The following is a 236890-nucleotide window of genomic DNA, read 5'->3' as shown; positions in this document are numbered from 1 at the left end:
ACTGTAGTCACCCACTGAGCAGTCAGCCTACTACTACTATTCTACACCTGTAAAAGATCTTTTTCCTTCTCCTCCACAGGCATTCCTGTCCATCCCTCTGTCCATCCCTTCCCTCCCTTTCTCCTCTTGGGGCTGTAAATAAAGTGGGGCTGTCTAGACCCTTGAGAGTCCCTTCCCCTCCCCGTCTTCCCCGCCACTGCTTTCCCCCTTTCAAACTCCCCTGCCCACTCAGACTCTGCTGCTGCTCTTTATGTTGCTGAAAGGCGCTGGGGAGATGCTCAGATGATCCACTGGGCCATCCTGAACCACATCATCCATACAGTTCAAGACAAAGAAGACTAACTATTTTGAGTGTGAGAGCCCTTGGAGGGTGCTGTGAGTATCCTGTGAGGCCTGCTCACCAAGCCTGGCAGAAAGCTTGGCTTGCCCCTTCACTACTCCAGCCCCTGAGATGCCCTCCCCTCCCAATGATGGAGGTGAGTAAGAGAAGTCCAACTCTCAAATCTCTCCGACTGACAGGGTAAAACTGTTAGATGGTTAGTTGGTTGGCATTTTTTGTACATACACTGTGGCATCCAAAAGCACACAGTGTATGTACCTGGCCTGGCCACTTGCTCATACATGTACCTGCCTGCCTCTTCATCTGTGCTATTCTGTCATGCATAGAGCCAAATACGCACTCACGCATGCAAAGGTAATGAGAAAGGGATCATGAGACATATAACTATACCAATCTAGAAGCCTTATTCATTTATACTCTAGCCCCATAAACAAACCCCACTAAATCCCCTGCAGAAATGAAAGAAATAAACCGGAGGACTCCGGCAACTCCTGCACCCATCAAGGACTGGAGCACAAGCTGTGACTGTATCTAGTTTTGTTGTATGCTGTCTCCTTCTCCAGAGGATCAAGGAGCGTCCCCCGTGAACAGGCCATCTGTGGGCTCCTACCAGAGCAGTGGCAAGCGGAAGGTGCATGCCAAAAAGAAAAAAGGCACTATCACCGCCAATGTCGCAGGCACCAAATATGAAATTGGTACGGTAACCTATCTCTGATGATGTTAAAATGCTTTTGAAATTGTACTAACAACAGCAATACATAAAAAAAATTCAATAAAGATTTTAGACATGATTAAAAACAGGTTTGACAACGTGCTAAAGCAGGCATATACACTGAAGATATGTCAGTCTACTAAGATAAATTATCTTTTGATCACGGTGTTTGTCTTAACTAAGAAGCCAGGTAGGATGAAAAGAGGCTTTCTGTGAGATGGGTGATGAAACCCTTTCATTGATGTACATTATCCTAGTATTGATTTTTTTTGCTGGAAGACAAGGGAGTAGCCTGAAACGGTTTTGCAGCAGTGTAAGTGGTTTTAGTTTCAGTTGCAGTATTAGTATCACTTCAGTCACTTCAGCTTTTTTCAGGATACTTCTTACGTAGACGTTTGGGAAGCACTATTAAGATTAACGAACACACAGTAAATGACAATTGGTCTTGTCCAGTAAGCTAAATTTATGTCAGATGTAGTGAGAGTGTGTTTAATACAAAGCCTCAGATTTCAAGCTTCTGTATTAGTATTTTGATTTTCTGAATGAAAATTTCATGTGAACAAGGCCAGCATTTTTGGTGGTCCTGCAGGTAAGATTAATGTACTGTGACACAGTACACACCACAAATTCAATCACAATGTTGTCTCAACAATAAAATCTAATTTGCTGTGGCAGATTGTTTGAAGGAGGTCGTTGTTATGTAATGTCTTAAATTAAACCGACTAGAGTTGCAGTCCAGTGAAACATTTCACGTGGAGACAGCTTGGCCTTGAATACATACATAAATCTTTATTGAGGTACTTTTACTTGGCAGTGACTTTTTTTTTTTTGAGAAAGGCCAACAGAGCTTAGTAAGCACTCCTCACATGCTATGTATATTGTGTGGCAGCAGAGCTCCCAGGGGTGAACTACAACCTATGAAACTAAGGAGTCAGCAGCAGTAAGTAGAAGTTAAGGGCTGCCGGGATCCTGTAGGTAGATGGGAGTCTAGCTGTGAGTCCGTTTTTCTAGCTGTGACGAGACCCTCTCAGTGGCCATTCTGAGGGTAGTGCAGGGCTATTTTGAAGGAAAATTAACACTAAGGGCCTGATGGATGTCTCACTTTTGCTGTTACTTTTTTTTTGCACCCGTCTTTTTTTGTTTCAGAATTTATAGTATTACAGGTAAAGGTCAAAGGTCAGGGAATATGGTGTTGGAAATTTGCTTTACACCCACTGAGAAGGGAATGTAAACTGTGGCACTAAGGATATCTGTTAAGTTAGATGTGTAAGAAAGGATTGATTATAGCTTTCTACTCAAAGTTCTTACTGGTAACTGTAAGCATAGGCCTGCTGTGATGTATACCCTCCCTGTTCCAGTTAGCAAAACACTGTTAGCCTCTACAGATGTTAACAGATGGATGAAGTCACATCGGAATCATCCTTTTCCCATTCAAGTGCCATCATGCAACATTAGGCAAGCCTTCTCCAGGTTTGTGAAGGCTTTCAAGAAATTAATTAATACCGTGTTTCGTTAGGGCATATGAATTTTTCATTACTCACTGAATAATGAATAGTTGTTGGATTAATGTCAAAATGGGCTTGCCACCTATCTCATACTATGGGGTTTCCAGTGGGATTTGAATGCATTACAGACAATTAATTTATCTTTTTGAAGAGAGGCATTACGATTGGATGCTTTGCAACCATTCCATGAATGTTAAATATTGCTGTGCACTTTGTGATCTATAATCTCCTGGACTCATTTCTCTCTTAATGTATGCAAAAACAGAATTTGAGCATAGCAGAATGTTTGAGTGAAACACTGATCTATAAAAGAAATATTTGATTTGGGGGTCTAAATCACAGCTTCCTTTTTTGCATCTATATCAGTAAGTTGCTTTGTCTTGATAAATATGGCTCTTTGGATTTTGTTTTCCTAAAATAAGTGTAAAAAGTTATCTAAATGACTGCGTTGCTCATTTTATTAATGGAATACAATCTAATGAGTGTTTTTCTGCTAGTTCGTATAGTCATCAATGAGATGGACTTTATCAAGACCCGGGATGATGACGAGACTGCCAACCTCATCTGGAATGACTCGGCCGTGCAGCACGAGAAAATCGCTGAGCTCAGGAATTATCAGGTATACTGCATTGCTATCATGTCAAGTCAGCACACATTGGTAAACTAGACGTTGGAGAAAAAAATCTAGATTTCAACCTTTACAGTGTGCTCCAGTAAAGCTGCTCAGTGGCAAACAGTCATAATCATTCTGATCGGCTCCCTTGTGAGCTCCCTGTAGATGTATGCAACTTTGGGAATTAAGAGTTATGAGGAACTCTTAATTCCCAAATTAAGAGTTCCTCATAACCTGAAAAAGATCATATGTGCTCAGCCCCCTTTACACTACAAACAGAATAACATGTAGTGTACATCAGTTATACGTAAGGCGAGGTAGAATTTTCTCCAAGGATTCCCTAAGAGAAAAGGTGAAAGAGATGAAACACTGCAGTGCACCAGAAGAGAGGGATATAACGGATAAAACAGACATGACATGTACTTTAACCCTCGTGTGCTTTGAGAATTTTATCTAAATACTTTGAGTCTTTGAGCACAAAGCATTCCTAGATATGGTAGGTTTTTACACTCTTGCAGAGAGAACAAAACACTAAACCACTGAGATGCAAGGCCTTCACGCAAGCCTATATAATACTTTTCACTAAAATATGATTAAATCTGAACATCAACAAAAGGTTTATTCACACTTTGTCAAAAATCAAATTGTATTGAGAGAATAGAAATACACCTTAAATTTATACCAGTTACCAGATATCCCGAACCTGTTCAGGCTCATTTGATCAAGATATAGTCCTTTTATTTGCTAGCACATGCAATGCTAATGTGGCATACACAATACGTGATATATGGACAATAAGCCCTCACATACACTGTTGGCTAACCTTAGCAGTGAACACATGTCACATGCTTGCAAATAGGTTTGTCAATGTTTAAGAATTTAAAACTTTTTTTTTTGTATTTGACACTTATATATGAAAATTTAAAAATGATCGTACTGAAGCCTATTAAAACAACACAATGCAGAGTTCCTTCTGCCAAGAAAAAACACCGGAGGACACTGGGTTATTGCACCAACAAAACTTCTAGTATATAAAAACATAAAAACAGAAAAGAACCATTTCAAGCTGTATGAACACTTGGATAAAAAATATTAACTCATGGTAATGAAGCTATGGGGGGGGTTCCTGAGTTGCAGATACTTAGTCAAGTAAAGTCGTTGATTTTATTTATATAGCCAAAATCACAAATCTCAAAGGGCTTAAAAAAACACAAACTAGAAAGAAACATTCACTCAATTATGTATAACTAAAAGTGATGAATGTGGAAATACCATGTCGCATGTTGTGTTTAGAAGTATTCAGAGGTGGGGGTATGGATCAAGACTAATGAAGGTAATTTGTATAATTCTTACTAACAGTCTTTGATAGAATAAATTAAAACATTATACAAAAAATATCATTTGTGCACATAGTTTATGGAAATGGAGCAGTTTCTGTCAAAACAGTGGATCAGGTTGCTGAGCCCGATGGACCTGATAATTTTTCTGTATAATATGGTATCTTTGTCTCCACCTGATGTGACACCCCACCTGGGGCATACTGGGTGTTGGTAAACTACCCTGCCTTACAATACTTTTTTTTATACCTGTCCCCAGTAGAAGTAAAATAATAGTTAAAGGGAAATATAAGAAAAAAAAGGGATGAGAGCAGTTGGTATATAGAGAAATTTGGGACAGATAGCGCTTAGGGAAGCACTGAAGATTCAGTTGAAATAAAGTAAATGTCAGAATAAAATGAAATAGAATATAAAGACAGGAAAAAAGTGAAGATGGACAGAAGACTCTGAATCTGCCCATCTGCTTTTCCTCAGACCCTGGGAGGTATGAGAGAGAATAGCAAATAGGAGAGAGGGGTGGACAGAGTGAGAGGGAGAGGGAACAACAGAGCATACACACATACAGATGGGAAGATTGGCAGGTAGACTGACAAGTTGTGAGCAGCAGGGGGCGGTGGGGCAGTTTTCAAATGTCACTAGTGATGTTGATAAGACAGGCCTAAACAACATGGGTTGCGCAGAGTTCTGTGTACTAGTCAGAGTAATCTTACCTCTGTTTGACCTCCCTGTCCTGCTGATTGAACTTGGCTGCTCCCCCTCTGCTCCAAGCATTAGCCATCCATCTTCCGGAGTGCTTATTTGATTAGACTGGGCATTAATGATCGATTAAGTCACAGACTAGTCAGAAAGAGTATGGGTTGTTAGGACAAGGGCAGCAAGAGTTCAGCTAAGTAGATTGAATATTACAAATACTATAACAGCTTAATGTGTAGCAGTGTGGCTAATGTTTCATATAGAATTGGTGATTTGCTGTCAATTGTTTTCACTCGCTCCCTTGCGTTGCTGTGGTGTTTCATGAGATAATTTCTCAGAAGAGAAGTAGAAGTCCCTTAACAATTGGTTTTGATTTCCCCTCACAAGCCACGTCGTCTCGCGGCATTGGCATAATTGTGCAATTCTTCCGAATCCCTAATTACGTCTGTCTCGTTTGGATAATAATCAAGGATTCCTTTTACACTCTGCGTTCTTGTTTTTTTCCTGTCTCTCCTCTCTCTTCCCCTTTTTTAATTTTTTCCTTTTTTCCTTGATGTACTGTGAGAGTTTGCTGTCAAGTTTCAGTTCATACAAGCCTAATTAACGCCCCTGTTCAGGCTCATTTGGTCAAAGAATACAGAAAATCCAGTTTTTCCTTTACCTCCCACCCCCCTTTCGACGCATTCAAAGCAGTTCATTCAACTGTCACTGCAGGAGTTTGTGATGCAGAACCAATTACCTCGGCCCCTCGGAGTTAAGATTGATCTTTTTTTTTTCCTTGCCTCTTCCCTCCCCAACCTTTAAAGTATTAAAAAAAACATGGTAAACTAAATAAGGGGTTGAGAAAGGTCTCAGTGTCACCTTTTTGTTTTGAGTCTGTAATTGGGCATAAATGTCAGGACATTGTAAGCTCACTTCAGGTTGGCGCTTTTAATGTGCTCATTTTTATGAAGGGGTGGTGGTGGAATTGAGTGGCGTAATGGCCCTAACAACATTATTATGTCTGCCTGTCCCTCTGCAGAGAATTAACCATTTCCCTGGCATGGGTGAAATCTGCCGGAAAGACTGCCTAGCAAGAAACATGTCCAAGTAAGTTTTCTGTATCTCTTAACACAGAAAATGAGAGTACTTTGGTTCAATTGCAGATGCACAAAAGCAAGAGCATGTCAAAGCTCAGTGTTTACCCAGCTGACACTCTAAGAACTTACAACTGGGTACTTGTAGCATTCCACCATTACAAGCTAAATAAAAGCCAAAAAAATAAAAGACACTGCTGTAAGAGCACAGAATGTGTCTTTACTGTCATAAAACAAAAAAATGCAAATTGTAATTTTAAAGGTATAAGACGTCAGATGATTTTAAAAGTAGAAAATGTGGATTTTGAGAAAGAAATACAATCACCTTATTCCCACACACACCCGTCCTTGTGTCTCTAGAATGATCAAGTGCCAGCCTCAAGAGTACAGCTTCATACCCAAAACCTGGATCTTCCCTGCTGAGTACACACAGTTCCAGAACTACGTCAAAGAGCTGCGCAGGAAACGCAAGCAGAAGACCTTTATTGTCAAACCTGCCAACGGAGCCATGGGTCACGGGTAGGTCAGAGTCTAGAAAGTTCCCTACAGCAATCTAACACACTGACTGTAAGACTGACAGGGTGGACCAGGGGAAAGGGAGAGAGTGACTGAAGGAGAGGATAGAAAGCAAGAGAGTGTGTGAGAGAAGGAGGAAATTAGCAGTAGAACAAATAGAGGACAAGCACAAAAAAACAAGGCAATAAGAGGTTTTTGACCCCGACATGGGTGTCTATGGAAATAGTATTATGGCTGGGACCAGATTGAGTATTTGAGCTGAGAGGGTGTGGTGAATCTCATTGTTGGCCTCATTGTCCTTGATGGTCACACTCTCTATAAATCAGAGGTTATCACTGCCAGTGGAGGACACACACACACGTGCACACGCACACGCACACATGCACGCACGCACACACACACACACACACACACACACACACACACACACACACACACACACACACACACACACACACACACACACACACACACACACAAACATGCATGGTCCCTGGCAGTTACTTTAGTTCATTCCCTGAAGGTCTCTGCATGTGATTATTGGATTCCTTTATGAGGCACCATCAGCAGAGACCAGTCTGACTCGAAAATGGACCATGATGGCTGCTGCAGGGTACTCTGTCTCTCAATAGCAACTCTTTATCAAAAGATGAGCAGGCTGTGGTACCTGAATGCATATTTAATAATTTCAGTCCCAAAGGGTAAGACCTTATCTCAGGTTGTGATGTCACATTTCTATTGGTATGTTTTCACTAACCTGAGAGTCGAAATTGTGAAGTATTTAGAGAATCAGCATCAAATCCTGTTTTTTTTTAACTGCATTCGTTGTGACATGGCATCTTTAGTCTCACATTGATCAGTTTATTAGGTACAACTGTAGATTCTAAACCCAGCCCTCAATGCATTTTTAGTGAGGCTTAAACTGTTTCATTTTTGTTGCCATGTCAGTGAAGTTATTCTTGATCCTCAGTGCTATATTTGGCATTATATTGAGAGGTGTTACCAGTATTCTGTCCCCCTAATGTGTGTGAATAGGGGTGGACAAAACATTACGAACTAATTCTCCAAATAGTTGAATTGACTCCCCTCTGACACAATGTCAACACAACTCAATATCATAAACTTGGGTTGGTATTGATTTTAAAGCTCCTTTGCTTTGAGAAGAGCCATTTGAGCTTGTTTGGTCTGGTCTGGCTTTTGGAGGTGTTCCAGGTACCACTGACTTGGAGGACACCTCAGGGCAGAGCCACAACACCCTGGTGGGTTTACATCTCCTTCACAGGAGGAGTTGATGGAAATTAGGAACTCCCCTGGGAAAAGAGGCATTTGTACTTCTCTGATCAGGATAAGTGACTCAAAAAATGGATGGATGCAACAATTCAGTTAATATATAAGAAGTGGTCAACAACACAAGTATCCTAAATTGTCTCTAAAATAACCCCTTTGATTGATTGTAATGTTATATGTATGAGCCGAACCAACTAATTTGGCACTCAAAACAGGATTATAATCAGATACAATTTGACCTATGTGGAGGTCAAGCCCGCATAGACAAGACTGAAATAAAGTGAAAACACCAAGTGGTTTCAAGTTCAACAATTCAAGTGTGGTTGGTTTTTACATATAATTATGTTTCAAAAGATAAAATGTAAACTAAAAGACTGTGAATGATTTGGCTGAAATACAGGGTCCTCAGAAAATTTTGTTTTGACATTGCACATTGCGTGTTGCTTACTTGAGCACTTCAGAATACGTTCTAACTGCTCAGATTGCAAAACATTTATTAAGTATTCTTTTTGACTTCTTATTCTTTGAAAATGTGATACTTGATGTGCAAGAAATACTTTGGCGTGCATTCATCACTGGCACCAATAGGTGGAGATATTGAAGTTCAAATGGCTCATTGTACTTCACTTCTTTCACTTATTCTCTTTGTCCTTTCTGGTATATTGCGAGCATTTATTATAAATCTGTGCTGCACTAAGCCCTTATTTATTAAAGAATAAAAGGCAGCAAAGGCTGAATTTTTGTAATACATTAAGAATATGAAAGATGATGAGTTTAGCTCGACCACTCAACGGTGGGCGGCTCACAAGATTAGATTTTTCTCTATTTTTTTGCATGGTGTGACACGGCAGGAAATTAAGTTATATCTACCCCCTGTAATTTATTTTTCCGTCGGCCAACTAAATGAAGTTATTGTTTGTGTCTGAAGCGCAGCTTGTTATAAGGGAAACAAAATAAAAGCTTGTGTGGGGCTTAAAAAGGCGAGATCCCCTCCGGTGCCAAATTAAATAGGCAGGGGAGAGTGGGCCGTGATTATCTGACACCCCAGCTCATCAATCATGTCTTCTACTCCTCAGCTACTCCTCCTCGACTAACTAACACTGTTAACCCTGTCCTCATCATTCAGCTTGCCAGTTAGGAGGGCCCCTCACATCGTCAGTCAGGCTCCCATCAAATTCTCTCTGTTCTTTTCTGTTCAACAGCGGTGATAAGCAGCCCAGTGAAGTGCTCATCTATAATACAGCAGTGTTTTAGTTTGTGGGAACAAGTGGTGATTGATAAACCCAAAGTAACAACAACACTACACTAAGGCAGATCTACAAGCTGGGAAGGTTTTTGTCAAGCCTCTGAAAGGAGGAATGCTAAACCTAGACTTTATTTCATCAATTAAGCCTCCTTAGAAGCTCATTAACAATGTTCTAGTGTTTTCGCTTCATAACAGTTAATTGAGCAGGTGAATTCTTTGGTTAAATTACAATAACACAATCTGGACAATTACCAAGATACTGTATGTTCTGGCTTTGACTACAGAAACCACCGAGCAGAACAATGGTTGCCCTCTGGTGGCTTGGTGCCATGATATCTTAATACCTCAAACTGTACTTTTTAAACAATCATGTCTTCACATCTTTGCCAAATAATGTGTATGTATGTGTGTGTGTTGTGCCTGCTTGCCTGTGTATAATGGAACCTTCCAGGCTGTGCATGTAACCAATTTAGCCCAAGTCTGCTTTAACTATGAGTGATGGTGATATGGGTCAGTCACATTGCTTGTACATAGTGGGAGATTGTTTAAAAAAGACCCCTCACCCTCCCTGCACACATTCACACACCCACACACATACGGACAGATATACACACTTCCCATACACAAAGTTTTGAAAATATGTTCCATCACCCTCGTGTGCACAGCCACATGGATGCACACAAACTAAAAAACGAATTCGTAAGTCCAGCTAGCAATGGTCTGCATACTACAAGACCTGAGTGCAACTGACATGAGACCAAAGCAAATTAATTAGAGTGAAGGTTGAAATGGAGCACAGTGTCTGCTCCTGTTAACCTGCCCAAAGCTGAAAAACCCTGTTATAGCATTGGATGCACTATGCCAGAGAGAGTGGAGTTCTCCAGATGCTCAGACAAACCAGCATTTGTGTTGTACCTGTCTGTTTTTGTACATTTATTTTTTAGCCGTTTTATTTAGAAGACCAGGTAATGAACAGAGTAAAGAAACATTTCGAATGTTCAATCGCCCACAGAGCCAAACAGCTTGTCCTGCTCAAACTAGACCTGAGGCATGCTGAGTGCACTCATTTACATATGTTTTCAGTGAAGGTTCTTTTGCACTGGAAGATCACATGAATACCAGCAAGGTACCATGGCTCTGACCCTTTCACTCCTAATGGCTAAATGTCTTTAATGTGAGGTAAAAATCATTCCATGCACATTAAGTACATATCTTCTCCCTCTGATTGCATCTATTACTCCTGTAGATTATTATGGTTATTATCCATTACTTTAAAAACAAAAGAAGGGAAAGTTAATCTTACATGTGAAGATTGAAATTATTGGCAGAATAGGCAAATGTGGCACCCCAGAAATATGTCTTTTCCAGAACCTTTCCAGATGGTACTGTGTTGAAACCCATAAAATCTGTGTACTGTTTGGCTCAATTTTTTTTGCTTCCGCACATATATAAGACAGTTCCAATGTCATCAGTCATGTTCATGGTTCCTATTATGCTCCCATCTATCATTTTTTCAATTATCTTCTTTGTCTTTACTATGCCATTTTTATTATGCTGCTGAAGACACCCCAATTTCCCCCCTGAGGATTAATAAAGTTTCTGTCTATCAAGGATCTCGCTTATCCGTAACTGTGAGAAGTTGCCAGCCCAGGAGCACTTTATCGTTCAGGAGTACCTGGACAAGCCCTTCCTGATGGAGGGATACAAGTTTGACCTGCGCATCTACATCCTTGTCACATCCTGCGACCCCCTTCGTATTTTCCTCTACAATGACGGCCTGGTTCGCATGGGCACAGAGAAGTACCATGCACCCAGTGAGGCCAACCTGGTGAGTCACAAACAATAATACCACTATTAATAATGATAATGATGTACTTTTTATGTTTAGGATTTTTCAAAGCAAAGCTATAAAGTGCTTCACAGAGGTTGCACATAGACTTTGTAACTAATAACAGCACATGCATCTTTATCTGTGTGCCATCTTTGCATAAGGCCGGTTTGATAAGTTGTAGACAATGTGCACACAACTGTTCATGGATTTATATTAGAAAGTACATGCAGTACCTATTGTGTGGCCAATCAGGTGAGTCAGAAATGCACTACAGACAGATTGTAGAAGTAGATTCACAGAACAATGTATCTGCCGTGCACTGCCGTGAACTGTAGCCATGCTCTCTTGCAACTCAGCATAATGAAATTAGACACACAAACAGACAGGAGGACAGAGGCTAGGAAACACAGCGTAATCTCTGTACGATAACAAAAACATACATGTACTTAAATACTGTACACAGTTAGACAACTCATATTGTTCACACACACACACACACACACACACACACACACACACACACACACACACACACACACACACACACACACACACACACACACACACACAGACAGAATGTTCACACAGCTGAGTGTAAATGTCCACGTTCCAGATGTGTCTTGTAATATCAAGCCGCTCGTATTTGCCTTGAGGTTCTGCACCTGCTGAAGCACAGTCTGTTGCTGATGATGGGATGTATATGCACAAACACACACACAGCTTTCTATCAAGCATGACGTTTATCTAAAATATGAACACACACGAACACGTAGACATGCTGGACCTCTCCTGTGACACAAGGTTGTATTGTCTTACCCAGTCTGTGACACATGATGGAGTGAGTCATGCCATGGAGATGGATGTTCAATCCCACAGAGACTGGCTCCCAGACAGCCATCAGGGCTGGAGTGGCCTGCGGTCACGGTGTTATTACCTTGTAGGCTAAGGACAAGGATGTATTGTCTTCAGCTGTGAGGGAAAGTGTTTAAAAAGAGGAAAACAACAGGGTTATACAATGGCTAGTAATAGTCAGCCGATTAATGACACATTTTAGCCATACATTGTGGGAACTATGGGGCACTATGGCTCGGACTCCTCTTACCATTGAATGCTTGAGATTTTGATGGTCTGTGATTAAATTGTTCCGCTGTTGATCATTTGCTCTCGTAAGAACATCACCTAAGAAACATTTTTAAAATACAGCATTGACTATTTCCATATAGTGAGCTGCCTTTACCTTTTTTTACTGCACAATTTCTTACCATCTTTAGTTGTTGCCAAGGGACTAGTGTGTTTTGTTTTTGTTTCTTCCCCTATTCTTGTCCACCCATATTACTTTGGAGAAAATGTTTTATATTACATTGTGGGTAAGTGCCTCTGTGGGGATAAAAGCATGAACACCCCTGGGGATTTTTTTTGCTGTGATGATTATAATCACTGACAAAGGCATAATTACACGAAAAGAGGACCGTCACAGGTACCATAGCCATTTAAGTGTAATATACAGTATGTACACCATGTATTAAAACAAAATTGAATTCTATTTACTATTGCACTACCATTCCCTTTACTTCAGTGGCATTATTTGTAGCTATTAGTATTAGATTGTTATTGTACAGGACAACTCTCAGGTGTGAGTAAATCTAACTAAGATTAGGAAGGAGGTGAAGAAGAACTTATTTTTTTCATCAGCTCACTAAATAAAGGAATTCAGGGCAAAGAAGAACATAATTGTTATGCAACAACAAACAAAACATGCCATCTGGTACAAATACGATCCGCTGTTGCTTTGACAATAGATTTTTAATGTCTTCAGATTTAGAAATATAGAAAAATGTTACCACAGACCTTTGACTCAGTAATCCACCACATTTGGTAAAATTGTCATTAGATGTGCTGTATTTTTCAGTATTAAAGAAAAGGACAAGGCTTGTTTTGTTATCATTTAGATCATGCTAGTAATTTTAAGTGTAGTACATTCAGCATCTAAAATCTTGCCTGTTTTTCTCAGATCTGTGTTGCTATGTAAGAGATTCCCCATGAAGTTGTTGTACTGCTTTCATAATGAATAAATCTAGAAATTATTGTTGATGTCAACATGCATACTTAAATGGCTAATGTGTAAAAGTCCTCCTACTTCCCTTCTGTCTCCACAGAGCCAGCTCTACATGCATCTGACCAACTACTCAGTCAACAAACACAATGAGAACTTCGAGCGAGATGAGACAGTGGACAAAGGCAGCAAGAGGTCCATCAGTTGGTTCACTGAGTTCCTCCGCACAAATGACTACGACGTGGCGAAGTTCTGGGGAGACGTTTCTGTACGTGGGTAGTGTACCCAAACAGACACAAACACAGATATACAGTTGCAATCAGACATATTGCGGCGGATGTGTGCTTCTACAAAAGCAAGGATGTGCGGTATGATAACAAAACACACCGCAAATGCAAACAACACATGCATACATCCGTAAGTGTAATCTTTAAGCGTACACTCATATATACACATGCTGCTCCTACTAACCAACACAAGTTGCACACAATACACAAGTGGAACAACAAAGGGTCAATATAATTTGTTATGACAGTAATTCAGTGAGCTTCAGAGCTTTGTTTAACTCTAGGGAGAGCTCAGTGAAAACATCATTCCCGAAGGGTGAACTCTCCCTCTCTGGCACTATTCTCAGCTCATCCAAACACCTTTACTTTGTTCATTTTCTTCCATCAGTGTCTGTTTGGAAGATTTCTTTCTGTTACTACTATTTTAGTTACTACTTCCTTTTCTATCCATTGTTTAGCCCTGGTTCTGTTTCTGTTCTTGGCTGTGTATGTTCTTTGCTATTTGCTATTCTTCTTGACCTTGACTCCTCGTCCCTCTGTTCAGTCATTTGGGCTGTATGGTCCGTCAGTGATTCTTCTCTGTTTTACTGTCTGCTCTCATGCTACCAGCATTCAACCTTAAAATCAAATCCCATTGGCTATCACCCTATTCACAAGGCCATCTTTTATTTCTTCTCTCCATCAGCCTTAACTTTCCTTTGTGTTAATGTTGAAGAAAGTGGATTTTGAGACTACAGTAGGTATTGCGGCCAGTGCTTTGCTTGTTTGGCAAAGTTCCTGTTCTTGGTAAAGTTTCTTCTTCTTTATTCTTCTCTCTTAACCATCTTGTGTAATCTCTCTATGTGCTCCATTTCGTCAAAGCACTAAAGTTTCTCTTTATCGGTTCCACTTTCTTTTCTTCACTTCTGTTTCTTTCTCTCTCATCTTTGTTGTCAGTGGCAAATCAAAGTGTCACCCTTTGACTCAGCCAGACCATCCTCCTCTTCTCTTGGTTTCTTGCCTTTTTTTCCCCTACGCTTTCTTCAGAAGTTGCACCACTTTGGTGTTAGTGCTGTCCATTCACACTCACATACTGTGCTTTGTTTCAACTCTGTATTTATGCTCTCTGCTCAATCTCCTCTCTCCTTCTCTTTTTATCTCTCCTCTTAAATTTTACTACTGTACAGGCCTAGCAGGTTGCTCTGACTCCTTCCGCTAACAGTCATGGTCAGGGAGTCAGAGAGTTTGTTTGCCAAAAGATTGTCTGTGGGGGTTAAGATCATTGTGTATATGTTTTTTTTTCTTGTGAAACGCTGGAATCTCTTTCATATTGAGGTAATTTTAATGTGCTGTATGGGGCAGAGTGTCCAAAAATTGGCCAGCAAAGCTGCAGCTTTTTATGTGGATGTAGAGCAGTGTCTGACTAAAAATGGGCTATTTATGGATTTTATATTTGCTAATAACCCCACATAAACACACACAGAGTGGCACAAAATTTCCACAGCAATTTTAGCTTTTATTTTAGATTTTTATATAAAGATATGTTTAATCCTATGCATAATTTCAATAGGTTTTCTTTGAGAATTATGAAGGAATTCTTTGTATTTAGTCAGTACAATAAAATAGTTACACTTTGTCCACTCAGGTGGTACCGTTACAGTGACAATAATGCTCCTTTATTGATCTCTTAGGTCTGTTGATTTTTGTTGGGCACTGTAAAACAATAAAAGTTACCTTTTCTAGGCCACTTTGAAAAATGAAAATTCCCAAGTTGTCCTACAGGAGAAATAGATAGCCATTTAAAATACAGAGTTTTAAGGGTTTCAGAAAAGAGTTCTTGTCCTATGTTTTAATTGACAGAATTATAAATCACTTGAGTCACTTTAATTAGTTTCAATCGAGTGGTGTTATATGCAGTATTGTCTATATTTTCTATGTAATTTCTGTTCTCGTTTGATATATATTTGTTTTCACTGTTTGACATAGTTCTCAATTTTTGAGATGCTTTACTTAATCCTTCCCTTAGTTTAAATATCTTTCTCAGATAACATACTGTCAATTGAACCAAAAAACCCATGGTTAGGAGATTACCTCAATAACCGCCAGTACATCCTGGTGTGTTTAGTTCATTTACATAGAAAGAGAAGTGGTGTTGTTAAAACAGAGATTAAAAAAATTACTTCTACAGTACATGCACACAAAATAGCTAACATATTACACAAATGTATGCAGGCAAGACTAAAAAAATATTTTTTTTAAATTAGGGAGGTTTATAAAACCTTTTGAGCTCAAAGCTAATAAAACACAGGAACACATGCACACACTTGTACAGTGCTAGGCAGTGGTCAGTGCTGGGGGCTCAGGATAAGGAGGGAGGTGATGGGGGAGGGACAAAGAAACACAAACACACACCAGCCAGTGCAGGCACTTCAGGCATAAACAGCGGTAGTGGGAGCAGGTGTTTGTGCTGGTCAGCCTTTGGGTCAGACGGGTGGATAGATAGATGGATGGAGGTGTGTGAACGACATACAGATAGAAAAAGGAGGGGGGTGCAGCTTATCAGGCCAGGGCCAGACCCCCGTACCCTTCTCCTGCACCCAGCAGTCAGACTGGAGTGGGCAAACCGCAGGCTAGACGATCTGCGAGGGGCCTGGCTGGTGAGGGGAAGCTTTGTGCGGTGTATGTGTCAGGAGTGAGCATGTTTACCCCAGTTACATTGGGAGTAGGCAGGCAGGTAGCAACCAGCAAACATACTGTGCATGCAAACACACACATAGGTTGGGAGTCACACAGATGGACCACCACCAAAATTGGTGAAAGTGTGTGTGTGGGTTAAATTCAAAGGCTCTGTGCTATTTTCGTGTTTCTTCCTGGCTTTTAAACTGACAGGGTATCTCGATAATCATAGATTGTAGCCCTAGCTCTGTGGAGCATACCTGTAGGTTCCAGGTCTAGTATGTATCATGATTGCTTCATTCAGTTTAATCCCAAATCTACAGATTCAAGCATTTGTCCGCAGTTGCCACCAGCAATTGAAGCAGGACTCTTCATTGCACCATTTTCAGTTTAAGAAGACCTTTAATCAGCAACTATAAAAAATTCCAACCCATGGCTTTTTAGGATGAATGTGTCTCGTGTGTGCACTTATGTACTGGCTAAATAAAAAAAGTGAGATTTTGTGTTCTCTTTGTCAGCTCTGCTTGGTGATTCTCTCTCTCTTTGTGTCTGTGTGTGTGTCCTGCCAGGAGCTGGTGGTAAAGACATTAATAGTGGCTGAGCCCCACGTGCTGCACGCCTACCGCATGTGTCGCCCCGGCCAGCCACCAGGGAGCGACAGTGTCTGCTTTGAGGTCTTGGGCTTTGACATCATCCTGGACCGCAAACTCAAACCCTGGCTACTAGAGGTACACTTCACATGCGTGTGTGTTTATATCTGTGGTGCGTGAAACGGCGTAATTGTGTCTCAAATTCTTTTCGAGTAATTCCTACTTGCTGTTGCTGGCAAACACTGCATCTTCAATTTAATTTTTTGAAATGCAAAAAAGAAGGACTGTATTTACTACATCATTTAAAGGCACAGTTTCATTTATTAATTGTGATTTTTAAATTTTAAAGTAATTCTTATTCATTTTCAGTTTTTGTTTTGTATGTCTATGTCAATCATAATAGTGTTTTTTAAATTTGAACACACATTACAATAGGAGTCTTTTGTTATTTATAAAATTCTATTCCAGGGTGTGTATGTGTGTGGTTGTCAGTCAGAAAGAGGAGGGCTGCAGTCTGTGGAGTCTCCACTGTAGATGCTGTTACTAAACTGACAATGGCTCCTAAACTGAAGTAATATGACATCAGCAGGAGAGAAGCAGACGTTGCCACACACTGACAAAAAGCATAAACACACGCTGATTTTGCTTACACACTCGTCCCTGGTGCTCAGAAACACACACAAACACCCACGCGGCCTCGAGTGCGTATTGGTGCACCTCCGAGCACAAGGAGAGACACATTCCCATGTTAAATGAAAGGAACGCACACAACCACAAACATGCACACACAATTACATGCATGTATGTGTTCATACACGCCCACACATACATGCAGAAATACACAGAGCAGACTATAGAAAGACAGGACAAATACCCCTCCACCTCACACAAAGGCACACACACACACACGCAGGATACAAAAATATAGGTCAGGACGGCAGGTTGACTAGCAAGACACCTGCCCCTCATTCTCTCGGTGTCAGTCTCTCAAGTGTCAGTCATTCAGGAGATGGATTCAAGTCCACTCCAGGATTTCTGTATCACTGTTATGATGTCAGGCAGTCAGTTAAAGTGTGACCTAAATCCTTTAACCCAAAGTGGCTGCGTGACCCCCCCGCCCCCCGCCACAAATTGACTCAAGGATGGGAAATGCCTCTGGGATAATTGTTTGTTTTTCCCCATCATGGCAACCCAAAATAAATCTTGTGATTTGCGAAAGTCTCTGATTTGAAGGGAAAAAAAAGAGTCACATTTGATAGTCGTGTGGTGTTTTCTTGGAATGTCATCATGGAATTAGGGTGATATAATTACCCTACCTGACGCTTTTTGTGTAGTTGAACAGTTGTACTATATGACAAAAAGATGTACAAGAGTGAGCAAAAGTAGTGTTCCTTTTGACTGCTGGTGCACAATGACAGTATGTGTGTACTTTGTGAGTGTGTGTGTGTTTGTGTGTGTGTATAAATGTGTATTAGACATGGCAAACAGCCGTGAATGCAGTTGTTCCACTCCAGTAGTAATGATCCCCCCTGTGCTACTAGCAGCTCTCTATAACTCTCATCAATTAACATCTCATACGCACACGCACACACACACACAGCCTTGCTTCTATTTCATGCAACATTTACAGCAACAATCTTTTTTTTCCAAAATTCATCTGATCAGACAGGGAATAGTTGCAATCATAGAGACCCCTTCTCAAATCCTCACTGCGTACACTGTCAAGTCCGAAAAGAACTTTATTACCCCTTTTTAGCCTGTCAACGTTCATTCCTGTTCAGCCGAGACACAACACAAAGTCGGGCCCATAGGCTGCTTGCCACAAGCCGTACCCTATGGCAAACCCTCAGGTCCAAATTAAATTTTTCAGAAGATCACTTTGCAACTTTTTCAGGTAAATTGAATCTATTTCAACCCATTTCACCATTTTTTATTTTTCATTTCTGTCAGCTCCCTTAGTCCCAAAACAGTAAAATTTGTGTCAGGAATTGAAACACAGTCTAGGTCTTACATGTTTGTTTTGAATTTGTGGACTTCACCTCTCAGGTTTCCTTATTGGTGTCACTGTGAATTATGTGTGCCACGCCACGTTGGGGCTTTACCCAGACTGCTGTTCTGACAATGTCCTCCTCTCTTACTCTTTAAAACGTCAAAGTTTGTTGTTGGACATGCAAACTTGCAGCCAGGAAATGAAAGTTCAACCTGTGTAAACTCAAAGCCAGTCGGGTACCTGAAAGCTAGATGGTATCATGTATAAGAAACTGTCAAATGATATTAGTCCTGCCCTTTGTATTTGTATTTTTGTCTGTCATTTTCTGCGTGTGTGTGTGTAGCAGGCTGGGGAGAGAAAAGGAACATGATTGCGTCTCACGTCCTCCAATTACATCTCCAGAATATAGCTGGTGTTTTTTTTTTTTTTTCTGGACAAGGGATTCAAAATAGTGCCTCTATCTTGCCATTGCAAGAAACTCTTTGTGGAAGATACAATACACTTGCTCTTTGTAAGAAATAGAGCACAAAGAGAAATCATTTCAAATATACTGATAAAAAATACAGATACTGAGGAGGAACAACCCACAGACCAGCAAACACCTGCTAAATAGCTTGTCACGGGTGAAAACAGAGAAGGCAAGAGGGATGCTTCTCAAGGCCAGGCATCAAACAAGCGCATTGTGCTCAGTGTAAGTATAGAGAAGGGAGAAGAGAGGGTAAAAGAGAGAGAGACAGGCTTTTGTGTGATCCTTATCTTAATTCAGCAGGGTTTTCAACACAAGTTCTACCTCCTATTGACATTCAAAACATCAGCAGGACATAGGTGCAGACACAGACACAGACACACACACACACACACACACACACACACACACACACACACACACACTTGCTCAAATGGCGTAACCAGAGACGTTCACTTTCATTAAACCAGCCCAGACAGCATCTGTGTCTTGTATAGGAAAGGCGTTTCATTGAGCGTGATCTTCACTTCACACAGACACACACTCGAGCACACGCACACATGCACGCATACACATTTATACTAGTACACATTCACACACACGGTCTGCTTAGACTGTGGTTTGTATTGCCAGTGCCAAAGCTTTTGCTTTGAGGGCTTCACTGAGTGTTTTCTTTTTCTTTTGAAAGCAAAATAAAAGTAAAAGCTTAAAAAAATAAATAAATAAAATATTAAAAGGAAAACATAATCGATGGAGAAATGCACACATATTCAGTTTAGTACAGGAACTGCCTCATGACACAGGCTTTTATTCATAAATTCTGCTAGCGCGAGGTGCTGTCTTAAAATTGGCAGGCGTGTGAGTCATAAGGAGTGCTTTTGATCAATGGCAAAATATAGCAATGGGACAATACACACACACACACACACTCGAGTTTATCCTGGGCCATGTGCTGTAAACCAGCATGACAAATAATGTCAAATAGAGTGAGGAAAATGGGAAAAATATTCCTATATTTTTGGTCGGTGATGGGCAAGGACAAGAGGAATATATACACAAACAATGCTCCACTCTTTATATCTGAAATAAAACCCAACAAAGAGCAAAATTTCTCGTTCTCATGAAGTCCTGATGGGTGTCCTCGGACGTCAACACAAAGATCGGTGGATTAAAGCCCAGCCTCATTATAGTCTCTGGCTCACTTCTTTTTTTTTTATTTCTTTTTTTTTTCAGTTGCTCCCCAACACACAGCAGAAAAGCTCCAGCTGGTCAACTCAGACTAAGAAGAAACAAGTGTTTGTAGTGAGCACAAATAATTAGAAACCTGCCTGGTCCGTGCAAAGCTCTCTCTCTCTAGTGCCGGGCTTCAGACGGCTGAAAGGCTGGTCAGCCTGCTTGTTAGGGCCACAGTCAGTGTGTGAGAATGTGTGAGTGTGTGAGTAAATTAGTATGAGTTAGTGTGTGTCTTAATATGAGTTTGATTTGTGCTGTGTCTGTGTGTGGTGTTTGGTACTATATGTTTGTTTGCCTGGACTATTAACACACATATTCACTATGACGGCTGCTGCATGCAACTGATTCTGTTTCTGTGTTTCTTGCGAATTTGTGGTCTTTCTCCCTCTAGGAATAGTCTACTGTGGTGCGTATGTGTGTGGCTGATCTGCCTTCCATCAAACTCCAGCCCACAAGCCCATCTTTTTATCAAGTCAGAGAGGCAGGGAGGAATCCTGCATAAAACGCACAAACAGAACAATTAACTAAGCAATAGAAATAAAGAGAGGAGGAAGAAGCAATCTTTGGCAACTTTCATGGTGTTTCACGTGTCATCGTCGGTTATCAAGATACAATCACACAACGGAGCTTAGGCAACTTGATGATTGGTGGCCGCAACTTAACTACCATCTTCTCATCCATCTCTTTCCATCTTTCTACCCCTCCTGCCCGACTTTAGGACGGGCTGTGCAGAGTGATTGGCAGCTAATGAGGTGGGCATTGTTAGGTCAACCGTGGCACGGGTTTGTTTGTGTCTCAGTGTGTTCGTGTGTGTATGAATGGGCATTCCAACAACAGACTGCAGCTGGACTGCTCCCCCAAGGGCGGTGTTTCTCCACCCCTCCCCCTCCCTCCTTTCACCTCTTCCTGCAACTTTCTTTTCTTTTAGTGCCCTGTCCCCAATTGTTTCAAGATGAGTTTGGGTTGCCTGTCCATCCCTCAGAGCCAACATAATCCAGACTTCCTTCTCTTTTTTCGTTCAAGTGTGTGTGTGTGTGTGTTTGTGTTTGGGGTGTGTTTTTGTGGAGTAATCTGCGTTGTTAAAAGTAAACAGATGCCATGGTACACACATACACATAGATGCAAAAACGTGGATATTTTTTTGATCTCACACATCCCCAAAACACACAAACACATACTACAAATAAATTATAAATTCTGAGAGTAGGGTCAACGTCCTATATGGAATAAATCATGGCTCACGCTTATGTAACCTTTCAACTGAAATTCTATTTCATCTGTGCTGAATGAGATGAAAATTTTATGTCCTTATAGCTTTTCATAAAAGTCTGAAAAGTAGCCATTTAAACTGCAACTGTTTTCACAAGGAGTTTCGGAAGAAGGATTTAGAGGTTATCCTGCCTTTCAGATATTTCCTCTGGAAATTCAAGTGTTTTCTAACCCCTACAACAGCCATGTTGAACATTATTATGTATTCAGGGTGATTAAGGAGGAATTTACTTGCTACCTGTACTCTCCAAATATATTTCATCCCTTCATGATTGAATTTTGTAGGGTGAAAACTGATAGAGGAGAATACATAGAGTTTGATATACCCAATTATCTTTCGGAGTCTCTTTTGCCCCCTTCCACCTTTCATTCTCCTTTTGCCTTTGATTAATCTTTGGTACTTAGTGGAATTCATTCTTATTTAAATGTCAATGGATATCGTCCTTAGCTCTAAGGGGGCCTCTTTCTCCTTGTGAACCCTAGGTGGCAGTAGTTACCTACAACCCACTTTTTGGCTTGGAAGAGGTTTATTAAAGAATAATTAGAATGATATATGGGACTGTCTATCTCTATCCAAATCCATTTTCCCCCAAACATGAGTATTTCAAGGAATAAGTATCAAATTAGGAGCGCATGGGCGTTGTATGTGGGGTATTTGAAAACACACCCCAACATTTAGTCATTAATCATCAGGCATGTATGGCAGTACCAGTGACTGTGTGTGTGTGTGTCTGTGTTGATGTGCACACATGTAATTGAGAGGGAAGATATTTATTGCATGTTTATGAGTGACATATGGAACTGTAGTGTATGGTTGAGTATGTGAAAGACTGAGAAGGAAGATATATATTCTTGCATATTTATGACTTGCAGTTTCGGACCTTTGATATGTTTTGCTGATATATTCTCGCATGTTTGTAAGTACTTAGATGGGAATTAAGTGTGTATGTGTGGCTGCAATACCATGTACACTCTTACATTCTTTGTGTACCTTCAAGGCACGTATTGCTTTTTGTGGCTGTGTCTGATTGTTTCTCTGTGTCTTCAAAAAAGAAAAAAAAACAAAACCCAAACATTAAAAAAAACCCAACACTCCCTGCACATTGCCGGCCAGTCAGTCATGCAGGTCAGGCTGACTGGTGGCTGAGCTAAGCGTTGGCCCGCTTACTCCCAGGACCTTTACCAGCAGCTCAGCATGCTCAGCTAGAATTTCCCTGTGTCCGACTGGACCACTAAAAACGCCACAAAAAGAACAAAACAGTGATTGATAAGACGGCTGTAACAAGAGAGCGACTTAACAGGGCGGCCAGCTGTCTGTCTGTCTGTCGCTCTGCTACTCATGCTCTCCGTCTCTGCCTCCCTTTCTCATTCCACCATTGTGCGGCAACAAACACTCCATTCTGACAGCAGTTGAACTGTGCCGATACCCTTGAGTGTGCGGGGCAGAATGGGAGGCTTGTCAAAGCAGTGGTTGTTTACACTCTGCCAGGAATAATAAGAGGGGGTCGTTTTTCTGAACCGATTAATCACGAGCAGCCCTTGCACTTGTTTGACGAGTATTCCAGACACAAAATAGATGTCGAAGGGGGGAAGCAATTTGTTGCGGAAAGAAAGCAGCTGATTGTTGTTGATCCATTACTTTTGCCATGTTATTAGGGTCAGTGTGACTTAGCAGAGGCCATAGGCGCAAACTGTTTGATGTCCAATACATTTTCAACGATGAGAGAGTTATATGATCTGTGTAAGGATTTTTTTGCTGGGTTTATTCATAATTGAAATGATAACAATGAATTATTAGACTTAGTTGACATCTGAGTAACTGCCATACCCTAGTATGAACTGAGATTGAGTTTATTCTCTCTAGATGTGCGGAATGGTTTATGGCTACGTCAATAATAGTGATATTGTTAGGGCTTGATTTTTCTGTATGGCCATTACTTACTTTCTAACTTTCTTTGAGCAATACACTTACTTCTCACCTGCTCCAGGGTGCCAAACATTATGAGACTGACCCTGAAGAGAACTTCCCCCCTTGAAATGAATAAACTCTTATCAAATCAAGTAAGCCATGTAAAATTTGCTGGTCTAACCTCTGGCCCTCTGTTTGTACTTTAGGGACTGCAGTAAAGATCAGTAGACAGACTTATGGTTCACAGACAATTCAAACCAAATGGATAGGCCCCCACCACAAGCTTTATTTCACAAATGCCTTCATAAACAACGGCATGTAACTTATTCGTCTCAGTCACACACATCAAGGTGCAGAAAATAAAAGTGTTACATGTCCTGTAAACGGTATGTTAATGGTTTACAGCTCACCCTTTGATCGTTTTCTGTTTAATTGGATGATCAGATGAGGATAAACCTGTCCTATGAAAAATTACAGACTGATATATTCTCTTCCTACATACTCTATCTGCTGTTTGACTGACTGATATTTGTGCTATATTAATGCGATGCTGATGCTGAACTGAATCAAAGCATGAGTAAAAAGGAGTTTCTAATCTTTTCATCTGACGCTTTTATTGAATATGTCTTGGAGCAACTGAGGGCTCCTTTAAGACCCTGCCAGAGTCACTTAAGGAAATCAGAGTGGGGGTTTGGGGAGTCTGCAGGGGTTCATTAGGACCAGACTGGTCCAACTTCCTTTGCCAGAGAGGAAAAGGAGAACACAGAAACATGGAGAGAGAAATGAATAAGAGAGGTAATGACCAGAGAGTGAGGGCTAGCAAGCGGAGGCGGGGAATGACTGACCAGACAGAAAACAGGGTGAGAGACAGCAAGAAACAGAGTGGGAAGAGAAACTAACCAGGAGAAGAGGATTGCAACAAGCAGAGAGTTGAATGGGAGAGACGAAAGATTGAGGGAGAGCAAAGAGAGACAGTGAGTGCTGTAATGCCAGTCTACCCTGTGACAGCTTGACACCACAAATCAAGCTAAGAAATGAAGACAAGTAACGAGACAACCGTCGCCAGGATCACTGCCAGTCTGGCTGTTACCTATAGGCTATAGCGCTCTAAAGCCATACTCTTCATTGTGGCTGTCATATCGGGAGTGCTCTAAATGAAAACAGACCTCTTCCCTCTGTTTTTTTTTTGTAGGGTTTTTTTTTTTTAGGTAGGTACTGTAGGTCTAAGTGGAGCTCTGTCCTTCTCAGCACACAGAGGGATGTATTGTAGACTATTCTATTGAGTGAAAGAGCTGGATAGGGTTCCTTTTTTCCTCTGCGCTGGAAGACATTCATCACCTACCCGTCTTTCTGATAAATAGTTGCTGTATAGAAAAACGCACATGTAGGTGCATGCACGCACACACGCACGCACACACTGACAAAGTTACATCCATACAAACCCACTTGATGTTGGTGTGGATTTGGTAGCTCACTTGTGGTATTTGTGGATCTATCATCTGAACTAGTTGAAACGAGCAGGCTCAGAGAAGGTTATACAGATACTTCTGCATCTGTAAGTTTTCTTAAGGTTGTGTGCTTTTACTCACCTATGCTCTGCCTCAAATACTTACAAGCATGTGGATCATATTCACATGCTTTGTAGGTGTTTGTGGTTTAGGTGTGTTGCTAAAGGAGAATTTGGGAGTAGCTGTTGACATCGGGGATAGCTTTACTGATTCACTTATGCCAATTTTTTTTTTTTTACTGGTGACTTATGATCCAAATGAACAATCTTTAAGTAGTTACTGCTCTTTTTTGGGCTACCTGGCTCACTGCTGGCAGTGCAGTCAATGATCTGGCTCCCTCAGCTCCTGGGAGCCCAGTTGTGATGTAAATATTATCATGCAGCACTGTTCCCAAATCTGCCACACAGCAGTAAGCACCTTTGTGTCAGGATTAGTAATGGCTAGTTCAGAAGAAGGGGAGAGAAAGAGGGATGGAGTTACAGAGAGCTACCCCCACAGCCCTTGAGACGCTTTGCACATCTTTGTAAAGGAGCTTTCGGGTTTTGTTGCTCATTTTAAGCAAAAAATCTTGATGGTTCCAAACGGCCTTATGTCGCACGCCAGTCGGGTTTCTCATTGGCCTCTTTCAGCATTCTCTACCCACGTACCTGACTGGCAGATAGAATGGATTTATAATGCACTCTAAAACCTCTGATTGGCTTAGTATTGCTCTGTTACTGAAATCACAATTTGCCATTGGCTGTTGTGCTGCTTTGATGTGTTCAACTGTATCCAACTGCTTTTTTTCTAAAGGAAGGTAGGAACAAGACGAATAATGTTTCTGACACAAATACTTACTCTGACTGCAGATTAAGGCTACTGGGAAGGTTGAATTTCCAGCTAAACTTCCAGAGCTATTACTGTAGCAGTGATTTTCATCCATACAACAGATATGTTTTGGAATGTGGCTTTTGTCAGGGTTCATAAACCAAATCATGTCGAAATTTATATAATTAAAACCCCCAAAAACCAACATAAACCAACATATTAAAATCAAGTGATTATTTTGGAAATATCGAAAGCAAACCGCAAACAGACTACCGACAAATGCAGTCACACTGGGTCAAATTAAGTAGTAATTAAATTGGGCAGTTGTTAGTAACGTGACAAACATAATTTGATGATTCCACACTTGAAAAAGTGAGGAATGGCATATTCAACAGTATGGCTAAGATAACGATGTCTCATTTCACACCCATATGAAGAATCTCTACAGAATCTCTTTGGTAATCCAAATCTCTATGCCCTTGAACACGGTTTTCATTAAAATCCTTTTTCAGAGTTTTTTCTTTTTTAACAATAACAACACATAATGAACACTGAAAAGCAGCTAGGTGAAAAAAAATCCCAATTCCTATATACTGCCCTACAGCGGTTTTGAAACCATTGTCTGAACCTTTCTTAAGGGTGAGGTTCAGTTTAGTGATTCAATGTACACCTTTCAGTTCAGGATTCCCTTTCTGTGATGAAGAAATTAATTCATGAATCTCATATGTACCTGCTTACACTCATCCAACATATACACCATTATTAAAGCTATTACAAATCAAATGATATCAAAAGGAGCCACTCATACTATTGGTCCCCCATAAAAAAGAAAATAGGGGGTTTGAGCATTTGAACAATGTTAGGAGGAGGCCTGACTTACAGTCAAGGTTTATCAACCCGAGCCAGGCTTTCGGTGGGCATCTGTTGCATTGTCATTTGAAGTCACCTCATAAGAAGACACCATTCCAATCACAGTTGCCAGTTCCTTCACCCTCCCACTGCACTTCTCTCCCTTTGCTGGTCCTTTTGTTGTCATGCACAATCTCTTTCTCACCTTGGGAGAGAGACAGAGGGAGTATAACAAAGAGTAAAGGGGAAGAATTTATTTGTCGTGTCAGGTGTAATAACAGATATCTGAATACCTCGCATTGGTGCTGGAAATGTCCCGTTAAGAAATGTAAGCTGTTCTTGAATTTTTCCCCTGGTGATACCGGCTTTTGTACCTCAAATCACAGGTGGCTTATTCTGTTCTTGCTCAGTTGACTCTTTGTGAGTGCTCTTGATTGTATACGTATGATGGCACTGAGCTGAGCAGTGGTACGGATGGGTGTTGCATTGTCTAGCTGTGCTGGGCATATTTGGACAGTATAACCTACTCAATCTGTTTGTATGCATGCATTCATACACAGATACATAGACTCTTCTTCATACACAAGCATACACATATCAGTGTAAGAAAGGATGCTTTCTTATGCCCAGGCAAAGGCTGAGAGTTCCAAAGTGTCCTTCAGTGACAAAAAAAACCCTCCCTTTCCATCCTTCTCCAGTTTTCTCTCTTTGTGCGAACAGATCACTTTTTTCCAAAGATGCCCTAAATCCACTTCTGTAATTGGATAGCATTTCTGTCTGCTGAATTGAGAAGCAAGGAAAAAAACAAGATGAAGTAGAAAACCTCCCCCAGAAAATTCTTTGAATCTTCCTTCCCCTCTCCTCTCTGGCAGATCAATCGAGCTCCAAGCTTCGGGACCGATCAGAAGATTGATTACGACGTGAAGAAAGGGGTGCTGCTCAATGCTCTCAAACTCCTCAACATTAGGTACTGTTCTCCACAGTGGTCATACACACACGTACATGCAGATAGACACACTTGAGTTGCATCTAGGGGCCAATTAGGTTTCATGTGCAGAGGCAAGCAACGCTCAGGTCAAACTTTATTTTACAGGGCTCTGAATGTTTAAAGGTTCCAGTTAATTCTTTCAGTTTTTTTTTATTTGGCAAACCTGAAAACTTAGGAATTAGTTTGATGCACAACACAATTCAGTGTTTATCTTGTTTTGGTTTCAGACTGATGACACAGTAGTGACATTAGTTTTTAAACTAACGGGAGGTTTGAGCTTTGGACAAAAAAAAAAAACTGCTGCCCTGGTGTTGCTGTAGTTAATACAAAGACAAATAATGGCCAAGGTACAAAGCTATGCCTCTACTGTGTTCTTTGCATACTCTTCAAATAGACATGCTGTGTGTATGTTTGAATTTATTTTTACCAGTAAGTTATGCTATCTGTGGTTTTGAGTCTACATTGTTAACCCTGCTCCTTAAATTTATATAAACTTCCCGTGTTGCTCTTTTACTTTGCTTTGTGGGTGTATTTGTTTGCCTGTTTAGGTTACGCATTTTTGCTGTATAACATATTTGTTGTATATGTAGTGTGTGTTTGCATGTGTATATGTGTGCGCTTGCTGGCATGCTTTTTTATGTCCCCTGGCTACAGTGAGTTTGTGCACTGATTGAAAATCATACACCAGACCTCTGGATCTCTGCTCTCTTTTTCTCTTTCTCTCTCTGTGCTTGTCCTCCTCGTACTGCTCTAAATATAGTCTCAACTCTACAAGTCACACACATACACAAACACACACAATGGATCAATTACATGCAGCACCATAGATCTAGTTTGGCCAAGTGTGGTGCGTGGTGTAGCCAGCCCACATAAAAAGTCACTCCATCCTCCTGCCCAGCTTCAGACAAACAAATCTCTTATCAAAATGATTTGTAACATGGCTGATGTTTGCTGTGTTCCCACAGATTAAAAGTAGAGATTTGATTATTTCATGACAAATAAATCCTAGGAGGTCTTGAAAGGCGGCGGGGATCTTTTTCCACTGGACAAACTGCTTATGTTCATGCTGGAGTCAATGACGGCTTTGTTCTACCGCACTCACTTTTTCCTTATATAGTAATGGCTTTGCTTCTCAAAAGGGAGGGGTTGTTGGTGTGTAGAGGTAGGGGAAGCTCTCAGCTCTGTTCGCAACACCAACTGTATCAACGTGGGATCAATTCAGACTCGGCTGGGCATAGACATTGATAAACCTCAGCCCCCCAACAGCACTCAATATCCAATTTAAAGGGCCAGTGATTGAGTAAAATGAATTGCCCTTTCTCCAGACCGCAGTGGCCTACTTGTTCAGAATTAGCTGTCTGGTCCTGTTCGTCCTGGGCTTGTCAGTTTGTTTGTGTCTCTGCTTCATCTTTATCTTTGTATTGTTGAATGTTTTGTGAAGGATTTTCTTTTTTTTCCTTTCTTTCTTTTTTTTTTTTTTTTTTACCAATGCAATGATGTGATGATCAAAAGGTAGATTCATGTCAGTCCATCAGTTAGGGATGATACCTGCACTATGTCAAACTTCATCATAATTTTCTGTGGATAATGTCTGTTCTTTACTGAGCAGTATTTACTGTTACAATATTCTACAAAAACTACTGCATCTGTGACAGAAAACAAGTCAAAGACATGAAATATTATTGGAAAACAGGAAAAGTTGTCAGTGCTCCAGAAGACACAGAAAGTCTGATTTATTTTATGTTGATCCAGGGCCAGTGATAAGAAACGCAACCTGGCCCAGCAAAAGGCAGAGGCTCAGAGACGGCTCTATGGACACGGCTCCATGAAGAAACTCTCGGCTGCTTCCTCAGACTGGGAGAAACAACGTCACACACTGGAGAGAAGGAGAGAAGAGCTGGTAATGCACAAACATATTAATAAAATGTCATAAACTGTTAAATTTGGGTTTAACCTTATCATTCATTTTGAAAAGCAGATGATTATGCTTTACTTTTATACAGTTACACATATTCCCATCAGGGATCTGCCAACTAAAACCACAATTCTCTCTGCTGGCTACTGACCAACTGCAGTGGAGCATCTGGGATGCTAAGCACCTGTACGAGGTGGTGATACTTGACTTTGGTCAAGGGAGTTGAGATTGATATTCATTTCTCCGAGCTCGACTATCAAAACTAGCCTGGGGACTGAAACAATGGCTGTGCATTCATGGGCTTTGATTATAAGTCATGAAATACCTTTAAAGCTTTTTAGACCACACCAAAATGATCAACTTTTTAGGGACGGGTGCTAATCAGCGATGTGTTCAGAGACATTAAGTAAGCACATCAATCAGTTAGTAAAAAAAAAACTAAGAGTAGAAATTATTTCCTCACAACTGAAACAAGACAAGCTGAAACGAAAAGAAAAGCCTGAGCAGAAATTCAGTACCTCTTACTCTATGTGAAAAGTCTACGTTTTCTGTGACAAGCATACCATTTAATTATTTTCTCTCTGAAATGAAGGAGTCGGGGGAGTTTTTCTCATCTATATGGGGAAAAGTGGCAGCTACTAGTGCTCTACCCTCTTTGATTAGCCTTTTGATCCGCCACAGCATTAATCAGCAGGAATAAGGAAAGATGGCACAGAGGCACTATTTTGAAAAGGGCACTACCTCATCTTTGAGGGCTGTTATGCCTCAAGTGCGAGGTTCAGGGATATTGAAGGCACATATCGCTCGATTCTCAATGATACTGCAGTGCCAGTAGTGGAGTTACTGCCTCATGCAGTAACTCCTCATGCAGTGTCTCTCTGCCATATGCCAAATTCGCCAACTGATCCCAACAATTATACCCTCAATATATAAATAAAAGAGTAGATGAAAAAATGCCTCTAAATTATAAGTCACTGATGGGTGAAACTTCCTTTTTCTTATCTTTCTCCCCTGCGGCCTTCTTGTTTTTAAGGCTTTATTCTTTTTCTGTTTCTTATAGGAGACAAGGTAGGGGTGGCAGTGAATTTCCCCTGAAAGGTTTTCTTTTGGCTTTTCTCCTTTTTCTAGAAAGAGCGACTGGCACAGGTCCGCAAGCAGATCTCCAGGGAGGAGCATGAAAAGCAACATCTGGGGAACTACAGGTAAGGAAGAGGCAAACAGCCGGGCGGGGGGGGGGGGGGTGCTCCCTCCAGCAGCTCCACCCGCTATACTCATGCCAGCTGCTCTTGCATTTATGAGGTCATCTGTGGAGCACCAGGCAGTCAGTAGAATAATGTTGCTGCAGAAAACAAACAAAAGAGAACATCCAGTGTTTTGAGGATAGAAGAATTTAGACAGAGAGAATATGTAAAATAGAGAAAGAGAGAGAGAGAGAGACAGGAAATGAGTGGTACTGTGTAACGTCAAAGTTCAAATTGTTGCTTCGCTATGCACAATGTTACCTTTCCAGCATTTCAGAAATTAAAATTCATGTATACTTTGTTAGACAGCTGCAAGCGATTCTCCATCTCCTCTTTCCTCCACATCTCTAATCTTTTCTCCTCTAACTCCAGCTTGAGATTCCGGACAACATCAAGTGTGTCCGTTTTTTGGCTGGACTGCAACAGTGGGGCCAGCCCTATAAACATAAATGTCTGTTGCTGACTGACTGACTGACTGATTAATGAATGCCGCATGCCTGAGTGATAAATTTACACAACGGGTCAGCTGGCTGAGTGTTGGAGTTTCCCCATTGGCTGTTGCTCTCACAAAATGAACTGGCGCAAACAGTTTCTATTACGTCATTGGGGCGGGGCGTCTATAGACAGGGTTGCAAACTTAGCGCCTTTGTTAGAAAATTAAACAACTTTTCAGACCCCTTACGCAACAGTCGCCAGTGTTGCACCATGAGGGCAAGGTCAGGCTTTCCCTCTGTAGTCACACCTCTCTGTGTCTTATTTATTTGACCCCACAGAAGCTGACAAAGACGTGAAAGAGCTTCTAACTTTCTCTATGAGTGATCATTGTACAAGTAAATATAGCCAAAATCACAGCACAGTCATTGTCTTTAATGTACGTATATGGTGATTTTGTCAGACAGCATTGCAGTTATAAAATCAGGATTTTACCAGCGCAGAGCAGCAGCAACATGTAGACACATGAACATTTCCATGTTCTTTGATTTCTCTCTCTCTCTCTCTCAGTCTCTTGCACATACACAAGCATATGCACAGAGAAATGCACAAAGACAGAACTTCTTGCTGTCTCCCCAAGTCTAAGTGACTTCTTGACTCATCACTTGACTGAATGGCTAGTTAGAATAGTGATCCCAGGCTGCAAGAAGTGTTGTCACCCCCATCCACTTTTCCGACAGGCAGCCAGACAGTCAATCAGACAGGCTGAGGTCTGTCTGGAGCACCCCTAATAAAGACCTCTTAGCATTTAAATGGTGTCACGGCGCAGCACTGGATTTTGATTAACACAGTGCTTCTCATTAGATGAGTTCGGCAAATGAACTTACTACTTATATTCGGCTATTAGGTGAAACTTGCATCAGGTACAGACAAGCCAGGACCCTGTGGCATCAGAGGGATACCCAGCTGGTTTGATGCCATTGTTGCCGTTCATTTTAACATCTTTTAAGCCAATGGAATCAGGAGGCTTGAGAGACACTGTTGACCAAAACGAAGATAGTTTTAAACTGATGTGAATGGAACATGAATATTAGTTTTGCCTTTAGATCAACTGGAAACGTGGGTGAAAATAAGGCTCAGCATGAACATTTTATTTAAAAAATATTGTAGGTCACCCTCAAATAAAATGTCCATATGTTCAGAAATGGAGGGTGCCAAAAAGAGGGAGCAGTTAACACCCACTATTCAAGTTTTGACCTTATGCTTTTCAGTCAAATGATTTATGTTGCTCTTTGAGGATTGAGAAGTTCTGGCTCTTTTCACACATTATCATTTCAGTTCATTTTATCCAGCACCTATCAAGAGACTTTTTCCAAATTATCAGTGTGTATCTAAAGAGGAAGAAAAGAATGTGGTCCATGTAACTTGAAGGTGGTCAAAAAAAAAGTATGGCAGCTACAAAATCCCACAAAGGATAGTACCAAGTGAAAGAACTGAAGGTCTGTCAACATTCAGTAGTTGCTTGATTTGAACTCCAAAACTAAAGTAATGCATATAATTTGGTTGACTTCTCAACAGTATGGAAATCATGTACCCAGAACAGCAACCCTGTGTAAAACTGTTAAATGGCAGATGGGGTACAGTAAAAGTTTTAATGGTGAGACTGCTTAAGGGTAAACTTTACTTGGCATTGTATTTGTATTAAAATCTTCAACTCAGATGCCGATATGTCTGAATAGCTTAGTAGTCAAGCTTAATAATCAGTATTTTAAAAAATCCGCCCATCATCTTGCCATGGTAGAAAATTTCTTCCTGCAGCATAAACATTGCATCCAACTTTCTATCTTTGTGTTTTTCAAAAAGGAGGTTTGTACATATGTCACTGCCCTTTTTAACTTCCTGTTTATTCAAAAATTCTCTGGCTCTAAATATGTCTGTGTAGAGGCCAAACTATTTCCCTGCTTTTACACTCGCCAATGCTTATATTGATCATAACACTGTCGTTTCTTTGATTTGATGGTTAACGCAATGACTTGGGGGGAGTTTGGAGCTGTATTATGAGGACAACCAGGCTAAGGTTTATACATTTTCCTAATCCCCTCAGGCCAAAGATAAACACTGAGCACTGTTAGTTTAGTCTTGAGGGCACAAAACTATGTGGAACGTGTGAAAAGGCACATTAGCAAAGACTCTGACAAAAGGGGAAGTAAGTGCACATCTCAGAGAGGTTGTTATGTGTGGGAAGCATATGTGCATTAATGCATTATGCCATGTGAAAAGACTGACTGATGTTTCTTAACTCAAAGTTTCTCTTGTTGCTCCCTCCTCCTTCATTATTCTCCCTTGATCCTGCTACTCACCCTTTTTGTCTCTGCATCACTTCACACCTTCAATTTAAATACTTATAATTCTCTCTGTCTGTTTCCCCTCCTGCTTGCTCTTTCTTCTGTCCATCCACCACTCTCACCTGCTGTGCTTGACCTCTCTCTGTGCCTCACTCCATCCATTCCTTGCAACAATCTCTCCCCCTGTCTCCATTTTTGCATCCATGTTCTTTTTCTCTCACTCTTTGCCGACCCTCTTTCGCCCCCGTTTTCCCTTACTCTCTTCTCTTTCTTTCTCTCCCCTCTGTCACTCCCACTCTATTTGTGACCCCAAACCTCTCCTTGTCTTTTTCTCTATCCCGTCATTTCTTCTCTTTCACTTCTCATCTCATTTCTCCATGCATTGATGACCCTCATTATTTGCTTTTTCCTTTTCCCTCTTTCTCCATTCCTCCTTCACTCTCTTTGCCTTTCTCTCTGTGTCTCTGCGGCCTACAGACGTATTTACCCCCCAGACGACAAGCTGCTGTTGGAGAAGTATGAAAGCCTGCTCTCGGCCGCCTTTCAGACCTTCCTCGCTGGGCGAGCTGCCTCACTTCAAAAGGAAATGAATAATCCTCTGAAACGAATGAAGGCACGTACATCAGTGGCAGACTGTCATGCACGCGCACACACAGACACACAGACACAAAGACACACAGACACATCATAGAATCCCGCAAACACCCACAGACATACATATACACACAATATACAGACACTTGTGGACAACACATACCAAAGAAAAGAAACACACACACATTTCTATTAAGATTCTGCCCACAAAAACAAAAAAGGATGTGCAACTAATGCGTAAAGTGTGCCACAGTCCTTGTATTTGTTAGAACTTCTGACAGAATGTCCTTCTTCCCCTCTGTCTTTCTTGCTTTTTTCAGTCATTCACTCTGTCTCTCCACAGATACTTATTGTGTAGTGTAAACAAGCTTTTAAAAGCAAATCAGATCCCACAGAACAATGTCATTGCTGTTTCTTTACAGTTCAGTACAGATCTTTACAGAGCACTCTCCTCAGTTTCTCTCATCCTCTTTCTCTATGTCCATGTCTTAGTTTTTTCCTTCTGTCAAAGTCAGTTGTGAATAGGCTTCAAAGTTGATTACCATTGCTGCCCAAACATTTGAATTTGCTTTCCTACAGGTAAATTATTTAATTATTTAAAAACACACACACACACACACACACACACACACACACACACACACAAACACACACACACACACACACACACACACACACACACACACACACATAGACTTTGCAAAGGAGAGAGAGTCGATGTCCATACCACACAACTTTACAGTACTGAGGGGGAGAGCGGGGATAGAGAGGATTGGGGAGTGTATTAATGGTGATGAGTGAAGGATGAGCAAAATTCGCAAAGTTAAAGATGGTGAGATGCTGATAGAGATTGTTGTTTTGTCACTTTTGTTTTTTGTAAAATATTTTTTTTAAGTTTTGCTACAGACTTCTATTATATATGCGCTTAATGAATCATGATGAGATAAGTAGAGTACAAAAATATAACGAACAGAAAGAGGGAGTTTTCTGTTTTCAAGTCTGGTGATTTATTCAGAAAGAACAAATTATTGAAGCAAGACACAGAGGAAGGCATTTTGGGATACTTAAACACATGGAGGAAAGAAGCATTGATGAGTAGGAAAGATGCAGATGGAACAAAAAAAACTCTTAAGTGATTCTGGCAACTGAATAGTAATAATGAAAACTGAATATGGATGTTTTTGTAGTATAAACATTACAAATTCATATCAAATTACTGGGAGGAGATGTCATATGCAACTATTGCAGCTTTTTTTAGAAACAAACCTACCTCAAAAGCCTCTAGCCCCCTGCAGCTTGTTTTTCAGAAAGTTATTGTTTGTTTTTACAAAAGTGGAATCTCTGCAGCATCAGCATCAGACAGAGTCGAAACACCAGGGCGAGGTAAGTTTAATTTAGTCAACACACAGAGATGTAGATCTTGTTCAAAGTAGGAAGCATGAGAGATAACAGGAACAAGGAAGCTGTAGTTTGCTATCTAATAACATGATCATGAGTGACAACTGGACTGTTATTATTAAGGGACAGAGTGTGAGATCCTAATCTTGGCCATTTATGATAAAGAAGGGGTGTTCCTGAATTTTAATATACCACAAATAATGCATTTTATGCAAATACTTTCCTCCCATTTTTTAGCATAACATGGATTTTCAAGCCAATCTGTTGTAAAGAATACGATTTGATTTTAGTTACTTTTCTTGAAGGACTTCAAATGCATTTGTTGGTGCTCCCCAGCTTTGCTCCTGTTTAGTTGCTCCCGTTTCTTAGTTGCTCTGATTGTTGCTGCACACAATGACAGTGGAAACACAGAATTCAGCTTCTTTATAACCTGAATGATTTGCAGTGTACCATGTTTGAATAGTGGAATTAATTTGAGAGCTACTGTTGCCTATTCAAGTTGTTCAAGATGCCTGTTCAAGTATCAATAGTTGTTTTGCCTTTATTGTTCCCCATTGTTTCTGCTCACAAAACGCGGCTTCTTTTGACTCGTTATGCAATTAGCTAACTAATGCTAGATTAGCTATCTAGCGGTTTATTTTTTGTAGCTGTACGTGCTGCAGCAAAGTAAAAACTGAACAAGTTGTATCTACTTTTAGCAAGATAGATACAAACCAGTGGATTCCAGATTACTTATGGGCAGAGATGGAAGTCTGACTGGATTGAAGATCTTATGATAAACCAGCATCTAGTTTTGTGCATCAATCATTGGGCTTTGGCTCATAACTCTGGTGGGAACCGTAACTCATCATCTGCATTGCCTTTGTTTTTTTTTGCTGTTGCAAGGGGCCAGAGTTCATTTGCCAGTGAGCCATCAACATATCTGTCAAATCTGATAGACATTGTACCCAAAAGACTCATGTTTTCTGCCCTTGTGGGGTTCTCCGGGCCATGAATTGAAAACTCCTGAATTGTCACACTATCAAATAAAATAAGTGTGTTGTAATCCTAGTGATAACATGTTGATGCACTGCAGAGCAGCCTCCCTGGCTTCAGTTGCTGTGCTACAGACAACGTAGCCACAGTTTACACTCTTTCAACAGGGTTTGCATCACCCTTCTCCGCACTTACATTACAGTCAGGTTGACAGGTATGCATCACATCGTTAGTTGCGTTGTTAGCTATCTATGTTTTCCAGCTCACTCATCTGATGTCTTCCCATTTCTCCATTTTCTCACATGGATACTAAAAAAGAAGGAAAAAAAAGTGTTTTTGAGCAGGTACATGTTCAGTTGGCTTGTAGTGCTCTGTCAATAAAATAGACTAGCACAAGTACACAAACTGAAAGTGACTGTGAGTCAGTGCAAATGCCATCAAAATGGTCTGCAAATGCTTCAAATGTACATTAAGCAGAGGAATATTAGGAATCTGTTTTGCTCCTTTTGTTTTTGGGTTTTACAAATTTTCACCTAAAATACGCACTCTTTTTAAAAGGAATATCCTGGTTTAAAAAGAATAGAGTATTAAATTGATTTCCAGTTGGATATTCTTTTCTCACAAATCCCATCAGCTTTATTCTATCAGCCCACTTTTTTCAGCTCGGTCTTATGTTCCCACAAAAAAAAAAAAAATCATTTTTCCTGCTGCGAGAAATGTCCAGATCCCAGGGTCTGAATGGTGGAGGTATCTCTGAATTTACTTTCGGTAACAGAAAGTAAAGTAAAAAATGAGGAGAAAACCCAGCGTTCTGCTGATTGTGTTGAACAACAGGTAGAATTAAAAACACACTGTAATTGATGCAAAGTTCCCTGAAACCAGGACCACTTAGTATCATTCAACTCTGGAGCAGAAAAATCGACTGCAGTTGAACCTGCACATGCAATGAGTGTAAAAAGTGCGATTAACAGCTGATGTTTGTGATATAAGAATTTTTTTTTAAAAATTGGAACATATTTTCTGCTGAATAGTGGGAATGGAAGTGTCATTGACTATCCACACTTCACCAAGACTATCCTCCATGCTGATGAAATGAAGGGGTCCTGACAAGATGTATTTGTCTAGCCTAGTCTTACCCACAGAAATTTTTTGCTGGCTCAGGGACATGTGTTTTTTTTTTTTTTTTTTTTTACCATGGAGGTAATAAATTCCAACCCATTGGAAAGCGTTTCAGACTACATTACCCCAGAAATGCACAGGACAGCATCATCTGCCAAACGGCCAAGAAATATAGGTTCAGAGAATGCCACAGTAGAAGCCGCCAACAATAGAAAAAAATTACTGCTTTATTGACAAAAATGGATAAAAATACAAACAAAAGTTTCCTCTGAAGACTTCTGGACAGGACTACTCTGGTACCAAAAATACAATATACAATATACTTTATGAGCTGACAAGTACAGAGATAATTGGTGCTGTAAAAATAAGCTAAATATTATGCAGGCTGACACACACAGTGGGAATAAAACGTTTAATTTGTAAAGTGATCATTTCAAAAACATCCTCTGAGCAAATTGGGGAATGGTTCATAGTGACAGTGCAGCCAGTGATTGCTACTTAAGAGCTGACTACAATCTACAGAGCTGCATCATATAATGTAGATGCACTGTGTTATAAACACTTTTAGTTAAGAACGAGTAATTAACTTTCAGATCATCTGTTATTTCTGTATGTGTCATGTTCAGTTTTCTCCGAAGCTTTAAAACATGTCGAAACAACAATGTAATCTGCTTTGGTCCAATTTAACAAGTTAATGGGCCTCCACTGGTATTTAAACCACTGTGGGTGAGGAAGCTTTCGCCTCGCGAACGGTTATTAAGATGGCAGACTTTTATTGCAGTAAAAAAATATATACAGGTAAATCAAAAAGGCACATGACAGAAAAGTATCATTGAGAAAAAAGCAAAAACTCATAAAACATGTCAGAGCCCATGGATGAATACTTAAAGACAGAAGAGCAAAGACTTTGAGATAAGGAAATATGCGACTGTACACATATGCACACACACCAACAGAGAGAGCCAGGGGCGAACTGACCTTTTCATGGACCCAGAAAGCAGCTTGATGGCTAATCTGAGAGAAAACAATCACTTTTCATCTGTATTTGAGCGGCAAGTGGGAGTTTTTTATGTCCCAGACGGGAAGCAACATTAATCACCTTTGCCTGCATCTCAGCTATGGCCAAATGGCCAAAGCCCCAGCATATTGGCGGAGGCCGTGAGGCTGCCTTTTCCAAATTCAGCCTCTATGAGCCCTGCCAAAGAGCAATGCCTGTTCAGCCAAGGCCTTTTTTCCAGCCCCCAGATAAGCCACATAGGCCTGTGAAGTTAAACTTTTTCATCCCTCCCTCTTTTTTAATAACTGAAGTTCCTTAGTTTCTCACACCTAATTTTGACTTCAAAGTAATTAGAGATTTGAAACATCAAAGCATTTTAATTATTCATCATTATTTATTATTCTTTATATTTTTTACCTGTCACTCTTTGCTGATGCTTTTTATTGTACGTTCCTTTGTAACTAAAATCAACACCTTTGGCATATATTCTCATCTACCTTGTTTTTTCCTTCTGTGTGTGTTGGTGTGTAGGAAGAGGACATCCTGGATCTGCTGGAGCAATGTGAACTGGATGACGAGAAGCTGATGGGCAAATCCTCCAGGCAACGAGGCCCTAAGGTAGGTGAGAGTGAGAAAGAGGTAGGGAGACACAGAAACTAAGTGAGAGGAGGGAGAATAGGGACCGCATGCCTCATGGGACGTGAGAAAAAAGTGCAAAGAAGAGTGTCAGAGAAGGGGAGAGAGAGAGGGAGGGGGGAGGCAGATAGGCAGATGCCTGGAGCTAACACCGATAGAAAGCACATTCAGAAAAATAAAGGGGGTCGGGGGGGGTTTGCGGGTTAGGCAAGAAAGAAAAGAATCAGAAAGAGTCCCAAAGAGAAGACCGAACTCCCATAAGGGACAGCTGTCAGGCCGTCTCCCTCGCGCTCTCCATGCTATCTATCTTTCTGTCTATTTCCCTCACTTTCTGTCTCTCTCTGTCACATACACCTATAATCCCCTCAGTCTCCCACAACAGCACATTACTCCCTCCATCGCCTTGCTTCACTCCCCCCCTTCACCTCTCCATCCCTTTTCTCTCGCTGAGCATCTACATCCATCCCTCACTCGAGGGCTAAATTGGCTGGAACACTCAAAGAGTGTGTTAGGGACTAGACAGGGCAGTTCAGTGCTGCATTAGAGAGGCCTTAACTGAAATGAGGACTTGTTCAGACACAATCACTGTTGTCCGGATTAATTTCGGCCCAGTCAGTTTCGATACTGCCGAGTGTGCTGAGAGAGATATTGAGAGCGGGGGAAAGAAAGCGCTGTGATGGATAGATTCGCTCCTTGGGGTATAGTGCTCACGAGCCATCTGGTGAAACTGAACCATTGAGTGTGTGAAAGCTAGAAGAGAAGAGTGAGGCAAAGTGATTAGAGACAGCATTTTGAGGGAAGGAAGGTTTGCGTTAAGGTTTGTTATCACTGAGGAAATGTTCAGAGGGAGAGCACGGGAACTAGAGAGCAGGGAAGGAAGGAAGTGAAATGGTGAAAGTGCCAAAGACGGAGGAATAGCAGGTACCTTCAGGTTTTCTTTCTCTTTTTCCTCCTTATGGTGTGTCCCTTTTCCCACACCTTTCTCCTCAGGCAGTCTTACCTTGTCCCTCCAGCTTCTTTTCCTCACACATATCCAAAATTTTCCCCTCTCATCACATCTTTTTTCCGTGTCTAGCCTCCTCTCTTTGTCTCTCTTTGTCAGACAGTTTATCCACTGTCTGGTCCCGTCTCCTTTTCTGCTCGTATGTTCAGAGTCCTTTTCTCTCTCGCTCTTCATTTCCGTTCGTCTTCGTCTTTTCAATGCCTCCTCTCTGTTTCTCTCCGCTCCCATTCTCAGAATCACCTTGTCCTCCTCCTCTTCCTCTTTATTTCTCTCCCCATCAATCTGATGTTCCCATTTTTCCCTTTTATTCTCTTCTCTTGTATTTAATCTCTCTCTGTCTCCATCTTCCCTCTATCACCCACACAGCTACCCAGTGGTGACTGCGTAAGCCCTGTGATTACTTCCTGTCCATTAATTTGTGGCCTGACAGCCCTGCCCCAGCTAACAGCTGAATGACAGATGTATAAATGTTTTATTAATGCTATCAGTGTGTTCCCTTCCAGGATGTGAAATAGACATTCGAATTAATGGACTTCAAACTAAAAAAAATGATTCTGTGTTTGTGTTTTAGGGTTGAAGCAGCTCATGAGTTCATGCGTACAATAGTCAGCTGCTTGTACTTATCTGAAACTTTTTGATTCAAGATGCAACCAGAGTTTCAGAATTTAAGCATTACAGTTGCACTTACATGCCATAAGTATTTTCTCTGTTCTTATTAGTACAAATACAGCATGAAAGAAGGAACATCGCTGAAGTCATCAGAAGTACCAACTGTCCTTGTACACAGTAGTTTTTTCTTTCATAATACAAGCTGTCAGAGATGTAAAACATTTGGTTTTACTTTGAATTTAACCTTTACATATCCAATCAGATCAAATTTGTTCAAGGTATGAGGGCGCTCATGTTCCTATTTATAGTTACAGCCAGGCTTATAAAGGAGTGCATTTGTAATTGTGTGTCTTTGCATAATGAGCCTGCAAGCAAACATACACACATGTGGGCACATGGACTAGCTGTGTCACCACCAGGGTTCCCAGTGACAGATGGTAGTGGGCTGAGGGTGAGGCGAGGCTGAGGGAGGTTGACAACATCTCTGTGTCTTCATGTTTAAGTGTGTGTTTGTGTATGTTTATTCTTGTACTTATGTCCTTGTGAGAGGGTGTTTGAATTTTAAATGTTTGGAAGGAGGACATTTTTCCAAAATTATTTAATTTTGGATGGTTTAGGGTTAGGAAACAATTGTAGTCAGTGGAAGGTCCCATGGGGATAAATGTAAAAGGATGTTTGTGTGTATGTGTATGATGGAGAAAAAGAATATGTGTATTATCATATCTGTTTCATCTGTGTATATGAACACAATCTATCATCTACACATGGATCTATGTGTGCCCATTCTGTATGTGCATGCTTTATTTTACATTTGCCTTTATTTTCTGTGTCTGTTTTTGTCCCTGCCAGCCCTTGACCGCCATGCCAGAATGCAGCCAGACACCTAGACGTCAACGACCAGAATACCTGGCGGACTTCACCAGTGGCAGCAGCGCTGAAAACTCCTGCTCCTCCTCAGATGAAGAGGAGGAGGAGAGGAGGAAAACAGGAGAAGGAGGAAGAGGTGGAGAGAAGAGGGAGAAGAAAGTTTCCTATGACCTTGGGGAGAGCAAGGAGAAGAACTTGGCTGAGCGCTCAGGTAAAGCAGCAGGATGTATAAAAGTGTCTAAGAATGTCTTTTATTAGGAAGCCAGGGTGTGGGGGTTTTAGAGGGACCTTGTTCCCTATGGTTTTTCTTTCTTTTTTACTTTGTTTTTGCTCGCTTATTCTCTCCTCATTTTGTCTCATTCTCTTTTCCTCCTGCCCTGTTTATTGATTTCTTTCTTTTTTAGCTGGAGCCCTCCACTGATAGAGAATAAAGTACAGACAGGAGAGCAAACTCTAATGTATGTAATGATGCAATGAAGATGACTTCCACTCCAGCCTGCTATACTTTTTACACTTATACAGTTTGAAAAATATAGTCGTAGTTGTACAGAACACATTTTCATATATGTGCACATGCACACACACTTTTTTTAAAAACAAATGCTGAGAGTTTTGCCTTGATCAGTACCAGCAGTGCACGTGCATATAGTACACACTCTCCAGCAGCAGTGCAGGGCAGGTTTTGATGGTGTGAGCCAGCAGAGGCTATATTATAGATGTTCAGCAGCCTGCCAGTATTTCTGTGCCTAATTGATGTGATAAAATGGTACCAGATCCTTGGATTTTAATTAAAGCACAAGAAGGGTGATCATAGCCTGTGACTCATGGGACACAGCTCTTTGTTGCTGAGCTCCTAAGCTGTAGATCCACACACTCACACAAAATGTTGAAGCACTGAAAAGCACTTGAGGAAAGACAAGTGTCTTGAACAGTGCAGGTCCAGTGAATGGAAGGTGAAGGAGGAGGCAGAGATGAAGAGAAGAAGGAATGTGATTGAAGAAAAAGACCCCCTTCATTATTTACCTTGAAAACACCTCGAGTTTAATGCTTAAATACTCAGTTTTATAGTGAGAGCGATAAGTCTCAAACATTCCCACAAATTCTCATAAGTTCTATACATTAACTCACTATCAGCTCTCCGAAGTGAGAAAGAGGACACCTTTCACAGAAGTCTTACGTGCTGACCTTGGAAAGAAAAAAAATCTCTACTTGCATTGTGCCACCGGTTTACTGCTCAATAGAGAGGGTCCTTGCATTTACTCAGTCTATTTGTCACAAAATAAGGAACGCAGCCATGAGAGAGCCAAACTTCTGGACTAAGTATCCATGAATGTATAAGTGTGTGTGTGCAGAGAGAGACAGCAACTCTGCCAAGCCCTACTCCATACCAAGCCACAAAAGGGCTGCTAGGACTAAGCCCCATAATGCTCTCATTTGGCAGTGGCCAAACCTTGGAAGGTTCAGCAGCCATACACACACACACACACACACACACACAAACACACAGACAGACACATACTGTATAATCACTTGTGTGCACACTTCATGTCAGACAGACACACTGCACAAATAAAAAACACACGCTAATACACTGGCTTGTAGACAAGCTGGAGGAGTTTCAAGGGTGATGGAGAGTGTCAGTGTGGGTTTTCAGCTTCATTTTCTGTGTTTTTGTCTAATGTGTGTGTGTGTGTATGTGTGTGCCTGAGACAGACAGAGAGAGCTGCTCTTTAATCCATCCCGAAACCAGACAGGACTACTGTTTCGTTTCTGGTTTTGACTACACATGCTAATACACACACACACACTGGGCCACTGTGTGTGTGTGTGCCAGAGCTGCCACACTTCATCTCAAAAGCCACCCAGCAACGGATGTAAAGCAGAGAAGAGAGGAGAGAGGAGAGAGACAGGATCAGGGATGAGAAAGAAATCAAATTGTCACAGTGACAGTGAGTTGTTCCTACCACTTTTTTTTTTTTCTGTTTGCACTGGAACTCTCCAGTCAAGGTCACTGGAAACCTCCGCCCTCTGCTTCACCAACCACCCGCCCCTCTGCTTCTGGCCCAATCTCCTCGCTCCATCTCCTGTCCTCGCCTCGCTCGCTCCTCGCCCAGTGAGGTGTTGTCCACCAGGCCTTCGCTACAGTTCCCACGGCCACTCCCTCGCCAGGCCAAGCTCGCCACGCCAAAGCTGCCCGCTGAGCCGCAGTGGCTCCGCCCACCGTGTGCCTCACAGCAACAGCCTCGGGACCATCCACTCCAACATAGTAAGATACTCACATGGCTTCTTTGCAGATCCGAATTTGTGAGATGAGTTGTCAGTCACAGAACAGTGAATTCCTTTTCAGATAGTCAAGGTGTCATTTTGCTCAATGTGGCAGTACTCTGCTGATCTACTACTCCAAAAAAAAAAAAACATTCAAAAACTACTTTCCAATTGTGTTTTACCAAAGACTGGCGTACAAGTTTACTTGTTCTTCCATCATAGCTTTTACCCTCCCCCTTTTCTTTTCTCCTCCTCTGGCCTTCCTGAGAACCTCTTAAGCAGCTCCTGCGTTGCTGTATAGGGCTACTGTAGCCTGCGACAATAATCTTCTATTATGTCGCCATCTGTTGCTTTCCGCCTGCCTCCTCCATTCCCTCCTTACCTTTACACTGGTAACCTGGAAGATTAAAAATGGGATACAAAGAAATTTTTAACATTGAGAATACAACTAATAGAATAACAAACAGAGCTCAGGATAGAACGTTTATACTGAAAAAGGCCATAGAGTGCACCGGTTGTATGCTTGTATCCTGACACGTGTATACAAAATGACAGGAGAAGTTCCATTTTTTTTCCTCGTATTTATCTTCCTGCACACTTGAGTTCCCTGTGGGAATCACACATGTAGGGATAAGTGCAACGAGCGGAAAGATATAGTTTCACCAGTGAGTGCATTGCTGTAGCAGTTATAAAATGGTATTTTGAGGAGGTTATTGTCACTTCACGTCCATCCAATTCCTGTGAACGTGACATCTCAGAAACGCCTTGAAGGAATTTCTTCAAATTTGGCACAAACGTCCACTCGGACTCAAGGTTTAACTGATTAGAATGTTGTGGTCAAAGGTCAAAGGTTAAGGTCACTGTGGCCTCATAAAACATGTTTTTGGCTAATAATTTCATATGCTAATAATGATAAAATATGTTGCAGATACTACTCCGTGTTGATTGCTATGTAAAGAAATAATGATCTTTGACTAAAATAGATGGTACTGCAGCAGGATCATAAATTACTGAGAACTCAGGGCATAACATACATAACATAAAATCTGAAATTTGAAATGCCCTGATAAGTGATAAGTAGAAATAATACTATATATATATAATACAGTAATAACACATTACACCCTGTTAGCATTGTTTGACATGACATGCTAACTAAAGCCTTCAAACCTTCATGTCTGAATGCAACTTTATACTCCTGGGCAGAGGTGATTTTCAGGAGCCCCTTACATAGACTGGGATTGATAAAATTTCCTCTGACATGAAGATTGTCAGGGGAAAATACCATTAATTGATAATCAATAAATAATTAAAATAACCACTAATTGCAGCTCTTCATGTAATGACGTCTACTCAGTGTACTTTATTTCAAAAACCTGAATTGTCCTGATAGTGAAATCAGATACAGTAACTTCCTTTTCCATTTCTGCCATGTCTGTTAATAGCATGCTGTATGAGTCTGTTTGAGGCCTGGTATAGATGTGAGATGACGCTCTAGCGTTGAATGAAACATTCTGTTTAATACTGATGCGTATCTGTGTACTGAATTAGGGTGATCCTCTGATCTGGCAAAACTGAGGAAGAGGCCGAGACTTGTGTGCACACTTCATGTCAGACAGACACACTGCACAAATAAAAAACACACGCTAATACACTGGCTTGTAGACAAGCTGGAGGAGTTTCAAGGGTGATGGAGAGTGTCAGTGTGGGTTTTCAGCTTCATTTTCTGTGTTTTTGTCTAATGTGTGTGTGTGTGTATGTGTGTGCCTGAGACAGACAGAGAGAGCTGCTCTTTAATCCATCCCGAAACCAGACAGGACTACTGTTTCGTTTCTGGTTTTGACTACACATGCTGCGGTCGTTAATAACACACACACACTGGGCCACTGTGCCAGTGTGCCAGAGTACGGCTGCCACACTTCATCTCAAAAGCCACCCAGCAACGGATGTAAAGCAGAGAGGAGAGCTTGAAAGTGACTGGGGGTACTGAGACAGGATCAGGGATGAAAAGAAATCAAATTGTCACAGTGAGTCAGTGTTCCTACCCACTCCTTTTTTTTCTGTTTCTCTACAGGTCGTATGCACTGGAAACCTCCGATCAAGTCACTCAAAACCAGCTCCGCCCCCTCTGCTTCACCAACACTTTCTGGCCCAATCAGGCGCTCCATCTCCTGTCCTCGCTCCATCGCCTCCCTCGCATCGCCCAGTGAGGTGCGAGCGTTGTCCACCAGGCCTTCCGCTACAGTTCCCACGGCCACTCCCCTCGCCAGGCCAAGCTCCGCCACGCTGCGTTCCCATTCGCTGAGCCGCAGTGGCTCCGCCCACCGTGTGCCTCACAGCAACAGCCTCGGGACCATCCACTCCAACATAGTAAGATACTCACATGGCTTCTTTGCAGATCAGAATTTGTGAGATGAGTTGTCAGTCACAGAACAGTGAATTCCTTTTCAGATAGTCAAGGTGTCATTTTGCTCAATGTGGCAGTACTCTGCTGATCTACTACTCCAAATAGGATTTAAAAAAAAAAACATTCAAAAATTACTTTCCAATTGTGTTTTACCAAAGACTGGCGTACAAGTTTACTTGTTCTTCCATCATAGCTTTTACCCTCCCCCTTTTCTTTTCTCCTCCTCTGGCCTTCCTGAGAACCTCTTAAGCAGCTCCTGCGTTGCTGTATAGGGCTACTGTAGCCTGCGACAATAATCTTCTATTATGTCGCCATCTGTTGCTTTCCGCCTGCCTCCTCCATTCCCTCCCCGTCTTTACAGGTACGCTGGTAACCTTTGGATACACTGGAAGAAATTAAAATGGGAAAGAATTCTTTTTAACATTGAGAATACAACTAATAGAATAACAAATAGAGCTCAGGATAGAACGTTTATACTGAAAAAGGCCATAGAGTGCACCGGTTGTATGCTTGTATCCTGACACGTGTATACAAAATGACAGGAGAAGTTCCATTTTTTTTCCTCGTATTTATCTTCCTGCACACTTGAGTTCCCTGTGGGAATCACACATGTAGGGATAAGTGCACGCTTGAACGGGAAATCTCAAATTGGATATAGTTTCACCAGTGAGTGCATTGCTGTAGCAGTTATAAAATGGTATTTTGAGGAGGTTATTGTCACTTCACGTCCATCCAATTCCTGTGAACGTGACATCTCAGAAACGCCTTGAAGGAATTTCTTCAAATTTGGCACAAACGTCCACTCGGACTCAAGGTTTAACTGATTAGAATGTTGTGGTCAAAGGTCAAAGGTTAAGGTCACTGTGGCCTCATAAAACATGTTTTTTGGCCGTAACATAAGATTTCATATGCTAATAATGATAAAATATGTTGCAGATACTACTCCGTGTTGATTGCTATGTAAAGAAATAATGATCTTTGACTAAAATAGATGGTACTGCAGCAGGATCATAAATTACTGAGAACTCAGGGCATAACATACATAACATAAAATGCGTGTGAAATTTGAAGTGCCCCTGATAAGTAGAAATAATACTAATATATATAATACAGTAATAACACATTACACCCTGTTCGCATTGTTTTGACATGCTAACAAACCTTCATGTCTGAATGCAACTTTATACTCCTGGGCAGAGGTGATTTTCAGGAGCCCCTTACATAGACTGGGATTGATAAAATTTCCTCTGACATGAAGATTGTCAGGGGAAAATACCATTAATTGATAATCAATAAATAATTAAAATAACCACTAATTGCAGCTCTTCATGTAATGACGTCTACTCAGTGTACTTTATTTCAAAAACCTGAATTGTCCTGATAGTGAAATCAGATACAGTAACTTCCTTTTCCATTTCTGCCATGTCTGTTAATAGCATGCTGTATGAGGCCTGTCTGTTGTGAGGATGGGTATAGATGTGAATGAAAGCTCTTTTCGTTTAATACTGATGCGTATCTGTGTACTGAATTCTTTCTTGAGTTGTGTGCCTGTACTTGTGTGTACATTTAGGGTGATCCTCTGATAAACCTGAGGAGTAAAGAGCAGGAGGCAGAGCTGGTGCGTCAGACTCTGGCTGTGCTCACTGCGATGAGGATCAGGTTTCCTGGCAAAACTGAGGAAGAGGCCGAGGCTATGCTGGATGAGGTGGGTGCACGATTTCTATTGTATTTCTGTATTTCTATCGAATTTGTGATTCAGATTCAGAGTCAGAAACTTAATGTAAAAAATGTTAAAGAGTAAGAAAGTGGGAATGAACATGGAGTACAATAGTTGAGCAGAAATCCTTTATTCCCAGAGCCCACTCTGTGGCCAGGTGCGGTCACTCTACAGCCTAACTAAAAGTGACCTTCTCTCCTCCCTCAACAATAGATTTTCCGCTTTGGCCTGGCTCCCATTGTCTTTCAAACGACCCCGGTGACAACCTGTCGGTCAGTTTGCAGCCCTGCACTATTCCCCACTGCTCCTTTGAGTTAATCAGTGCCTCCTCTATTTCTGGTCAGATCTCTGTGTTCTTGCATTTAGTGTGTGTACTTGCCTGTTTGTGCTATCACTAAGGCTATTACTTGAATTTCTGTTTTTCTACTATATTAGTGTACAAACAACAGAACAATTGTCTCATATGTCTAACGTTAATATACCAGAGCTTATTTATTTACATGATGCTAATTATGAATGTACTGTACTGTTGGAAACAGGCTGCCCAAGAATTCAATAATGGCCACTTTTTCTACAAAATGTCTGTTGAAATAATCAACATACCCATGGGGGTTCCGGTACTGAACTAGTGTTGGCAGCTATTGATTCCCACTTTTTTCCCACTTGTAGAAACAGCACTTTAAGTTGAATACATATATTTTCCAAATTATTTTATTTAGTTTATGGAAAATTTAAAAATTACAATAGCAAAAGCTGAAAAGAAAAGAAAAAGAAAAAAATTACAAAATGCACCAAAGAGAGGAAGAGGCTGACCTTGAATTCACACCAGAAGCTCAAAAGTACTATGAAAGCGTCCAACTCTCCCATCTACACTGATTCTGACCTCCGTTACAGCCATCGCTGTCCTCAGAACCAGCTGTCTGTTCAGCACCACAGCTCCCACGGTACTGAAAGGACAGCAGCTGGCCAGACTGTCTTCACTACGCAGACTGATGACAAAAATACCACAAAAATGTTCAATGGACTAAATTAGTTTTTGGTAGGCTACATGTGAAGTGTACTGGAGGAAGTATACCAGGGTGGCTTATTTTAGATTTCTATGTAGCATTTCCGGCCAAAGTGCAAGGTCAGCAGGACTTTTCTCACTTGTCTTCTTAACTTGAAAAAAGCCAAAAGTGTAGACAGCTGGGTGGCTGGAAGCCCTGCAGAACTCTGACTCTTCAGTACAACACCAGTAGCAGCAGTTAGATGGAGAGCGAAGGCACCGTCCTACGGTGAGCGCGTAATGGGGGCAGGCGAGCAGGTCAGAAGGCAACTATCGCACCACCAGACGGGAGCTGCTCAAGGTGTTCCTGGTCTGGGAAACGCTGTAGAGATTAAAATGACATTTGGTCTTCTCCCACAGTTTGTATTGTAGGCGTGTACACATATCACACCATTATTACCTAGCTCAAAACAGAGATTTTGCCGAGAATACTTGAATACTGGAACCTGACTTTAAAAGAGAATTACCATTTATTCTGCAAATAATAGCCATATTACACAGACTAGAACAAAGATGTGAGAGGGCCCTGGCATTGTTTGATCACAGCTTCCTTGTCACTTTTTATAGTGTGTTTTAGTAGCTTTTATATGAGTTTAGTTTGGTATCCCCCTAAACTTTTCTTTCGTAATTACTTAGTTTTTTGCTTGTTTCCTTTATTTTGAGGCCTTCATTGAGTCCTTGGGTTATGTGACAGGCTCTTCAAATCAAATGTATTATTATTATTACTATTATTATTATTATTAGCTTTTTGCTTGCATAAAAAGAAACATTCAATATTGGCATAACATTCCTAAAAATAATCTAATAATGAACATTTCTTAATAAAATTAAGATGTAGTCATTATGATTATAGTTAAGTTAGGGCATGTCACCCAGTACAAATGCAAGCCCATACAATTTCCTCACAAGAACACCAAAACCAAATGTATGTGTGTGCGTGACATCTGGTTGTGTCAGGGTGGTGAGAGACAATTACCAACACACCTGTACTGTTAACAAACCCTAATGAGAGCACCATGGAAATGCAGACAAGCGGCTGCACCTGTACTGTTCACTCTTTTCCTCAGGAGACAAGGAGTGTTCACTTGGCATGAAAACAATCTTTGGCATTTTATGTTTTCCATGATTTGCAGTTGAGGTCTAATTGGGCTAATGATGTGTTTGCAGCAGAGTAATCTCCTCCTTTCTCTTTCACTCAAAACCTGCTTTTTGTCTGCAGTTGGAACCACTGAAAGGGGAAATTCTATCAAGTGTGTTTCGTTATCTTTAACTGAGGGTTATTTGTGTACATATGAAACAAATGTGACAAATGAGCGTGCAGCTTACCCGACAAGGTTCATAAGGTTCTTATTGAGAAAGAAAACTAAACAAGTAAATGGGTAACTTTCTGGAAAGTGAACAAAAGTGTTTACTCTATACCTTAGCTGTGTATCCATGAATTATTGTGGATTGTTTGTGTGTGTGTGTGTGTGTGTGTGTGTATGTGTGTGTATGTGTGTGTATGTGTGTATGTGTGTTTGAGTACACATAGTGTTTACACTGGAGCTTCCCAATGGGAGCACTGTTTGCAGGGAATCTAGCATGCTACGTGAGAGGTTTATGTGCACCAGTGGGGAAATGCAGACTAAGTCAACAGAGCAACAATAACAGTGCCTGTAGGTACACAGTGGTGTTGGCACGAGGAGCAAGTGCATGGGAATATCCCGCACAGCTTTTGTGCATAACAACACATGCACCAAGGATTTTTGACATACCCACAAAACAGGGTGTCTCTGCTAAGGAACAAGAGATCACGGCTTTATTTTACAATTGTCTCTCAGTTGTGCTGCATTTAAATTCACCAATACCACAGAAAAGCTCCTTTCAACACTCTATTCTGTAAACGTTCAGCTAATTTTACATGTGTGTTTCATGTTTGGAAATGTCCTCAAGTCATTTTTCCTTAAGAGGCACTTTGGCAGTCCACCAACTAAGAGCTCATTAACATTTTTATAAAGTATTTTATATGGCTCAAAAGTAAATAAAAATACATGTTTTCTCAATAAAAGTGTAGCATCCAAACCATTAATGAGAAATTAAATTCTCTGCCTTGATCATGGAAATCATTTTGAAGTGGGAGGTTTGACTCTGAAGACAGAATTTTGCGAGATAACATCTACAGTAGTTATGCAAAACTGGTTGAAAACTGGTCTGATGCCAAAATTGCAGAACAACTCTCCCTGTTGTTAATAACAATACAGCGTAGAGATGTGCAGCAGTGAACACTCTCCCCTCTTACATCATATTTCCTGTTTTACCTACCATCACGTGCCAGATGTCAAATATCACACAAGCATTGCAGCTCTATCCATAAAAGTCATGTCATGTTTGAACATGGAACTTTTCCATAACGGAGACCTATGTGTGAAAGCCAAAAAGCCATTACATTAACAGATTGGTGAACCCAGCAGTGTTACAGATTCCATGTCGGGGTGGAAGTGTGAAAAAGAATCTTGCAGGATGTGTTTGCGACAGTGGGAATGAGCTCTACACTTCGACCATATGTCCTTCTTCTATTTCGGACACATTCTTATAGTTTTAAAATACTAAGAGAAGGTACTTGAAGTTTAACTGTGATGTGGCATGGCACTCTCTAGCTTGGCCTGTGCTCAAGTTAAAAAGATGTATTCATCGTCTCTTGCAAGTGTCTGTCTAGGCTGAGCTGTTGACTTTACTGTTGTTGCTGTTTTTTGCAGCGACTAAATTGCGCAGCATTATAAGAACAGTGTAGTAACCCTGGGTTTTGATGGAGAGATGCTGGGAAACAAAATATGTAATAAAATGGCAGAGGAATGTACTGTATAACTGCAGTGTTTTTATTTATTTTTTGTTAAAATTGATACCTAGAACATTCTCTAGGAGAGTTTTGAAATATTTTTGTTTGATTGTAATTCTGCTTCTTATAGAATGGTGGTCTGTATTAACGGAAGATTTCTGCAGGTTTAAAAGATTGTTTTAACTTTTTTCACCGTGACTTTTCTTTCTCAGATCCTTGACAACTGGAAATACCATAAACCAAAGGTGGCCTCCTATTGGCTAGTGAAGCTGGACTCAACTAAACAACGGAAGGTGAGTCCTTATGCTGGAATCAGATCATAAGCAATCTGATTAAGTTTGTCATGTCCCACTAGAGAATTGGAGGATAGTTTGGCTCTACATCTTTGGTAGCTACCCATGTTTGGCAGAATATCTATCTAAATTTTTCTCCTCTTGAACCACATGAAAACACATTCAGGGCCAACACATTATTTAAAATCTGGATCGAAAGTCACTGCTTCCTAAGTGGTCAAGATCGTTACAGCACCACACAACAAGAGAGAGTTCAACAAAGAGGAGAGAAAAGGGAGGACTTTTGGAATTGAAAAGTTTTTGCAGTTTATTGGTTTGAGGGACAGCTGTAGGGGAAGGGCTTGTTGGAAGTGGAAATGTGGCCTTGAACTACACAGGCTAACATTCCCTTAACTGTGCAGTTAGAAAAGAGCTGGGGAAATCTGGCAGGTACCTCTGTAAAATTGCAATACAAGGAGTGTCTGCACACGGGTATCACAGCTCCCTTTTTTTAAGCAACATTTCGACCAACTACAGGTCTTCCTTGGGCAAATCCCCAAAAGAAGGAAAGATGGGGTATATACAGCAAAATGACCAATGGTACAGTATAATTGTCCAATTGTTAACACTTTAATAACTTAATAAGAATTAATAACAGTGAAGTTCTTAATCACTATTGTCAGATATAATGCTTCATTTTTGGATATATTGACTCTGAAAGTCTTAAAAAATGGACTACATTTATCATTTGACTACAGAGGCCACATACTGCCTCTTTATGTCACTCTGTATAGAATGGACATTATTAAAGTCTGTGAATATGACAAAATGTCACTGCTCCCACCTATTCCTTTGAAATTCTTTTGAACAACTTTTAGAAACAGAAAAATAATCCCCAAATCAAATATAAGAGGAAAAAAAAAAAACATGCACGAAGATAATTACCATGTCAGACAGTGAGAGGTAGAGAAAGTAAATAGGATGTAAACAAACAGAAGAAGGGGACAAGACGTGAAATGGCATCCAGTAGATGTGTCAGTAATGATGTGATCTCTCAGCAACTGCTTTCTGCGCAACTGTGCTTGGCTGTATTGTGGGCTGTGGCGGTGGGAGCTGATGTTTTATTTGGAGTGGAGCAGCCTAATGAGCAGCAGGCAGAGGTCAGGAATGTAGCCCCCACCGCTCTGCCATCTGATTACCATACCAAAACATATCTGTGTGTGTGTGTTTACTCATCTATCAGTTTGTCTGAGTGTGTATGCGTGTCTTGCTTGCCTCACATTGCTGTAGGGGAATCTTGCCTCTTCACATCGCAAAACACACGCACACACACACAGTCAGATAGGCACGTCAGTAATGAGGAGGGAGGAATCAAAGTCAAAAGAGACACTGTGCTGCACTCTGAGTGGGGTGAAAAGAGAAAGAAAAAGGGTGGAGGAGAAGGCAGTGAGGTGGGGAGGGATGGGAAAACGAAGAAGGGAAGATGGCAGGATGGCGCAGGTGTTCTCAGACCGCCCAGGAACTTCTGGCACCTTCTGTCCAAGACTGACGTGGGAGGCGCAATTAGTCGCCTCCCATGTTCTCCACTGCCTGCCCGAGCACTTTTTGTCCTGCCTATGCTAAAGCCTCGAACACACACAAACTAGGTACAGGCTGTATGTCTGTCTTAAAGTAGTTTTTAGGATGTGTTTGTGCATATACTAAATGTGTATGTGAGCATCTGTCTGTATTAATTATAAATGCAAGCTTGCCTTCAGTTACTGATTGAATCCATTAGCCTATGAGATTGCTAATTTTAAGGTAAGATAAAAAGAAAAGAAAAATTACAGTTGGAACAAATGCCAACTCACGTATATCAGTTAGAAATGGTGACACCTTTTGTCTTACAGCATTAATTTTCCTTATTATCACATGCTTGATTTAAGCCTCTGTCGCTCTCTCTTTTTTTTCATCTCCCTGTCATTATCTCTGTCACGCAGGTTTTGGACATTGTACGTACCAATGTACGTTCAGCACTACAGCGGATCTGGAGGGAGCCAGACGTAGAGAGCCTCCACCTCTACCGGCTCTTTAACCGCATCTTCAACCGCTTGCTCTGGAGTCATGGTCAGGGCCTGTGGAACTGCTTTTCCAACACTGGGTACGCCAGTTCGAGCAGGGCTGTGTAATCTGCCCAAAATATGTGATGCAGGGGTGATTGTCAGATTGTTGTTTTGGAAAGTTAAAAATCTGTCTGACATAGACCCCTCCAGTTACGCCGTCAGAGAGTTGTGGGGTGAAAGGGTCTCGGATGCTGTTTAATGATCTGACAAGCGCTTTTTTCACACAAGGCTGTGCTATAATAGAGAGGAACAAATAATCATAGCTACCATTGATTCATTTTATAATGCATTTTTCAATGGATGTTACTAGCTCTACGGTCACGAAAGCTCTATCGATGAGGAACCGTCAAATTCAGAAAAACTGCAAAAAGGTACAAACAGCAAAATTAAAGACCCATCTAAGCACCTTTGAATGAAAAAAATGTAAGACCTACAATAAAAGTTTGACTTTTACTGTATAACTGATGATTTAAACCAAGTCCAACTAACCAAGAGCAAGAAAAACGAGACGTTAAAAAATTGCCCTGAGAACTCCCCTGAATGAACACCAGAATCAACACAAACAAGTGATCGCACTGCAGGCCAATTACCACTCTATTCATTGCATAATGCCACTCTTCCATCTTCTTAACTACAAGTTCATGCACCACGCAATCTCCCAGTGTCCTTAAGCCCAGTGTTCTTCTATGTACCAGTTTCAGTGACAGCAGGGACAATTTCACATTTTTTTTCAGTATGACTACGGAAGCAATGCCAGCTGAATGACAGGGAATGAGTGACACACACTGCACTTTCCTGAAAGCTCTTGGGGATGAAAGAAGCGTGTTACTCTGAAGACAGGGTGCAAATTAAGGTCACAAATCTGGGCTGTTAATCAGGGCTTTTTCACAGGTGACAGCAAGAAAAAGAGAGGGGTGGGATGGAAGCAGGAAGAAGGTGAATGAAGGCCTCTTAGTTCTTTTACTCTAGCTTTTGATCAAATACTTTTGGTGTGGTTCCTTTTTTATTTATATATTTTTTTTTCTTGCTTTTGTGATGCGACATAAAGTGGCTTCCTCCAAGATGAGTCACTGCAGTGACTGCCCACTCGATCATTTCCCTGTAGACATTTCAAAACAGCAGACAAGACAGACAAAAACACACACAAAACTGGTCTGTTTCCCATCAGTGGTTCACATTGTCTTTCTTAAAACACATGTTTTGCTTCCCTCAAAGACAGGCAGACACACACACACACACACACACACACACACACACACACACGGTGAGACATCTTCAGATGTATCAAGATGGTTTCCACTCATTTATTTCCTCAAAGACATACATTAGCACCCTCCAATAGACCCCCACAGGCAAGAACACACACATACTGTATATACAATCCTGACATGCAGACAGCTGCTGTGCTGGTGGCTTTATCGTCTGTGATAAAGCTCTGACCTTCTTGCATCTCCTCCTCTCCATATTTTTTACGGTTCAGTTGTTCAGTGGCCGTGTGTCCCTCGACACAGAGGGCTCAAAGGGTGTAACTGAAGTCGCTGCCCAAAGCTCTCCATTTTCCACCTCCCTTCTTCCTTGGCAGTCGTAACTGAGGGAATGAGTTGGTGATACAGATGAAGGGAATGAGAAGCAGAAGGAGAGAAGTGGGAAGGACTTGGTGGCAGAGAAAAAGCGGAGAGGAGAGTGATTGAAAATGAGACATCGAAAAAACGGTAGAGAAAAGATTGGGTGGAGGGGTAAAGGCCCGGGAGGATTAGCCTAGCCTAACCTCAGCTACCCCCAGCACACTGCACCCCATGCAGCCTTTGTCTGATCACAGCCTGTCCTGGGTGATCCAGCTAGCGTGCTAGCCTATTGTCCAGCCCCTCCCTGCAGCAGGCCATGGCCCCAACATGGATGAACCCAACAGGGGGCCCCGATGTCACGAGGCGACAGCAGAGCAGTGCACCTCGAAAAGCACACTCCAAATCCCAGTGCAGCCCGCCCTCTGCTCCTCTCTGTCTCTTGTTTGATATTTTATCTAAGGGACTTAACAACAATCAAACAGCCTAGCAGCTATTGTGGGTGATGAATTCAACAGGCTTTGAAAACGACTTAGAGGAAGAGAATGGAAACACACACAGTTGTGAACCCTTTCAGTGTAAGCACCCCCCACTTCCCAAGGAGTGAAAGGGGGTAGACATCAAACATACCTCCCGGGGCTGTATGTCTCAGTTGTTCAATCTCTCTCACAGTCAGGGGTATGTCCAGGGCTATAAAGGGGGTTAACTGTACTTGGATTTGTTTCATCCTTCCTGTCTGTGTGTCTGTCTGTCTTCCTTTATGTCTGCGTGTGGGAGAGTGTGAATGCAAATGTATATGCACACATCTACAGTGACAGGCCACGCATTAAACTGTTTGTGACTTAATCTGTGGGCTAACATTATGTGTACAGTATACCTGTATACCGATGAACGCATGCTTATTCTAAACCATAACTGCTAACTTCATTTTACTGTTCTTGTGTGTGTGTGTGTGTGTGTGTGTGTGTGTGTGTGTGTGTGTGTGTGTGTGTGTGTGTGTGTGTGCGCGCTTGGGTTTGCCTTCTCTCTGCTGTCCAGTTCATCGTGGGAGACCATCTTCAGTAAGAGCAGTGAGGTGGTGTCACCGCAGCAGCTGCAGTGCTGCCGCCGGCTGGTCCAGCTGTGCCGAGACTGCCTTTTGGTCGTCTACAAGTTTGTCTCCGAGTCCCGTGGCTCTTTGACCGGACTTAGCCCCGAATGGGATGACACCAGGTGAGAAGGACACCCAAACCTTTGATGTGTTCTCACTGAGTTAAATTCCTGCATTCCTGCTGCAATAAATAGTTCATTATACAGTAGGGTGGCCAAAAAAGATTCAAGAATGTGATGGGATTCAAGAGTCTGGTAAGTCTGGAGTCCCAGGTTCAATCAGTACTCAGTCAGTGTCCTTGTGCGAGTGTTGACCTTTTGCTCCGCAAAGAGAATTAATCTTTATGCCTGACAAGCAAATGTAAACTGTTGTTAAAGGGAAGTCTTTAGACCCATACTGCAAGTAGATCAGTTCACAGTTCATTCACAGTTTGTTGACCTAGTTTACAGATTAAATTAGTTCACCATATATATATATGATCAAAACACTAAAAAATAACATAGAAAACACAACATAGCAGGGGCAGAAAATGAACCTCTGTTAAGATTAACAAGAGACATCCTTGATGATAGGAATATTTACAGTATTTTGTTGTCCACCTCTGATTGATATTTAGGTACAGATAGAAACTGATTAAAGCTGAGTTTGTTAAAGTTAATCACAGAGATGCCAAGTAATAAACTCTCAAAACTCCCACTAGAAAGCAGTGCAAAAAACTAAATTGAGTAAATAAATGAATAAACACACTTTACATACAGACAAGAAAACTTTGATTTGAAATTTCAACAGCTATCATTATTTAACTTCTCAGTAAAAAATTATTTCTCTCTCCTCCACGGACGAACAAAAAAAAAAAAAAATCAGCCTCCTTCTGTTTTTCAGGTTGATCCCTGCAGGAGACAGTAGCTCAGGTTTGGAATGAGTGAACTTTTAAAGCACATATGCTTTGGGCTGACAGACAGGGAGGAAGGAGGGCGAAGTGAAGCAGAGAGGGAGTGTGCTGTTAACAGGAAATAATGGCCCACAGATTAGCGTTCAGGTTAGCCCGGGGCCCCCCGAGGCCTGCTTAATTCAATTAGAGCCCAGATGAGCCTGTGCAGCAAATGACCTTACACGAGAGCGCTCCTTTTTTCCTGGGGCCTCGCTTTACATGATTCATAACTCTTGTGCATATTTTAACAGGCTATCACTTTGCACCTACGGTATAAAAACCTCAGCTGTTTAAAAACAAAAAACGCGTGAGGTTTGTGCATAGTTGTAGAGCTGCTTATGTTTTGACTACATTACATTGTTGCTATGGATTATTTTATCTTCAGCCAATTTGTTTTGGGGATAGATTCAAGAATAAAGATTAAAAGGATTTAAAGATATAACTTTAACTGGATTTAATAACTTGACCATGATCAAACTGATATAGACTGGTGTATCCATATTTTTGCAGTAGGTATCCTTGAGAGTCCATTTAAGCATGCATTGGTCTGTCTCTCCTTATTTCTTCTGTGTCTATATATGTCTGTGTAAAAAAGCTTACCATTTGCTGCTGGACCAGCCTCTACCCATGGCTCCACCCCTGCTGCTGTCGCTGCCACTTCTTCTTCCTCCTCTTCCTCCGTCTCTTCGCCCCTCGACGCAGGTCTCTGCTCGGTTTAGTTCTGCTAAACCCCCCATATTCCAGCACCGTTCCTATTCACTGCTTTCCGCTGTTCCTATCACCTCACAGCTGTAACAAAGGCCTGGTCCCACCTGCCCAATGATGGTTGCTTTGGCTGCACAACCAACAGTCTAGCATGGCCTCCTCTCCTTTCCCTCATTAACTTTCAATTAAGTGATATTTGGATTGATTTATACAGCATGAGAAAGGAACATCTTTCAAATTATCAGATTATTCGTAGCACAAAACTGTAAACAGTGTATTTGAAAGGAAGGAGGTAGGAGAAGGAAGCATATTAAGACTGCTTGGAGCACAGTTTCTCAACACTGCAACCATTCGGCCCGCTTGCTGTACATCACCAGCCAATCACCCGGCTGCCAAATGCTAAACTATGCTTTCCGCCCAATGCTTTTATCGAGAGCATCTTACCCTGAGTGCATTTTTAGAACAAATGGCCTCAGTGGAAGGTGAGTGCCTCACCTGCAACACATCAGTGCCATGTTCGACCTAAGCACCGCTCTCTTCTTGTCACAAGAAGACAGAAAATGGCTCGGCCTGCATCGTATGGTTTGCAGTTTCACAACACAAGCGATTCACATCACTCCATCAGGCATTCAGGGAACAGTTGCGACCCGCCGCCACTTCAGATAGCTGAGAAGCAATTAGGATTATTTTCTCATTGATGCATACGCTTTATATGAGAGGGTAAACTGTGTGTGTATGAGTGTGTGCTTGCATGCACATGTCATGTGACTGCTGCACAACGATCATCTGTCTCTCTTCAGTGATTCACATTCAGTTAACCACAAACTTTGAGCAGGTTTCAAATCAAACTGGCATATAAAATTTTTATTTTCAAAGTTGAAACAGTTCTCCAATTGTCCATACTGGCTGTGAAGAGATCTTTTCCTAACACTTCCAGTATAAAAAAACGGGGAACAAATTCCAAAATCCTCTTTCTTAAAAATAAAAAGCAAGAAAAACACTGTCCGACCATTGTCTGGGGAAAGATAGAGTGAAATTTGTACTAAATACACTCTAACTTCTTGAAAATACCCACCTGATTTGTCTGCCTCAAACTGCTGAACCCACATACTAGATTCAGCTCAAATTTATGATGAAATTTCAATGTATATATGGGCATGTGTGCATTGTTGTAAGACAGACTTGAAAAAAATGTGTCCCCATACTTTAATGCAAATGTTGAAATAAATAATTTAATGATAAAAAATAATTAGGTTTACTTTGCCAAGTCAACATTAGTTCAGCTTGACTGAACTAAACTGAATGTCAGACAATAACACCGGAGAAATAATAGGTCAGGAATTCAATCCTAATTAGACGAGTTGTTTTAATCCAAAAATGAAAACTACAAATGTGAAATACAGTATACTAATGCACCAGCTATTGACCAACCCTGATTAACAACACAACCATGACTGACACCTGTATACTATGTATGAATATTTCTCAAAGGCTATAATAAAGGCTCTAACAGATATTTTGCAGAAAATAACAAGATCGAGAAATTTTAAAATCAAATGTCACCATTTCCATTCAGCTTTTGCAATTAATTACATGATTATTATTTTTTGGATGGAAGCCTGGTTTCAGTAGACCCCTACGGTCTGAGTACTTTAGCTATTTCTCACCCTAAAATCATTGATCTTCTATGCAGGCAAATGTGGCTTCATTGAATTCAACAACTACTCACTATCTCATTTGCATGTACAGTACACACACATAGATAACAGATACACTCGCACAGCTCTTGGCAGCCTTTGGCACACGTCAAAGTGGGTCTTTTAGCTGAGATCTTTGGGGTCTCCATTGTTGACCACACCTGCCCGCTCTTGTTCAAGCATCCTTCCTGTGTAGAGTGCCCTGATCAGGTGTGTCAACAGCCTCATGGGTCTCAGAAAAGTCCTTCAGTCTGTGTGGGCAGATGAGAGGAAGTAACCAAATAGCTCTGCTAATGACTTTCTTGTTAAGCCTGGAATTACTGTCACTACCCAAAGACAATTTCCCCATGATGACAAAAGTTTCAGATTTTATTAACTTTCATCTGTCTGAAAAGTGTGGCAGTAATTAGGGTTAATTGGGGTTTTGAGCTGAATGCGTGCTGCAGATAACCTTAAAGCCTCTTTGTACCTCTTGGTTTATGATTGCGTCAGCTATCATGGCAGTCTTCTGCTCCATCCCTACTCATGGTATTTTGTTTTGTTCGGCCTTCTCTGAATTCGCGGTGGCAGTTGCATCTCGATGGAGGACTTGGGAGTGGTGTGGAAGGCCTGTCAGTAGGTAGAGTGGTAGACTGCAGCTTTGCACGAACTGAATGAAGCAGGAGAGTATCTTTCTGTCTCCCTGTCAACTGATGAATTCAAGCAAAACACAACTGCATGAACAAACCTCCCCCTGGCTTTCAAGCAAGACCTTCTTTATGATCAAAAAGAGGACGAACCTGGAAGATGCAGGATGAGGGTCCAATTAAATATAGCCTGCAGAGACAGCGGCCGCATGGACATGAGAGCCCCCACACCCCACTCCTTGCTACTACCACCACCGTGATTCTTTCTATGAGCAGAATATTCTCAAAGTGAATAGCAGAGGAGCTCTGTAGAACACACACTCGGCCCCCAATGAATGTTCAATATTTGATTTTCTTTTTTTGACTACTATTTACATTCCTGGGCTTGAGGTTTCAAGGGAAAACCCAATGGAAATACAAGGGGGAGAAATCGTAATACAAGTCCATGAACAGGATCCCAACGGATGCGCGGTGGGTCTCATGATGTGATGGAATATAAGGTGCCTAGTGGGGAGAAGAGAAACATAAGAAATGAAGCCAAAATTAAGCAGAGGGTAAAAAACAATCATGGCATGAAATCAATAAGTGTCCCTTCTAAAACTGCACTTTGTGCTACCTAACAGAAGCAAGTGCGAAAGGTTGAAAGCAAAGCTTATCCTGTCCTCCTCTCTCGGGTTTACAGGGAGGTGTCTAAATTGAAGTGCTGGACCGAGTCCTTGTTCCCTGAGTCCAGTCACAGACGAAGAATATGTGCTGGAGGGATACCTACGGCCCACTTGAAGCTAATTCAAGGACGCTCTTGTTAGTTTGAATCTTCCCTAAAACTCCTAGGTCTGGGACTGCGTTAAAGAGGAGGCCCCTCAGCAACATGTTTTTTCTTCCCCCCATTACAGTCGACTTTGGAAGTAGATGCTCAGCTTATTTGTCCAAGAGCTTTTTCACAAAGAAAGACAGCTGTCAGAGAGAAAGCATGCTATCTCTGCACCAGCTTTAAAGAAGATATTATTTCTTCACTCTCTAATCCTCCGCCCCAGTGGCTCCCTTTTGATTAGATCTTAAATGCTTCGACTGGGAGTATTTCTTGACCATTGTACTCATTTAACTAAACGAGTATTAGATGTAGTTTTTATTAGCTAAAGATCTTCGCTGTGGATGTTGCAATAAGGTCACATAATGTGTAATATCACCATATGACAAGTATGCTGCAAAAGCCCATAAATGTAAAGTTATTCTTCCAACTGTTCAGTCTGGAAGAATTCAAACTACCCCTGCCTCATTGTCTTCTGAACAGTACCCCAACATTTGCATAACCCTCAGTTAACCTAGTCCAGGATTTGATCATCTCATCTGACATTGCTCTGACAACCATATCTGACTCATTTCCAGTAACTAAGGAGGATGGGAGCAGGGTTCAGCCCCTCCCGACTATCTCAACCTGACGCTGGTCTCGTTCTCAGGTACTGGAACGCTGTTAGCAGGAGCTGCCTCACTGCTCTGTCTCGGTGGAAGGTGTCATAGAAAAGTCTTAGAAAGGTACTGACGTCTTTGCCTCGGAACGATAGGTGAGGATTTTCTGTTCATGATACCAAAAATTTAAGGGGTCAAAGTTGAGAATTCAGTTGTCCTGAAAGAAAAAACAATCTGCTTTTGTCAGTAAGAAGCCCAAAATGTATTACTCTATGAGCAGACACAATACTGCATATAACCTAATTAAACAGGACTGTAACTGACAGCACTCTGTATATGGCATTTAAGATTTGCTAGATTACACAAAAGTAGAGCTGCAAGGATTAACTGATTAGTCATTGACAGAAAACTAACTATTTCAAATAATCAAATAATTACCATTACCCATTTTTTAAAATCATAGATGGCAAACATTTACTGTTTCCAGCTTTTCAAATATGAGGATTTGATGCTTTTCTTTCTCATAAATGATATTAAACTCAATATTTTTGGGTTTTGGGCTGTTGGTCAGACAAAGCAAGACATCTGAAGATGTCACCTTGGTCTGTGGGTAACGGACTTTTCTCAATATTTTCTGGCATTTTATAGACATGACTTGAGTAATTGATTACTTGAAAAAATAACTGTCAAAATAATCAGTACTGAAAATAATTGTTAGTTGCAGCCCAACACAAAATACCCCAGATCATATGGATCTCATAACTTAAACTTCCAATTTTTTATATTTTTTCCTTTCTTTTTCTTGTTTTCAAGGGGAAGGTGATGTCATAATATCTTGAAATCATCAGGCCATTACTAAAGTTGAAATGTGCAAATAGAGATGGCCATCAATGGTAGAATCAATATATGAAAAGTGAGCGATATTTGGTCTCTTCCCGAGCACTAATGCATCCTGACCTCTAAATTTTGACCTTTGCATATCTAATCCTCTCATTATGTTCATCCTTTCCCCTAATCCCTCCATCCCTCGCTCCTGTCCGTCTGTCCAGGTATCTGCTGCCAGTGACCTCCCAGTTCATCATGAAGTGGCCATCGTCCAGCTTTGGCCGTATCTCATCGGCCATGCCACAATCCCGCAGCCTTTTTACCGCCAGGATGGGCCACTTCTGAGGTCACCGCGGGAACCCTGGCTTCTGACACCTCGCCTTTTGACCTCAGCCTCCCTCCTCTGACTCTCATGCAGCCAAACTCCAATCCCAGCAGTCCAGGTAGGGAACGGAATTTGGGGCAGCTCTGGACACCGGATGGACCCTCATCCTTGGCCAAATCCCCTTGCGGAAGATCAACAAAGAAAGGCTGGATGATTTGGGATTGCTAAAGGGCCTTGTTCAGTTTAGTTTAGTTTGGCCATGCTCAGACCAGCAGACCACCGGTACCCTCAAACTCTCCGTTTAGCCCAAGTAACACCAGACAATGGGTTTATCCCTCTTCTCTCATTGTAATTGCTGTATTATAACTACTCAATGTACAGTTACAAGTCATGGTACTGTAAAAGGAAAGAATAACAAATACTAAACAATGCAAGGATTATTTATTTATGTACTTATTTATTTTTTAAGCTATTCCATGAATGCAGTGAATGCTGATGCAGAATGCAGATATGGAATGATAACAAGTGTATCCCTTGTTTCAGAAAGTGGATGTAAAAAAAAACAAAACAACAAAAAGCTTATTTTTGCCGACTGTAATCACTTCTTCTATTTCTGTATTCTGAATTTAATTTATTTCATAACTTATATCAGAGGTTTTATGTTTATAAATGTTTTAACAATCACTTTAGGTTTTAGTTTTTGGAGTTCAGAGTAACAGAAGAGAGGTGGTGCCCAGAGAACTCATTATGTTTAACTTTGAATGCTGATGCTTCATGTTTTACCTGTGTGATATTAAGTGCAGAACTGTTATTAAGCAACACATTATTTAGAATGTCGATGTAGTGAAGCCTAACTGCCTCTTAGAGAACGAGCTGACTTTGACGCCACAGAATAAGGAGCCAAACTTAAGTCTCAGAGAGCGCCCAGTTCCTGATATATGCACTTTGCAGTTTGTCACAGACAGAGAAAGTGGGTGCACATTATGCTAGTGTTTGCATGCCTAGATTATAGTCCCTCGCCCAGGTGTAGTGGTTAGACAGAGGAGCTGCGTTTGGAATTCACTTGAAGTTCAGTGTTGTCATGAATTATTGTGTCTTTGTATCGGCTGCTCTCAGAAGAAGACACTTCCCTTTTAGGTTTGTCGATAATAAGGATGTGTTGCAGCACTTAGAGATTGTGCAGCACGTTGAAAAACTTAGCTCATCAGCCCAAATGTACTGTATCGTAAAAGCGGTGATTTGCCTGGGACGAGCAGCTGCAGCCTTTTTCCCCACGGCACTGTAGGTACGGGTGCCAGGGAAATCACGGATGTGCCAATAATAAGCACATCTACTTCATGTGTTCAGTTGGGTTTTTATTTAAGGTTGTTATGTCCTGAAACTACTGTAGGACCTCAGTTAAATAAAGTATTAAATGTTGGTAGGGAGAAACGCAGTGTTATATGTTTAGTAATTTACTTGGCTCTGTGTACTACCCCATCAGATGATACGTTGACGTAAGTTTTAAAAGTGGTAGTTTGTCAACAGACTGTACATTACAGTACAGTGTGCATTTTATAAAAACAAATTTGACTCACAAGTGCAGCAGCAAAGCTATGCCAAATCTGCTGAAATTTGATTTTCCCCACACACTGAACATCAATTCACAATGCCAAATATTTTTTATTTTGCCTGATTTGTCTTATTTAAGAGTAGTACTTTTTCATTGGAGGTATGAGATTTTTAATTTTACATAGCAATAAAATGTTTAAAGAAACACATTTTGGTTTTTCTGTTGTTTGTTTTCTTGAATTAGAAATCAGTGGCCTGGTTTTTTTTTACACAGCAAACTTTTCAAATTTTTTCTGCAGATCGCTCTTTATTTATCTTCTGAACAAACAAGGAGAGCCTTGATACTGAGTTTTAAAAAAAATACAAAAACAGAGAGACATAGATGAGAGAATGTAAAAAAGAGAGGGCCAGCACAAAAAAAAGAAACGAAACAAAACTGAAACTTAAGTTCAGTTGGTATGTATTCTATTGTGGTTACTTAATAAGTAAAGAAAAAAAAATGCATTTTTGCGCTCAGTTTTCAGCTGATAGTGCAGAGACGGACAGAAAACAAGGGCAGAGAGGGAGGGATACGACTTGCAACACAGGCCCCCGACTGGAACATAACCGGGGCATTTGTGGTTATATGGTATTTGCCTGAACCACTTGGCTATCGAAACGTAGGAAAACTACCTGATTTTATGAAGAATCGGTGTATTATTGTTGGGTTATGTGACAGAAAATGATAAGAATAATATGCATCCCAGGCAGCGTCATGGTAATTATTGCAAAATAGCCTACAATACCCTATCAAGTTATTTAATTATTACTCTTTTTCTGAATTATATTCAGCCCATAAGCAAATGTTCTCACTTTTTGACGTCAGAAATGCAAACAGTCATATGAAAATTCTGCAAGTAGCTCTTTGATGGGGGGAACTTTTTTAAACAATTAATTACCTGAGACCGTATGAGTGGAGGTAGGAGCTGTGAAACTAATAAATAGGCAGAGTCGAGCAGAACAAACTATAAACATTGAATTTAAGTATGACGAACTCTAATGGCTTTTAAAACTTCCTGTCCACCTGATATCCATTACTTGAGCAGCTGTAAAGCTATCTGGGTCAAGCTCGGAGTGATATCACATTTCACAGCAGAGGCCCCTGCGGACAGGTGACACCCCTGACCTGTCACTCGCCTTAGAAATGAGAGTGTGTACCCAGCAACCCTTTTTCTTGTTCCATCTTGACCTGAAAGCCGCCGTGCACGAATGTGTGTACACACAAGAAGAATGGAGTCAGTTTTATTTAGACCAGGAACTGCAGCATTGCGTTCAGGTTCTTGTGACCTCTCCACCCCTCCTTCCTCCTTCCATCCGTCTCTCAGTCCCTCTTTCTGTCAGCAGAAGAGGTGCAGGGCGTGACCTTGAGGCTCTCCGGCCTCCGGCTCGGCCGCGGCCCCTTCAACTAGACGAGAGCAGAGGCTGACAGTCTGGCGCTGCGACCCTGGCGTGCTGTCCAAAAATATCTCTCCCAGCAACGGGGCTGTGCTGTTCTGTCCTGACCTTTCCAATCGTCACTCCTCTTGTTCCCATCCCACCAATTGCTCCATCCCTGTCTCCCCTACCTGTGCGTGATCCAGGCAGCTGTGCAGCCAACGTCCAGCCTCTTTTTTTTTTGTAAAAAAAAAACACCCAGATGACCCAGTTTCAGGGTCCTAAACCGACCTCCCCGGCTTGGAGAGTAAAAACCAACTGGGAGCTGTGTGAGAGGTGGATGGTTCAGATGAGATAAGGAAGCAGATACACACACACAGGCACTCTTGTGGAAAACACAGATGGCCGAGCTTAAAAAATCTGCTCTTTTTTTTGCACTTAATCCACTATTTCAAATGACATGGAGGGAAAGAGCAGTGTGGTTTGTTCTGTAATTATGACTGCCTGAATGAGATATCCAGAGGTATGGCTGCCCTCCTTTTTCCTTTCTACTGAAGCTTTAATGCTGGAGCCTTTAGTGGTTTGTGCGCTTTCACAAGAGTGACCTTTCTTATCAGACAAATATTGCCGGTGTATGAAAAAGTGTGTGTGCGCGGATTATGCATTTCTCCCACCCACTGTGTGTGTAATGGCAGCATGTACTGTGCAGTATGTGTGTGTAGCAAGTTCACATATGTTCACCGCCGTGTTTTATTAGGTTTTCAGGCCTCACACCTGCCTCCGTGTTCTGATATTTGTGTGTTTGTGTGTTTTGTGTGTGTTCTCAAAGGAACACACTCAACGACACCCGCGCGCAAAAAAGTTATCTGTGTTGCCTCGTTTACAACATCTTTGATCTCGGCAGGGGTCCTGCCTGCAACTGACACATACATGAACAGATAAACAACCTGGGGAGCCTGGATGGTGTTCACTCAGCTCGTCCTACCGGCTCGGGTTTTTATCTATACATGTATGTCGCTTTCTCTGCATTTTCTGGGCAAAGTCTTTAATTTCACACGTTTCACTAATTTGTAAAAAATTCACCTGGGGTGTAAAATAGTTGAAATATAGCAAAAGGTCGTTGTCTGTTCATTTGTTTATACACATGGTGGCCATATTGGATTTGAATTATACTCATAAGACACTGGTGAGCTGTGTCCCTTGGCTTTTTCCACATTCGACCCTTGCTCTGATTTATTACCAAGTGACTTTCGTATGATGTGGTCAGTTAAGGGACGTCACCTGCTGAACTGCGTCGGACAGATCCTGACGCGTCTTATCTCATCAGTGTAGTAACTAAATGATGATCATTCCCTAAATACATTACAGTTGCTGTGAGCACCACCACATCTGCTAATTTCGTGTACATGATAAAACTGTAAAAATTTCTTCTGAAGCCAGTGGAGGTGCTCTTCATTTGGTGGAGGCACCTCCACCATAAAAGCTGTGGGAAAACCCTGCAATGATGTTACTAGGGGACGGAGCTTTAATCGATTAGCTGATGGTCACAAAAATTAGTGAACAACTGTAATAACTAATTAACTGTTAAGGTCAGGCAAAATCAAGCAAAAAAGCCAAATCCTTACTAGTTCAGTTTTTTGTCATATGAGGATTTACAGCTTTCTAATGGTTTTTATATCTTTATCATTATAAATTTTATATCTTTGGGTTCTGAGCTTTTGAAAGACCAGTGGTTCCCAAAGTGGGTGCACATGGTGGGCTGTTGTGGTTTAAACAACACTGTGCTAAACAAAAGAAGGAATTTAAAGATCTCACCATGGCCCCTGGGAAGTTTTAATGGGCGCTTTCAACATTTTTTTTTTAACATTTATAGACTAAACAATTACTAGATTAAATTACAAATATTTCTTAAAATTAATTAACATTTTTTTGCAGCCCTAAATGGGACTTTCCTGCATAATCTGGTCTCTGACACTGCTCATTCTTCAAATATTCTTATTTAGAGCTGAAAGAACTGATTTGATTAAATCGATTAGTTGATTGACGGAACATTGTTTTTGTTTCAAATTTGGCAAATATTTGCTGTGTCAAGCTTCACAAATATACAGATCTTAGGCTTTTCTTTGTCATATGTGCTAGTAAGCTGAACATCTTTAGCATTTCTCTAAATACGACATTTTATAAACAAAATAATTAATAGATAATGAAAGTAATTCTAAAAGCTTTGTTCAAAGACCAGTTAAGTTTTTCTCTGCAAGATTGGATTTTTTGATGATTATTCAATTAAAATATTACAATTGCAAAAACATTTCAGTGTTAAAAAACATTTTAGTGCGACCTAAATTTCCCCTCAACCCTGGTGACAGCATTCATCTCACTGGCTCGCCCTTTTGCTTTGTGCGCGCGCACACACACGGAGCTGATTCAAGGTGATGTGTGTATTTTTATGCAGAGGTCATCACTTTTCTGTCTTTCTTCAACAAGCACATAGGCTACATTAATCAATGAACTATCTAGAACATGTTGCCTTCTGTGTAATGGAAAAGGATAATGTCTCATTATTTTGTTTCATGGCCAAATACACACACACACACCCACACACACACACACACACACACACACACACACACACACAGTGTATCAGTCTCCATACCCTTGGTTTGCCCTGTTTGAATTTTAATGGTATGCTGGTGTTGGTTCGGTGTGCCTGAGTGTGAGTCCTCCAGTGTTTTCTCCTTTGATCCACCCATAAGTTATTTTGTCTTTTTTCTTTTACCCCATTTATCAGGGGAAGGATTGTGCTGAGTTTGCAAGCTTTCCCTGCTCTGCTTTCTTTCACATTCACATAAGAAAATACTTTGGCACCTGAGGAGCCGTGCATTGGCCAGTGGCTTCTGTTGGCTGCAGAGCGCTCACATGACATCTTACAGTGGCTGCTCAAAGAGGGCAGTGAGTTGCTCATTCACCTTCCCTGCCAGATTTTTACACACACACACACACACACACACACACACACACACACACACACACACACACACACACACACATATACATTTAAACCAGTGGCCTCCTACCTATAAACCCACTTCACTAACCTTTGTGGAACCGTCGACCCTGGCTGGGCGTACTTCTACACAGAGCCGCTGAATCTAACCGCACTGCACCGATTTCAAATGATAACCTTGGTTTCAACACTCAAGGAGTCTGCTGTACTTTGTCCCAGCCACAGGGGGTTATAGATGAGCACAGTTCTGCATATGGCCATCATTCACAGCCCTGGGCTCCCCCTAAGTGTGTGTCTCAGGTGTGTGTAACAAGTGGAGCCGAGCAGTAAGGTATTAGTATGAGGGAACGAGCCCTGTGGTGGAAGTACCGCAGGAAGTCACTTGCTCTCCCATCTGGCCTCCTAACAAGATGGAGAGGAGCAGGCAGGTGTGAGCGTAAGCCTGCACCTACGCTGGCTGGATTAGCACTTCTGATGGGAGAGAAGAGAGGAGGACAGTCCTCAGCGTAGGCTGTCATTCTCTCTCCTCTCTTTTCCCCCGTCTCCCCATCTCCTCCCTTCGTACATCTCCTCGCCTCCTCTGTGATCATTGCTCTCTGCCCCTCACTCTGCATCGAGTGTGAGAGGAGAGACTCAAAATGAGAATAAATGAGGTGGGAGGAAGGCGTTTGGGCAGTGTGCCTGTTGGTGTGCACATGTGTGTGTATGTGCATGCACGTGGCTGCCTTCTACTGTAGTGTGTTCAAGACTCTTTCCCTGCCGCAGTGTCTGGTTGTGGAGCCAAAAGACCGTCCAGGGACTCTTCATCCACTTGCTACTGAGCGCCCCGGGGGATGGATTGAGCCTTGCAGGCTGGGATATTATCAATACAGCCCCTCCAAGCAGCCGGGGAGACAGGACACGGAGCCACTGACTCACTCTGCCTATTAGTCTACTGCTGAACATCGGAGTTAAGGGGTACAGCTGGTTTGACTGGAGCCTCTGCCAACCAGTCACCATCCTTACCTGCTCATAGTCTCTCTCAAAGTCTGCCTCAGTCTCTTGGTTCACTTTGTTTGTTTCCCTCTTCTTCAGCCTTTATTATCAAGTTCCTGGCCCTCCCCTGGCCGTGCGCCTTCTCTCACACATCTCTTCATAATCTTGACACCATTATCCTGCTCTTTTCTTGTTCGTTCCCCTGCCTTTGACGGTACGCCTACACTCTCGACGTGCTGCCCACAACCTGTAATTGCACATGCCCTGCTCTTTTTAAGATCTTTGTTTCATGGGGAATGCTTTTTTTGCTCAGTCTCATGTCAGTGTCACTCCTCTGTATTTTAAATTTCCACCTCCATTTTGTTTCAGAGGTGTTTGATATTCCATTTGTGTAATGAGGAGGCTGACCTTGTATTTGCATTTCTGAAAATTCCAAATTGTTGAAACCAACCATGCGCTGAACTGATGCCAAAAGAACTCAACATGAGATTTCTGTGGAGAATGCTTTGATTTTTTTTCTGTCTCTTTTATACACTTATTGTGAATCCACTACACTTTTTGTTCAAAAATCTTATACTCCTAAGTAAAAAAGGAAGAAAGTGTTATTCAGATGTAAATAGATGGCCATATTTATTTCAACAGGCAGTAATATATTTAAATATGGATCCAATGAAGATTTGAGGGTAATTAATGTATCACTCACTGAGATACTGGTCCAATATTGAACCTTTGGTCAATTTTTAGCTTTCCCTCTTGTTGCTGCCAACTATTCAAATGCCAAATCATTCCCAATTTCCACTTTAACCTTGATGATTCACAGGGACAGATCTCTGGCCGATCTGCTTGCAGCTCCCGCATGGAGGAAACTGGAGAAACCCTCGACAAAAAACCACAGCTCAGTCCCTGGAGCCAGCAGCCATTTTGGAAACCCTCTTAGATGGTTTAAACAGCCATAACTGTGACCTCATCTTTTTCAAAAACATGAGGAATTTAAAAAAACGGTGACCCTGTGAACCTCTTAAAGCTGCAAGCTTTTTCCCCTACTATGTCTCCAATCCCTTTTTCCTTTCTGACTCCACTTCACATGTCTGTCTGTCTTTGTTACAGCTCCCCAGTTCCATTTTTTCCAACCATTATCCTGCAACAATAAGCCGGACACAGGTCACTGGTGTTAATGACCTCTCTGGTGATCCTTTGGGTGTCCAGGTCCATTCTAGTAAAGTGAAGACAAACATGTCTGGTTTGGTAAATATCCCAGAGTGTCTCACAAAAAGAGTTTTTTCTCCCACAGCTCACAATTGCCGGAGTTCAATCCAAAACTCTCAAGATCACCACTCAAGTTCCCTCAACTTCTGTTTCCTTTCAGCGACGGCAAAACCCATGTCACAGCTACTCAAAACACTTGAAATTAAGGTGGTACATCAAAGTAGCTTACATAAATGGATGACTAAAAAACAAACTTTCATTCAAATGTGAGGCTGATGTTAATTAGCCTAGGTACTCAACATGAGCAAATTGTTTTAGAGTATCTGCAGTTTTTCTGCAACTGAACAAGCTCAGTTCTTGATAATTAGTGGAGCATTCTCACAGCCTCTGAAACTGGAAAATAATTGGCCACTCAGACTGCTGGTGTGTCTGCATCTTTCAGCTCGTGCAGTCTCATGCTTGGAAATGACGCCTTGTTTACGCTACGTCACGCAAACGCTAACTGACAAATTCACCATGAAACAGCATGCACGCACACTGAACACCTACAAAGTATAACCCAACAATCTTATGAACAAGTTGATTTGTTGATCCAAGACACACCGAGCAAGAGAAAGCAGGAGAGTAAGAGGGAGAAGGAGCAGCCATCGCTAACTGCTAAGCTACAGTAACTAGCAGATCTGAATAGCGTGTGAACAAGTATGGAATTAGCAAGAAAGCCGCTAAAGAGGGAGAGCGCTGTTAGTGCTTGAGCAGAACTAGAGTAAGTTTAAACGCACAGTGGATAATTACTCGCTCTAATTTAGAAAAAAGCAAAATCAGCTGGGTTGAGATAGTGCAGCAAAAAAATGTTACCGGTAACACAGATTCGCTGGCAACCGGAAATGAGACAGTACGCTTCCTGCAGCACGCCAGCACGTTAATGTCCACCCACTGTGTCCACAATGTCCACAAATTTTACTCAAGTACAATTATAATCACTCGAGTAAAAATTTACTCAGTTAAAATGTACTCTTAGTAAACAGTACTTTGTTACATTTTTAAAAGGCGGAAGAGGCGGTAAAAAAATGTTATATGGTGATAATATGAGAAGAAAATATTAAATTAAAGAACATCTGTAGGCCACCAGGTGTATATGCATTGATATTTTTCCCAGGTGAGAACCACACTTGGCAGCCTGTGAATACAACTGATAATTACAAATATTCACTCAGTTGGCAGTTTATTAGGTACACCTAGCTAAAACTAATGCAGTCTAATACAACAGTCCTATAATATATCCTACAGTCAAGAAGGTTATAATGTTTGGTTTTTATTAAAAAATGTTTTACAGAGTCGTTGAATCAACTGTATGATCATTTTGAAGAATGTAGTGTGTGGTGCTGTTGAGCTGTATTGCATTTTACAGAGAGGTGTTTCAGTTACTTAGCCTACCTTCATTGATATCAATGGGGTTGACAAAAATAACAGAAACACCTGGACACTGTGGCGGGTGTACATTGACTTTGTATAGCAGTAGTTTTGCGTTGGAGTTTGTATTATTCTATCTTTTGACACCAACATTTTAATTTTAACTGCAAAAATCGGTTCCAAATGTCAATTATCAGTCTCCATGATTACTAATAATCAGTATTGGTATCAGCCCTGAAAAAAAACATATTGGTCGACCCCTGGTTTTTACATACAATACATAAACCAACTTATAAAATATGCTGCATTGCTATAGGTTAAAAATGCCCAGGAACTTATATAAAGCATCACGGCTTGGATATTAGTACATCAAATATAATGGTTCAATAGTATAATGATGCAACACTGACAGGAGCCATTCTGCATAATGAGTACTTTTACTTTTGATACAGTTAAGTTTTTAATACTTCTGAACTATGAGACTATGTGCCTGCTGAAAGAAGGAATAGCACCAAGTGATAAGATGCACACTCGTTCAAATTCAGTACTCCTTACTTGGTCTGGTATGACCTGTAGCTTATGGTGGTTAATTAGCAAATTTCAAGTGCCTGTAGATATTGCAGTGTAACTGCAGTGTCAATTTGTTGACTTTAGGACTTTACTTGCTCTACTGTTACTCAACACTTTAGCATATATCATTATGTTATAATTTTCACTTGTCTGCTTTAACCTTTGCTGGGTGTAGTTCAGAAAAAGTTACATGGGCCCACTTTAAAACAGATTTTGACTTCAGGAGTTGTACTTGTGATAGGGCATTTTTATTGTGTGGCATTGACTCTTTTACTTAAGTACTGTTGATGATCTGAATAAATCCTCCACCACTGTTTGTACCCATGCTGTAATCTAGTGTAGTTGTAGTTTAGTGTAGTTGTACCACACAAACATTCACAGACAAACTACTGTTGATAATAATGATTCTTTAATGCTTTTCTACTCCAAGGAAATTAAATCATTAACTGTATTTTCGTAATTTTTTTCCTCCACTTTCAATGGTGCTCAATACAACTATCAGTATAATTACTTTTGAGCCAGTCTTTTAAAAAACATCAACACCCAACAACACAGAGTGACTCTGCTAATTACAAATGTAATGGGCACAGGATATTTTTCAGCTTTCAAATGAACTGTCACACAAACTGAAACTTATAATTAAGATGATAAATTAAAAACAACTGTTTTGGTACATGCTGAATATTTTACTACAGTAATTTACTGAAACTACTCCTTAGTGAGAGCTAGTGCAGATGCAACAATTATGAAAGTATTAACGTTGGGTTATTTCATATATTTCTGTCAACAATTCCCATTAAAAGACCAAAACCAACAAAGAACAGTAATGAACTAACTAGCAAGTACTGCCTGTGTAGCCAAAGCCTGATATAAATTATTCCTCTGTGCCACTGTGTTCATTGTTGTCCAGAAACTATTAAAAACATGTCAATGAGCCACATCATAGCAACTGCTTCTGTGCTCCTTCATAATGAACGTGGTACTATAGTTTATTTTGACTCAGTCCCAAATACACCATCCTGCTGCTGTAAATACTCACTACGGCATCAAATCTGTATTAATCTGCGGCTGAAAATAGTCCCCAATAGGACTGTAGCTATTTATTCAAAATTTTGTAATGACCTGTTCAATTTCTAAATTTTCAATCTATGACTGAATTAGACCATTTGAAGTAGTCTGCCTTGTGATTGGTGTGGAAGTATTTGGGGTTCTTTGCAAAGTTACCTACAAGGATAAGGCAATTTGCAGACTTTGTAAAAAGCGCTGCCGTACTGTATAACGACTACAAATCTGAAGACTCACCTGCTCGCTTGCCACCAAAGTCAAGCATTGGGAGGCACCAGAAACAACGGGAACGTCAAATGTACAACCTCATCTCACTGCCTACTTTTTGCCACATTAATCCTCAGGAGTCTTGATGCTCGTTAAAAGGCCATCTCTGGTGAGATAGTAAGATTTATAAGCACGGATATGCGGCCTAGGTGTACAAATGCATATGGGAAAATATATACAATATACGGGTGGGATACAGTATATGGAAGGAGTTTGAAACCATTCAACTTTAACTTTTTGAAAAAGTGACAGACATTGCCCCAAATAAATGCACTATTTTACTGTTTGAGTAATGTTTGCTAAATACAACCGTCTCCAGTTGATTTAGGAAAATATTAAGCCTTTTCTTTAAATTAAAGAGCGGTTGCATGCAAAAGTAAGCTGTTTCCCACCCATTTCCAGTCTTAATGCTAAGCTACGCTAACCAGCTGCTGGCTGCAGCTTCATATCGAGAGGAAGTGGTATCCATCTTCTTTTCTAACACTGGGCAACAATGTGAACAAGCATATTTCCAAAAATATAGGACTATTCCTTTAAATATTTGTTTCTTCAGTAGGAACCAGTCAGACAGTATTGAGAGACAGAATAACACACTGTCAGTTTTTTGTCTTTTTATGGGATTTGTAGACATTAAGAGAAATATAAATGAACGACAGGCATATCCCTGAAGGCCTGACTATGTTAACATCTGAAAACTAAATTTAACCTTAAAGTCTTCATCGTCTCAAGTCTTTCCTTTACAGACTCCCTTACACTATTGTTTCACTGAAAAATATAAATACTATACACTTACATACTGTACCACGTAGCTGTAGAATGTTTTGAGGGACAATAGAGACAGGAGGTGTTTAAATCTACTCAGCAATGCAGAAACTCACATTGAAAGGATGCCAGGATAACACCTAAGAGTGTTAGAACAACTCTAGCCTGGGGCCTCTGGGGAGAGTCTCCATCAGCTGTAGGTGCAGACTGCATGAGTCTGGAACTGAAAAATGTATGACCGAATTAATAACCTATTTCTGCTCTCTTTTGTCATCGAGGAATATATGCACATGGACTATATGCTCTGCAGCTCCAGGAAGCATTAGTATTGGTTTGTGGAGTTGGCTCCACCAGAGACACTTAAGTACAAGTAGGCGCATCTCCACTGCACTGCAGAACTTCAAATGAAGACGTGTGTGATGAGGGAGGAAAAAGTTTGCAAAGGGAAAAAATTCAACTTGATTTTAAAATGAGCAGTCCTTTGCTTTGCAGTAATTTCAAAGGTCTCACGCAAATTTAAATGTTACAGATCATCTGAAATTTTCAGGGGCTTCAAACTCCCGTGATGGTGGAAAGCAAAAAAGAGAGAGCTGCCTTGAACCTTGAACCATGCTCTTCAAATCTATGCAGTAATGGATAATTAATTCCTATCCTCCTCTTTCTTTTTATTGTTGAGAATGATCAAATGCACTCAGCAGTTTCACTATTTAAGTAGGAAAAGAAAAGACTCGGAGACAAATAGTTGGCTTTGTCTGACAGACAGACCGAGAGACAGATGGGGAGCAAAAATGTTTTTTGGGGAAAGTAAACCTGCCAATACAGAAGTAATAACAACTAGTACCTCAATCATGATGCCAGCACCGGAGTCTGAGTGTAAAAACCCAATTTGCTGTGTCATGTTTAAAAATCCAGTTGTCAGTCACAAGCCTGTGTATATCTCCATCTTTGACTTCAGATCCCCTAAATCCTGAGACGAATCACTCTAAGCCGGGCACCGGATAACTTCTAACGACCTAACAGAGCTCCAACAGGCCAAATGTTAGCTCCTGCCATGGCAATGTCCCACCGCGCCGCATCCGCTTTCCTCGAGGTGAAGTGATTTTCTGCCAGCCGGAGGACCTCTGCCACGTGTCATGTTGTGTCTGTGTGCTGAAATGTAGCATCGTGTACTGAGCACGTTGCTGACCTTCTACAGTGTCAGTCAAGCTGTAAAACATGAAGGGAGTGGGAGTGACAGATAAAAAAAGATGGTTTGAAATGCTGTAGTTAGAGTTATTAGAGGTCACTGAGAAGGTACACCAGAGCATTTATTACATTAATGACAGTCTTTGGCCTCTTCAGATCTAAAACAAGTTACTGAGTTAAAGCTAAATGTTTGCTCTTCTTTTAGTTTGGTGTGTTTTTTGTCCCACATCCGTCTGTCGATGTGTTAACTGTATGTTGTACGCTGGTTCCAGAGGTACGGTATTATTCCCACTGTATAATTCCATGTCGTTTTTTTCTTCTAATAATATCCCCCTCAATTTCTCTACATACAGCAGAGACACGAGGGTTTCCTGTATAATGTAGTGAGACTATCAGTTTATGTTACGACGATCAGTTTTAACTATTCCAACTTTGTTTCAGAGAAATGTTTTTGCTGGAATCGAGGGCTTGCCAGCCAGTGAGTCACCCGTAGTGACGCCTTCCAGCAGCTAATACCAGCTTGAAGCCTCGGTGCGAGAGGAGTAGTAGAGCAGAAGCACATTTACATAGTGACTGACAGCTGTGAGCTCAGCTTCTCTGATTGGTTAGAAGGGCGAGGCTTGCTCAAATCTACAGAGGGGAATATCTCTGCACTGCTGCCAGGCTGTTCAATGAGTCTTTTGACAGGACCTCTCCACATATGTTCTGGAGCATATTTCAACTAAAGAGCATTAGAAAAAAGTTACTGTATCTTCAAGCTTTCTGATTGGACATTTCATACTTAAATGCCTCATAGGAGTTGTAGTTCTCTCTCTACCATGTTTTTGTATAGGTGCTCGCACTTTTGGCCGTTAAAAAACTGTCCTGTGACTTTTTTTAAAGGTATTTTTTGGGGATTGCACGCTTTAATTAGATGGCAGGGGGAGGAGCGAGATGGGCAAGGACATGCAACAAGGATCCTCAGCTGGACGTGAAACGGGGACGCTGCAGTTTACAATTGGCGCCTTGACTGCTGGGGGCACCCCTACTTTGACTTTTTATCAATACCCATCAAGCTTTGGAAGGGCTCCAACTGCACCTAACTGCCTTTTGTATCCAATAAATGAAAAAGACTTTTACTTCCAGAACCCTGAACAGACACCTGAAATAATTACACCCACCTCATAACACTGACATTTTCTGCATCTGAATCTGAAATCTATATATATTTATATACAAAATCATACATTTTGCACTTTTTAAATTCAAGGGTGTATTTTTTTTTTTTTTTTTTTAAAGTTAAATCGTTCGCTACTCGCCAGACAAAACTTAAAACCCCCACACTCCTAAGCGCTCCAACAAGGTGAGAGCATTAGATGTGAATTTGTATCTCGATGTGTGGCTGTGTGGGTACGTGTACTAAATTTGCATGCACGTGAGTGTGTGTGCTATGTCACTGTATTTCTGTGTGTTTCAGTTAGAATAAAGTGCCCTCACAGAGCAACTCAAAGTGGATGAGCCCGAGGGGCCCGTAGGGGCTGGTAAAAATAGCCCCGAGGCTGATTAGGAGCGAGTCGGCAGGGGGATTTTAAAAACCTGCTCATTACTGCACCTGTAAGGCCTCTTTAAGTAGCCCTTCTGCAGAGCCCAGCTGCTCACATCTGCCATGAGCTGTTCGCCATGCCTGTAAACTCTCATGCATTCCTCCAGGGGCGGGATATCACAACGTAAGACAACGACAATGGTGGGTAAAAACTCTGGCCTCAATACATCCACACAGAAAAGTTACTTTATCTATGCTAAAGTGGTGGGCTGCTTGAATTTTTATTAAGGTCCTCATTTTGCTATCACCATTCATATGGAACAGGATGTTTCCAATTTAACCTCCAAATTAAAAGCTAGCTTGACCAAATTCTAAGCCTCAGTTTTCCTCCAACCCCCTATTGTGGATGCCATAAATGGTGCAAAGCTAGGGGAAAGTTTTGCGGCCAGCTGCATTTCCCACACACCTAAATGAAAAACTAACACAGTCAGAAAAAATAAATGACTTACTATTCCTTTAAAACAATAACACCAACAGCTCAACCATGGTTGATTAAAGTTGTCCTCTATAAAGGGTATACGAACTCCCCAAGAGCCATGCTCGGCGCCGCTATTGAACCAGCAATCTGTGGGGTCTGAAGAGGCTACGCCCCTCTGTCAATGTACTGCTATGAAGTCTGAGCCTGCTCTGACCCCAGTTGACTCCCATCAGCCCTCCAGCTGGGACAGTAAAACAAACTAACCCCCCATAGACAGGCTGTTTAGAAACGTGCTGTACTGAAGCCTGTCCCTGGATGCCTCTTGGAGGGAGAGACAGAAGAAAAGACAGATACAGTAAGAAAACAGACAGGCACTGTGATAACTCGGAGTAAATGAAAAACAGTTGTTATCAGTGATCGCAAATGTTATCAAAAACCTCTTGTTAAATTAAATACCAAAATTTTTTCATAAAACTGCGATATGATGCCAGACAAGAAAAAGAACCCACTGCAGAGCAGAGTGTTTCCTTAGCGCACTTTGTAGCAGGAACTCAACAGGGATTTCGATTTTGATGTTTGGACTTTGGCTGATGTCGGCTCTGTAAGTGAAATAGTTGGATATTTGCTTACTGGCATTAGTTTTGGCAAACAACTGGGTTTGGATTCAATTCAGGATGTGGTGGACTATTTGACGCTGCTTCCATGCTTTCTGCTGTTTGCTCTTTCCAGTCCTTTTAATTTTTCTTGTAATCATTCCAATACATGTGCCATCTGTATGTACTGTAGATATACACCTTCTGAAAGTAAAGCTGAAGTGGTATGTCAGCTTGCAGAACTGGCTTGGTGAAAATAATGAATTTTGGCACAATTCAACATACAGGTATATGAAGTATTTAGTATCACATTCTGACTATTCTGACAAGTAGGCTCATTTGTATGGTTTAATACAATATTTTTTTTTTAATGTCTAAATGAAGGGGGGAATGGAGTGTTATTTTAGTTCTGTGAAGGCAGTGAGGGTTGTGTTGGACAGCTTAGAAAAGTATATACTGTACGTGTGTGGGTTCGCAAACACGGGGAACACATCCATGCATATTTTCTATACGGTTTCACATGTTTACAAATACTCTTATTCATCTAGTGAAGGTCACCTGTGACTGGCCGCCCTCATCCAACACCCAGGTTTACATTCACACTTCCACACACTCATGACTGAAACCTGCTTAGTACAATTACAGTCATCTTGTTCTCTCCAGCGACCAACCTGCCGCCTCTTCATATGTACACACACTTATATTTAGGGTATGCACATTCACATGCCCCTCCTTGCATACAAATGTCAAACACAATCTTCCCATCCTTCAATCTGCTACCCATCCTTTAATCTCCTTTATCCTCTCTCTCTCTCCCCCTCACACACACATCCATCCACAGCTGTAGGTTTTCACCTAATCCCGCTGTCCTCTCATGTTATAACAGCTCTGAACCCAAGCCCTGAGAGAGAGGGGGTTCGCCCACACCGTGTTTTCACAGACCGCAGCATCTGGACCTGCAGACGTCACTCCTACAGTGTCCTGTTTGGGATCAAGGACACATTGGAGGATCAAAAAGGACTTGACATATATCACTTGTTAAAAATAATACACTGTATTTTGCAAGAAGTGGATGAGTGAGTGAACGTAACAAGATGTGAGGAATAGTTCATACTCTGCGAGGCAGCATGTGATTTTCTTTAGATTTTTAGAAATCACGTTTTTGTTTCTTTCTGAACATAAGTTTGTTTTTGTCTTCAGTTTCAAAAGTCTACTTTAAGTGTCAGCAAGCGTATATTGAAGAAATTGCTTTCCGTCTAGTTGACCTTAGTATCTTATGCTCTGTTTCAAGTCCCCCTTCTCTAGGTTTTTCTTCAACAGTTTAGTTTTTCTTTTATCTCTTTATTTCATTGCCTCTTGCATCTCTCTCTTTCCCTCCTGGATCACAGCCCTCCTGACCTGCTTTGTCCAGAGCACACAAACATATTTGCTGTGATGTCTGCCAGCTGCATGGCTTAGCTTGGCTCACCCCAGCTCAGCTAAGGCTCCAGTTTTTCTGTTGATCACTGCTGAAACGTCTGGCCCCGCTGAAACAATCAGATGGTCCACAGCCTTTTCCAGGCATTTCCTGGGTCACCTGAGCAGTGAGCAGCCCTCCTACCCCTATATCCTCCCTCTCCCTGGCCCTCGCTGGCTCTTCCTGCCTGGCTTGGAAGGTCCTGGGAGGGGTCGAGTGGCCTGGTGCGCAAGTGGGAGCCATACTGCGGATATTTATTATTTCATTTAAGTCCTCCCTCTGCTCTGGAGAGTAGAGGGACCACTGATGTCTAACAGAGGTTGAAGGATTGTTCACAAGGTGACCATGTGAACTGTTGAACCCCAAAGCAGGGCTGAGTGTGTGTTTTATATTTTACGTGTGTGTCTGTGAGAGTGCTCTTTAAAAGGCCCCCTTAAGAGTTCAGCAACTATGAGTTTATGTGACATGATAAATTCAGAAGACAGCACGTGAACAAGCGGCCACACACAAACACACACAGTGATAGCTGTGCAGTCTGGGAGAGGGATGTGTAGTGGTTTCTAAGTAATTGCATCACTTATTTTATGATGTTTGGCAACAGTTACGTTCTAACACACGTTTAAACCCACTATGTCCCCACAAACTCCACAATGTTATTAACAGGAAATTCAAGTTCCATACAACTGGGGTCTTATTTCTGTTGTTACGGCCATCATTTCTAATGGTATTAATAAGTTTATACTTACCAAGTTAGGTGCGGAGATCTGGGAACATGGCGACATTGTTAAAAAGAAATACAACAGGCCAAACCCCCAGGTTAGCCAAACTTGTTTGAAAGAGAAAAATATAGTAATGATTATTATTGGGTCTACACAGCGAAGGTTTCTATGGGTAATCACTGGCCACAGAGGTTTGCAGAGGGGGTGATGCACACATGCCCGCAAATCTCAGCAATGCGTTGTGGAGGATGATCCAACTTTCTGTCAGGTGGAGAGTGTGAAATGGATAAGAAAAATACATTCACATTTGTACAAGTGCAAAAGAAACGGCCAGACAAATATCTCTGGAGAACACCAACACGCATTTGTTTGCGTACAGCCCAGAGAAGCTTGTTCCAACCTTTACAGACTCAACTTTGAGCTACCAATTTGCCAGAGTTTTGCATGCACAGTTTTCCTTTGCAGTCAGAGATTATTACAGTCTTTTGCTCATGCTTGTGTTTATGCCACCAAATAAAGTAGTTTTAATGAGTGCTACTCACAACTTCTAGAAACAATAGCCACGGCAGCGAAAAGTAAGACCAACAGGTGATAAAGCAAAAAGTTACACTTTTTCCCCTCCTTTAATCTCAGCTCGCACAGTATTTAAAAAACCTTTAACAAGCAGCAGTCCGTCGGTGGGTCAGTCATTACAAATTTCATGCTGTGCAGCCAAACATTGTTCAAACCAGAGCTTCATAAGATAGAAAATGTGTCTGCCTGAATTTTGGGGTAATGTGTATTAAATAATGCAGCAGACATCTAGAATATCTGAATTTTAGGTAATGGTGGACCCATAAAAAACAAACTTTAAATATGTGTGCCTGTATACAAATAATATATAACTTGTGAATGTCTGGGCGAAGAAGGTTTATCTTAGTGCATCTGTCTACACACCCCATTGTGTGTGTGCCTGTGTGTTGGTCGATCTTATTTTCATTATGTGTGAACGTGTGTCTTGAGCGTAAACTGAGGTTTAACCTGTTAGAGGAAACTTCAATGCAGTCTGGCCAATATCAGTTCCTTCTCCAAAGCCAAATAGAGGCTGGCTGGGGAGAGCTGGAGCTCGACAAACCAAAGCAGCCTTGAGTCCTAACATCATTATAGGGTTGAGAGAGGCAATAAAGCCAAGTCTTGGGAGATTATCTCTGCGGCAGCCACCGTAAAAACCCACTGTTTTCTGTTTTGTGTGTGTGATCTTTTTGTCTGGTCTTGTACGACAACATGATAGATGATTTAGTCTTGAGGCTGAATGGGAACTCTTCCTGGTTTTCATCACCTGGAGAAGCCATTGATACATTTATATGTCACTGCTTATTGCCAGTGCGTGCCACAACCTTGGGGCAAAAGAGAGGAGTTTTTACTAGAGTGGCTGCAGGCTTTAATTTCAGATTGTGACATGTCAGCATGGATGCAAGCTGCCTCAGAACCAAGATGTAACAGATGAAGGTATCGCTTAGCAGAACAAGACAGGGATGGATTCCATCTGCAACCAGTTGCTCCTGGGGAGGAATGAGATTAATGATTTTAAGAACATGATGAATGGCTGAGATTGGTGACGACAGGCTTTGAGTGACAGGTTACAGGTGTAGACCCTCCCAATTCCCGAAACTCTAAGTCAAACTCTACAGTCACTACCGTCCTTTCTTCTTCTGAGGAAACAAGTGCGACAGCCGCTCGTCTGCCACCGTCTTTTCTACTCAGCCAGCCATGACGGCGTGCCCCGCCTGAGGTTATTAGGCAATGTGTGAACTCTGACCCCATGTAATAAACACGGTTAGCCACGTCTATGAAGTCTGGCTGTCGGTAGTCACCAGCTGAATCCCTTGGACTTTGCTGCTTGTTTGCTGCGCTCAGTCTTAGCCAAGCAGAGAAACAGTTAAGCTGTCACACATCAGAGAGGACAAGTAGCGGCCTTTTGTGCAACACAGTACCAGTTGGTCTGATTGTTGAAAAGAAAAAGAAAAATCAAAGGGCTGCGAAAACAGCTGCAGATGGGGTTAAGGTTACAAAATAAAGATGATGAGGACCAGGCCAGACTGTGGTCATTTGTGGGAGACTGACTGTCGAAGTTTTACAGCCATTACAGAGCCGCTGCTATTCAACTTTTGACAAGACGTCTACTTTCACTAACTTTTGCCATCGACTGATCAAAACTAAAGCGATGACTGAGAACACACTGAAACCTTATTAATGCCCCCTATGATTTCATTCATTGTTGTTCCTTCATGCAAACAGTCCGACAGTTTTGACTCCCTCTTTTGCCACTGAGTTTAACATTTCTTTATGGTCAGTGTTGTAGATTAACTGACTTTTTGATGTATTGCATGGTTCAGTCATTTATGCAGAAATTAATTTCCCTCATGGCTTAAACTAATGATTTTTTTCAAGTAATCTGCCAATTATTTACTCAATTGATCATGTAGTCTATAAAATATCAGAAAATAGAGAAAAAATTTCCATCACCATTTCCACAATTTTCCAATATCATCGTTGATTTGTGATATGCCAGTTTCCTTAAGCTTATCGGCCAATCTACTTTTTTTTTTTTTTGGGGAGGGGGGGTCATAATTCGGAAGTTATTCCAGACGCTTGACTTTTTTGACATCTTGCTAGTGTGTTGTAACTTGTAAGCCTGACACCTGGTCTCGTGTAACAGTCGCAGTGTCAGTACTCGTAACATTAGGTGAGAGGTGTGACGCACAAAACTATCACTGAGATTAAATATCCTGTCTGAGAATAACTAACAATAATTAATGTTGATGCATAATAAATAACATTGGATTTACTAATTCTTATGTCATGGGCTAATTGGTATTTTTGTGGTAATGCATATATAATAACCTTTTTTAAAAAATGCATTATTCAAATATTGATTCGGACATCGATTACAATGGAAACGGTCAAAGCTTTGAAGCTTCAGGTCAGCCTTACTTATCAAAACAGTTAAAGATTCATTTTCTGTTGATCAACTAATCGACTAGCTGACTAATCATTTGAGCTCTAATGTTATTGACATTATTGCCATTCATTCAAATTTATTTAAATTCATTTCAGTTGCTGTACTCCCGTCCTTGATAATGCAAAGTGTGCTTCAATATATTTTAAACTTTTCTTATTAAATAAATACTTCAACATAGCATAGACCCATGAGTTTAAGTGAACTTTAATTTTATGCAGAACTCTATTTGTAAAGCTTTTTAAACTGTGATTGTACTGCGCATTATTTTAAAACTATGGGGAACACTGGGAATACTGCATGTAATAAAATTGCAGTACAAATGCTATGGACCATATCCTGTTGGCTGGGCACCAACACATTAACCAATACTTCAATTAAAACCTAGTTGCTGAGTGACTAATTATTATATTTTTTTTATTAATAAGAAAATGCTGTACAGGACACTGATTGGTTTTAGAATCGGTTTTTAACATATGGTGTATGTTCCCACATATTCACTTATATGTATAGAAGTCCGGAAGAACTGGGGGTTAAAAATAGCAGATACTGGTCTGGGGACTTAAATGGACAGATGAAGGGATCAGGTAAAGTGTAAAAGCTGTTCTTCTCTCGTGAGTTGCCCTACAGTGGTCCTCTGCAAATGCTTCACTTTGCCTCTGAGTCAAAATGAAAGGCAGCAGCAGGGAGCTCCCGGGCCTGAATCAAGCCGCTCTGTAAACGGACCTGACAACCTATGATATCGCATCCTTTTTCCCCCTTACCCGGAAGGTCCTCACTTTCTCCCCGCTTGCTCACTCGCCCTTCGATCTTTCTGAGGCTGCAGCGTGCAGCGGCTGCTCAGTAGCAGCTCTTTCAGAGGGTTTCTGTCTAGCAACCAGATATGCACAATACTTATACTATCAAGCACACATTAACAGTCCACAGGGTTGCACTGCCACCACAAAAAGACAAGTTAAAATCTATAGGGCTTAAGGTTGCAACAAAACATGCACACACCATCTTTGCAATTAGTCCATCTTCTTTATTTTATCTCTTCTTTTCTTTCTGTATCTGTTCTGCATTTGTAATGGCCAGTGGACAGTGAGTAAAATGGCAGGGAATTACACAGAAATGTCCATTTCTCATCCATGAGAGGATAAACGCCCTCACCCACTCTTATAAAAAAAAAAAAAAAAAAAAAGCCAGCGGTCACCTTGGATACAGCGATCTTACCCTCCAATTTTCTTTTGCAATCACACAAACATGTATGGACACGGATACACACACCTGCAAACACAAACACACTCAACACAAAGACTTGCTCTGACTCAAATGCACTTTGCTTCTCTTTTCAGCACACACACACACACACACACACACACACACACACACACACACACACACACACACACACACACACATACGGAGGCTTTACAGAGTGCCCGCCTCAATGTCCAACCTCGCTGTTGCACAGAGCTCATGAAATCTTGCTGTCATGCGTCTGCTTGACAAGTATCCTTGACAAAGCAAATCCCAATCTATATGCAGCGTGGCAAGCGGAGACCTTGTCAAATGCTAATGCCAGGGACACTTTAGAGGTTGTTGCCCTCTGTGGCTATTTTTATAAACACTATATCTCCCTGGCATCCCAGTTTGTGGAGCAGTACTGAAATGAGCCAGGTGGTGGTGGTGTCTCCACTTGCTTCATCAATCACTCCCTTTCGCTTTCTCTCTCTCTGCCCTCTCTTCTTGTTATTCATTAAAGTGCTTCGGAATAATAAGTCCCCAAGAAACTGGGAACATGTGATGAAGTCGTAGTTAATAATGTATACGCCACCCTCTCCCTCCCATCCTCCATCTTTTTCTCCCCATTTCTCCCTCGGCCTCTCTTCCTTAATTCTCTTCCCATTCAGCCCCCTTCCACCACACAACTGCGTGTTCCACCACACTCAATGCGCCCGTGCCCTTGCGCTGAATGGGGGTAAACATGCATTAACATATTTATATCTTAAGCCCAATCCGAAAAAATTGTGACAACAACGCCGATGTAAATGGGCTCATTTGAAAGGCTTGAGAACACAACTCCTTTCACACTTCAACGCCACTCTTTAATTATGCCGTCTTAATGTGTCGGCGAACCCTAACACGCCCCAACTCTGCTCCAGGAATGGCCACTTGGATGCTCTGGCTGTTGTGGTTGTCACAGGGAAGGGTCACACACTGAAAATGAGCTCCCACACTCACTGTTGCACAGTCTCTCATGGTGTGTGTGTGTGTGTGTGTGTCTTTGGAGAGAGATGTAGGTGCTGTGACCTGTCTGAGAGGCCCTGCTGCATTTCTTTAACATCCTCTCAATGATGTGGGGAGCGGTGCGTTTGCATGCTCCATCTCATGTAGAACATTGCGCACTTTGAGCCCCATGCAGATCACATCTGAGCTCCACAAGCAACTTCAGAGCAAGAGAACACAGGCAGAAAACGTGTTTAAGCCATCCAGGAGATTTTATTTTTTTTTTCCTCTCCCTCTTTCTCTTTTGTCAATTTTCTCTGTAACCTGAATCCTGAATCTATCCAGGTTTGAACCAGCATTCAAGCCCCGCGGTTAGCGGGGGCAGACCCAGGGACTGTCCTCTCTGTCCGAGTCAGAATCCATACATATTGTGTTGATCTCATGGTGAACGTCACTGATTTGCTCCGTGCTTACAGGCCGCGGCTTTTTCCTCATGAGCAGGCCTTAAGGGAGATGCACTTCCAACGGCACAAATGGGAACAAATGGGGACGTCATTGTTCTGCATTGGTGGCTCAATTATCGAAGCGTAAGAATCGATACCATAGCTCTGGAGTATTTTTATAAGGAGCTGAGTAATGCATACTGCTCATGACACTGTCACAGGAAATGGAGGATAATATTGTGTACACTGTGGAAAAAGCAGGCTCAGGAGAATCCAAATCGATTTAATTCAATTTGGGTCAGCCAGTCTTATTTCAAGGTGTGTTTTTTTTTCCCCCCACTTATGGGCAAGAAAAGAGAATCTGGACAAAGTCTCTCTTACACTCCTGCCTGCCCCCCCCTTTTTCCTCCCTTTTTTCCTTTATTTGTCCTGGAAAGAAATGACTTGGGTTACGGGATAAATTATTTATTTCAAAAATTGACTGTATCCTTAATGCTCCTCTCTCATTCTCGCACCATCTTTCTCTCTCTCATAAGCGTCAAATGCAAATGTGGCTGTGGCTCTTCCCTATAAATAGCAGTCGCCAGAGGGTTTCTTCCAGGAGTCAGCCACAGTTTCTCTACCGTACCAAAATAACCCGGGGAGGGGAGAGTGTGAGAGCAACACGGTGGCAATACAGCCATTCTCACATTAAGTCAAAACATTCTAATCAGCATAGAGATAAGCATGGAGAGGAGAATTGAGAGAAAAAAAAAAGTTTTGAGTGATTCGTCAACATGACCTGGAGCAGGCTCCTGATAGGACGGCTGCCTGATGGTGATCTGTCTTGATTGGCTGTTGCAACGTGCCCCAGTTTGGTGCATATCTTTCCCTCCCAGTTGGAGACTTGAGATTAATGACTCTCACAACTGTCCATGGAGTTGATAATAAGAACTTCACAATTTGCCTTTAAATGATGGCCATGTGTATTGAAGTGTTATAAATACAGTATGCAGAGTTATTGGCATCTGGATGATGAGCTTAAGAGGCTCTAAAAGAGAGGCAAATGTAAAAAATTGAGAATATTTTTACAGTTGTGACTGCTCTGTAAATTTATTTTACTTTATTTGTATTTCTACTACAATAATGGATTTTACTCTAAAAATCTCGATTGTTTCAGTGTTCAGTGTTTTGTATCTGCTGAGTGTCTCTGTCATGCCTTTGCTGCATAATTATCAAATCTATTTCAGTGGATTTTGAGAAATACGGAGCAGTTTGGGCTGTTAATGTTCCCGTAGCAGCAACTACATGGCTGAATATGTAATGTCAAGGTGCCATGATTTGGATGGTGAACCACCAACTGCCTCACTGTGACCGAGACAGAAATGCACATGGTTTATTTCTCCTTACTACATTTCGGTTGATCATAAAGGAAGAGAATTTAAAGTGAGAACCTAAATTTATCTGTATTTTAACAGTATTGTAAACACTTTAAATCGTTTAAAGTGATTGTGCTCTGATATTTATCATATCATTGTCATATTTGGTGATGTAGATCAAACTATACCGGCGCAAGAAACAACTGAAAATATAACAAATTTCCATAAAAGTAAATGGTCAGAGTAAATTTCAATCTCAATTTTAAAAATGCATAAACGACGTGTGAAGAGATCTAGTTATGCTAGTTAAGGTATAGTTAAGGTATAGTGAATTAATTTAATAAAAGAAAAAAAAAATCAAGCATTTAATTTAGAAGTTACAATTATTATAGCATTACTTTTCTTTGCAAAATATTTTTCTTAATAGTGCATATCATGCATTATTATTAAAATAAAACATCATTTCCCTAATTTCCCAATTTCGAAATGTTTTTTTTTACCTTTTACTATATTTTTCTCTACCGATATTTATTTAAAAATGTGATTGCAAATTAAATTTAACAGCACTCTATTGAGAATTTAAAAGGAGATTCATTTACTTCTTTGGCTGAAGGGATGGCGATGCTGCCTTTGATCTCAAAACACTTGTGGTAGCTGTGAAGGATGTGAGTGAATGTGTCACAAACCCTATCAGTGCGTACTCTCTCTTTCTGATCCCTTTCACTTTCATTTTATTGGCACAACACAAGCTAACACACACAAATACCACGCAGGTACACAGATGTACACACAGTCCCTGCCTCTCTGTCCTCATTAGGGAGGCTGCATTGTTTCACAGCTGATTGTGAGGACTGCACAAAGTGATCCTGATGAAGTCTTTATTTTCCATCCCAGCTCACTAATCAATTTCATATTCTCTTTTCCCCACGTCCCCACCCTCTGTCCCTCCCCGCGCCTCTTTCTCTCTGTCTCTCTTCCTAAAAGCCTGACACAGAGCCAGGAGTGAGACAAACACCCATGGAAATCATTTCAATAAAGACTGACATCATACATTCTGTGCTGCTAACACTGTGATAGCAGGATTCATAGCAATTTAATTAGCTAAAAGGAATAGGGTGATGGAAATGTCTCTGCCTGATGACATTCGCTTTACTCGTCAAGCTTTGTGTCAAAAAACCAATGACCAATGTGTGAAGAACACCCTGTTTTTCCAAATGAAACAAAAGTTATATATGAAAATATGCATGTGGTTCTAGTTTTGGGGATCTTGAAGGCATGTGATCACATTAGTTTATTCATACATTCAAATCTGTTTTAGTGCTTGGAAGAAAAAAAACACGGTAGGGTCACTTACAACTGAATGAATGAGGATGAAAAAGTGTGAAAAAAAAAAATCAAATGCACACAAAGCCATTTTACTTGTGTAACCAGAGTGCAGCCATGCACAGCCTAAACATTGATTATACAGCACAATCTAAATAAACGGCTAGCCCTTGTTACTTAATGTATTCATGCAAACCAACCTGAATTGCACTCCCTGTGAATGATATCACTGTTGATGAAAATGCATGAACACTTGTTCACAGGCCCAACCTTTCAAAGACTGCAGTGGCTCTTCCCTGAAGAGACTGTACTCCTGAATTGTTTAAATCTCCCTCTCACCCTCTCTATCTCCCTGTTGACTATTCCCACAACATGACACTGGCATGAGACCCATCTCGCTGAGGAGTCAAGCCGCCTGAGTCGTGAGACAACGGTCTCTAATCCAGTGGTGTTTTCAAAGCAAGATGAAGGGGCAATGGAGTGCACACAAGTGCAGATTTTAGTGGAGCAGCTAAACTATGGTAAAATATTTTGAACCCAGCAGAGCACGGATTACGCACAGCATGCTCCACTAGATGCCATTTTTAGGGTGTGTGAATATATGGATGACACTGACTTTTGTCAGATTGGGTGTTTGCTCATTTCAAATATTTTGCCTGTTAGGGAGAATGTAAGGAAAATCTAGAAATTGAGAGACAATTTTGAAACAAAGAGCTAAAACTATTGAACAATTGCTAAAACTAAAACTAGTAAAACTTTGTTACTTATAAATATTAATTATAAATATATTTACATTTAATTAATAAAACTAAACTTATACTCACCGTCAATGCAATAATGCTGCAAATAAATGATACTGTACTATTTCAAATACTGTATATAGTATAATAAAAAAAAGGCTTGTCCTGTAGCCACATAAAAATACATGTATAAAATACATAAAATATTTCTAAAAATATAAAAAATACATATAAATGTATTTTTAATATTTTTAGTAATATTTCGATAAGATTAATACTGTATTTTCTTTACTACTCGTTACGATTTTATTTTAAAATACTACAGTCTGTAAACCACAACATAATAACAAAAATGATAATGATAATGATGATGATAACAGTAACTATTTTAGTTTTCATAATACCTGTTTTCTCTTCATTCCACAGGGAAACTAAACTAAATGGATATCTAGATCCATTTTGGCCACAGAAACTGCTGCGTGCTCGCTGCCTGCCATTTGCAGGCCTCTGAAGCTCCATTAGTTGGCTTGGTGAGCTCCAGCTATGGTGCCTCACGGGACAGCAAATAACAGCTCTGCTGAAGGCTCTTCGTGAAGTGACCAATTGTACATTTGTGGGAGTAAGCCCGTCGGTCAAGAAAGAATTCCACTGTGATTGTCCACAATTATCGAAACTGAGGTTTATTCTTTCCCGGTTTTGACTTCTGTGCCATATTTGCAAGTGATGAAAATGAGATTGTGAACTCCAAAGGATATTTCTGTTGAGGGGTGGGCGATATTTATCTCTTTGGGTCTGTTTACCTTTTTTCAGCGGCAGGAATATTAACAGGAATCCAACATTTACTGCTGCAGTAATCCCCGTGATTAAGACCTGCTGACAGTTGAAGGTAAAGTTTATTGTTACTCTGGGACCAAGGGTACGCTGCCATATTAAAAACTGGCTCTGCATGCAAAGCTGGCCGTGAAAGCAGACACAAGAGACGAGGTGAGATCAAAGGGCTGCCCAGTGAGGATCTCACCACTACAGTGGTACTGTTCAGCTGGGGAATGTGTGTTTATGTGTGTATGTGCTGTGTGAGCGGATCTGTACTGTAGACTCTACTGAGAATATAAAACCGCACTGTGTGAGCATACTCAGTAAAATAGAAGCAAATAAAAAGGCAGATAAAATATGACCCTCCGTTAGTCATATTAGGACATCGCAACCTAGGATATATTCACAAATAAAAGAAAAAAAAATCCTAAAAAAGATCACGATGAACACGACCTTCAAAATCTTCATGGTTTTTAGGCCTATAATAATTTGCTGCTCTTTAGCTATGAATTTGTCATGTTAAATCTGTAAGTAAACTACATTCTGACAGTAACCTTATATCTATTGTACAAAACACATACTGTGACTTAATACTCATACAAGATAGACTTAGGACGTGACCGTCACACTGGACAAACCTTTTTTATAAAAGCCCACGTAGAAACAAAATCAAGCAAGAAACGAAAAAAAATAAATGACTGGTTTGAGGGCACAAAAACAGGACCCACACTGCGATACAGCACCATTCCAAATTCACTAGCATTTTTAAAAAGCACTGCATCCATTTTTTTGGCTTTCCCACCTAATGTCCAATCAAATGCTCAGGTTGGAAGATGGAAATGCCACTTTTCCTGCAGGCAGCCCCAGGCATGTCATTAGGAGAGGAATTTGATGCCCTCTGCAAGTGCTTGGAACCATCAAGTGCAGTAAAAGTGAATACTCATCAGGTTTTTGGCAGGGGTGGGGTGTGTGTGTGGGGTGTGTGTATGTGTGTGTGGGGGGGTCCATCCTGCCCCCTCACGCAAACACATTCACTTGCTCACGGTAACAAAATGGTGTCACGTTGGGGCATCTATTGTTCAAGAACGTTGGGTATGGCTTTTTGTGTGTTGTAGCGACACAGAGAGGGCCCTGTGCTCCACTGAGTTCCCTTCTCCAGGGATGGATGATTAATGGCCGAAGCAACAACTTTGGAGTTGTTTACAAAATCAAATTTCTCACTGAGACGTAAATTCATACCCCATCTTTGACTGCCATTGAGTTTTGTTGTCCCCAGTGAGCAAATCTAACTCCTTTTTTATTTGCTCAAAACTTTAGTCTTATTCTCGTTTTTCTTTTCTTTTTTTTTTAAAACAGCAAATGTTCTGCATTCCCAGACCTGTAAGGAGATTGTAAGGTTGGTGAACATATCAACAAATTACTAGGTTTATGATGTATAATTGCAAAAAATTATACCAGTTTTTTAGTGTTTGCTTGTAATATACCTTGTAATTCCATTCTCGCAGAGTAAAATGCCTTTTTTTAAAAGCAGAGGAAAATAGGGAAAAACAAGAGATGAAAAGAGGCTTTTTAAAGTCTCAACATTACACATTCAACACTGCAAGAAAAAAACAGTGCCATAAATACATCCATATGTTCTCTGTTTGTGGCTAAGCATATTTCTATTCAAGGAAAAACATGCGGTTTTATGCTGAAAGACTTTCTATTCAGAAAATAACCTTTGTAGATGAGAAGATCTGAAACAGTTTTTCCCTGCCTTCATCCCTCCTCTTCCCTTTTTCTGTGCTTCCTCTCTCTCTCTCTCTCTTTGTCTCCCAGCATGATTTTACTGCTGTATCACCCCAGATAGAGATCTGGCGTCTATGCTGCGTTCAGGACTAATCAGCCCTAGCATTGTTATGTTATTAATATTCAGACAAAAAAAAACATAATGCTTGCCAAAAAAACGACAGGCATAATCACAGGGCCTGAGCAGAAGCAACGACAAGCACAGCCACAATGACTACAAATACCAATTGTAAACACATGCTAATAAACACAACACAGACTGTTTTGAGTCACTGATCCGGGGGGGAAAGACGCACCTAGTTAAAAGAGGTCTCTCAAAAATGAATTTGTGTATTTACTTGTTGGGGCTGCTCCTGTCGAGAAAGTGTCACCTCGGGAGGTTGCTGTTGTCATGATGTCCTTCTCACCTCATTAGGGTTCACACCGGCCACGCTTTGTATGGCTGAGAGCAACCTGTGAAAGCTGCAAATGGAGCAAAAGCCCCCATAGTAGGCTCACCGAGGAACAATAAAAATATAGTGTGAGGTTACCAGTTCTGGGCAGCATGCACATGCCTTTTGTGACATGGTAAACAAATACATTCTGGCATTTTCTGGAATTTTACATTCTGGCTATTCCTAGAATGTAAAATTCTGGGAATAGCCCCCCCCCCTCACTTTTTACCCTCCCAACCTGCTTCCCGCATCATCACGGCAATGTTTCCTTTTCTCTTTATCAAAGAAAAAGCAAAAAGGCCCTTGTTCTGGGAAAAACGGCTCTGCCTGCTGAGCTGAAGCAAACACTTCTGACAAGATTTGGGTAAGGTGGGGACATCTCCCCAGCTCTGATAGGGATATTGCTACAAGCCCTCAAAAACATCTAGCGAGATGGTAAGGCAGCAAGCACAAAGAGCAGTTTTCTCCATTTTTGCCTCCTCTCTCTCTCTCCCTCCCTTCTTTTCCCACTGTTTTTTTTTCTCTTTCTACTTTATGCTTCTGTTGGAAATTAGCTGGAAGACAAAGAAGCCATGTGTTTCTACATGGCAAGCTTACTGTACCAGTGTCGTTGGGATTTCCGGTGCACGACCTTCCAGGCATGGCTGCACAGGTAATTAAAACTCATTTGGATTCTTTCTGCATCTCTGCTGACAGGGCGGTTTGGGGCGAGACTTTAGGAGACAAAGGTAGCTTGGCACATTTTTAGATGGTACGGGGCGGATGTTACTCCAACTGAGCACGTGTGGGAGAGAAAGAAGAAAGGAACCGAGAAAGAATATGGATTTTTGATTAGGTGAATAAGTGTGTATGTGTAAATAGGGAAGTCAGGAGAGTTTAGGGGGCATAGTGTTTAAGCAGAGATAGGCAGCAGCCTGTACAGGAGGCTTTGTGACCTACATTGAGGTGGGAAATAGTGATAAACAGAGAAAAAGAGTAAGGGAAACAGGGCAAGCAGAGGAGAGAGGGGAAGGGTTAGGGAATGAAAAGCAGAGAAAGGAGTATGTGATAAAGAGGTGAGAGATAGAGGTGAGAGAAAGAATGAAAGAAGGAAAGAGGTAGGGAGGGGAGGGGAGAAATCCTAAAGAAAGGAAAAGGAAGCAGGCGAAAAAGTGTGGGGTTTCAAATCCAGCGCTCCCGACAGCGGCATGCCAGATGACCTTGGGCATGTCACGCTGCCATCTGTTCTCCCTCTCTGGCCTGTCAACATACCTCTAACTCCAGTTAAAACATGACATTCCAGCTTCCTTATACACCGAGGGGCACCCGTCGTCACCCCAAGTGAGAGAAATAGAGAGACACAGGCAGAGGGAGAGAGAGAGAGAGCGAGAGAGAGAAAGAGAGAGAGCGTGTGTGTGTGTGTGTGTGTGTGTGTGTGTGTGTGACAGAGAATCCGGGGAGGAATCATGAAACAGAGGGAGGGGAGAGGTACAGTACAGGCAATAAAGGGAGTGACCTTTTTGCCAACAGCCAATCTTTATGAGCTGATATTGTTATCAATGTATTACTCCCTCGATGGCCAATAGAGCTACAATAACGCCATTGAACCGACAGTCCATCATCATAGGACAAAGAGGGGTGCTAACACGGACATCCTATGGGGCACTGGGTTGCAACTGATTGCACTCATAAATGAGCATGGCTCTCATAAAATCATGTGGTAACTGCTTAGCGGTGCACAGGGTGATGGCTTTTGTTATCAACAGCTTGAGTGGTGCACAGGCCGCCTGTTTGCCGCAGTGTCCGGGTGGCCAACACATGCTTTCAGATGTGAAGTTAATCATGCATCCGTTGAAATGTGTTATTGCAACAGGGACGGTGGGAGGAAGCGGGAGCAGTTAAATTATTTTTCAAATTTTTATTCTCATTTATTTTCTTCTTTATTCTCATTTATTTCCTTTCATTTTATGTCGATATGAGAATTTTCTAGACGCACCAACATTTTTTTCCCCTTTCTTAGGATTTTTAAAAGACTGGGTTGTACTTGTTTTTTTTTATTAAGATTTATTCTTGAGGCTGGAAAGGACAGAGCTCGGATGGGTTTTGATCTTAGCGCAACTATCCCGGACACACGTTTATCGTTTTTTATACATGCCAATAGATACTCCTCAGTTGTTAATGACTTGGGTTGGGTGTGTGCATGGTAAAATCTTAAGGTTGCTGCAAGAACAGGAAACCTTGTGTAGCAAATTTAGAAATAAACAAAAATAAATATGAAGGAATATCAAGGGAGGACTCTGATATTTCTCCGCTGCCCTTGAATAACTCTTCTTGCATAAAGATGAGTGTTCACTACAATCCCCCACAGCTCCACAGTGGTTCATGTTCCCAAATATTGATTGAGCTGAGTTGGGCCAGAAGTATAGAATATGTGAAAATTCAAAAGGAGTTGCATTCCTTTCTGAGGTATTAAAAACCTGCACCAATAGGTCACTCAGTTCATATTTCTCATCGCTGGAGGGCCACTGATTACTAGTCCGTTTTGACGAGCCAATATCGACTGGCTTCCCATGCCCTAAAGCAAACATTCGGGACTGTAAAGTGACAGTCATGCTTACCAAGAGATGAAGGGATTTGGATCTTTATGATGGTTAATCATCACCGCAGTTTGCAGAAGTGTGTTACAAGCAGAAAGCTCCCCAACCCCAAATACATTTTGAGTTTGTCAAGAGACTGAGAGGAACTCCGGGATCAAGCTGATTGAATATGGAGTATTCTTGGACTGCTACCTTTCTTTAGGGATTCAAAAGTGAAACACACAGAGGAAATGAGCAGAGAAGAGACAGAGAGAAGCCTGCAAACAAAAAAAAAAAAAAAAACCAAACAAAAAAAAAAAAAATCACTAAAATATCCCTTCTACTGGAAGCTGCTTAAATCGTTATTGAGTCCTTTTCGGGACAACATTTTACTTTCACCCTTAATGTATTCACTTTCAGTGCCTGAGCAAAGCTGTTCACTTATTGCTGCCAAGTGAGGTGAGGTGACGTGCTGACGTTAAAGAACAACTTAACAGAAAGCATTGCAGGACTGTGCCAATAACCAGAGAGATAATGACATCAGTGAGGACATTACCCACCAATTATGAACGGAATAATTACATTTTAAGTTGCTGACTGAAAAATAAAGTCTCTGTAGCTTTCACATTTCCTCTCAAATAACCTCATGCCCTGCCAAACAGCAGCATACTTTCCTTGCAGTCCTGAAGCTCTGGGGATTAGGGGAGGTAATTCTACAAAGACCATGCCTTGCGCTCTCCTCCTCATCCCAAACTGACTGATACGTAAGGGAAGTGGGACCCTGACCCACTCCTGACTTGGGGAAATTGCTGTGACCTCTCTGTGCTTTTGGGAGGAAGCCAGACCTGGCACATAGACGCCGGGGTGCTGTGGCAGTCTCTTCTGACCCCAAGGACCTTTAGTTGGCCTACCCCCTTTGGCCATTTATTCACACACATGTAGCTCCTGCTGGATGGATTGGGTTACCCCCTTAGAAGTGATGGCTGCCTCTGTTTTGCATCCTTTCCCCATTTTCATCCTGGGAGCCGAGGAATGCCCCAGTCATTAACACCAGTAGCCTGCCTGTACCAGCAGCTAAAAGGTCTGCATTCATGAGACCCATCCTGGAAACCAGATGTGCCTGTGCTGTGAGAATATATGTGTATTCGTGTACTTGTGTGTATGCAGCAGTGAAATTATAAGTCTTTAGGAGCAGCGGATCAGGCCATGTGTGTGCCTGAGCCCGGAGGGCCTGAGTGGCGCACAGGTCACTCAAGAAAAAGTGGAGGTTGGGTGGGAGGATCACACACACACTCCTACACACTCTTGGGAAAACAGCTATGTGCATTTAACATTTAATCTGACTAATACAAACAACATACTTCCCAACTTTCTCGAGAGGCATCTAGACTTGCAGATATTTTTGGTTTTATTTGCCAATGTTTGTGGATGTCACCCACTGAGAAACCCAATGGAAAATAGTTTCTAACGAAAACTGTTGACAGCAGCAAGTAACCAGGACATTGTTTCAGCAAAGACACATTGCTGATAATATTTTAAATATAATCTTTCAATAGGGTGGCAGCAGACGTCTAAGCAGCAAATATGACAAAACCCCAGCAAATAAAACCAAAACTGCAATGCTTGATGTTGGGAAAATATTTTTCTTTAGATTTTTTTTCCTCTTGATTTTAGTGAACTAACCGTTTTTAACTTGTTGTATATGCACAAAAACCGATGCCTATAGTATTTACTGGCGGTGAATTAAAAATCTAACACTAGCAGCCTTTGGTCTACCCATCAGACCATTTCTATTGGTCTCCCCAAGGTCTGTAATATTTATTTTTCAACTAATATATTTACCCTAAATTTTGTCTGTGGGAGTGACCAAGGTAGTCTTCACTAGCTGAATATCATACCTGGAAAATACTGTTAAACATAAGTTGCTAAAACACACCATAGGACGTCGTGAAATACTGTCAACAGCTCTAATTAGGGAGTTTTAATTCTTGCCTTTAATTCACTTTTCCTACACAAATCCAAGACTGAAGATACAAAACACTGCCAACTAATCTTTGCCACCCACAGAAAAACAACATCACTGCCAGAACTAAATCAAAATGAGAATACACTGAATACGTTTCAGAGTCAATTATTTTTCTTCCAGTGAGAACCATACTTTGGGAAGAACTGTCCCATTTTGAAGTGGCAATCCATTTTGGCTAAGTGATGTCATGCAGCCTGTCATGTTAGTCTGTGTGAGGCAGTGGGCCTATTCCTCATCTCAGCGGCCGCTCGCACATGGGGGGGACAAACGACATTTCTATCTCATATGGAAGGAAATAACGGTGCCAGAAACTGCGCTGGCAGCCAAACAGAAACTGCGCCCAGAGCTAAACTCAACTCAAAGATGCCAGCCAGTCTTTGTTTCTTTTTTTCTTCTTTTAAATAATACTAAAAAAGCTGTGTAGATGTGCTCTGATATTACTGGGGTTATTTCACGTCTCACGTTGCTCTTAGTAGTTCCAAGCTGGCTGTGTGTTCACAGCAACTGGGTAGTCATTTCCACAAAAACAATAGCGGTGACTTTAGTTGGGGAATAGAAAGCCCCTTAGCCTATTTAGGTCAGAACAGACACATATCTATTCCCTCTTTTCCAATTTTCATGACCTGCACACCGGTATTCTTATGCCAGAGACAGCTTCATTATTAGCGTGCCCTGCACAGAGCTCAATGGCAGGATATTGCATAGAGAAGCATATAACAACTGAGCAATTTGAGTTGGGTAGCTGGGCGTGCAGGTAATGTAATTTTAATTCCCCTCTCAATTCACACGTCCCTGTACAGTGGGCTGTTGTTCTTATCAAAAGAGTTTGAGGTAACATTTCTTTGAAAACACTCTCTGTGCTGAAACTGTGAGGGATATAAGAGAAGCAGGGGATGTGATTTCACATAGCATTTTGCTTAAATTATAAACGACTTGTGGCATTGCTGATTTCCACTCAACACACTTTAAAAGACTGCCAAATCTACCAAACTTGGACTGTGAGAGTAAAAAATAACAAAACAAATACCTGCTGAGCATTTTTCTGCAATGGCAACCAAGTCACCATTGAATGGTAGAATTTGCCCAAGTACAATCACACTATAATCAAACGATAATCCAAGAAGTCCAAAGCCAGCATTACCAAGAATTGTGAGCTCTCTTTTTTTCTGAGTATAATTCAAATACACGATAGCTTCTGCTTCCATCACCACATTTGTGGAGTAAAATGCCTCCCTGTTATCCGCCATCTAAATGGCCATTAGATGGACTAACCCAATTAGTGGAACAAGATCTAACACAGCCTTGCATTGTCCTTCCATCACAGGAAACAGTAGAGGTTTGCTGCATTCTGATCAAATGCATGGTGATTAATGACTGCTCTATGACTATGTCGACAGGCTGTAACAGCTCCAAAATGCAGCCCCACATTGGTGCTACACATATTTTTCTCTATAACTGACACTTAAAGGAATAAATTGGGCAATAGCTCCATCACCAACCCGACTACCTATATCCGAATTTTTTCCCAAATGAACACTATGGTCGAGATTCTGTCAGGACCATGTTCCCTCCCTGACATACCACATCTGTGCATTGGGAATAATGACCAGGCTAAAAATCTTAGAAACTCAGCAGTAAATTGCTTAAAGGTTGTTTTAATTATACGGATGGGCTGTCAAGCCGTCACGCTTGCCAGGAAATAGAAACAAATGATGTAATGGCTGCATTAGGAAATCCCATCTGCCAATAGCTTGGTGGGCACCAGCATAGTAAGCTTCTGCGTGAGATGGTAAAGTATGGAATATTCAAGAGAAAAATATATTTGGTCCAAATATTCTGACCTACATCCATGAGAAAGTTTTGTTTTTTCCCTCTTAAACTTGGAAAAGGCCAGAGTTTGACAGAGTTGTTAAAATCTGAAACAAGTGGGCGAAATGGATTAAATATACAGCAGGAGAACATGTCTGTGTATGTGGGGCATTTTCGTGGCCTCAGACATATTTTTACTGTTCACTCTACTCACAACATTTGTGTGCTGTAGCCATAGTGCTGTGTAAGACAACTTTTCCACAGGTGAGAGTATGAGCTTATTAACATGACTGAAAAGCTTAAATACATTAAAAGAAAGAAAACACTGGTCATTTTATGTTTCTTCTTCAAATACAAGAGGATGAATTGCATTAAAACGTGGAGGTACAGTGCAGTCAATCTCAATAGGAAAACCCAAGCATGACCACTGTAGTGCAGATAACAGGGGAAAAAACTGCCTGAAATAAAAGGAGAACAAAAAGACCAGAGTAGAAAACACAGCAAGAGTGAGAGAAAAATGAACAGAAAATATGGAAGGAAGTGAGCCTGTGAGGTGTATTTAAATTATCCCCATATGAAAAAAAGCAAAGTTCGAGACACTTATTGAACCATATATCTCCGGCACAGGAGATAAAAAAAGTAAAAAAGAAATAACAAACACCAAACGTCATGCTGCTTTGAATGTCTGCTCTCTTTTCCCCACACCGCAGGAGTTCAAAAGAATAATAACTTTGCCCTCACTCATCACCGCCAAGAGAAGCGTTACAGCAGCTCGTAATATTGTTTTTTTTTCTTTTAATTAGTAAATCTAATCTGATCATTAAGGGTAGCAAAAATCAGCATAGCTTTATCACAACTGTGAACCAGGCTAGTAATTGAAATGATGGTGGTGGCACGTAGTAAGAAAAGTCACATCTGTCTGATGACACTTTCTGCCATCTCTGCCAGATTACGTGCTGTGACCAGAAGGCAAAAAGGGGTGTTAATTGAGTAATGTTGGGTGGGAAGGAAAATAAAACTGTGACAAAGAGAGTGCATGAAAGCATTCAGGATCAATATGTTGTGTTTTTTATTTGTGTTTCAGTGTAGCTACAGGAGCAGAAAGCTTAAAAATACAGGCTAATATTCATGGTGAAACTGTTCAAGCCTCTGACCTCAGCTAGCTGTAACAATTTCTGCATCCCTAGAAGTACAAGGTAAAGAAATACCAGCCAGGGAAAAATCCAAAAACCAAAAGGTTTAGAGACAGGGAGAGCAATTACTAGAAGGGAAGAGGATTGGAGTATGGATAGAGGTAAAGCGGTGGAGTGGTACTGTAAGGTTGCTGATGGAGAACAGATGAAGAAGCAGGGGTTTGGGATCAGTGCTACATGGTGACTGGGTCTCTGCAGTACTTAGTGTCCAGTGGTGGTCAGCCCTGAGGCAGAATCCTCAGCACTCATTCCCCTCCCGTGGTACCACCGTCACTGGCCAGAGACTCCCAGCATGCACCCCTGTTCTTCCATCCACTCAGCGCTGTGCAACACCGAGACCATTTCTAACCATTCTCGTTCTGGCATAAACAAGACGTCCTGTTGGCAAGAAAGCGTCCCTGAAGGAATTACACGGTTGGGCTCATCGTTTACATCTCCTCCATGCTGGATGAGTCTGAAATGTACTCAGAGATTGTGTTCATTATGATGCTGCACGCTTGTCATATTATTACCGCAGATATTACCTTTTGTTTTTTATTTTTATTTATTAATTTTATCATTGTTATTAAAACAGTTATTTTACTTTCCACACCCGATGCATTGCTTGCCCCCCCGGCAGCTTCAATTCAACCATCACTCAGCACAGCACAATTTCAGCCAGAGACTCAGCTGGCTGTATTAGGGTAACTTGAGCTGCTCTAGATTGTAATCAAAGCAAAAATAATGAGTGCAGGACAAAGACCGGCACTATTGCTCTAGCTGACTTAACATTTCTCTCATTTGGTTTTTTTTGCTCTCTTTCTGTCTCTTTCTCCCTCTGATTCCAGAAAAAATACAAACAGCAGAACAGAAGGGGAAAAAATGAAAGAGGACTGAGCAAGCAAAGCTGTTAGCGAAAAAGTAAAACAGAAAGAGAGTAAGGGCTAAAAAGAGAAAGACAGAGTGGGGCAGCGGGCCTATACTAGCCTCCACAGCCAGGGACTTGCAAATTAACTAATCACCGGAGGGGATTATGCTCAACTCACTTAAACAACCAGTAAGTTAAACACACATGCTTCACATCCATCGTGGCATAAATGTGTGTGTGTGTTTGTGTGTGTCTATGTGTGCCCATGTGTCCTCATGGGTATGTGAGCATTTGTGACCTGCTGTCCGACTGACTGAGGCAAGCAGCAGGCCGTCAAAATAAGAAGGCATCTGTTCCAGCAAATTCTGGCAGAGGCAGAGACAGTTAGTGAGATAAAGTGGGAGGGAAGCCGAAGCTAGGGATGAGTGTACGGTGGTCTCCATTTGAGGTTTTCTGATTGTTTTTCTTTGCAATAATAAAGGGAAACTAAATGATATGTGACTGCAATTTGTAAAGAAAACATGGGTCTGCTGCAAATTAGGTATGCTGCAGTGCTTCCACCTCACTTCAATGTAAATATAAGTGGCTTTGGGTTGTGACAAGGAGACAGAAAAGGAAAACAGGCTAAGAAGGAGCATATAAATAAACACCGAAGCACTGGAATGGGTTTTCCTGTTTTTTGCTTTTTGTTTAGGTTCGTTTTTTTTATCTTTGCTACTCCAAATTCTGGAGGAATCACTGATTTTAATGATGTTTCAAACTCTCCTCTTTTCCCTTATACTGTTAGCTTCACCCAGAGGACTGCAAATTTAACTGAAAAACTAAAAAAAAAAAAAAAACAATTCAACCAACCAAAAATGTTGTCACCAAAGGCCAATCACACAGAAAAATCAATGTCATCTACCAATTCTGTCATCTGAGCTGCATCGTAGTATTTTTTTTAAAAAGCTGGCAAAACATCACAACTGAATTCTTCCACTCTCTCTATCCAGCCCTCTTGTCTTCTCTCACAGCTACTGCCTGTCAATACTGTAGTGCAGGCACAGAGGCAGCTGCACAACCAACATAAGAAATTCTGTAAATTTCACACTCTGCTGCCTGCCAAAAAACCCTGGGCCCAGATTCGGTGATTTAGCCTCTCGAGTCTTATTCCAAAGCCCCCCCCCACACACACACACACCTGCCACCAGCAGAGGACTCTATTCCTGCTGCATCCCTGTTTGGATGCAGCTCCCAGAAAACAACTTGGAGTCACCAGCTATGGGGTCATTTCAAACAGGTCAGAACAAACTCAGCTCTTTGGCACTCTGCATTCTGCATTAAGTTCAGCCAAGTAGGGCTGTAGTTAACCGAAGCAAATCTTGGTCAACTAAAATTGTACCTACTCTTCAACCAATTGTTTGTTTGCGCGGAAAAAAGAAAGTCTGCACATTATCTCTAGATTACTAAACTGGGCACAGTGCACTCTACCTGGTAGCCTCATTAGCCTAAATTAATTATAAATAAACATAAATAGTTTTTGTAGCGTATTAAATAATTTTTTACCTAATTATTTTATACTGAAATGATAACAACGGACTCAGAGCCAGCCACCATGCACCTGCCCATGTTCGTATGATCTCTGAAAATTGAACTATATGAACTAGGGATCCCAGCACAAAAATTTTGAGAAATATACACACAAAGCCTCAAGCTTTAAACAGAGAAGTTGACGGAGCATCAGAATGCAGTCAAGTTATCCTACCGTTTTTAGATGATATTCCATGTTGGTGGTTGAGCTATGATATGCAAACTGCTGTTTGCAAAGTTTACACTCCACTTTTTGGTCACTGGTTTTAACAAAATGCCACCACACCGACGACTTCTTTGATATGGTGTCAGTTAGTTTGGAGCTGACTCCGAGTAAACATTCAGTAAATGTTAAAATTAGTTAGACCTAGCAGTCTCCATTAGGTTGGGCAAGTTCAAAGTTTTGAAAACTTTTTCACAGGTAGTCTGTCCCTCCTGCTGCTGAAAATAACAGATTAAATTCTGGAAGGCGATTGATGTAGCATTTTTCTCCTTATGAAAGTAACACCAATGATCGCCCGACCAATGACAATTTGGTCGGACGAGAGCATATCAACCAATTGATCGGTCGAGTAGGAGACTACAGTCCTACAGAGAAGCAACGGTGAAACCAAGATATGACTAAAGATAAACAGAAGTTAAAAAAAAAAAAAAGGGGGGGGGGGGGCGCAATCAGAGCAACACTGAATCTAGGGCCATTTTGGGGAAGGTAAGTTTTATCATGACATGCTGTATGTATAGGCTCTTATACATACGATACATAATTGCACATGGCCCCATTTAAGGGACTCCAGTATTTTCATACATACTGTAGTAGATGCCTGATGGGCTGTCATTTGCTGACCTGTCAAGATACATTTTCTTCCTCTTTCTTTCTGTGTCTTTTGATGACATCTCTCTAACAGAGAAATGATGAAAATGTTTTTTGCCAAGACAAAAACAGCGCCTCCCCTTTAATTCTATCTGGCCAGCATTTACTTTGAGATGAGCTATAGGTTGCTGACACTATCAGGGGATTGTTATGCATTTTGATGCTGCAGTGCCTGAGGGAGGCAGAGGAAATGTATTGTTGGTAAACAGAGGTACTGAGTCAAGCAATTTATAGGTGCTTCTCTTTCCCATGTGAGAAAAAAAAAAAGAGTTAAGTGAATCACAAGCACTGTGGTGTGCAGAGTTTTCAGCTGCGGCCCCTCTGCATGCTTTTGTGAGGAGTGTTGACGGATGTTTGTGTTACATTCATAGAATGAATATTACCTCCATTCAATGTGATGAAAAATGCATAAAACAGCAATATAATTGTTTTGGGCTTTGATGCAATTACTTACTATTAAATGAGTAAAGAAAACAGGTAAGAAAATAATCAGTGTGTCATTGAGTGTGTGATGTGGGGAAAAAAAGTATAACAAGGAACACGGATGTTTGAGGGAGATGTGCATTTGTGTTTTTTTTTTTCTTATCCACCACTAATGGGAAGTAAAAACCAACTTTTTCCAACCAAGCTTCAAAATGATTTGCTTTTTTACAGTATAAGCATTTTCCTAGTGTACAATTTTCAAGCATGAGGAAACCACTAAACATGGTATGCCACAATCGAATTACTTCTCTATTTCCCCGTCATTGGGGAGTTAATAGCTGGTTACATGCTACAGTTACATGTTATATGACATATTAATTGGGCCACTTGCTGCATGACTGCAAATAAACACACCAGTGCTTTAAAACATGGAGAGTTGCCAAGCCACAGGTACAGCACTGTAAATTAAAGGTGAATTAAAATTTCACCTCAACCTAAAATACTTTTAAAGGCTCTAAAGGGCATTCTAAGATAAATCTGATCTGCTTTAAAATAATAAGGCATAATCTTTTATGGATATATACAAATATAAACGTAGGAAATATTTTTAAAATATCTATTACACACTATCTTGCCACTCTGAGTGACAAATTGGAAATGTTTTTGGTTGGTCACAGACCGTTCTGTTTTCATTTGGATGATGGCAGCATCTTGTAAGTGCAGCCAGTGGGCTTCAATCAGGAGCTGGATTTGTTTTGCAGCATCCCAGTAATTAACTGATTGATAATTTCTGGGTTGGTTCCCCTTAATTATGGGGCTGATTGTAAATGAACATGGTGATCCAGTGAATTGGAATCGACCTACACAAAGTGGGACACTTCTTCCAGATTCCTGCCATGTCTGGTCACCGCCCACACTCTGTTGTGGCCCCCCACATGACGTTGGAGTCCCCACCACCACCACCACCACACTAATATTATCCTCTCAGTGATACAGGGGAAGCTAGAATTGATTTCACCATCTACACTTTATGTATAATTATATACAGTTAAAGATTTTAAAAGACATTTTTTAAATTTTAATTTATGTATTTAGAAACATTGTCAGTATACCCTACAATATTTATATATCTAATATTTTGCAGACAGGCATTTTCATTTGAATAAAAGCACAGAGAATAAAAAACAAGAGTGAAAAAAAAACTATATTTTTAACCCAGTAAATCACTGTGTAGGTACAGCATGTGGTGGAGTGACACTGTTACAACAAGGGGAGCTTCCCTGCTGTCATGGACCGCTTTAACAAGACAACATGATGTTCTGTCTAACAGGTAAATGTGCACAGTAGTGTTTTCTGTTTTCCAACTTGTTTAGAGAGAGATTAATGTTTTGCAGGCTGACTGTAAAGATTCAGCCACAACCCTTAGGGCCTGTCTCACCTTTATGTGATTTGAAAGAAATACGTTTTCACATTTTTGTCTGTACTGCACTGGATGCATTTGCCAAAATGTTTTTGTTTTTTTTTGCCAACATTAAAATGTCAAATCACAAATCACAAGCAGCAAACAATTAGAAAGGAATGTTATATATAATTAATGTAATATTTTTATGTTTTAATATTTCAAATTTTCCCATTAGGATCCTGAAGTATAGTAAGAAAAAAATTCCTGGGGGTGTAACAATAATTGCTATACATTATAGATTATCTTGGCATGTTTAAGGAGTAAGAAGACTTCAAGTGATATACATTGTAAAAAATGATCTGAGGAGATGGCAGGTTCTATATGAGCCAGACAGATGACTGAAAAAGTTCAAGAGGCACTCAGCCATGTGGAGGAGTGCTCTGCAGCAGCTGCAATCAAGGCCTTTATGGTGGCCATTACTCCCAGCTGATGGGGAAAGCGGAACCTCCTCATTATGGCTGCCTACAGGGATCAAGGCCAGTAAAACCTCCACAACCTCTGAGCTACCCATGACCCCTTTGCTCACCTTCGAGTGACATCAAGACTACCATGACAGGGAGAAATGAGGGAGAAAAACAAAAACAAATATGGCATTCTCTACACTCTTCCCTGAGTGTTTCCTCTTATTTCCCATAAATGAGAACCAGTTCTAAGGAATCTGCGTTTGTAATAGCTGGTAAAAGAAATTTCAGCACTTGTGGTGCTTCTGAGGTATGGGGCTTCTTTTGTCTCAGGATTGCTCCTTGGCAAAGCACCAGTGAACTATGTTTTGCAGGATTTTCTTGTCTCTTCATTTCAACATCTCCTGGAAAGGTATGTGGAACATTTTTTGATAAACAGAACTGACGGGAAAAAAATAAAATTCAGACCAGGATAGTGTACAGTGAAGCATATGTCTGCAATTCAGTTTTAAGTCCGGATGAAGTCACAATGGAGATTGTTTATGGTATCATCAACACTGGAGCATGCTTTGGCAATGCTTGCACAATTGCAGAATGATCACATAATTTGTTTGCATGTGAAAGTGTTTCTCTATGTCTGAGCAGGGGGAAATTTTCCAAATGACTCATTGTTTACTGTCTGAAATAATGAATCCAGAACTAACTAAGATTTTAGGCAACCTATGCTTTATCTTTCAAAATGCAACGGTTGTGTTGAATGGAGCGAGAATGTCGCGGAAATAGCTTTTGCCTGACAGTGGCCCCAAATTCAGAAAATTTAAGAAATTTTAAGTTTAAAAGCTCTTTCACACAGCACAGCAGGGAAACCTTACTGTAAACCTGTATCTCCTTGAGCTGCTGCCTTAATCTAAAAAAGAAGAAAAAAAACAAAACTTCCACTGCCTCTCTATTCTATGGGAGACCAAGGAGCCATCCATCACTATTTTCCACAGTGCTTTACCGCCCAAACTGCTCTCTCAGCATAGAAATGAATACTGTGGGGCCGGGCAGAGGTTTCTGGCCTCTGAACAACTATACACAGTAAGGTAGACTAACATCTATTACCAAACTGTTCTCAGCTGAATGGAAGGAAAGTGCAGATATTGTTTTTATTTTAAAAAATGCATCAAGATTTATGTGGTATTTTTTCAACAAACTAAATATATAAACCATACAGTGAAAATAGTTGTTTTTGTATTGCATTGAATTTAATTTTTTTTTTTGTATAATGTGGTCATGTGAAATCAGGATGCATGAGGTCACATGAGGTCACATTTTCCAATGACTTAAAATACACTCTATACACCACTATACATGAATGCACAACTAACAGCCGTTGGAAATTATTCAAAAGGCTCCGTGTGAAACAAAATGGATGAGATTTGATTTGAATGATAAAAGAGTACAAATAAAATAAAACCAACAAACCCTCAAAAAAAAAAAAAAAAAAAAAAACCTTAATTTTGTATTCATAACATCAAATCCGACCAAACCCTCATAGGTTAAGTCTCGGTCAACATGCTCTCCTTTCAGTGTTAACAGAATCAACAGTAAATTATACATGAGAAGCAGTACTCTACCTAACCCATTAAAAATCGTCCTAACCTGCAGGTCAGGCAGTAGACAGCAATAACACAATCTACCCTCGCACCTTTCCTCCTCGCGTCAACTGAGACTATAAGGGCCTTGGCTGGGGGCATGACATGAACACATTCTGATACTGCAGCAGAACAAAAGTGGGGCCACTGAGCGTCCCTGTCAAGTGCCAGAGAATAGAAATACAGTCGTTGAATAGCCATGCAGCCAAATCCAGCACTACTGTGCCCTCAGACAATAGGTGCAGTGCTAATCCCCCTTCATGGGGTCTGCATCCCCTGGCATGCCCAGTAGTGAACCATGCTGAGATGCTGCTTTAGCGACTGACACCTTGACAAAGGCAGCGTCCCGAGCCACTGTTGGGCCTGTGTGCTCTGCACTGCTGTGCATGGAATCTGCATTGGGGGGAATAAAAGAGATGAGCAAAGCGTTAAACAATAAGCTGCCTGGGTGCTGAGACCCCCGTCAAGTAGCTCGGTGTGGCCACCCATCAAAACCCTTTAGCCCAACATTCAAGGCTGGCAGACAGTCCAGCCCACACCCACCCCCTCTGCCGTCCACCCCTATCAGTCTTGTGTCTGGGTTGGGCCTGGCTGGGCCTGCTCTTCTGTCCTCTGCTCTGCTCTGGTGAATCTGACAGCTGTTACCGGGGAAGGTTATTCACTCAGTGCATCTCTGAATACACACACACACACACACATACAATAACCCCATAGCCCCCGCCTGTCTAGCCAACCAGCTCTTACGCTCCACGACCAACAGACAAGGTGGAGAAAACGAGCTGACAGTGTCACTCGTCCGCCACCTACATTTCACGCTACATATATGCCTGAAGAGGGCTCTTTTTTTACCCCCAAATAACTGAACTGACTGAAATACAGTGACACTGTTTGTATTTTTTCTTTTACACGAACAGGGCAAGCTGGAAGAAAATAGGTCAAACACTATGCAGATGTGGTTCAACTGAAAATGGCGGCTTTGGTGGGCGTGTTCATCGGAATGGAGGGCTGCAGTAGCACTAAGTAGAGATGGGTGGCGCTCTTACTATACAGTATTTACAGTTCAGCGCATCATCACATAAAAATGTGCAGCCTCCTTGTGTTTCGTAAGACTGAAGGAGGTGTTAATTGCTTCATTCCTGAATCAACAGAAATACATTTTGTTGTTGAAATCACTTATCAGCCCTCATACAAACATCTGAAGTCATTAGAAAACAATCAATTTTTAAAAATTTTAGTCTTATTTATATAGTGAGTCAATTATTTGACCTCCGTCCCATTCTTTGTATCTGACCATGCCTCTAGACTCTGAACCTTGTTAGGGGAAGTTTGCTGGTGCCATTTAAATTAGATCCCTCTGTTTAAACCACACACGCATTCCTTTGCTAATTTATCATGACAAGACTAACCAGCTTGTTGCCATTATAAAGATGAAAACAATCAAGGTCAGTTTTCTGTGGCCTTCCCCCCTTTATTTCTTTTCAGTTTTATCTGCCATGCTGCAGAATTAATACTTCTAATTAAGATATTATGTTATTTTCTATCTGTATTCTAGCCTTGGATGGGTCTTGGTGTGTGATAACATTGCCGGAACTGTTTCTCTTGCAGTGCACTCGCAATGCCTGGTATTAAGTTTCTTGTTATTTACAGATAAGAGAGGAGAGTATTTATGGTATGGTACAGTAGTTGATCTTTCTGTGCTGTACTGATGTGGTGTACAGTTTGCTAATTGGAAAATAATGAGGGTAATACTGGCCTACCACTCATTAAAATTCATCAGTTAAGCCCTTTCTTCAGTATAGTATTGAGCGTGAGTGAAATGACATGGAGACAGAAGATATTAGAATATCATCTCATTATAATGACACACTTAATTATATGAAAAAAGCCAGTGTTGTTGAATATCTATATACTTAAAGAGCATGTAATAATTCCCTCAACTGAGCCATATTCCAGCTTCACCATGCTAGTTAAATATACATTGGTGGAAATCATTTTACTGTACCAGCAGTACACGCAATGCAATTCTGATAATGTGAGATACACTGCCTGTATATTTAATGTGTTCTTATGAAAAAGGCTGCTATGTACGACCTGAGGATCTGCATACTTAATGAGCATGTAATCATGCTTTCGACAGACCTATTTTGTGACTTGACAATGCACATTAAAAATAATCTAGTGAAACAGTGTTTATTCTATCTCAGACATACATTTTGTATAATATTATATAGAATATTTTATATATATATATATATATATATATATATATATATATATAGAGAGAGAGAGAGAGAGAGAGAGAGAGAGAGAGAGAGAGAGAATATATATATTATATATATTGTATAAAGGATGTAATGTGAGTAATGACAATACTCCATATGCATGTTTCTCTCACTCACAAAAGCCAATGCATGAAAATATTCACAGAGATTCAAGTATACATGTGTGAACATATTTCTGCACAATACATTATTTATATTTAAGGCATTTGTGTGCATTTGGAGCAGTAAATGGGTTTAGATTGAACAATGAATAATCAACATTCACAGCCATCACCATCCCAGTTAGCATCGTTGCTACCTTGCTCACCATCATATTCTCCATCACCAGTATTATCTTCCCAACTGATTATCTTCCAAACATCATTACCAATTTCAGTTTCTTCAGCTCAGTCAGCTGAGTGGGCAAACACAAACAAACAGTAAGAAGCCATCACATAATGCACGTACACACACAAGCAAGCTGACATCAAAACACATATAGCTTCTCTCTCAAGTGGCAGGGCCAGTCGCAAATTGTCCTCTCTGCCTCCATCCCTGACGGCAAAGCTATACTGTCAGTTTACCTTGCCCTAGGACATCCATGGGACAGCCTATCAGCCTTCTCCTCACTGCCAAAGTCATGTAGTCCTGTTTATCTCCTAATTGACTCTCAGAGGAAGGCAAAGATTGACAGTGCTGCTCCCACATCACTTAAGTCCTTTTAAGCCAAGCAAACCCTGCATGCCGTCACCTGTTAATAATACATCGTGGAAGACTTACTTTATTGATAAGCACTTCTTCACCTCGTCCTTTAGTCAAATACAGCCGAGAGGAGAGTCGTTAGAAGCCAATCTTGCGGAGGTAACTTTCTTGGTCACTTTTTTCCAGTTCTGCCTCACATCTATGATCAGAAGACTCAGAAGCGATTGAGTGTCGGAGGGGCTACAGGGAGCAACGTGTCCTGACAAACCGAAACAAGCCTGGGGTTACGTTTTTTTCGTACCCCCCCCCCCAAGTCGAGATCAAATGAAGAAGCGCTCATTTTGTCCAGTGTGGCAGCACAATTAGGGAAGGCCCCTGCTGCCAACAGTTGACAGAAGTGTTGAGATAACATATATTGTAGAGCGTATTTATTATGCATTGACGGCTGGGAAGACAGACTGGAGATGGCATAACAGCCCAAAACAGAAACGACAGGATTGATTGAGACTAATTGACAGCATGGGAAAGTAGAAAGGGGAAAAAAAAAATCTGGGTGACGTGTTTAATTTTTCCTTCCCTGCCACTTACTTGTCATCACCTGACAGGAAGCAACTTTCCTGTTTGTGCTACATGCTGTGCATTTGACACCTTTCAGAAAGCCCAGCCTGCCTGTCATGATGGCAGAGGATGGGGTAAAAGGACCTCGGGTGCAAGTGCGAGCCAAGCTGGCCCTTGTCCTCGTCTGTCGGAGATTATTTCGTGGGTCGCGACTAGCATGCTGGCGGTGTGTCACGCGCCACTTGCAGTGATGTCACGAAGGCCACCCTTGCAGAACTCTGGCCAGCTGGGTGCCATCACAGAGCCTCATCACGTCTCTACTAAGAAGCCAATGACTTTTTAAAACCCCGCAGGGGGAGAAATATCAATAGAGCTGCATACTTACATGATCAGCAAGGATATTGGAAAATAGTTACATTAAAGGATCTGCTCTGAAACAGGTAAACACATTACTCAAAGCTTCTGGATAAAACTCTTGGCTGTCAAGATGAGATGGAAAGAGGGAGAGCTGGCGTTTAATCCAGGTTTTAATGATTAAATAAGCTCTATACATGCACAAAAGTGAATTACCTCCCCTTTATCACTTGTTTGATATCCCTGTGCTCTTTGTCTTAGCTCCCAAGGGTCTTGGGTTGTTTTCCAAGTTTGCAGCAAGCTCACTTCTGTCCTGTGTTGTAATACATTCAGTACCCACTACAAGCACATCAAAGCCTCTTTCTCTTCCCTATGATACTTGTGCTTGTCAGTGAGTGACAAAAAAAGAGGGTATTTTTCATCCTGGAATTATTGTCGGGGCTGAGACGCTTTGTAGGTGCTGTCCTAACGTCTTGAGCCTGGTGAACATATAGCTCAGATCTTCAGCATGCCCCCCAATAATAGGAGTGATCTGCTGCACAAGAGAACTATCAAAACCTAGAGACATGACTGTCGGGGTGCCAAAAGGCTTTGGTTATTCTCTTAGCCAGCTTGTTTGAGCTGTGCTTTACTTCAAACATGCACAGAGACAGAGGACTCACCTGGGGAGAAGAAAGGTTGTCTTCAGCCAAGAGAATCTGATTTCCACCCTCTTGTACCCATCTCCTTGAGCCATCACTGATTGGGGATATCCTCCTTACTGCCCGAAGAACTCAGCTCATTATGCTCTAATGATCAGTCCGCTTTTTCAAAAAGTATCTTCTTTGATTACACGAGTATGGTCACAAACTTCTTTGCACAGAACACAGCTGAAGTACATAAGACTTACTGCTCACTTGTGGTAAAGAGCTCATTTCTCAGTGCGCAGGAGAGCAGGTATAAAGTAAAAGAACATTTTAACAAGACCTTCAAAGCAGCCCAAAGATTTCCTCTCCCGTGATGGTGGTAAAGTAAAATATGTAAAGGTAACCTGCTGTGGCATTGACTGCAACACACACTCATAGCTGAAGACGTTAGCCTGACCTTGTGCATCTTCTTCACTTAACTTCTGATGCTTTTCACTCTACTCGCGTACGTTGTTCAAATGCCACACTGAAAAATTTCTTGTAACACTTAAGTGTGTGTGTTTCAGTGTGTGTGAGTGTGTTGCAAGTGTGGAGGTGCGAGAGTCCGTTGGAAGGGGCGGGTATAATCTCGTTCTCCTTTTCAATCTGGTAATTAATTTGACAGCATGACAAATGGAAATGACACAAATATGCCGTATTACACGCTTCTATGTGGGATTCCACTCTGCAAAAAAGACATTAGAGAACAGCTACTCAAATGGAATCAAGCTGAGTTCAGTTTTGTCTGATATTTAGAGTTTTATGTGCATTTAAAAGAGCAACACATAACAAGAGACATTACAAATGAATGTGAGCCGTGTTTACTGACACATGTACAAACATACAGTAAAGACATACACAAAGATGATGTTCCTGTGTATTTGATAGCAGTCCTCTCTTTTACTTCTACACTATGGCTCTCCCACAGTCTGCCCCCTGTTACACATAACAGCACAGAGGAGTCGACTTGTCTAAGTAGGGCCTACTGTATATCACTGTGCTGTCTCTCCCCATATCTGTCCCTCCCTCCACTCTACTCTCCCTCCATTCCCACTGCCATTAATCTATCCCTCTATCTTGAATACATGATTTGGCTGAGAGCTGTGCACGTCTCTACACTGCTGCTTATTCCTGAGACTTGGTGCACTGCAAAACACATGCTCTGACTTAAAAACACACACACACATTATTGAAGACTTATCCAGTTATACACACATACACATACACACAAGAAACTCCAAAAGCATGGACTGACCTTTGGTGGCTTTCTGTCTAATAGCAGATATGATGTGTCTCACTGACATGCCATTTTGGGGCTCTGTAGCTGCTATGTCACCTGTATGGAGTGTCACAATAAGCAGACACGAAAACTCCAGTTAGCCAATTTAATTTAGATACGTGCAGCTTTACATTAAAATAATACTGCATCCAGCGACAGCATCTCCTGATAATGGAATGCATCAGACATTATCTTGAAACGATATTTTTTGAGAGCATTAGAAGAAAATAAATACACAAAATAATCCCTTCCTGGCAAAGCAACCAGGCGTGCTCCAGTTACTGATGTTTACACAGTACAAAATAATAACAATGCTAATGTCAATAGAAACACAATAATGTCCCAATCTGATTATGAAGCCGGTGTGTATATGGCGAGTAGAAAATTAAATTTGAAATTTGAGAAGTTGCCTCTGCCTGTAATGTATTACAGTGAGGGGGGGAATTTAATAAACCCGCCAAAAAATTTTAAACTGCATATTGGCCCGAGATAAGGTGGAGACTGTCCTTTTTTATAAAGTAATTATGAGATTTTATTCATTTCTGTCATTAGTCAAACTGACAGTTGGTCCCTGCAGGCTGTACCCATTCTCTTCTCCTGCTCACCTATCTAGGAAGGAACCCCATAATGAATGTTTACAACACGCAGGTAACAGAATAAATATTGGACTCATCAATTATGGAGACTGAGGGAACTGGCAATCAAATCCCATGGTTATTGTTACCGTTAGGGGCAACATGAGCCCTGACAGTGGCTGGTGGACACACATGACGCACAGTGCAAGTGCAGCCATGAACACACTCATATAAACACATGCACAGACACACTGAGACAGATATAGACACAAAAAACACACGCGGGCCCTCTCACCTTGTCATTTTGTGGAGCTGTCTCACCTACATGAGATAGGGCAGAAAAGGAGGTTGTTAACATTGTGTTGGGGGAAAACAGAGTGAACGGGAGAGAGATAATGGGAGAGAGAAAATAAGGGAAATGGTGAGAATAGACATTTAAATGATACTGTTATCATCAAGGGCAGTTGCTCTCAAAGCAAAGGTTGGTTAAAATTTATATGGTTTACATTTCCAAAAAGAGGTATAAATATTTATAACCTCCACTGTGCCAGGGTGAGCAGTGATTACTTACAAAATAAATAACAAACAAGGGGCTTTTGTTCCTTAGTCGATGGTGGGGCAGTGCTTTGCTGTAAAACTTATTTAATCAGCGAGCTGGAGAAAAATTGCTTGTGTCGCTATTGTTACTGACTCAGTAAGTGTGTGTGTTTTCTTTTGCTACATAATAGCCTTGAGACTTCATTTGTGTGGCGGTCAAAAGAACTGCATATCTAGGCATAGCGACTTGGACTCCCTCTCTCTAAGTTTGTGCTGATGTCTGCACCTATCGTGGCTTGACAGTACCCCTCTCCTGCTATTCCACATTTTGGACAGCAGGGCCCACGGCTCAGAGACGGTAAACTGACACCATCTCCCGATTTCCCAAAAACTCCCTCATTACGGCAAAGGATTGCTGATGGGGCTTTGAAACGAGTCATTTGTTCAGCCTAGGTGGGAAAACTTGTACGGTTGCTCCCCTGTCTTCCTTGTTTTTTCGCCTGGTCAATTAAAATGTTCCAGTGTGAGCAAGACCTGCAGGTGCTTACAGACTCTGATAACAATGCTATTTGTACTTTTTTGATTTGTTTTGTTTTTTTGCTCCCCAAACACAATGAACAAGTCTTGCAGATTGTATTTTGCAGGCTAAGTGTCCCCTAACATCTGTTTTGGTCTCTGAAGAAAGCTGAAGGGAGTTGTGAGCGGAGCAGGTGCTGGCTGTATTTAAACCATATCACAATGTTCCTCCACAGTTTGAGCCTTGATCAGACGGCTGCTATTATACTCAACACACAGCTGAATACAAGAGGGGGGTCATTAATATGTTATTACACACAACCAAGTTTTCTCTCACCTACACATACACAGACACCACTGACAGCACTGCAGCATATACTCAAACTCCCCCTCCCAGAGGGAACAAAACTATGTTTTTATGTTTAACACCTGTTACCTACTGTGCATGTATTGCATAGTCTGAATGGTACATGCAAACCAGAGGAGTGAAACTACACCATTGCTTCAGGTTAATGTCACGTAAAAAAGCATGGACGACAAAATTGTCATCCAAGTTTTTGAGAAAATGTTGGTCTGTTATAGTCAAATTTGTGAATTAACTGGAGGCACACTGTGGATGGCCATAATGACTCAATATTAAAATAGTGGTACAGCTGTGCCTCTGCCATTGAGTTTGCTAAGCTGCCAAGGGCTGTGAACACACAGTCTTGCACACACTTGCACACACGCATGCATAGCAAGCTAATAAATGTCCCTGACACACCCTCTGGCAGCAGCTCAACCCACGACAACCACATCCCCCTCGCCCACAACCAGTGTAACTCCTAATTTAGCTGGGTTTAACAGTGAAACAACTCCCCCCTATGCAGACTCCATTTCCAAGGCAAGAAGCAAGGAGCTGGGAAGAGACGGAGGATTGTCATACAGTAGGTTGGAGGATCTGGAAGTTGGATTAAACTCTGCACTTTTGGAGAACTCATTTGGCCTGGATCTACCGGGAGTGGGAAAGTGGCTGGAGGATGTCAGATGAAAAGACATGCACACAAAAACATGACAAAGTGGAGAGTAGAAACATGCAGTAGAGTGCATATATATCTACTTTGTACTTTGGTTCACCTGCCATAATGTTAGCCAAGTCAACTTTTATACATTTGGCTTTCTTCATTTTGACAACTCTGCAAAATGGAAAGAATTAATAGCACTGCACCGCTTATAAACATTAAGAGAAATTGGCAGTCTTTCAAGAAGTTAACTTCAATGCACAAGTAGCCAGATGGCTGATGTTAATCAAATTCGGAGCAGCAGTGGTGTAAAGCAGCTGCTCCTCCATTATTACCACTGCTGAGGTGCCCCTGAGCCAAGCACTAGTAGAGCTGCTCAGTGACTAGCAGGTACGTTAAGGTGGGTTCAGTTTGCCTGAAATAAGGTTGGTCGAATGACATGTCATCTTTCCACGTCTAACAGCAGAACTGTTTATACCTGTTCCAAATGTCCACATCAAAGGCAGGGCAAAGAGCCACCTGTCATAGCCTCCTCCTAGCTGTATCCCACTGCCTCCCCCTAATGTCAAAAACTATTTGATGTAAACCCAACGCATGGGTTTCTGACATCAGAAAGAGGGGCTCAGACACTGTTAAATGACACAATGACTATTTAGTTTTAAGCATACTGATGTGTAGGTGTTCCTGTGCATGAGTATGAGTCTTTAAAGCCATGCATCCACAATAAAGAACGTTTCTGACCTTGCTCATGAAATGACTTAACACCACAATGTGAAGCTTTGAGGTATTAGTTTTAATCAGTTCAAATAAAGGTTTGATGATCTCTTGAGCAACTCGGGTAAAGTCATTGCATGTGACCCTAAAGTCTCATCATCATCAGTCCTAAGTACTACACAAACAGCGTTTATAGCTGTTGACACTGGCTATACATCTTTTACGTCACCTGGCATCGTTAGAGCAGAGGAGGGCAGAGTAGTGAGAGGTATTAACCCCTCGGGGTGTAAAACTGAAGTGAAACTGGTTAAGTGTGAGGCTACTCTGAATGTAGCCTGCCTGAATTGAGATTCATTTCTTATTTTTCTCAGGCTCTCCATCTTTCCTTCTCTCTCTTTATTTTTCACCCACATACACTCACTGCACTTCTCTGTTTAGTATGGGAAGGTAGGGTGACTGTCCTCAGGGGGACATTTTAACTAAATTGTCAATGGCCCAGGTGCAGCTGTTGTAGTCTGAAAGATTTACCAAGAAAGGAGGTCATTGAATCAACCCTTATTCTTCAGCACTGACAGTCTCTGGAAGGCAGTATGGAAGACGTCCATTCTCCAGAGACTTCAGTTTTGACAGACTCATTAGAAAGCACACACACCACTTGTCTATATGTTACATTTATATCCCTTCACCTCAGTGCTGGCCATGGTGTCAATAAGAACTTAACAGAGTCATGTCAAATGTCAAGTGATAGAACTAGATTGAAGGGTTACTTGAAGGCTGACTGTGTCTTGGAAAAATGGAATTATAACGAATAAACAGACTTACATATTTGTACACGCACACACACAGTAACACATATTTTGTTCCCTTTCTTACTTTATTTGAAGTGACAGCCGGGTAAGTAACACCACCAGGAGCGTGGACACCACGATGAGATCCAGACCTCATGGGCACCATCATGTCTAATAACTTTAACATTAATTGCAGCCTTTGGGGACATTTGATCTTGAATTAATTAGTCTTCAACAACTCAGGGCTCAGCAAATATGAGGAAACACAACTCACTTAGTGCAGTTGCCTGTCTCTCATTTTATGTTGTTTCTTTACTTAATATCACTCTGCAGACATCGTCTGCCTCACCATTGTTAATCTGCCCACTGGCTTCTCTTTATAAAAAGTCCCCAGTGAACACAGCAGCACTACAGGCAATGTTATCGGACAATGTAACACAGTGGCCTTCGATTATATGTGAATTGTTCCATCTTTCAACAATTTCAGGCTTCCGACAGAAAAAATAGAAAAAGGGACCAGTCACTATAGGGCCGTAAGTCAAATATTTAGCTTTTCCTGTGGAGGAAACCTTTTCTTTTCTTTTTGTAAATAACTTAATTATAATAATAGCATAAGGAGGAAAGAATTTGTCCCAAGTGAAACTAACAGCACACTAACACATAAAAAATTTAAAGATTAAAAAAAACAAAAAAACATAAGACGCACGAAAGAGGACCAGTCCCATGACAGCACCAAACAGCGCAGCGGTATGAAGCCTAAAGCTGGATCAAGTCCATGGAGGAAAACAAGAGTTATGTTTAGGATAAGACATTTACAGTATGTGTCCTATATTGTACAGAAAATAAGACTTACAATTCTGGGGGTAGGGCTTTGGTGCCCTGAGGGTTCCCTCACTGCCATAAAAATTATACACAATAATTTGAGTTGCTTTGAATAAAAATATACACAAAAGTACCAGATACTGTTTCCAAAAGAGATATTTAACAATTCACCCCATTTAAGTAGCTGCTATCTGTCCATTTTTCAAATACTCTATATATGAGACACTTCTTAAGACAACAGCAATAATAATTTCCTTAAAATGACCTTGTAGAGCTGTGTGTAGAGCATTTACAGAGATTAGTTAAGGGAGGCAGCTGAATTCAAAGAGGAAAAGCAGCCTAAAGTACCCCACAAACTCTGCAGCAGTTACTTTGTTGGCCTTCATTCCCCATTTCAGATTAATTTGTCTGGGGCTTTTAGTTGGTTTTTAGCTGGCCTTACATTGTTTTGCTTGGAAAAGCAGCAGCTGCTGCAGCCCCCCCAAGAGTGTCAAATGGCACTTTGAAAAGTGAGGCTAACCAGAGACCTACTGTAGCGGGATAGCTAACTGTATTTGATATTGTTTTTGTTAGGATTTGACACAATGCTAAATACTCCCCAAGACTCTCAGGGTCCCCAAGGTAAGGTTTCTTGCACACTGCAGAAGAGAAAAGTTTATCATGTCAAGGAAACTACTGAATTTGTTAAAACCCTAAATCTTTTTGCATCAATCGACTTAGCATAAAATCTGTCATCAGGTCAAGCAATAGCTAGTAAGAAGAACTGTTATGAAAAATCCTGAATATAGTGGCCATTTTTCATGGACAGTAAAGTTCCATGTAATGTTTCTCTTGTTCATATTTGGCAGGAAAGCAGAAACACTTTTGTAAGTCTACCTCCATAATGAGGTATACCTTAGAACATACACAACACTGACTAGACAATCACATTATTACCTCTGCCAAGGAGGTCATGTTTTCACCCGTGTGTTTGTTTTTTTGTTTATTTGTCAACAGGGTTACATAAAAAAGTAGCAAAGCAATTTGCACCAAACTTGGTGAAGGGATGGGGCATGGGCCAGGGAAGAACCCTTTAATTGCTGGTGCATATCTGGTTAAAGGGATGGATCCAGGAATTTTTTATTCCTTTTCTTAACATTGCGACATAGGATATTTTCCATCATTTTTGTCAATTTCTCGGTTTTTCTATAAGAAGAGCTAGACAAACATGTAGGATTGCTTGGCCTTGGCGTAGGTATGTCCTCCACTGAGCGCAATTCTAGTTAGGAGACACATTTAGATGCTTAATATGGACAATCCATGCAGCCATTTTTTCAACAGGGAAGTCTAACATTTCTCTGAAAATTTTACATGTTGACAAAGGTGGAGCAGAAAGAGAAAAGCACATATTACATATAGTGTTCAACAAAGAGCAACAGGCGTATGTAAAAATAACCCTGGCAGAAACATGTACTTCAAGGGAAGAACAATGGTGGAAAAGTTGGAAAGTCAAGCAAGTCCTATGTGAAAGTTTCCTTCCTCACCTCTCTTTGGCACAACAACTTGGGGCCATCGCCTGCTGAATTCATGCTCAGTCAATTTTGGATCGGCAGTCACGTCCGTGCTTTAAAAACCAGCATGCCAAACATGGCTATCAGCTTTCCTTCAGCTGCTGTCTATCAATGTCATACTGGATCAACAATGCAGAACCCTTTCTGACTCTCTGCTCCCCTGCTGCACAACTGCAACCCCTCTACCTCTACTCCCTGTTTCTCTCTACACATGCTAAAGTATTGTCAAGGGCAGGTTGTGAACTCAGGTGCAGTGTAGTTGACTTATTTATTTAATTGTGTAACAGGCTCACAGATCAATATGAGTATTCTGCTGCGAAATGGGTCTGGACTGTCAAGAGACAGATTAGGGCTGACGCAGTATGGCGCTGCTCAGCTACCCCTTCTCACTTGGCGCGCAGTTGATCATGCATGTACACACACACACACACACACACACACACACACACACACACACACACACACACACACACACACACACACACACACACACACACACACACACACACACACACACACACACAGCAATTAAAATGAAAACTTCAGTATTGAAAGCACTACTAAAAAATATATAGACATACATGTATATATAAATAAAAACACACATTTATGCTTCTTGTGCAGACATCCACAATAAGGCTTCAATTAATGACTATTATCTTTATCAATTAATCTGTCAATAACCGTTATTTTTTTGATGAATTAATTAATTGTTTTATCTTTAAAATGGGTTATGATGTTCATCACAATTTCTCAAAACCTGTCTTAAAATGACATCTTAAAATTGCTTATTTTGTCTGACTAGCAGTCCAAAACTCAAATATATCTAGTTAACGAAACCATTACTTATTGGCATTTTTCTTTGATCAGCTTATCAATTGAACAACTCATCATTTCTTCTATTATCAGCCATGAGGAGACAAGAAGTGAGTAACTTTATTATAAGCCATATCAAACAAAAAGGTCTTCATTTTTGGTTTAAAGTTCATATTTAACTTAAATTAGATCCAACTTGCAAAAGTTGAGTGTAATTCAAATGAGATTCAAATCAAACCGTCTTTCACCTTTGAAGGGTCAGAACTGTTCATATTTTTTTCTTTTACAAGAATGTAACTCTCGTCATATAGGAAGTGAAAACTGATCCAGTTTACCACCATTGAAGGTAGCACTGTCAGTCTAACCAGTGCAGACATGACAACACAAATTTCTTGATACTTAAGAATGTAGTTAATTTATTTACACTCATGCAGGAGAAATGGAATTTTGATGAGTTCTTCGTTCTCTCCCCTTTCCAAACTTACCCCCCTCTCCACCCCAAAAAAGCCTGATACACAGTACTTTTCACAAAACATTTTCCTCCCTGTCTTGATATAAAAATGTAATTAATTTGTTCTGACCTTGACCCTTCTGTCTTGCCAGTTTTTGAGCAACAGTGGAATGCAAAAACAACCTAATTAAAAGACAGCCCAAGCCATTCATTTCTCTCTACAATGCACACTATTTAAATGTGACAACTAAATCTAGGGATGAAAATGCAGACTGGCTTAAAAAATAAACAGCAGCACTGAAATTAATTTTTCTACTGTAATCGTACATTAATCACAAAGGTTTAAAGCAGTAAACTGGTTCAGTCTTTCAACTTTTTGAGGCATTCACAATACAGCAAGACCACAATCGTTAAAATTATATGAAACATGACTTCTGGTGTGGTGTGTTGGATTCATCCCGTTTTTGGTATGCAGTTATAATATCATTAAAAGAGCAGGTAACATGATTAGGAGTTTACTAAAGTCATGAGGTTGAACAGCAGTGGAGTACAGAGAGGGTCTCCACAAGGAATCCAGCATTTATAGTGTTTTATCACATTCCCTAATACAGACACATACAATAAAGATATAAAGCAGTAATAGAGACAAGGCACCCCACTCCAGCTTGTACCCTGTCTCTTATTGTCCACTTTACGGTTAATGTCAGCAACAGTGTTACTGTATAAACTGTTTTATTGACAAGTTGATTTGGATTTGAGACTTAAGGCTTGAGAGAAATGCACATCTCTCGTCTGGATACTAAAAAGTCATTATGCTCTCCTTGATGCCATGGGAAGCCAAACACTCATATCAAAGTTGAAATTGGCAGCAGGGATTAAAGGGGTCATTACTCTGACCCCACGCCCCCTCCATCTCCCATTTTGCAGTAACACCTCTCAGTTTCACTTAGAACGTAACTCCCATAAAATATGGCCTCAATCATCACGAAGGACGTCAAGCCAATATGTTGTACGCCAGTCTCACCAGAGAGAAACATTGGGTCCTTAACGAGCCATAACAATACCCTCGGAAAACACTCAAAAAAGGGAGAGGGGAGCTGACTCTCTTCAAAGCTCTTACACCTACATTAAATCTCGGCTGGAGTGTCAGATGAGCTTCCAGCCCTCTCCTGACACAGCGAGACAGTGTGCAGAAAAGAATAAGAGGGGGAGTGAGAGAGATTGCATAGGTGTCACCACAGAAGAAAAAAAAGGCAAAAAATGAAACTAGCAACCACTTCCATTTTGCCAGCACACTGGCTTACTCCACCATCTCCATTAAATGGAACTATGCAGAAGAATTATCCCTCTGGTCATTCTCGGGTGAAGGCATTCTGCCCAAGCCCTTTTCTTTGACAGGAAAGGAAGAGCATGTTATTTTACACTTAATTGCAACTGTCAGCAGCTAACATCACTTCTGAAAAAAAAGTAATGTGACATGACTACAAAATAAACTCCTTTCTCCCCATCCTTTGAAGAACATCTGTAAGGCCCATTAACATACTGTATGGTAAGCAGTAGAGCCTAGCAAACGGCTAGGAGTATAGCACCAGCAGTGCCACCTTTGAAAAAGACGAACAAAATATATTGCCTGCGCTGACGAGGGATGGTAGGTGCACAGAGAAGCATGTGTAGTAGTTAATGGTATGTCACTGACGGGGAGGAGAGGTCAGACCAAACAACTGCACAGGGAAGCTTACCGAATCACAGTAAACACACCCCCCACACAACAAAGCCTGGGGTATGTCATCATTTTAGAGTGTGGAATAAATTCACTGGTGGCCAGAATGCCCATAGCTGGGCCTGGTCAAAAAAAAAAAATAAATAAAAATAAATAAATAAATACAATTTTTTTTAAAAAAAGGCCTCAGTGAATCCATAAATAAAACCTGGTGGCTGTTTTTTTTTTCTCTCCTTTCAACAACTACTACTGTGTTATGCACATCTTGCCTTTGAAAATGAGGAATGGCAAAGTAAAATGATGAATAAAGGAGAGTGTGGACCCAACTTATTCCCTCCACTACTACATCATTAACTACTACAACAGCAAACAGGGGATGAACCTTAGTTACTTCCACTGAATACTGCAAGCGGAACTTACAAAGGAGCCAAATCAAAGGTTCGCTGCATTGTAAACGTGTCTGTGTCGAAATATGAATTCCTCCCTTGCATGAAAAAATTATTCAAGTAAAAAATGTTTCTTAGTTGTTATAGCCATTTAGGGCTTCACTCATTACCCTTACAGTGGGGAAACCCGTTGACATAGCAATTCTGCACAGAACAATGGCCTTATTATTTGCCCTGATTTCACAGGGTTCCATATTTCATTTTTCTGATGACTCCCAAACATCCGCCTGTGTCATGTGTTAAGTCAGAGCTGAAGTCTTATTTTGACCGCTTAAGCATTTACCAATGACTGTCCATCTGTGGGATTTCACTCATTCGCACATTTGCTTTCACAGAGACAAGAAGAATGTGATGAGAGATCCCAAAGACTATAATAGAGTGAGTGTGACTTTTGTCGTGTCAACATGGATGAAACAGTATCCCACAAGAAACAACCACAAGTTCTGAGGAGGATTTCAAGTTAGGCAGTGGCGCCAGAAAAAGAACATCAGATAATACAGTCTCTCTTCTTCAAACAACTCTTTTCTGCTACTGAATTTAACTTTGAAAACACCACCAGTCATACAACCTTATATGAATATAAGGCATTGAAGTCCTTCAGCTCTTTGCAGTGAGGAGCTTAGAGTTTAAATTTTTACAATGTAGTAGCTTCATTAAAAGTGATAGAGATTAAATTGGTGTTAATTGTGTTGGAAGACTTGTCGTCAAATTTCTGAAATGTCAACAACTACTCAGCTCTTCCCTACTATTTCTTTTAGTTAGTTTTCCATCTTCATTTTCTGGTCACAACAGGCAACTCAAAACTGCCATCAATTATTCAATTGATGGAGAGTTTTCCACACATGGACTTCTGCTCTTCTCTGTCTGTGACCTTTGAATTGTGATTCCCAAATTCAGAACACTGGCTATTGAGAATTGAGAGAAAAGTTGCTGACAGAGCTGTAATGTTGGACATGCCACCGGATGCCAGATTAGATGTGTGTCTGTCAGCAGCGACTGGAATCAGCTCGACTAATATTTATGGGTATGTTCGGTGACAACAGAAACTATGTCATAGCTGTATATATGTCATATCAACCAGGGGTCAACAGAAAAACACAGCACTAAATGGGCCGAGTAAATTAGGTAATTTTAGTAGAGAGCACAATTCACATGTTGACATTTTGCAAATCTCAACAAAAGGTTTTGACTGTTCAGCCACACTTAAGTTAACTGACTTAATACTGACTTGCTTGTTGTGCTGAGGTGTTCAGCACCTCTGGCTCTAAATACAGGCCTACAGTATATGGTTGTATCCCATGATTTAACAGCCAGTCTCGCTTAGCAACACCAACCATATTTGTTTTTGTGTGACATCTTGGAGGTTGTTTGTATTATTTACTTGGCCTTCTTGTTTCACTTGCATATTAAAAGGAACAATATTAAAATCCTGTTTGTCAAAAACAGCCAGACTAATATACAGTGTTTTTTTTTAAAAAGAAATTATATATATAAAATCAACATGTTTTTGGAGAATGTTTCCTATAACACATAACTCTAAGAAACATAGTTTTAACCAACATCTGTAAGATAAAAAGAGGAAAAGTTAAAGTAGCAATCTCGCAGATTCAAGTCGTGGTTGATTTGGCAACACCTGTAGTTAATGGTGGTAACAGCAAATGCGGTTTAATACAACCAGGTAACAGAATTCTAGGGGGAGCAAAACAGACTACTGGTGTGCAGCCTGTCGCCTGCAGCTCTTCATCTAACAGCTCACTGTTGCTCCTCCTTCTTGTTCCATTACTCCCTGCAATATTTCAAACTGATCCGCTGTCAAAAAATGCCAAAAATGACGTTTGTCCATTTCGTAAACGCATTTTTGATGAACGACAGCGGTAAGTGCTAAGTTCACTGACAAACACATTGCATTTTCTGTGACTACTTCATAATAAAAGTCAACTCGTGTTTCACTAGTTAAATGCTTTTAATGTGAAGCTGCAGCTGTAGAAAAGGTTCAGTTTACAATAGCAGTAACTTAATACAATATTTTTTCCAGGACTGTCGCCAAAGACACCCACTTTGTAGTACTGCAAATATATAAATAGTGCAATACTTTCATCAGTGGGCCATAGGCTCAATCACCATTGTGTTACCTCATTTGGTGATAGTGACGAACAGACATTTATTTAAATGAAAATCTTTAAGATTGCCACATTAACATGTCCCCATCTCAAAAAATATCGTAACAAAAATATATATGAAAAATAAAATATAAAAAATATCCAACAATAGCAACATGCACAACAACACAAGTTCATCCCTTTGTTGTTGTCGTCTGGTATTAAAAGGGTGAGGCTTACACATCTCCAGATTGACACATTTACTTATAAATGACTTATAACAAGAGTCCTGTCTTAGTAGTTCTCGTCTCTCCTCCCAGAGGAGGCCACTGACTTCCACAGCAGCCTCCTGCTGCACTTAGTACTATAGGCCATCTGGCTTCAGTTCAAAGCCTCACAGATAGAGGAGAGTCTCCTCCAGAGATGTCTTAATATTACTAAACCCCAGCAGGATAAGTGGTCCTGCTGGGACCAAGCCCAGTCAAATAGAGTGTTATAACATAAAATACATGGCCCAATACAGTTACTTCGTGTCAACAGAGGAGTGAACAATAAATTAGAGAGAGTAAGAATTTAATAGGTTGTTTGGAAATGTATCAGTAACAAGCAGAATTTGTTAAAAATAATCAATGCATTAGCCCACTATTTCTTGACTGGTTGAACTCCAAAGAATTAATGGTAACAAATAAACATGACATGAAATTTATTGTGTTACCATATTTTTGGTTAATAAACACATTGTTACTGATTGTAGGTTTCTCTGAGAGAAGATGGAAGGCAGGAACAAAGGAGCGTGTTGATGGTGGACATGAACTGGCTTAGAGCACGTTCAAAAACACATGTACATTGTCTGAGGCAGTCACATGCTGATAAGGTCTTGGATTGCTCTATAGTTCAAATGAACCACAAACGGCTTCATTCCTCTGCTCTCCAACCTCCCACAGTGAAATGAGAAGACCAATGGATGGTTGGAAAAACAGGGAGGAATTCTGGGGAAGGAGAGGATGGAGAGGTTCACAGCCTCCAATTTGTGAGTACCAGATAGATGCAGGCATGCAACAACAAGTCTAAAGTGAGTGGTGTGATTTTTTTAGCATCTGGTCATGTCTATTAAAAGTATTGGACATAATGAATATGTGGACAGAACAGTTATTATTTTAAGATTTAACTTTGTGTGACCATAGTACTTTTTATTTTGTCAATACCTCTCTGACATAGTCTCACCAATGCAAAAATGTTCAAAGAGTTACACAAAGATACAGAATTTATTTCAGAGGTGTTGTGATTGATTGCATTTCAATGTAAAGGAGTGTTTATTTTTTTCGTCACATAAGGGCTAATGTCCATTTAGCACTTTTTTCTCAGCGCCAGTGTCTTTTTTCAGTTGTTTCCAATGAGGAGAGAGCGTAAAACGTGCTGCATCTAGTGGCTTTTTTTCAGGGCGGTCCGTCTTTTTTGTGTGGCCACTCCGAGTGCATCTAGTTGAAAATCTCGTAACTTTTCAAAGGGGAGTCACTGTAGCCTCTTTTTCAGGCAACCAATCGGATGGGGCAGCACCCTGTCACCCTGGTAACAAAGAAAATGAAGGTGAAGCTTGTTCTGGTCTGTCTATCCCAAGCTGTGTGATATGTCAGACAGAATTATCACAACAAAGACTGAAAAGCCCATTTGTGGGAGCAGATCGGCCGGACACTGAATGTTGCTGGTAATGTTTGTGCTTGTATCACCATACATGTTTTAAGTTTGTTGTCAGCTGTGTAGTCAACCCTCTGTTAACATTGCGTTAAGTTAGCTACCTAGCTAATGTCAGTCTGCTTCTGTTTACATTTTTTTACATATTGTTCTTGTCAATTGTTTGCATAGAATTGTCATAGAAACAAAACCCACGCCCAACACTTTTTTGATGGACTAGTCCCCAGCTCCCTGCCATTGCTTTTCTTCCAGAGAAAAACGCTATATAGACACAAACCCTAAGAGTAGTGAATGTATATTAAGATGTCGGATTATAGTAAAAAAAAAATACCAATCAAAATTTCCTGAAGCCCAAGTTAACAAATTCAAATGTCTTGTTTTTTCTGACAAACAAGTCAAAAATTTAAAGATATTCAGTTTACAATCACAGAAGACAGCAAATAAAAAATAAAAAAAAACAGCAAATCATCCTATTTGAGAAGCTGGAACCAGAGAATGTTTTTTGTTTTCAATTGAAAGATAACTAAAAAAGTAATCGATTATCAAAATAGTTGACTTTGTTGAATTGTATCGGCTGTAATTGTTATTATGAAATAATTCAGTGAACAACATGTTCAAGTGAAAATATTCATGTATAACCTTTCTAAAATGAATGAAATTTCACATCCATTCCCCTGCCCCTGATACTGTTTGCCCAGCCGTGACTTTAAAAATGATATACTGCACAGATGTGAAGAACATGACCTTAAATTTCCTCCTTTCCAAAAGTGCTCTACCTTGGGGTTTATAAAATCTGTTTATTTACACATGAACTTGTGGTTGAACAAATACATTTCCCATACAATCACATTAAAATACATAATATCTCAAGGGAAGGGTGTGAGTCCAATTCCCCTAACAGCCTCCACCCTCCACTCCTCTTATCGTTATCATCAAAAGAAAACACCTCTTTTAAGATGGTGTATGGAATAGTCATTTTTAGTCTTCCCCCCACTGAGAGGTAAGCCCTTTCTGAGCGGACTGAGGCAATGAGAGAGCAAGAAGATTTATAACCACAGAGTCAGCTGCATATCCAAGACCCTCTAAAAAAATGAGTTATATTAAAAAGTAGAAAACCAAGGGAAAAAGTATGTTGAGCTTCCGAACCAAATCGCATAAGAGAGACTTCCTTTAAACTTAAATGTATTCTCATTCTTCTTCATCTCTTTTCTAAAGTCACTACAATATCATGTGCCTACAGTGTAATATTTACAGTGCGCAAAAATATACAGCAACCCATCTTTCACCCGACTTTCCCTTGAGTATGTTTGTGTTTAGTTGTTTCTGCTGCTGTTCTATCAGAGGTTCAGAGTTTTTGACCACTAGTAACACTATAGAGCAATGTTTTCATGAGTGGGTCCTCGTTTTGTGCATGCACAAGAAGATGCACATGTATGGTGCGTATAAATAAAATTTCTGATATTCCAGAAAAGCTGGTTTCACGCTATTCCATTGATTGACAGCTAATGGTGGATAACGTGCAAAGAAGCGTAGCAGGTTTTCTTTAACCTGAAAAGAGTATTAGGCAATTCCTTTTTTCTGCCGAGTAGTGTCTGCAGGTTTTCTTTTCAGGTCGGCAACAGCCCCGACAATTCTCACCAGAGAGTCTGTTTACAGCCTGAGACACACCACCCATGGCAAAAAACATCTGATAAGCATTCACAACACCACTCGCTGCTGCTTGTTAAACGCAATGCTTTGAGCCAATGTAATAATTGAACGCGACTCAGATGAGTGAATCAACATTTTTATAAACTGACGTCTTCTCTCATCTGGGCTATGGCGGCAGGGTAGTAAAAGTAGAACGTTCAGGGAGGCTTGTGTAAACAATAAAGTGAGGGGGTCAAAAATAGGATTTAGAAAAATGAGGGAGGATTACCTTCGGCAATCAACACATTTGTCAGGCCTCAAGGATTCACAGTGCTTTTTGGTAGGTAACACTCAATGCAAACAAAAATCTCGTTTTTTTTTTTTTTTTAAACGAGAAAACCCCGGAGGGCATCTTTAGCAGCTGTCTGTGCGATGATGCTATAAAATAACATCCTCTTTAACAGCAACAGTAACGTATAGTAAAAGAAACCAGTGCTATATGATATTATAGAATCTAACGAGAAGAGTACATTACACTGAAAACATCAAGGATATGTAACATTTTATTTCTGTCAAAGTTCCAGGGTTACTGCACCAGATCTAGACAGCACTGTGTCAAAAATGCACTTATTGCGAGTACATTTCAGTTCAATTCCACGGTAGTACAGTAATTTTGTTTTAAATTGTTGCATGGTCCTTGGACCACATTAATAGTTATAGAAGAGTGTTACAGACAACTGTAACACCCCTGAAAACTATCTGCCACTTTATCTTGTAGTTAACAAGGAAATACAGACACTATTACCAAAAAGGAAGGTTGAAGTATATCTTAGCACGTCAATTTCTACACATCATTTTAAAATTTATCTGAGTAAGTAAGAATACAGTTTCCAGTAATACTCTGGTGTAATTAGTAATACATATGTATTTGATTTTTGGTCTAACGGGTCAATCTTAAAGGCGGGGTCAGGCTATGCATCAGGATGAAAATTACCAGGTATGTAGAGAAGTATCAAATGCAAAATGGTGAAAGTTTGTTGAAGACCTACTTTTCTCTACATATTTCCTTTGAACAGAATAAAAGCAGTTCTGTAGATATTAGCGACAAAGACATGTCTGAGTGTCTCATATGCAGGTATAGTATTTTCTCTAGGTTTTTCAGTTTTTTTCTGGACTAGCTGAATACCTTTATGAGTTACACCTTGCATATTTAAAAGAGAGGTCTTCAGGGAAATAATATGGGATGGGGAAATTAATCTTCTATGACAAGATGAAAACTTATTTGACAAATGACCATTAAACTGACATCTCTCCACATAAGTTAAACCATTATCTTACTGTAATGGACCAAAAAACTCATGGCTACAGTTAAGTGTCTACCCTTTAGCTGCTTACAAATACAACAGTCTCCCTGAGACATCATTAGGGAAAATCAGTCAATGCAGTCCGCCTAGGAAATAGTTTGTGGAACAGCTTCTTATTCTGTTAAACCAGTCCATGTGAATAATAACTAAGTCTGAACCAGTGAAGTAATTCCCATGTGTTTAGCTCTGATAGAAGCTTGCAGGAGTAATTTAGAAAGTGTATTTAGCTGTTGTTATTGGAAAAGATAATGTTTTTCAAGTAGGAGTATGTGGAACAATCACATGTGAGGAGCATAATGCTGCTTAGATATACAAAGTCTCTTGTGGTGTGTTATTACACTGACTCAATGCCATTAAATCCAGCGAGAGGAAAAAAATGAAAAAGTGCTTTGTGTAGAACTTTTTGGTTCCCACACATGCTCAATTTGTACAAATGGGGCATACATTGAGCTTTTGAAAAGAGGAAATAATTGCTCAGACAAACAGTAGAAAAACATTGAAGAGCAGTTGTAACAACCAACAAGTATGCGCTTTAGCCCTTGGACCGTAAATGTATTGAAGTAGGGAGTGTGCTATCAGGCTCACCATGGCTGATTACATAGCTTAATGGTCTTGGCTTCACGTCATGTTTTACAAGCCCAAATGGTCCCAGTGGCCTGATAAATCATCAGCATATCGAGTCAGATTGCTCCAATGAACTGTTGCCATTCCCAGGTTTCTAACTAGGGGAGCAGACCATATAGCAGGCCAATATAAATAACTCTCTATCCTGTACAGGTCACATTCAGAAAAGCCTAATTTATCTTGTGAAACATAGTTCTCAGCTTGAAACTATGTGCCTTTCTGCTGGAGACAAAAAGACACAAAACATCTGACTAAAAGACGTGATGGCTTGGCACTGAATCTTTAATAAAGAACAATACATTGCCAAGAAAATATCCATCGCACTACAGGTGGTCTGTGTGGGGGAATGAAGCTGTGAAAAGGTTAGTGCTGACAGCTCAACAGACTGCTCGTTATGTGAACAGTCTTCTTGTCTGAGTGCTCCTCTCATGCAAAATGTTATCAGAAAAGGTAAACATTTTGCAGGCTGGGGAAATTGCAGATGTTATTATCGGCTACTTTCAAACTAACTCTTTCAAACTAACTCTAACTCAGACCTTATTGATAGTCTGTTTAAGGTCTCATTTGATCAGATAGGCAGTTTAAACGCAGCTTTAAAACTTTATGAGCAGATATCCCTGAAAAAAAATAAAAATAAAATAAGCATTAGCTGCTAGAATCCCCACCTCAAGTTTGATTGAGGTTACTTCTAATCCTAGGAAAAGGTTTCATGAGCTCAGTCACATTTGAGTTTACGTGTGGAATGAAAAATTAAACTCATTATACTGATTCCTTTTATTCTGCCAATGACAATTCAAAATTTATCTATCTTAAATAAGGGAATATTTTAAAACATGAACAAGTCAACATTGTGCCATACTGGACCCCTTTGCTGGTGCCCAATCTTAAATAATACACCAAAATTAAAATACTATGGTCCACTACTATGATTTTTTGGCTAGGGCCGCAACTAATGATTATTTTCATTATCCACTCTGTTAATTATTTTTCGATTAATTGATTAGCCTATAAAATGTCAGAAAACTTTTAATAGCCATTTTGCTAACTCAAATGCTTGCTATCTTATTTGCTTACCTATTTAATTTTAAAGGTCCATTGCAAAGAAAAATTTCCTCTTTACACGAACCACTGTTCAATATTACCATTACATATACTGATGAAGTGTCACTGTAGTGTTGACATGAGAAAAATTCAGGCATGATGTGTGTGTGATGGAAGCCATCCCTGTATGTATATCGGAAAGTACTGAAAAACTGGCCCAGTATGACTTAATATGCATGGGTATTTGAGGGGTTTTTTTTGTTTTGTTTTTTTAAATAAGTATACCTGATTAGCCATATTGTTATCAAATTACTGTTAGACCAAGACAAGTAATCAATTTCCAACCATGATGATATTTCACAATATACTGTGGGCCATTGCACTCAGCTTGGACTCATGGATGTGAACACAGTATAACTATAAAAGGCCATTGTAGCGAGCAACAATAGGACCCTAAGATAGTGGAGGTATTTCAATTTACAATATTCTCGATATAATTTGATATGGATTAGCAACCATGCTGAACCATTAGAAATCACCAGTCCTTCTAGTGTACCTTTCAGCCAAAGTCAGATGTAAAGTAAATTGTTTGCAGCTGAGTTAAAAGTGCTTTTGCAAGTCAATGAAAAGGATTTAAGACAACCAGGTTTCTGCTTCAAGCTCCAATAGTGTAAATGGAGAATCCTCCCACAGAAAGCACTATGAAATTTAAGCCTCCATTTAAGATATGTTTTGTAGCCATGTTGACTAACTGGGCTTGACAAGCCTCAGGATTCTATTGTGAATGAAAGTCTTGCCTTTGAAACAACGATTTAGCCTATATTTCTCAAAGAGTTTCTTCTTATCCACACTAAGTAAGTAACTAAAGCGTTTATAAAGCACGTTTCAAAGAGCTTTGCAAAGCGAGAAAAAAGACAGATAAAAAACAGATAAGAATGTGTATAAAACACAGCCACAAACAAAGCAAAAGCTATAAAATTATAAATTAAAATCAGAGTGAAAACAAGTGTGTTTTAAGGAACAGGAAAACATTAGTGCAATCACTGAGGCCATGAGAAATCACACTGGTGGAGAAAGCAAACATAAATTTGCAGAATGGCCAAAGGCAAAGAAAGCAGAAAATGTGCAGTCTAATTCTGAGCTTAAATCTCGGAGAATCAAGACCAATTTTAATGATATGTAATTAAGGCCTAAACAAATTTTCCCCAACGGATACGATTAATGGTGAACTTATTACAGGCTATGGCACCCAAGGGGGTAATACATTCATACTAATCTCATGGCTGTCAGCCTAGGGGCTTCATTGCTATTGAAATGCCTTCATATTAGGGGCAAGAGAAGACAGGAACTCCAGGGAGTTAAAATTGGAGGTACGATAAATTAGCAGCACTGTCACAACAAATGACAGCCAGGAACTACACAAGAACATGTAATTGTTGCATTTTAATGATATATACAATAGCGTTGGATGGGGAAAAAAGTGTTTGACAAAGAGGTTAAGTGTGTTGGTGGAGGGTCATTTTTGCTGTATATTGACTTAAACAAAAGCGACCAATGATGAAAACAATATTATACAACAATATTACAGGAACAGCGCTACATCTTGTGTATTATTTGCTTGTGTCTGTATGTGTTTGACTGTGCATGTGGAAATGGGAAGACAATAGAAACCTGAGGACAGACAGAATCACAACATCAACCAAGGCTGGGCAGTTTAGGAGCATTACATTACATATAATGATTATGCATCACCAGTGTATGACAAATCACCACTTTTGGCATTGTGGTTGCATTAATTGCTTGCACACAACCAGGTCCATTACCCCAGTTGGGCGGAGTTAAAAGCGTGCGAATAAAAAGTGCCTCTCAAATCTTTCAGTCTGCAGACAAAATGGAGACAGTGGCATTGACAGAAGTTAATGTCAGAAGTGGGCCGGTGATTGGTGGCTCTTTACATGAAAGCTTCAAGTGTGTCTGCAGCACAGAAACAATCTTCACATAAAGAACAGAGTAAACATATCATATGCAGATATTGAGGCTGAATAGGTTGCATGTTTGATGCTGGATTCTGTGGGTAAATTGAGGCAGAGGCACCTCAAACCAGAACATAGAGTCCTGGCTGAAATTAATGACAACCCTGAATTTTAAGTGTAGAATTTAGAATATCTTCAGAAATAAACTTAAATTAACCAATTTTTTATTATCAGAATATTTAATAAAATGTCCAAAGTTAATGAACAACAACAACAAAATACTTTCACATAGTGAAATAAAAAAAATAAAGACATATAATGTACACTGGAGACAATTATTGGCATCCTTTTGATGAATTCACATTAGTTCTTCAAACAAAATAAAAAACAAATAAGACTCACTTCTGCTTATCTTACCTTATTTTCAGTGTTCACATGACCTGAATTAACCGATGAATGATGGTTTTACTGCATAAAACAGGGCTGATTGTTTCCAGTTTCTTTTTCACAATGGCAAAGACAAGAGAGCTGTCTGAGAGCATCAGAAATGCTATTATCAAAAAACATAACAATTCCAAAGGCTACAAGGCATCACCAAAGATCTTGAAATCCCTGTTTCAACACTTGGCCATGTTATCAAGAAGTTTCACAGTTAAGACGCTTACAGGACATGGTGCTAAGAAAAAACTCAATGAGAGAAGTCTGTGAATGTTGATGCAGATTGAAGGAAAAAACACCACGCAAGACATCTTAAGAGCTTCAGGTTGACCTGGAGCAATCTGGAGAGGTCGTTTCAGCCCATACCATACGCCGCACACTAAACAGAGTAGGGCTCCATGGGCGAAGGCCAAGGAGGACACTACTAATAAAAGAAAGGTACAGAAAGGCAAGACTAATATTTGCAAAAACTTTCATAGATAAGCCATCGTCTTTCTGGGATAATGTTCTATTGATAGTTGGAACCAAAGTGGAGCTCTGTGGAAATGCAGTGCATCAGTTTGTCTATGGCGATTAAATGAAGCCCATAAGGAAAAGAACACCCTACCTACATTAAAACATGGTGGAGGTTCTATCCTGCTGTGGGCTGCTTTGCTGCCTCTTGTTCTGGAGGCATTTGATGTATCAAAGGAGTGATGAAATCAGAAGATTACCAAGGTATTTTAGAGCGAAATGTGTAACCCAATGTCAGAAAACTAGGTTTGAGGTGAAAGTCTTGGGTCTTTCAGCTGGACAACAACCCAGAGCACACATCTCGCAGCACAAAAGAATGGTTGAAAAGGAAAAGATGGACTGTTTTAAACTGGCCAGCAATGAATCATGTCATCCAACTGAAATCCTTTTGAGAGAGCTGAAATCTGTCTTAAAACAGATTAAATGCATAGTAATGAAAGAGTGGCAGACACTACCATCAGACAGGTGCAAGAAGCATCTACATGACTACAAGTAATATTTAGAGGCTGTCACTGTTGCCAAAGGTTCTGCAACCTAATATGGGTGAAGGGTGGCAATAATTGTGTCTATAGTACATTTTGTGTTTGTATTATTTCACTATAATGCAAGTTTTGTTTTTTTTATTTTCTTTTGTTCACTAACCTTGGACATTTTATTAAAATGTTTTGATTACACAGTATTGGCTGATTTGCATTTATTTCTGAAGATATTCTAAATTCTGTACTTCAGGGGTGCTAACAATTTCAACCAGCACTGTACAGTACAGTATTTTTACCCTAAAAAGCAAATCAATTTTTATCCGACAATAACACAATCATCTGGTCACTTAAGACAAGTTGAAAATCTCTTTATTTCTAGTGTTTCACTAGAAATATATGGATGTATATGGATTTGATGATCATAGAGATGATCATCATTCAATCCATATACACTAGCTCAATGTCCTCTGTTAAGTGGATAAAATGGCAAAAAAAAAAACCTTCAGTTTAATAACCCCTGAGTAAGGGAGGTCTCAAATCAAAAGTGCAATAATTGGGATCAGTTTTCATTAAGCTAGACTGAAGTCATCAAAACGTTCAGTGACTGTGGTGTAGGCAGTGGTTGGCAAAAATATTTTGATGATTTTCACTGATTAAATAAAATTTAAAAAAAACAAAAAAAAACAAACAAAAAAAAAAACTGAAAGAGGAGACGATAATGCTAATAACAAATAGCAATCACTGGTGCCATGCCATGGCTAGACTAGTATTTAGCAGAGTTACTAGTTAATTTCACCCTTTTCTTGCTTCAAATCCCCCAAAAGAGTTCTTTGGCTATTTGAGTGTTTTTGCACTTTCAATTTAAATGGTTGATGATGACTACTTGAGATGTTATAAGTCAAGGACAAGATGTTTAAATGGTTGTAAGTGCCTTAATATGTTACTATGTGCTGTGACTTTTCCACTGTATAGAATTTGAGATCTCTGAATCATTAAAACTGAAAAGACAGATTACAGTATTTAATTTAATCTACCTGTCAAGTACTTCCAAGCATGGGTGTCCATAAAGGCATCTGCAAATAAATTTTGGGGGGAACACAGGATGATTAAAAGGGAAAGAAAAAAACTTATGGTTTATTTATTCTGAGTTTACTGGGGAATTCTTTTTCCATTGTTTGAACATTCTTCAAATAAAACTATAAATGCCTAAATGAATTTTTCACAGTTCATGTCCACACAAAGGCAATTGCTTTGCTTTAAGGGATCACAAACTAAAAATGTTAAGAGCGATTACTAATCCATAGCTGAGGTAAAACTATACTTCAACAGAGTGTTGCTCTCTAGAATTCTACACATCTCAGCATTTGAGAAGTCTTTCAACTGTATAAACCCCCTGCTGCAGTTAATGGTAACTTAAAACAAAAGTTCAACAGAATAAGTACCTTAATAATTACCGAGTTTACAGTGCTGAATGTAACCCGGCCAATTAACCTTGTGGAGATCTCCGTGAATGTTTCCTCCTGCTCAATGACTATTTGTGCATTCCCTCCATACATCGTGTTGTTCTTTGCATTATTCTCAGAAATACTCTGTTTCCAACACTGAGAAATACTGCCTGCATTATTAACAAACAAATTGCCCTACAGTTCCGTACGAAGGCTGGAGAGTAGATGCATATGGCTTAGTTGGCCTACTAAACATCAATCTAATGGGCTAAATTGCTTTCAGATTGAATGCCCAGCATTACATCTAGGAAGTTAAAAGAAACTGGATAGATTAGATGATGGTGGAGACGTGTATTTGAATTTGTCAGAGCCATTATTACCTATTTAATACCATTATCAAGGTAAAATGTCGGTTGTTTACAAGGAACTGATAATGCTAACATGCAGCATGCCATCCCTCTTTAATGTGTGAATGTTGATTCTGGGCTCAACAAGAGGGAGTACTGGCCAAGATTTTAAATAATGGGAAACACACACGGACACATACACACCCAAACAGGCTCAGATACACAAACTGTACAAAGGAATGAAAATTTAACCAAGGGGGTTCATGTATTCTTCAGTATGTATGAAATCCTCTGAGAATTGGTTGTGGAGGTGGAACAACATCTGAGGCACACTGGGATGATACTGTATATCCCCACTTCTTGACTTTCCTTATTGCTAAAGATATGGCAAGATGAAAGCAGGAAAAGTTAGAGTGGATGGTGGTATCTGATTGCTCTGAAATGTGGAGAAGAGATAGGGGAGGCTGGATTTTGATTCCTTAGATGTGACATTTTTGTGGTAGGGGAACCTACTGGAGCTTGACAAGAGGATCAACACCGAGGCGACATCTCCAAAAACAAATAATGAATGATTCCCCAAAAGAGTTAGAGATTACTACAGCATGTCCAGCAACATATGCTTCTAGTCCAGCGATTCGATACTTGCAAAACCAAAGGCATTTTCAGGACTAGGTAATGGTATCGAGAAAAATCAAGCGGTGTCCTTCCACAATCCTGAAACGGCTTTGTCTTTGGGTGAAGGGACATGCTGTTTTTTCCATCGTTAATGTGTTTTTCACTACCTTTGTGACAGACCCAGCATCTGTGTCAAATTACGGCAACAAAAACAAAGCAGTAGCAGTGGCAGCATTGTATTTAAGATGGAGGTTTACTTGCCAAAGCACTTTGCATATTCCCATGAAGCCTGTAGAGTGAACCCTGCAGCCGATGCAAGCCCAATCAGAACACACCTAATAACATTCACTGACAGTAATCAGAAGGATATGTTGCAATCACTGCTACACAGCAAGAGTCCTGCTTGCAGGAAACGGCGGGGGGTCTAGCCATCGCACAGCAAGAAGTTCACCCTCCACTATCAAAATCAATGCTTTTTGACTTGCTTATTAATAAAAATGGCCAATTAAGTTGCAGAAACTATTTGCTAACACTTTGAATCAAGTTGCTTTTGAACATCACACTAACAGTGCAATTGTTGTCACACATCATAACACAATGATGATCACATAACATCATTACACAATATTTGATAAATATTTAATCATTTTTATAACAATGACAATGCTGTGCAGTGCAGAGCTGCAACGATTAGCCAATTAATGAATTAGTTGATTAGAAGAAAATTAATCAGCAACAATTTTAATTATATAAATAATTGCTTTAGTCAAACAAAATCCCAAACTAACTTCTCAGATGCAAAATATTGCTGCTTTTTTTTTTTTTTAAGTCATGCACATGATAGTGAACGAAATATCTGAAAACAACAATTTAAAGGTGACACTTTGGGCTCTAAGAAGCTGCAGTGGTTGTTTTTCACTACTTTTTTACGCTTCACAGACTAAACGATTAATAGATTAATCAAGAAAATATACATTAATTGATTATGAAAATTATTAGTTGCAGACCTAGTGTAGAATGTATATATAAAGATGCTATAGAACTGTTAAGATGGTATTTTCACAACTTGGATATTGTGAAACTTCCCTGTTTCACTGTCACTTTTTTTTAGTTTGGTTGATAAACCATTTCAGGTAGGCAGGGACAACATGAGAAATGTTAGCTTTTCACTATTCTGTCTGGCTCCTGGGAATGTTTGTCCCCAAGCTGTAACTTTAAAATCACTCACTTAATAATTCCAAGTAGTGTCCCCAAGGCAAAGAGTGGCGATCAACAGACGCAGGTACTGGCAAAGGCAGCAGCGCTACATAAACCCTCTGTCTTTCTATTCAGGGAGACAGGCTCATCTGTCTTTCACCAGAACCTTTCCGAGTGCTAGCAGAGAGGAATAACAAGTGGTTAAGTATTTTCTTCTGCTTGACCCATGACATGTGGCTCTCAGGCTAAAACGAAGGCAAAGAAGAGGGAAAATCACTTGACCAGAGCACCAAAACACTGTCCTGTCAGCACACCGGTTGTCTGAGAAGTCCCTGGCTTGTCAACATGGAGTCTGGGACCTGATGATTTTGCCTCCCTTTTAAAGGCGATGAAGAATGACTGTTTTTTTGTCTGGTGATCCCCTGACCCAGAACCATGGACACAGACATTGTGTTCCTGTCAAGCATCTAAAACATTGTTCAGAGATGTAAGATTTTGTGGTGACATTAAAATGTATACTGGGTATACTGGGCATTATAGTAAGATTCTACTGTACCAATAACATTGTCAGCTGTCACTGCCAAAGTGCTTCTATGCATGATAGAAAATCAGTGCTACTGTTTATGTTTGAAATGTTGCCTTAAAATTCAAAAAATATAGAAAGGCTTTTCACTGTAGGTACAATTGTCCTCTTTTTTGCAGTTCTATACATACACTCTCAGTCATAATGTGTCATAGTCTATAAAGCTGCTTTTAAAGAAGCTACTGTTACAGGAGTTAAATATAGAACATAGCATTTCTGTGCATGAGATGGTTTTGATTACACAGCTGCCATTTTCACTCAGAATTAAAAACCCCAATTATAGATAAATGAAGCAAATTAGTGCTGTGTAATGTTTTACCAGTGTGTAAAATCGGCAACCAACAAGGATTGTAGACCAACAAAGATTGTTAGGATTAATTCTTAGGAGGATAATTGCTACAGTATGTCTTCCTCTTTTATTAATTTACTTATTTTGATTTATTTTGAACAGTGGAAACAATTCAATGATCTTTTATACAAGAAACATGTGGACAGAAAATTCATTTGGAATCAATGAGCTTGATTATACGGATTTCTGGTTTGATACTATGTATTACTTCAATCTGTGTCACAGATACTTCTACGCATAACACAAAAATCACACCACAGGAATTCATTACAAATGCCTTGTTTGTTTAAAATGGCAATGTCCAGAGAAGTAATAGAAGAAAAAAAGTCATGCTAAAACTAAAGCTCAATTGTACGTGTGAATGAAACTATCCTTAAAGATCTATACTGTATGGCAGGAATCTCTGCAGTAATGTGGAAAGCTTATGTGACAAATCACCAGAGCAAGAGATATGCTTTGAACTGCAGCATGCATGTCTGCTCAGGCTTCAGTTGCATTATAGCAATTTATGAGGGCAATAAACACTGGTGGCATCACATACCGTGTTGTCATTAGACGCCTGTGGCACACACTGGACACGGCATATAGATAGACTATGAAGTTATAACCAGGCAAAAAGAGACTACTTTTTTGTACCATTGATGCATTATGTTGCTGGGAAATAGGAAAGTGGCGTATCATGATGCAGCGACATGCATCAACCTACAATGACGCGCATAACAACACCACCAGAAAAAAAAAAGGTGCAGGTGTTTTGACATACGTCAGATGCTGCCTGTGTATGTTGCCCTTTAGAGGTGTTGGCACCATGCCAGCCAAAATATTACAGAATTCCTCCAGATGGGAACACTGAATAAGGAACCCACAACCATTTTAGAGAAGAGTTCAGCATGAAACTGAGGCTTGCAGCTTCTCCATTTAGTACCTTGTAACTGGTCTTCTAAGTCAGACCACTTTGTTTTGGACCTTGGTATAATTTACCCATTTTTTAGTGGTTGTTATTATCAACCTGACTTGAACAGCCTTTGAAGGTGAAGGAAAAAAACAATTTCAAATGCTAGAAATTTTATCATTAATCTCCAGATAGGGAGTGAGAGTGGCAAACGAAACTGAAGTAAGAGAAGGAGATGGTGAGAGGTGGAAATAAGACACAGGCTCCTTTTTTCCATTTCATTCCAGTCCATTTCACAAACATCCCCATTTGAAATGTAGGGTGAAGGCAAGAGCTCAGTACGACATCTATCCACAGAGCATTAGGAAGGTACTGTAGATACAAGAGATTGTAAAAAGATGGGCAGAGGCTGGCGAGAAGCCATCGTCAGCAACAGTAGAATGTATGATGAGAGCAATTCCATTGTTCAGAGTGCACAAGAGGTGAGGGTCATGATATGTGTATATGATTGTTAGTAGATTGGTGCATGTATGTGTGGGAGCAGTTATTCGTACATTGGCGTAATGTGTTACATTTCTGTCAGGCATCCGAAGAACATGCTATCACCTGCTCTCATTGCTTCTTTCTGCTGCCATTCTCCTTTTGCTCTGGGAAGTTTTGATGCATTTTTAATTCCAGTGATTACCATGGAATAACAGGGTTTTTTTCATCTTGTTTTTTTTTTGTCAGCCACACTGTGAAAGGCAGGTGCATGGCAGGGACCCAAGGTGACATAGTTGAAACACATTCAAATGATTCACCAACTGCCAAGAAGAAAGGTTCATAGCATTTCTGTTCTTATTCTTATTCTGAAGTAATGAACATCCCATCCAACAAACTTATTAGAACTGCCAATTGCAAAATTATGTGTAAACATTAAATTACTCCTTTTCGGCAGTGAAAGGATATTTCTGGTGCTTTACTGAAAACTAAAATCTGTGAAAAGCATATTATTTTTGGTGAGTAATGAAGCTCCCACCAGCACATTATCAACTTTGCAAGTACAGAAATTTAAAAGAAAAGTTTGATTTTAAAAGTTTACAGATCAAAAATGCAAGGATCTCAAAAAAATATGGCTGTTTGTTGCAAATATTTGTTACATGTGCCTTAGATTTTGCCCAAACTGTATATATGATGTTCTTTGTTCCATTGTTTGATCAAGTTCACACCCTTGTGCGTTGTTCAAAATGAATCATCTCAATATATTTTTACCAGTGAGATAAATGACCAGGTTCAAAAGGTCACTGATGATGAGGCAGAGGATAAAACTACAAGGGTCTTGGAACACAAAGTGAGGCACAAAGTCATCTTGGCTTTAACAGCTATGAAGACAAGAGAAGTGTGTGCTGTCTGAGAAAAGAAAAAAAGAAAACATTACTTTGGGTCCTCCAGAAGTCTAAGCTACGACACTATCTCTGACGAAGAGGAAGACCTGAGTGTCAGTGCTAAATTTACAGTCTTCCATTTACTTTTCAGCTTTTATTTTTGAACCCGCTCCAGAATTATTGTCACTGGTGTCAGCTGTGTGTTTGTTTTGGTGATGCGCCAACAACATCCAAAAGTGTGCCTGAGAGAAATGGCAAAAGCATCACCACGGAGGACAAAGCAGAACTCCACTAAGCCTCGAGGGTCCCTCAGGCCATATTTTAAGGAGCCTAGAGGGTGAATATAGCTGTGTATACTCTGCTTGTATCTCCTATGTGTTCCACTGGTTGGAAATGGCTGACTAGATGCTAATAAGCTTGCTCTGTCATGCTTAGACTGTCAGACCTGGTGCAACTGCATGTTAAGATAAAGAGCCTACATTTGGTAATGCCAAATCCCAAATGTCCTAGATCCAACTTGAGTTTTAACATATGAATGAGCATAAGTAATGCAAATATATTTCCAGAAAACTTTGCCTGCACTTCTTTCCCGCTCTCAGACTATGGGAGAAACTTCTCCCTTAGCACAAATCCATCTACTATCCAAGCTGGTGTTTCTGCCTGGAGATAGCTTTTGTTCATGGCTGGCTGGCCTTACATTTTGTAGTTGGTGATTGGCAGTGTCCAGCGGGCCAGTTCCTTGAAGACTCCCCCTGTACTATCTAGAGGTCCTCTGCTATTGATTTCCTGCTTGCGCTCGCTGCTTGACCTGCCAATCAATGGTCAGAACAGTGGGATGTCATTGGGAGCAAGTTGACGACATGTGATGCTTGGCAGACATGTAACTGATGGCACTGAACGAGCAAAACATATTAGGGAGAGAGAGCGAGAGACACAGGCAGCAGACAAAGGGAGCACACACTAAACCTGTGTCTTTGGAGTTTGAGACAGAAAAAGTAAAGTTAATCTTAAATTAAAAAGCAATGAGGTGTTTATACATTTTGGGGTGGGAGTTTCTCTGAAATCCAATCACTTTGGAGAGAATCACCTCACGCCAGGCAATGATTCAGCTGTGGTTATTTTCTTTTTCTGTAAAGTGCAAGCAAGTGTGACCTACTATACTCATTCAATCCAAGTAACAAGTGATTAGCTGTAAAGAATAAATCTTCAGAGAAATTCAGTTGAACTGCGAAAAGTCGAGAAAAACTATTGAGAAACAACCCACCCACAGTTTTGGTGCATGATTTTGGAAATGGACTCGAAGGGAGGCTCAGACTAAAAAAAAATGACATTTTTCTACAAAAAGGACCATAGTGTGTGGCACTACTCTTTCTAATGCTGTTACTCTGTTGGAATGCCACTCAGAGTGCTCTTTGTCTGACAGCTGACTTCATGAGACACTGGCAAGTAAATTCCTGTGACAACAGTTAAAAGACTGGGATTGCCACGTGAATTCCTTCACACTTTACCAGAACTTTTTTTTTTTGCTATTTACTTTTTCCTGTTTATCGGGAATCAAGAAAGTTGTGGCAATCAGAGTTGGATTTATAACATAACTTTTAAATAAGTGCAATTCGATCCTATGGCTTTTTTAAGAGGACATGTCACCTTATTCCTATATGTGTACACAGATCTCAGAGAATACAGCAGTGAAATTGTTTTTTTTTATTAAGAATGACACCAATTACGTAAACAGGAAAAAAAAAAGAAAAAAAAAAGCCAAAACTATAAAAGATCAATCATCTCTCTAAATCTCAAATATCTTAACTGCAGCTTTTCCCAATAAACATGAAAAATGATAAACACATGACACAAAGATAACATCTGCAAGTATATACATTTTCCTCACTTCCCAGTTTCAGATAAAAATTCTCCTAGTTGCACATAACACTATAAAACCTCCATTCTCACTGATTTTAAAGTAGTTTGTTTTAATTAGTACATTAAGGATCCTCAACAAATTTACTGACGTGTTAAATTTGTAATCGATATTCCAAAACACATCTTTGAAAATAGTTATAAATAATGACCATTATGAGTTATAGAATTTATAAAGTTGTAATTATTTTTCAGAGGAAAAACACTGTGCTTGTTACGCCTCATGTTTCTAATGCTGACACGATTTTTGAACAATTCACCATAATTTAAACTGTGACTGTTGTTGTTGCTAATTACCTTCTGACATAGTTAACAGAGTTAAGCAGGACAACATAATCAATTTTTCATCAGGTTGTTGTTGTAATGGTTGCTTCTCCCCATTAATGTGTCCCGCTGCAATCCGTATGGACCAGTCAGCATGAAATATATATATCTCCATAAATACTTTAATGTTCTGCTGATGTCCACTTTGCTCCCCACAGTTCTACAGACATCAGGATTTTTAGCCTCCTCTACATAAAAAAAGTGATTAATTATTTCAAACACTTAACATCCAGATATTGAAGTGTTAATGTTTTAACTATTGAGATTTTCTTTTTTCAGTCAAATAAGCAGAGAAAACTTGTGACCCTCCATTCTCAATAAGAAATTTCAAAGTTTTTTTTTTTTTCAATAACTTTGCAAGGATGGCAGAGGCAGACGTTCAGCTGATACAATGCTATTTTGTTGTCTAGGGTACTGGCGTCAGCAAAATCAAAACGTGCCGGTGGTAGACCTAGCATCAAGTTGTCTGCAAAGGAAACACTTTACCCACAGCTTCTCTGACAGTTATGAGAACAACCATTAGTGCATTATGCATAATTGTACATGCACTACTATCAAGTGTCAGTGAAAGACAATGGGCTGAGCAGCTCTCTGTCGACTATGGCACATTTGTTATTGTGAAACATCAGCATTTCTCTATGTAAATGGAGTTGTTACAAAGGGCCATTTTCCAATCTGCTGCCATGAAATCACTCTACCTACCCCTGGTAATGACCAACCTCGGAAGCGGATTTCCACTCAATTTATTTCCATGAAAGAAAGTAGGTGAAATACAAATCTGTGTCCTGGACAAAAGGTTTGAAGACTGCATATTAAAAAAAGATTAAAAATAGATGTAGATATGCATCTCCTGTCTTAGTGATGATGGATTGCCTAAAATATAAAAGTAAATACATTTTTTGCAATGCTCATTACTTTTAGGAACTTGTATATGCACCTTTTTTTTCCTTTTCTGGAGTTGCATTTTATTTCAGTCAGTAGCTGTTGAACTAAATGAGACTATATAACAAACTTCTCCACGTTTCTTTACAGCTATAAAGATTTTTGATTGCCTGCAGCCAAACAAATACTCTTAGCCTCTCTCAATACCATACAGGAGACACATGGTAGGACACACACACACACACACACACACACACACACACACACACACACACACACACACACACACACACACACACACACACACACACACACACACACACACACAGAGAGAGAGAGAGAGCAGTAGCAGAAAGTGTATGGATGACACATCTTCAGGGTATCCAGGTCATCTTCAGGGTAAAATATGAGCTCATAGGAATGTACTCCCTCTCCACATCTCACAGTTCTTTTGATCAGTTTCATTCTGTTTGCTTTGATCAACCGCTTATCATTAGTGATTGGCTATGATGTGTACTTGACAGTCCAGTGTGTGATTAGACAAGGATAGAGAAGCACAGCAGAATACGGCGCTTGAGGGCTACGGGGCACCCTTCCCATCAAGACGTGCTCCAGTGTAATTAGACATTAGCACCCAGCAGGAAGCCTGCTAACATGAGCTGAACCCCGATTAGAATGATTATCAGAGATAATTCACTTTAATAAGTATATAACAGACCACCAGACTCACGCAAGTACAGAAAAAACTGGATGCTTTAGTAATTAGTGCTTAACTGCATGCAGGGCAGCTGATTTTAATACAGAAGACTGAAACAACTTCCGCATTTCATCAAAATTATTAGAACCCTTCATTAAAATCCCTTACTGCCTGCCAATAAATATAATCAGGATAATAATAATGATAATAACAACAACTATTATTATTATTATTATTATTATTATTATTATTATTATTATCATTATTATCATCATTATCATTATAATCATTAATTATTATTATTATTAACATTGTTATTATAATACATTTTATTTGTATAGCACCTTTCATACAAGAAATGTAGCTCAAAGTGCTTCACAGTAAAGATGTTACATGCACTGAGTGCTTCACATGAAAACAGAGATAGAATGCCGTAAGTAATGTATCGTAAGATACATTAAAATAAAACACACTTGACAATAATAATAAAATAAAAGATAAAAAATAAAGATGAAAATAGAATACATAGAATGCATAACATAAGATGGAAAATAAAACCCACTGAATAATAATAAGACTAATAAAATAAAATAAAATGAAGTTCAAAAATAGAATACACAGAATGCATAAAATTAAATAAAAGTAAAACAACATTTTAAAGCAGCAGTGCATAAGAGCGAAGCAAAGTGCAATAAAAACATTTCAGGCCTGTATCAGGAAAGTGATAGCTGTTTAAAGGGTAAAGTGAAGAGATAAGTTGATTTAGTGAGCTGGCTTACCTGATATCTGTATGTAGTGTGATCAATAGCTTCAGGGCATAATTGAAAAAGGCTGCATCCCCGATTTTCTCTCGGCTGTTGCTCGGAACCTCTAATAAACCAGCAGCAGATGATCAGAGTGTTCTTGAAGGCAAATAGTTAACAAGGGAACTACCAATGTATAATTTGTAAGAGATTTTACTTGAACATTTTTAATGTATTCTAATAGTTTAAATATCAAGAGTAAAATAAATTATTGCAAATGCAATATATTACAATACTGCTACCATAGCGGTTATTTTTAATATAGCCACACAAAGGGCAGATTGAGTGAAATCCATATCCAGAGAGATAAAGCCTACAAATGTTATATTCTGGTGAAAGCATATTCAGCTTGACGTGGTTGAAATGCTCACAATATTACGGCAAGGAGTGTCTTTGTTGGACTGAAAAGAAACTTGTCTCCCCAAATGGCCACCTCAGAGATAGCGCTCTTTAATATCAGAGACAGCTAAGCGTAGCTTGAAGCTACAGACATTGACAAGCCAGGCCTGTGGGGACCAGAGGAGATAAGCGTGGCACACAGACAAACAACACTTGACTTTTCCTGCTCGTCAGCTACAGTTGCACAGGGATTAAAAGGTCAATGGCTGTTCTTCTATTTGAATACAATATCTATTTAGAAGTAAGAAAAAGAAAAACATTCCACTCCCACTAGAGTGGGATCAATCATCAAGTAATTTTACTGGGCTGCTCATGTGAGACGCAGCAGGGAGTCCAGGCTCCCCAGGCAAGCCTTAGTGCACCAGGCTACTGCTCTGAAACGCTGCATTAGGGTTTGTAGGCATGATTAAACGGTTTGTGTTTTACAACACATGCCTATGTGTACACACACACACACACACACACACACACACACACACACACACACACACACACACACACACACACACACACACACACACACAGTAAAATATGAATGCTGCTAAAATACAAATAATAGGTTAGTGGCTATCTCACAAATCTTTGAAAATAACTTAAAACCATTAAAAGTTTTCAAAAGAACCAAGAATTATTTAATTATTTAGATAGAAAGATTTAGATTTAAATTATTTAAGATTGCATTTGCTATTTTCAGGATTTCATTTTCCGAAGGAAAAAAAAGAAAGTTCAAAACAAAAAAAGAAAAGAAAAACTCTTCACATGCAAGTTGTTCCAGGATTTTTCACATCACCTAAAAATCTCTCTCTCTTACCAGTAAGAGCATCTGATAGTGCCTATAAGGACACCTCACTCTAAATTAACATTTTGAGGAAGTGGAGATAGTGGACAACCATGGCAATGTCCACAGATGTAAAAATTCAATTGGAGCCAGTCCCCAGAAAGGATTGCCTGTGTGTATTTCTGTGTATTTTATTGGGGCCATGATAAAATATGAACTAAACTTGTCCATGCCACTTTTGACTCCACGAGGTGTTTGAGTTGCTTGTCTTGCTCAATGTTACAGTGAAAATGAAATCTTTCCACTCAATTATGCCAGCAGCAGTGAGAGCCCTGACACTTCGGGGGACCCACACAGTGTCTCAGACAGTGACATGTATTCCTCGCTACCTCATACACACACATATTTGAATACACACGCACAGACACACACCTAAACCACGAAATCTGCAACTTAGGCGCACTGGTTGAAGAAGATTCATATGCAAAAAACATGCAGGTTCCAGTATTCCGTTATGTCATGCGTGGTACTAATGAATTAGCAGTATTGCTCAGTACTTCGCACTGAAAACAGCTGCAAAGCCACAAAATATAATTTACATACGCACAATACTACATTGACCCTTTTCATTTTTTTCTTTAATTCTCAGGATGTGAACTTACTTCTAATATTTCCATCCAAACTCAATATCAAATATAACTGTTACTATATAAAACAAAACCATTCTGCAGCCTGTCTATTGAAATTTATTTTGTTCATATTTAGGTTTTATTTTCAAAGCTTTCTGTTAATCTCATTGAACAGCATTCTTTGCATTCTGTCAAGTTAATTTCGATCTATATTCCTAAAAGGTAAATATTGCTTTGTTTCAAGAGGAAATGCAACTGTTGAAAATTCATCTTTGGGAATAAGAAGGAACTAGAGAATAAACTGAGATTACTTTGCATTTTGAAAGCTTCTGGTGGATTACCTTGACTTTTAAAAACGGTCTTAAGAGCTGATTACCAACTTATTCAGCCTCTAAGTGTAAGAAAATGACTGTTACCAGGTGGACCTGTCAAACTGCGACATTTACTGGATTTCCTGTCAAGGTGACACGAAAAGGTGAGATGAACAGCAGGAACACCCATTTATCTTTTGTTTGCATTTATTTTTTTTCATCTGTTTATCATTTGTATTCTGTGTCCAGGGTAATAAATATGCTTTGTATTTTGTGATGGTGGGCAAAGGGTGAAAGCTATGCCCCAATTACTTATAGTTTGGTACTTAAGCCTATGGAAATTCTTTTGGACCCCCCCCCCCCCAAAAAAAAAATCATGAGTGTGAGTCCCTTATTGATAAGAGTCTGCTGAATGCCAAAATAAATAATTATTTAACATTGGAGTGGGCACATTTGTGACTTTTTCTATACCTTATTTCTCTTTTAAAAACTCTTATTAAATTTTCTAAGTCATGCAAGGCCATCAGACCGAATGACAGAAATCCCTCTTTAATTGAAGGTTGTTTGGCTTAGTTAGACCCCTGGAATCCACTGGCTGTTGCAAGAAAAAGCTTCATTATGGCATTTAAACTCGGTTTTAATTACTAAGACTAACCCGAGTGACACAAATCCCAGTCAAGAAAAAAGAAAAAAGGAATCATGCTCTGTTGGGTAAAACTGTCATGCACCGCAAATGTTGAAGTTGACATGTTGGTGCAGTTACATAGAAATGTTGATAAAATATTTTGTCTGCAGTTTCATGTTTATTAAAATACTTTAGTGCTGGAAATTTTGGCTATTGCTTAACCTTATACAGTAAAGAGTGATGAAAAAAATTACACCAGAAAGATTTTAATTACCCTGGTTTTGTTACCCCTGTTCTCTATGAACACTCACTGGTACAGATGCATAGACTGCTTTTTTTGTTGTTTTTTGTTTATCATGAACAAAAAGTCTCTCTCTCACTCTGATTTTCAAATATCAGTGTATGGTTGGCTCTCATCATGCAAAAACTGACTTCAGTTGACTTCAACGTTGGATTTATATGGAAATAACAATAATCAATATCTCAGCGGGATGTCCATCCAATCCCCATTGCCATAAATGTTGTGGAAATTCTTCATGTAAGGTTTGAGAGTTTCTAGTTCTCTGAAGAATCAAAAACTCAGTGTGATGAATAATCTCCTTCTTAATTCATGCAGCATGGAGAGAAGGACGCAACAGCAATGTCAGTTGCTCTCTGGATTGTGTACAGTTGTGTAAAGTCATAGATAAAACTGCTCACACATATGCATCCGAGATATTTATCGTGTCTTTTACGGCATGTGTGGAGAGCCTTCCTATGTACAATAAAACATTCAGCTGACTCTCCTATTCACTGACAGAGGAACAACAGTGAGTTTCCTCCTTGCAACTAAGCATTATACAACATTAAGGTCTCCAAATCAATACATGAAGGATCAGATCTAAGACATTCATTTCCCACAGAAGTCATTTTAAGAAGCTAGCATTATTCAAAACTTAAAAATACATAATTACTGCTGCTTTAAATACACAATACTTATCATACATTTTTTAACTCCACACATCATGGTTCAATGTAAAAAGGAGGGCAAAAATGACAAGAGAATTGTTTTATTGAAAAAAACGAGAACAGTTAGCATTGAGACTATTCTGGCAAGACATACAGCTTGCCACTGTATAGCTGACCACTGGGGTCTTTCTTTTCTGCATGGAAGAACATCCATATCTCAGTCTGTGTGTGTTTGTACAATATGAGACCTATGTTAGCTGAGAGGAGTTATAGTGTTTGCCAGTTGCTCAGTGGAAATATTGTAAAGCTTTCACTGTTGTCTTTGAATTTTCGGTTTTTAAATGCATATGTGTGGCTCTGTGCTGCCTGAGGAGGGCTGCACTGTCATTAACTAATACAATTTCTGATTTGCATAGGTTTCTTGAAAAATTAGTTGATTTCAGGATGAATTTGCATATTGTATATAACCTGTCATTGCACTTGGTTTTATGCAGCTATGGGCAAACTTTTATACACTCTTCTACTCGACATGTTCCAGCATTTGAAATATGCCTATAATGTTTTCTTACTCTGTATCCAATTACACTTCCTGCTACAAAGTCGCTGTTTTCCATGGGGATCAATAATGTTGTGCAATCTCAGATTTATCTGAGTAGATTTATAATCTTTGGATTTATGATAGGCTCACTGTTAATAGAGCACTATGGTGTCACCATAGATACTACTTTTACTGTTGTGTTTTAATGTATTCTGTGCAACAACCGAGTGAAATTAGAAAAGAATCAGAATTAACAAGGGCATTCTGTTAGTAATCTTATACGAAGCCATTAAACACAACTATGAGAGTGCATCATATCAATGTGAATTTTTTTTTTTTTTAAATAATATCTCCAACTACCTACAAATATCTAACATAACATTATTGTCTGCAAGAACCCAAACTTTGTTTGAAGTTGCTGAGGGAAGGTCTCAAGTCATGCCCCAGGTCCAGGAAGGCAGGTCCAAGTCAAGTCATAATCAATGTCCAACCAGGCTGCATAGCGAACGGAGCTCATCAGCAGAGCAGCAACAGCAGCTTCAAACCTTCGTCAGAGTCTAAACAAGATGCAGTCAGGCACAGTATTGAGTGTAGGTCACCCAGGTTTTGCCAGCGCTCAGAGCCCAACACACAATCACTGTAGTTTTAGTGTTAAACTGATGAAAATAGACGGGGCAGCTGTGGCTCAGGAGGTAGAGCGGAAGGTCGGTGGGGTTCGATCCCTCCAGTCCGCATGTCGAAGTGTCCTTGGGAAAGATACTGAATACCAAATTGCCCCAATGTATCATCAGTGTGTGTGTGTGTGTGTGTGTGTGTGTGTGTGTGTGTGTGTGTGTGTGTGTGTGTGTGTGTGTGTGTAGAATAGCGCAATATGTGTAGAAAAGGGCACTATATGAATGTTTGTTTGAATGGGTGAATGTGGCAGTAGTGTAAACACTTTGAGTGGTAAATAACACTAGAAAAGCGCTATATAAGTGCAGTCCATTTACCATTTACTTAAAAAATTTGCTTCAAGTCACTCTTACATTTGTTTAGCGAGTAAAATGTGATCTGTAATGCGGCCTGTGTAGAAAGGCCACATTACACACTCTTTTTCTTTTTCTCTTTGACTAGTATTTTTACACATCTTAAAGGCAAGATACTACAAAGCTATTTGGGCAGGGATGACGACCTAGAAATAAACCTGCAACGCTAGGAAACATTGATAAGCATTGGCTATTAGCATAGTGTCGTAGGTTTTAGGTATAAGGCCCAGAAAAATGTAATAATTACACAAACAAAGTGCGTTGAACAGCTAAAAAAGTCGCACTGTATTATTGGCATGGTGCTAGATTGTTAACTGATGTATAAAAGGGCATGACCATGAATTATACAGTTTCTCATAATTATTGGTATAGGATACACATGAAAACGAACCAATCATTTCCGTATTGAGCAAAAATGAAAAATAACAATGATCATCAGGAACTAAAAAGCAAAAACTAACACATGATTGGTGTTTGGACTCACACAGTTGCAGCAAGACAACGATTAACACAAAACCTTTTTAGTGTTTTGTTTGGGGCGTGTGGTCCGACTCTAATGTACAGCTATACAAGGCTTTTGGTCTCAAGTCAAAAGTCACTCTTCATGAAGTTAAGTATTAAATCTTACTTTCAGCAAATTAATTCTAACTCAAGTTCAAATTTAAGTTTAAATTTGACAATTCTGGCAAGGCCACAACGGCCAGCAGGGTAGGACAAACAAGAACACGAGAGTATTTTTTTGATATTTCTTAGAGTGTGAAAATGCCACTGAAAAATCTGAGAAAAAAAATGGAAGGTGATAGAAGAAGAAGATGAAGGGCCTCTATAAGAGATGCTGAGGGGACGCAGTATTCACTGACAGCAAGGGAGAGAGAGAGGATGAAGCTGACAGATATTATGTTCTCCTCTCACACTCTCAAAATATGATGTCCTCCCCTGGTGATTGGTTTGGCAGAAGAGAGATGGACGGATATGAAATGAAAAACTGAAGTACGGGGTAAAGAATAGAAGTTTCTGCAATTAAGCAAGAACCTTAAAACAGCTGAAAATCAGATTATTCCAGTTTTCTGTCACTCTTTCAGTGAAATGAAAACATGCCTCATCTGACCTACACCCTTTATTATCCTTTGCCCAAAGTGTCAGTATCACAATAAAGACTTCCAGACTTTAATTTGCAGTGCATATTAGCACTCATCTGCCGCCAACTACCTACATTGTTTTTAAAACTTCCTCAAATCCCTTAACTCACTTATGTAACCATGTCACTGTGACAAGAAGTTGACTGGTGCTAGGTTGGGTAAGTGACAGCAGTTTAATTAAAATATCGTGGCCTTTTTCTGCCATGAGGCTGTTCATATGGTGCCTTCAGCTATGTCACAAGGAGCAGCTAGTTAGCACCTTTATCCAGAGGCAGTTAATATGACCAGTGTATTAACAAATGGCTTTCATCCCTTACCTGCTGAAATTGTTCACTGACAGCAGCAGGTGTCTAAAATCATATTTATGTATCATCACATTATTCGTATTGAAATACCAGGGCTCAAATATTATGACACAAGATTTTTTCTCAAGAAAAAAAGCATTTGACAGTATAAAGTATTTTCAAATTCAATGAGATAATGTACTGTAAAACAAACATTTACATTTAAGCACTAATACACAACTCACTTAGGCTTCATTTAGCAAGTCATTCAGTCAGTCTAAGTGAAATGAAAGTGCAGTTTGTCTCCTTATTTGCAAAAGATTATTTTTCATTTATTAGATGTTGAATTGCTAGGGAAGATCTTTAGATCTAATGGTTGGAACTGAGACAATCACTTGAGCCTATATCTCACTATTCAGCTCTATTTCCCCAACACCACGAAGCATATTACATTCAAACTGTTGGAATATAAATTGAGATTATTTTTCTGTTGGTCCAATTATCGATTAATTGACTAATCATTTCAGCTACAAAGATTATAAATGAAAGCATAAGAAGCTGCTACCACCCCACGAACTCCGACATGCCAGTTGTAATGCTAACTGCTCAGCATGAAACACCAAAGAGCCAAAACAACTAGTGAAGAAAGCTGAAGATTTAACAGGCCAAAAATAACAAGACCAAGAAATTGGAAACGAACCATGGCTAAAAACAGAAGTGATTATTGGACAGAGGAAAAAAAAGAATTCCAAAGAGATACCCTTGTAGGTTTTCATCTGCTGGATGTATGAGTAGGCAAATGTTTGCTAACAGAAGTTGATAAGCCAATTTACTAATCGAGTTACTGCAAGTTCATTAGGTGTTTTGCATTTAAAAATATCTTCAAACAGACAGAAAAAAAGCATGCTTAATGTTTACTTAACTATCCCTCCCAAACTTTTTTAGAGCTCTTCGAAACGCACAGTTGCACATCTAATATATTTTGTAACAAAAGGGGAAGCGGGAGGCAAAATGAGAAAAATTACTCATATATTCAACATTCACAGACTGAATTTCTCCATCAAATTCCAACAAGAATCAAGTGGTTTGAGAGTTTATACAGTGGACCCTGCTGTCATTTCTGTGTACCATAGCAAGACAGAGCAAATGCAGAACAAATAAAAATCAAAGTCTTCCAATTGATATGCATTAGATGTTTTCCCACTGTTCTGATAGAGATGCCTCTCCAAACAGTGGTTTGGAGATAACGGGCAGGCCTGGCTGTGTTTGCTGGAGTGCTGGAACAGCAGCTAGGGACAGAAGGTCACCATATTGATATGAAACTTGACAGGTCTTGTTCCTGCCGTTACTACCCAAGATCCACTGAGAGAAAGTTGAGACAGAGAGAGAGACAGAGAGACAGAAACAGAGAGAGAGAGAGAGAGAGAGAAAGAGAAAGAGAAAGAGAGGAAGAGAGAGAGAGATGCTGGCTCATGTGTTAACTGCTAATGGACTGCTATGGTTTGTGTATGTGTGTGTGTGCGTGTGTGGGTGGGCGCACATGTACTTGCATTGCAGAACGATGGGGACTTAGTCCAGGACTGATGAGATGCTTCAGGGATAATGCCAGCCATGGAGTTGATATGTGATTTGGGAGAAGGCTTTATGCAATTTTTTACTCATTATTCTTAATCACATACTTCAGCATTTTCTTCACACTCCCCCTCCTCTCACCACCACTACCCGAGCCCCCACCCCCCTCGCTCCCATTCTTTCTGCCGCCTTCTCATATCCTTAGTCTGGAGGCTGACAGTGACAAATAGAGGAACACCACAGCAGTATGTCCACAAGACTGTAGGGACAAATTATTACAGGTTATTTTCCTCTTCTTTTCAAAAGCCATGGTTACTCATGTGAGACTGTAGAATATTCAAAGCTTTCATTGTAAGATGTTTTATGTCAGTTTAAGGATAACACATTGTTAGCTCATGTTCATTACTCAGTATCTCCACATGATTACATCCGCTTAATATCTATTTTGTGAGCAGAGTTCTTAAGATGGCTAATAACTTTAATGGTGATTTTTCCTCTCACAACACTGAATATATTGTTTAACTGGTTGCCACTTGTGAAGGGAACAGGATCATGCTGAGCATGGGAAATTTACAAAGTCGAACAGTTGATCACAAAAGAGAAACAGCCCTAGGGGTCAGGTTTTTCTCATCCATGTGACTCACACGCATTCACACCTCATGTCTGCAAGCTTTCAAAACACTTAACATTCATACTGCACTCATTTTGCACGGTATATCGATACTAGAAAGGTATCGCAATATCATGCTGTAAAAGTGGTTCTATAGCCCAATTTATTAGTACTGATACTTAAAGAATGACAGTGTTGTAATAAGAGCTGTATTTCCTGAGTTGCGTCGATGTCCGAAAGCGGGGCAGTGTGTGTGTGCAGTGCTCTGTTTTCACTCTCTGCACTCCCTGCTCTCTGCTTCCACTCGCAATGAAAGCGACAAAATGAGAGTCTTGGCTGTAAATACAAGTGCTCTTGCCGACCGCCCATGGCTTTTCGACAAAGGAGACACACAAAGCGAAATATGGCATTATTTCGATTACATGGCCAAGAGTCAGGGCAAACCCACAGAAACTACAAAGATGTTTTAAACCTACAAAACACCAAGGGAGCCAACATGGCCAACTTAGCAAAGAATCTCGCCGACAGACATGCTGAGTTGTTTAAAAAATTTAAAGAGCGACAGGTTAGTGAATTGGATAGATAACATACACATACATCATGCCCATGCCCTCAAATAAAAGATTTATTTTGTGACGAGCAAACTTTTTTCACCATTGAAGTTTCACGAGGCAATGAGGACAATGGGACAATGATGACCGCTTAATTTGGCTTCATCTTTGTAGCTAACTTACCAATGTGGCAAACATCTCTATATGCAAACACAACGTTCTAACTGGTATCGTTAACTTTACCAAAACTTGCAAGCTGCTAAAAATCAGGCGTTTACAAGTAAAGAAAAAACAAACAAGAAAACACTTAATAGCACATGAACCACATTTTTATTGAGTTTGAAAATAATAAACATAAATGACATTAATTGCAAGTCTGGTATTTTATGGTGATGAAGCTCAAACCCAGGATTATTAGCTTGCACACTACAGTAGTGCACCGAAGTAGAGTGAACACAAATGACTCAATACACCTCTGTGGCGATTGTCTGCCCACTACTACTTCTAGAGTTCTATTTAGTCAAATTAGATTTAAAAATGACAATTAATGAGAACAGGCTAGTGGTATAATTTCAGTATTGCGTATCGTGATACTTAAGCAGGTATCATATCAGAGTCATAATTTTGGTATCTAGACGACATTTTACTGCTAGTCAGTCAGTTCGGTGAAAACAATATTTTAGAAATCTTTTTATTCAGTTACTCGGAAAAAAAAACCTTCCCTCAGCAGGCCAGTCAGAGGTAAAGGACAAGTCTGTATTCCTAGGTATAGGCCCCATCAGAGGAATAACTCATAAACGTGTCATCTCTTCTTCAGGGAAAGCTGCGTGCAGCTGAGAAGCCACGCCAGACAGGGAACTAGTGGACTGCATAATTTCCTTCGCTGCAACTGACACCTTTTCCATATGTAGGCACTAAACTGGGCTTAAGTGTGATGACTATGGATCATTATGCCTTGGAAATGGAGGGTGCAAAAGTGCACTAGCAGTGACTGGCTTACATCTGACAGTTGGCCTTGTTTTACATTAGTCACATCAATTCAAATCCCCTCTCTCAACAGATTTGAAGATCAAGTGCCAAAGACTTCAGTAACCCAGGGAAATAATTCATGAGTCAGAGACTACTTTGATTTTTTTTTTTTAAATGCTCTACAGCTGCTTGTGTGAAATATTGCCATGTCAAGAACAATTTTATATTTTTGCAAACATAAAACATGCTTTCATACTAAGAAAAATGGTTGTAGTTTTCCCAAATACAAAAAACATATTTTTCAGGTATTTTTAGTGGTTTCAAGCCATGCAGAAGGTTTGAGTTTTGTCTAGGTTTGGATGTATGTGGCATAAGCCTCAGCTGCAAATATCTAAAATCTTGGCCAACAAAGCTGAAGCTATCTGCTGGGCTCCATATGACTAGGGGTAAATGGGAAAGTGTTGATTTTTTATTGTTGGTTGTGTAGGTAAACTGACCCATATGAATGCATCTGGAGAAAGTCTGTTCTCCGGTCCTAATCAGTTGATGTAAAATGAAGAAAAAGAAGTAGAAAAATATGAATAAGACATTTTCTGTTCTGCTTCAGTGATCAGTGGTAAAGTCATAAGATTTTGTATCATTTAGTATACTTGGGAAAAATGAAGATACAGTATGTTTGTATTTGATCCTGTGGTCTCAAATTCTTTAAATTCTGACAAAAACCACAGAGGAAAAAATGTTGGCTGTCTTGCAACCTATCCTTTATTTTCCCCCACTTTTGCAGTTGGAAACATCGCCCAACTAATGTGCTGAAAATGTGTGAACTTAGAGAAGTTTATTTAAACTCAATTCGGTTTCATTAAATTAAAATAAATTAATTATTTACAATTTCATTCATTCCACATGCGAAAATGTAAAGTGCAGCTTTACAAAACAGGGGCAATATTTACTAATGACAACACTTCTTCTTCACCTCTTACTATCAGCAAAAGTAGTGATCACAGTGACTTCAAGAGCTGTGCATACTGACAGTGAGTTTTAAATGTTTGTGAATGTCTGAACTACAGTATCTACTGTACTGTAAAATATACATATCAAGGAGCTCAATCTTTATGCATTGGTTGAAGGTCAAACTGAGTAATGCTCAACTGTAAAGATCTTCTTTTGTGTGGGATGAAAAATGTCAAACTTACTAGATGCCTTGTACAGATATGCTAAGGTACTTCCTCTCTGAGAGACAAATACAGATGCTCACAGGACAGTGTTTACGGGACTTTTAATGAAGCTATCTCATATTAGTCTGAGGACGCCTTTGTCTTTCTGTGTTTGATAACATTAATCTTTATAACTACTCATTCTTTCGTACCTCTAATACGAATGCCGTTACAGATGGTAGCTATTACAAATAATGGGTGGATACCAGTGCCTTATTAACAGGTAGGTGAACCTATAAAAGCTTTAGCGTTAACGTGTGTGTTTATGAAGAACAGTTCGCTGGTTAACTCATTTATGTTGTTGTGAGGAATTGCCCCCAGAGATCTAATCTTTATGCAGGCTGGGGAGACTCAGGCCTTACTGGGGGAAGATATCAGACCAATTTTTTCACTGCCACACTGAGCTAGTTTATTTCCCAGGACACGGATCTCAGACTCAACAATTTCACATTGTGCATTAGTGTCACACAGAATCCAGACGAGGCAACACAAACCAAAATCTGATGAGGGTATTCGTTCTACTGTACCTTATGTTAATAGGCTGACACTTAACTTTTTAGCATTACTGTTTCAGTACTTCAGTGTGGATTTCATAGTTAAATAATGAAAGCTCTGACAAGACTGGCCCCTATAATTGATCAAAGGCTGCTTAATTTTGTGCATTAATTACTGCTGAGCTAATGAAAAGCCCCATCACTCTCCTCATAAACCAGTAAACAGAGGGGCAAAAGAAACCATCCTTCAGGCACAGGCGTGATGTAAAAGCACTGTTAATCATCGGCCCCCACGTTCCTCCCCCATTTTGTTTTCTTTCCTTCAGTTGCTTAATGTTTACCACCAGTAAGATGTTTTATTTATTAGTTTTGTCATAAAGTTCTGTTTCACATGAATCTGGCCCCTCATGCATGCAGTATGAGTGTTGAAATTAGCATCTCATTACTTGCAATAATTAGGCCAATGAAGGCCAGATGCTGAGTGTGTGATCTATGTGTAGGCAAATATCTTGGTCTAACTTTTTATTAAAATCAATTAATACTATATAATAAAGTTTTACTACTGGCACGAATTGCTCTGCTTTGATGAGTGATATGGCAGACAAACGTGAGAAAGTTCGCTCACATTGTTGACTCACTGTAGAGCTATATATGCCAGGTTAAATGAGTGCAGTGCTAATTAAGTCTTATATCAGGGGTCCCATAATCTGAATTTGCAAGTCAGAGAGGGAAAAGCTAAATCTTTTCAACCCCCTAGTCATGATGATGTTCATGGCTGCTGGGTAAGGTGATATGGATTATGCAATGAGACATTGTTAACACAGCAAATTACTGTGTTCACAGAAACCATAGCAGTGTGATGAAGCACAGTAGGTTAATATGCAGCACTACAGTGCACAAACTCCAAAAGAAGAACCACATCTCTGTAAAAAAAAAAAAAAGGAGGGCAATGAGTAACTTGAGGACAACTCCAAACCAACAGCTGTACTTCTCGAACTTCTTCACCCTTGCTTACTCTACTTTTTGAATGTAGGTAGGGTTGGGCAATAATTGCAAAATATGACTAGCGATGGGTTCCGATAGCCACTTCTGTTTTGGGTCCAGCTCTGCTGCCAACGAATCACTTTCTGAATCTTTCATTCACGATCTCTGTTAAGTTTAGTTTCCTTTGCCTCTCTCTCTCAGAACTTGATTGAGATTCGATTAAATGTTATCGAACCCCATTCCTAAATATTTTTTGCAGAAAATTATCTTTATCTTAACACTGTTCAGAGTATATCATGTAAAATGACATAGCGCCAAAGAGTTCTACTGTTAACTCTGAATGTAGGTGGGCAGTATGAAACAACAGGACTGTAAAAGAGGATTTTATCCGTGTCACCCACTCCTAATCTTGACTGCAGAGAGAGAGCATACAATACGTTTTATGAAGTGATTTCATTTTAACTGCATAATTTTAGTTATTTAACTTTGGCAATTCAGTGACCACAAAGCAATTAAAACACTGTTTGTTTGACCCTGAAAAAAAAAAAGTAGTGACCTGGAGTCACCCAATAGTATTCAAACTTTACAAGTTGTCACGTCCCCCTCCATTAAGCCATGCACATCTACCCTCATTTGCACTAAACTTGACAGATGAGGATGAAATGAAGTGTGTCAAATGCAGTCACAGTGATCTCATTCAAAATGCATTTCCCCGATAAGATGTATTTCATTAATACATATATCACATCTTACTCCTTAGCTTTTCAATTAGTTTTGTTGCATCTAATATCATGTGCCATTGACAATGTCAGTGAAACTGTGTTAAATTAATGACTAGGCTGACATTTGTCTTGAATTTGATTAGCAACAACATTGGAATGCTTCATTTCTCAATCGCTGCACTTTGTCCTGTTTGAGGGCCTTCCCTGCTTGGTCTGTGCAGGACTTACAGACCAACCAGGTGACACAAGTGACACAAGTGACACTATTACAATATTGTTAAATCAATTTTTCTGAGAAAGTCGTTGCCTTTTTAACATCTGCTACATCTCCCCATAATCATACTGAATTCAAAATTATCATGGATGCTAAAATGAAGCCTAACTTAAGCTTTCACTCAGTGCTGATAGCTAGCACTGGGCAAACAAAGCTTTTATCACGAGGCACATTATTTTTGAGATGCATCCAAATGTCATTATATCTGCATAGAATAATGCAATTCAAGGCCCTATTCTTCCAGTTATGTAATAGAAATGCAAATTCTGATGGTTAAAGTGACATTGCTCTCTCACTGTCATGTATACTATTACCACTGTCAGCTGCGGTGGATTCTTCCAATATCCAGTGTCCTCTGGAGGGGAGATATTGGTCGCATTGCTCTGTGTGTCCTTAATTGTGGCTGAAAGGCACCTCCCAAGTCATTGAAAAAAGTGAGATTTAAAGGTCACTTTGTGCATATCACCTTTTCAACCAGTAGTATTCTGCTCAATGCTTTGCTTTGCAATGTAAATCCTTACTTTCTCCCTTAAGAAACAATTTTTTTTCCTCTCATGAGGAAGCATGAATACTGCATGGCATACTGGATACATGGTGCAAAATCCCAGCTTCTTTCTCAGAATATTGTATGGGTACGGTCAGCCGTGGGACCTACCACAGACAATGGTGGAATGATAAATACCCTCATCTAGAGAAAATGTCAATTATCAGCAGACTCCGCATCAGTGCTGGTGGTCCTCCTGGCACGATAAAGATCTAACATTAATAAGGCATGCTTATCTCTGGGAAGACAGCCACTGATTGATTTTTGAGAAAAACTTGGAAGAAAGGGAACAATAAATTATTTAAACAGAAACATATTCCACCAAAGAGAAATGTAATGAAGTACACCAGAACAAAAAAATAGCCATATGACTGCATTATATTAGAGTTCAGTGCCTGCCGGGCATCTAATGTTTCTCATCCATCAGCTTCTGCTCCCGTGCCTCCTCTAGGTCTAAACATAACCCAAGGAACATTAATAGATACTTAGAAACATTAAATGAGAGCCCGGGTCACTGTGGCCTCTGTGTGTTGACAACAAGACTTTAAACAAATTTTTAAGTTTGAGGACTTCTAATTAGTCTCTAGAGCTCCTTCTTCCTCTCCTCATATAATACATTTTATATATATAAAATAAGTTTGCTGGGCAAAAACTCTAACCATCGGATACATGGGAAAATAATGAACCAGTTTAAGGAATGGGAGTAGGCATGCAGTAAGAAAAGGAGATTAATTTACCAAGCACAATTAAAAAAACATAAGTAGCCACTAAACACACAATTTTTCATGAATGTTAACTCGTTTGTGTACTTAATTTCCTCAAATACAATTCAATTTCTCTCTTTACTGTGGATGGATGCAGTCGATGTGGCAGCCATCACTAGATTGCCACTTGAAGGCCAATTGTAAAAGCCTCATGAGGAGAAGCCCCAGGAAGTGTGTTGCAAGCCTGGGATCATAATGATCAAAGTGAAATGTTTGTCGACTGAAATCAATAGCATCGGAGTGCCTGGAAATTGCTATTAAAGATCCCCATCGATTGGGCAGCAGTAGTTCAGTGACTGAGTGACTGGTGTTACAACAATGGTGAATTTTTCCTGGGCCAGTTGTTATATTCTGACGGATTAACTTGGTTGAAATGTAATTAAGTCAGAACTGTGTTTTGGGGCACTGGTGAGGCCCTGGGTGAACTTCACTTTACTGGCAATTGATTAATGACCACATAAGTAAAACGGTGTGATCACAACAATTTAAACTATTAAGTTGAGGGAAACAACTTTTTTTTTTTATTTTTTTTATAAATAATTTCCTTTACTCTGACTAAGGTAAATAACTGTCTATTTTTGTATTTTTACATCTCTCCTTTGAATTTTTTTAGGGTCACAGCAGGACAGGATTAAATTTCACCTTTAGAAAATTAATCTCTAAATGTGATCAATTTTGATCCCATCAATTATTTATTACTTTTCACATTTCACAGCAAAGAATGCCCCGCCAAAAAAACAAAAACAAATGTGGTTTTAATAAGATTGAAAACTAGATTCATCAATTAAATTTTCTGTCAATAATATCTCAGAAAATAGGGAAAAACAGCCATCAAAATTTCACAGATGCCATCAAATGGCTTGTTTTGTCCTACCAGCAGTCTAAATTCAAAAGATAATCAGTTTAACAGGACATACAGTGCTTTCAGAAAGTATTCAGAACTTTTTTTTTTCCACATTTTTTTATGTTGCAGGCTTATACTAATATGACTTAAATTAATTTTTTCCCTCATCAATATACACTCAATACCCCAAAATGACAAAGCTAAAAGAGGATTTCTAGAATTTTTTGCAAATTAATAAAAGAGGAAAAACTGAAATATCACAATCCAGTTTTTCAGCAGGCAGAATACATTGCAAACCGTACTAGACTTAGGGGTCTTATCCCAGTGGGACCACTCATGCAAAGAAAAAAAAGTGTATTCATTCTGGGTACTTTCAGCTCTCCAGGGAAAAACGTCCTCAAAATGTATGTTAAATAAAGGCTCGCTGTTTTTTTATTTTTTATTTTTTGGAGGGAGGTTTTTATGAGAGACAACTGAATAAAATACAAGCAGTGCATGACAAATTTGTCCTTTCCAAATGCTGACAAATCCTAATTTAAATTATTCTTTTCCATGCCATATTATAATAATCTAACTGTTCAAACTTAGAATTTCGGTGAGTCAAGTCTCAACTTTACTCAAGCAACACCATATCAATCCCTCTACATTTTCTACAACTTGCTGATCTTTGCCTTAATCTGCTCCACTGCGGTGCATATACTTCTTTGACTACATCTGTATGTCATCATTTAATATGCATTACATTTCCTAATAGAAAGGTATTGGCAGATTCTCTTCCTCCCTCATCTTGCTTACGCTGGGCAGAAAATTGGTAAAGTTGGAAGAACTGTTCTCATCAGTGTGGAAACTTTTTCTCAACAGGATATCGTATCTCAGTAAATCCCAAAAGTTAATGACCACTGTGCCACAGAGGGTTGCTCTGTTTTTCACCAGATGCTAGATTTTTGGAATTCCCCAGATTCTAATGTGCACCAGAACAGCAGTTTTCCAGCTTGAGTCCCAGGCAACATGTAGCATCTCATTAGCTTTGGTCACTGATCGAGTGTGACAGACATGAAACCTGACACATGCTGCAGAAGACCTCCACTGTACATATTTTTCCCCTTAATACTTGAAAAATGGCTTTCTGGATTTTGTAATTATTTTTCTTCTTTTGCCCTTGCCTCAGATATATCCTTTTAATGTTCCTTCTTGTTTTTTATATTTCTCTTTAAAAGAGATGTTTGGAAATCTGGCACAGATGAATGAGTCTTAAGTCAAGCAATTATGCCACAAATGTAACTGAAGACATACACAACGCTGGTACCATAGGAGTAATGTTTGTTTTCTCAATTTCCTTTGTCCTTTGAGATCAAAATGCACCTACCCCTGTGCTTCATGTGTTTTTAGTCACGTCAAAGGCCTCTTATATTGTCTGTGTTTTTATATATATATAAATATATATATATATATATATATATATATATATATATATATATATATATATAAATAAAAGACACTGGCCAGAATCACCCATGTACTGCCACACACACAGAAGCTGACTATAATATTGCAGCCAACTGGCCCTTGAGCGCCACTACGAATGGACCGCAGAATAGGCTGTACTTTATCTGCTCTTTCCCTTTGCTTTCGCCCCCTCAGCACTGACAGCTGCTTCCTAACGAAGCCCACTCTCTTCCAAGCAGACACTGTGATAATGAGGTTCTGCCCAGAACTACAGGCAACCAGGGAGCAATGTCAACAGCTCGGAGCTGACCTCCTGAACAGGCTTGCTTCCCTCGTTCACTGAGGAAGCAAGAGCTGCACCTCAATGTTTGGGTGGAGAGCGGATCCTTGCCTCAGGGAATTGCCCGTGTCCAATACTAACACTGAGCTGAAACTGTGTAGAGGCTTAATGTGCATACATATGTGCGTATTCATGAATGAGTACACATCAGCAAGAGCGCAAATGTAGACAAACACACACACACACACACACACACACACACACACACACACACACACACACACACAAAATGCACAAGAGAATTACATGTGATATATCCATGTCACAGAAAAGAGGATTTTAACAGTGTTAAATCTCAGTTTTACTACAAATTTAAACATACCAGAGAATCAGCAGATCTCACCTGCATTATATTTTCTATCAAGAATGAATAAATCAAACCAGTGTTGCTCAGAGAGGAACCAACCATGGGTAAAAATCTTCATGCAGTGTAACCCTTTGCATTGTTTATACATAATGAACATAGAGTGAGGGTCAGTGTAAAATTCATCAGCTGTGCATCGTCTGTGCAGGATATTGCATATAATTCTTGTTATTGTTCCTCAAGATGACTAAATTAATTACTTTAAAATAATTGAGCTTTTCTTGTAGTGACTAATTGCTGAGAAAAGAGCCTTTAATTATTCAGATTCTCTTGGAATTGAGCAGAAGTACAGCTACAGTAACATGAGCACGTACTAAAAATTGGGACCTCCGTGGCTTCATCTGTTCATGGACAAAACATTAACTCTCGACAATACACAGCGTGGGACATATTGTAAGTATATCTTTCCAATGCATCCCTGGTGGAGGAGACCCTTTAAAAGACCAGTCTGTGTTTGCTTTGGTTGTTACACAAACCCAATATTAATCACACTGGATAAGCTTTGCAATCGACAACAGACACCCTCTGTAATGAATAAGTCAACTAATCTGTGCCAGCTTACAGACTGTGAACTAGAATAAGAACAGCAGAGGGATAACGGCACAGAAAATGGAGTAAATAAGGATTTTCAACTCAACAGTGTGTCTGGTGAATTTAAAGTCTTACCAGACTCTGTGCTACTTTTATGGAATTAATTGACTCGTGCAGTTTACAAATAGAAAAGTCAGAATGTGCCAACAACAAAAAACACTTTCTGTTAAAGTTTGGTGACAGTGCATTGTTAAAACACCAAAAGTTTTCAGTTAAACCTTTGCATTTTGCCAGTCGGCGCAACAAATCAGTTGGTAAAAATCAATGTTTTTAGCTTTACAGGCAAAGCTGCAACCAGCAGACTTTGAAACATAACAACAACTATGCCAGTGAAACATTCTGGCTAAAACATTAAATAAACACACAAGCAGCAGCGCCTACAGATAGGCGTCTAGGCTGTTGAAAATGAAGGCATAACCAGACTGCTGGTTCAGTCTCTGAATACTGAGACCAGACCAACACCAATCACCATCACTGCATACACAATGAAATCAAGCATCAACTCATCACACAAAGCAAAAAACAAGTCCCCCATATAGCCCAGACATAGCTGTCTTATTAAATCCAATATTCAACACCATGAACGGCAACAATCATGAAAAAATGTGGGGGGGGGGGCAGGCAGATACAGATGTGTGTGATGGGCGAATTAATCTCCAGCACAACAGAAGCACAGCATCGCCGCTGGTGAAAGGAAAAAACAGAGAGTAAGATTTACTCACCATTTAAACAGCTGCAGGCGTCCAATATGGTTCCAGTCATTAGTGCACTTGCAGGTAAGGTCTCTGAGAGCCAGCTGCGCTAACTGGGCCCTCGCCGTGTGAAGCATAAGTCTTCAAAGTTGTTTTTTTTTTTTTTTTTCAGACAATCTAACCTTTGAAATAACATCCAGCGTCCGACTTCATTCCAGCCAGTCCCGCCTGAAATCACGCACTCACCAATGAGTGCATTTCCTTTGCAAACGTGGACTGAGTAACTCTGGAGGTATACTTGGTCTAAGTTTGTCCATCACAGTATCATCCAGAGTCGGGGCTGACAGTAGCCAAGTGGTCCTGGCAGAGCAGCAGCAGGAGGAGGAGGAGAAGGAGAAGGGTTGCCCGGCTGCACCTGACCGATGCTAGCCGCCGAGGTGTTAGCTTCCCCGGCACCTATGGACGTCTGTCATCGCTGAACTTACTCTCCCCACTTGTTGCGCTCACCTCGGTTCCAACTGTCTCCTCTGGCCTCCTTTTTGTTGGTCCATACACTGTGTCAGTCTTCATCAAATATACACCTTTTCCCATGTCTTTTTTTTTTTTTTTTTTCTTTTGGTAAGCTAACTGTCAGGTAACTCTGGAAGGGCGCAGGGTTCATTTCAACTTCCTGTCACATTTGCCACGTTAATTGTCACCTGAGTGGATGAATTTGCTCGATCTGAAGTTCCGCATTGCTGATACGCCCCCAACCCACGATGCACAATGAATTACTGAATGTCTGCTGATTTTTTTTTGTATCTAAAATATGCAATAATTATTATTATTTTTTAAATCAATTCTTATAGTGTATTAACTCATTAAATGTATCTATTTCTTAGCATGTTTCCTTCATTTTCATAGTTATGGGATACTGCTTGATGTATCCTTGCCCTTGCTTGAATTCTGATAATTTGCCGGCATAAATTTACACGAGAAAAAAAAGTGGTCTCAAAATCACATTTTTCATATACTTTTGGACTTTTAGTTTCTGTATGTATCAGAGAGACCAAAGGATATATATTCCATGGAATAATTCACTATCTTCATTATTATGCAGGATAACCAACACTCGGCGATTCTGTCTGACCCTCGCCGAGTTCACTTAAGTGGCCTCCCATTCCCAATAACAATGATCATAGGTCCCGTTGGCCATTTCCTCCTTTGAACAACATTAAGTCTTCTGTGGTGCAGATGGCAACAAGTAAGAAGATTATGGTGGAAAGTACAGCCTTCGTGGTTGTAATTCAAACAGTTTAAAAACCACTTGAGTTTGTGATAAATCCTTCTGGACCGGTCTGTGAGCAGATGTGACAAGTTGAATTATTCCCCCCTTACCAGGAAGCTTTGCAGGAATCTTGAAAACATATGGTGCCTTCCGCGTCCATCTCGGACTATAAATGTTAGTGGACATTCCCTATAGTCTCTGAATTTAGGAATACCAGCCAAGAGGGTCTGTGTGACCCCTTTCGTGATTCAAGAGTACTCCCGTTCATCTCCAATCAATAAAAAAACTTGTCAGTCAACTATGATTGTCTAATTTAATTACTAAAATCGGAGACCTCTCTAGGGCTATCAAAAGCCACAGAGAGAGTGGTGGGCTTATTCAACCAGATTATCTCCTTTCCTGTCTTAAGGTCGGCTTCATCTTGGAATACTGGGACTCCGTCATCTCCTTTTGTCCCTCAAATCATTTTAAAATATTTCTAAATATGGCACATAATTAAATCTGTACCACCCGGAAGTAGCCTTTAGCTAAATATACCTGAGAGAGTATAGTATCTACAAGAGATCTGGGGCATTGCAAATATGATGGCAGTGATATTGGTCAAACTCAATGCAGTTTTAGTAGCAGTAATAGCCCTACATCTGCAATGCACAGTATGATCATAAATGTGACAAGCCACATAAAAGAACAAGCTGACGGCATCTTAGTCCGCCCTTAAATATGAATCAGATGAAGTCTTGTGTCTGTTTGAGGAGACAGTTTCAGAAGTTGGGAAAGAAGGGAAAATTGAAAATGACATAATAGGCTTTACCATACAGAGCCTAATGTATTCCATGACGACAGAAGCAGTCAGCAGGCACTAAACCCTGTTTCAGAAAGAGACTGTCCTCCTGTAAAATGAGCCCAGATGTTATCTGTGCAAGCAGCTTACGACGACCCAGAGTTACATTTTATTTGTAGGCAACCTCTTGCGGCCGTAATGACTGTGATGGGAGCAAAGAACTATTTCAGGACACGCTCCTATGCGTCGCATCAGAGAGTAGCGACAAACAACCTATGCGGTTGTTCAGTTTGGAGGAGTTGTTAAGAAACAGCCAAGGCTAACAAGGTGGTTATGCTTCGTTCTTGTGGTCAAGTAATAGTGGCAAATTTCCTTCTACAGCGTCATCTCAGAACAGTGAAATTTGTGGTGCATTGAGTCAGGCTGGACAATTACTACATAACCACAGGTTTCACTTTTCTGTAGCATGCAGGTCTTGAGGGCCTTCTCATAATTTCCTCCCCTGTATCAGTAAAGATAAAATCATGCGGTATCTCACTGCAAGCTCATTGCATTCTCTGTGGGTACCAGTTAACATTACAGAGAAAAAACAGCTCTGCGACACAGAAATTCCACACAAAAAAAATCATGATGTAAATCGTACTGTGCATCAACTGCAATACATTTTCTGACAGGTTACACTGTATATCTTGACACAGTGAAGGAAGGCTGCTCATTTTCAGAGACATCATAGTGTGTAGGATATTGTTGTGTAATTGCATTTCTCTCAAACAACTCCCTTTTCTATCCGGGTGATGTAGAGCTGCTCCACTTTTTTAATAATTATAATTTTCTCGGTTTTGTCACTTTGTACTTACTCTAAAATAATCACGTACAATATTCTAAGCAGCTAGATATAACACTGTTACAATGTAGTCTACATGACAACCAGCAGTGGTGTAATAGTGTTACTCATCATTCACATTAGCTGAAAAGTCTGCACTTGTGCACTTGTTGCTGTAGCTGTTTATTGCCAGACGCAGTATTTCTCCAGCTGATATAATATAATAAAACATTAAAATAAAGTTTTAATCCTACAATCAAAAAACAAATAGCCACAGTAAAAAGTAACAAAAAATTGCAATCAAGGTCCAAAAATCTTTTACAACTTGCTGATTTTAAAAAAAATACAGAGTCGCACCTTTTTTTCCCCCGGGGATGTCCTGTTTGGACAAACAGGGACTGAGACAAAAGTTAACACTCTCTTCCTTTTCTTCAAAGCGTGTCTTTGGTTTCTTAACCTGGTTGTTGTGGGCAGTAATATGTTGCTGATTGTAAAGTGAGCTCTCTATGGTTTGTGAAAGCTGAAAATAAGATAATTTGGTCACCACTACAAAAGTAGGGCTGCTCTTGACTAAACTTCTTTTGAGAAATTTACTGAAAAACCCAAAAGGATTTGCATGCTTATACCATTCACTCCTGAAAAGCAACAACATATAACCATTTCACTAAAGTTGTTTCTAATGACAAAAGCAGACTATACCTTTTCTGTGATAATGGACCATGGATGTCGATATACATTGCAGTCATTCGTTTGATTAAAGTTATAAGCGAACCACGCATATACAGTGTATCTGAAATTAGAAATGAACACTTGGTGATGAACAGACCATCAAACAAGCAAACTTATTCAGTAATGGCACAATTGATTTTTTGCGGGGTCTCCTTGTCACAGTCCAAGCCCATTTTAATTTCCTGTCAGTCACCCACATTAATAAAATCTAAATTGCTTTTTCTATTTGTAGCCTCAAACCTTTGTGAACACACAGGATTAATCTCCAAAAGTGCTGTGGCTCCATTAAATGTCAAAATAACAGTTGAAATATTTTTTTAGAGCTGGATATCCTACTTAATTTTCATTGAAGCAGTATTCCTTTTAAAGTCAAAGCCTCCTGGTGGACACAGTCATTTTAAAACTGGGACATCCTGCAGACATGCTGAAAAGGCCACAGATATTAAAACATTTCATGTAGAATATTATTTTATCATGCTAATAATCATCACAATCTCCATTTTGACTGTGGAAGACTATGTTATATTTTATTACTAAGTCTCGTCTACAAAGACTTTGGACTTTTGTGAAAAGTCTGTATTTTCACGAAGTGGGATGAAGCCGGGCGTGCTAAAAGACTGTCCAGCAAAGCTGAGCCGCAGGAGGTAAAATCTTCTCCACAGTCTCAGGCAAGCTGCATACATGTTGCCACCCTGAATTAATAATTTAATCCTCAAAGTGTATTTCAAAGCAGCTCACCAGGTGGTGAGTCTCCCAACAGCTGCCTCACAGCCCAGCAGACAGTCAAAGATCGAGCAAAATGATTTTCACTAAATGTTCAGCAAAACTGTGTCCGGATGATAACATTGTGTTGGAGTACAATCATACCTGCCAGCAGACATTCCTTTGCCCGGTCTTTTTCTGCTTCTGCTCAAGGGGACAACAGTGAAACAGTGGTTATCCTGATGACAGGGAAAGCTTAAATTGAAGGGGAAGCTACCCACCTGGAAGATGATTCCACCCCTATTTGGTAAAAAGCTGCTTCATGGCTTCTCAAGATCAACAGCACATTTTGCTGCTCCTACGTGATCTTTTTATGATGCCATCAGTTAGGATGAGGAGACCTGATGTTGCAGATGTTGGCAATATTTATCTGGTCTTCATTTTGAAATACAATGATATATATTCCATGGAATAATTCATTATCTTCATTATTATGCAGGATAACCAACACTCGGCGATTCTGTCTGACCCTCGCCGAGTTCACTTAAGTGGCCTCCCATTCCCAATAACAATGATCATAGGTCCCGTTGGCCATTTCCTCCTTTGAACAACATTAAGTTTTCTGTGGTGCAGATGGCAACAAGTAAGAAGATTATGGTGGAAAGTACAGCCTTCGTGGTTTTAATTCAAACAGTTTAAAAACCACTTGAGTTTGTGATAAATAAACTAAAGCGGTTGATTTGATATAAATATATAGTTATAAATAAAAGCTGCTCGATTTACTCGATTTTAAATGTAAGCTATTGAGAAACTTTCCGGAACAACACAATTCAAAATGGAAGTCTCCCATCTCTGTGATTGGTCATTATTGGCACTGCACAGGGACAGGCAGGCATTAATCTGATGAATGACGACGATCTCCCTGACATGGCCAAAATAAAAAATACTACAGGAGAGAATCATTTGTATTGAGCAGGCACATGTGAATAATAGGACTTTTTTTGTTTTGACAGATTGTAGCTTGCACTCAAACTTTAGGCAGGGCAGCACACAGAAAAGAGCTAAATATAAACCTCATTATACTCCATGCCATCATAGTTTCATTGACACTTGAGGCATAAAGAAATGGCAGAGGTGCAAAGACAGTGGTTGCAACGGAACAAAAGTGTGTCGGGTGGTAACATGAATGAATGTGATTGTATCAACAGCATGCTGTAAATCAAACCATACGTCGTATTCCCCCAAAATGACAGTCTGAACCTGCCTGCCTTTTTTTTTTTTTTTTTTTTGGAGAACATTAAGCAGGGTTTTTACAGAAATTTTAAATTGTATTATGGCTTGTGATAATTTATTGTTTTTACATGGCACTATTATATTTTTGTAGGCGGTGTGAGGAATGTAATGGTTGATTTTGATAGATATTAAACACTGTATATCTTGACACAGTGAAGGAAGGCTGCTCATTTTCAGAGACATCATAGTGTGTAGGATATTATTGTGTAATTGCATTTCTCTCAAAATACTCCCTTTTCTTTCCGGGTGATGTAGAACTGCTCCACTGAAACACAATCAGGGTTTATTTACATTGAATTCTTTGCTTTCTGTTTATCTTATCTCAATTTACTTCATCAAAGCAACATGCAGCATGCAGTCCTAATTACTTAATAAGGTGTTTGTACCATTTGTAGTTTCATTAGAAAAAAACATTCAAATTTCATCAGCACAGATTCAATTTTTTTCCCCCTTCTTTAATAATTGAAATTTTCTCAGTTTTGTCACTTTGCACATACCCTAATATAATAGGTATTCAAATAGATATTAAAATGTATACAATATGGAATATATTAATGTATTAATTAAGTAAAATTGTGTTTATGGAGAGTAAAAAGATAATTCCACTAATACAGCTCTTAAATAAGCTTATTTAAGAGCAAGGGCACTTGACATTGGATATTTACAAAAGTCAAAGAAACTGGATTTGGCCATGAGGAGTGAGGGGAAAAAAAAAACGAAACAAAAACTGAGTAAGGTTGATGTGTAGAAACAAATTCATGATGAATTGAGCCATCTTTCATTTCCACATACTTATTAAACAGAGTTACTGTGGGAGGCAAATGATGGAGCTCCCCTGGAACTCACTACATCTTCCCACTTAACAGGGAGGCAAGAGCGCGCCAAACCCTGCAGGCTGATAACGCTCACCAAACAAATCATGGCAACACATCCACAGGCAGTCCAGAGTAAATTGTTGTATTAACCCCCAGGCAAGGGTCCCTTCAACAATTCAATAAGCAGAGATGCATTCCTGCCCATCCTAACAGAAAGCTAAGGATTTGACAGACTACAGAGCACGCCGGTGCCAAGCTGGGAAGGCTGTCAGTGTTATGGGTCAGTGTGTTAATTGTTTTCTGTTTCAGAGAGTTTACCGTTTATGGCGTCTTCTGCTGCAGTCATCATGCCGCATTTTTGCAAAGAGAAAAGAATTGAAGTAAATAATTGTCGCCATCAATTTATAGAGCACATCATTTTGACAATGCGCAAATAGCAGAGTTCTTCCACCTGGAAGAATGAAGAACCTGGAATTATGGGTTTCCATCTGTGTTAACAGTGATTTTGAGTAATTTAGCCGCACAGTTTCCACAAGCCTGACATAATTTATATGTTATATTTTTATAACTTTTAAAATCTGTTCAAAATTCCAATAAAATCCGGTTTTACTGTCACCTGTCATTATTCCGAACAGTTATTAAAAGCCAGATACAATCTCTTATAAGTGTACATGATGTTAAGTATACTGCTGCTCAAGCCAAAGTGAGGTCTGAATGCATGACTCATACTTTAGAAAGAAATCTAATGGGTCAGAGGTGAGGGACACAGTATGGAAGCAGACGCCATTATTTTGGCTTACTATAATCTCCAGATCAGATTAACTTGAGCTCAAATTAATCTAAAGTATTATGTGATCTGCAAGTCACATCTCCCTGCCAACAGTATGTTTAAGCTATCTGACGTGCTGTACACGTCTTCCTGTCTATTCACATACCCACTGACACATGTTCTATAGCAGGCATTGCTAATTAGATGAAATGCATTTGTCCGTGTAGCCTTGGTGGAGAGCTGACTACAAATGAAGCTGATTGCATCCATTCAACATCAATTCAGCCTGATCTCACCACCACACACACTTTTTTTTCCCTCAATCTGTCACAGCTGAAGAGAGGAACACAGGGGAAAGGATCCAAACGCATACACAAAGTATGCAAAGCATTTTTTAATAAGTGAAAGAGCAGGCTTACAGTCTAACTGGTGGACAAGATGGCAGCCGGGTTTTTTATATATATATATATATATATACACACACACACACACACACACACACACACACACACACACACACACACACACACACACACACACACACACACACACACACACACACACACACACACACACACACAGGGAACATGAGGGGAACACAACCAGGAACAGAATAGAAAACCTGACAAAGATTGGGAACAAAGGGCTGGAATAAATAATGCCGGGCTGATTGGGAATGAAGAACAGGTGTGTGGATGGGCGGAGCATACAGGTGACTGGACACAAGGTGGAAGGTCTGAGGACATCTGGTAGGTGCGTAGAGGAAAGCAGGTGTTGGTAAATGTGGGGAGAAACAGAGGCTGGAAATAGGGGGCCGAGGGCAAAAGGAGCAGATTGTGACACATTCTGACAAAGACAGAAACACTTTGTTGATATTTGCAGTCATTGTAATGCCTCGGGATGGCAATTCCTAGCAAATAATTAATTATGTGAAAACCCCAGATTTTATAACTGAAGATAAAGCATCAAATTAGCAATGTATGGTAATATTGACATTTTACTCTTGCATTAAGTAATGTTATTCTGCTTTTCTCCGACGTGGTAGCTTTCTAAACTCTTTCTTGGCTCCATGTCTACATAAAACCTCAATTATCCATAGACAAAAAAATGACAGTCACCGGAGAACATCAACACTGTTGTACACAACATGTGCTATAATTGATGTTTGAGCTTGCATGATTTACATACCAGGATGCAATTAAATATTTAGAAATCAGAAAAGTGCTTCATAATGGGCTTAAGGTCAGTGCTGTCAGCATCTCTTGCAACCAAATGAGAGCATTTTGTAAACATGTGTTATTGCAGGGAACGGTCTAATAGGAAGAATAAACAAACCAAAGATAATATTTGTTTTGATATGCGCAAATAAGCAGAGACTGCATATGGAGAAGTGAAGCATGGTTATAGGCGGGGGGGAGACACTTCATTGGCCTACAAAACAGTGTGCCTTGATTCCTACTCCCTGAGTGTATATAAGTTAAAAGCACCTTTTCATTGTGCTGTTGATATTTTTAGACATCAGTAAAACTCCCTGCTAGAATGCATTGCAACATCTTCAGATGACTATGAGTTTCTTTTTTTTCAAAAAGTGCGAACATGCAGTGTTTGTCAGTTTATACGGTATAATGAAGAAATCAATCTGATAATCTGACATATTTAAACCAACCCAAACCACCTGTGTGTGCAGTTAAAAGTAATAAAACTTACTAACTTAAACTGTATATACTAAAATGCACCAATTTATAGAACTAAATACTTGGAAATGAGTTGAAGCACTCTGCCTTTTGAAAAGCAGTGCAAATTTGACAAACTTTACCTTCACTGAAATGTTCACCCCACATTATTTAATTTGTTTGTCATACTTTCATATGTTACACTCACGATGCCAACATTACTGCTCTCAGTAATAGTAACTGTTAATAATTTTCATTTGATTTTGTGCCTAATGAAGATTTGAGAGCTGTGGAAATTATTTCACTCAGATGCATTTCATTCAACTTGTGCCAATGGCCAGAAGGTTAAACACTCCAACGGTTGCATATTATCTCATTAATCCCAAATATCCTAATCTTGTTGTTATAAAATTCTTTGGCATTCTGTTGTAAAAGATTGAGAGAGTGCAAGTGTGCCTTGTCAAGCCAAACTTTAGAACTCCATTCAGGCTGCTCAATTTTCATGAAGGCAGACAATTTTTCCAGGTGCTGATTTTTTTCCCTCCTCTATCCCTTTTTTTTTTATATCCCTTTGCTATTGAGAACCTCCTCTCCTCTTATAGACATGATCTGACAGGAAATCTTTGAGAGGCAGCACTGTGCTAACTGCCCAGAGATTTCAACTGTCTGTTCTTGCTGGAGGAGAAGCTGAACGCTGGCCTCCTATTAGTCTAAACACATGGAGCCCCCCCAATCCCCTGTCTCTCTCTCTGTCTCTCTCTCTCTCCGTCTCTTTCCCTATTCCTCTCTCTCTCTCTATCACTTCCTTTCTCACTACTCATCCCAGGCCTGGCGAGGGGGCTGACAGCTCTCAGCGTCCCAGGCTGTCAAAAAGGGCCTGTTATTCACCACCCTCCCTCTGGGACAGGAGGAAAACACACGAACGCACGCACACACATACACCCCGACACACACACACACACACACACACACACACACACACACACACACACACACACACACACACACACACACACACACCACGCACACACAACATGCACACACACAGAATATACTTTCACAAACATTTTTACACAACACATGCCCATGTCTCTCTCTCTTTCTCTCTCTCTCACACACAAATATTTTTCCTATGCCCACGAAATACTTGCACATAAAAAAACTTTTGACTGCTCTTAGAGGATGTTCTGCTTGTTGTCAGCATTTCTCAAAATATGCTGACATTTTGCATGCACTAATCAGGATCAAATGTATTATCCATACAGACACTAATTTACTGAGCTTTTGCCTTTTCCACAGCAGCGCTGACACAAATTCCTCTCTTTATGGAGTCCTCTTGTCAATCCGTGTGATTGGCTAAAATTTACCAATCATTAGCTACAATTTAATAATGTCTGGTGAATCGGAAGAGCTGACAGGTGTCCAATCAGGAGTTTGAAATGATTCCTTCGAGATTGTGAATGCTAGCTTGCAAATGAACCTGCAGGTGCCTCCACAGCTGTATTCCCGAGTCCATCACAATACTATGTGCATACTAAGGAACAGAAATTGCTCATTGCTCTGCCTGCTGTCTTGTCCGGATAATTTTTTTTTTTTTCAAATTTGAACCGAAGAGATATGAAAAAGGATATGAACATGGTTCTGATAAAAAATCCACAAAATATGAAACTGCACTCACAAAAAATAAAATAAAATAAAAACACAAAAAAAAGGTCCAAAAGATTATTCTTAATGCAATACATTTAAATATACTGAAGGGAGAGGCAATTTTTTTAAATGCTGATATTTTTTTATTCAGATTTGTGGAGTAATCACTTAGCAACATTAAATAGGAGTGTTTATGATGTGTAATAAAAAACAGTCATTAAACACATTTATCAGAGAGATGGCTGTTTTATCATTTTAACAAATGGCGTGATAGCAAGACAAAATTGTGTAAAGTAAAAAGTATTTAAAGATCACTTTTCATCACTGCAGGTGGATTAAAAACCTGTGTTCCATATTCTTTTGCGAAAAGTGCAATCAAATAGATGAATCTCAATTATTCTCTCCAAACTGGGAAAACAAATGAAGATATATGGAATTATCATATTAATTTTGGTTGAGATCATCCCTGGTAAATCTGATATATTTTCATTTGCATTCATCTGAATAATCACATCTACAGCAAGGTGATTCTTTTCAAAATCTTTTTTTTCCTTGTCATAATTCAAACCCACAGCCCAGGAGTTGCTGTGGGGTAATACCTGTTCAACTCCCGGGAACAAGCAATGATTGCATCTGGTCGCATGTGGTGCCACTGGAGAACTGGAGCTCCGTGCCCCAGAAGCCTTTAGAAACCATTACAGTAGGGGCTCTATTACTTGATTTGCCACACAAAACTCTCTTGCCCATTCAGTCAGGATGTTTGAAATATTAGCAATAATAACAAGAAAAATGCCTTGTGTATTCAACCTTCCCTATTTGAAACTTATCAAAGGGAGACAAAAACATAACAAAAGAGAACAAACTTTTCTGAAAAGCCAGCAAAGCATGAACGTAGTTCCCTTTCTTTCCATGCGGCCCCTTTGTGAATAGCGTCCCTCAAATATGGGTCTTTTAAAAAGACTTCTCTGTCTGCTAAATAAGGAGCTCTGTTAATTTTCTTCTTAATTGCGTTAAGAATGAATGGTGCATTTTCACGGCCAAGCCTGCCACCAGACACCAGTTACACTGCTCTTCCTGCTGGGCCCAGTACCACACAGTGGGCCCAGAAGTGCCTGTCGAGTGCCAACCCCAGCATCACTCCTGCTCAGGGGTGAGAAACTTTGCACTATACATATGCATGAATATCCCTCATATTTTCCCCAAAGGCTGCTATATCTCACCATTAGTCGCTCTCAAAAGTCTTCTGTGGTGCACAGTATTGACTTCTGGAATAATTTCAGGCAATCCCAGGCGTGATTTATGATTATGCACATTATCGATCACTTAAGGAGATATTTAGGTATTCAGAATAAAAAGTTATGTTCTCATTATGTTGATGGCGTGAGGCGCCAGGCCGAGGGAAGAGGAGGGAAGTCACTGTACACTTTACCGGAGAGGTAATTAGCACGTCTGAGTAACAGCAGCGCTCCCCCCTCTCTGCTCTCCTGCTGCTGAGGCTGCGCTGTCTTGCCTTAGCGTTAGCACAAATTGTTACTGTCGCCCCACAGGTGGGAAAATAGCTCTCATCACCTCATCACCCAAGAGGATGTGAAACACAGCAACATATATTAAACCACTATCCTCGCAGCATGCGGCTTCTGTCTTCATGAGATATTTTACTCTTTATGGAGCCCATGGGGGACACACAAATCCAATACAGCTCCCTTTTAGAGGGCACAGGCGAAGACATGCATACAAACAACTGGGATTTAGAGTGGTACTTCTGCCTGAGGCAAGAAAAGTGACAAGCCATTGGAGTGCATTGGGTAAATGCATCGGCACTGGCAATGCCGTGGGCCCTGAGACAATGCAAAATGAAAGAATTTACCTAATGTGAGATGGTGCATGGTTGAAATCTTACTGCAATTTCAGGGCTGCCATTGCAAACAGAGAAAGAGATATATTCCAGCACAATGTTTTAGCCCCACTGTGGGCTTTAAAAGGTTTGAATGAACATTGTAACAATCGCTGGAGTTGTTCAGTCTAACCAATCAAAACTTTACACTTCAGGAAGTATGAAGAAGTAATTTTCAAAGTCAGAAAGTGTTGTAAACTTTTTTTTTTTGTACATCTTCTTCCACCAGGCAGTTTGGCTTCAAACCAAGGATGCCATTACCGTCGTTGGGGCCTAGTGATGAGAGACACCAGACTTTGTTCGTGGCTGAGAAAAAGAAAACATGCGCAACACTTTCTAAAGCTGTTAATGTTTTATCCCATAATTCACAAGCCCCGGACTTGGGAGTATGTCTGTGGGAAAGCTTTGGCTGGACATGGTGGAACCAGCATCATTAGTGCCTGTTTCCCCAGGGTGGCATGTGTGGAAATTACTGCCCCAATCAATAAGCAAAATCCAAGTGTTGAAATATTTATCCAGACAGAGCTTCGTCGTTGTGGTGGACTGTCTGAGCACTCTTCCTGCACCTTAAAGGGTTATTCAGAAAACCATGTATGGGCAAGAGTACACCTTGAAATCAATGGGGTGCCACTCACTGGCTGAGTGCTGAGTGCTACAGGAGTCCATTAATTTATTGTCGATACATGGGGCGGAAACAGCATAGGAAGCGGAACTTCCCTTAAGGTATACTCGAAATAGTGTTGTCACGATACTGGCATTTCTGACTTTGATATAATAACTCAAAGAATGTCAATATTTTGATTTTGTGCAAAGACAGGGAAACTATTTTCAAGTGGAGCGAACTTGTACATGTATGAAGCCCATATGTGTCAGTGTCAGAGTGAGGAAACTGCAGATTGCTTTCTTGACAGTACAGATAATGAAGGAGTAGTAGTTTCTTATTTGTCACAGGAAAAACTGCTGCTGATGTTGATATTGTGACAAATGAGTGCAAATATGTGAAAGTGATTATCATTGAAAAAGAGAGTACCTATGGTAACATCATCCCAATAATTTCAAAAACATTAATTTCAATTTTAATCACTAAAAAGAAGATATGTTTCGCATGGATACAGCCACATGTTATTGAAAATATATCTATCATCTTGATATCTTAAGGAGCTTACCCAGTGCCTGTTTGTATCATAAACATTGCTGATTAACAAATACAGCCGACATCAGAGTGCGATTCTCTTGGCAAGACTTCCTTTGAACTCCAACACATAGCTTGTTATCTCACTTTATCTTCCCACAGAGCCGGTTACAAACGATTAAAAGCTCTATGTGATGGGGTAACATCTAATTATAAGAGTGAGCCCATTTGTATTGCTTACCTCCATAGAGTCCACAAAGGATGACAGCTGACTTCCCATCCTCATCTTGAAGTACTCTGCTCAAACATACGCTCATTACAGAAATATTGCAAAAATTGCTCTCATGTGTTAATATAACACTTTTAGGATCCAACAATGGGCTCAGGACACTGTCTGGCTGCAAAATAATGTGGCCCTTTGAGATGTACAAGTATAAAACGATTTAATCCCCTCCATTTTTTTCATTTTTGTTTGTTTACCCTTACCTACTCAATATGGCAATATGTCTCTATTATTTTGGGAGGATAATTGGTCAGATGACGTCTCAACAGCTGTAATACTAACATCTGATCCTTTTCAGACCAATGCGATTCATCAGACCCCTGTAAATAAATTGTACAAAACACTATTTTGCCCAATGGGAAAACAGATAGCGTTGATTACTGTCTTCCATTTATCTGTTACAATGTAGAAAGTCCCAGAAATTTGCGGTCCCTATAGGAGCCTGAAGAATACGTTTTCTGTTCTGCACAAGGGGCCAACATGTAAAACCGCAGCAGTTGCACAACTACTGCATCATTCCCCTAATGATAATCTGATCATGTTGATAAGCTAAAGGGGAAACAGTAGACACTCTTGGCTACCATAAATCTCAATACTGGCATCAGTGTTAACTACCACCGAGGGGATACAAAATGCTGATGAAAACGCTGCAGTGTGTGTGCAAACACCACTGTCACTGACAAGTGATCAGAAGACTCCATGTCTCTGTCCATAATCATGCTGTACAGCTCATTAAATGAAAGGTCTTCATTAGCCGTGGCATTGCAGTGGTCCTAGACAAAATGTTTAATTAACATTATCAGTGTTGTAATTGTCATTTGTTTGCCTTGTCAGTTTGCATTTTCCAGGTCGGCTGAGAAGCCATCTGCATGTGCTCCTCTTGAGATGAGCCACAATGCCTTTCAGATACTGAGAGTTCATCAAGGATGAAATGCACAGAAGGCCGCTGTGCTCAGCTGCTCCCCTGACCCTGTTCACACATCTTAATGAAGATACTACAGGCATGTGGAAAAGATTTCAGAGCATGACATCCTCCTATTAGGTTCTGTATCCTAAAGAGAAGCAATGTAACCAAGAGCAGGAATTGAAAAAGGGGTTTCTGTGGGAGGCCAGAAGAATGTGCTGCACAACATTCGTGGAAGAGAGATGGCACCTGCAACCAATTCTGTCCCCAGAGTTGGACCTCCAACAATAAATCTGCCGCATATCATTGATTGTATTTGTACACACACAGGTACAAATGCACAAACTTGTCCATTTCAGAATGTGTATAGATGTGTCATTCCGCATATACTTTTGATTGAGTGTGTAATTATGTGTGTATGTGTATACACACATAATTGAATGTGTATGTGTGTGCATCTGTGTTTATATTTTCATTACGAGTGCGTTTCTAAGTGAGGTGTACATTTGTGCAATCCAGTGTGTGTGGCCAGTTGCGGTGTGGGTATGTGTGTCTGAGACTGTTCTACAATCTGTCTTTCATGGTTTAGTGTGGACGCAGTCCAAGGCACCCAGCTGCTTTAGATCAACACTCAATCATGGTTCACCTCCTTGTAGCTTAATTCTATCTGATTCACATCGGCCTGATCTGACCACCTCAGTGTGTCCCTGCTCACAGTAACTGGCACTGTCTGGTGGAATTGGTTCCACATCCCTCCTATATTACAAACCTTGGAAATCTTGCAGATACTGTTTGTTCAAGGCTGTAGATGGCAAATCAGGGCCGACTGCAAAATGTCCAAATCTAATGTCATCTGATAGTGCATATTAATCCAAAATGCCCGAATTTCACCAAGTAATAATAGTGAAGTATTTATGCATGAGAGAAAACCTGTAGAGGAAAAAAATTAAATAGGTGCTTGGCTGTTTTTACATGGAATGTTAAAATGTCTGGTTGTTTATGCCTTTGTTGCGCAGTGAGGAACCTTTTGATAAACCTTTTTGTCTACAGGTGTGAACCAAATTTTACTTTTGTGGATGGCGAAGATGCTTGATTTGTGCATTTGGCAAGAATTTATTGAAACCAAAATATGTGGCAGCCCGAGAAAACAAGAAAGCTGCAGACAAAAAAAAGGATCTTGATCCTCTAAAGCGAGATTCAAAGAGACATTTTTCTCTAAGATGTGACGCATTCCCAGAGTCTGACACATAATACGTATATTGGAGCAAAATAGGCTGAAAGCATGTTTCTTGTAAAAGACTAGATAATGAAAACACCATGGTGTATCTCATAGTGCATTTTGGATTTGCTGCTGCAATATGAGGAAAAACCACAAAGTTAACCCTCTCTGTAATAAGCCCACAGCCCTCACCAAGGTGGTGTCCCCCCCACAAATGCGCGCGCACACACACACACACACACACACACACACACACACACACACACACACACACACACACACACACACACACACACACACACACACACACACACACACACACCCACCACCAATTCCAGATGCTGAAATCCCAGTGTGAGAATGTGAGAAATGGTAAGAACCCTCAGCAGATTTATTCACCGCTGAGCTTCCTTTCAAGCATTCGATCAAAAATATTTCTGTTCTCCATCTCCCATTGTTGAAACAAATGAGAATTTTTACACCGGCACACCACCTCTACATGACGAATTCCTAACACTCCAAGAGATGCCTTTATCCCACTCCTTATTTTCTCAAGCTTTTTGGTGCATGAGAGGATCACAGCAAACTGTAAAAAATATAAATTTAGCGAGAAAGAGAGAGCACTGCGAAAGCTCAAGCATTAGCGTAAATACTGCTGAATTGATTTCAAATTGTTTCCAGGGTATAAGCCAGGTGAGGCCAGAGCAATTTGATCTGAATTTGTATAAAGCCCGTCTCCTGTGTGCACTAGCTCTGTTAATTTGAACGTTCGTTATTGGTTCATTAGTGACTTTCTGACTTTGTAGCAACCATTCTTTACTACATCAGTCCTGTTTGGACTATAATTGGTAGCATAACAGAGACTCAGTGGACCTGGTTGTGCAGGAATTCATGCATCAGACATCAGTAGCCTGCCTTAAGTCTTTCAAACTCAAAGTCTAGCCACATTTGTGTTAAAGTAAAAACAAGTTCTAAGAAAAACGACACACACACACTGTATGATTTTGAAACACCTTGTTGCATAAATAGCCATATTAATGGGAAACCTGATGAAGAATCTTTCCTACTACAACTCCTTAAATTAAATATTTGTAAGTTAATACAATAATTTATATTACTTTTCCAAATGAATCATACATATATATCTCAATTACCAGTTATTTGTTATCAATTTATTCTTGGCTTTAAAATACATTAAAACCTGTAAATTATATTCAAGAAGCCAGGATATTAACTGCATTGCTTGCAATAACTGTGCGCAACTTGAAACAAGTTTCATGACCCAACAGTGGCAGATGAATCACAAACTGGTTTCGTTTCCGTTCTGCTCCCTGGATTAATCATGCGAGTTTCAACTATTTTGTGCCTACTGAATATTTGGCTTTAAGTAGGGTTTACTGTGTTGAAATCCAACTCCCACCTTTGTCCTGTTTTCCTCTCCACAGTGTGCACATGTGTGTTTGATTATCCCTCCCACTTGGTAAGACAAGCAAAAAGGAAAAGGAAAAGTCAAGTCCAACTAGTACGTGTCCGATCTTGAAAATACCTCATCTCATAATGGACCTCTGCCACAGGAAATAAGGAGCAGTCAAAGGTCAATACAGAAAAAAAGCAAAGAAGCAACTACTGGAGCAGGATTTCTTTTTTTTTTTTTTTTTAAATACAGTATATGAGTGTGAAACATTTTTCTTTACTTGAGTTTTTATTCCCTTGCCACATTGTTATGTTCTGTATTTATCAGTATTTATACAGGACATAATAAAAGTAGTAGTAAATACACGAGCACAGTAAAAACACAGAACACTAAGGAAGCATATTAGGCCTAATATACAGTACTGTGTAATATGCAGTAAGATAATATAATGGCTGTCTTTCAGTGAATATGGGCATAGATTTAAACCATGTGAGATATTTTCCAAGGCCTAGATATGATCTTTCAAATTCAGGCTGGTGTTATTGTTTTGTCTCTATCTGGTATTCATTGACTTCACATGTCAATCAAAAAAGACATTTCTCTCACTCTTCTCTTTCTTTGAAGGCTGAAAATCCAGCAAAATAATCATGTTTAAGCACTATTTCCAATTACTTGGAGAACTTTAAAGCCGGTTCACAAAACAAAGGCTATTCAAAGCCAGTGGTCTGTGGAGTGTGCACTCACGATACATACCAGATTACTCACCCTCCTTCAATGCAGACACAATATATTCACTCTGCCTTTTCCCTCTGCACTCTGTTCGGCAGATGCCCACACAGGGATAGGGAAAGCCATTGTATCTAATTGCAATGCTCAGGATTTTGATTACACTCTTGCCTTGAAAGCACAACACTGTAAAAGAACAATTGCTCAGAGAGCACCAAGCAGCAGGAGGTGCAATTTCCGCCCCTTCTTAATAAGAGAACATATCAAAAAGTAAAACGGAGGAATTTTATACTTTAATTCCATTTCTGTAGTAATAAAACGTGCGGCCCTTAATTCATTAGTTTATTAAAGGTGAAACTCAATCTAAGACTATTCTCTCCTCTTCGTGTTGTGTTTCAAGGATCTTTTCATGCAGGTCTGATTTGCCCATATTTCTGAAATTATCAGCCTCAAAGCGAACTTCCCAAAGGGGCTGAGGGATGTAATGAAATAATACGATGACTATAATGTACTGTAGACTCTTTGATTCTGAGACACACTTTTCACATAAAATGTTCACATGTCGCAGCCGGCTTTGCAAGCAGAATCCGTATCAAGTGAAATTTGTTCTTAGTGGCAGTTTAACTTGTTTTTGAAAAAAAAAGCAAAAGCGCTTACTTACTTTTTTCTCAGCTGCTTTGGCTCATTTCTTGAAACAGTGTTAACGTTCTCAAACTTCTCGGTGCATTTGTCAACACAGCTTAAATGGTACTGCACAGCACCTGCAAAAGGTCATAACTCAACCAAAACATTTAACTCATGCTTCAAAAGAAAGTTATTTTCCCCTGAAAAAAGTCACTCCCCTTAAAATGAAAAGTTCCTTTGACATTGTGTAAATAATAGTGGTTAAGAGAAATTTGGAAATGTTCCTTATATCCACATTTCAGTCTTGTCCCATCTTTTCATTGACGCCCAATGTTTACTGTACTGGAATGTTATTTTTGTCTAGCTAACTGAATGCTATTGTGTATCAAACTGAATACTACTCAGATGTAGATTTCAACAGTACAATGGTTTACATTACACATTGCACTCACATTTCATTGGAAGTTGTTTTTGTATTTTTATTTACACCACGGTAAAAAGAAAATTTATACTGCACAATATAATACAAAACATACATCAATACAGACTTCCCATCGACATCACACCTGATATTTTCCCTTACGATGCGATGGGGGAAGGATCTTTTTTGCATGCCGCAGCCATCCCCTGCAGAGTTCTGCTGTGATGTCGGCCGTTGCAGCAAGCAGAGACATTTGGCCTGGAGCCCGATGGTCATACACCTTCCTCCTCCATGAAGGAAAAGAACATTTCAGCCACATCTCCTGCCTTTGGCCAGACTGAAACAAACCTCGGGTGTGAGGGATTTCACTTCCTTCCAGCTCCGTTATTCTCTGTATTACAAAATATCAAATCAGTTTTACTGCAGAATCATACAGTGACAGCAAAGTACAGATGTTTTGTCTTCTCTGCAACTTCAGTAAGAATATAAAGGCCCTGAAGGAAAACCCGGAACACTGTACAATATACTAGGTGTAATGCACACCACTGCTTTACTTGTACATAGTAGCACTGCAGCTCCTTCACTCTGTCATAGTTTCTCTCAAATGGTACCTTGTAGAGGTAGACATCATCATCTGATGTCTTTTCAACACTCCATCTATTGCAGAAATGCGTACAGGGTTGATACTTTGATAGACGCTATTGTCCTTGAAGGTTGCACTCTGGATCTTGCTCAGTGTAATAGTACAAATGGCTACCACCATGTTGCAGATCTCTCGCTGATGTGTAAAAACTGCTCTTCTGCCAGCAGCACAAGGCAGTCGTCCAGACCTACACCTTGGAATTCACAAATAGATAATATTTCTGTGATGCACTGTCTTGTGCTGTATTGTGTGCCTCATGCAATTCTTACAGCACGAGTTTTAGATATGCATTGACTTTTGTTCTGACTTTTATTGACTTCAGGTGTTTATTATTTACCTAGCCAGGTCCCCCCCATGGTCAGAAATTGCAGTGATTATGTTGTGGTCAAGCTATATAAATATGTTTGGCAAAGCCCATACTCATGAATACTGTCAGCTAACTTGAAAGAATGTGTGACTGGTTGATGTAAGATGTGAGAAACCCCCCATTTGTTAGTGAAGTTCAAGTTTCACTGGACAGGCAATTTCCCAATTTAGCATATGTTACTAAAAATCCATATTACTGTTATGACATTCATACATGCTTGATGGATTTTGACAATTGACAATTAAATGGACTATTGTGCATGTGATGTCTGACTAGAAAACAACTAGAAAATGCGCTCAGCAGAGCGCAGACCTCCGCCAAGGGCAATGTCAAACAGAATACATCAGACTTCAGTGGAAAAAATTCTGATTCATAGTAAATGATCCGAGTCTGCCCCAAAATGTATTGGGTTCTTCCCTGGCCCATGCCCCTCCCCTCCACCTAGTTCAGTGCAAATAGGCTCAGTAGTTTTTACATAATCCCGCTGACAAGTAAGCAAACAAACAAACCAACAAACAAACAGACATGGGTAATCACATAACCTCCTTGGCAGAGGTAATGAAAGAATTCATACATGTTTTGGAGAGCACAACTATTCAACTGAGAAGCAACATAATTAGTTTTGATCAGCAAGATATATTCAATTGGTAATTTGTGCCAAGCGTAGACAATTGTACTTACTCATTTGCATTGATGTGTTAAAAAAATGTGCAATTTGTTTAAAAGAATCACACATTCAAATCTGTTGTGAACAAGCGGTTTGGAGGTTTGCACGTGTTGTTTTGAAAATATTTATTGTCCTTTGAGAATCGTATGGAGTCATAGGAGTACCATTCAAAATGAAAAAATTCTGTAAAAGAATAAGAAAATAAATGTGGAAATATGAAGACAAATAACAAAATATAAGAATAATTATTAGCATTTTCATTTATTTTCAGATGTATTTGTTCATTTATTTTATATATATATTTATTTTTTGCATATAAATTACTTGATGTTTTCAGTATATTTTAAAAATGTTTTTATTTAATTATTTTCAGTTATTCATTTTATCCCTTTTCTTTTTCCTTATTCTTTTCCCTGTTGATTTAGTTATTGCTTGAAGGGCCACGCTGTAGCGGTTTGAACTGGGGATGGAAACATTACATGGCAGAAGCGGAACAAGAGTTAAGGAGAGGAGATCAAACAGGTTCTTTTAACATTTGCTCAGTATATACACATAGCGGAACCCAACTTTTTTCCTTCTCTCCCCAAATCAAACTGATACCACATTAACAATGTGTGTGAGCAAGTCTGTGTCGCATTTACTTCCTGTTGTCTGCACTAAAAGGATCCTGCCAAAGCAGGTTTCATGTGTTCAGGAATTGAGTTCTCAGCCTGAGCAGGAAGGCCCGCCCAAAGCCAGTTGATTGACAGCCCTTCGAGGAATAGCAAAAGCAATACGGAAAATAATAAGGAAAGATAAAGGGATAAAAATGAATGAATCGTCTAATATGAAAATAAATACATTTAAAAAATTTTAAATATACAGAAATAGTCAGTCACTTATATGCAATAAATAAATGAATAAATATTTTTAAAAATATATAAATAAATATGAACAGAAATAAATGAACACATAAATGTGAAAATAAATGAAAATGCTTATGATTATTCTTTTATATTTTGTTATTCGGCTTTATATTTGCACATTTATTTATTATTTTATTTATTCCCCTTTATATATCCACTTTGACAGATTTATTCTTTTTCATGGCACTCCTGTGACTAGACAGAATCGTGCAATGGAGGAAAAACCGTAATCTTGTTGGCTCTCCAGGAGTCCAGAAACTGATTTCATTAAATTAATAATCAGCCCATGATTCAATATTTCAAATGCTTAAAATCTAGTGGTCACAAACAACAAATATAAAAAGTCAGATTTTTTATATAAAGAGCACTGTAGAGAATATTTAAAAATAATTCAATTGATTACCAAGTTTTTGAAAAAAGCTTATTTTTGCTTTAAGCTTGACTACTATAAAAAAAAATGTAGCATTGGTCATCTAAAACATACTCTAAAAAATGTTGACTTTCAGCACATAGCCTGAAAGTCAGAGTGTCCTATAAAATTCAGTACGGTAGTGTCGAGAAAATGTAAGAGGTGTGGAGTTCACTCTAACGGGTAATTTTTGTTGTATTATTCTTATTACATATATCAGAGAGTGACCCTGCGTAGGAGGGTTTTTTTCAGGGGTTAAATTGTCTCTGCTGACACACTCTTACATCTTTGATTCTACCTTCTCAATCCGTCAATTTTGCATAGTTGACCTTGCTCGCTTGAAAAGAAGTGAAGTGCAGGACAGGGTTTATATTAGAGGGAGAAGAAAAACTGCTTCTCTTTGCTGAGTGCAAAGTGACAAATGACACTGGCCCCTTCTGTCACATGGAAAGCCTGTATGTTCAAAAAGTCAGCAAAACATTCTGATTATCAGAATAGCAGTTATCTGTAGTTTAACATGTTTTGAGAGGATTTCAATCACTCTAAAAGTACCACACTTACAGTATAAGGAAGACCATACAGTGCATACCCATAAAGAAAATACATGCAGCTCACTCAGGATTTTTAACTGCAGTTTAATACATTTGCATTTCACCTTGTACAGCTGAAACGCCTCACTATACCGCTGTAATATGTATTGCTCTGCTTGTGCTGTTTCAAAATGTTTAGGGGCAGGTGTTCTGTGTTAAATATCACTGCAGCATTAGTACACAATCATGTGTGAGTAAGAAAAACAGAAATACTCCTTTTTTTTCAGTGTTTGTAAATATTTGTAAATGGATCACCATCCTAGCCTTTCTACTTTTTTTTACTGACTTCAGATTGAGCTGTAAGAATTGTACTGTTTTAAGATTCAGAAAACAGCAGAAAAAGGCTGCAGAGTGCCTGCAATTATTCCAAATTCTACAATAGACTTTCACTTCACAATTATTTAACTATTTTCAGCGATATGAAATAACGAAGAATAGTCGCTCAGTTAGTTTTAAGAGATTTACGAAATAATCCTGACCCTTACAACAAAATTATCTGCGTTGGAAAAAACTGAAATTTTCAGTTTTCAATGCAAAGCAGAGTTTTTTTTTAAATTTAAATAGGAATCGCAGCTATATTAACTTACTTTGAATTGTTTTGAGTGTCGTGTATGAGGACATGTCATGCCATCCACTTTTTTTAGCATGATAAAATGCAGTGCTTATACAACAGATAGTCCTATTAGCAAATAAATGTCATTCCAACCATTAGTTAGTAATCTTTCTTCTTCCCTCTAATTTTTTTAATGCATACATGACTCTAGGGGAAGCTTTCACACTGTACATGTGCACTGTATGAAGGCCATAATACTATTTCTGTAATTACAGGTAATTGTGCTGCTGAGAGTGCTACCTAGCCGGCAGCATCACTGTTGAACCTATAATCAAAATGAAAAAGTAGGCTCCATGGTATTATTAATATATGAATAATAAATTGGTATAAGAATATATTAATCATGTATTAATCATTGCTCCATCTTGCACGCATCTTCCCTAAATCCTAAAGAACATTTCATAGCTATACGACAGCATGGCAGCCAGCGTGGGTAGTTAAGGTACGTCATGTATTGTTGTGTGATTTATGCTGTTTGCCTCGAGTCAACAGGCTGGGAAAACAATAAACTCCGAAGGTAAACAACGTTGATGCACCGGGGCATACTCGTCTTGATTAATGAAAGGAAGTCAGATCTCATGCAGATTAGTGCAGCAGAGGACAGCATCCTCTGTGAATATTAATTTCCCTTGAAGAGGTGTTCTCGCCCTCTCTCCTCAAACACTGCTCAATATGTTGGAGGAGGTCACTGGAGAAGGTCAAAGACAAAGTTGTCTAGCAGCTAAATTAAAGTGCTTCATTAATGGACTTAAAAGGTAGCGAATCCAATCAGTGTTTAGCTGTTATTTCTTTTCCTTCATCACCGGTCTCTGTGTCTTAATGGATGCCATTATGTCTGAAGAGACCTTTCTGTTTGAAATAAAATGTATTTATTGCATCATAAACGAATTGTCTTAAAATTACTCTCTTTTCTGTTTTGATTTCAGTCAGAAATCTTTAATTTTTTCTTTAAATGATTTTTAACTGCCGTGGGTTTTATGATATCATCTTCTTAATTTGGATTTTTTTGCCCTTCTCTCTAATTCTTTATGCTAGTAACATAAATAAAACTGAAGTAAGATCAGCTGTGAGCAAAATCTCTCTGATTTTGCCCATTATCTGACAAGATTTTCACACTTTCCCTCACACATTTCCAAATATATAGCAGTTATTTAGAGAATCTGGCAGGGGGCTTGATGACGCCTGGCTCTTTGTTAAGGGGAACAATGCCGTTAGTTTCCATACTGAACAATGCTAAAAGTGACCTTGACAGACTCAGATACAGTAGCACACCCTCATGGTGACTGATCTGAAGAGATAGCGAGATATAAGACTTATCCAGTCCTCTCACCTGTCAGTGTTCACGAGGGAAAGGAGGAAAAGAGGTGGCTGCTGCTTCAGGGTATCGGTGACAGAGTGAGTATGTTTGAGGAGATCGGTGAGGGAGATTAACAGCTCAGTCCATCTCTGTCACTGAGTGCCACTGAACCTTGACACAGCTTGGAGGTATTACGAGGTCACTGAAGTAAATGACATCAAAGCAACGAGGAGGAGAAGGAGCCAGCATGGACGCAGATACCTTATTGTATTGATTGGTGGTGGAAATTATGCAATAATGCCTCAAGATGTCCGGCATCACGCCCCGTATGCTTAACGCAAGGTATCTCATTAAATCAGAAACGAAGATCATCCTCTCCTCAGCCAAGGACTCCTGAGCATTGCCTTTTACAGTGCTGTTGGGATTTTTTTATACTGTAGTCTAGATCTAATATAGCAGGCATGCTGTAATGAAAGGAGCCCTCTTGAAAATCAATATCTCATTGAAGGGGAGCATAAAAACACATAACATGATTCAAGGCTAGTCGGGGTAGCTCAGAAATACAAGGGGAGGGTAGAAATACGTTTCAGTGCCCTTAGTAGAGCCTTCTATCCTATGTGGCGTTGCTGCATTAATGGAGCTTATTTGGACATAAATTTTGACTGCAATGGAAGTTGAATTATGTGGGTTTTGCAGTGCCAGCCTTGTTCAGCTGTCTGGTAAATACTATCATCAAACACTTTTTCTTCCAAAGATGGAACACACACCATGTCTGGTGTGAATCTCTTTGTCTGTTTTGACAGAATGTTGGAGAAGTAAAATCTAACAGAACTAACAAGCAGTTTTCTCAACAAACAGCACCCTGTGAGTGTGTGTGTGTGTGTGTGTGTGTGTGTGTGTGTGTGTGTGTGTGTGTGTGTGTGTGTGTGTGTGTGTGTGTGTGTGTGTGTGTGTGTGTGTGTGTGTGTGTGTGTGTGTTTAAATGTATGCCTGCATGCTTCTGAGCAGTGACATGCAAATACACCTGTGTCTGTGAACGTGCTTCATCTTCCCACAAGGCATGTGCTGTGTTGGAGGTGTTTCCATACAAAAATGGTCCTGCTCTTTCAGTATCAGTAGCAGCTTTGAGATCAGCTACTACTGAGTCGGATTTAACACAGTTCCTGCAAGCAGAATTTTGGATAGATTAAAAAGGAACTCAGAAGCTTCCCAATAAATCAAGTGCAGTACAATGACTCAGGCTTCTGTGTGCCAGAGCCTGCATGCAGGATATTAAAAAAATCTAATGCACCTAATACACTTTATAGAAGTTAGACTAACTTCACAGACCCAACAGTTGCTCCCCCATGCAGAAACAACTAAAGCAGGCAGGCAGGCAGGCACGCACGTGGAGAAATGAAAAGTGCTTTAGTTACTAGTCATTCATTGGAGGGGTGGTAGGTGGAATGTGATTAAATTATCTGTTATTAAGCAAAGAAGATGGTGGTCAGTCTGTCCATGGATAACAGGAAAGCAGGAGATGAGAAAAATGTGTGTACGCATGTGCTTGTAGGAGTCTGAGTGGGTGCATGTGTGAAACAATTATTCAATCTTCGTTCTGTCTTTTTAGTTTTATTCTATGGAAGATGCACTCCTTCTGTTTATTAAAATTTCCTAAAATCAGGGAAAGAAAGAGCCATAAGTGAGTACTTTGTGAGGCATTGGTGAACTAAATTGGCTCGGAATATGTGTGGGTGTTGGTTTTTGTGTGAGTGTGTAAGGGAGAACAATTGTGTGTGTGTGTGTGTGCTTACTGCTCTCGGTTGCACAGCAGGTGATGATAAGGAACCATGACAAATACACACACTCACAACCATTTACAATCTGAATAGCAGTCATATACTGCAGATTTCAGCTACTAGCCGAGTGCTTACACTGGCATCCATCATTGGCATAACAGGTGGCCTGGAGCTGACCAGCACAGAGTTGTGAATATCAAACTCAAATGTGTCTCAAAATCAGCATTGGATTATACACTGCCCTCTGTCCAAACTCAGCGTCGGAGCGGGCGTTTTTGTGCTGCAAGGCTGAGACTACAACTCAGATTGACTGCAATTTGAACTGACTGCTGGAACAACCATTTTGCAATTCTAGGATGCCAGCAAAATATTGCGTGCAGCTGCAGAAAAACTCTGTTCCTCATCCACTATGTAGCAGTTGGATATATTACGACCAGGTTTTCCGTCCGCAGTGGGCTGGAAGATAACCGATGTTCCCCCCGAGGAGAAAACTTATTTCCTCCTAAAGAGTTGCCATAAATATCAACTTGATTTACTGTAAAATGTACACCTGTGGCATTCTAAAGGGCATTTAGTGAGACAGACTAACAGCCCACTGAAGTGTCTATGAATCTCCCCGTTTCCCCCATGGATGGAGGGGGATGGAAAGTCATGGTAAACTTTATATGGGTGCAGCAGCTAAAGAGTGGCTGTATATCCAGAGCTGCCATATGACATTACACTTTCCCATATGTTTGATGCTGTTTCCAGTCTCACATCCCACCGCGTAGTGAACTTTGACCTCCCCTGTGTAAGGGGTTTGTATAAAGGGCTGTGTTCATGAGGAGAGCAGAGTCTGTCACATGTATGGGGATCCATCTGGAGCTGGGCTTTGTGTGTGTGTGTGTGTGTGTGTGTGTGTGTGTGTGTGTGTGTGTGTGTGTGTGTGTGTGTGTGTGTGTGTTGGTTTTGTGTGTGTGTGTGTGAGTGTGTGTGTGTGTGTGCATTGCTCTCGGTTGCACAGCAGGTGATGATAAGGAACCATGACAAATACACACACTCACAACCATTTACAATCTGAATAGCAGTCATATACTGCAGATTTCAGCTACTAGCCGAGTGCTTACACTGGCATCCATCATTGGCATAACAGGTGGCCTGGAGCTGACCAGCACAGAGTTGTGAATATCAAACTCAAATGTGTCTCAAAATCAGCATTGGATTATACACTGCCCTCTGTCCAAACTCAGCGTCGGACCGTGGCGTTTTTGTGCTGCAAGGCTGAGACTACAACTCAGATTGACTGCAATTTGAACTGACTGCTGGAACAACCATTTTGCAATTCTAGGATGCCAGCAAAATATTGCGTGCAGCTGCAGAAAAACTCTGTTCCTCATCCACTATGTAGCAGTTGGATATATTACGACCAGGTTTTCCGTCCGCAGTGGGCTGGAAGATAACCGATGTTCCCCCCGAGGAGAAAACTTATTTCCTCCTAAAAGAGTTGCCATAAATATCAACTTGATTTACTGTAAAATGTACACCTGTGGCATTCTAAAGGGCATTTAGTGAGACAGACTAACAGCCCACTGAAGTGTCTATGAATCTCCCCGTTTCCCCCATGGATGGAGGGGGATGGAAAGTCATGGTAAACTTTATATGGGTGCAGCAGCTAAAGAGTGGCTGTATATCCAGAGCTGCCATATGACATTACACTTTCCCATATGTTTGATGCTGTTTCCAGTCTCACATCCCACCGCGTAGTGAACTTTTGACCTCCCCCTGTGTAAAAAAGGGGGTTTGTATAAAGGGCTGTGTTCATGAGGAGAGCAGAGTCTGTCACATGTATGGGGATCCATCTGGAGCTGGGCTTTGTGTGTGTGTGTGTGTGTGTGTGTGTGTGTGTGTGTGTGTGTGTGTGTGTGTGTGTGTGTGTGTGTGTGAGTGTGTGTGTGTGTGTGTGTGTGTGCCAAGGGGTCGTTGAATATGTTATTATTACTAGAAATGAAATGATTAGTTCATTAATTATTTAGTTCATATTTGCTTATTGACAGAATATGCAAAAATTGTGAGGATTTGCTGATTTTTATTTCTGCTTTATATCATTGTAAATGGAATAACTTCGGTGTTAAGACTGTGGGTTGGACAAAAAAAAATAGTAATTTCACTTTTGGATCTGGGAAATTGTGATAAGCATCTTTTCTGTCAGTTTCTATATGAAATAATTAATAATTTGAGAAAATAATCAATCAATATTGTAATTAGTATGAATATTATCTCTAACTTACAACTCATATAGCCCCTTTCTCACAAGTTATTATATTATAATTATTTACTATATATAATATTTGAATAAAAACTTAATTGGCAGTTAAACATTTTACATATAACAACACATGCACAGATACAGTATGTACCACATTAGAGCAGAGGGATTTTAGGGATTGATATTTCTTTATAAGAAATATCAATTTTAAAAATGTCAGAAGAGCAGCAATGACATTTTAAAAGTAAAAATAAAGCAAAGTTAAAAGGTAAGTATTTCACAGGTTCTAAAAAGGCTCAATTAGCAAATCAGTAGACTTGAGGACTAAATCAACTGACTTTCAACTATTTGTACAACAGTTTACACCGCCGGAAATGACATGCACTCTTCACTACAGTCCTTTTGAAATACTCTTCATAGTTTAGCTTCTCAAAGAAATAGAAGAAGACAAAACTGTGCACTTATTTTTGTTGGAATAAAAGTCCATTACGCTGATAATTCATTCAGGCTGGGATTCAGCATCTTTGACATGACAGACCACATCACTTAACATTTGCTTTGGTATATAGATGATACAGACATGAGCATGGCAGGTAGTTTTATCCATGACCTTAAAAAACAGGGATAACGTCACAATAAAGCAGAGGGACTGTAAACAAGAAAACATAAAAAAGTATTTACCCACACACAGTTTTCAGCTAACATTTCTCTATGCACAGCGTTGTCCAAAATCTCTGCCGCTTCTGTATGTGCTCCAATAGTGCACGAAGCAGCTGTCTTAAAAAGGTGTCTAACACAATCTGAGTTTTATACTGTGCAGTGCTGTGTGTCTGTGCATGTGGATCTCCCTGTCTATTTGTCTACTGAATGTTTTGCTCTCTTCTCAGGAGACTCGGCAGACATTTGGTAGGCATATTCGCCATTAAAAAACAGGACCACAGGGGACACTAGCTAAAGATAGGCACTAGGAAACAGCCGCAGCAATCCAAAGCATATGTGGTTTGATATTCCATTTGATAAATTCCTACATCCTGAGTTAAATTATTTCATATGCTAAGAAACATTGAGAATTTCATGTCTGTGGAATCAAAAGGAAGATATGTGAACTGGTCATAAGTAGCAATACATGATTTCTTTATTACATCCAGTATCCAGAACGAAAATGTAATATTCATTGACGTTATGAATGCAGTTTTATTTTTTATTCTAGTTTCAGGCAATAACTTCAAATCAAAATACATAAAGGCCAGAGTAGAACCTGTCTAGAATTAGATAAAAATTCAACTAAATGTACATGAATTTGTCAGTAATGTTATACTCTAGTGATGCACTTAGCTCAAATTTAGCTAAAGGTCATTCATTCGAAATACAGTGCATGCATTCAGAATTTTATATAAAAGTTTATTTCAGCAGCAGGAAACTATACACGCATAAACACTTATATGTGTATATAAACATATATGTGTGTGTGTGTGTGTGTGTGTGTATATATATATATGTGTGTGTGTGAGAATTGTGTGTATATATATATATGTGTGTGTGTGTGTGTGTGTGTGTGTGTGTGTGTGTGTGTGTGTGTGTGTGGGTGTGTGTGGGTGTTTGTGTGTGTGTGTAGGGAAAGATCATGGTTGGATGACTGCTTGATTAAGGTTAGGGGCCCTTCGTCGTTATGGTTATGATGAAAAAAAAAACCCCACTTATGGTTGGGAAATGACCACGGTTGTGGTTACAAAAAAACAAGGTTAAATATTGGCTGGAATTTTGTTAACACTATTGTTTTAGTACGTCACACATTTGATGACCCATCCATCCACTCCAACCTCCTGCCTTTGGCTCTTAAACAATGTAACACTACTTTGGACAAGAATCATATTTACTACAACTGCTAGAGATTTTTATCCCTTTGAACGCAAACATATGTTGAAATGACCGATGCTGTCATTTTTCTTGGGAGGACAGTCTCCGACTGCATGTAAGCAGCATAACTAAGAACTTCCTGAAATATTATCATTGCATGGAGATTTTGGTGTTTGGGTATTTGCTAGATCAAAAATATCCCCCAAATCATAAATTAGGCTAAGGACATATCCTGAAGATGCCTGCTATACTCCATACTGGTTAACTGTGGAATCCGTGTGGAATAGTTTAATAGTCTTGTTTGCAGGAAAGCACAGAAGGTTATGTACTTACAGTATGTTGTTAGATCCCAATGCAGCGTTGGAAGATTTAACTAATTAACAAAAGGTATGTACGGTTTTTGACCCATGCATAATTAAGTACAGCACAGTCCTCATATTGAACACACATTTCATTCTTGCAGCTGCAGTATAATGGCTACGGGTATTTAATCGATGCAAAGGGAAGAACCTTATATACGTCTCACAAGCAAGTGTGGGTGATGTCATTCGTAAGAATGACACATTACTCTAACAAGAACAGACTTTGTCTTAACGGCATTTTTAATATGTATTTTAATATGTACTTGTATTTGAAAAATGTAGAAAAGTAAAAGAGGCAAAACTCAACATACATCAAAGTGTTTTTGGTATACTGAGAGGTCGCAAGCTTACAGCCATGAAAATGACTGTGTGCACTTTACATCAATTTTATGCCAAAACAAGTACCAGAATTACATTTCCTGATCTGCATAAGCACAAGCTCAACTGCACCCTCAAACAGGTGTAAAAACAACAAAAAGTCTAATACGCCTTTAAGACTGTGCTCGCACTTGCTCTAGCCTTGCGTCAGCTCAACATTAGAGGCTTTGAGTTAGCAGGTTAATGACTTTCTCTTCAACTATTCGAGAGCAGCATCCTTGCTTTCTCTTTTATGCAGAGGATGGCACCAGTGAATCACAATCTCATTCTTTTCTGGATTCCTGATTATTTTCTTTGTGGCTCAGCCATGGGTAAAATTAAATGTATTTTTTTTTGTTTTAATGTGTGTATTTGTGTTGTGTTCCCTCTGTTTACAGTGGAAGTCAATATAAATCTTACTATTGAATCCTGTGCACCAACACATTGTTTACTGGGAATGAGGGAGCAGAAATGTGTCTCTGTACCAAGTATTAGCATTTCTATTTGAATTTGCATCCTTTCTCTCTCACACACACTCACACACAAGCCAATTTACTTCTCCAATCCTTCACTAAGTACCCTCTGTATTCAAAAGTGCTACCTTGCCTCTCTGTACCTCAGAACTGGAAAACACATGTTAAATCTTTTACGGCCATTTGCAGTTGTGTGTGATGTTTCAGCAATTACTAAACAAAGTTGTCTGGATGTAATGTATAATTGCTACTGTATACAGTGCAAAGTTCTGCAGATGTCACCATGGTATTTTGATTTACAGACACGCCTGCCAAGACCAGGATAGTCTGTCAAGCTCTATGGCAATTGCCAAGTGTGTAGCAAAGACATATGTGGCTAAGGCTGGGTTTCACCACCCCGGCTGTCTGAGAAAACCCTTCCAGAAAGAAACTGTGAGTGTCTCAGTGCGAGAATATCTGCCCTACCCTGCTGCCATTCCACAGTAAATGGCTATATATCATGGCAGAGATGCATTTGACAGCGTGTACCTGCCTCTCGAAAAAAGCATTCACAGGTGCTGCACAGGCCAAATTATGCCCTCAGTTCAGATGGAATCAGCCTTATGCGAGAACAACTTTTGGGTGGCAGATGGGCCTATAGGTAGCAAGGCTGCTTTACAATTGAAGGGCTGTTGGCTCAATCTCTGGCATCGACAGGGGATTTTAACCAATGGAAGAATGACAACTGGTGGGTGGATACTATTATACCTCACATCTATGGTGATCACCGAGACTGCTGAGATGCTTTTAAGCTGGTGAGCAACAGACTCCTCAACAGACTCAGGGATCTGACCCTGAGCCTTGGATTGTCAGGTGACATGACGTTGACACTTGACCATCATCCAATGATGACCATCATTATTTCTTAACTGACTGTCAACAATTGATTCATTTCTTCATTTGTTTACTGGGTAACTACAGTAAGGACTCAAATAATGTTCCTTTGGGTTTTAAAGATCACTTATGTTTGGCAGATTTTTCGTAAATAATTTACAATGATTGTAGCAAAACATAATGGTGCAAAGAAGGTTACAGAATAACCATTATCTACCCATCATATTGCAATCTATTGATATGATAATGAATTCATACTAAAATTCCCTAGAATATACCACTTACTTTAAATTATGTGTCAATGAAGTGCTTGTCAAGACACAGCACATGAATAGGAGCCAACTACTACATGAATCAGTAGTATGCATCAGTCAAACTTTTACTTTTAATTCCTTTCAAGAATTAATCAGTCAGATTGCACTTGAAGGATTCCTGGACCTTTAGTTCAATCAGAGCTGCAGCTAAAGTTTCAAAGACGTATCAAATGCCAGACCTAGAGAGACTAGCCAGCCAGCCATGGTGCTTTCAGCCATGGTTTTATTTGTCCTGGAGTACTGCTCTCCTTTTATTCTTTACTTCCTCATTTCTCATTCCTCTTGCCCTAGTCGCATTGGGCTGATCCCCAGACTTATTAGAATGGCTTTGACCTCATTATTCTGCATAGACCCAGCTGCTTTCTCCTTTTTAATATCAGCAAAGCTACAACGAATGTCCGTGTGTGTGTGTGTGTGTGTGTGTGTGTGTGTGTGTGTGTGTGTGTGTGTGTGTGTGTGTGTGTGTGTGTGTGTGTGTGTGTGTGTGTGTGTGTATGTGTGTGTGTATGTCTGTACATGTCTGCATGTCTGTGTGCGTGTAGGAGGAGGGTATTGGTCATCAAAATGTGCCTGAGTCCCACAAGCTGTGAGTCAGATAGAGATGAGAAAAAAGAGAAGAAGAGGAGGCGCACTGGCCATCAGGGAAGTGTGGGCAGACCAGGGGAGAAAGGAAGATGCAGGTGTTTGGCTGGTTTCTGTGGAGCAGGTGTGTACCGGGTGTGTGTGTGTGTGTGTGTGTGTGTGTGTGTGTGTGTGTGTGTGTGTGTGTGTGTGTCTATGTGTGCAAACTCTGGTGTAAGGGTAATGCTAGCCAGCAAAATATTGAAATAAGCACTGACACCACTCAGATTGAGAAGAATAGTTTTGTCAAGGGACTGCAAATGATTACCGCATTAAAATCCTTCCCTCAAAAAAACAACACCTGCACACCTCCGGGTTTGTGAGCTACATTACACACAGAGGAGATAGATGTGGATGCCCCTGCTCCCTCTCTTCATCTCTCGGTGCAGGTGGCCTGAAGGATGCAGAAGGAAAAAACAGAGATGTTAATAGATTAAAAGGATCCTTGACGTAACGTTTGATCATTACATTTTACTTTTTGTTGCCCTCTTCTGAATGTTTAAATTAGAGCTCATATGCCCTGTTATGGAACTGAAAAATGTGTCTGGAATGTAAATGAACATCATTAAGCATCTATGAACTCAGGGTAACCTAAACACAGGCATACATGCACACAGACACAGAGTTTTGTATTACAATTTACATCCTCTGCGTGGTCGTGATTTGTTTTCTCCACTCTGCACTAGTTAATTTTATCATTATTATTATTATTAGTAGTAGTAGTAGTACTTTTATGATGGAGAACCCATGCTAATACCACGATTAAGCTATTGTAATTTGCATGAGTTGTTAGTTGTTAGATGCCAAACATGTAAATTTGTAAACAAAAATATTACGTCAAAAAAATCCTCCACATTTTTTAAGGGAACAAATCTGCTGCCTTATGATTGGGTTCTTAGCCATTTATCCTCAGTAGAATACAGGTAGATAGCAAAAACCAACAAATTCCCAACAGCCTTTATCTCTCAATGACAGGAAAAAAATAACTGAAAAATGGGGTGTTAAATATAGCTAGGGGCCCTAAGGAAGTGTGGTCTAATATCCCTCAATAAAGATAGAAACTGCCCTGGTCTGTCCTCCTGCTAAGCAAAACTGCGAACACCTTTCCCTGACAGCAGAGAGCTGCTGAGAACATTAATAACAGCCCTCAGACTACGGTGAAACTTCAAACAGGATCTCAAGTCAATAACACTTGAGGTCAAAATTAAAATCAAAAACTCACAGTCACAAGTTAAGAGATTCCAAAATAGGGGAATACTACTGGATGAATAATTTATCGGTTTCAAATGAGAACACACTGATTCAGGGATGAACCCGCAATCCTGTCAGTGTTCGCCCTATAAATAGGCACTTTTCCTTGCTGTAGCAGCTGAGCCCAGTCAAACATCATGGATATAAGGCCGTCCCAGGAGAGAGAGAGGTGTCACTGGATCACAACAGTAGAAACAGACAGTGGTTACTATAAAGCCTTCACTGCGGTACCCAGCAGTAAACATCTGTGTCATTACGGGCGTGAGCTCCAGAGGATGAGGCCTGGAAAGAATCCGAACAGGCAATTAGACTACCTCAGGCCAGCTGCTCTCCATCCCTGCAGCAGCGGGGCCTTCTTCTCTTGGAGCTAATTACATAACAAAGACAGTCTTTAATCAGGTCTTGCCTGTCCCCTCCCTGCACCCACCCCCTCCAACAGCTTCCTTCCTCCTCCTCCTCTTCTGTCCTCTATCTCCCCTTTTCATCCTCTCGTAGATTGCAGCTTCATACAAGATGCTTTGAGATGAGCAAAGAAAGAAAGAAAGAAAAATAGCTAATGGTTGCTCTTCCTTATATTCAACCACAGTGCTGTCCGACTGGCTAGCTGGTCACGGCTACCCTGCTGACCTTTCATGTTCACGAAGACCTCAATCATGAATTAATTAAGTAAAAAGAACAAGAAAAGGAACATAAAATTGTGTTGGCTGGTACGGGCAGCGCGGAGACCTCAACACGTGAAGGCTGTTTCTTTGTGCTTTCCTGGGAAAAGATGCAATTATCTTCTGCTCTTGTTTATGCTGTTTTTCAGTTATACAAAACCTTGACGGTAAAATGACCATGTTTTGTTTTCATTAATCCCAATGTTGTGATCGGAGTTCTGGTTAAACAGGGCTGTCTTTAACAGCTAACTGAAAAACAAACTTAACACTGTTCGATCACCTTAAAAGTCACTAATTTTATAAGAATTTCTTGTTTAAGAAATTTCGAGCAGATGAAATATATATGTAATATGAGTGAGTTGTTTGGTCGAGAGTACTCTACTTCTGTTTCTACCTTAAGCTCTACCACTCAGATTTTTTGTTTATTCTCACAATAAGAAAATCAGGTGGCTCTTAAGAGAAAAAGGTGGGTTTAATACTGGTGTCTGGTGTTCACTGAACTTGTCTCTTTCATCCCAGTTACTGGCAAAGGCTATTTGTTTGTCAATTCCAACAGATAAATGGGAGAGAACAGTGTTGCAGAATAAGTTTTGAATTCGTGAAGTTATCTGAAGACGAAGTCCGTGAAGCTAAAAATCGACTTTTTAGGAAACGTCTTTCACACCAGTAAAGTGATAAAGCCTTTCATCCATCCATTCATTCATTCCCCTACTTTCCAGATGTTCATCTGGTTCAGGACTTTGGTGACATCGCCATTTCTAACTGAAAACGCTGTTCTCATAAATCTTCACAAAGAACAGAAAGTTTTTTCCAAGATTAAAAAAAATAATAAAAAATAACTGCATCCCAGGACTCTGTCTCTTTTGCCTTTCTCATCGTTTCATTTCTATCAAGTTGTTCTCAACATCAACTCTCTCTCTGAAAATTAACCAATAAGCAGGTTTGGAGAAACCACTGTGAACTTCTTCTCTACTAATCTGCAGTGGTGGAAAGTACATTTACTCAAGTACAGTACTAAGTACTATTTTAGGTACTTTACTTGAGTATTTCAGAGGAAAAGTTGTACGTTTACTCCAGTATATTTATCAGACAGCTATTACTAGTTACTTTTCAGTTAAAGATTTTATACAATTAAACAGACAACATAAGGTGTGACAGGGTAAACCTATGCAACCGCGTATTAAAAATTTAAACTAAGCGACACCTCAACAATCTACATCATTAAAATGCTGCTTACTCATTATTAGCAATAGTAATCTGATAATGTATATGATACGGAAATATAAAATTGACAGGGAACATTCCAATGGCAAATAAGTACTTTTACTTTAGACACTTAAAGAACATTTTGTTGCTAATACTTCTGTACTTCTTCTTAAGTAAAATTTTCTGTGTGTTGTGTTTCTACAGTGCAGTACTGCTACTAAAGGATCTGAATACGTTTTCCACGACTGTGTAAATTTAAGCCCTTTGCACCATACACTACATTTCACTACTGTAAGACACTTTAAATGAGGCTGAGGCTTTTCCCCTTATCTCATCGGTAAGTCCTATAGGAGGCCGTCCCAACCCATAGCACATGTATACTGTACACATACATTGTTTAGAACCATGGTCTCCACTGAATGGCGTCGCTGGGCCATGTTTGGCCGAGATTAATAAACAGATTTCCCCCCTCTGTTTTCGCCACAACAGGAGCTCCTATCCTCTTGTGCCGTCGAACCGCAGCCATTCTAAGTTTGGGATGAAACATCCATCACAGTTAATGTTCTCAAGGAAACTCTGGGATATCCTAATTATCGCAAACTCAGACTGGCACAATTTACTTGTTTAATCAAGTCATGTGCTTTGTTTAATTAGCTGGATATGTGCACAGAGAGGGAGAGGAAAGAGAGAGTTTTTGGAGGAGAGAGAGACTGAGAGAGCCAGAGAGAGAAAGAGTGAGAGAGATGGCCATGCACGTACAAACATTCTTTGCCCGAGGACAAGGGGAATTAGAAAGAGAATTAGCAAGCCATTGTAGAGTTTGCACTCAAAGCACAAAAATTAGAGACATTTCAAGAAAACTCCTGCAAAGACCAATTCAAGGTACAACTAAATCTGCTCAGCAACCAGGAAACTACACTGAACACAAAATGGTTGACATCATGGCACAGTCATTGCACCGCATAGGTGTGTCAAAGTGAATTCTTGTTTTTTTTTTGCCGTACCCAAATAATTTCACTTATCATTTATAAAACTGGTTTAGCCTGCTGTTTGTTTTTCTTTTGACATTTCTTAGGTTGGCATCTGAAAACGTCCTGTCTTTTAACAAACTTATGTTTACAATTTCCATAAAGTCCGGCTAATGTTGCAGCCAGAGGTTAATTGCATCTCAACTTTTTCATATGTAATCCACCTTGGCTTTCCACTCTTATTTGCTTTGTTTGACAAATTAAGTTCAGGAAAAGGGGAGATCATGAGCTCTTTTGAAGTCAGACACAATTTTCTGAAAAAGATCCAAATTCACATTAGTCCACCATTACTCACTATCATAATTACTCTGTCCTTTCAGAAACCAATATTTAACTCCCTGACCTTGTAATAAAACCACTGATACTTCATTTGGAATGATTAAAACAAAGGACAAAATCAAGACTATTGAAGAACACCATAGAGCTTTCTTCATAATTTAAACGAATGTTTCAAATATGTATATATAATTTATGTATAATGTAGAAATGTTAAACAAGGGCTGCTTAAATTGAAAGGATACATAAAACGACATTTTTTAAAATGTCTTTAGAATTCATTTAGAATGTAACAAGTATTCATTTTCCTGCCAAATCCAGCTAATTTAGGATTACCTGATAAAACCACATTTTTTATGGCCTTACATTTACTGTAGATTTGCATAATGTGAATGATAGGTGGTATAGTGAGTCTCATGCATAAAAAAATATATTCTTCACATAAATTCAAACTTTATCAGCCTTTTTAGTCTTAAATAATATCAAGCATATCATTATCCTATATGCTGCACAATTATTACCATACTATTTGAAAAAATAATAAAATGTTAATGATGCAGCCATACTGCTTAATCCTGTAGTATATCTTTACATAATCCTGTTATAAATCTTTACAAAATAGCTCAGGTGTCATGAAAGGTATAACTGTAGTGAACTGATACGAATTCACATTGCAGCAGATTTAAACTTGAGAAATACAAAACGAAAGAAAAACAGTGGCTCCAAGCCTTGAGGCAAAGTACATAAACTCTGTCCTTTACTCAAGTGGAAGATTATGTTCTTTTCTCCGGGACACAAGTGCACACATGATCCACTCCCCATCCTGCACTGCAGTTCCCTGGCCCAGCTCTCTGAATCTAGCCCGCTACAGTGTCAAATGAGACCAATTAGGTCTCCCTCCGATCAATCGTTCCCAGCAACTGAACCAACATCAAACTCATTGATTGAGAACAAGGCTCCAGTCGACGTAAGGTGATCAACCCCTCACAACTGCTCTCAGCCACATTGATTTTTTTGGCACTGCTCTCTGGGCAGGTAGTATATAGATATAGTTAGATAAAGTACTGTAGATAACACATATTGTTCAGTGAAAATTTGGACGTTTGTGACCCAACTTCTAGAAAAGTTGCTGTGGAGAGAACATGAGTTTGGGCCACTCTCTCAAGATGCTAGGAGACGAGTCAAAACACAGTGACTGTGCTTTCACCATGAAGTTGCTACTGACCCACACACTGAGAGGAATATAACATCTGTGCAATATTTGACGCTGTTGCATACTGTGCTTTAAGCAGGTCAGCACTTTTGTGGTTTGATTTCAGATACTTATCTGATGCTCTTTTTAAAAGTAATGTGAAAATCGAACCAGACAGTACAATCAAATCAGTCATAACAATGTAGTTTGTAGTCGCAGAAGCAGTACAAACAACGACAACCGGAGCTCACATTATTTACATTTTTACATTTCTGCCTTTACATTTTGAATCTCCGCATATAATGCATATGACAGCAAATTGTCAGCAGGGCGGAAAAATACAAATCAGTTATGTTTTGGTATGAAATGTAATTGCATTATGGTCTCTGTCAATCTTTTTTGTAGTCTGTAACGAATGTGTTATAGGGAGGAGGACAGGGTGAATGGAGTGTGTTTACGGCATTGGGACTGGGTTTCACATCCTGAGTCCAGTCTGCGGTTGAGTTTAGGCAACAAAAGCACTTTAGATAGAGTAGGAATTTTTAGATTAGATATACTGTGACTGTGACAATTATAAAGGGAAGTGCAAACAGAGAATCTCAAATAATTCTCTCATGACCCTCAATTATTGAAAGTTTTACTTACTATATCTTACTTACTATATCTTCTAAAATAACATTAACCTAAAAGTTTTAGCTTAAAGCTAAAAGTCAAGACGTAAGGGTAGGTGAGGGGAGGGGATGTGGAAGAAGGGGGATATGAAAAATGGTCCCTCATTTCCCTAGCTTAATAAGTTTCAAAAATACATGAGCAGTATTGTTTTGTCATCCTCACCAGGCTCCACTATGTGTTTTTGTTTTGTTGTTGAAGATTAATCCAATTTCTGATTGATAAGTAGATTGCAGATACCGTAGGCACATTCGCTTCTTCCTAAGCTGCTTACTTAGTGGATTCAGCAAGTCATCAGTTACCATGATAACAGCTCTTGTAGCTAATAGTGAAAGAGTTAACAGTAGAATTATTATGTGTACAGAAACACCATAAGTAGGCGGCAATGTAGAGACTATTAAATATTCTGCATGTGTATTAGAATTTCATATACCCAATAACATTTCATTGTATTGTGTAATGGTCGTATGAATCATTTTTCCTGCTTCCTGGATGGCAGATGATTGTATTAAATACGTCTATTATTACCTTCGTACACTTTCCACCCTCTACTTTAACAAATTTCTTACTCCATTGCTCTTTCGCTTCTTTCAAAGGTAATATAATAATGCACTCTGGGAATTGTCAGCCTTGTCATTCAAAACAATCTAAGTGACTGTGTGCTACAAGGATTTTTTTTTTTTTTTCCTACTTTGCTTCTGTACAGACAGATATCTTGCCCTTGTTGGGGCTCAAGGACACACAATGCAGTGTGACCAGTATTATCAAATTGTTACAAAGACAAACCTTGAGAGCCTCTGGCTACAACTGCCTGGGTAAGTGATTTGAATTTTTTATGAAGCGTACCTGATGCGGAAAGCTGGACTCGGTGATAGTGTCACAGTCACAGACAGATACAGTGTTTTTGACTCAAGTACTGTGCAGTAGTTTAGATAATTGTACTTAAAATTGAGCTTTCAAGTTAGAAGGAATCTCATAGTTTTACTATTAATAGAAAAATATCTCACATTTCTTCTAGGATAAATCAATTCTAATACAGAATGTGTGTACCTTTTAATGCAAATCTTGGAAACCAGGATGGAAACCAATGATCACATTAGTAGTTAAGTTTGTCAGACAGATAAATCAAGTCAACATATCAATTATTATATAATAATTGTAATTTTTGAAAAATGTTGTCTTGCTCTGGTTCAAATAAAATGGTAAACATGTCTGCTCAACTTTAAAGTGATATCTGTCATCTGAGTGTCAAACAATGAACACTGACACAAAGTCTGAATTCTGTCCTTTTTAAAGCTAGTATTTAATACTCAATTTTAATTGTTGAGTGAATTATAAATTTCACACAAAAAAGTTGTATGATGTTTTCTGAGGGTCCGGAGGGATGTCCTTTTATGAAAGATCCTATTTATTTTCATTTTATTGGAAATGTAGTATCCTTCGTTTATGGAGCTTGACCCATGCTAGGGAATAAAAGTCAGAATATCTCAGCCATTTCTGCTTCGATTTTGACCATTCATTGCTTAATCTGTCTCTTGCGAGTTCCCCAACTCACTTAAGTTTGGGAGTCACATGCTACACAAATGCTGACAAACATCCCATTAAACAGTTTTGTTTCCTGAAGGTGTTTCATGTTGAAACAGGTTGTTGGGGTGGGACATTACAAAAGGAGGGACCTAAGTCTATAAGAGAAAGGCATATTTATATTTTTTTACTGTATGTACTGTGGTATAGGAAATTTACTTCCTGATGTTTTTTGTGAAGACTTTAAATGGTTGATGCGTGTTTTAAGTACTTATGCTGAAATTCCCTACCCTGTTGCATTTTTCTTATCTGTTCCAGTGCTTGGAAAGCAGAGGAGACACATGGGATCAAACTGCTGGAAACTGATGCCAGGCTAGTTAGAAAGCACATGTTGCTTAAGAGGTGGTAGAGTGAGTCACTCAAACATCTCTTTTAGTACACAGGATGCCTGATATCACATCATACAGATGTGAATAATAAAGTAAACATCTGCAAGAGATATTCCTCCAACCTACATTTCCATGCCGCAAACACACACTGCTCTGTTAGACCAAATAAAACCTGCAGAACTTCCGGGCCTTTTTGGCCACGGACCATTATCTATTTTGAGCGCACTTCCATCTGAGCCTGGAAGCTCTAAAAACTGGCGTCTAGCGGAGTGAATATTCTGGGACTGATCATTGAAAGCAGTCAACTTTTTCTTCAAAACCTGTGTCTACTGCCTCCACCGAGGTGGCCTGAAATACAGCTCTCACACATGGTAATTAGATTTAAAAGGTTTATCGGAAGCTGTTTGATGACCACATTACAACAGATAAACCAGATGATACTATCAGCCAAAATTATCTATAATAACAGGAAGGGAAATGCTGGACTAACAAGTATCAGATTAATGTTTGGTGTTAATCCTCTGCCCAAACCAAAATTAAATTCTGTATTAAACTAAGTATAATCCCCTAAAATTGAACTAAACTTATTTTTCCGATAGATTATGCCTTCTTATTTTACAAATTCACAATGGCAGGAAGGAACCAAGTGTTTGACAGGATATTATCAGAATATTGTCCCAAGTACATTTTTTTGTTGATTATCATTTATATTGCAGAGATTCTGTGGATTTGTGAGTTTTAAACACCAAACCCTAACTGAGTATTTGGGAATTTATAATTTTTCAGTAAAGTTTCAGGCAAAATTATTCTTATTTTTGAATTTTTTTGTAAATGCATGTTGAAGAATCAAACACTGAAAAATTACATCACACAGATAATGAAGAGGCTGTCCCCTTAAATCTAAATCTTAAAACCTCAAACTTTAAAACAACAACAGCATCAGATGTTTCAGCAAAAGCCTAATCATGACACATGTTTACGTTCAAGTAACAAAGCTCATGACTCTTGTCTCTTTGGAGCAAAAGAGGAAGCAGTTTGATGTTATAGATCCACAGAAGAAGGAGGTCAGGGTGGTTGGACGGGCCAACAAAAAGTCATACTTTGACAAAGAAGACTGCTGTTTCGCTTCATATTTCCTAGTAACAGTCAAAGTTGGCTACTTTTAACAATCACTGTGATGCAGGCCCAAACTAAACTAAGTTAAAGTTATCATTTTAACAATAACAAAGGTCCCTTAAACCTGACAAGTAATTTACAGTGTTTTAACCCAAAGTATGATATTTCTCTAACCCTAATCAAGTTGTTTTTGTGCCTAAATCTATGTAAATCATAACCATAGTGGTGCATGGTCAGAAAACACTTTCGTTATTGATGTTGTTATGTGTGTTATTGATATTTTGAAAATGATGTTGTACTGTCAATAAGTGAGTCAGATCAGAAAACACATCTATGTGTCGCTTTGGGGGCAAATACAAATGATTTTGTCGTTTAGCTTGGAGGACATGTCGGCCTCAAAAGAGTGCTCCACCCATTTAGCATTGCACTCCAATAACATTGTCAGACTCACAATGGACGGTTTAAACAAACGAATGAATCAAAGTCGATGCAGCGGAACCAGAGATATTGCCTTTTTTATTCTAATGGTGGTAGCAGCTGATGTAGCCTCGAGTTGCTAGCCTGAAGCAGAAATGAGAAGAAGGCTGCAGAGGTCTAGTAGGCCCACTTCTTTCTAACGCCACAGCACCAGATTTCTTTCATTTTCAAACTTGTATTCTTCAGACTGAACCGATGTTGTCTCAAGTGACATTTCATCAGGCCACAAAAAGATTTTATACAACTTTATACAACAGTTTTTTTTCCCCACATTTGCCATACTACTCCCTTAGAACTTCACTTCACATTTAAGGCAGGGTCCTGAGCTGACTGGTTCCCCTATTTGGAATATGGAGACAAAACATGATTAATCTATTACTGAAACCATCAACATTGCTACATCTTCTTTAGTATACTCCTTATTAAATTATATTCTAATAACTAAGTAACTATGACTAGCCACCTTTTTGTTTTTCTGGCATCTCTATTCAGGACAATGAATTGATTGGCTGCCGAAGGGCATTTCATGTTGGAAAATGAGGACCCATTAAATCTCTAGCTCTATGGCTGAGCAAAAACTGCATGGGAAACTGAGATCTCCCAGATGTAGTGGAAACAACATGCTGTGCCATGCAGTCATTGTTGGCCAGACAGTTAAATGGACGAAAATAAATGAATTTGTCTCAGGGATAACACTCACAATATTGAACTGCGAGTGAATGACAAAACCAGCTTCTCTAACTTAAGTGTGGTAAACCTGATTAGAGGCTTTTGAGAGCGTGCTTCAGTTCAAATGCTGCAAACAGACCTAAGTGGAAAGAATTTGGTAAGTATTTACTGAGGGGAGCCAATTGAAGCCAAATGTAGTTGTGATATGTTTATCTCAATAAGTTTGTCTGCAAGGGATGGTTTTTAAAAATGAAACCAGTCAAGCAAAATCTGAATTTTGTGCCCATCAGATTTTTTTTAAGCACTGGTTATGAAGGATTAAACATCTACATTAAAAAAAACTGCGCAAAACTCATTCAGTCTTTCTCAGAAAACTCCCAGATGAAAGGGCTTGAGTACAGTCTTGACACATGTAAAAACAGTTCGCCTTCTTTCTGTAGCCAAAAGATGATGAGTTTCATTGAAGGCAGATTCTTGGCCAAGTTTTGGACATCATTATTGTGAAAAAGCACAGTGGCTGCTGAGAACAGTGTAATGCCCCTTTTTGTAGATAAGGAATTAAATATATCAGAGGCTGAAGAGATAAACGAATTTGGGTGATAGGGGTAATTTATCTTCACTGCTTCACTGCACTTATTTACCAAATCTTAGCTTTTACAAAGGGCAACAATGTTAGCTTTAACCAAGAAGGACAGGTCAGTGTGGCTTCTGTGGCAGCCGTGGTCATCAGTCATCTCAGCTGGATTTCAATACTCCAGAGAGACCCTTACGTCTGAAACAGTTTCAGGGCCGAGGCTTCTGGCGCCTTACAACATATGTTATTTACGTAGAATGATGGGAGTGAACTCATGTCTTGTGAGTGGTTTTCCATTCACACAACATTGAAATATTTCTGAGGAGAGTGTTGTTAAAACATTACATACAAATTACAGTGAGTAACATGCTTCATATGACTGAACCACAGATTTACTTGTCACTCTGAAAAAAAAGTTGTTTCTAAACAGGAACGGTCTTTTAACACTACTCACTCAGTCGACTAATTGGCGCTGACGTATGGGTTGTGGATAATTTTACCTAGTTAATCAAATGATCAGAAACAGGCACTGGAACTGGCAATGGCAACTATTCTGGTATCCTGGTGTAAAAACACTTCCAGATGAAAAAGAAAGAAGAAATGTGGACTTGTACAGGCTGTTTAAATACTTAAATGCTATTGTTTATACAGTATACTGGATGGAGAAGCCTTCAAATAATAAGTTTTCATGTCTTTACAGCGGGTGATTACAAAAAAAGTTTTTTCACACCTCAAAGTCTCAGTGATGGGTGTGTAGGTAAAAACAAATCCCAACTGGAGAGCAAACAGCATAATATTATATCCTGTGGGCTCTTGAATTTTGGATATTAATTTTCCTTATTGTTTTAAGGGTCTTTACAGTTAAAAGATACAGTGACTCAGTTGTCATCTCAATGGGGTCAGCGCACTGTATCCAAATGACATGATACAGTGTCATGTATCATGTCACGAGTGTGTGTCCAATGAACGACTTGAGAGAGCAACCACAGGCGAGGGTGCGTTAGCTTTATCAAACATCTATTGATCACTTCGTGTGAACATTTTCCAGCCAAGAACGGCAGCATGCGGGCGCTTCTCCTGCTGACAACACAACTCTAGCCGCAGCACCTCTTGGATGACAATCTGTCTTCCTATTTCCTTTTACAGTTGACCAGGCTCCCTGCATTCTCAACCATAAATCCTTCCTGGCTTTTCTGCACCCATTTGTCCAGAAACCTCCTCGGAGCAGCACTGGCAGGGGCCCCAGTCCTAGGGGTTCAATCGCCCCCGCCAGACAGATGGCCCTTGCGCTGTAATGGCAAAGTTCTTAGCAGAGCCTTAAGCTTTCATCAACAAGGCCTTGACTGATGAAGACACTCATCATTCCAGCTTAGAGGCCATTAGTCTCAGATCTAGCCATTTATCGTACCCTGTAAATGCCTGCATATTTTAGAATGATGTCTTGTGTTTTCATACACACGCATTTCAGTGTTTTTGGCAACTGCAACTAATCTTGCAAGTGAGATCATCCACCCTGAGAGACTGTAGCCAAATCAGCTACCTATTTATACAATAAACGTTTAGCGGAACTCTATGTTTTCACGAAAATGGACTTGACAGATGAAAATACTGAGCTTTCCAATTAAGCCGCCCTTCATCTGATCTCACCACATTTTTCTCGTGTTCTTCAGGCGCAGTGACGATTGAAACTAAAACATAGCACTCATTATAAAAGCTTTTGCTGTCTTTAATGATTAAAGCAAAGTATAGTTTATTTTCTACATCCTTTCACTGTGCATGTATTTGTTGCAACGTGTGTTTAAGATCTGTCACGAGATGCTTGCTCAGTGATTATATGTTGCTCTGCGTAACCATCACTGAGCAATTTAGAAAAAAAATCAAAATGTTTCCTGTTTCAAACTATATGAGCAGGATATCTATCAATGACAAAGATCTCAAATTATTTCCTATTTGTAACAACCACATTCTTCACACTTCCTTAACTCCTGTTCAAAAAAAAAAAAATCACATATTGATTGAAATTTGTCACCCAGACCCTTTTAAGATGCTGTAACTTTTGTGGTTTTTCCTGCTCAATTGAGTCCACTCTTATCTAGACAAAGCAGGTTAAAGTGAAGCAAAACATTAATCTTGTTGAATGCCTGCAAGAGGAGTAAGGTTAACAACGTCATGTCAAAAGGTCACATTAATTGTTGGCTTCTGTGGGAGCAGTGAGGGATTTTTACAAATTTTAATCGAAAAGTGCAGGTTGCAGTCAGGTCCAGCTACGACTTGGTCCTCGAACCTGCACAAAAATCCAAATTATAACTCAGCTCAATTTTTATCTGTCAGACACACTAGGGGTTTATATACAGCATCCGCCCTTCATGATATAACATCAAGGTGGTTTTGAGAATTACAGCACAGAATAAACCAATCCGATTCACAATCCCATACCATGAACTCTTTTAGGAAACAGAGAGGCTGGAAATCACTCAGACTTTGGAGTTGTCTCTCAATGACTACAACATAATTAAGCGAGGATTACAAAGCAGGTCAAGAGTTGATCATCGGGGGGTTATGGGCTAATTTCAGTCATCGACTGATGAATATCTATCAAGATAGAGAAAGAAAACAGCGTGTCTCTCTTGATCATTTTGAAAGTTTTGGCAGAAGTTGAAAGTCTTAGTGAAAACTGCGGACTCCTCTTAATGACTGTGTGGTTTGCTTAGGGTTGCCAATGTTTACAGAGAGGAGTCTGATGAAAAACCTTTGATTGCATGATGAGCATCCACATACTCACTCTGTCAATGTTTTGGCACTTCATACGCTATAACTCTAACTTCATATCATCAAACGAATGTCCAAAAATAAACTCTAAATCATGAGGGATTCCTTTCCAACTGTCCTGATTAGTGGTTGACAAACCCAAGAGCTTAAACCAAACAGCACATCTTGTGATATGATATATTATACCGAGCTGAGGCGGCAAGTTGTTTATCTTCTATTTCCTTTTGTGCCATTGGAAGAGACAATAATAAATGAAGTCTCTGTCCAAAAAAGCCTACTTTATATGTTTATAATTATTTTAAACCAAGACAGTACAGGCAAAAACAATAATTTTTTTCATGAGCTGGTCAATTTTGAGATTTTGGGCTAATTTGCTTCCATACCATGTCTTCTTTGATACTAGTGAAAAGAAATGCACATTTTGGTGTTTAGTTTACTACACTTTGTCAATTTGCATTTGTAAATTTCAATTAGCATACTCATCTTTTAAGGCCACTTTCACAAAATGAATTTTTTCTCATACATTGAGCCAGAAATATCCACTTCAGTAGAACTTGCATAAACCAAATTTAACTAATTCGACAAGTACTTTTGAGTCTCTGAAAACGAGGGACTATGTATAAAATGGTTGTAATTCCAAAATGGTTAATGTGATATTTTGTGAAACCCCTGAAATTAAAGCTGAAACTCCGAACTTCAGTCACATCTTAATGGCTTTGTTTCAAATCCATTGTAGTGGTGTACAGAGACAAAATTACGAATATTGTGGCACTGTCAGAATACTTATGGGCATAACTGTAAAAGACAAATGCACAGACTAAGTAAAAAGCACAAAAAGGTGGCCACACATCTTTAAAGGTTACTGCACCTCAGGAAGTGTCAAAGGAAGGGCTGGCTGCACAGTGGAGCCACTGCAGTGCTGCAGTGCTGAATCAAGAAAAACTTAACAACTTTGTCTTTATTGGAAGGGGAAGTCTAGTATGACCTTTATACAGTATCACAATTCCAGTAACAGGCAATAAAGAAAGAGGAAATAGTGTAATTAGTTTAACTTGTCTTGACATACAAACTCTCGGTCATGCATACTTACAGTTTTATTTTCATTATGATTTCATTTAGTGTTTTTTTTTTGTGTTGATACTAATGATTCTATCAAATACCTTTATGTTTTGCTGTGTAAATGTGTTCTTTAAATTAAATTCCAAAAAAAGGGAGAGCGAGGAGAGAGAACCATTTCTAAATTATTATAGGACTCTAATTGGTCCACCTCACTTCCACAGGATTTATTTTTATTTCTCTTTTTACTCTTTATTGTATACATTACATGGTAAATATATCAGCAAATAAAAAAATCTAATGTTCAGCCGTAACCACCATTAACAAAAGCACAACAACAAGCTTTCTCATGACAGTACTCATGGGGAAGAGCAGACCTTTGGGTTAAAAAACCTCATATAATGATAATAACTAGGTAGCTAGCTATTTCCCAAGTGAGCTGCAAGCAGCGTAGAAAATCAAGAAGGTAAATTAATCGTTCCTGTGTCAAGAGGAAATTTTTAAAAGAAAAACTAAGCTTGTAAATTAAAGGTGAAATGGCTACATTTATACAGTTGATGATTGGGGCCTTATAATTATACCAATGAGAGTTAAGTACACATTCCTGCTGGACATGTTATAGTCAAGTGATACAAGCTTTTTTTTTGTCTGAGTGGGTGAATGGAATTGAATTTTTGTCAATTGTCACCACCCATTTTGCAGTAGCCATTAATAAATAAATGATAGGTAAACATGGTGACAGAAAAAGGCAGACCTATCTTCTTCTAGCTCTTGCGTGTTTACATCACACTGTACAATGTGTGGTATGATGTTATTCAACTACACAACTGTAGTTTCTCTAGTGTGTGCGAAAAGAGCTTGTGAGAAATAAGATTTTCATGAAACATTTAAACGTGCAAGTGTAGCTTGGCACAAGCAGAGACATAGATGTGTCACCAGTGGAGAAAGAAAAGACATGAACTGGAAAGGAAGTTAATTAGTCGAAGAAAACTGTATCAGCAGGTGGAGCTGGGGCAAGTGTCATTAATGGCCAATCAAATCAGCTCTCCTCCCCTTTAAAAGCAGCAGACAGTTTCCTAATGGACCAACCAGGGAGTCTAGGCCAGCTTCTGCTCAGAGAAAACTGTCTCTCGAGGGTGCAGTGTCCCAATGTATTAATATACAGCACCATAGATATGCTTTTTGTTTCTGGAGACACTGAAATTTCTGTGTCGCTGTGGATACAAAATTATTTTGGAACGATGCCTTCAATTTAGAGATTAAAGAGATTAAAGTTAGAGATTAAAGAACTGATTTAGGTGTGCATTCAAATAACCAGATAAAACATGTTTATCGGGGTAAAAAAAAAGATCAAAATGCAACATAATTTACATTAAATTTCTTTTTGTGAATCCTGGAAAAGTCTGCACCTCAACTAGAGCTGAAATGGCCCTGCACTGCCTCATCTACATAAATACAACTTCAACTGTTCAAGCAGGTTGTTCAGAGCCATGACATCACACCGTCACATAGCGCTAGTTTCTGTGTGTGTGTGTTTGTGCGTGTTTGTGTGTGTAAATTTGTGTATCATGGCGAACGAATGGAGTGACATAAAAAAGAACAAGGTTTATTTTTCCAAATATTACATTCGGAAATAATTCATGTGACAAAATAATCATGAAAATGTCTTAAATAGAGTGAAGTAGGTTGTGAAATTATTTTTAATTTTCAATTTAGATTGTTGCAATTCTTAGTGGAGACACTTCAATAGCAACTGTAACAAGATACTCTTTAATGCATTCTATTCTCCAAATGGAATATAAAGTGGTCAAATGCCTGAACACACCATTTGCTCTTAGGCAAAGCAGACACTCCTACCAATACCTGGACATTTATGGGTCACATCCTGGTGAGCTTCCATCATCATTAATGATCCCTCCGTCTGAAATATCGTTCCAAGACTTTGACACAGCGTGTGCACCAATTTTCAACACGTTATTAGGGGAACTGTCGAAACAGAATCGGACGACTTTCACAGTTCTCCCAAACCAAATGGTACTGCAAGTCAAGGACCCTGGGTGAGTGAAGGAAGGACTGCAGGAGAGAGTCTTTATTTTTAAGCTGTTGGATCCGAGCCCAGATATTTTGAATTGGTGCCTAACGGGGAATTAGGAAAAAACCTATCAAGGTCTTGTCATTTCACAGAACTTTTTATGAGGCTCTGTAGTGTATGGTGAGTGATGAGCAACTTTAACAGTGGGCTAGTCAGACTGGACCATATTGTGTCTTGACAAGCACCTGCTCGCATACAGATGTTGCCAAAAACCATTTAAAGGTCCACCATCAGCTCTGGCTCTTTGACCTAGCAGATTAACAAATTTGACAACTGGGCATTCCTAACGCTCTGTCCTGAGCCACAAGTGGGACGTGCTATCATTAACTGCACCCCAAAGCATTTAGATCTTTTAGAAAAGTTTTTTTTCTAAACTCAAAGTTTTCAGGGGCATACATCTCACCATATGTTGGGGGCCATTTGCTGGGATCGCCTGAGGGCTCCCAGAGAAATGCGGCTCCAGCCAGAGACCTCCTTTGCAGTCAGGAAAAGAGGGATCAGATCTGTTAATGACTGGCCCACTTCGCTGGACGAGGTGTGGAACTGACCACAATGCCCCCACATTGCCCTGTTTTTCAATAAGCTGTCCATCTGGCTGAACTGCTCAAAGACTTTCCACCAGGAATGTGGCTTATAATTCTGTGAGAAACAGAGTGGATCATTGTTTAGGTCTCCGCTTCGCAAACCTCAAATGGAAATAATTTCTTCTCTATACGTGATATAGGAAGCTAAAGTTATTGTATGTTAATGTAAAACACATTATGGCACACATACACACTTTGAACATTAAGGTACATATGGTAGAAATGTGCACATGAATGATTATGCTTACTTTAAGTTCATCCACTACATTAACAATTCAGTTGTAGATTGTCACTACATTTATTGTATTTAAGTACAGTTCTGAGGTATAGTTTCTAGTTACCTTGATTTTATGTACAAATATATAATCACCTTTAAAAAATATGATTAATTTTTACAGATCTCCACTTTGATCAACTACAACATTAAAATGCTGTTTATACATTAATGCAAATATAATAGTAATAAAATAATAATATGGCTTCAGAAAGTATTCAGACCCCTTCACTGTTTGCACTTCTTTGCTTTATTATGTTGCAGATTCAATTGTAAATGGATAAAACTTTAATATCCATTAAAAAAAATTTATACTCATCTACACGCAAAAATCAGCAATGACTAAGTGAAAACATGTTTTTAATTTTTTTTTTTTTTTTAATTTATTAAAAATCAAAAGCTGAAATCTCTTATTTACAAAAGTATTTGGACTTTAAAGTACTTTGTCGAAGCCCCTTTGGCAACAATTACATCGTCGAGTCTTCTGGGTAAGTCTGCCTGGATTTGGGCAGTTTATCTCATTCTTCCTGGCAGATCCTCTCAAACTCTGTCAGACTGGATGGGAAGCATCTGTGAACTGACATCTTCAGGTCTCTCCACAGATGTTCTATGGGGTTTAAGTCAGGACTTTGGCTCGGCCACTGAAGGACAGTCACAGATTAGTCCTGAACCCACTCCAGCGTTTTCTTGGCCGTGTGCTTCAGGTCATTGTCATGCTGAAAGGTGTACTGTCACAGTAGTGTCAGGTCATGTGCACTATGAAACAGGTTTTCTTCAAGGACCTCTCTGTATTTGGTTGCATTCATCTGACCACTCAGACATTGAGAAGAACCCCCATAGCATGAAGCTGCCACCACCATGCTTCACCGTAGGGATGGTATTAGTCAGGTGATGAGCTGTGCCTGGTGTTCGCCTGACATTGTGTTTGGAGTTCTGCAAAAAGGGTTCAACTTATGTCTCATCAGACCAGAGAATCTTTTTTACCTCATGCTCTCAGAGTCCTTTTCAATGCCCTCCGGCAAACTCCAAGTGGGCTGTCATATGCTTTTCACTCAAAGTGACCTCTGTCTAGCCCCTCTACCGTAAAGGCCTGATTCATGGAGTGCTGCTCTGATGGTCGTCCTCAGGCAGGTTCTCCCATCTCTGCAATGGACTTCTGAAGCTCTGTTAGAGTGATTGTTGGGTCCTTGATCACCCTGCTTTCCTAGTTACTTAATTTGGCTGCATGGCCAACTCTAGGAAGAGTCCTTCCATTTCACAATTATTGAGGCCACTGTGCTCCTGGGAACACACAAAACTTTAGAAGTGGTTTTAGACCTTTTCCTGATCTATGCCTTCCCACAGTATTTTCGTGGAGGTCTACAGAGAGTTCTTTGAACATCATGGCTTAGTTTTTGTCCTAGCAAGCCGTGTAAATTGTGGGACCTTATAAACACGGGTGTGTCCCTTTCTAAACTATGTCCAATCAATGCAATATACCACAGGTGGACTAAAATCAAGTTCTATACACATCTCAAGGATAATTAAAGCACAGAGGATGATTTTGGAGTGTCACAGCAAAGGGTATGAATACTTTTATAAAGGAGAGATTTCAGTTTTTGGTTTGTAGAAAAATTTGCAAGCATTTCTAAAAACATGTTTTCACTTTGTCATTATAGATTACTGAGTGTAGATTGATGGGTGAAAATTGCATTTTTATCCATTTAAAATTAAACCTACAACACAATAAAGTGTGCAAAAAGTGAAGGGGTCAGAATAATTTCTGATATATATAAATATAATGCTTAGGAAGGAGCCATTCTGCTTAAGGAGTACTTTAACTGTTGATACTTTACATTTTGCTAATATATTGCTGCTGTATTTTACTTAAGTAAAACTTTTGAAGAAAGGACTCAAATAATATAACTTTGTACTTTTGTAGTTTTTGCACTACTTCTTAGGTAAAGGATTTGAATAATTCTTCCACCTCTGTAAAAATTACACTAGATATATTACAGGAAATTGAATAGAAAAAAAAATTCTAAAACAATAAAAGCTTCTCAGATCTGTGATCCATGTGAAGTGGAAATTTCAGGCACACTGATGCTGCACAGACAGTTTTTTTGACGATAAAAAACACAGCTTTGAGTTTAATATGAATTATAATCTCTATCATACTCTGTTCCTATTTTCAAGACAGATACACCAATATTTACACACTTGGATGAATCCAACACTGACCAAATGAGACATAGCAAAAACATGTTGATTATGTTGTTTTTTCCCCCATCACGCAGAATTACATCTTTCATGCCTCCACTTCAGCTCCCAAATGTCTCTGTTCCAAGTACCAAACTCGTAGATCCATTGCTCTTCTCATGTGTGATGGACAATGTTTACCATGGCCATGATAAACTATTTCCTCATAAACGATTTTGTCATGGCCTTCTGCTGGCTGTCATGTGGGATTCCGCCTGCAGACTAAAACAACCATAATTCACTGGGTGTATTTACCTCCTCAGAGGACAGAAGCTTGACAGATGATAAATGGCCACTGCTGACAATCATCAACACATACCGCCCTGTGTTTGCCTTGAGTATAAGTGGCGCCAGGACTTGGAAACAAGACTTTGACGTATCACACATATGGAGAAAGACATGGAGATAGGGAAAGAAAGAGAGAACAAGAAAAGAGAAAGATAGAGACGAAGAGCTGGAGAGTCACAGCTCTTTTAAGGACTGGCAGAAATCTCTGATATGAATATTGAGCATGTTTGTTTCTCTGTTTCTACAAGCATTGACTATGTAATATTTTCCTCCTGTGAATGGATTGATGCTGTACATGCAAACCCAGCAGGGGAGACACAAATCTGTAAATTGAAGATGTTTTTTTTTCTCCCCATGCTTCTGTGCAGTATAGTCTTACAGCATACGAGCGCATGACTCAGAAAATAACACAGTCAGGGTGATGAATGTGTGTAGCCCTACAGCATATTTTTGTATAAAGACGTTTCCGTGTGGCCTAATGACATGTAGAAAAGTTACCGGCTGCACAGCCAGTGCAAGCTTTTATGTTTTTTTCTCTGTATGTATACTTTTAGACAGTGTACATATAGTAGCTCTGCGTGTTTGACAGGGTGGGCTGATGGTTAGAGAGACTCTGTTGTAACTGAAAGCTCTCTATAATAGTCAGTGTGTCCATCAACACTCATATGTCCTCGCGGAAAAGCACCCAAGGCCTTGTTGTTCTTCGTCAGGACATGTCAGTCAAAATAAAACCTTCGGCATATGCAAACAAGACTATTTCTGTGTCCCAGATCAATACTATATACTGATTCTAAGCAGATTGTGAAGATGTAGTGTGTTCACACAAGAAAAGTGACAACTAAAGTATAATCAAAGATAGTATGCATACTAAATACGGTAAAATTTTTGAATTTGCTGTCATTTCATTGCAATCCATCCCATAGTTGTTGAGATATTTCAGTCTATAACAGAGTGGTGGACCAACCAACCAACAAACCGGCATTGCAATCCCTAGATAAAGTTAAAAAAATTCTTATCTTTGTGTCACAGTCCTTTCTAACTACATGGTTGTGACTGTAACTTGAAAAAAGAAGCAAAAGACGCACTTCTCAGCCTTATTTAACTCATGACAGGACAATTTTTAAATGCAGTTCTACTTTTTACCTTCAAACGGCTCTTTTTATAACAAAAAAACGTGTTTTTTTTCTACCAGTAAACATGGCTCCAAAACATGTTTTGAATGTACCTCCATCCCTCCACCACACAAAACAAGTATAATTCCTAATCATCGCGCCTTTCATCCAGGTAAAGTACACCCCTGAACGCAATATTAATTAGCACCAGGTCTTTGATCTTCTTCTAACAAGGAAGTGTGCAGTGTTGAGAGTCTTGAATAAAGAGTAGAAAAACAGCTCTTTTTATGGACTGAGGTCTTTGCTACTTTTACCAAATTTAGCCATTTCATCGCTGCAGCTGTTTCCCCTGGTGTTGCATGCGGATTTGCATCTGTGGACAGTACTGTTCTTGGTAACCTTGTCCAAAGCTGTTTTGCTGCATCTTGGATAGAACAATGTGGCCTTGGATGGAATTTAGCCTTTCACTCTAGAAAAGAAGGACATTTGTAGTTCTCATCTATAACACTAAAGCTACTGGAGTGCCTTTGTACTCCATCCTCCTTCTTCCTCTACGTGCCACAAAACATCTATTTGTCAGAGAATTAGGAGATTAGTCATTTCAGACCTTGTTCCTTTGCGGGCTATCTGTGAATTAGGCTGTGTGAAGGACGTTTTTGCCAGCCAGCTAGCAATGAAAGGATCCTTCATGTTTGCACATTTCCCACACACTTACTTTGCAAGTTGGGCACACATGGGGAGCCTACAGCTGTTTCCTACCCTCAACCCTGCCAACAATCATTACGATGGATCTGAAACCTAACACTTGGTTGCATTAGGCTTACGCAAGAAAAGTATGCCTTGTTTATTTAAGTCTAACGAACACAGAGCCATTAACTTGGAGTGATTTTAACTTCCAAAGTTCAGAAGAGAACACAATTCACCCACAAAATTGAACTTTTCCAGCATATGAAACTCAATCTATCCTTTGAGACAGATTCAAAAGGGTCAAAGTCAACAGCATGACATGTGGAGGCACTTCTGCAGAAAGTTGGTGATGCATCTCATATCCAAATAGTTTGACAAGGGCTCTGAGGATTTAGATCACTGTCTAGATACAGTTTATTTGATTTGTTCAATTTCACCACTGTGAAAATCCAAAGATCAGGCCATTTTCTGAATGTCAATGTTGTGTATCATAGCCATCGTAATGCTCACATATCCTGCTTCAGGACTCTAAGGTCTCTTTAGAATCCCGTGCACATGGTGAAACAGATGATTCCCAGAGATATCCTGGGGATATTGGATTTCCCTGGCAGATGAAACTATTTGTCACCAATATGTCAATTTTTTCCAGTCTGTTTGCAAGGAGCAAGGAAGGCAGGTTCTGACATCTCTCAGCCTAAGCAGACACATGTTCTGCTGACCAGCAAAGCTTCACGCTTAGATATGGAGAGATTGCTCTGTGGCAATTTATTAACATCCTGCCCAGGTGACAGGGTCAGCTGAAGACCTGGATCACATTTGGAACAAATTTGGGCATGGCACTGCTCCCTGCCATCAGATTTGCACCTAAACTCTACTACAGTATTTTAGATAATATGCTAATTGTGATTATTATGAATGAGATATAATATAAAAAGAGTTACTAATGAACTAAAATGCACTCTACTATCTTAGGTCAGTTTTATATTTGCCAAAATTCAATTCAGTCAGGCAAGATATGAAAGATGTTCCAGATTTCATTAAGGTATTAGAATAATAATTTAGATTAATACAGACAAAAATAGCCGCCTCCAGATAAGTCACCCAAATGATAAAATTTCCAGATCGATCAGTGCTGGCAGCAGTGCAGCACTCAGTGAGCGTATTTACTTTTCACAAGGCATTTCTGTTCAAACTGATGTATATAGGAGCAGGCAGGCAGATGCAGTCACGGCTCCTTGATGTCATTCTCTGTTCCTCTGTCTGACTTGACAAAAAACAGGACTTAATGGCTGTGTAAATAAAATTGTTTGCCTGTGACACAAGTGTGCCTCCCAGAATTGGTTGATTGTGCCCAGTTTAATTAAGTTCACTTGAAAATGAAGGGATAGTTGTAGTGTTCCCTGTTTAGTCAAAGCACTTAAAATGGTTAAATGCTGAAAGGTGACACCTGCTACTGCAGCCGTGACATGTTAGTGCTGAAGCATTATCATGGTCCAGCTCTCTGTTAGTGTTAATTTTACACAACTCTCTTGTTTACTCTAAATCTAGACAGATCATCATCACTTAAAATGAGTTACTGAGCATGCCGCTATTTAGCATAGTAACATAAACATGTTTTATTCAAATGACAAGCGATAAGAGCGCAGGAGGAAGCCGTATTCCCTTTAGTGCCAGCAGGCAGGCATGTAGATGGATCTGGCCTTGCTGACTAAATTGTGCTTTCTTTTCCTGAAAATTGGCAAGCTCTGGCTCACTAGAGGCACACTATGGTATTGTCAGCAACAATGACTGCCTGTAGCTTATTTATTTTCTTATCAGCCTTATCTTATCAGTCTGTGTTGACAGTGACATCTGTGCTCAGCAATATCCAAATGCTACCAGTTAAGATCCATGTACATATTTGTGTTGTCTTGTGTCATATGGCTGCAGTCTATAATTGTACATTCGTGTTTGAAGATAGAATTTTGGGTATAGTCAAATGTGTTCTTAAAGAGCTTGACTTTAACTGTATATGGGGAGTGTGCATTTTAGGGACGACAAAAAATACGGGACAAGTGTTACAAATCATAAAGCTCCTATAGTCTCAAAATACACAAATTGTGTTTGTTTGTCCATCAAATCCTTTTGGTTTCTATCTTCTTTGGTCTACTATCCTCAAACCGATAAATCACCATTTAAAAACATATTATATCAATGAATATACTCACCTTGAATCTCGAAGTGGGAATTAAAGCAAGACTATGGAACTTTTGCTGAGCAGTGGCAACAGCGGCCTCAGCGGCTAAGGGAACTGGAAGCAGCGTACACCTAGAAACTAACAGCTCATGCACAGAAAACAAAGCCTATCAGTCGCTCAGGTAGCAAAAACAAAATCACCATCTCAGTACAAACCAGCAATCACGCTGTCCACTCATGTCAAGTCAGCATGTGGCTAATCTGATTGACCAAAAAAACAGCTGTACCCACAGCGGTTGTGTGCTAAAATGCAGATGTTAGGAGCTAGTGTCTTCACCTCCGCCACGACGTCAGCACTGAGAATAGCAGGCTAGCTCCCTCTTATAGCTAGCTCAAGACCAATAGTTGGTGGTGTGTAACACAGTGCTGTAAGTTGTTACGCACTTCTTGCGGGAGATCGTACCCGCTCAGCCCAAGTTGGGAATGAAAGAGGCGCCATTCTCCCTATTACAAGTCAGTGCACCATCAAAATGATTTTGAGGCTGTTATTTTAAGGTAAAATTGTTGTTTCAGGCTTCTTTAAATAAACCTAGTGAGGGCTACTGTATGTACAGTTATTTCCTGTAAAACACTGAATGATAAAAGATGATTCACTTTAGATTTTATAGTTGTAGAATGAGTGAAAGTTGAGTAAAAGGACTGGCCTTTTGCCCTCTACTCCCTCACTGAACAGATAGCTGCTGGTTTTGGACAGCTGCATGACTGACTGCATCTCCACTGAGGAGCACATTTTTCCACTTTTCTGCCCGGCTCAGCTGCTGGGTATGCCAAGAGGCGTTTGCCTGTCTGGAGAAGCGACGCCGGATTTGTGGGCAAATGCGTGTGTGTGCTTGTGTGCGTATGGGTCTGTGTAGTGTACGTGTTCCATCCATGTCTCTCCCTCTCACTCGCTGAAACATATCCGTCCAAATTTGACAGCGTGGGGGCAGACAGCCATGTTGCAGAATTCTGATCATTTAAATGCTCAGAGGCCTGTTTGAACAGCAGAGGTGTTAAAAAAAAAGAAAGACACATGGTGAAAAAGACAGAGAGCAGCCCTTCACATGCCTCCATATCACATAAGGGACTGCCTGCCACTTTCCTGTGAAAAATAATGCTCACTTGTCAATCTTCCAAGAACCAGTCAGATAGCCGCCAGTCCCTTGGAGACCTTTTGAGGTGTGTGCTTTGTTTCATCTGGGGCACGCCTCAGAGGAGATCAGGATTGTTGTATCTACGAATTGCCTCCAAAATATAGGGTAGGAAACAAAGGGCACACTTGATACAACCCTTGAGCTGATCTGTCTTGCTTCAGTATAGAAAACTTGATTTTCACTCATTTCTGTTAACAGAATGAGACATAAAGAGACAAATACATGTGAAAATAAATTTGGGAGCTATATATATATTTTTTTTTTCCTAACGATGGTACCCCACCTGGAACTCTGGAAGAGTCTAAAGATGAATATTATTTACGCACTGCGGATACTGCTATACTTTGTATAAAACACTGTTAGAACATCTATTCAATAGCACAATTGTCCCTGACCCTTTAAAAAAAACCTAGATATGTCACTGCCCTAATTATTTAAGTTACAGTCTGATGATAAATCGACCAGCACACAGTTATGTGCACAAAGGTACTCTTATGCGTCCAGAAAAAGCAATTCTCTGTAGTCCATAGCACAAACTATAAAGGTGTCAAATGATTTATATATGCAGCAATGCAAATAAAGAAAAAACATACCCAGCGGCTTGAGGACGAGGTCTGCTTATCTGTCCACAAAAACATTTCCATGTCATTTTGAAATACATTTCTTATTTCAGTTTTATGAAGCATAGCACCGATGTCAGCCAAAAACCTTACTTGTGTAACTGTGAGAAAAATAACCTTGACACCAGAAAGCCTTGTTTTTTCTAAATAAAACAACCACTAATGATGATGCTCTAACAGGTCCAGAGCAGCCGACCGTGCCTTCAGCCCACAGCGATCGCATTGACAGAGATTCTGTCTTAAACATCCCAAAGGTCATCTTAAATGAGGAGGTTTCTATCAGTTTATCTCATACAGAGAGGGAGAGAGATTGAATGTTTTGCAAATTATTCACAGAGGTTATAAATCACAATGGCGTCAGTGTTTCCAATGATGAGAGAGGATGCTTCCTCATTCCCTAATACAAATTACATGGAAAACAACAGCTGCAGCAATAAAACACACTGCCACAAAAAAAAGGACATATAAATATACAAAAAGGAAAAGTCGAGTTTTGCCATTAAACATGTCTCCGTGTATCTTAATGTCATCTCAATGCCTGCTTTTATTGTTGTCATAGTTGCTTGTTTTGGTCTTGTGTAGCCAATTGTCTAATTCATTTATCTCAATCATGTCTTCTTTATGTTTATCTTTTTTGATTTTAACTGTTATTGTTTTTCTGTCTGTAAAGCTTGGGGAGTGTTCTCTACCTTGCCTTGTGGTAATGTACAACCTAAAGGTAGTGAAGAGATTTCAGTGTTTTGATATTGGTCAGTCAACAAAATGCACTGCAGTATGTGACAGCTTCATATATTCCTCGAACATCCAGCTGTCATAAAGTGACAAATTTAATAATGATGGTATTTTCATATACAGCATACTCCCATATACACTCAGAAAGACACATCGGCTTCATGGTTTACCACAGGCTACTGGCAGACGAATGACTATCTTCACAAAATTGAATGCAGGATAAAGAATGAAATGTATGGTTCTCTGTACGGCTTTCACTTTTTTTTTATTAAGTTCAAACAAAAACACTTAATATTTTCAAATTAATTTGTAGTCTTATACTTTTTATGTTGGAAAATGTGTAATAGACTGGTATTCTGTGCCTCCAGAGACTCACCTTAATGTCAAACTAACAGTAAACAGGTGACTTTAAATTTATTATTGTGGTAATGTAAAATAGCACTGCTTGCTAGTTCCCTGCATTTTGCATTAAAGATAACAACAATGCCATAATTTGCTGAGGGCAACAGGGCAGAGAGTGACAATGCAGTTAATGAATTTTTTCCACTCTAGTACAAGGCCTGTTTTGCTGAGACACTATGAATTTTGGATTCAGTGACATTATTGCCAAACTAGTAATTAATTTTTGCCATGTATTTTGCCTTGAGAAAGAGGGGAAGGACATGCAACAAAGATCCGGGGGAGGACCAGCCACTGGACATCCCAGCTTTTGCCACAGTTAAACGGTTCCTTGAATTACAAATAAAAAGCAGTAGCGCTACTTTTGTCAAATTTTTTTTGTGCTTTTAATTTAGCCATAGATTTTGGGTTCCATATGCACCGTATTGGTTCACACTTCAACATGTTGCCTTCCTATCAGTTCCCACTGTCCAAAGGCAGAACTTACAACAACAGTGACACGGCTCTAGTGAAAACATTTTTTGGATTTTCCATATGCATTTGGTTAGTCATGGAGAAAAGCGTAACCACGAGGTATCTGCAGGAAGATGTAGGAAAAGATGTGAACACAAAGTGGTCAGGTAACAAAACCACAACCATCTTTCCATTCATAGATTTTGTCTACCTGCTTTGGTCTGTTCGTCGCTCATCCAGTGCACATCAATCGCAATCCACATTGAGCCAGACGACAGGAAAATACCTTGGCCCCATTGCCAGTCCATTGCAGGGTTAACACCTAAGACAAACAGAGACAATCAAAGTCACATTTACTCAACAGTTTACTAATTTCACCGGGACTTCGTGTTTTTGCAGTATGAGTGGACACAGAGGAAACTCACTTTGAAATGTGCAAACTCACACACAGAAAGCATTAAAACCCTACAGTTTGTGTGGCCACACTGTTAACAATTGAGCCATTGCAGCAACTCTGTAACCCAACCAATCCCAATATATTTTAGATCCTAGTCCAACCCAAAGTACTGCTTTATTATTTCAACACATATTTCAGCAAGTCGACTGTGACCTTAATCCTTGAGTTTAAATCATAACATGAAACCTCCAAGAACCAAAGTTACTGTACGGCTCGACGTTTTTTTTTTCTTCAGTGACAGCAGAGATAAAAAAGGATGATAAATGACTGATGAGGGATGATATTCTCCAACAGTCACTCCCTCCCAAGAAAAGTTGCACCCTGTTTCTCTCCATTTACTGCACTTTGTCAATATGCAAAGCAGCAGCTGAGGTGGTTAACTACACTGAGGCTGGTTAGAGAACGTGTGGTGACTCTGGCTAATGAAGGTGAAACACCATGGCACTCCATTTCCCCATTAACCTCCTCCTTTCCCCTCTTCCCTTTTCTCTGTGGGTTCACAGTACCCCGATCTTCCCCGCTCATCTGTGGTCTGTGATGGCTCCAAACACAACATACACAGATTCGTTTTTTTATTGCTATACTTATGAGGACTGGCTATATTCTTTCCTTACCATCGTGCAGACATTTGCAGCTGACACTCACTGCAAGTTTCAACTATCAATTACTTTCTCTTGAATTTTGAAAACAGCACACTATTTGAGACTGGTGATTGTCCCATTGCAACGGTGCAACACAGAAAAAAACAGAACAGTGATGCTTTAGCGACAACATAACTCAAAGTGGCAGAGCTGTGTCCCATGTGAGATATTTTTAATATTCTAATGAAAATAGTTAACACCTTTACTTGGGGTTTTCCATGCATTTTATGTACAAATGTCTGCTTGTATGGTCTCTTTAACCAACAGCACTTAACCTCTGCTCTCAGCCTAACTGTAATCTAATGCTAATTGCAGTCTTATAGGGATAATTTTCATTTTGAATTATTTTTCTGCTTACCCAGAGTAATATTCTTATCTGGCTATTTACTTTATGTTTACATTGTGAACATGTGCTCAATGGTGTGATTAGCCTGGATGTCAGACTAATTAGCAGCTCAAAGTAACAGAATCGCCCTTAAATGGCTGCTCTAAACAGAATACAAGAACACTATTTTCTTTTTGATTTTGCTTCTGTACCTTGTGAGGCGAATTTACTCAATGTTTCTGAAAAAAGTTTGCTTGGAGCTACAGTATGAAGGGAGTCATATAGCCATAGGTGTTTGATAAGAAAGACAGTGATTCAAAGATATCTGGAGGTTTTGGAATCGAGAGGGCTAAGATCAAATGCGAATGACCCTGAGGACCCCTGCGGCTGTTGAGACAGCCAAGTCTAAGGGATAGTGTGGAGGTTGGCAACTGATGCTGACTGAATGAAAAGATTTTTAATTGTTAGTATTTAGGGCTCGGGATTGAGTAGCACTGTGGTGATTAGGTTGCTAAAACTTTAAAATTTAAAGGAGAACTAAAAGAGAATGCATACCTCTTCTAGTAAGTTGCTGGCATGCGGATAGACATCTAAGGAAGGAGGAGAGAGGTGCCCATTCACAACTCTGATTCCATCTTTTTAGATTTAATTCTATGATTTAAAGTTTCAGCACCCTTGATTTTCTTCAGGAGAGTAAGCCAAAAACCATCTGAGTGAGCTATCTAGTGTAGGACAGGTCAGTCGCACCAATGAGCAATCAACATGAATGCAGAATTAGAAGCCATAGAGAGGTCATTCATAACTAAGAAAAGCCTCCTGCCTCCGTTTGTCCACATTCTAGGAACCAGCAAACAAAAAACAGAAAATCACAAAGTAGAAAAAACATCTGGATGTTTTCCTTTTATGAAGTCCAACAACGGTAAAATTCCTCACAACCTTAACATTCCACTTAGTCAGAAGATCTGAATTCAGGTTTTGAGAATGAAAAATGTAAAGTGGGAACATTTTGTCTGGTCCTCACCATGCACAAAATGTTCTTACTCTGTTGGTCTAAAGCTCATTGGTCCTCACAATGATAGGACAGGAAAACACACAAACACCCTATTTTTATCGCTGGTTGGGAACAGGCGGTCATATTAGTCAGACTCATTGACTCAGACTTCATTTTCTCTGGTTGGTTGAGATGCTATTTTTTTGTCCCATTGGCCAGAACATTTTTCCGCTGCTGGGTATTGATAACTCTCCACCCACCAGAAGTGTCTGATTGAAATGTAGAACTAAAACGAAGAGTTTCCAAAACAAAAGTTAGTGAGTGCTGACTCCAGAGACAGACAGATTCACAAATACGCAAACTTTAGGTATCTCTTGTCCCTTTTGTTTAAAGCAAAGCTTCATTATGCATTTGAACATCATAGGTAAAATATGGACAAGAAAGACCGGAAGACATGCAGAAAAGGTTACATGCCACGTACACTGAATCACTGAATTAGGCCTGTATTGTGTAATTTTTGTTTTAATCCACTATGCAGATTAATTTTTCCAGGCATGAGTTGTAGGAACTCCCTGTCACCTGTTTGCACTGTTACAAGATTAATTTCCTAATCCCTACTAATACTTTCACTTGCAAACATTTTAAGACAGACAAGTGGCTAGCACACAGCATGGCTGTTCTAATATTAATTGACTGCTGTCAGCTCTTTCTAAATGATGTAAGGGATTCTTCGGCAGACTCATGATACCATGTACATGATATTGCAAAGGGTGGGGAATTAAGCAGTGAGCATATGACCCCAATTAGAAGTTATCGCCATTACTTCGAGCGCTGCAATCCCGTGAGGTGGATTTAAAACGATCATTGTCAGTCAGTATGAGACATCAAAGAACCTTGAGAATGACACTTTCTCAGTCCGTCAACTTTATCTTGAGAGATTTGGCTTATTTGTTAGAAAAAGTCATTTTTGTATGCAGGGGAGTGTGGTGTTATTATGAAAGGATAAGTCAGCAGTTTTTGTTTTTTTGTTTTTTTTTTACTGGGTTGTGGCTTAATAACACTGAGTTGCTGCTGAGGGTGTTGATTAGATGCAAAGGTGCAAAATCTAAGATGCTGGAAAAACTTACAAACCAATATATATTCATGAGGTTAATTACAGGATGTGCTAAAAAGATACCTTTTCGTTATCATGCCAGTTGTCAAATAGCAACCAGCACTGAAAGGTGTCAGATTACAAATCAGTGCCAATTATATAGATATTATGAGTCAATGCTTTTTCTTAGGTTGGCAGGTTTGTGATGTTGTGTTTTACAAGTACAGTAAATTGTTCTGAGCCTGCTGTCAGACAGTGGTTTTATTTACTGTTTGTTACCTTCACTGTGAATCAGTTTACATTGGGTGTTAAAAGATAAAATGAGTTGTGGCAACAGCTGTTGGGTAAAGGTGAATACTCGGTAATTCATACAACTGACTGTGGCTACCAAAGAATTAGCCTGAATAATAACGGTACGAAGAGCCTCCTTTAATTAATGATGTCTGGCATGAAATCATCTATATAATAACTACTTAAGAAAATAGCATATTTCATAAATCATGCAATGATAATCAGTTTGCTGGGCACAGTGATACTGCTAAAACATTATGTCCCAAAAAACCCCCCCAACTTATTTCGTATCTGAAATATCATTGATGCACACTCAGAGATTTATTTGTAAAAAGTAATCAAAGGGAATCATGCAGGAATTTGAACACATTTGTTGATTAAGTTAAAAATTCAGCACCCAGTGAATCAAATACTAACATGTCGTTCCTTAATTTCACTTTTTTTGTTTTTAGAAGTCTCTGATTTCTTGCAGATGCTAAATTAAGCCAATAATTAAATCATGTTTACATGGAAGGTGCAAAATTTAAAATAAATAAAACACACTGATTACTCACTGATTTACTATTGTGTTTTACAGTTGGTATTTTTTAATCACTTTCAACCATCGAGTGGCTTGTAAACCAGCTCATGCCCAGAATCACGAACAATAGCGGTGTTTCAATGCTGTATAATCACCTTGTTTAATATTCAGAGTAGTCTATCCACTGTTGATTAATGCGTCTGAGCAAATATGTACAGAGGGTCCGGTTAATCGGCAGTGCTGTTTCAATCAAGCGGACCTTTGTTTTGTCCAGCCACCTAGTTTGTCCACTAGCCTTGCACTTTCACATGGTCATTATCTATTGATCGCAGCAGAGTGGGAAATCCTGCAGATGAGAGATGCTGTTAGACTTGACTGCTTTCTGCCTCCACCCGCTCTCCTCTGCAACATCCCCTTTTACCTCCTCCCTCACTCATCTGTGTCTACATCCTTGCTTCCTACGGGAATATTCAGAGTCTAGCTGAAAATCCTCTGAACATCGTATCATGCCGTGGCGATAGTGGCCACTCTTGTCAGCTGCCCTGACCCCAGCGGAACTCTGCCACTATCGACCATGTGACCCAGTGTACTGTTAAGGGGCAAAAACATTTCCTGCAACCAGCGCTAGGTCCCTGAGCAGGGAGAGAGAACCCGACTATGTGAGTGACACTGGGTGACAAACACTTTGAACTCAGACAGCAGGAAATTAATGCAGGGGAGCGCAGCTCAAGGCACAACACATTGCATGTGGCACACTTAAATTGACACGTCTATCCAGATGACACATGTTGATACCTTAGCTGTAGCCTCAGTTCCACTTGTTATTCTCTGCATCTGGTTGTCCTCCAATGCTGCTGGCGCACTGGCAAACGTAAGGGCAGACCCTGCTGATACTGGAGCTGCCCTCTGAATACAAATGAAAGTGGCTTAGTGTTACCATCCAGAACAAATCTCAACATGGGATCATCAACTCGACAAACTTAATGCAAAAGAATGATTGGCGGTTGTGCTGTGAAATTAACCCATTTAAAGCACAGTTTGCACGTTCATCCCAAAACACTGCTCAATTTGGGCAGTGAAGGCATCTGGATTTTGGCCTCTGTGGCCTCTGGAATTTAGACGCATAGCCTTGCGTGGCCACCCAAATGGCCACCTTATGATCCTTCCAAATGTCTACTGATGATCTCATTTCACTGATCTGCCATACACAGCTGTAAGCTATAACAGCAAAGTTGGTCGTCATTTGGCTCCTACCTGATATCACCTTCACGCTGAAAAGCCCCCGATGTACTCAAGACAATAACAACCAATCCAACATCTGTCGGGATCCCCATAGCTCTGCTTTAATACACATGGAACGGTTCATGTGCAGGGAGAAATACTGTAGGTCCACACAAGATAGACAGCACAATGAGCATTTACCATAATGAATGCACTGCACTATATGCGTATGCACTGAATTGCAAAGTCAAGCCACAGTCATTAAAATGCTATCCCAGTTAGGACATCTGCAGTGGCGGCCAGACTTGTGCTGTACATAAAGGGTGAAACTAATCAATCAGGCGGCAGTGCCACCGTAATCCATTACACTCAATGTTATTGAGATACATTCAAATTAAAAGTCTATTTCCGGGGCTTCTGCTAGAACATATAATAGGCACCATTCATAGTGCTGAGTGTCAATACTATGATTATACCAAATAAGCTCAGAGCAATTGAGCCTTCTGTATTAACAGAAAAATGGCTGGGAAAGCGGAAGCATGCCTGACATTAGACCATCTGATCATTTAAATCTATTTTGATTGTTGGAGATATGAAACCCCAGCTCCGATATCATTAATTGCTTGTCCTCCCTTTTTAAGTCAACATAATGCTTTTCTCCCTTCCTATCTGCAATGTGATCCACTGAATCTGAGATGTAATTTACATGATTGGCAAGACATCTTATCGTCATTTGCAAGACATCAGACATAAAAAGTTTAAAGAGGAAGCTCTAAAGGTCATGCCAGTGATTTCATCAGCTAAAAAATGTACTGTGGATAGATTTCAGGGCTTTTCTCTAGGAATTAAACTATGGGGCTGCGCTTGTCATACGCTTTTGTAGCCCCTTCCTACCTAAAATAATATTTTCGTGCAGTTTTAGCATATGATACAGAAACAATGCTGATATCTATACTTACCCCTGGACCTCTGGATTTATTTCAGGTTTGGCTCAAAGTGCAGAATCCACTTGGACATACCATTTATTTACAGTCTTATGTATGTTCAGCGTTTGATCCTTATGGGAAGTCTTGTTTTTGTTTCTCCAAAACAAAATGTGTTATGCAAATCAAATTTGCAGACCTTCAATCTTATCTGTATTTAAAAATACAATAGTCAGCGAACAAAGCAGTGATGTGTGCTGGTATTGTTGGCCATGGGTGAAATAAACTGTTGCTATGAATCAGAAAATTGCAATTTGTTCTTTGAAATGCATTCTCATTTTAATAAAATGAAATCAGATTAGATCTCACAACACTTCACTCAGCCTATATTGAAACTGACCTGCCGGTTCAGTAGACATTAAATTATACAGCATACTGTATATCCTTCATTCTTTTTCTCTTTCTAAGATGGCTTTATGTGTTCCTGTTTCATTGCTTTGGGTCTGGGTATAATAGCATTTGAGTATGTTAACTAGATGATTATTCACTAATAAAGCAAGTGACCTGAACTCAAATCATTTCATAAACAAGGGGAGGTGTTTGTAACTTTTAACACTTGTGGAATCATTACTAATTTGAAAAAGACTGTGTACTTTTAAAGACAATCCTTTCCAGTTCTGTGGTCTTTAAGAGAAGTGGAGCAAGGTGTGCATTTTAGTGCTTTAACTAGTTATTTGACTAAGACAAACTACTATACAAAGGACAATGACAACACAAAGGCAATGGAAGTAATATGACAAAGAACACAGATAAAAAATGTTCCTTGAGATGTATGCTTGCTCACAGTTGCCGGGACCCTGTGGGACCACTTGGCAAGGATTAGCATGACAAGGTTCCTCTGCAAAGGCCCTTCTGAATCTTAATGAGACACTACAGTCCAACTGAGACATTCATAATATATTTTATATCTTGTCTTCATAGTCTCCTTGCACCTTTGCCACCAGCAAGGAAACTCAGAATCAATATTCAGTTGCAATGCACACCTACACTCAAGGTTACAACTGTTTTCCCTCTACCTATCAATTATAGAGACAGTACTGGGCCTTTTGCCTGCTTTATGGATCCCATTTATTTCCCAATGTGAATGACTGTGGTTCCCAGGTCAGGGTTTTTGATTGTACAATCAATGGATATTGATGCATTAATCATTTTAATAGAAAGATTTGTGTTTATTTTTTAATATACATTGCATCAACAATTACAATTTACAAATTAACATATAAAATTAAAAGTCTTACATGGTACTAATATGCAGTTACTTGAACTTTCTACATGGTAATAAATAAAATTTGGGCTCAAATAATTTATGATTTCTTCCTGAAGCATATGAGCAGGTTTTACATATTATTAATTCTCTTTTACTTGGCTAAAGCATAGACAAGATGTACTGTAGAGAGCAGGGAGAATCTTAAGCGTTTCCCTAATGCTTTAAACTCTGAAAGCGACCTTCAAAATTAGGACTTTTTCTTCCATTTCTCAGGACAAACTGAAGCTGTTTTCATTGTGTGCAACTGTTGGTGGTCAGTATTCTGCTGTACTTTATTGTTGCTCTAGTGGCATAACCCCCACGTGATTCTGAGTCTCATTTCATATTTGATAAATATTTCTAAATATTACCTGCTCTTTTGAAGGCTTTCAGTGCACTGAGAGAACAGGCAGAGGTTAAGCATTTTGTTCACAGTTTCTCAGATAAGAAAACTGACTGGAGATGGATACGTATTGATTATCCTGCCTTTGTTACAGGACA

At 39.8% G+C, this 236890-nt stretch overlaps 1 protein-coding gene and 1 long non-coding RNA gene across 3 annotated transcripts; one reads left to right on the top strand and one right to left on the bottom strand.

Moving 5' to 3' along the window:
• The first annotated feature begins 451 nt into the window (after positions 1-451).
• Positions 452-63934, top strand: ttll7 (tubulin tyrosine ligase-like family, member 7). Its single transcript, XM_040127717.1, has 20 exons — positions 452-476; positions 904-1035; positions 3055-3176; positions 6222-6289; positions 6637-6795; positions 10937-11153; positions 13313-13477; positions 16721-16879; positions 27645-27739; positions 29513-29660; positions 30804-30877; positions 34171-34306; positions 39308-39394; positions 41874-42102; positions 46231-46526; positions 48134-48268; positions 52353-52433; positions 54392-54552; positions 57115-57288; positions 63582-63934. The coding sequence occupies exons 1-20, from the start codon at positions 452-454 to the stop codon at positions 63700-63702; spliced, it is 2784 nt and encodes a 927-aa protein (XP_039983651.1). The 3' UTR covers positions 63703-63934.
• LOC120790323 lies at positions 60412-168113 on the bottom strand. Of its 2 annotated transcripts, XR_005707528.1 has the most exons (6): positions 167463-168113; positions 115449-115474; positions 114555-114635; positions 61279-61629; positions 60969-61188; positions 60412-60750 (listed from the first exon to the last, which is right to left on the bottom strand). It is a non-coding gene; the product is annotated as an uncharacterized LOC120790323 (long non-coding RNA). The 2 variants fall into 2 exon arrangements; XR_005707529.1 differs by lacking the exons at positions 60412-60750; positions 60969-61188; positions 61279-61629 and adding an exon at positions 74241-77111.
• Between the last annotated feature and the right edge of the window lie 68777 nt (positions 168114-236890).

This window comes from Xiphias gladius, chromosome 6, assembly GCF_016859285.1.
Source record: "Xiphias gladius isolate SHS-SW01 ecotype Sanya breed wild chromosome 6, ASM1685928v1, whole genome shotgun sequence".
NCBI classification, from domain to species: Eukaryota; Metazoa; Chordata; class Actinopteri; order Istiophoriformes; family Xiphiidae; genus Xiphias; species Xiphias gladius.
This window is presented reverse-complemented; position numbering and strand designations above follow the sequence as displayed.

Coding starts and splice junctions, on each gene's coding strand:
- ttll7 (XM_040127717.1), top strand. CDS start 452: ATGCCCTCCCCTCCCAATGATGGAG. Junction 42,103..46,230: donor GAACTTGGCTGAGCGCTCAG/GTAAAGCAGCAG, acceptor GTTTCTCTACAG/GTCGTATGCACTGGAAACCT. Junction 57,289..63,581: donor CCCGAATGGGATGACACCAG/GTGAGAAGGACA, acceptor CCGTCTGTCCAG/GTATCTGCTGCCAGTGACCT.